We start from the raw sequence: 288,358 nt of genomic DNA, 5'->3' as shown, positions 1-288,358 counted from the left end.
TTCGAGAGAGAGAGAGAGAGAACATGAGCAGGGAAGGGGCAGAGAGAGAACATGAGTGGGGGAGGGACAGAGAGAGAAGGGGACAGAGGATGGGCAGCGGGCTCTGAGTGAGCCCAATGTGGGGCTCAAACTCATGAACTATGAAATCATGACCTGAGCCTAAACCAAAAGTCAGATGCTTAACTGACTGAGCCACCCAGGAACCCCTCTAGACATTTTTTTACTCTTCTTTTGTTTTCATTTTAAAACTCTAGATATGATATCTTCACTCTAAATGTGAAATACACTATAATTTCACTATTCCTATAAGATTGGTTAATTAGCAAAGCTATCCTTTAAATACAAATGCCTTATTTTATACAAGGATTTAGTTAAAAACTAGAAAAATGAAAACTTGCATGTCTAACATATCCATCAACAACAAGCAGGCTAAAACAAATTTCTGAAGAGAAACTTGACAGTAGCTTTTCCATTGTCCTATATTATGTCTTTTAATTTAATTTCTTCAAATATAACTTTCCTTAATACAAAATCCTTGGTGAAAAAATTTCTAGTGTTATACTTCAATAAACAGGATATCAACGTTACATTCTGGATGGCTTTTATTTCCCACATTTTTCAGAACATGACAATAATAGAATTTTGTGTGTTTATGTGTTTTAGTTATTTTTTTTTTCTTTTTTAGGGCTTTCCAAAAAAAAGTGTGAATGTCTCCTTACTTTGTAAATGATATTTTACAGTTGGGGATTTTATAAAAAACCTGAAGGTTGTATGGTATTAGATTCTTTATCCACATTGGGCTCTGGTGATATATTTTCCTGACTTTTAATGTCCTGTATTTATAAGCTTTACCTCCATGTTGAAGTACCTCGAATCCTCTTTAGTGCCTAAGGATTCCTGGCAGCTTATATTTGTATGTGTAAAAGATAGGCCAAACCTCCATGGGAGAACATTCAAAACAGAAACAAATGTACCCCTGCTTAGTTTATGCATTAAACATTTTTCTCCAAATATCTCAGGAATGGGAGAGTTTTTAAAAATTAATTTCCTTAGTATTTTAACATAATGTTCTTTTGTTAACTATTAATTTTTCATATTATGGCAATTTAACATCCTTGGAGATATGGTGTCTTTATAAATTCCCTTCTATCCTTCCCCCATAGAACCAGTTCTCCTATGAAATCCTATGAAATATTTTTTCTGAATACAAGTTAATTTACACTCCATGATTTTAGTTTAAACTAAAACTCCAAAGTTTTGAGCTAATAAAAGTATCAACACATCATGTCTACCTTTATTTGTTAAATTTGAATTACCACAGATATAAGCATTCAGTTGCTTTTCAGAACAAACAAAAAACCAAAGTTGCTTTAAGATAGGCCCATATGAGGTCTAAGGTTGTTAAAACCTGGAAAAGTGACATTCATTACAAGGGAACCTCAATACAAACATCTGGAGTTACTCAACAGATTTCTTAAGGAATGTTGATTTTGCACCTGGACACGAGTATTTTCACTTCTGTGAATCATTATGGTTAATGTCGGCTCCAGGTCCTTTACTCAGAGATCATTGCACATTAATGGCACCATTCAAATGCCATCCCTAGTTGGAATGATGTACCTCCATGCTCTACCGTTTATAATTTTCTAGGTTCCTCCATCAATCTCCAAACCCGCTCAGATACTATTGAATCCTGTTTTCTTATGACAGGTTTCTCACTTTAGGACTCAAGAATGTAATGGCCCAGAATTTCTCCCCTGCCATCTTTAAAAATCAATAACCTTAAAACAATCTTATTGCTCTCTTCTGACTTAGGACCAAATCTGTATTCCAGCTGGAGTCAAACAGCCACGTAACACGTACATGCACATACACACACATATGCACACACATGAAAACTTTTAACCACAATTTCTCCTTGGGTGGGAATGTGGGATTTCAATCATGTAACTCCTAGATGGGGAAATCTGAAGCCCTGGCTGCTCATTTTTTATGAGCATTGAAAAACCATTAAAAGTATGTTTCTTTGGACAGCTATAGGACATTGCAGATTTTCCGGCCCACTTTCCTGTATGCAGTTCCATCTTAAATTGCATTATTCACAACATTTCAAAGTCGATGTCCTAGAGGAAAATGAAAAAGGTTACAGAGAAAGAAATGAATATTTAAGAAGCCCCTAGAGAATCACAGACAAGACAGTTCAAATTTATTTAGACCCCATGTATGCAAGATTCCCTACATAAGTAAATTAGGGGATTGGAGCAAGACAGCCAAAATATCACATCTCCATCCAGTTTTATCAATTTCTACTTCTTATTCTTCCTTTTGTTTCTTCATAGTACTTGTTACCACCAGAAATAATATGGATTTATTCATTGATTCATTTATTGTCTCTCTTTATGAACCAAAATTTAAACCTTGCTAGAGTAGGGACTTAACCTGTTTGTTCACTACCCAATTTGGCCCTAGCCTAGCACCTTGTACATTATATATGCTCATGAAATATTAGCCCAATAAATGTGTGAACATAAAAGAGAAAAGATTTATATTCGAAAGAAGCTGTCTGATTTTCTCTCCTAGCATTGAAGGGCGTTATCAACAACATAGTCTTTCTTTATAGAATGTAAATGGCAAATGAAGACTAAACTATTGCAGGAGGCATGGCTCTGTGTTCACTAAAAACAAATTCCTATATGCTGCCTGGGAAGCAAAATAAAGTAGGGGAAGAATGATTTAGTTATTAAGCCAGACACATTTTGGACCATGCTAAATAATGCAACCATCACTGATACTGAAGTCAGCTCTGAAAATCAGAAGCAAAAATATGGAGTTCTACATAATAAGCTGATGATTTAAGATTGCATTGTGATAGAAAAGCATCAGATTCAGAATTCTATCTCAATTAATGGCTAAGTGCTCAGTAAATGTTAGCAATTAGTATTCATATTACAAATTTTGGTATTAGTTACACTACATATATGTGTGTATTTATGGATTATTATCTATAAAGATAATGGGAGTCAGTTGGATTTGGTTTCAAATCCTAGCTCTGCTGTATGCCAAATGGTGACCATGGTACTTAATCTCTCTAAATCTCGTGTTCTCATCTCTTTCCCTGAATCGTTGTAAATGCTAAGAGATGTAATGTATCAAGGCACTTTACCCATGTCTGATATGATAAATAGTGATGATGATGATTATAATGGCAATGATGATTTATACAAATTAAAGTCATTTAAATGGAATGGACTAAAGTGTTGGCATACTAAGGAAAGTTTTCTTTCTAGGGAGAAACATAATTTGTGAGAAAGACCTTAAGAAAACCTACAGTTCTTTCCAACACCTTGACGTAATTCTGTAAGAGTGGATGATATGACTCTAGATATCATTTAGAATTATTGCAGCTGAAACAACAAAAAATGAAATAGAGAATATATATGCATTGTTTTATGAATAAAACACACAAATATCTAAAAGACCTTTAAAGATAAAAAATATTTTAACAATAACTCAAAGTTGGTATTTTAAAAAAATCCCTACATAAAAATTCTTTGTTTGCCTCCAGGCCTCAAAAAATAGATTTGACTATTCCTCCATTTGGAGTTTGTTTTAAAGCTCAAATAGAGGGGCGCCTGGGTGGCGCAGTCGGTTAAGCGTCCGACTTCAGCCAGGTCACGATCTCGCGGTCCATGAGTTCGAGCCCCGCGTCGGGCTCTGGGCTGACAGCTCAGAGCCTGGAGCCTGTTTCCGATTCTGTGTCTCCCTCTCTCTCTGCCCCTCCCCCGTTCATGCTCTGTCTCTCTCTGTCCCAAAAATAAATAAATGTTGAAAAAAAAAAATAAAGCTCAAATAGAGACTGATGACCTTACTAATGTCCCTGTTCTCTCCTTGCTCTCAGAGCACTGATTTTTTTTCTTCCCCAGTTGGTGAAGTTTGGTTGTATATTCTCATACCCCATAAACACACATATGTTTACACATTGATTCTATTTTCAGTCAGGCAGCATATTGCTTTAAATAGTCACTAGTATATATCACAATTTCATCAAATACCCTTCCTAACAACGATGCAATACACATCCTGGAGAACATGCTAGTAGCTCTGTCTATGAGGCAGCTTAACCCACAGCGAGATGCATAGTTATCAAAACTTAAAATGTAAAGCGCAAAACAGAATCTCTAAAGCCACCAAAGTGGCAAAGACATTATTTGTCTATATACATTCCCTGGGATTCAGGAAGAGTTCTCCATGCTTATCTGGATAGATGACCATAAGTTAAGGAATAAGGTTTTAAAATGAGTACATTTTTCCTTGGCATTCTTCACTTCAAGTTTTGAATCTATGTTAATCCTTGTCTCCAATACCCAAAGACCATACCAGGCCTCCCATTTTCCAAAGACCAGTCCCAATGCAAGTCTTTCAGCAGCACTGCCTTCAGCAAAGAGTGTCCAGGTGCCAGGAGTCTATATGCACCACCTGTGCCCTGTGTCCCTTGCCCATATAACATGATTATTGTCTGACTGTGGATTACGTTAAATCAGCACTGTTGCTCGTGTCAAAGGTTGACCATCTAAGGCCTGTGGGCCAAAGGCAGAGTGTCATCTCTCTATGCAAGTAAGGTGTCACTGGAACACAGCCACATGCGGTATTCACTTAGGCATTATCTATGGTCCTGCAGTGGCAGAGTATAGGCCATAGAGACCACGTGTTTCACAAAGCATAAAACATTTACTCATTAGCCCTTTACAGAAATTTGCTGACCCTAGATCACCACTGTACTTGAATCACTCCAACCACATCCTCTATATATAGTTTCTGTGTCTGACTCCCAGTTTGCCCCAGGATCTGGTTTTGAGCATCTCAGCTTTGGAACTCTTCTCCCATCTTCTTGTCTGACTTCCCTTTTGCTCCAGGGACATGTTCTCTGAGATAATTCCTCTACAACCCATGTGGCTCCTGTCTTCAACTGCAATGCACACCTCTTAGATTACAAGCACTTTCACTCACTTGAATATCAGTTAAGCCTGATCCAGTCCGACTCCTTTTTTTTTTTTTTTTTTTTTCAACATTTATTTATTTTTGCGACAGAGAGAGACAGAGCATGAACGGGGGAGGGGCAGAGAGAGAGGGAGACACAGAATCGGAAACAGGCTCCAGGCTCTGAGCCATCAGCCCAGAGCCTGATGCGGGGCTCGAACTCACGGACCACGAGATCGTGACCTGGCTGAAGTCGGACGCTTAACCGACTGCGCCACCCAGGCGCCCCGATCCAGTCCGACTTCTACTCAGCTTCTGCCCACACAGCTAGAATTCCTTTTGGACTCACCCCTTCCCTCAGATAAGGCCTCTGGCAGCTAATGAATTAGCTTTCTAAATTAACACATACAGATGTAGAAAAATATTGTCCTGTCTAATCTTCCCTCCCCATATGACATTTTTCTACTTTGAAACAGTAGACAGGCTTCCAACAGTTGAGTTACGTTTCCAAAGAAGAAATGGCAAATTAAATTTCTTTAACTTGCAAGGACCCTTTAAAGACAGTAAATTTAAGGATTCAAGAAGCTTTGTCTAGAAAGTAAAGGAACACCCCCCCCCTCCCCCCGCCAGGTTCACCTGTGGCTCCCTCATTCATCATGGTGTTCAAGCTCCTGCCATATTTCCTCAAATTGTTGACTAGAGAGAAACATACTGAGGCCTAATAAGATAGGGTTTGTTTGGGTTTGAGTTCTGTTTCCAACTCAAAAAAATATTTGGGGGTAAATTCATTTGAGTTTAATATATATATTATTGCCTGTAGGAAAAGATACTATGCTTGAATTAAATGGGCTCTAGGGGTTCTAAACTATCTTGCATTGCTTGGTTGAGGTTTCAACCTCGGGCCCATTTTTTTTTTCATTATAGAAGGATAAGTTTTAGAAGTGAAAAACCTCAGGAGTCTTACTTAGGCTAATAAATGATTATCATGACTTACAAATACAACCCTGATTAATGAATTTTCTAATAGCCATTCTCTGATCCCTCTCTTTAGACATGACATTTACTCCCAGATAACAACTTACTTAAAAATTTCACCAAAACTTAGAGGAACAAAAGACGGCATGAAAGTGCTTTCATTTTCGTATTTATCTTTTATCTTTTTTTTTTTTTTGAGAGTTATCACCAGTTTGTACAATGGCTACTCTGTTTGCCTACCAACTCCCTACTCTAACAGTATCTCATTCATTATTTATAAAGCACATTAGGATACTTTGAGTGTGGAAGATGCTACAGAAAACCAATTTCTCTCTTCTTATTGTGTTAATCCTGGATTAAAATTAATGAATTTTATAGCAGAAAGAAAATGAAATGATACATAAAGTTAATATGACAAATACAATGGAATTCAGAAAATTAATTTTTAATACATTTTACTTTGTAACTTCTTGGTTGAGTATGATGTGATGTCCACTTTTATTCTGATGTCTCTATGAACCCTATGGTAAAAATTATTATAGTATATGATCTGTGTTCACTAACCCACCATAGTGAAGCTGTCTTAAGATGAAATATGGTTTTAACCATAACAGTGAATCAACCTGCTTAAAGCCATCATGTGTACCCTTTATGCTGATAATATCTGCATTCTGCACTTTCCCATCTAACAACTTCATGTTCAAGCTATTAGGATTAGAGATTATTTTACAGCATCAGACACATGTTATAGGAAACATAATCTAAGTTCACAAAGTCTTGCTTAAATGAGCATTTGGAACAAATATAGGCAAAAGCTAAAAGAATTCATTCAGCATATGATTTCCATAGTACATTTTGTGCAAAATATTCATGACTTGTGTGGCTTGAGGTCGCCACTTTAGACATCAGTTTCATCATCTGTGATGTGAGGGGTGGATGCAAAGAGGGCTGAGATGAAAATATACAACACAGCATTGTTGTGATAATTGGTCAAGGGTGTCTCTCTCCAGATAGATGCAAACCCTAAGAGCACAGCTCCATCAGAAGGCACTGTTTACGCTGGACAGACACAACCCCACAACTGAGTAAAAGACTTGACCAACAGAGTGGTAATTTGGCTTTATTCTTCACATAATATCTCTAGAAAAGTGTTAGAAAAATAGACAGCCCCTCATTTCTTCATCTGTCCCACTATTCACTCTTTCTGTGACTATCATACAGAAGCATAGGGTTCAGTACAAGAGAACTTATGATTGGCCCAGATATAGGAAACTGGTTACATTTATGTGTACCACAGAATATGCTTTGAGAACCTGAAGTATGCATCTACACATGGTGTAAAATAACTACAATGGTGATGGTCACTAGGCCATGTCATATAGAAGAAATGCATGAAAGGACAGTAAATTCTTAGCATGACAAGAAAATGGCAGAGAATCAAGGAATAAAAAACAAAACAAGAAGGTGCATCTTTTTTTCTAGATGCAGATAACAACAAGGCAGGTTTTAATATAACCTAGGGAAAAAAGTTAATAGAACTCTCAAAGCATAAATTAAGTTAGTTCTAGGAATAACAAGTTGCAAATTATTAGAAGTGTTCAAAGTAATGATGGTTGGTCACTGGTTTGGAATACTTTAGAAGGAATCTATTTAATCAAAGGAAGATCAATTTTTGTGCAAATGAATTATGATTAACACAAAGCTTTAAGAGATAACAATTCTATTCCACTGTTTTAACACATGCCATATTCCAAGTTCTTTACCATCTGCTATGAATATGCCCATAGATGAGAACTAGTCTTTATTTTCAAGGTACAATAGAACATGAAAATAAATATATACAAAATTAAATATGCTATCAATATAAACAATACTATTAGTTCTTATGCTATTCGAAGAAAGCAAGAAGGCTTCTTCAAATAGTTAACATTGTTGAATCATGGGGAAGGCTGGACTGGAATTTCCTAAAATGGTGAATACGAAAAAAAGAAGAGATTGGCTGGACTAGGCAGGTTGGTTTCCTAGACAGGAGCCTACAATTTAATATCTACTTTGACAATTCAACTGTTATGAAGTGAACAGTGAGCAAAACTATTCACTATGTTACTCAATGACATTTATTTAAAGAACACCCTACACAACAGTAGAGAATATACATACTTTTCCGCTGCATACACTGGACAAGATTGATCATATCTTGAACCATAAAAGAAATCTTAATACATTTTAAAATATTCAAGCCATTAAAAGTATGCTTTGTGATTACAATTGGAATATTTAGAAATCAAAAATAGAAAGATTTCTGATAAATTCCTAAATATTTGTAAATTAAAGAGCATACTGTAAATACTCATGGGTCAAAGACGTGAAAGAGACATTAAAGATTATTTTGTCTGAGTGAAAATGAAAACACAATGTTTCAAAATTTGTGGGATGCCACTGAAGTGTTTCTTCGAGGAAAGTTTGTATCACTGAATTCTTATAATACAAAAGAACAGTATCAAATCAATAATCTTGGCTTTTACCTTAAACTGGAGGAAGAAGAGCACATTAACTTCAAAGTAAGTAGGAGAAAGAAAGATAATAGTGAAATCAATGAAATAAATGTTTAAAAAAGAAAAGGAAAAAATAAGGAAAATCGATGGAACCAAAAGCTGACTTTTTGAGATTAATAAAACTGATAAACTCTAGCCAGACTGATCAAAAAAAAAAAAAGGAAAAAAAAAGTTACAATATAAGGAATGTGAGAGGTGATGTTACTATAGACTCTACAGATATTAAGAGGATAATAAGAAAATATTTTGAACAAATTTATGCCAGTAACTTTGACACCTTATAGGAAATGGTCCAATATCTTGAAAGACACAAGTTATCAAAGACATCTTTTCCATACAAACTATAAAAAATACATATTGGTAGATTTCTTGATGAGAATGGAATTAGAAAAAGTCATTTTAGAATTCAAATGATGCCTTTCTACAAGACTGGAGCAGCTACCAGGAGGATAAAGACATTATGTCAGCCTCAGAGGTTAACTTAGCCCCAGGAAGATAACTGGTTGGACACTCAAAATATTTTTTTAATTTTTATTTTTTTACATTTTATTTATTTTTGAGAGAGAGAGAGAGAGACAGACAGAGCACCAGTGGGGGAGGGGCAGAGAGAGAGGGAGACACAGAATCCTCAGCAGCTCCAGGCTCTGAGCTGTCAGCACAGGGCTCCATGCGGGGCTCAAATCCAAGAACCCGGAGATCGTGACCTGAGCCGAAGTCGGACGCTTAACTGACTTAGCCACCCAGGCGCCCCATGCACTCAAAACATTTGCTTCTGTGATTCTCTTTTTGTAAACTTCCATGGTTTATAAATATCTCTTCTGGAAATTATATTCATTATTTAGATACATATGCATTATTGGGTTGGAAGGTTACTCAGTCTCAGCACTACTGACATTTTAAGCTGAATATTTACTTGTTATGGGAGCTGCGAAGTGCATTGTAGGATGTTTACCGCATCTCTGTCTTCTAGTAGAGTTAACTGTCTCCCAAGTTGTGAGAAAAAAAAAATGGCTCTAGATGTTGCCAAATAACCTTTTGGGAGCAAAGTTACTTTTTTTCGAAGGGGTGGGGGCGGGGGGAATCACTAAGTTGGAGTCAAGTATTGGTGACATAGGAACTAGTCTCTACCTTTAAGGTAACCCTGTAGGCTTTATCATCATGCATTGTGTTGATTTCCAAGTTCAAGCTTGTGAGAACAATGTGTTTTTTCTATTTTTTCTAGTCTTTATTCTCCATGTTTCGATAATAAATAAGAATTTGCCTGTATGAGGGGCACTAGTAAATAGTTATAAAAGGCATTTCAATCAGAAAGATCAAGGTGAGCAAAAGAATATGGAATCAGCGAACAGTTGCGGAAAATCCAGAGCCAAGACAGATTAGAGTATATCTGACAGTCTTAAAATCTTGTTTTAGGGGCACCTGGGCAGCTCAGGTGGTTGAGCATCCAACTTCAGTTTAGGTCACAATCTCAGTTTGTGAGTTCAGGCCCCATGTCAGGCTCTCTGCGGCCAGCACAGAGCCTGCTTTGGATCCACTGTCCCCTCTATCCCTGCTCCATCCCCACTAGTGTCCTGCTCTCTCTCTCTTTCAAAAATAAATAAACATTAAAAAAAAACCTCCTTGATTTAAATATTAACCCTTTTCATTCTGTACTGATAAATAGCATAATTAATATTGAAGTTTAGAATATGTGAAGAAGTATGTCAAGTGTTACATTTATTATGTCATTCAATGCTTACAGACCCTAGGAGATAAGCACTATTATTATTCCCAGTGTGTACATGGCAGGACTTCAGTAACTTAACCAAACACATATAATAAGTAACAGAACTAGCTTGCAAACTCAAGTTGTTGGTTTCAGTATTCTGAATTCTAGACAATGTGTTCTACTACAGGGATAAACGAAGATAAATGAGACAATCTTTCAAGAAACTCATGATGTAGGAAATCCTCAATAATCCAGTTTTATCTTTACGTATTATTTTATCCTTTTAGAATATCTAGTCATTAAATTTCAATTTAAATAAATATTAATTACAAATTACTCTGTAGTTTATTCATTGCCTAAGCCTTGACCACAATATATCCACTGAATATTCATGTCCGTGGAAATTTTAATTTTGGATACGATGCTCCTGTAGTCAACTGCATCCCATCACATCTACAAGAGGTGAAAGTAAACAAACAATGGGAGGAATATGTAGTAATGTGACTACGCCCAGATTTCAAAGGCCAGATAGAATCAGCTACCTCTAATGCAGAGTCATTGGCCAAGAAGATTACCGACTTAGAAATCATTTGCCCTCCTCCCTCTCTGTTTGTAACTATTTTTTCCCCTTCCCTACCCCATGGTCTTCTGTTAAGATTCTCAAGATCCACATATGAGTGAAAACATACGATATCTGTCTTTCTCTGACTGACTTATTTCACTTAGTATAATACCCTCCAGTTCTATACATGTTGCTGCAAATGGCATGATTTCATTCTTTCTCATTGCCAAGTAGTGCTCCATTGTATATATAAACCACATCTTCTTTATCATAAAAGACTCTTAAATACAGAGAACAAAGTGAGGGTTGATGAGGGGTGGGGAGAGGGGAAAGTGGGTGATGGGCACGGAGAAGGGCACTTGATGGGATGAGCACTGGGTGTTGTATGTAAGCCAATATGACAATAAATTATATTTTAAAAATAATTTTAAAAAAGAAAATCATTTTACAAAGCTTTACAGGAATGTTGACTTAGACTGGAAATCAATGGCAGTACAGAAAGAATGTGTAACTCTCTATGCAGATGATTTTCTGTTGTTGTTAAAGCTAATAATGCATATTTATGTTTTCTTTTGCGTTATTTTGTGAAACAGGTAGACTGAAATTAAAAACCTTTTTTTTTTCTAATTCACACTGATGTGAATGTGTTTTCATCACCCTAAAGTATCTGCTGTTTACGATGGAATCATAAGAGAGAAACAAGGAAAGGCATCCAGCTGACACAAGTATAGCTCAGGTCCTCTGTTCAAAGAGAAAAAGACTATCTGTTAGTACACTCAAAAGATTTTTTGATTGGCAGACCTCCTCTCAAATGTTTGGATTTGCATCCTAAGTTATGTGCAGGGTTCACCAGGTTAGCGCCAGCCTCTGTCACTTCATCCTGTACAAAGTATGTCACCTGCTGACAGTACTGGTAAATAGGAAGCAATGATTCAAAGAAAAAGGTCACATTAAAAAAAAAAGACAGTATTCTCTGAGGAGAAATTTTCTATTTTGCAAGGCTGCAGGTCCACAACAATTCTGTCAGATTTTTTCCAGGAAAGAGCATGGAGGAATGTGACTGACATAAAAATATAAAAAAAAAATAATAAAAATTAAAAAAAAATAAAGAGAGAGAGAGAGAGTGTGTGTATAATTTTATAACCTTCCTCTAAAAATGTTTGAAGTGGCTGCCAAAGGAGTTATGTCAGATTTGATGGCTATGGACAAGTACAGACAACACTCTTGTCTGCAGAATCCTTTTGAGAAGACAAAACCTCTTTACTTCACTGATGGCTACATAATAATTTTCATTTATTTAGTATTTTAAAGTTTTCCTCTACCTCAGAAAAATATTAACAATAGCCAAAAAAAAGAGGACAAGTTAAGACCCTTTCCCAAGATTCTCTGCTTAGTATGCAAAACCCATCTGTGATATTTATTTAAAATATAGGTTCTTGAGTTTCATCTCAAAGGATTCATCTCAGAGGAGTAAGTAGGTCTAGGATGAGGTCCAGAAATCTTCATTTCATAAACCACCCGGCTGATGAGTTGGTCCCATATCACAGTTTGAGAAACATTTGTGAAGAGAGCCCAGCAATGTGGTATAAGATGTATAAACTTTAAATCCTTCAGGAAGTAATTACTCACTAAGGTCAAAATAAAAGAAAAACATTTAATATTTCTAAAGACAAATTCCAAGTAAAAGAGAACTCATTCTGAGGGCCCTTGGGGTTACAAAACCCTGCTTGTGGCTAACGTCAGACCTAAAATCTCCTCTGTCACAGCATTCATGAGAAATTCAGCCACCAGATGGGGGACTCAACCAACAGATCAAAGGCAAGTGTCATCATGAAATCACAACACATCCAGTGGTAATTTGTTATCTGTTTCTCAACATCACAGAAGGAGCAGTCAAGGCAGTACGATCTCAAGCTTAATTTTAACATCTCATTCTGAAATTCTCTCATCCCCTACATTCCTTCAATAATAACAAAGCCTGCAGAAATTATTTAAGTGAAGGTATACAGTACAAATTTACCTTCCACTCTTCTTTTCAATGCAAACCACTTTTAATCTGTCAACTTAGCTCTTGTCTTGCTGATTTGGATAGTTGTCTAAAATGATCTGGGGAAAAATAAGTCCTATTGCGTGGTCTGTGTAAGTGGAGTTGGTGCATGTGGTTTTTAATGGATTGTGTTTGTGACAAGAGCTTTCTCGTACCACTTGATTTCAAGAGATTTCCTTACCTCACAGAGATTTCCTTACCTGTTCCCGTGGAATCAGCCAGTTAAAAGAACACAAGAGGATTGTGTCCTCCTGTAACAAGTCCTATACGAAACCTCCCAGAACACTTTACAGAGGGCTAAAATAAATTATTCCTGAAAGAAATGATAGGGCTCGAGGGGCAGCAGGGTACAGTGGTTAAGGGCACAACTTCTATAGCAGCTGCTTGAGTGGAATTCTTGTCACTAGCATGTGACAAGAATGGTCAAAGTACTTAACCTTCATGTGGAGAATAACCATGGTCCCTATTTATTGGATAGTTTGGAGCATCACATGACTTAATACACAATAAAGGGCTTAAAACAACGGCTGACACATGACAAACGCTCTTTTATTTATTTAACAGAACTTCTCTGGTGTTATACCTGCAAAGGATGAGGAAAAATATGAAGAGGTGGCTGAGGGGGAAATTATCATACATTAGATACAATTAAGCATGTTGAACGTCTTTATCTACCAAACACAACAATTACATCATAGCAAATTCCAAAGGAATAAAAAAAGAGAAAAGAAATGTATTTAGAGTATCTAACCCCAAATTAACTACTGTTTTGGCTAAGACAAAAATGCATGAATAATATCAAGCTAAATTCAAAATTTAAATATGTAATCAGACATTCAAAAAAATGAGAGAAAGGAACCCAGCGGGGTTTAAGTAAAGATAAAAGGAGTAATTTTAAGTGTCCTGCTAATGAAGCCTATGAAGCCCAGGAACTGAGTCTATCACGCACTTGGTGCCCTGCCCACTGTTCTCCGGAAAACCTGCCAGTTGCCAGTGAGTAAGCCTTTCATCCTATCAAGTGGCAAAGAACAGAACCAGTGTCAACGAGCACGTGGCACCTTTTCCTGAGGCAACACAGGGACAAACTCCACATCAATTTAATACAGTCTAGGGGAGTAGTGAGAAAGAGAATACTTATCAAGGAGTAATCAGCCTCCATGAGGTCAAGAGACAGGTGAGAGTGAACAGAAAAGGAGGTAAATGTCATTCCCCACCCTCGACAGAATGCATGTGAATGGCTTTGCTGATGGTTATTGCTAACTAGGGATCTGGGAGAGGTTGAGTAAGACATGATTCTCTCCCTGTACTTGATATAATAGCACAGATGGTTCATTTGGAGAGATGGGGAAAAAAACCAAAGCACACAATTTTATCAAGTTCAGTTGACTTCACTCCTGACTCTGCAAAATTTGGTTTGAAACCTTGTGAGACTCAAGTTTCTTGTGAGATTTTTGTGCTTTCAGATTCCATTCAAGTGGAAAATGAACAGGCTCCCTCTCAGCAGCATACTGCTTCTGCTCAGGGTAAACCAGAGCCATCTGGGGCTGAGGGTCCACGAACCCGTCAATCCTAGCGTTCTCTCTCCGGTTTCATGTACTATAAGTTCCAAGGAAAATCTGTCTTCCCAATCTTGAAGCTCTTGCTCCCTCTATCTTGCTAGAAATGCCTTCATATCACTTGTTCTACAATGACACCCATCATTAGTCCCTTTTGTTCTCGGATAAGCATTTGCTGTGGAGTGACAGAGAAAGGAGAAGGGCAGTCCGTTGTAAGAGAAACAGAAAGTGTACAGATAGCCAAATGAGCAAGAATTCTGGATTAAAGGATTTGGGACAAGTGATATTGGGTGTGATAAAAACACTATCCCGAATCAATATTCAGTGTGAAGTACATGAAATAAATGCTTCTCTTTAAACCATAATTGTAATACTCATCTTCTTCTATTTCCTTTCCCCATCAATACCTATTTCCTCAAATATCGCTGTTGTACGATAACAACTAAGTTTTCTCACCTCCTCTTCCTTCACCTTCAGGGTTGCAATAGATACTTTAGTAGCCACAAGACCTGTCTACTTACTTAGCCTAATAGCACAGATGGTCCATTTGTAATGATGCACATTAAATACACACACAGCAACAATGGTGGTGGCTCCTTTATGAAGAAGGATATTGCAAATCCTACTAAGCATAAATAGCTTTAAGCTAGTGACAGATAATTGTGTCTCCAAGCCCATCACTGTGCATTGACTCAGATGAGAATGAAGGGAGGGGATAAGGAAACAGGAGTGTTAAGGAATGTGAAGGACGACTACCTGGCCGAACAAATGAGCTTCCCATGTAAAGTCTATGGGCATTCCTAACCTTTTCATGTTCAGAGATTTCTAAAAGCCCATTCTGGGTTCCATTTCTAGTTGGGGCCAAGAGTTAAAATAAGGCTTGAAGGGGCACCTGGATGGCTCAGTCAGTTGAGCATCTGGTTTGGGCTCAGGTCACGATCTCACAGTTCCTGACTTCCAGCCTCACTTAGGGCTTGCCTCTGTCAGCGCAGAGGCCACTTGAGATCCTCCGTACCCTTCTCTCTGCCCCTCTCCCACTTGCGGTCTTTCTCCCCCAAATAAATAAACCTTTAAGAAAAAGGGGTGGGGGCTTGAATAAAATAACACTTTATTTTACTAGATGAGCCAGCTTTGAGGAAGAGCAGCATGTGATCATTAAGTCTGTTTTAACCGAATTGCTTATTCTGTGTGTCTTTTCGGTTGTAATGGAATTGTGTTCATAAAGTGGTATTTTTGAAAGAGTCCCTTCTTCTAAGATTAAGCAATTTGACGAAGCAATTCAACTAGACCACTGTTTGGTACCCCCAATGACCAAGACCTTAGGAAAGATAATAAGGCTTGCTGACATTTAGAGTTATATATTACTTTCAAGGAGTTTTTTGTGAGATTCATTTTGGGGAGTATTGACTCAGGGAGAATATATGCATCATATTTCACTCTTCTAACTCTTGGATCTATTTCTTGAAAAAAAAATTGTCATGAAAAACTGTGTCCAGCAACTGGGGATGAGGGAAGGGTTCTTTTCAAGTTAATGCACATGTAGAGAGCCGGGTCATTACAAATGGTTGTATACACAATTCAAACAACTCAACTGAGGCAAATAAAGAGTTTTTAATGTGCATTTTGACAAGACTGCATCTTGAAATACATAGATATAAAACAATAAAATATCACTTCTATTTTTCATTAACGAGGTTATGGGAGGAGAGCAGGACATGAAGAGAATTGGGGAAGTCATTAACTGTAGCTATAAAGAATGGTGGGTGGGGTAGTTCAGGATCTGTGAAAGGGTTTGTTTTGTTTGTTAGTTCTTAAGAAAAAATTAATTGTACTTTTCAAACCACTGCATTATAAAGTTTGCCACAGCAGGCTCTCTTAGAGGTCAATATACATACAGAATTGTTTAAGTATTTTTTTTTCATATTGGACAAATAACGTACAATGGAATTTCTGAAGAAAAGTTGAACTTTTTGCGGTACATTTGATGTACAATAGACAATATAAAAATATTTGATTTGAGTTACTTGGCACATCCTTGTGCCTAAAATGGGTTGTCACAAAAATTAAACTCTAATATTTTTTACAGACACAGCAAGAAGAAAGTTATTCTAGACTAGAGCCAGCACACAACACATTAAATAGGTGTGGCTTTTGTGATAAAGGTAAAAACTGCACACTGCAAAGGTCATTTTTTTTTCCCTTTTCTCCAAAGGTCAGATGGTGTTGTATTTATATCGCTCCTTTAAAACTGTGATTAAACATTTTTATTTGTACTGTCTCTAGCTGTTAATCAACATCTGGGCAAAATGTCAGAATCACTTTTCATCTTTCTTAAGTGCTTTTCTTACTACTCAGCGGCTGGGGTAAGAGTCACGGGGGAGGGGGGGAATGGCTGTAGTCTCTGCCTCTCAGTGTGGGCTTCTGGGGGCGGGATTCGGGGGGGGAGGACTAGGGGAGGTGTGCTCAAGGCAGAAGGTCTTTGTTCTAAACCCTCATCGATGCACTTGACCTCAATGTGATCAACCTCCCATCACATTCTGAAAGATTGATCTAAAAGTAGTCACGCTTAATGATTAAGATAAAACAAGAATACATGTAATACTTTAAAAAAAGGAGTGATTTTAATGGCTCAGATTTTAAGTATGTGTTTGTTGACTTTTTTTTTTTTCTTTTCAATGTCAGAAAACAAGAGCAGGATATAAGGAAGCAGTTTAGACTGTAATCACCAGCACAGAACAAAACAGCAGTCAAGAGCCCTGTTTCTTCCTTGGCCTCTGACTCACCAATGACCAGTGCACAAACTGCTATGGTTCTTTTTGCTTAAAGTTTCTTCATGAAAATAAATATATATTCTATATATAGCCCTAGCATAAAAAGATAAAATCTCTTAAATGAGTTGTGAGTGTTCTTTAATTAATACTCAAAGGACAGTTTAATATATTTAGAAACAAACCTTTATGAAGCTGCAAGGTAATATGATAATCGGTTTTAATTGGCCAGGCTGAATTAGAAAATTCTAATTTAATTTTAGCAGTTTCCTCAGTGCCCTTTGCTAACACTAACCGATAAATCTATGAGATATCCTCTTACACTTGGGCTGATCCTGGAGGGGACTGAAATGAGCATATTACTCCCTTAGCACACAATGTTCAACCATGTGAGTAATTTCCTGCTTCTAGTCCTCCAGAGTACCCTCCATCATACCAAAAGAAATAATTTCTCTAAACTGTGCCTCAGTGACCTAGGAAAGTGAAATCTTTATGTAGACAGCATAGAGCTTCTGTCAACTTATGGTAAACAGTGGTAGATCTAAATTTCCAAAGTCAAAACTCCATGTTGAAGTAGTTGTCAAGTCAAAACAGACACTGAAGAAGCATTTACATTTCTGAAAATGCCTTAAAGCTTCCATGCTGTTTTCCATCTGGAGCAGGACTCAGTGATAGTTCAAGTCTTTTGAACACGAACAACTTTTAGCTATCATTTGTCCTTTAAGCCACAAAGGAATACCTGAGTAGGATCATGTTCTCAACCCTCTCTGAGAGGAACCAGAAAGTTCAGTGCAGTGCCTGATGGTTAAAATTGTCAAGTGTCTCTTGGACACACAACCAAATGGCTTACCCAATGATGGTTTGATGTCCATGTCTGAGAATCTAAGGACATATGTCTTTTTTTTTTTTTTTCAACGTTTATTTATTTTGGGGACAGAGAGAGACAGAGCATGAACGGGGGAGGGGCAGAGAGAGAGGGAGACACAGAATCGGAAACAGGCTCCAGGCTCTGAGCCATCAGCCCAGAGCCCGACGCGGGGCTCGAACTCACGGACCGCGAGATCGTGACCTGGCTGAAGTCGGACGCTTAACTGACTGCGCCACCCAGGCGCCCCTCTAAGGACATATTTCTATGTCCTTAACTATTTCATAACTATTTTATGAAAATAACAAGTGAGAACCTTTTCTTGCCATTTACCTTTTTGGCAAGAAAGGTATATTGAATTTGAATCATGCTATATTTTCTTCCATAGAACTCAAATTTTGGTCAAAATAGGAAAAATTATACTTCCCCAGATGGTCCCAAAACACAATCCAACCTCCCAAATTATTTGTAAGTCCAGAGAATGTTTCCCAGTCTTTCCTACTACCCAAGCAAGAAACACAGATAGCCTCAGGAAGTATGTTATCCACATAAGTGCCTTAAATTTGTTTAGATGTCAGTTAATTCTTCTTCATTATGGGTGGATCTGTGCCATTGTAAATAACTAGTGTAACTGAAATTCCATTATGGCACTATTGTACTTAAAAACGACCAACTCTCCTGAAACCAATGTTGCACTGTATGTTAACTAATTAGAATTTAAATAAAAAATTGAAAAGGAAAAACAAAATTAAAAAAAAAAAAAACTACCAACTCGATTTGTTGTTAAATCTCCAAACAGTTCTATTAGCCAGTACCAGGCACACTCATGCCAAATTATTCACACAACGGTCTTATTTGAGCCTGCGCACTCACTACATCATGTGACTGGAAACACAGACTCACCGTACCTATTGGGTCATAAACCAGAAGATTTAAAAGTATTTCTTTTTCTTTTTAACTTTTTTCTTTTAATTTTTATTTATTTATTTAAAAAAATTTAACGTTTGTTTTTTTTTTTAATTTTTTCAACGTTTTTTATTTATTTTTGGGACAGAGAGAGACACAGCATGAATGGGGGAGGGGCAGAGAGAGAGGGAGACACAGAATCCGAAACAGGCTCCAGGCTCCGAGCCATCAGCCCAGAGCCCGACGCGGGGCTCGAACTCACGGACCGCGAGATCGTGACCTGGCTGAAGTCGGACGCTTAACCGACTGCGCCACCCAGGCGCCCCTTAACGTTTGTTTTTGAGAGAGAGAGAGAGAGAGAGCAAGCATGAGTGGAAGAGGGGCTCCCACTCATGGAAGACACATGAATCCACTCAAGGAGGACACAGAATCCGAAACAGGCTCCAGGCTCCAAGCTGTCAGCACAGAGCCCAATGGCGGGCTGGAACGCACAAACCGTGAAATCATGACCTGAGCTGAAGTCGGACTTTCCACAGACTGAGCCACCCAGTCACCCCTAAAATTACTTCTGATTAACACATCTTTAGCAGAGAGAGGAATTTTGGTTATTCACCAGCCACTCTCAGGAACCCATTCACTCTCGTTCTGGAACAGTTCTTCAGTCTTTCTAATTTTTATCCAGAGATTCATCCCTCCCTCTCAGCTCATGACATCCAGAAAGGAGACCTGTGAATCATTTGCTCTAGGATGGAGAATGTGAGTCAGGCCCAACTTAATCAGGTCACTGTATTCCATTAGTGATGGTAAATGGTTCTAAGGACAGCATATAACCATATAATTAAAGTTAATTAAAGTGAATCTTATGGGGATGGGGGGGGGGGGGACGGTCCTGGGTGGCTCAGTCTGTTAAGCGTCAGACTCCTGGTTTCAGCTCAGGTCATGATATCTTGGTTCGTGAGTTTGAGCTTCACACCTGGCTCAATATTGACAGTGTGGAGCCTGCTTAGGGTTCTCTCTCTCTCTCTCTCTCTCTCTCTCTCTCTCTCTCTTTCTCTGCCACCCCTCTCTTTCACAAATAAATAAACTTTAAAAAATTACATTTAAAAAGTGAATCTTAAGACTTTTGGTAAATATATCTAAAACCAAGATCTATCTTTTATACTGAATTTTCTACTGGCTAAATTAAATAGAAAGGGATATGAAAATCGTCAAGAACATTTTATATGACAAATGGAGGAAAAGGCTGTGAATGTGCTTGCATGAAGGAATGTGCTAAGATATATAGAGAAAATAACCAGAACCTTGAAACCTAGTAATATTACTTGAACCTGGATTAAGCTTCCTATGAAACAGGATTATTGCTACACTTAAGAGTTATGAAAACCAATAAGTACATTTCCTTTTCCATAGCCATTTTGAGTTTTGTGTCACTTCTTTGTCACTTTGTAATTGATATTTAGTTTTATTCATCTTCGCAGCAATTATATGGTGTAGATATTGCTGTTCACATTTACAGAAGCGAAGAAATTTAACCTTAGTGAAATTAAGCAAATTGCCAAAGGTCACCAGTTGGTAAATAACAGAGTTGTGTTTTAAAGCTATATCCACTTCACTATAAATTTTAACCTCTTAAACCTTACAAGATAAAAGCTTCCCTGAAAAGGGGGGTGGAGAGAATAATGTGATTTCAAAATCAGAACTCCTTGTAACTTCTCTGTCACCTGTTTTTACTGGCTTCAGGCACATGGACAAATAATCCCAAAAGACTGAAATAAATATGATTGAATAACGAAGTCATGGAACTTGTGAATAATTTGTACAAACATATGTTATAAGATTCGGTTGTGCTTTCTGTAATTTATACTCGTTATAATTGTATAACCTTCCTCCCAATAGTAGAATGAATCGTAAACTGACATTTTCCTCTCCCCTCCCCCTGGCGCATTCTGGACTGGATATGACTCATTCTGTTGATCTTAGCTTCACCATAAATCTTCCGAAGGAAAACTTGTTTTGATTAATATTTAAAGTACCATGGGGATTGTTTCCTGTTTTTCTTAAGCTTTCTACCCCCTTGCCATTATCTCACAGATGATTTGTTAGGCATGCAGGTTTGTATTGTTTCTGATACTACAAGAAAAACAAATAAGGCAATGTTTTCCAAACTGCTACACCCAGGAAGCTGGGGAGAGGAGTGGATGTTCCATGTTAAGTTTCTGACTACAGTTTCATATTTTTTTCTCAAAACAGTGCTATCTTTCTTTTTAAAACATTTGAAATTCCTATCTAAAAATTTCCTTTAGAACTATGTCACTTTATGTATGCTATGATTTGGGTTTTTCTCTGTCCCTTAGATATTAGCATAATAAGAAGGCCAGAAAACTAAACAGCACAATTTAATTTATATCTTTTTAGGTGGTCTTGACTAAACAGCTTAACTTATCTGATTCTTAGTTTTATTCTCGTAAATTGGAGATAATAACAGAGTGCAGTATATAAATTCTATAATATAGATATGATGAGGATGTCAAAGGAGAACATTTAATCTCCATCCCAGAAGGAGGAATAGAAAGATTTCTGAATTGATGTAATAGCTAATATGAATTTTAGAACTCAGATATAAATTTATCTTAGAGGTAGGGGGAAAGAGTAGAACAGCTCCAAGTTGAGTGTTCCAAGTGCAAAGAACCAATATATTTAAAAATCTTATACAAGATAGAATGTAGAGAAAAATGCATGCCTAAGCCCATCATGCATTAGCAGACTACAAGCAGTTCATTCTAGAAAAAGCAGGAAATGGATGGTAAATCAGCATGGGCAGAAGAATAAAGATTTCTTAGAAATCAGATTAAAGATTTTTATCCCCAAGGGAAGAAAGAGGCATGGAAATATTATAAAGAGTTGAGAAAACTTACTGAATTTGCATTTCTAAAATATTCCCCAGGTGCCAGTGCACAAATTGATTGGATGGTCCTAGACTCTCCACTACATGGTGACTTGATGAGATGAAGAAGGTGATTTAGAAGAAAGACTAGACGCTCCTAACTTGGTCCACAGGGTAAATAATGCTGCTATTCATTGAGAAAGTGTCATTTAGGAGAAGCAGTCATATTGGCTGGCATGAAGGGACACTTTTAAGTCTTCTTTTATTTCTTTGGTAGCTAATAATTTTGTACTAAGTAAATAATTCTTTATTTTGAAGTTTTCTTATTGAAATAACATATGCTTTCTGTCTCCTGAATTGCCCTTTGGTGACATTATATGTTTAAATACGTAATTATTAAGAATATAAACTAAGAACAGCATACAACAAGCATACAATAAGTAGCTATAATAAAAATAACAAAATAGTAAAGATTTGTATTTTAATTCTAAATAACTCATTGACCAAAGAGGAAATCAAAAGGGAAATGAAAAAGAAATGGAACTAAATTAAATGATAATTTTTTATGTGAAATATTGATGATTCTAGAAGGTATAGTCAATATGAATGATCTAAACTGGTAACTTAAATTAGGAAAAACAGTAAAATATAAATGAGAAGATGGGATAAATAAAAGGATGCAGCAGAGATGAACAAAATAAAAGACAATAAATGATAAAGTAGCGCACAGCCAGAGGTCGGTTCACTGGACGAGCTGAAAAAAATGATAAATGTCTAGTTAGGTGAGTAAGAAGAAAAGAAAGGAGGTACACATGCAAAAGTAGTAACATAAATAAAGTTATAATTATAGGTCATTAGTGTTTGAAAATGAAACATAAACACCTTTGTAAAAACCTGAAAACTTACATGAAATGGACACATTTCTCGCAATGTAAAACTTAATGGGCAGTGCAGTACGGAAGCTTAAAAAGTTTGGATTTTGGAATCAGCTGCTTGGGTTCAACTTCTACCTTCCCAGATTGCCACCAGAGTCCCCACAGGGAAGTGATGAGCTCTCTAAGCCTACTTTCTTTAGGTATAAAGTGGAGGCAGTAATATTTCCTAAGGACCAATAGTTCCAAAATAGATTAAGAAGAATTAAAATATGTGATTGGCCTCATAACCAGCAAAGTAAATCAGTAACTTAAAAACTTTCCAAAACGAAAACTACCCATCCTAATATCTTTCTGATGAGGTCTACCAAATACAGAAGGAAGATGTAATTCAAATTCTACATTTTTGTTTGCTTGTTTGTTTTTTAGCTAACAGAGAAATAAAAACACTCTCCAATTTAAATTATGAGATTAGCATAGACATTATAGCAAAATAAGACAGAGTTAGAACGAGAAGGAAAAATTATGTTCATGGAAAAAGTTGCAAAACCCCCAAATAAAATATTAGCAATCTGGCTAAGCCATATGTAAAAAGATAATTTGGTTTCACATAATTTAAGGCATTTGGAATAATAATATTAGTTTAACACTATGAATCAATTAACCTGGTCCACATTGTCAACTGATTACACAAAAATAAAAACATAAATTATGACAAATTGACAAAGATAAGGCATTTGATAAAGTTCTACAAATGTTCTAGAGTCAAATATTTTCGGCTCAAATTATGACTCTGTATTTACTTTGTGAATAACCTTGCAAAGTCATTTATCTTTGTTTCTCAATTTTCTTCTCTGTAAAGCTGAGCTTGTTGTAGAACCTTCTTTGAAGGGATTTTGTGAGGATAAATTTAGATAACTCAGGTAAATCCTTTAGAAAATCACCTGGCAGATGATAAACCAGCACTATGATTATTTCATCATGGCTAGTGTCTGTATCATTACTACTCCAATAATGCCTATCATTAAACTCTAATCTCCCAACATTAAAAAAGTTACCTCTTGGCCCACAATTTCTCTCCATCTGCTACCCTATCCCCAGTTTCTGTCATAGCAACACTAAGCATTTTGTTTCTTTTTTTAAAAAAAATTTTTAACATTTATTTATTTTTGAGAGACAGAGAGAGACAGAGTGCGAGTGGGGAGGGGCAGAGAGAGAGGGAGACAGAATCTGAAGCAGGCTCTAGGCTGAGCTGTCAGCACAGAACCCCACATGGGGCTGGAACCCACAGACCACAAGATCATGATCCGACTGAGCCACCCAGGCTCCCCACGCATTTGCTATAAACTGTCTCCCCTCTACATTTACCGTATTTCAATTTCAATCATATTTTGTCAAAGTTCGCCATGACCTCTATTTTACTAAATCTGATGACACTTTGTCTTTCTCTCGTGGAAATGCTCAGCAGAATCTGATACAGTTGGATTCTTCTTTCTTTTTTGGATGAACTTAATCTGATCTCCCTTTTCATTCTTCAGCTCTATATTCAGTGGAACTTTTTGACACTTCTAATCAGAGATGCCTCAGTCATTCTACCACATTATACTAACATTGCCCCATAACACATATGCCATCAGAAATTATCATAATTTGCTTTTTTCTTTTTAATTTTCACTTTACTGGATGGTAAACATCACAAGAATAAAACCTGGTATATCTTAGTCTTTGTACTAATTCCAATGCCTTGAACAGTGCCTAGTGTAACATAGGCACATATTGGTTAAATGAACTGACAGAGTACATGGTATAACATATAAACAGATGTCTGACAAAAGGAATGACGATTTTTTATCTTTCCAGCTTATGTACGTCTGAAGGAAAGTTACTGGTGGCTTGTTTAGTCAATGATCCTCTGAGTGGTATGACTAGATGCCCAAATATAACTCCAAAATAGCCATGGACCAATATTCTCCCTACTCTGAACTGCCATCCTTTTATGTTCCTTTCTTTTCCCCATCAGTCAGAAACTGCCATCCTATTGGATCACCAGTTTTGTTTTTTTCTGTTTTCATAAGGAATTCTCTCTGCAGAGCACTTGGCTCTTCCTTTATTCTAGCCTTTCCTTCCCAGAGATGCTGTGCCTAGAAACATCACTCCTTCACCCAAGCAGATCTGCTGCTAGCTTATTCGACTCTGCCGGGTGTCTCCCCCAACTGATATTTTTTTCAAAAGACCCATTGTGGGGCATCTGGGTGGCTCAGTCGGTTGAGCGGCCGACTTCGGCTCAGGTCATGATCTCACGGTCCGTGGGTTCGAGCCCCGCGTCGGGCTCTGTGCTGACAGCTCAGAGCCTGGAGCCTGCTTTGGATTCTGTGTCTCCCTCTCTCTCTGACCCTCCCCCGTTCATGCTCTGTCTCTCTCTGTCTCAAAAATAAACGTTAAAAAAAAAAAATTAAAGAAAAAACAACAAAGACCCATTGTTTCTCCACCCAGATTCATTTCTGCTAACGATGTCCATTCCCTCTCATAAGTTTATGCTTACTAAAACTGCAACAACAGACATGATCAGAATTCTCTTCTATGAAATTCCAAAGAGCCATGTAAAATTAAAAGTATGGCCAGGCACATGTTCCAACGAATCTTCTGTGATAGGTAAAATAATTCTCAAACCATTCTGTAACAGTTAGGTTTGTCTACCAGAAAACACTAAGGGACGGTGAGGGCTTAGTTCCTTCACATTCTAACCAAACCCTCTCAGCTCTGACCCCCAAGGTAGTGCTATAGTAGTTCTCTAGCGATATCTTAAAAATAAGTGAGTACACTAACACACGCAATTGAGAAAGGCATAAAGTTGTTTTAAAACATTAAATCGAGCATTTGTTTTATGTAACCAATCAACTAAGAAAGAACTGACCATCAGATGGCCTGAACTTCACACTTAAACAAAACACTATAATTTTCAAATCACTGCACAGATTATTTTATTTAATTTATAGTATTATGAGAAAGTTAGAACTCCCAAAAGCTATTATCACTAGAAACGACCTAAGTTGCCATCTACTTCAATTTCTTTATTTCTATAATAATGATGGCGATAATAACACCACATTACTGATTTCATTATCTTATTCCTTTGTAAGAAACTGAATATATTTTTAAAATTAATTTCAAAGTTGACTTTGACTAGTCAGCGTTCTTCTGTCTCAGTAACAGTGCGACTTGTGTCAATTATTTCAGATACATGATGTTCCATCCTATATGGCAGCAGATTTTTAAATCATGTTCTCAGAATATTGTTTAAATTAAATATAGGAAGAAAATGTAAATTAGAAGATTTAAGAGACGAAGAGGATGTAACATACTGGCAGTTGTCGTACATGTATTATCTTTTATCTGAAAACCTGGCAAATGCGTAGAACTTGTACCATATTCTGCAAACTCTGAAACAAAGTTTGACATGTGCCACAATGTTAAATCTACCAATGTCAGTTACTAGTACCTTCTGTGAAAGTGTATTAAATTCTTTTATGTCAGTCTTCTTTCTTTCCAGATGCAACTTTGGAAGTTTCATAAGATATTCATGACCCAGAGAACTCTATTAATTTGTTTCCTCGTAAGTTTTTTTTTTTTTTTTTTTTAACCTGGCTTTATGGAATCTGTTCAGAAGAATATAAATACCTGGAAACTTACAAGAACTTTTGTCGTTTTTCTGCATACCAATTGCCTACCTGTAAAAGAGAAAACTTCAGCTTCAGTTAGCAGCTGGTACCAAGGCAATCATGGAGTCCACCACATCCTTGCTGTGACTCTCTAGATGCCAAACAGACCCTTTTCTGGAGAAACCTTAAAGGGATAACAAGGTTAGAATCTGGGAGTTTGATTGCTCCCATAATTGTTTTCAGCAGGTGAAGCTTTGGTTAAAGTACGTTTCATATTTTAAGCAACTTCCAAGAAATTATGATTTTGTTGACTCATAGATATTACAGTTTTAAGAGTCCAGACTAAAAGCTTCTGCGCACTCTTATTGTTTTCACCCAGGTAATAAGTTATTCCACATTATGGATGACGCAGTTGGGTTTCTGGGAGCTCAAGTGCTTTGAAAAATATTTCCCAGTTAATTCAACTAGAAATACTTAGTACACTGTCATACTTGCCTGGTTAGTTCTTATTTGTTGGTCCCTCTCAAAATATTCTAAGCACAAAAAAGGTATATATAAAGGGATCACGTTCATGTTTATCACTTTTGAATCACTGGCTCCTAGCACCCTGCTTGGCACATACAAGTTCAATGTTATTGGAAAAAACTAATAAACAGAGAATGATAGTTCCAGTCCTGAACCACAGTATACTACTCATGTGTGGGTATAAACAAGTGTTTGTTGCAGTTAGAGGTTGTGAATGACACATTTTATTTGCATTTAGTAAAATCATAAAGCCAAATAATTTTTGAAATAGGAGAGGACTGTATCATACCCTACCACAAAAAAAAAAAAAAAAAAAAACAGAAAAGAAAAAAAAAACCCACTATTTTTCAGTCCTTCAAACTATAGAAAAGAGTATGAATATTGAAACAAAAAATAAGAAACAATACTTATGTCATATTGTTCAATGGAGCTCAAATGAGGCTTTATTTCTTAGAGTGATTGATACCCTCGACGAACAGAATCTAACAAAACATTTGTAAGCTCTTCAGGAAATGTTATATGTTCCTCTCTCTCACCAGAGGAATTTCTTTCTGAGCCAGAGTACTCAATAAATTTCACATTGAAAATTAACTTCAAAAGTATGGTGCTTTCCTACCATCATCATTATTAAAGGCCTCCAGGTGCTCAGTCCTCAGCCTCTTTCAGGCAGGAAACTGTTCAGGATTTTTTTTTTTTTTTTTTTTTTTTTTTTTTTTTTTTTTTTTTTGACAGCATTCGAAACAGAGAGCAAATAAACCCATCTACAACCTCAAAGACCTATCTGTCAGTTGCAGATTGACAGGTCTTTGTTTTGTTTTCTTTTGTTTTGCTTTACTTTGCTTTATCCTGAGGGCACTAATGGCTGCTAATAATTGTGACATAAAGATAATCAAAGAAGAGACACAAACAGCATTATATATTAGAGAATACCATCAGATTGCCGTGAGCATCATTTTTTTTTCTCATCTCCCACTAACATGCATGTGTTTACATAAGGTTTCTTTCAAATACAACTGTCAGAAACCATCATACCAAATTGATACTGTTTAGTATTCAGGTGGTCACTTATTGTGCCAGAAAAGAATGGAAACAACATATTAACAGAGTGACTTTCCTGTAGAAAACACCTATTCTTTTTTAACATGCACTTATTTACCAGAGCTCTATCATTATATGAAATATCTCTTAGGTTTTGAATAATCATTTATCAGATCAACTCTGTAGTGATTTTATTCATCAGCCAACTGGAAATTTATTTGCATTCACAAACTCGGTGTTCTGTCATGTATAGTCACTCTAAAAAAACAAACAAATAAAAAAACAGGAAAAGAAAAAGAAAGATGTTGCTGTTTGAAATGTTTTATTCTGATGCACAGATGATCAAGTTATTCTAAGGTTTCTTTCCTAATCCATAAAATGGATTGTGTATTATTCTATTCTTATAATTTTAAAAGTCCTGGCTTCTAGAGAAAAAAAATAAAGATTTAAGTGGCTTTTTGTTTTGAAGATAATATATAAAGTGTGCATAAATATATATTTGATGAAATTTGCTCAGCAATTTAGCTATCTTGAAAAATCTGAGGGAAAATACTAATAGAGGCCTGGTATTTGATTTTACATTAGTCAGCAGTTTTCCCCTTTTAATTTAAATAAACACATGAGCATCATGGGTCATTTCATTTCCATGTTTCTATTCTGCTGCTATAGATTTTAACACAATAGCTGGTCTAAGGGGGTATTGCTATGTTCAGAGGCAAAACAAACTTTAAAGAGATTTCTCTTTTTCATTAATGGCTATTTTAACGACCTCAGTGGAGTAAGATCATTTTTTCATTGCCTCACTTGGAGATTTCTTATTTGAAGCAAACTTAGAGAAACCAACTAAATGAGAAGTTAATCTTCAGATTTCTTGCATTGTCCTATGAAACATCTTTCCTGGCCAGGCCATGCATCTCAAACAGCCCATCATTCCCAATGCCCATCTCTGTGCAATGCAGTTGTATGCCTGTCCCTGAAGGAAGCTACTGTGAATCGGAATGAGAATCTGTATGTGTGGCTATTCCTGACTATTGTAGGGATCGAATTCTCATGTCAAAATGGCTATAGAGGCACTGGTTTATGATGAATCCTGCCAAGTACCAAAATTTGCCTATGAGAGCTGCTCTGTACCACACTGTGACTAGTAAATAAACCATATCTTCTCTCTCAGGGCTTTTAATTATGAGACACACAGAAATACAAAGACAGCTAAGTGCCTTAGAGGCCAAAAACCATTTGGACTGTTGTCACTTTGGATGCTTTCTGACTGCAGCTAATAAAATACTCTATCCCAAACTGATTGAATAATGAGAGAACCACATTTTCTCAAATAAAAATTCCAGAAGCAGGTGTGGTCTAGAGGAAATATTTGAAGGCTCCAGCTTCACTTCCCAGGGAAACACACACTGTTCATGGCTTTGCTCTCAGATGGAAGCAAAATGCCTACAGTGGTTTAATAAGCAACCTCCAGAGCCAGCAATACCCGAAAACAAAGTAGAGATACCATTTCTTCTCTGGCTGTACTGTCTTTAGTGCAAGGAAACCTTTCCAGATTCCCTCCAGGATATTTACTCTCCCATATCCTTCAAAACCAAATCACTAGCAAAGGGAATAGGATTATCATGATTTACCCAGTTTAGAAGATTCATTTGAGGAACATAGCATTTTGGAGATTCCACTTCAATGAAGAAGGAAATACTAAGAGCAAAGAGAGTAAGAAAATATAATTAGACACGGTGCCAGGGTAGCTAAGTCAGTTAAGTATCCGACTCTTGATTTCGGCTCGGGTCATGATCTTACGGTTCGTGGGTTCGAACCCCACATTGGGCTCTGCACTGACAGTGTGGAGCCTGCTTGGGATTTTCTCTCTCCCTCTCTCTGTCCCTCCCCTTCAAAATAAATAAATAAACTTTAATAGAAGAAAGAAAGAAAGAAAGAAAGAAAGAAAGAAAGAAAGAAAGAAAGAAAGAAAAGAAAGAGAGAGAGAGAAAGAAAGAAAGAAAGAATGAATGAATGAATGAATGAATTAGAATAGAATAACAAAGCTGAGTCAGGATAACAGTAAGCAGAATTGTTTTTTCTTGAAACCTATCAGATCCTCCTAAAACTTGGCTGCAAGTATGCAAATGATTCTATTTTCTGAGCCTACTATCCTGTGTATCTTTGCAACAAAATTTCATAAGTTGAATCAAATTTAACAAGTTCCTATCAACTTCCAAAGACTCCAGCACAGCAACCTGGTCACTAGTTACACCCCAGACGCCAGACCTTTTCTTACTTCTTAACCTGTGTTGTAAAGCACTTTTTTCATACCTCAGTCCTTTAAACCTTACTCGTTATCATTTAGAGTAAAAATATCATTTAGTGCCATAACTTCTTCCCGGATTCAAACTGTCCTTGGCCTAATCAGAACTTAAGTAGGAAAGGGGTTTGCTTTAGGCCTCTCTACCTTACTGTTAAAGATGCTCCCTGTTTCCAAACTCTGTCCCTTTTTCATTTTCTTACTCCTTACTTGCTATCTCGGTTTTCTATGGCTTTCCTTGACTCAGTCATCGCTGGAAGGAAATCAATCATGACTCCACTTAGGATTCTACTGTTGTTAGCTATTCACCATTAGTTTTCCTGCAACTGCCATCATTGCCATGGCCACCACAAGAAATCCTAGAAAGGGAGAGCCTTCTCCTGTGACTACAATTCTTTTGACCAACTCAACAAACTATAGCTCTTTCAGCAGGGTAGCTTTTAAAAAAGTATATTAGTTTCAGGGCGCCTGGGTGGCTCAGTCGGGTAAGTGTCCAACTCTCGATTGAGGCTTAGATCTCAGGGTTCATGAGTTTGAGCCCCTGCATTGGGCTCCATGCTCAAAGTGCACAGCTTGCTTGAGATTCTCTCTGCCCCTCTCCTGCTTGTGTTCTCTCTCTCTCTCTCTCTCTTTCTCAAAATAAACAAACTTAAAACAATTAAAAAAATAAAAATAAAAAATTGCTGTGCAATAAATTGCTACAACTTAACACACTAAAACAATACAAATTTATTATCTCAGAGTTTCTGTGGGTGAGAAGTATAACACAGTTGGCTGGGTCCTTTGCCCCAGATCTCACGAGATGGTAGTTAAAGTGTTGTCTTGGGCTGAGTTCTCTTCTGTGTACTCACTCTTCCATGCTCACAAGATTATTCGTGGAATTAATTTCCTTGAATCTGTAGAATTCATGGGGTTTCCTTTTTCAATGACAGCAAGGAAATTTCTCTGACTTTAGGAAAGCCCAGTTCCTTATACGTGTTCACATAATTAGGTAAGTCTCATCCAGGATAATCTCCTTTTTGATTAATTAAAACACAACTGATTTGGGACCTAATCATGGGGGTGATAATCCATCATATTCATGGTCCCATCCAGACTCAATGGGAAAGGATTATAAAAGGTGTATACACCAGAGGGTGCGAAAATTGAAGAGCAAATTAAAATTCCGTCTATCACAAAAGACATCCTTCATTTTTACTTTATAGTCCTTATGTTAGGCAATTGGGATAAAGAGATGAATGAAGGTTTATCTCTACTCTTAGAGAGATTAATTTGGAAGGCATATGTAAAGAGAGTAAATAAAGGCAATGGGATAAGTACTGTGATAAAAAATAGTCACGGAATGCAACAAGTCAGTAGAGGAGAAATGCCAATCCAGTTTGCGGGAGAAGAAAGATACGGGTCACAACGTTAAGAGGTGAAAATCTCAGAGATGAGTAAAAGTTGTTCAGGTTAAAAGTTAGAGAAAGGAGAAAACCAGCAGATGTCAGAGAAAAGAGAAGAGAGAGAGAAAATCTTCACAGACCTTGAAGTATATATTGTTCATTGATTAAATTAAGAGGCCATTAGACTGAGGTGCTTTTAGCAACCTACTAAGCAAACCAAAGCCCAAGCTTATAAGTGTATCAACTTTAAGAAATCAAAACCTAAGGACAACAGCCACAGACAATTAGCCTTTCCCAAATAATGCAACTTCTCAAGCTATAGGCAGTCAAATGACTTTCTTGCTTTGCTGCTACCTCTTCTCTGTAAGTCTTTTCTTAACTTCTTCAGGGTGGAGCATTGGCCACACCCACTTGATTCTGGCCAATCTGGATCAATCTTTGCTCAAATAAAACTTTAAACATTTTAAACATGCCTTACTTTATCTTTTAACAGTATCAACATGTAGCAAGTCATGAAATACTAGCCATTTTTCATTTTTCTAGAGGTTGAAGTTGGAGACAAGAAGTGGAAACTGTTAAAATGGACATTGGTATTATACTGAGAAGAGTGAATGCCATTGTATAATGTGACAACTTACTCTATTGTGAATAGGAAACTAAGAGAGTAGTTTCTCTTATACCGCAATATACTCTATTACTGCAATACCGTTATTGCAGACTCAGGTCAGAGATAACAGGGAATGAGGTATTACAACAGCACCACAGCCAGGAGAAAGAGGAGGAATTGTCATTGAGGAGGCAAAGGTGGGCAAGACTTGACAATTGCCAGTATTGAGAGAAAGGCCCAAACAATTCCTCATTTCTCATCTTGGCAATTAGTCCTATAGTGGTGTACTATAAGTAAGAGAAAGCAAAGGAGAAGAATTTATGGACCTGGGATTGGAGAAGAAATGACTAATGCAGTGTGAGTAAATTCCTTTTGAGGTTCTTGTCGGATGTGCAATTGCAATGTCCAAAACACCATTTTAAATATAAACTAAAGCATATATTTATAAGTTGGAAGCGTAGAGAGAATTCTGAGATCTAGACGTTAGAGGCAACAGCACAGAAGTTTTAGATAATCATATTAAAATGCCCTAGAAGAATATATGGAGTAAAAAAACAATGAGCCAATAATTAAATAATGGTCAGAAGGAGAGGAAGGATCTTCGAAGCTATTAGAGAAATGATAGCCTAATAACTAGAGAAGTTGGACAAAAAAGAATCGTAAAAGTCCAACAAGAAATGCCAACGATGCCACATAAGACTGTATAAAATAAGATAAAGATGAGAAGGCACTTGCCACTAGATATGGGATTTAGAAGGTCATTGAGTACCATCATTAAAGAAGTTTAAGGAAGTGTTGGAAAGAAAAAGCCACGTGAAAGTGTCCGTGGGATAACAGGAGGTGATGAAATGGAAATAACACTGAAGACTATTCTGAAGAAGTCTACACATGAAGAAAAGAAGTTTAAGAGAAAATCTAGATGAGGCATAAATTTTAAAAAATGTAAAGCTTAGAATATTTGTAGGTTGCATGTAATAAATCAATACAAAACTATTAAAGTAAAGGAGTCAGAAAAAATAATTCTTAGAAAGAAATCATGGAAGAGAAAATGGAAATCAAAAGCACTGATAAAGGGGATTCGTCTTGAGAAGCAGAGGTAGTAATATCCTACTGAGGTTGAATAGAAGCAGATATGGCAGAAATATAACTATGTTAGACAATAAGGTTTTGTTAATGGAGTTCAGACCAGATTACTACAATTTGTCTTTTTGCTTATTTGTTCGTCTTACTAAAATAAAAGTGAAATTAGGGTAAAGGGTTTGTTTAGAAGACTTGCATTAGGTAAGTTTTTCAGAGTTTATATGTACATATGTGTGTGTGTGTGTGTGTGTATACACATATATATATTTAATATATATTATATAATTTAATTTATATAATTTAAACATAGTTAATATATATAATATAATATATATATATATTAAAATTATTCCTTTCAGTACAATTGTGTGCTTTTGTCCAGCTACATTTAGCCATGTTGGCACAGGAATTAAATGGGCAGAGACATGGAATCAACCTGGAGCATTAGGTCCCATTATCTTGTTGCCATCTTTACCCTTAGTGCTTATATAATAAGATTCTAGTTGCCACCAACAGAGCTGCTGGTATTCAAATGCATTCATCTTTAAAGACTGAATATAACAGCATTCAATTGATAACCACCTCCTTTCTCCAACATGTGCTATTGATTCTTTCTCCTAAATACGTCTCCAGTTCCAAAGCTGTCACTTCAGTTCAAGGAAGTACCATCTCTCCCGTAATCTGAACTAGTGTCACTTTTCATGTTCCACCCCCTTCTTTCTCTCACTTTCATTATGAAATCTTTAAACATCAAGAACACTGTTGAAAACAATGGTAGGTATTTATTTGGTCATACATACCACAGAGATTTTAAAGAAAAATGAGATTAAATATAACTAAAATTCTTTTATACTTCTTTCTGATTGTACCCCTATCTTCTCTTTCCAAGACTAAGCACTGTCCTGAATTGGTGTCTATCACTTCCATGTATGTTTTTAAAATAAATTTACCACACGTTCATCATAAATTAAAATATATGAATATTGTTTTTCATACTTTAAAATCATTTAAATGATATCATACTTTATGCACCATACTAGGTCTCATTTTTTAAATATGACTTAATTGACAATAAATTCAAACACATAATTACTCAAGCATATTTAGCAAAATATGCAAAATAGAGGCAAATGTTGCAAATGAATAATGAACTATGCTATGTTTATGAATTGGAAAATTCAGTATTGTTAAGACTCGATTTCTCTTTGAGCTATAGATTCAACACGATCCTTTTCTTTTTTTTTTTTAATTTTTTTTTTCAACGTTTATTTATTTTTGGGACAGAGAGAGACAGAGCACGAACGGGGGAGGGGCAGAGAGAGAGGGAGACACAGAATCGGAAACAGGCTCCAGGCTCTGAGCCATCAGCCCAGAGCCTGACGCGGGGCTCGAACTCACGGACCGCGAGATCGTGACCTGGCTGAAGTCCGGCGCTTAACCGACTGCGCCACCCAGGCGCCCCATCAACACGATCCTTTTCAAAATTGCAGTGTGATTTTTTTTCAAATAAATTTGACAAGCTGACTCTAAAACATATATTAAAATACAAATGATCAGTGTGCCTGGGTGGCTTAGTCGGTTAAGCATCTGACTTAGGCTCAGGTCATGATCTCACGAATTGGAATTTTCTGAGTCCAACACATCCCCACCATACAATTCAGAAATTCTATTCATTGGCATTCCGACTAATACCAATTATTTTATTACTGCTGTAGCCAAGCACTTAAAATGACCCAAGGACCCATGAATAGGTGAAAAGATAACCAAAATATAGTGTATCCATATGGAATACTATTTAGCAACAAAAAGGAAAGAAATACTACATCACTTAACATGTGAATGAATTTAAAAATAATTTTGTTAAATAAAAGGGTCCAGGGATGCCTGGGTGCCTCAGCTGGTTGACTGTCTGACTCTTGATTTCAGCTCAGGTCATGATCCCAGGGTTATGATATAGAGCCCCACATTGGGCTCTGCACTGAGCTTGGAGCCTGCTCAAGATTCTTTCTCTCTCCCTCTGCCCCTTCCCCCAACTCATGCTCTCTAAAATAAACTAAAATAAAAATAAAAATAAAATAAGATAAATAAAAGGGGCACCTGAGTGACTCAAGAGATTGTTTTCAGTTCAGGTCATGATGTCATGGTTGGTGGGATTAAGCCTAGCATTGGGCTCTGTGCTGACAGCACGGATCCTGCTTGAGATTCTCTCTCTCCCTCTCTCTGCCTCTCCCCTGTTCATGCTCTCTCTCCCTCTCCCAAAAATAAATAAATAAACTTTAAAAAATTATGAATAAATAAATAAATAAATAAATAAGGCCAGGCATGAGTACATACTATATTGCTCTGGTAGCATAAATTTCAAGACAATGAAAACTAACACGTAATGATAGAGAGTAGAGTGTTGTTTGGGAAGGGGTTGAAAGGAATTATAGTCTGCAAAGGTGAACATTGTGTATAAGTCAAACAAAGTAATATTGTCACTAAAAAAAAAGAAAGAAAAAAGTAAATTAGAGATACAAGTATACAATTTGGTAAGTTAGCCAACAACAAAAAATCTTGAACAATAATAAAGCTTTCAGAATAGATTTAGGAAGGAGTGCCTGGGTGGCTCAGTTGGTTAAGCAGCCAATTCTTGATTTCAGCTCAGGTCATGATCTCACAGTTCGTGGGTACGAGTCCAGGTCAGGCTCTGTGCTGACAGTGTGGAACTTGCTTTGGACTTTCTCTCTTTTCTTCTCTCTCTGCCCCTCCCTCACTTGTGCTTTATTTTTCTCTCAAAATAAATAAATGAACATTTAAAAAAAGTGGATTCAGGAAGAGGAAATAGGGACCAGTGTGAGTGAACAAATCTTCATCTTCACATTGCATCTTCATTGCACACATAAAAATTAACAGAATAGTAAACAAGCATGTATATTTTTTTAGGTTGTGGAACAGAAATACCCAAGAGTTAAAAGAAAGAAATAGATATAAAAACTTGGCTCTGAAGAACACACTTGGAGTGAATGTTTAATGGATCAATATACCATACTTATAAATGATCACTTGTTTGTTTTTAATAAATTCTTCATTCACATTTAACTTTCTCCCTCATGCAAATCTGTTAAATGATTTTTATTTATTTTTAATTTCTTTAATGTTTATTATTTTGAGAGAGAGAGAGAACTAGTGGGGGAGAGGCAGAGAGAGAAGGAGACACAGAATCCGAACAAGCTCCAGGCTCTGAGTTGTCAGCACAGAGCCCTACATGGGGCTGGAACTCACAGACCACGAGATCATGACCTGAGCCGAAATCTGATGCTTAATCAACTGAGCCACCCAGACATCCCTATATTATTTTTAAAAGACATTCTTCTCAACTGATAGTTTTTCTAGACCTAGTACATGCCTTTTTTTTGCTTACTTTCTCAGGTATAAGCTCTAGACATTCACCCACACACTTTGTGCCTTATTTTCTTTAAGAAATATTATTCCTGCCTGTCCAGAGAATGGAACAACAACCCCCAAAGTAACCTTCATCTTTTTTCTCAAGAAGGCTTATCATAAGGTATTTTATGCAAATAAAATTCTTATAACTTTTTCTCTGTAACCTTGTGTTTGTTCATAAGAACTATATCCCTTTCCTTTCCCAGGTTACAAAATTAGAGCCCCGTTCAATATAGGAAACCATGGAAATTCCCAGGTGACAAAGACAAAAAAGCAGAGGAGGTGCTGTAGGTCAGAGGAAAAGCAATGGTTTCATCTGTATGTGCAAAACTGTAGCTTGGTCATAGAAATTTGGTCTAACCAACCATAGAATGTTGGAATTGGAAAGAAACATATTGGGCCCAATTGACTAAACTATTTCACTATGGTCCTCAGTGTTCCTCATTTGCTAAACATCAGCAGGTATGAGAAATTTGCTTTTAGACCTCAACGTGTATTCTTGTCTGAATTTCACAATAAGACCCAACTTTCAAATGTGCAGAAAAAGGTGGGTTTGATTCTTTTATTGAGTTTCATAAATATTTTTTGTTTACCATTTTTGTCATTTGCAGACTCCTGAGAGTATTCCAAGATCCCTGATAATATTGCCAAGCATGCCAAAATGCTAATATTCATTCTGTCTGGAATTAAAACTGGGGGGGTGAAGGGGTGGGATCTAAGGATGTTAAGCTGTAATAATTTTTTTAGCTCAAAAAGCATTGATTTTAACACAAAAATTTAAGCAACCTATCCATTTCAAAGAATCTATTTCTGTGCTCATTTCTATATTCTAATAGAAACAAAATAGATAAATTGATCAGAATGTAAATCCACCTTTGAAAGAATAACTTCCATGTATGGGTGTTAATATATATGTATGTATAAATTCCAAATGAACGCTTAACTATGTCTATGAATGAACAGATAAAAAGACATTCAATGTTCAAACTTATTGATATCCTTTAAAATGATGATGATAAAACCTCAGAGGAAGATAGATTCCTATGTCTTCATTCTGAGTCTATGGTGGTACCTGGGAAGAGTATTTATTTACTAGTATTTAGATTTACTTCTGAGAAAAATGAAAGGTTTTGGTAATGTTCATCTCTGTAATTAAAAAATTGTATTTAATTAGTCTTTTTTAAAATCTTTGATTCCCAAGTTCTAGCCAAGTACCTGACACAAAGGTCTAATGATACAATAAATGTCTGCTGAATTACTGAGTGAATAAAAGGACACAAACACTTTTGATTTCTTGTATTTGCAAGTTTTTCATGCCTAAATTATTCTCTAACATAATTTAAACACTATCAGTAGTCATTTAGCTTTCATAGAAGTAGAATACGAAATAAAAAGAACTTTTAAAAAATTCCTACTTGCCTGAAAAAGTCAGTGAAGCACAAGTTTTCATTGTCAAAATCCAAGGATGCAAAATCAACCATTAATCAGAAACTGCCTCTTCCTGTGGAATGAATACAGTAATAATATTAATAACAAAAATACCGTGAAGTAGTTATCCTCTATATATTGTCTACATTAACAAATATCCAGATAATTTGAGTTCAAGTAGATGAGTACTTTTACTTGGCATTTGCAGTGACCTCCTTTTTATAGTCACTGAAACGATTTAATCTAGTGGGGGTGAGGAAAGGAGAAATTGTTACATTTTCAGTTTAAAAATTGGTAATCCCTTCTATGGAAGAATCAGCATATTTTTTCATCAGAACCTTTTAAAGAATTAAATCAAAAGGGGGAAAGTATTCATTATCTCTTTTTCAAAATTCAAAATGAGATTATTTATAAATTTGCTTGCAGAAACTTTGACCACATTTTTAAAAAAACTTTCTGAAAGGTGAATCAGTTGACTGATAAGAACCTGAGCTTTTCCATAAAGAATATATTTTAAATTAGGGCTTAGATTTATCTACCATATAGCTTTTATTTAAAAATATAAAATAATACATTTCTTAAATCTTGCAGAATTAATATTGCTGTAAGAGTATTTTTCTCTCTGGGTATACTTAACTATGTCAATCTTGTTTTCATTGTCAATGGTAGAATGGAGAAATACAACATATTACAATACAACTAATCTCCAAAATAATCACTACTGGGAAGAAACCTGGCATAATACTAATAAAATAAGATGTCTACATACTAGGTAAATGACACTGGCTGTGGTTAAATGTCAGCTTTATTTTTGTAGGTACAGAGTCTAAAACTAGGGATTAGAGATGTTCATATTCACCTATTGAATATAAAAATATCATTGATAAAACCAAATCAGGCACATTGCATGAAAACCTTTTGAACTTTAATCACACATGGATAATGGAAAATTTGTCACAGACTTCACGAAGTGAGATTGTGATTTAATTTGGAAACATGTAATGAGAGAGGCTTGCATAAGACAGTCATTAATTCAGGTCCTGAAGATGCATAACCGAAGACACCCTTCTGCAAATTTTCCCAGGTGTATGTTGTATGCTAATTCATTCTGTCCCTGGCTGTCTTGCCTAAAGACATGTATGGTTTTTCAGTTCCTCCTTCAACTCTGTGAGCTGTGTGATTTTTTTTCCCATAAATTTACTCTTTTCGCTTAAGTTATCTTAAAATGTGTTAAAGCTAGCCAGAGTTTATTTCTGATTGCTATCAAACAACTTAAACGACTCTCAAAATCAGTAACAAGAGTAGGTTATGGACAACCTAACCTTGGAAATATGGAGTATTGGGAATTGGTTATTAGGTTGAAATGAGCCAAAAGGCTGAAATGCTAGCTCATATTCTACTGCTTCCTTTGTTGACCTGAAGCCACCTGCCTACTACCTATTTACCTCCTAGTATCAATTTTTGTATTAGAATCATTCACTACTATTTATTAGAGATAAATTACCTTATATTCAATTGTAAATGATTAGAAGGAAATGCGTAATTCATAAGACTGGGTGGGGGGAGTTGACCAAACAGATCAGAGGAGCAACAGGAACTAGCATGCTGTCTTCACCAAGTAAACATTCTTTTTTTTTTTTTTTTTTTGATACACACCTCTTGGTTTGATATTGAGAATTTTTGGAGACTGAATGTTTGATGACAAGATGCAGGAAGGAAAGTTTCATCGACCTTCATAAGGTCCCTGGCTGGGACTGAGAATTAAGTGACAAAGACAGGGTAACAGGGAAAAAGCATACATATTTTATTAACTTTTTACATGTACATGGAAGCCTTCACAAGACAATGAAGACCTGAAGAAGTGACCAAAGAAAGAAGCTTTCAAACCTTTAAGACCAAGAAACGATAAATTCGTAAAGAATTGTCAAGACAAATGGGTTTGGTCTAGAGGTAGTAAATGGTGAAGAAGTAGGAAGATAAGGGTTAGTTTAATAAGGTTTGTTTGTACAGATGTCTTGGCCTCAAATTCCCTATCTCTGATAAGAATGTCTTCCCTCCTACTGGTATACAGACATCACCTTTCACAGGGGAGTCTTATGACCCGATTCAGGTAAGAAGGGTGGGGGTGGTGAAATGTGGATATCAGAGTGACCTTCTTGCTTCTGCTGTTGTGTGTGTGTGTGTGTGTGTGTGTGTGTGTGTGTGGTGTGTTTTTTAATTCCTTTGGCTTAAGCTATATGATACATCATATTATGAGGTAGCATATCCTGATGCCCATCAAGGACACCAGCAAATGCCCATCATAAACTAGGCATATCAGATCAACACCCAATAGTACACCATTTTAGTCGTAAAGGCAGAGATGTGAATGAGAAAGTTGTCCAATCTACATATGTGCTACTGTTTTCATATTGTCACCTGTTCCACAGTCCACAAGTATGGTCCCGTGAAGAATTTCCTATGACTGCATGATTGAGACTGAAAAACCTCTAGCCTCATTTACAAAAGGCCCAATAAACTTCACAAACTCTAGTTGGAAGCAGACGTCTTAGATTTTTCAATTTCACTAAGGAATGGCCTCTAAGGACTATATAAAGTGATTTTCAGTGGACATAAATAGGTCAGTTCATTTGTCTCCTACTTTACTGAAAAGTGAGATTACCATGCTCAATAAATTGTTAAGAACCTTGGAATAAACAAGATTGGAGGATTAGTGACAAGATTTGGGAATGGGAAATTGAACCACATAAAGTAAGTCTGGAATTTGAACATGTCTGTGTTTGATGTGATCACTCATCAAATCCTTTCCACCCTTATTCCCCATTCTCATTAAAGAAACTCCTCATAATCAGGTGACCAGACAAACACTCTCTAAATCTTGTCATCCTCTTCACTCAATCAGATGACCAGTTCATTGTTAAATGGGCACACCACAAAGCAACCATGCAAAAAAGGCAATGCACAGACTAAAAACCATGTATTTCCTTCAACACCGACCTGGTTACTTTAATTGCCAAGTTTTTTTGTTTTCTTGGAATAGAAACAAACTTTAAATTCCTTATATGTCAAAAAACTTGCAGAACATCTGGTGTCGGCTTGATTAATTGAAGGAGGACAGAATTATGTCCTCACTGGAACAATGCCTTAGAGTCATTTAGATTATTCTGAATTTGGATTGTGTACTGAGTTGAATATTGTACCCTAAATTATTTAAGGTCACATGTAATTAGTAATTAGTTAAGACAAGATCATACTGGATTAGGATAGGCCCTAAATCCAATATGACTGGTATCTTAATAAGAAAATGTGGACACAGAAACTGTAATATTTTGATTTGTAAAATAAGAAATTGTGAAGCTGAATAAAGGAAACTTCACTTAAAATAGAGTTAGGAGGCCAAAAGGGGGAGCTCTCACATGCTACCATTTCATCACCTACGGGAAGAAGCCTACTTTGCTACTCCAGCAGGAGGAAGATTTCTGTCCATGCCCACACAGCCTTGCCAATGAGAAACTGTCACAATGCAGCCAATCAGAAAAAGTCACCACCCAGAACTCTCACTTCCTTCCAATAGATTTTCATTCAAAGCAGCCTCTCCCAGCTTTCTCCTTTTTTCTCTATCAAGTAATGCTCCTCTCCTTTATTCATTGGATTTGCCTATGGCTTTCCCATGGCTTGCATGTATGTCCCAAATTGTAATACCCATGCCATTTCCAAATAAACCCAATTTGCTGGTAAAATAACTGGCTGTTTTATTTTCAAAGTCATCAAAATATATATTTGGTCATCCTCTACTGTTCCTGACATGTAGCTCCTAAAACATTATGATTTCCTATATAAGAACAATAGAGGCATCTTTTGTTATAATACTTAGTTTTGTTCACAGTTCCTAAAATAGCTCCAGAGCAATTAAAGGTTAAATGGATGTCTTGTTATTCTTATAGTAAGCCCCTTTCAACTTCACCTGAGTTTATGTTACTGAAGTTACTTTTATGAAGCCCCTAAGGTTGCACTGGTTTCCAGGGAAACCAATTAGGTATTTAGAGGGTTGAAACTTTGAGCTCCATCCCTGGAGTTGGAGAGAGTGACTGTAGATTGACTTAATCTCTAATGACCAATGATTTAATCAATCATGCCTAAGTAATGAATTGGCCATAAAAATCCCAAAAGGACATGTTTTAGAGACCTTCTGGGCCAGTGAACAAATGGAGGTTTTGGAAGAGTGGTGAGCCCAGAGAGGGTGTGGAAGCGCTAAGCCCTTTCCCATTGACCTTGCACTGCCCATGTCTTCCATCTGGTTGTTCCTGAGTTACTTCCTTTTATCATAAATCAGTAACTGAGTAAGTTAATGGCTTTCCTGAATTCTGTGAGCCACTCTAGCATATTAATTGAACCCAAGAAGGGAGTCGTAGGAACCTATGATCTGTAGCCAGACAGAAGTACAGATAACAACCTGGATTTACAGTTGGCATTTGAAGTGGGGGAGAGGAAAGGCAATCTGTGGGACTGAGCCCTTAAGCTGTGGGATCTGATGTAATCTCTAATTAGTGTAGAATTCAGTTACATTGTAGGACACCCAGCTGGTGTCCAAAGAATCTGAGAATTGCTTGGTTTGGGACACACACACACACACACACACACACACACACACACTTGGTGGCCCAGTGTGAGGAATAAATTTAAGAATTCTCTGAGCTTACACCAATGGGTTAACAAGACTTGGATTGGAAAGCCTCTACAGGGCGAAAGCACCCAGAGCTAATTAGAGAGAAAAATGTCTTGTTAACTCTTAGGTAGCATGCTCTATCTATTTTAGCCCCTAAAAAAGTTAAGAAAAACAGACATGGTTCCTGATACCTGCAGTAAATGGCCGTCTGCTTGGCTCCGGGATTTTGATTTGTCTTGACTCTAATGCCTTGACTCTAACACCGCATGCCTTCGAAACCCCCTTTTGCTCACACACATGACAATGATCACTGTTTTATTGTCTCTTTCTGCACATTTATCATATATATAAGCCTTCTGATCCTAATAAGTATGGAGAAAGGACCCTTACTCAGGGCTCTTGTCTCCTCCAGGACATTAGCCTCTCTCATATTCAATTCTGCATCTGCTATCTTGCTGAACGAGAGAGAATTACAGCCCAGTAGTGCTGTGAGTGTAATGTTAAGAGTAGAGACCCAGAGAAGTATTTTTCCTTTGTGGGAACACAGACCCAAAGAGAGAACACCACAGGAAGATGGAGACAGAGACTGAGTGATGTGTCTATAGCCAAGGAGCCCCAAAGATGGCTGGCAACCACCAGAAGTTAACAGAAAGGTATGAAAAAAATTCTTCCCTAGAAACTTCAGAGCACATGACCCTCCGACATCTTGATCTCAGGATTCTAGCCTCCAGAACTGTGAGAGAATAGATTTCTGCTATTTGAAGATACTCAGTGTGTGGTACTTTGTTATGGCAGCTTAGCAAACTAATACAGGTTTCTTTACATGTCAGATCTCTGCTAGCATCCCCTTCTGTGGATCAACCGAATCAAAACAAAATTTCTTCTGAGCAAAACATTCACTTCAAAATGAAAGAAGCACAAAAATTGTTTGGTGCGCAGAGGATTTATTGTAGTGTCTGGGTTGTCTCTTACTGGAAAAAGGTTGAATGCATCTTCAGTCATAGTGGGTTAGTGTGATAAGATTAAAGAAAGGCGCACAAGGTCATGTCCCTTGTGAAAATTGTAGACATAAGCGAAAGAGAAAGATTTTCAATGCTTATTTTATAATTCTGTGTACAAAATGAGAAGAGGAGGTGTATTTGTTTTCCAGAGATAATTTGATAATTTAAGATTTTAAATTATATTTCCTTTTCAGACAAGAGCTACATCTCCATACTGTCAACTGTACCCATTGGAATTGCAAAGTTTTGAGGTAGGATGGAGACTTAATAAGACAAATAAGTGATAAAAGAGATAACAACGAAACATGTTAAACCATAAGAAAGTAAGTTATAGAAAACAAAAACTAACCTCAGGGAGGTTGCAGGAATAAATAGTAGTCAAAGCAGAATAGAGGCTATATTTTATACAACACAATATAGGCATTTAATAAATGTGAATATGTTTTCATTATTACTTTTCTCTTGCTATCATTAACGTTATTAATTTATGAATCACTGCAAACTTAGAAAATAGATGATAATTGTAATGCTTAATTAAACTAGGCAAAGTGTTACCAGAGTAAATGAATAAGTAAAACTTCCAAGTTCATTTTATGAAAACCTCAGCAGTTTTATGTTATTAAAATCCATACTAGTAGGTTCTTTTTTTACAGATAAATTTTCTGATATTTTTCTACATCAAAAATTATATTAGTCCCATAATTTATATACTTATAACATAGGCAACCAAAAATATGTATTTTAGCACATTGTTATATATGTATCTTAGGTTCTACAGAAATTGAAGTAAATCAAAAAGTGTTTGATTAAAATATTTGAGGTGAAAAGAGAGAGAATTAGAATTTAAACAGTATTCAAGGTTTTCTACATTTTGTTATGAAACTGTTTTTTAGAAAACACATTTCAAGGAAAACTGGATTATATATAGGTTTATTTATAATTTAAGATCTCATCCCCCCAAAGATACAATTAGATTGTAGCAAATTACTTATTATAAAAATACTTTATATCTAATGAGCACTTCCTATGTGCAGGGCACCATTCTGAACTCTGTTCATATATGTGAGCTCACATTCACAGTTCAATGAAAGAATTATTGATATTATCCTCATTTTGCCAGAGGAACTATGGCATAGGGAAGTTAAAATAATCTCTCCAAGGTCATAGAAAATTGAAATAACATTCTTTAATATTAACTGGTTAAAATTGTGTAGAAAATAAGATTTCCCTCAAAACTCATAACCTAACATGGCATTTCTCCAAGTATGTTTTCCTTTCCCATTACAATATAATAAGCAATGTAGGAAAAAGAACTCCATGCCCACAAAACACCAAGAGATGTTGGTTTATACAAAGATAGCTGTGTGTGTGTGTCATATATCTATGTGTGTGTGTGTGTGTGTGTGTGCGTGCGTGTGCATTCATGTGTGTGTGTATGTATATGCATGAAGATTTTAGTCTTTAATAGACTAATGTATATTGCAATTCATGAAAAAAAAGGGTGTGGACAATTATTTAGCCAAAATATTTACTGAATTACCACTATATTCTAGGTACTGGGCTAGGAACTAAGGAAGCAAAAATGACATGTATATATATGTCTCCTTGAGAAGTCATGAATAATAAGGGCCAAGAAGAAATACAAGGTGTAGTTTAAAGATATAAAAAGTAATCTCAGGGAAGTTTTGGTAGGAAATGACATTTAAGGTTTTTGAAATAAAATCAGTAGAAAAATGAGTTACTTAGCTGAAGAGAAGTGAAGATTTTCCAGACAGAAATACATCATGTGCAAAGACGCTGAGGTTAATAGAATGGTAGATTCAGTAATTATGAGAAGTCCAGCACAGCTAGATTAGGAAGAATGAAAAGATACCACCAGAAGGTGAGCCCAATGAACTTGACTTAGGTTCAGAGACTTAGTGAGATTTGATAAGGATTTTTTATTTTACCTCAAGTGTAATTAACCAATAAAAAAAAGTTTTTTATCAAATGTATGTTACTATTAATTATCTATTATGTAAAGATAAAGGGTAATTGCCACTTACCTCAAGACCTGACCTAATAACAGAGATCATATTCACTCTGCCTCCAAAGTATATTTTCGATCTATTTGCTTCCTTTCATGTCTATTGATACTCCCCTGGTCTAAATCACCATCCTTTCTCAACTTTATTATACCAGTTACTCTGCTGCCACTTCCCAACGCCCTCAATTTCTTGACTTACCCCCAAAGATCATTTTAACACACAAACATCAGATTATATCCCTCCCTTGCTCTAATACCTCCAGTACTGTCCATTGTTAGTAAAGAACCAATGTCTCACCATGGCGGTCAAACCCCTTCATGCTTTCATTTCTATCTATGCTCTGATCTTGCCTACTCCTACTTTAAGGCCTTTGTACTTACTAATCCCTCTGTTTTGTCTTTAGACACTCCTTAGTACAGGCATTATAGGGACATCCAGACAAAGGGAGAAGCAGATCAGAATTCATTTTCCACCAAATAATATGAAATTCATAAAGTTGTTTCTTTGTCCAATTATATCATCTCTTAGATTTCTAGAGCTCTGCAAGAAGAACCCAGATAACTCAAAAATCTAAGTATTTCAGGCAATTTGAATAGAAAACGTAAAGACTGATAGCTGATTTTTCTCAGAGGATAAAACAAAGTTTGGAGTTAGAGAATACACAAAAGTTACAATTATCTCAAATTTCTATTTCCCTTTTTACATGTGGGTACATGTGTGGGGAAAAGTCTGGCCATTTCTTTTTAAGTGAGAAGTCACAACCTTAATTCCCTAGTGCATGAGATATTAATATTGAAACATACTTTCCACTGCCCTTGTTAATCATGATGCCTTACTCCTAGGATTAAAAAAAAATGCTTCTGTAAAACAATAGATGGATTGTTAATGTCCTTGAATGTGTCTTTCTACGGTGGGTGCTGGGATCTGGGTGTGGTTCCTGAGTTGATTACTCAGTTTAAGTAAGTAGCATATTTTTTAAATAGCAAGCTAACACCATCTGCACAGACTATGTATTTTGACTGCTCATAAGCTACAGGAAATCAACTCTGCCCTAATTTCCTACATGATTCAATAGGGTGGAAGCCAAGGGAATACAAGCTAACGTGACCTTTAAATACATTCCTATGATATTAAGCTTCAGATGAAAAGTTCTGGGAGGTGGACTGCCCTTTAATATTAGGAATATGCATCTTTGCTGGTATTAGTAAATAAAACAGCAATTTTCAAGTTATTAGTCTAGCAACAGAAATTGCCTCAAATTCACAGAATTTATGCAAATATTGTAAAGCTTAGAATTGTAAAGACTATTTAAATGTAATTACAACCTAGTCATCTAGATGGGTGCCCAAATTTAATATAATATGCTTATAGTGTGGCTTTTTGCAATATTATTTCTAATTATTCTTTATCTTTACATGGTTGCCGGAATCTTCTTAATGGTTTCCTTAGAAGCTCTCTCACATTACTAGATCTCACCATTATATTCTAAATTTATGAATTTGATACATACATATATTAGTTGCAAGGACTACATGATAAAAATGTAAGAACGTCTAAACTAGAGAGTGAATTTTCTAAGAAAGTGTTGGTAATATTGATGGATCATTGTCTGTGGCAGTAAAGTTGTTGCTTCTTCTTGGGAAAATAATAAACAAAAAAAAATTGCTCAAACCACTAAAATGAAGCCTGCAGACCTTCCAGGGACAATTGGAACTTCAAAGTAGAAAACACTGGAATGTCATTTACATCTTCAGATAAACATATTTGAAACAACAGAATGCAAAAGAGGGTGTAAGTCTGAGAGGAACAACTAGGCCATTATTCTGTCTAGATACAAAGAGGTAATAACACATTTATCACAATCCTAAAATGAACACATGGCAATAATCACAATTTCCCTCCATTGAAAAATGTTATTTGTTTTAATGTGTCTTTAAAAAATTATTTAATCAAGCAAAAAATGTTAAACAATTTTTTCAAAATGTTATCATTGTGACAATAAGCCAATTGCCCTTTCTGGTCATGGCAAAGAAATTAAAACCTAAGAAATTCGAATTTGGAATATAAATACTAGTGAATGTAAGAGAAACTTGATTTTTCTCTTCATTCATTCATTCAAAAATATTGGAAAGGTATATACCAAGATTGTGGAAGTTGGGGGTTCAGAGATAAAATACTGTCTCCGGAACTTAACAAAAAGATTTGGTCCAACTTCTACTGGAAGAGTGGTCACTCAGCAGTCATGTTTATGTTTTGCTTCTGCTCCCTTACTTTGGCTGATGAAAAAGGTGGAGAGTTCTCAGTCCAAGCTGGAATTTTCACATTCTCTCCCCAGCAAATGTGGAAAGGGAGTTCAGAGACATTCTTCATGTAGCTAGAACTATAGAGTCTGTAGTAGACTCTTGAGCTCCAGGTCAGCCATATTGTATTTTGTCATGAGGATAGAATCATAGACAGCTGGTTTACAAGGAGAGAAAATAATGACGTAGAATGGAGACAAAGAAACAACGACAATGGAGAGAAAAACCTCTGTTGACCTTGGTCAAATTTTCAGATTCTTTTTTGATGACTTTCTGTACTTCAGCCCCTGGGTTCCATTAAACATTTCTAAATCTTTACATTAGAATCCTCTGTTTTCCTTAATCCAGTTTATTGCTTTCTGTTAATGTATTTCTGTAGTTAGCAAATACAAGAGCATTTTACTCTAGTGTAAAACCAGAAAACTAAGCCCATAATTACAATACAGGTGCTAAATGGTAAAGAAAGCACATAGGATTAGACACCAAACTAAGCTACAAAGGATTATGGGTGTTGGGAGCAAGGTACAAAAAAGGTAAAGACAGAAAATGTTCCTGGAGCGAAGGTTGTCACAGATTTGATGCTTAGTCTCTATGCTAACAAACATAGCAGAAAAACAAAGCAGGGACAGAAAATATATGCAAAGTTTGACAGTGGGTATATAGTTGATAGATACTAGATTTGGGGTTCTCTCTGTGTCTTTACAATACATGTCTGGGGAAAGGCTTCCAGGTAACAATTACCCTGAATCAGAGGGGCCAGTTTTGTTCTAGGGTGAAATGAGAGAGAGCACAGAGAAAACCACATGTGTGTGTGCACATGCATGCATGCACACACATTCCTGTTTGCCAAGGCATCAAGCTGATATCCAGAACAGTGGCTATTAATTCAGTATCTCTATTTCTTTGAGATGCTACAGATATACAAAACAGTTAGGTAAGCACAGGTGTTATCAATGGAAAATAAAATGCCTACAAACTTCATTAACATAAACTTTGTCATTGATGTTAAAGAAGTAAAGTCTCTTTTTTAAAAGATAGTAAGGAATATTGTTTCTGTAACAGTTCCATACTTTAGGACTTACCTACTTCAGTTGGCAGTGGATTTTCTTTGCCTCAGGCTTTCTAGTTTAGTTGGTTATCGTGACCAAAAGTCTTACTGCAATTTCCCTTTAGAAACTATAAGAAGGATTCTAGATAAGTTCCATCAGGTCCACTTCAAATACCTGGATATCATATCAACAAAATCTACTACTTCCCATTTCATTCATTAAAATACCACAAAAACATCTAAAGCGAAGTGATTTATAATTTTTTCAAATTTCACCACTTTCCTTCCTTTCTAAAATGAATATGCTGTGTGGAAGCCAGAAGATTCATTTTAAAAAAAAATACAGATAGTAAAACAAACAACTCAATAAACACACACACACACACACACACACACACACACACACCAGCAAAAACAAGGAGAAGGGAAAATCTACTATAATGAAGAAGTCCACATCTTCCTCCTTGATCAATGGAGCTACCAAGTTCTTTGATCCAAAGGGTTCCAAAACACTGACATACCTAACACTCCACAAAAGTAACCTGACATGGAGAAATATACACAGATTATTTGCAATATTACTAGTTCATGTATCATAAAAAATTTAAATCTAAAAACTCTTAGAAATTATTTTTAGTCTCCCAATATTACCAAAAATGGAAGCCTAGAAAACTTAAAAGATTCTTGGAATAATCTATGTTTTGTGGTCTGCCAGAAGTCACAACTCATGCTCTAACTACATCATCTCTGGACCTATAATAACCTTCTTAACATCTGTATTCTTCAATGTTCTCCCTCTCTATAAAAAGTATGGCTATAGAATAATCAGCATAGGTTAAAATTAATGGTTTTTCTGCCTCTAGAACTTTTTACAATATGTGTCCCTTATCCTTTATTGTATGCTACTCAGAATTGCACTTATCTTACATTTGTTTCAGGAGTCTGTACTATTGACAATCACCTCCAAAACTGAAACCACTTTTTTAAGGCTGGAATTAAATTGCTCTCTAAATAACCACTCATCTGCTCCTGTCTTTAACAGTACCTCTAGTTATGGACCACCCCTCCACAACTTATTGCATCTCCAAATATAACAACATTCTTCTGAGCCAGTTAACTGAACATTTACTCCAAATCAACTAAAGTCCTATTGAAATCTATCTTTTCTGTTCCTCTCAATTTATATTTGATTTATTTATTCTGGGAAGACAACTCAAAAAACTCCTTTCTGGGCACCATTGTTTTATGAGTTCCTTTCTCTGTTCAGCATTTTTTAACAATGCCGTTCATCTCACTGAATCACAGACAGCTCTTGACTTAGAATTTTTTTTTTCCAGCAATGGCAGTGGATTACACTACTCTAGCCATAGATGATTGGAATTACTGGTAAAACTACATGATTTGTGAAACAGAGTTTTTCTCCATGCCACGCAGAAGGGTCAGTACAATAATAGTCATCATGACTTTACTGTTATTAACACCATTAACCAAATTCTAGCCAATAAACAATATGTTGACCCATTGGCGGTCTTGTGTTTTTGTGTGTTTTTTTTTTAAATTTGTTTTTAACATTTATTTATTTTTGAGACAGAAAGAGACCATGAACAGGGGAGCGTCAGAGAAAGAGAGAAACACAGAATCTGAAACAGGCTCCAGGCTCTGAGGTGTCAGCACAGAGCCCGATGCAGGGCTCGAACCCAGGACCGCGAGATCATGACCTGAGCCAAAGCCGGACGCTTAACCGACTGAGCCACCCAGGCGCCCCGGCTGTCTTGTGTTTATGTTTGTTGTTTTGCTGTTGTTTGGTTGTGTTTGTTTATTTATTTATTGCGCACATGCATGCGTGTGTGTGTGTGTGTGTGTGCATGCACATGCATATTTGGCCTACAATTAGATATAAAGGATGAAAGGCTCTACCAAAGCAGACTTCCTACTCCTGTCTTAGAATAACGCATGGCTCTGGATATGATCTAGGCATCTACAACGCACAGGTCCACTTGGTTTTTCAGTTCTCTCCTTTAATCACTTACTGTTTTTTAAGTTACTTCCTGCCGTCACAAAAAGTGCAATCGTAGTGATTGCAAAATGTCCTTCTCCTTTCCTCTACATGAATCATCTTTAAACATTTTTATTAATAAATGATCTCCTATGCTCTTCAAAATTTTTTTAAATTTGATATATTTCAGTCTCACTGAATTGCAAACAGTTCCATTTTCCTTCGGCATTTAGATTTTATTAGCTTTCAAAAAAATATTAAATTAACATGCTGAATCATAAAAGAGTCAATAAGATGTTTTTTACAAGCTTTGCATACAGATTTAAGGAAAAGATTGTTGAAGAGCTGACAGATTGAAGACAGTAATAGTTAATGGACATATAGAGCAGGATAAATCACATTCTCTATGGAAATTTGTAGCAAATAATCTTTGAAGACCATTTCTTTTCATCACGGTAAAACCATGAGCAAAGAATCTAAAAACAAAAGAAACTTCTGTGTTGCACTCATAGGAAGGGTCCAAACAAGATTTTTTAAAGTAAATCTGTAGTCAAAGTATGATGCGTAAAAACATACTTTATTAATCTGTGGTTTGAAAGAACCTCATGCATGCACTTCACTTGCCCTTGAATTTCAGCACCTCATTTTTAACTGTACTTAGTTTACATTTTACGTACAGAGATTAATCTTCTCTTTTGCTAAGTGCATTGGAAATCACGAGCACTATGTAAATGATGTGAGGAAATGTATCCCCCAAGTATGAAATAAAGCTCTAACTAGATAATGCTAATAAATATTAATATGTGAAGATAGCAAAGGAATATTAAATGATCAAGCTGCCCCAAATAAGAATAATAATATACCTAAAGTTCTCAGGGAAGCCATTCAGTATTTTAGGGCTCTACAAATATTAACAAAAGCAGAGCCTGAAGAGAATTGTAGATCCTAAAAGCTTTATGACTTGAGTCACCATAAGAAAAATGGACAGTGGAGGTAATTAACCAGGTGAGTTGACTCAGTTGGCTACAGCTGATAATTAAGCCTATTTTATCAGGGTTTTTCTATAGAAATTACCATATACCAGTCTTTTTCTTTCTTTCTTTTTTTTAAAGTATTTTGTAGGGTTTGGGAGTTTCTGGAAATTTTGCTTCTATCCTAACCATATTACCCATTTTTGGTTGGATAATGAATACTGAAGTCAAGGGAATAGACCGTGTTAAGCAGAATGTAGAAGGCTTTGTCACACAAAGCAGGAGTGAAGTGTACCAGGAAACATTCCATGCTCACCTTGTATGTTTGCAGGTTCACAGAGCAAAAGATGAAATGAGTGGCAAGTTCCTGAATTTTCTAGTGCAAGACAGCATCCTACATTTAGTTTTTATTGTTTCCAGTATTTGAAGAATATCCTGGGCAAGCCATAACAAATAGCTTCAATTCCAGAGGGCATTCTCTCCACTGCCCAGAATCAGGGTTGTTTCCAATACACTCTGATATTGCTGTAAAGTGACCTGACTGATGCCCGGGTCAGTAGGATTTTCTCAGAAATAATTTGTACCAAGCCGTAGTAAAGGTTTTGTTTCCATATTAAAGAAGCGGAAGAGAGATGAGGGTTCCTCGTAACACCACCCCTCCCAAACCCCATCTCACTTCCATCAAAGAAAAGATACAAAATTACGTTACTGTTATATATTAGCGGTATAAATAACAAGCTCTGAGCACCATTGTAAGATTATTTCTCATCCTTGAAAGATTTGAAAGGGATGCCTGTCTACCTGCCACATTAGCAATTACTCTGTGGTCTACTCACTAAATAAGGAAACTGAGTTGGAGATACTAAAAGGCAGTATTCTTAATCACAGAACTGCTGCAGTTTAAATTGCACTTCTTGCTTATGGGGATTATGTAAAACCAATAATAAGAAAATGACCTGGAAACAATTGAGTAGCCGTAGCATGATTGTTAACCTGCTTGCAAAAATCAGAGAAACACAAAAACGGGAAAAGGGAGTTATTAGAAGAAGCAGTACAAAGCAAACAGCACAAAGCAAAGAGTCTACAGATGTGATTTCAAGTAATTCAGGGAGTTTCTAGACAGTGCATAGCTTTCAGCCCCAATAAAAAGCCAATTATTAATCCTGCAATTACCCAGCCTTATCGCCACTGCCCACACATGCTGACTATGGCTAGAGTTCTAGATGAGATTCTTTTCATTAGCGTGGCCAAAGGGAAATTTAATTAGAGATACATCTCTTGAATGGACAACGGAAAATATAAGGATTAACAAATTAATCCTAGCACTTAATTACATTAAAATGTTTATCATTCAGTATAGGAAATATTGACACTCTAGCTAACCTCCTTTTTATCTGTTCTCTCTTATGTAACAGTGAAAACACTATTTTCGAAGAAGGCAAAAAAAAAAAAAAAAAAAAAAAAAGGTGGGATTTCCTTCCTGCCAGCTCGTGTACTGCACAGGAAGAAATAATCAACTTAGTTTATTCTGGACCCTATCAGTTCCTGACCACATTCCATAAAGGCAGGCATCTGGAAGAAAACAAAGTGGTACACAGGTAACAGAAACCAAACTCTGTAATGATGGAGAGATAGGGAACGTGTGACTAAATGAGTTCAGGTCAAGTCTAAAACAGAGTGATGGAAAGAAACCCCGGAGGGGTATTTAAAGAGACAGTCATAATTGCACAGCAAAGCTGTATCATCCCAGCCAACAACTAAAACCCCGTTCCATAAATTGTCATCTCTGTCTGCCCGCCTCATTCTCAGTTGCCTTTTTCTTGCCTTCTCCCTGCATGTGTGTGCCCAGAGAAGATAACGTGTGTGCTTTCTTGGGGGGGATTTCTCAGCTGTCTAAAAATAAGGCCCAGCGACAGGATTTTAGAACACCCACTCAAACCTTTAGGCGTGTATGCTGTAACTTTACTATTATTGTTTTGACATTTAAGAACCAGATGAATATTTTTCACTTTGGAAGGCAGACATCTGTTTTTCAGAATTCTCTCCAGAAGCTGGAGCTGTCTAGCAGGAGCATATTAAATTAAAGGAGCTCTGCCATCTTGCCCCCTACTTGTGTCCCTCAATCAAAAATATTTTAAGAAACAGAACAGAGAAACTTATGAATAAGCTTACAAGCATGAAGACTCTCCTGACGTTGATTAAATAAGTCCATACAATGTTCACTCCAAAGCAATCTATGCTAATGCAATTTACTAGGAAGAAGGAAGTGGGGCTCGGAGCTGTGATATGTGGAGACGTGCCTGAGGGGCCAGGTAGCCCAGAACTTCAGAAAAATTGCATAATTCCCATGAAAATTAATTCTGTCTGTTTTTATTAAGAAAAATCTAGCCTAAAATGCATATAATCATTTGTGTCTGGTTCTGGCATGTTGAACGCCATGGCTAAAGGAGGGAAAGACGTTTCAAGAACCGTGCATGGGAGGAATTCTTTTTTGTCTGTTGTTTCGTTTGGGCTTTATTTAAGGAGGGGGGTCTGTTTTGATTTTTCTCCGAAAAGTACACATTGCCAACTCCATCAAAGTGTAGTTTTCAAAATATGAAATTGCAAAGCCCTCAGAACATATCTAGTTCATCTGGAATTTGTAAATATATTAACTTGCTATTCTCCGGGGGAAAAGGGATATGTTTTAGATGAATTTTGGATGTAAATTCTAAACAGGTGGACAGAGCAGCAGGAAAATGATATCGGGCTTTCCGCAGGGGGCCCACACCACATAGTTGTAGAAAATGAATCACAGGGATTGGTGGTAAAAGAAATCAGATTTGCCAAGCCGAATATTTATACATGAAAGGAGCGTGAATGTTTGGTAAGTTATAGATCGGGGATCCAAAGCCATGTGTCCTCAACCACAGTCATGCAGACTCACTTCAAGCCGCTAACTGGCCTTCACAAAAACAATACACATATTCTAATTTAATCTTTCACATTTTCTGCGATAGCCTGAGTGTTCATATGGTGAAAAACGTATCTTCCTATATACAGACGGCACGTGGGCCTGGGAGTAATGTTGTTTTTTAATTACAAACATTTGTGAGCTTCCCGCTGATGACACCGTTTGTGACACCGACAGGAACAGAGTTCAAATGGAGAGGTGATGAACTTTACGTCCCTCCTAGTTAAATAATACAGAAGAGGGCCAGGGAGCCCCTGTGTCATTTTCTAGCAAGGTACAAAGTGTCCCGAGAATAAATAACGGATGTTGTGTTTGGTGCCATACTCCCAGTGGGGACATAGATATTTTTGTGGAATTTCCATTTATTGCTGGCATTCCAAGAAGCGGCAGTTTGTTTGTTTCTTTTTTTCCTAGTTGGCAATTTGCAGGAAGCTTAAGAGTTTTAATTTAAAAATGCATTTTAGCACTTTCAAAACATTGGAAGTTCAGTGTTCACGTGGCCTTGGTTTACAAGGCTTCTTTAAGCGTGGTGGGTTCGTCTGTGTCTCCCCAACATAAATGCAGAAGGATCCCGATCAACACTTGCACGGCCTTCTCACAGCCCCCTAATTGTCCCAGGTGGTTTGCTCTGCATGACAAGCAGTATAATGATAATAACGTAATTAAGATTTACTGAGCATTTACTACTTACAAGACACTGGATTAAATGTTTTGCATTCATTATCTCACTTAATCCCCACTCTAACTCTGGGAGCTAGGTAGCATTATTATCCCCTTTGCAAAATGGATGTTGAAGCTGTCGTTTGAAGAGGTTAATTAATTTGTCTGAGATTATTCATTCCAATCATTAGTGTGGCCAGACTCGAAGGCAGACTTCTCTGACAGTAAAGCTGGATAAGGCCTCTCAATGCAAAGTTTACTGACCATTCTCCAAGTTGATCATTGTACTAACTGCATTTTTTTAGAGAATTAATCTTCAAAAATTACCTCAAAAACTGTAGTAAGCCCAAGTTGCTTGACTTTATTGAACTTGTTTTTATGAACCCTGAAAAAGGCAGCTGCTGACTTTTCTCTCCAGCAGTTCTCCTTTCTCAGGTAAGTGATGCAGATGATCACTTGGTACTCTCATTCCTCAGCCCCTAGGTGGTTAACGTCTGATTTCTTCTTACTGGAGCCTCCCCTCTGGGCAGCCCAATGAGACAAGACCCACAAAGGTCATGCACATGGTCTACTCCTGCTGGTCCTCATCTAACTGACACTCATTCATTCTTGCTTCACCCCAGTCCAGGCATCTAAGCCCTTCCCCATTGAACAGTGCTTGGATCAGCTCAGCCACCAAGGCAGTGAGTCAGGCCACAATTATCCTGCATGTTTGTAGGTGGGAGTTAGACCATCATTTGTCCTGCCTTCTAATGGTGGAGGGTCACAGGTAAGCTCTTTGTGGATCTCCATAGAAGATCTCCACCCTGGGTTTGACGAAAGAGGGAAAGAAATTCTCTCGCTACTTGGGTGAAGGAGGGAATGAAACTCAAAACACAGTCTTCACAAATATTATGTCCTCATAAGAAGTATCCCTCATTCACCCTCATGAAATCTCAAAGTGGCCGAGAAAACTCAAAATTCTAGGCCAGATTCTATAGAATTAACATGTAAACAGGCATTTGGTGATAAGGCAAACATTTTAGCATGTTTTATGTAACCGCTACAAATTTTAATTTTTTACATCCTGCTATATCCACATCATTATATTTATATAGCTATTTTTTTTACCTTATACCAGTTTCCTCAGCTTATTAATTATCTTTCAAGGATTATTCTTTGAATTTACTAAACATTACATTTGCTTATGCATTGTAATGAATGTCTCTATTGTTCATAAAGTTGTTTACAATCTGTAAGATAATATAAAACAATATTGACTTATAAATATTTAGCCAAATCTCTGATTAGAAACTAAGGACAGGCTCTTGGAAATGTAATGATTGAGTCTATGTGCATGAATTTTAGGATTATGATTATATAGTATCAAATTACCTTGTAGTAAGTAGTATGGTAGTACCTTTTTTTTTCTGTACCAATAGGAACATTGGGTATCATAATTTTTAAATATATTTGATATTTTACTAGATTAATTTAAAAATAGGAACTACCATGCCTATATTTAAGACTTTCGCCTTCCTTTATTATAATTTAAGATTTACAGTGTTCATATTTAACGTGCTATTTCAAAAGAAAAAAAATGTTCAGTGGCATTAAAACTATCACTTATTTTTTTGAACATCATTCTAATAGTGGATTATTTAAAGGAATAAGTAAATTGATAGTAAATACTTATTGTTAAGATAAAATAATCTATAATTCCTTCTTATCAAAGCAAGTATAAAAAGTGAAATTCTTTGTGCAAAACATAAAATATCTCTTATTCTTTTTAAGAAACTTCCTTTCTTTAGACTGCCATTGTCCATTTTATTTCTTTTCTCTATTTTTTTTCTTGAAGTACGCAGGACTTATTCTGCCAGAGTTATTAATGTGTCAGCATTTCCATCCTTTTTGAGAGGTTTATAAATCAGCCATAAAAAATGCGATGCTGCCGTAGACTTGGCATATATCCTTCGCCCAGAAGCATTAGTTTTTTTTCACACTTTTTAAATGAAATAGTTTGGCTGCTATGAACCTACAAAAAGGCAAAATCTAAATGTTTTCTGACTCTATGTATGTTATGCCCTTTTCCTAACAAGATCCGTTCAACAGAAAGGAAAGGAAAATTTAGAGACAGTTCAAGATAACAGCTTCAGGGAAGTCATTACAAGTTTGCCCTGTCAAAGATTTCTGTATTAATAGCTTCATGTATACATCAATGCATACATAGTAATAACTTTAGAACTTCTTCGACTCCCACTTAGGCAGCAATGGAAAAACATATTCAAGAGAGAACAGGCAGCATACAAACTGAGGTATTTATTTAAACATTTTAACTATAGAAATTTCTTTTCTGCTATCGCCCACATTTTTGTAACCAAAGCTCACTGAATATAGCTAATAGAAGGTAACATGTCAGCAGTGGCAACATGTTACGGAAAAGGAACAGTATAAAAAGCTCACTTATAGATCTGTTCAACATCTACGGAGAAGTCTCTACACAGTGCTCTGGTTTCTTGGGGTTGGGGGTGGGGGAGGAAGGGGGGGACAATAGGAAAAGAAAGGCTTCATTATTGTTGCTGCTTTTGAAACTTCAGAAAAAAAGTCTGAGGTATGTTTTATTTGATTATTTTAATATACAAAGACATTCAAATATTAAGAAAATTGCCTTCCATACAATATTTTTGTAATTATCTCTTATAAAGTTTCATTGAAGTATTAACCACATACTCATGGGAAAGCAACCACGAATAATTAAAATATATACTTGTTGTTTCTTTTCTTCTTCCTACTTGTAAGATAAACGCTGCCGAAACAGTAATAACTAAGAGAAATTGTATATAGTTTTCCCACATAGTTGATAATCAAAAGTTAGTAAGAATAAAGTAATTCTCAGTATTTGTTTGAAGCGTATCTTCTATATCTTACATTTCAAAGGGGACACTGAGGTGAGTGTAATAGATAATCATTCCTAAGGGAATTTACTTTTTCAATGAAATAGCATCTTGAAAATCACCAAAAACCTTTTTGACACAGTTCATTGACCTTGCAAACATTAAATTTCGCTTCCAAAGACTGCCAGGTTATTTTACCAAAAGTATACTCCAAGAAATATCCCATTTTATAGTCCTACTCTAGAAAATGTCCTCCCTATTAAAAATATAGAAAGTAAAAAGCAAATCTTGGATGGGGAATAATATCATCTAAATGTAGAAGAAAAGAAATTTCCTAGTAAAATAAAATATTGCCCAGTGTTCCTTGTATCTCAGGGAACAAATAAGACATTTCACATCCATATCCAGATGGATTTTGACTTCCTTTCATTTCATAATGACTCAACCATTTTCAAATTACAGATTCTAATCTCTGACTAAATTATTCATCACAAATGTCACATAGCTTTTCCTATAATGTATAATACATTGCACATAAATAATTTTTGAGAGCCATAGGAAAATAATTCTGATTTAGGATTTAATTCATTGTTGTTTTAAGCTATAAAATTTCTGACAATTAGAAGAACTTCAATGGCATACTCATCAGATTTATTTCTTTGTAACAGAAATATTCCAATCTACAATACAAAAAAACATTTAACTCATGTTTCATTCAATTTTAGATCTGTTATCAAGACTCTTCAGTCTACAGAGCTTTGTAACAGGCCAAGAACTGTTTCTCACCAGGGGAGTAGTTATCTGCAGAGGAGAGCAAAGCTTTGCTTCAAAATCCTAAGGTCCTGTGCTGTAATTCACCTAAAAGGACCTCCCAAAGGCCCCAAGCAGCATTCCTGCCTGCCACTGACAAGTTAAGCCCTTTTGGATTTGCTGGATCATGTGGCCCTAGTGGAGTAGCCAGCAAGGTAGCCTGGACCTTCTGCAGAGCTTTCTCTCATTCTGAGCCTCACTCAAAACCAGCAGCTCTATTTTTTTTTTTTAATGTTTATTTATTTCTGAGACACAGAGAGACAGAACATGAGTGGGGGAGGGGCAGAGAGAGAGAGGGAGACACAGAATCCAAGTGGGCTCCAGTCTCCTTCCGAGCTGTCAGCACAGAGCCCTACAAGGGGCTCAACTCACAAACCTTGAGATCATGACCTGAGGGGGAGTTGGTCGCTCAACTGAGCCACCCAGGCACCCGGTAAAACCAGAAGCTCTTTAGGTCTACCAATGAAAGGGCTGGAGTAACATACCCAAATGAGTAACATACCCATATTGATTATTTCCCAATTCTAAATGTCTCACTAAGCATTGCAACTTTTGCATGTGCACTCACTTGCTTACAATCCTACTTTTAGGAAATAGGATCATCCCTTTCTTAAGAAGAGGAAAACCGATTGAAGGGTTTAAGTAACTTGCCCTGAGTCACATAGATAGAAAAGAGCAGAACTAAAGGAGGAACAGAAGATACATTTTTGTCAATTTGAAAGACTGTGTTCTTTAAATTACATCCTCCTCTCTTCTCTTGTACCCCCCCAGCTTTACAGAAAAACTAGGCACTGTTGTTGTAGCAAATACAACAATGCTAAGTGCATCCATTCTCTCATTTCATGTATTTTATTAATAATTTACTATGTGTTAGGCCTACGATTCGGATTAAGAACATAAATATTAAAATATATCATCCTTTATATCCTCAAGTAGCTGAATCTAGTGCAGAGACAAATATTCAGACTAAAATTATGTATTAATTATATTTATCGACATAAAAAGAAATGTGGTATCGGTTCCATGGTGGGAGAAGAGAGGAAGGAGAGCTCTGTGTGTGTGTGTGTGTGTGTGTGTGTGTGTGTGTGTGTTTGTGGGGGTGGGTGAGTGTGGGTGTTAACTGGAGTAAAAAGAGGTTTGTATGAAAAGACAAAAAATATGTGTAAATGTTGCTAGCATTATAAGAATTATAAGTACCTCCATATTGTTGGAGTGTAGGTACATAGAGGAAAGTGATAAGCTAGATAGATAAGCAGTGGCCACATCATTCAGAGCCCTATATACACACTATGGATGAGAAGGCTTGAAATATTTTCAGCATAGCATGGGGAGACAATGATAGAATTTGGATACTAAAAATAATATTATTTTGGCAATGTGGAGGCTGGCTTTGAAGGCGTGTGATCTACTATAGCTGGGCTCTGCCCCGTAGGGCAGTTGAAAAGACATGATGCAAAATTCTTTGTTACTCTTCTAATCAAGAATTTGAGTCTCTTGGGGTGCCTGGGTGGCTCAGGACTCTTGATTTCAGCTCAGGTCATGATCTCACTGTTCTTGAGATCCAGCCCCACGTGAGGCTCTGAGCTGACAAAAAAGGAGCCTCCTTGGGATTCTTTCTCTCCCTGTCTCTCTCCACCCCTCCCCCATTCATGTGCTTGCTCTCTCCCTCTCTCTTTGTCTCTCTCAAAATAAATTGAAAGAAAAAAAATTGAGAACAAACTGGTGGTTGAGAGAAGGGAGGTTGGGGAGAGGGATGGATGAAACAGATAAAAGAAATTAAAAGTACACTTAATCTTGATGAGCACTGACAAATGTATAGAATTGTTGAATCATTATCCTGTATACCTGAAACAAATAGAACATTATATATTAATGACAGATGGATGGATAGATAGATATATAGATGATAGATAGATAGATAGATAGATGATAAAAGAAGTTGAGTTTATTCATTATCCCTTCAATCTGAGAGGAGAAGGAGAGATAAAAGTTGGTAGGCTAAAGAAATCATCCAGTCAAGATTATTGTGAGCCTTACCTGGGACAGAAGTCCTAGAAATGAAAAGGAGGTGTTACACATGAGAAATGTTTAAGACATAAAACTCTAAAGAAGCATACAATTTGGTGGTGACAGACTTGTATATAAGAATTTCTAATGCAGCAGAGTGTAATAGAGTTATAACACTGTAACAGATACTGTGCCTGGGAGCATATAACAGACACTGTTGGTACATTACTCATATCTTCTGGGTGCTCACCTTTCCAGACTTGCAAATGGTGTCCACTCTGCCTGAGGACTTTGGCATAGCCCTTTGGTAATATCCAAGGGTTAATGCTGCTAGGAGCAGCCCTCAGCCAAGATATATTAAAATTTCAAGCATCCTCATGCCCTGGGTGTGATAATCCTGAGGGATTTTCTATTCCATCTCCCTAAATTCCTGGAGGAACTGAGCCTCAGTAGCACCCCCCAGTTTTGACCAACTCATTTAAATACGTATACCTCAACTGAGGGTTGATGGGGGGTGGGAGGGACGGGAGGGTGGGTGATGGGTATTGAGGAGGGCACCTTTTGGGATGAGCACTGGGTGTTGTATGGAAACCAATCTGACAATAAATTTCATATATTGAAAAAATAAATAAATAAATAAAAATAAAAATAAAAATAAATAAAAAAAATAAAATACCTATATCTCCCTTCCTCAGCCCTAATGAGTGAATTCTGGGGTCTCCTCATAATAAACTACTCTCATACAGGTCCTTGCCTTTAAACCATCTTCTGAAAATTTGAATACATGTGTAACAGGTAAAGAGATTGAATTAGTAATCATGAGACTTCCCACAAAGAAAAGTTCAAGTATAGATGACTTCATTGGCAAATTCTGCCAAATATTTAAATAATAATTAATGCCAACTTTTATAAAATCTTTCAAAAAAATAATAGAGGAAGGAACCCTTCTCGATTCATTCAATGAGGTCAATTTTACCATGATACTTAAATCACCAGGAAAGGAAACTATAATATCCCCTATGGCTATTACACAAAAGTCCTCAACAAAATATTAAAAAGCAAACCCAGCAACATATAATAAGGAATATAGATTATAAAAAAGTGGGATGTATCGCAGGAATGCAAGATTGGCTTAACATCAGAAAATCAATCAACATAATACATGATGTTAATAGAAAGAACAAAAACCATGTGATCACTTCAATAGATGCAGGGAAAACATTTAACAAAATCGAACATTTTTCAGGATAAACGTCCTTAACAAACTTGCAATAGAAAGGCCCTGTGTCACCCTTTTAAAGGACATCTACCCAAAAACCCACACTAACATTATGTTAGACAGTGATGATTGGATTCTTTCCCCTTGATATCAAGAATAAGACGATACACAGTGTCCTCTGTTTACATTGTACTGGAGGTCCTAGCTGGACAAAAATCTGGGGAATGACTTCTAATGGATATGGGTTTTCTATTTGGGGTGATGAAGTGTTCTGAAATTCGATAGTGAAGATGATGGCACAACACTGTGGGTATACTAAATACCACAAAATTATGCATTTCAACAGCATAATTTTTTTTTCCCAACGTTTTTTATTTATTTTTGGGACAGAGAGAGACAGAGCATGAACGGGGGAGGGGCAGAGAGAGAGGGAGACACAGAATCGGAAACAGGCTCCAGGCTCCGAGCCATCAGCCCAGAGCCTGACGCGGGGCTCGAACTCCCAGACCGCGAGATCGTGACCTGGCTGAAGTCGGACGCTTAACCGACTGCGCCACCCAGGCGCCCCTCAACAGCATAATTTTTATTATATGTAGATTATATCTCTACAAAACTATTATTAGAAACAAAGAAATGCATTTGACAAAATTCAACATCTCATTTTTTTTTATTTTGAAAAGCTCTCAGCAAATTAAAAATTTCCTCTATCTGAAACACATTCTTGAATACACTTCAGCTAACACCATAATTACATATCTAATATTGCAATATTGAAAGTTTTCCTCTAAGATCAGGATGCCCACTGCCACACTTCTATTCAACAATGCACAAGAAATTTTTATTCACAGACAACATGATACTGTTTTTCATATAAAATTGTAAGGAATCTACAATAAAGCTGCCAGAAACAAAGAGTAGATTTAGCAAGGCAATATTCCAAGAATAATTGTATTTCCATATACTTCCAGCATAAATTTAGAAAATGTAATTTAAGAAATACCATTTACAATAACATCAAAATCATAAAATATTTAGGGATATATGTAACAAGACACAGAGAAGATATCTGCACTTAAAATTACAAAATGCTGTTTAGAGAAATTAAAGACCTAAATAAATGGAAAGATATGCCATAGTCATGAATTGGAAATGATTAAGATGTCAATTTTTCCCAATTTAGTCCATACTTTTAATGCAACCCTGATCAATATCCATTTCCTTGTAGGAATTGAGAAGTTGATTCTAAAATTCATATGGACATGCAAATGACCGAGAATAGCCATAATATATTTAAAAAGAAAAACATCTTTGGGGTGCAACACTGCCTGATTCCAAGACTCCCTGTAATGCTACAATAATACACCAGCTTGATATGAGCTTAAGGATAGGCAAATAGGTCAGAGAAACAGTATTCTGAGTCTGGAAATAGAACAAACACAACTGATTTTTGGCAAAGATGCCAAAACAAATTATTAGAGAAAAAAATATTTTCAACAAATGTTGCTGGATCAAGTAGATAAATAGTAGGAAAAAAATGAACCAAACTATATCCTCGTTAACAAAAATTAATTTGAGATCAGGATCATAAAATTCAAGGTAAATGCTAAAACCATAAAACTTCTTTTAGAAGAAAATAGAGAATATTTTTGCAACTGGTTGGTCAGCAAAAATTTCTTAACTGGAACACCAAAAGTACTAATCATGAAAGAAAGCAATGATAAAATATTTTCATGAAAAATTTTAAAACATCAGTTAGCCCAAACACTAGTAACAAAATATGAAAAGGCAAGCTACATACCAGAAGAAACTATTCACACTACCTATACCTGCAAAGGGTTTTATAAAGAATGCTGAAGAATGCTTACAAGTCAATACTAAAACACAAGCAAAAACAAAGATAAGCCAATCGAATACACAGACAAAAGATTTGAGCAGATATTTAACAAAAGAATATAAACAAATGGTTAATAGCCACATGGAAACGTTAGCACCATTAGGGAAAGGCAAACCAAAATCACAAAGTATTACTTTATGCCTGCTAGGATAGCTAAAATTTAGACTCTCACCAACAAATGTTGACGAAAATATGGTGCAATTTGTACTTTTCCATGTTGCTGGTGGGAATGTAAAATGATTCAACTACTTTAGGAAATCTCTTATGAATTTATGCCTCCCCTCTAGTTAGGCCATTCTGCTCCTGAAATGTAAGTCCATAAACAAAGACATGAACTAGAACGTTTAGAGCAGCTTTATTCATAATAAACCAAACCCACAAACAACTCCAAATTCCAAGAGAGTGGATAAAGAAATTGTGATATGCTCTTGCAATAGAATACTAGTCATCAAAAAAATTACATGAACAACGTATCCATGATCACAGGTTACATCTGGCAGGAAGCAGCCACTGAAGAGGTAGGACTGACTGCAGGACAGTATTGGAAAGTAACACCTGAGGAGAGAAGAGAAAACTTGATTGGTCAGGACGTCTCATGCCTTTTCATTCCTGAAAGTCTGTGTCAGCTCAATGGAGAGCTCATGAGCAAGGACTTCCCATCAGAGGGGAAGGCTTTACTGCATAAGGCTTTACTATCATTGGCAGAGGCCATCTGAATAACAGCATGACCTCAACCTATTTCTGCCTTGATTTGCCCTCAAGGAAAGTGTAAACTGGACCGAAAGCTGAGGTGGATCCTGGAGGAGCTTCAGGTAGAGGCTATCAGCTAACCAGAATTCTTGCAGCTGGGCAGTGAGTTCTTTCTCAGTGGGGGAATCAGAACAGAATACTGGATTATTCTGAACCTCAACACACATGGATTATTCTGAACCTCATTTTTGAGTAAATGAAATTAGACACAAAACCGGATATACTCTACGATTCCATTCATATGACATTCAAAATCAGGCATAACTATGTATATAGAAATCAGAATAGTGTCCCAGTCATCTTATGCCTATGTTTTGGTTTAGATTTCCAGTTTCTTTGATCTCATGTTCTTGTCATTTCTTATTTAACTTTCTCAATTTAGTAAATTCCTGAATACGTTTGCAAAGATGATAATTTTTGAGAAATTGCATATCTGATAGTGTATTTTTGTATCTTCACATTGGATTCATAATTGTCCCAGTACTGAATTCTATGATAAAACCAAGATTTCCTCAGAATTTTAAAATCATTACTCTTTTTTGTTTTCTGACTGTCAATGTTGCTGTTGAGAATCTCCTGACTTTGTATGAAAACTCTATATAAGAACTGTCTTATTCTTCTTCTCTCTGCAAACTTTGAGCTCTTCACTTAATATTTTTGATTATGAAAATTTAATGATGATTATGTATTTCCACATTATTTTAACATAGCTATTGTAATACTGATTTGATAATTTTCTTCCATCTCTTTTTCTATTTTCTCTTTCTAAAATTCATTAGTCAGATGTTTTATCTCCTGTGTCAAATCTCTAACCATTAAAAAAACATGGTTTTCTCCCATTGTCTCATTATCTTTTTTTGTTATTCTCTATAAGATTTCCTTAACTTTGTATCTCATTATTCCACCTTAAAATAAATCATGCATATTATATTTCAGTAATACGATAGAAGTAGTCTGATAGAAACACCTATGTGTTAGATCAACAACCCCACTAATGTATATCTATCTACTCCTATATGCTTCTCTTCCCTCTGGATACAATGAAAGAATTGTCTGTCCTCCCAGCTAAGGCCATACCACTGCTTCATTTGTTTACTTATGTTTTCATTCATGTATTTTTACATATGTTCATTTAACAAATATTTATTATACGCTTGTTTCCTAGCTCTCTTGTAGGTGGGACAACAACAAAGAGTCTTACTTGCGGGGCCAAGAAGACAATAAAAACAACTACAACAAATTACCCTTGATGGTAAATTGGAACGTGGTAACTCCAGTCCTTTACAGGTTTAAGTTTATGATTTATTTTGAGAGAGAGAGAGCGAGCAGGCACAAATGGGGGAGGGAATCCCAAGCAGGCTCAGCATGTCAGTGCAGATGTGGAGCTTGAACTCATGAACTGTGAGATCATGACCTGAGCATAAGTTGGACACTTGACCAACTGAGCCACCTAGGTGCCCAGTCCTTTGCATGTTTTGAAGGATTTCGCTCCTATAACCAATCCCCTCATCTCTTGCATCATCAGCTTCAATTTCCACTGATTCATTTCTATCAGCAAATAAACATGCTACAATACATCTCAACAGGAAATAAATTCATATACTTTTGTTGTTCCCGTCTATTGGCATGATTTTCTGCTACTAGAATCTGTTGTCTGTACTCTGTACCATCCTTTCCCATGACCTTGCTTCTTTCTCACTCCATCACATTATGAAACTGCTATTATCCAGTTGCCAACACAAATGGCCAATTCTAATTTTTAAAAAATTTTTAACGTTTATTTATTATTGAGAGACAGAGAGACAGAGCATGAGAAGGGGAGGGGCAGAGAGAGGAGGAGACACAGAATCCGAAGCAGGCTCCAGGCTCCGAGCCATCAGCAGAGCCCGACACGGGGCTCGAACTCACAAACTGTGAGATCATGACATGAGCTGAAGTTGGATGCTCAATCGACTGAACCACCCAAGTGCCCCACAAATGGACAATTCTTAATCCTAACATCACCTCATCTTCACAGTGGAAAGAGCTGATCACCCTTTCCTTTTTTGATATACTTTCTGCACTGGGTTTTCAGAATAGTGTCCTTGTTTCCTCAAATCTTGTCAGCCGTTCTTTAGTCTCACTTTCTGGCTAAACCTCTAAATACTGGTCTGGCCACTGACATGCAGTCTTGGCTTACTTCTCCTAGCCCGCTTCTCTTCGGGAGCTTCAGTTTCATGTCTAAATGCCATTTGTATGTTGCGGAGCCCAAATCCACGTAGCCAAGTGCCTAGTTTTGATACTTCACTAGAATAACAATTATTAAGAGCGTAGCAGTAATTGAGTACTTTTATGAGCCGTAAACTGTTCTAAAAAACAATTAGAACATGAACTGATACATTTTATTTCCCAACAACTAATTTTACAGATGATGAAGTTGAACACAGAGTGCTTAATTCAGTTCTTAATATTATATAGCTAATAAGTTATTTAACCAAATTTACCCCTAAACTGTCTGGTTCCACCTGCCTAGGCTCTTACTGACTACACTGTGTTTCTTTTGGCTAATTAACAGCTGGCATTTCAGACTAAATACAGGAAGACATTTAATTTAAATCAGATTTGTTTCTAGTAGAAACCAATGCAATATGAATGTGTGTGTATATGTAAATATACTACCTGTACTTAAAGATTATACAAATATATGCTCAGGACAAAAGTTAGGTAGAAGTTGATTTCCAAGACAGTAAACAAATGTATACTTCCCTGAAATAATATTGTGCCTGTTTTCTGCTTTCATTCAGCTGAAAAGGTGGTCACTATCAGTATTAATGTTGAGGAATCGGTAGTCTGCGGTAAAGATGGAAGAAATATTTACAAATGTGAAAGTAAAAGCCTATTACATATGTAAATAAATTGATAATCAAGCCTACATTATTACCATCAACTTATTGCAGAATGAAATTGAGGATTACAGACATAGGCTAAAATATTTCTACAGGATAAATGAACATGTTTCTTGCTTCACGTGACACTTACCATTGATTTCATATAATGTGGAACGATATCATAACCGAAAGAGTAATAGACTATATCAATAACTGAAAGCAGCACAAATTGAGTACAAACAACATGAAAAGAGAGAGTCACCAGTTCACTTAGTCAATAAAGATCACAGCTTTCCAGATCATGCTTGAATTGCTGCTATTAGTCACACGACCCACTTACAGCAGACAATATTGTGCAGGTGATGATTGATAATCATCTTGGATATAATGGCAGGTCTTCCATGAACCAGGAAGACTTGGGCCACATATTAAGATCTCACAGATTGTCGGAATCCACAATTCAATACCTGCTCACATAAGTTACTTTTTTTTATTGTTATTATTGAATATATTGGGAGAAAACAACAGAAGAGCAATTCTTTGGATTTCTTAGATCATTTTTGAAATTCAGGTGAATTTATGACACATTGACCATGAACATAAAAGTTATTAGAACAATTGTTCTATAATAAAAATTGAGTGCACATAACGTTGTTATAGCGCAAACATCTGCCACTCACGCAGACATCGTTCTGTAAACCCATCTAACTAACTCTATTTTCCTTTCTGATTGTATCAGGGTAGCTTGCGGCATGACAGTGATATGAGTGACAGGCGTCCACCCTGGCGCAGTGTGATGCATACTTATGTTTTGTTTGTGAGAATCAGCCCTCCTTGAAAAATGTAAATTTTTAAATTGGTTTTTATTGAAAAGAGGTATATAAGGAAGCAATGTTGTTGTCTCCACTCCTTAAAAAAGTCAAAGTTATTATAGGCTCCAGCTTTCATAAAAATTTTACTAAGTTTTTAAGTTGATTTTTGGTTTTGTAATGAAAAAGAGCATGAATTATTAAAAAGCTCCAGACATGTTTTCTTTCTTTCTATATATATATATATATATATATATATATATATATATACACACATATATACACATATATATATACACATATATATACACATATATATGTATGTGTGTGTATATATGTGTATATATATGTGTATATATGTATATATATATATATATATATATATATATATTAGAATCATACAGTACAATGGAAAAGACAATGTTCAAGAAAAAGCATAGCACTCACTACCTTTAAGAGAGGTTAACATCCTCACATCTACTTCCACAGAAACAGCCAAAATCATTTTCAAATTTTAAAGTTGTGTTCGTGGCGGATTTGTTATATGTCATATACAGCTGTGGTAAATATCAGTTATAGAATTCTTTTTTTTATTTTTTTTTTTTTAAATTTTTTTTTTTCAACGTTTATTTATTTTTGGGACAGAGAGAGACAGAGCATGAACGGGGGAGGAGCAGAGAGAGAGGGAGACACAGAATCGGAAACAGGCTCCAGGCTCCGAGCCATCAGCCCAGAGCCCGACGCGGGGCTCGAACTCACGGACCGCGAGATCGTGACCTGGCTGAAGTCGGACGCTCAACCGACTGCGCCACCCAGGCGCCCCTATAGAATTCTTATTGAGAATGTTAGCACGTTAGATTTAAAAGGGACTTTTGAGGGGCGTCTGTGTGGCTCAGTCGGTTAAGCATCCGACTTCGGATCAGGTCATGACCTCGCAGTTTGTGGATTTGAGCCCTGCATCAGGCTCTGTGCTGACAACTCAGAGCCTGGAGCCTGCTTTGGATTTGGTGCCTCTCTCTCTCTCTCTCTCTCTCTCTCTCTCTCTCTCTCTGCCACTCCCCGACTCGCACTCTGTGTGTGTGTGTCTCTCTCTCAAAAATAAATAAACATTAACAAAAACTTAAAAAGGATTTTTGAGGAAACCTAGTTTGATACCAGAAGCAACATGGAAATTTTGTAATGGTACTCCTGTTAGAGGGTCTTCCAGCATTTGCTCAAACATTTACTTTTATGGGAAATTTATAACTTCACAGGGAAAATTCTATATTAAAATTCTATATTAGAATCTCCTGTCGTAGAAAGACTTTCTCTTATTAAGCCAACATCTATCTTGCCTTGACTTCACGGACAGGACCTCCAAGGGTACAGGCACAACAAAATAACTCACAGAAGAGACCCTTATAATTCATATAAGTATGTGAAATGTCATCTTGACATTGAAGTGTAACCAATTACTTCCATTGTTCATATAAATACCATAATGAAAACTGTTAACAAATATGAACCTTAATAGCACTTTGGTAAAATAATTGCAATGTCTTTAGATACTGAAATTACTTTTATCAGAACAAACCAATTCCCAGTTTTGACAAGACTGTGAAAAAGAATCATACACAAGTGGAGAAAGATGTATGAGAATTTGGATTCCTAAACTTTTACTTGGTTCCATTTAACCATATCTTCATTCTCTCACAATACAGCAGGTGTAATAGATTATATATCAAATATTGTAAACAGCTTTCCATCACCACAACTGTCATATAGGCGAAATGTGGTCCCTTGCCAAAAAATTCATGGTCTCCTTTCAATTGTATCAACCTGTAAATTGCCTTTATATACTATGTGCTTATTTGCCAAGCAGTAAATTGATTTGTGAGGGGGAGAGGGAATTTTAAAAGGAGAAAACAATGCATACAGACTCCAATAGTCATGCATCATTACATCGTGGGTCTGTGTAAAAGAACAGACAAAGGTGTCTTTTACTTTTTTTTTTTTAAACTCCAGTTACCTCAAGGACAACTTGGCCCTCATGACTATATTTCTATCTTTGAATACTGATGTTCTCTGAGTGTAGTCATTAATAATAAAGATAACTAATGGATCACTTAAAGGACAGGAATTTAGAATTTAGCACAACCATGTCATTTTAATGTAAATTAAACACAGAAGCCAAACCTCCGTTCTTCTGACTCAGGATTCTGATTATTTGAATAATGTAGACAAAGTAACTAAAAATTCTACCAACTGATGTATTTTGCAGCTTTTCATAGACAAATATGTGTTATCTTAAGAAAAAAAGAGCAAATTCTGATGCATTTCTCATAAAAAATGTTGTCTCCACTTTGAGTTAAGGGGAAGGAGATAGTAAGTAGAGGACAGGTTAAAGCCTACCTATTTCTCTCTTAAGCTTCAGTAATTAGTAAGTAGGTATATTACACTGCACAGCAAAGGAAACAATCAACAAAACTAAAAGGCAGACTACAGAATGGGAAAAGATACTTGCAAAGGACATATCAGATAAAGGGTTAGTATCCAAAATTTTAAAGAACTTATCAAACTCAACACCCAAAAAACAAATAATGCAGATGAGAAATGGGCAGAAGACATGAAAAGACACTTTTCCAGAGAAGACATCCAGATGGCTAACAAACAAAAAGATGCTCAACCTCACTCATCATCAGGGAAATACAAATCAAAACCACAATGAGATACCATCTCATAACTGTCAGAATGGCTAAAATTAACAATTCAGGAAACAATAGGTGTGGGCAAGGATATGGAGAAAGGGGAACCCTCTTGCGCTGTTGGTGGGAAGGCAAACTGGTGCGACCACTCTGGAGAACAGTGTGGAGGTTCCTCAAAAAGTTAAAAATAGAACTGCCCTGTCACCCAGCAATAGCACTACTAGGCATTTATCCAAAGGGTACAAAAATACAGATTCAAAGGGGTACATGCAACCCAATATGTATAGCAGCATTATCAACAATAGCCAAACTATGGCTGATGAAGGATAAAGATGTTATATATATATATATATATAAAGAAGATGGAATGTTAGCCATCAAAAAGAATGAAATATTGCCATTTACAGCAACATGGGTGGAGTTAGAGTGTATTATGCTAAGCAAAATAAATCAGTCCGAGAAAGACAAATGCCATATTATTTCACTCCTATGTGGAATTTCAGAAACAGAACAGATGCACATATGGAGGGGGAGGAGAGAGAGCATGAAACAAACCATAAGAGACTCAAAGATAGAGAACAAACTATGGGTTAATGGAAGGTGGGTGGGAGTTGGGCTAGATGGGTGATAGGCATCATTGTTATGATGAGCTCTGGGTGTTATATGTAAGTGATGAATCACTGAATTCTATTCCTGCAATATTGCACTGTATGTTAACTAACGAGAATTTAGATAAAAAAATTTTGAGAAAAAAAGTAGGTATGTTACATATTTTTTTTTTTAATTGTCACGTTAGCTAACATACAGGGTAGTCTTGGCTTCAGGAGTAGATACCTATGATTGTCACTTACATACAACATCCAGTGTTCATCCCAATAAGTGCTCTCCTCAATGCCCATCACCCACCTCCTCTACCCTCTCAACCCCCCCACCAGCATCAACCCTCAGTTTGTTCTCTATTTAAGAGTTTCTTATGGTTTGTCTCCCTCTATGTTTATAACTGATTTGTCCTTACCTTCTTCTATTAACTTTCTCAAATTCCACATATGAGTGAATCATATGATCTGTCTTTCTCTGATGGACTTATTTCGCTTACATGTTCCATACATGTTGTTGCAATTAGCAAGATTTCATTCTTTTCATCACCGAGTAGTATTCCATTATATATATTATATATATTAATATATATATTTATAATATATTAATATATATTATTAATAATAATATATTAATATATATTATATATAATATATATATATATATGGCACATGTTCTTTACCCATTTATCAGTTAATGGGCATTTGGGCATTTCCATAATTTGGCTATTGTTGATAGTGCTGCTATGAACGTTGGGGTACATGTGCCCCCACAAATCAGCACTCCAGGATCCTTTGGGTAAATACCTACTAGTGCTATTGCTGGGTAATAGGGTAATTCTATTTTTAATTTTTTTGAGGGATCTCCACACTGTTTTCCAGAGTAGCTGCACCAGTTTGCATTCTCACTAACAGTGCAAGACGGTTCCCCTTTCTCCATATCCTTGCCAACATCTGTTGTTTCCTGAGTTGTTACTTTTAGTCACTCTGACTAGTGTGAGATGGTGTCTCATTGTGGTTTTGATTTGTATTTCCTTGATGACAAGGGATGTTGAACATCTTTTCATATGTCTGTGTGCCATCTTCATGCCTTCTTTGGAAAAATGTCTCTTCATGTCTTCTGCCCATTTCTTCACTGGATTGTTTGTTTTTTGGATGTTGAGTTTGGTATATTCTTCATAGATTTTTGATATTAAGCCTTCATCCGATATGTCATTTTCCAATATCTTCTCCCATTCTGTAGTCTGCCTTTAGTTTTGTTGATTGTTTCCTTTGCTGTGCAGCTTTTTATCTTGATGAGTTCCCAATAGTTCATTTTGGCTTTTATTTCTCTTGCCTTTGGAGACATGTTAAACAAGAAGTTGTTGAGAGTGAAGTCAAAGAGTTTTCTGCCTGTTTTCTCCTGTAGGATTTTGAAGGTTTCCTGTCTCACATTTAGGCTTTTCATCCATTTTGAGTTTATTTTTGTGTATGGTGTATGAAAATGGTCCAGTTTCATTCCTCTGAATGTTGCTGTCCAGTTCTCCCAGAACCATTTGCTAAAGAGACTGTCTTTTTTTCCATTGGATACTCTTTCCTACTTTGTCCAAGATTAGTTGGCCATATATTTGTAGGTCGACTTCTGCGTTCTCTATTCTATTCCATTGGCTTATGTGTCTGTTTTTGTGCCAATACCATACTGTCTTGATGATTATGGCTTGTAAGCAAATTACATACTTCTAAGAGAACTTGTATTTTTTGGCTTGTATTGGGTAATAGAAAGAAGCTAATTCTCTCAAACCTTGCCATTTTCATTCACAATCTTAAAACATTTGTAATCGTTTAAGTACAATTGTGTAATTATAATTGTTTAATAGAGATAAGAAAATGAAGGTTTTCCTTTCTTTTTTTTTTTAAATCATAATTTATTTTGAGAGAGAGAGGGGGCATGTGCATGTGTGCATGTGCACACATACGAATGGGAGAGAGGCAAAAAGCGAGAAAGACCCAAGCAGGCTCCACACTATCAGTGCAGAGCTGAACATGGGCCCTCTACCATGAACCCGGAGATCATGACCTGAGCTGAAATCAAGAGTCTGATGCTTACCAGCTGAACCACCCAGGTGCCCCAAGTTTTCCTTTCTTGTAAGAGGATGATGCAGTATAAAACATGGAGACAATTTATTTTGATAAAGTTGTAGAAAAGAAAATAATAGGACAATGATAGGTAAAAAATAAAGTGTACAGGGTGCCAAGGACATGAGACTGCACACAAAAGCTGGTTTTCTCAAGTCCTGAATAGAAAATGAATACATTTGCCTTTGACATAGTAGGCAAGAAGGATGTGGTGTTTTGTTTTGTTTTGTTTTGTTTTGTTTTAATTCTCATCACATTGGTGTTCTTATAAAACTCCAAGAATATATGCTATATAATATTTATCTCTGTTTTGTTTTTGCTTGGCTATGTACCCCAAATACTAAATATTGGCACATATAAATCACACGCCCTAGACCAGATAAGAAATACATTACACTCCCTTTTATCAGAATGAAAATATGAGAAAAGGGTGCCATTAATTTTATTTTTATAAAAAATAGTTTCTTTTCTAAGAACTGCATCCTCATAAATGAGAAAGCTATCAGCTCCATACTTAATTGTTACTTTGAATCATTCCAGCAAGTTCTTTATCTCTACATTACATCTGTGCGCTTTCAAATGATTCAAAAAGTCCAACAGATTGTAAGGTGACTAACAGTCCTGGTCGGCAGGAGCCAATGGATTTCACTGGACACAGAACTTGAAGTGTTGACATTGGGACTATCTTGGGCAAACTAGGACTGTTGATTACCCCAGTGGATCAACAATTACCAAGGAATCTCTAAATACAACCCATATATGTCAGTGGAAGACAAGGAAGACATGATTCCATTACCTAAACGCCTAAGAATTGATCATTTTCTGTCTTATCTCATAGATGAAATAGAATAACGATTAACAATTTTTAAAAATTTGGGAACTAATCTGGGCGCCTGGGTGGCGCAGTTGGTTAAGCGTCCGACTTCAGCCAGCTCATGATCTCGCGGTCCGTGAGTTCGAGCCCCGCGAGTTCGAGCCCCGCGTCAGGCTCTGGGCTGATGGCTCGGAGCCTGGAGCCTGTTTCGGATTCTGTGTCTCCCTCTCTCTCTGCTCCTCCCCCGTTCATGCTCTGTCTCTCTCTGTCCCAAAAATAAATAAACGTTGAAAAAAAAAAACATTTAAAAAAAAATTTGGGAACTAACCTAGGGAAAGTGTTTGTTTTGTTTTGTTTTTAGGAGATGGTGTCCCTGGTAGTACTCCAGTTAAAAAAATAATAATTATCCTTTCATAATGATGGCTTTTTTTTGAAGGAAAATCACTACTGCTTTTTTCTATGCAGAGAATTAATTAAGGGAAACCTAGAGCCAACCTATCCATTATGATGCAGTTTGTTAGCTCTGAAAACTAAACCTTAAAAAAATAAAGCATAAAAATAGAGGAAAAAATTAAAAGCACAAAAATTGAATTCACTTAAAGAAGGCAGCTAAAGAAACATTGTGCATTATGCTGTGACGGAGGATATTTGCTGACTGAAAGATGAAAGTGTTTTAACAGTAAATAGAAAGGAGGGAAGGTGAAAAATATACAAGGAAAAGTGAGATGAAATATAGTAACTCCCATAACATTTGAGAGCTAAGGTAAGCAAGTGAGTAGGAAGAAAGGCTGTCCTAATTATTTCAGGAAAGGAGGGAAAGATATAGAAAAATAGAAATAATTTGGCATTCAGTCACTGTTAATAGAGATCTACAGTTGTGTAGTCCCCAAACTATATAGAGTACAGAAGAGATTTTTTTCAATGGTAGTGGACCAAGAAAGTAGATGTGTTTATTAAGAACTTGTACGTTTTAGGGAACAGACACATGCACTCCTCATAGGGAATCTTATCAAGACTTTTGGCTTTAAATATCAACTGCATGCTGACAATGACCAAATTTATATCCACAGAAAAGACCTCTCCCCTGACCACCATATCTCGCTTAAAACAAATATTGACCTTAACCTTAACCTCATGACCCAGTATACATCTTCATGAGCCTGGCTTCCTCCTACCTGTTCCTTCTCCTTTAAACCTTTGCACGTGGAGGACAAGAGCAGAAAGGAGAAATCCAAAAAATCCCAAATGTAACATACTCAGAAAGTACAGCCTGCTTTCCATCCTCCTCCTCACCAGCTCTCCAATGCTCTTTATGTCTTTTAATGGTACCACTTTCTACACGTTCCATGACAACCCAACATGGGAGTCTTTCTTTCTCTTTTTTTACTTTAGATAGAACTTCCAATTTATCATCAAGTTGGTTGTATCTCCAGAATATATGAAGAAAATGACCTCTCCCCATAGCCACTTCTATTCCCCTCTCTCTGGCTTTGTTCACATGGTCTACTTCAACAGCCTCTGCATCAGTCAGGACCTCAGCAAAAAAGAGATGGCATCCTCAAGCTTATTGGGGATACTATTTACAAAGGGGTGGAAAGGGTTTAGGAAAAGTTACAAGGAATGGGAGAATGGCCAGTGATAGTGACAGTGGGATACTTTGCCATTTGAGGCCTGAAAGAGTAAGAAGAGAGAGAAAGCTAAGTGTTCAGGGCCAGCTGATGGGACTTTTGACTTTTTTTAGTAGTATAAAGTCACCTCACATATACCCATTAGGAAAAAATAAATCCCCTACACCTCAGTCTCCCGCTCTACTCTGATTTCCTGCTCATACTCCCCATTGGCTAAACTCAACTGGAAGTCAGAGGTCAGAATGCCTCTTGATGCAGTCTATGCCAATCAGTCTCCCATCAGGTGGAAAAAGATGAACACAGGGCAGAGAAGAATAGCACACCTTCTGCCATGGTTTCCTAAGTCCATCTTGCCTCACAGAAGTCAACTCATCATTCTTCACTTATTTAGGAAAGCCTTCCTCAGTGCCCTGTTGCCATTAGCCAACCTTTGATCCACTATTCTTACTCTTTGTCTTAGTAGCTAGTTCATTCTCTACCTTCATGGTCATATGTATCTATCTAAATTCATTGTATACATGGAGATTGATGGATAGATGGACAAACAGACAGGCATATGGACAGACAGATGAATGAATCAATAATGGATATGTTAATGCTCTGTCTCCTTCCACAAGAATGACTCTAAACTCCATCAGGACAAAGACTCTGCATGGTCTGTTCACTGCTGTATCTCTAGTATCTGAAACAATGGCTAACTCCATAAATACTTGTTGGACAAATTGAAGGAATATTTGAATTATTTTGGATAATGAAATTCATTATAATGAGGCTTAGACTATTTGGGAGGAAAATAAAAAATCACACTTGTGATACGTTTTAGAAGAAAGGCAATTCAGACTAACAGAAGGCTGTGACCTATTGTTCAGAATGCACAAAAAGGCTGAAGATAAAAACAATTATCAAATTTTTATGATGTGATCATTTTTTTAATTTTCTCAAAATTAAGCATCCCCTGGTCTGCCATCATGTCAGCTCATCATTTTATAAAAAAAGTCTTAACGGTTTAAAAGCCTCAGTTGATGGATTTCCAGGTATAGAATTACAAATTTTCTTTTATGATTACTGACTATCAATCTTAAATATATAAATCTTTCATATTATGGGTTATTTTTTCAGCCATTTATATGCATTATTTAATTTTGTTCTTACATTGGTAAATAGAATCACCTCCATTTTGCAAATGATTAACCATGAAACTCAGTGAAATAATTGGCCCCAAAACACAGGCCTGCATGTAATAAAGCTAAGATCATCCCAACAAATCTTTTTTAAGTTATTTTAAAATATACCTTACATGATAAAAAAATGTAAAAAAAGTATAATTTACAGAAAAGATTTAAAATCAAGTAAATGAAACAAAAAAAAGAATAGTCAAGAAATCATTTGTGTATGTGGACCCATCACTCAGGCTGAAAACTCTCCTGTTATTTAAAATTCATAACAATTATCCATCCCTAAAGAATATACTATTTAATTTTGAATGTTTTGAACTCTATATAATGGTATCATGCCTTATGCATTCTTCTATGACTTGTTCCTCTACCTCAATGTCTCATTTTGGAGATTCATTAATGTTGATGCCTATAATTGTTAAACCATTAATTGACATTGCTCTATAATATTGTTTCAGAACATTTCATGATATATTTATCCATTCTACCATTGATAAGCATTTGGATTTTTTCTACTCTGGGGCTATTAAAAACAATTCTGCTAAAAACATTTTATACATGTCTCCCTGTGAATATGTGGAAAAATTTCTTAGCTTGTATACCTAGGAGTAAAGTGTCTAAGTCTTAGACTATGTGCCTGTTGAACTGCTCTAGGTAATGTAAATGGTTTTTTTCATAATTGTGTTAATTAATGTTCCCATTAGTGGTAGGCGTAATAATGCCCCTCACACCTCAAACATGTCCATGTCCTAATCACTAGAACTTGTAAATGTGTTACCTTATATGGCAAAAAGAATTTGCAAATGTAAGAATAAGAACTTTAAGATTGGGAGATTACCCTGGGTTATCCTTCTGTGGACTCAATAAACAAGGGCCCATAAAAAGTAGAAGAGGGAGGCAGAAGAGGCTGAGTGACTCAACATGGGAAGGATTTCACCTACTTTTGCCAGATTTGAAGAACACACATAGCCTTGAGCCAAGGAATTTAACCAGCTCCTAGAAGCTGGAAAGGGCAAGGAAGCAGATTCTTCCCCAGAGTGTCCAAAAGGGAGACTGGTAGACTGCTAACCCACACAATTGTAAAATAATAAATTTACATCCTTTTAAGTTTGTAAGACTTTTTCACAGCAACAAAATAAAATGAATACAATGAGCAAGCATCTCTGCTGTACTTTATCTTTACCAGTACTCTGGTTTGTCTTGGCCAGTTTACTGGGAATGGCATTCCATTGAAGATTTATTCTGCATTTATATAGATGTAGATGTAGATATAGATAGATAGGTGTAGAGGCTAGTTGAATTCCTTGGCTTGTGGCCCCATCCTCCATCCTTAAAACCAATAATATACACTCTCTTTATCACTTACTACCATCTAACATGTTTTCTATTTTAATTATTTCGTTATTTTATTCTTTCTCTCCCCACTTGAAAATAAGCACCATGACAATAAGGATTTTCAACTATTTTCTTCACTGTTGAGTGCTTGATATATAGTGGATGTTCAATAACTATTTATTGAACAAATTAATGAATAAATTAGCCTTGTTTTGAGATGTACTTACTGAGTGTTGATTGCAGATTGCACATTTTCCACGAGACACATGGTAAAAGTGAGTTCCCTTAGAAAAGATTTACATTTTTTTCTGTCAGGTGACTCAAGGCACTACCATTTTGAGATCACTTTAGCGTAATTGCCCAGTCTCTTCAGATATGTTCTGGGTATTTCAGATATTATAAATATAGGCTACAAATCTATGAGGTCCCCCTTACTGTTACAACTTTTCAGATACTTCTCCTGCTCAATACTAAGATTCAAGTAGTAATTCATCTTTTGGGTGAGATGATACTAAGGAAATGGGTATTTCTTATCCACTGGTACACTGAGGATGACAGTGTAGCTCTTAGGATAATTAATTTATAGTAAGGTTTTCCTAATAGATACACTGTTGTGATTAGTTCCTGAGCTTTGTGTCCTGTCTCTTGTGTCCCTCAAATCCATGACAATCAAAGTTTGAGGTCATCAGGTTAGCAAATCTCCTCAAGGCTAACGCTAGCTTCAGTGCTCAACATGTCCAGCTGGGTTCAACCTTCCCTTAATCCTAAATCTATGTACTTTTAATTTTCTTTTTAGTACCTATCAAATGCTTTTGAGGGTATATTCTACCCTTTTTGTGTGGTATATGTTGACAGAAATGGAAATCCTCAGCCCCCAACTGATTGCATCAGAACCACTATCTACCTGAGAGAGGGCAATGTTGCATGACTGGACTCCAAATGGAAGGAATTACCCAGCTACCAATTAAAATTAGTTACAAAATACTTCAAATTGGCTAAACTTATTAAATCTTCTAGTAAGTAAATCCGATATATTCCTATAAAATCAAATAGAACCATTTTTACTGCTGTACTTACTTTCATACTTTTCCATGTCAGTGGAATGTGAAAAGAAAATCATGTTCTGCTTGTCATTATATCTCAGTGTGTGAGATAGCTCGTGTGTGACTAGCACATACTAGGTGTTCTCATAGTATTTGAACAGATTCTGTGCATGAAAGAATAATCTAAATGAACCAACTTTGTTATCTGTGTATAAGTTTATTTTTTCCCCTACATGTTGATGGAGTCTGCAGCTCAGGTTCTAAGAGTATCTAACTCTATATTAACACTGACTTTAGAGGAGTTCATTTTGTTAATAAGGATGATTTAGCAGCAAAACCAATTTATATCCAACTATGGACACTTTGCTATCTGGCATTTTACTAGTACAAAGCTTTGAAATTTATAATTTTAACTCTTTCAGTAATAATAATTTAGCCATGACAATGTTACAAAGAGTTTTCACAAGCAGTCTCACACTCTAGATTCTCTGCATTTTTGTGAATTATGAAAGGGAAGAAACTTCTCAAAATTTGGGCAAGAAAACCTAATACTTTATGCCTAGTTAGTGGCATTGCCAGGATCACAAATTAGTTCATCTCTGTCCCGTCGCAGGTTCTTTCTTCCCTCGTTTCAATATTGGTTTGTTACAAATATTAAACTGAGTACCCTAGATCCCTGGTGATACATAGATACCATTAATGAATTAATTAGGTTCTAGTTTAGGATTAATTAACAAATATCAAGGAACAAAGGAAATGTCTTATATTTTAAAAACATTAAAAACATCTCCTCCTTTTTCTAAAAACTAGTACAGTCATTTATCAAACCTAAAGATTCTTCTCCCCCCACCACCAAAAAATGGCAATTTACATGTTGAAATAAATTGTAGTGTGTTATTTCAGAAAAGACTTTTAAGGATAAATTAAATAGCCATTTAGCAGAATTTCTGATTACAGGTACATGAACTCTGATAATATGTTGGCTATCAAATAATTTGCTCCAATCTAAATTCTTGGAGTGGCACTATTACTGAACTTATTCAAAATCCTCTCTATAACAAAAGAAATTTAGTTGTGTACACTGAGATAACAAATTAATCATCTATTTTTGTTCAAAAGTTATGTTCTAAAACAAATAAAATGAGTAAAAAGGATGTGAAGGTCTTATACCTCACTAATTTAAATAAATACTTAAACATTAAGAGCCATTTAAAAATTATTACTTCATTTTTTAAGTGTCAGTAATACTTTGAACAAGATTTCAAAAAAAGCAGACATATTAAATATTTCTAAGGGCAAAATAATTTAGAAAATCAAATTGGAAAACAAATTTGGTGATATTTATCAAAAGTTTTACAAAGTGTTCACAGGCTTTGGACTTAGGTATTCATTTATACAAATATATCCTGAAGAAAATACCTATAGGAAATAGTTACATTGCAACACTTTTACCTAGGAATAAGAGAATATTTAAATAAAGTATGACACATTCATTCAGTGGAATATTTTATAACAGATATAAGCTAGAATAGACTATGTGGCAGCATGGAATACAGTTAAACAAATATTGAGATATAAAAACACTATAGGTGTTCATCATAAGTATTACAATATACACACAGAGTTTTTATTTTCAATGATTTATATGTAAATTATTGGAAAATGTAGCGTTTAATGATAACTTTGAAGTAAATTGATAGATTGGTCAGCCAAACCTGAAAGTTCAAATTTGTAACATTTTGAAAGAAAAACACATAATACCTGAAGCTTGATTGAGTTCCACACAAGAGGCAAAAGACTAAACATAGATTATTGGTCAATCATTCATATAGATAAATGGATGGATGGATGGATGGATGGATGGATGGATGGATGTAGACAGATAGATAGATATAAGGATAGATAGATAGAGCCCTTCTTTAGGCTAAATCCTATAAAAACACAAAAATAGGTATCTAACAAGTTCCCAAAAAGCTTACATTCTTGTAGGGAAGAAAGAATTAATTAGATAATAATACAAAAACAATAAGACCTATACTAAGTGAAATTATGGGAATTTTTTTTTGCTAATTTATTTACTTATTCATTAATTTATTCATTAATATAGCTCTAGTACCAAGGCCAATATTTAGATTCAGAGATCTTTTGTGGGAAAATTAGTTTACTTGGGAGTATTGTTGGGAAAACTACTTAGATTTTCTAAAATTTGGTCTTTTCACCTGGTAAGTGGGTTCAACAATACTACTGTCAAATTTTAAGGTGAGAATTAAATAGGAAATATGCAAAAGGTACCTGGCACCAAAGTGCAGAGAGCTGTCCCCCAAATATTAATTTACTCCATCTTTTCCCCTTTCTTACCAGGCTATCTTGAAAAGGGACTGAAATTTCTGTAATGAAAAACACATCTTTATTTATGGATTTTTTTTTACATTAAGAACACTTAAATTTTAAGTATTCTAACAGTATTTTCTTCAGAATATGTTTTTTTTTCTTACTCACTGAAGGATTTAATAGGTCTCTTCAGTCTTCTTAAATATCAAAACTTAACAGTTTTAAGATTTCAGTACAAATGAATCAGAAATTAGCATATTAAACTTTCTTTAAAATGTACCAAACATTTAGAGTTAATGAGAAATATTAAAGACAAAGGAGATTTTCAAAATACATGCTAAAGCCTCGATTTTATACCAAAGAAGAAGATGAAGAGAGTTAGCAAATAGTCACCCTTTTGAACATTATGCCAGTGAAATCAATATACTCATCCTTCAAAGGGAAGTCTAATGTAGGACCTGTACTGATTTCTAGTCCTGAGTATTATTAAGGAGCACTGCATTAACTTCCAGTTCCAATAACGGATACGCTTTAGTTGTCTCTTCCTTGCACTGAAAGGAACAAATCCTTACTTTTCTCATTGGATGACTTCCAAAGTAGTCAGAGAGAGAGAGAGAGAGAGGGAGAAAGAGAAAAAGATGACATTAGCCATATCACACACTCTAGGGGATTTTAATATTACTAAGGTATTATGTTTCTTCTGAATGAAAGCACCCAAAGAGCGTGACATGTTATTTCTTCAAAGAAGGTTTTCCTTTTACCTTCAATTGACATGACTGAGAAATTATCTTATAATTCCTCATAAGTGGATATGTATCCTGACCTGAACGCACATATAAGTCAGTTTTTCACAAAATGTGTATATCTTATCTGTCATTTGTTTGGGATATTCTATTTTTCACTGTAAAAGCCCCTTGATGAGCACTGAATTGGTTGTCAGGTTAAATGTATAAGTAATCGACAATACAGTTCTAAGTTTTTCAACTTATATTTGCATTTTGATAACTAAAGAAAAAACTACTAGGATGAGAAAAGGGCTCTTCCTGGTTCTCAAAGAAGCTAGAAGTCATTTGCTCTCATATCCTTATAACGTCTCAATTATTCCTGCAAATAGAAGAGGTAACTTCATGCATAATTCAAAAGCATGAATAATAACAAATTGTATTATATTTGGCTTTGTGCTCCATAATTTGGGGTCAGAGGCATTACCTTCCTGACATGTAAGCTGCAACCAGAATGATGAGTCGGACTTGGACGGGTTAAAGTGGAGACACTTGGTACATCCTGGAAATGAAGTAGTTGAATAAATCTTGTATAATGTCCAACAACAAAGCTTTCTATTATATTGATAGCTAAATCAAATACATTTTATTCCTGCTTGCATAAAAAAATTAAAATTATAACCTAGCTGACTTTTTCAGTGAGATATAAATACTCTTGAATTAAGATTCAGAAAATTTCGATTTCAGTCTGGCTCTCTCATTAACTCATAAGCTTTATGTTCTCAGGCAACTAGCATTATTTTTCTGGGTATTAATTTTCCAAGTATTTCATGTGAAAAATGATGGAATTGCATTAATTCATTCTAGGGGTGTTTTCTAGATTTTAAAATCCATATATCTGTAATTACTTCTAACACTGAAGCTGACTGTCTCAGGGAAAGAAAATGGGCCAGAGCACCAATTCTTAAACCTGTTTCACTCGACACACATTAAATCAGATGTTTCTGTGGTTGCCGTCCCCCACCCTCAACCTCTCTCCTTCCAGTCGTCCTTACATCTACTCCCCCAAAACCACCTGTTAAGGACATCGATGACTTTCATATTGACAATCCAATGATCTTTTGTCCTTATCTTACTATGCCTTTCAGCTACATTTGACACAATGAATTACCTGCTTTCTACGACGGCTTCCTGGGAGGTTATTCGGTCTTAAACCTCTTCCTACCTCAATGCGCTAATGCTCACATACTTTTGCTTGATTCTCTTTTTCTGGACCTTTAATGGCTGCAGTGCTTGGCAAGCATCCATTCTCAGACCTTAACACTTCATCTACACTCACCTGCTGCGTGATCTTGTCCAGGTGTATGGCTTTAACTATGTGGTAGCAACTTAAATAGTATTGTTAGTCCAGAACTATCCCTTTAACTACAATGTCAAAATTCAACTGCCTACCTATTGTATTTATTTGAGTATTGAATAAGCATTTTAGACTTAGCCTAATACGAAACCAGTATCTCAATTCCTACCATCCATCTGCTTCCATATTTTCTTTCCTTCTAATCTTCCCACTTAAGTAAAAGACAATCATTCTTCCGGTGGTGCAAAACAAAATTTTAAGACCATCTCTAACTCATCTTTTAAACAGAAACTTTATTTTATAATTAGAAACCTTATTTCTTTAATATTATAGATGCCCAGAAGTTTATTAATCCTATTTATTGATTCATTACACACTCATCCATCCAGAGTCTTTTTGAAATGTGTTTATATTTTATTCATTTTTTTTTGTTTTTGATAACGTAATAAGCTTCTAAATTTATCATTCAATATAAAAACTGGCACCCTGTGAATATTTTATATGTGTTCCCCAACCCCCATCCCATCCCCCTACCAGTCGTAAGCCAAAGTAGCAACCATCAAGATCTGTTGTTCATCACTTCTTTTCCATAATTTTGTATATTTTAAAACTCATCAATATGTATTCCTATATATTTTAATTACTTTTTAACTCCATAAAAAGGTTTTTATGGAATATGAAAATTTATTTATTGCTTCATATTTATGTTGCTGAAATTTAACCAGATTGTTGCATGAGGCTGAGGTTAATTCATTCTGACTGAATAAAAATCCATTATGTGAATATCCCACGGTTGATATATGAGCTGTCATATCAATAAACCCAAAGGTTACAGGGCGCCTGGGTGGCTAAGTCGGTTAAGCATCCAACTTTGGCTGAGGTCATGATCTCACAATTTGTGAGTTCAAGCCCTGCATCAGGCTCTGCATTGACAGTGTGGAGCCTGCTTTGGATTCACGCTCAATCTCTCTGGCACTCTGCCACTCGCACTTTCTCTCTCTCTCAAAATAAATAAATGAACTTCAAAAAACAAAACAAACAGACAAAAAACAAACAAAGGTTGCTTCTAGTTTGGGGCCACTGTGAGCAATGCATCTATGAACAATCTCACATATGTAGAATGTTTCTCTCAGGCTGTGGGAGATGCTGGTACTGCCTTACCCAGATTTTCCCAGATTCCGTTTACCAGTTGCTGTGGTGCTGCCGCTAAAATCTTAGACCTGCAACCTTCCCTGGAGAATTGCTCTTGGGAAATAGGTGCAGCATCACCTGAGTTGCCTGGATTGCGTTTCTTCCTCATCCCCTTATCATCCTGGGGTGGCTGGGAGTCAATGAAAGTGTACAACTGCCTGCCACCCTGCCTCAAGGCAGGGAAGATGTGGAGAGATCACCCCTATTACGGCATTGCTTGGCTCCCCGCTCTCCTTATGCTGCATACCCGCTCCCTTACAAGCTTCTCCTGTGTGCACAACCTTAACAGAGCATTGCCCAAGAACCCCTGTCTCCTTTTCGAGGGAATTTGGCCCAAAACAAACCTAGGGTTGTAGGGTATAAAAAAGCATAATTTTGCAAGACAGCTTTTGTTTTTCAAAGGGGGTGTGTTAATTTACATTCCCACTAGAATACGCAAGTTCTCCAGTGGATCCACATCTTCATGGCCTAGTATTGTCAGATTTTTAGAAAATTTTTCCATAGAATAAATATAAACTAGCATTTCATTATGATCTTGATATATTTTTCATACTCATATTTTTTTTTAATAATACACTGACTCATTTCTTTTCCACCATTTGTTAATTAGTTCTTGAACTTCAAATCCTAAGAAGTTCTTTGTGCATCACTGGTATTAATAATTCTTTTTTATTTGTAGGCATTCTGGTTTTAACTTGTCAGTTTTAGTTTCTTTAGTATTTTTAACCAAAAAAAAAGGGAAAAACTCATTTTAACATAGTAAAATATAATATATATTTTTTTCACAGCCACATGTAATTGTCTTGATTTTAAAAGTCTGCCTACCTCAAGGTCTAAATTTTGATATGTAGTGTGTTCTTTATTACTCAGTTCTGGGCAGTTTTAAATTCTTATTAGGATTTCTTCTTCAATTATGATTTATTTAAATATCAGTGTATAATTACTTAATTTCTAATTATTCAGGAAATTTGCATATCTCTTTTGCTATGTACTTCTAGTTTAATCATTTTGTGACCAGAAAAGAAGACCTTCATATACCTATCCCATACCTATCTTACCGCAGAGTTTTCCGAGGCCTGCTTTTTGGCCTATTTACATAATCAGTATTTATAAATGTTCCATGGAAGTCTGAGAAAACTTTCCTAGTTGTTATATGCAGAATTTTTGTTATATCTTTTGGATAAACTTTGTTGTCCTGACTTTTTGTCTGTTCCTTTGAAGTTAAAAAAAAAATGTATTGCAATTCCCTGTTTTATGCTAATTTTTCTAAATCTCCTGGCACTTTTGTTTCATGTTTTACAAGCCCTTTTGATTGATTGTATGCATGCTTAGAATTTTTATATTTTTTGGTGAACTGGACATTCTGTTCTCATATAGGGACACTCCCCGATGCTTATGATGTTCTATCCTTAATAATAGTCCCTCAGCCCGTTTGCCAGATACCAGACAGAGTGATCCTTTTAAAACAAATCAGAGCATGTTGCTCATCTGGCGAAAATTGTGATGCTTGTCCTTTGACTCAAAATCAAATTCAGGACAGGGGTGCCTGGGTGGCTCAGTCGATTAAGCTTCTGAGTCTTGATTTTGACTCAGGTCATGATCTCGAGATTGGTGAGATTGAGCCCTGGGTCGGGCTCTGCGCTGTCATCTCAGATTTTTCTCTACCTCTCTTCTTCTACACGCCACTCGCACTTTCTCTCAAAATAAATAAATGAACTTAGAAAAAAAAAGAGAGAGAGAGAGAATAGAAATCAAGGTTTTACAGTAGAATCTCCCTGCTTATCCTGACAAGGTTGCCCCATTTAGCTCATCGCTTACCCCGGCCCCCTTGCTCATTCCATCCAGCTTATAGTAGCTTCTTCACTTTTCTCTGACTCCACCAAACATGTGCTTAGCTCAGGACCTTTGATTGCCTATTGCCTATGCTTGGATGACTCCTCCATGCACAACTGTACATTTATTTCTGTCACTTGAGTCCCCTGGCTGGAGTACCTTATATAAATATACCACTCACTAACAAACATGCCATCTCTTTCTGGCCTTTACTCTATTTACTGTGTTTTTACAGATCTTCAATCATGTTTTGTGTTTCTATTAATACCATAAAAGTAAGGCATGTTATTTTCAACTCTGATACATGTACTGGTCTCAATGGGTCATTTCTTTCACCTATAAATATTCTCCTTGCCTTCTGTCCTATATTTTTGCGGAGAGACCTCACTCTCTTTACCATCGTTACAACCAGTGTATTCCAAGAGTTACAGAAATAAGAGTGTATGATTGAATGTTAGGTTTTCCCAATGGGAGAAAAGTGAATGAACACAGAGTATAACAGATAGAGATCATCTTCAAGATATCAGAGAACAGAATGAACACAAATTCAGGAAATTCAAGGGATCAGAAACCTTATGTTGAGTAAGTAAATATTTTGGAGAACACAGACTGTGGCTGTCATAGGAGTCTCTCAGTCTCCCTTGAAGGGAGAACCAGTAATGAGAAATATAGTCAGTTGACAGTCTCTACCTACCATATCTTTGGGATCTACTGCAATGTTCAAAGTGAGGCACATTCGTGTTGGGTCACTCCCATAAATTGACCATGGTGGGGGTACCAGAGCTAAGGCATTCCTGCCCAGTGCAGCTAAACTCTAATGAGAAATCATTACTCTGAGACACCCCAGTAGTCTGGTCAAGATTTTCTCAAAGCTTTTTGTAATTTGAGGCTCTTCCTATCCATTCTTTCTCATTGACCTCACTCCTTCACAGATATCACACCCACATTATAGGCTGTCTTTGGCTACTTCCGTTTTTCCTCCCCTATATCCTTTATAGCCATTCCCACCCCACCCCCAAATTTCTCTTACATTTAATTCCACCTTGGTGTCTGCTTCCTGGAGAACCCAACCTAACAATGAAGAGTAGTCCTTGTTTGCGGCTGTTAGAATATAAAGCAACAGAACTTTAATTGGGATAAGTTTAAAATCTGCTGGTTATCCACTTCTTCAACAAATTTTTGAGAATCGCTATGCATGCATATAGTTGTCTTAAGAACTACCATGATGTTATAATTTTAAGACTGAATTAAAGCATTTCTATTTCCTGTTCATATATACACAGTTTGCTTTGGAATTCAGGTAAACATCTCCTATTTTTCCATTGTTTGGGCCATGATTGTAAATTATCAGAATGTTACTTTATCTCTTGTGAAATAGAAAAACTCATTTTAAATTACTAGGCTTCATTGGTTAGTCAGGTGTGCCAGATAATAATAGGCCATTAAAAATAAAGAGAATCAAGTACCAAACTGCACAACTGAAGAGTAAAATAGTAGCAATGTCAAAGTAGACGATTATATTTCTGGAATGCTTAGATTCTCCAAATAATTATAATCTGAACAAAAACACAAATCACATACCAAACTATTATCAAGGGTTTAGAACAGTTTTATTAATAAAATAAAGCTTGCCTTCCTTTTATGCAATAGATGTGTCCTGGAAAGTTTTACGCAAATTGAATTTGTCTAATCAAATCATGTACTAAAAGCTTTTTATTAAGGGGAAATTATGAATCCCTTACCAAAGAATTGTCCAGAGTTTTATACCCGCTTTGCTTAAATCAAGGTGAATTCTCAGGATGGAATATTTCAATATACTACACATGACAAATAATTGGAAAGGAAATATCTAATAATTAAATTTAAAAGCTATATCTTAGAGTCTGAACTCCTACAAATTGAAGGGGAAAATGTCCCTCGTCCAACTCGATTTCAGTAAATTTGTAAAATAATCAGTTCTTCTAAATGAATAGTTCACTCATTAAGTTATCTTGGCTCTTTTTTCAAGTGACCTTTCCTTTCAAGTACCCAGGAATCCAAATAAGAGCAAATTTTCTTTTTATAATATATATTAACAGTCCCCTTTCCCAAGAATATTTTTATTCCAAATATATACTCATACATGCAAAAATCAAGACACTCTGTCACCTTAGGTACCATTAATATGATGCTTTCACTTATAAAAATCCTAAATTAGAGCTCATCTAAAAGACATCCCTGAAAGAGTAAAAGATGATGAAGGGAGGGAATAGCTAGTCGCTATAGAGGAAACATGATCTGCTGTAGGTAATAGCTGCAAGTTCTAAATGTCAGAATCTGTTATTGGGTAAAATCACCGCCAACATTTCCACTGCCAAAAGAAATTAACAAGTTAAACTATCAAATTCTGTTGAATAACTTGTTTTCTATGGAATGCATTCTTATTTTCATAACAGAAGTTGAACATATTACTATGACAAATAGATATATTTAGTCCATAAACATGCTGATATGGTGATTTCATGAATAATTTCACATCTGGATAAAGATAGAAGAAAAATTTATACCCACTCAGAATCTTGGAACACCAAACGGCAGCCAACAATGTCCAGATAGTGGTTTTGAAATTTAAGTTTTATAGAGGATTTTCTAAATGGCTCTTTTTGATTTTGCAAGCAGACTGCTTCAAAGGGGCTGCTATTTCTCCAGAGTTCACTTAAGTATCTGTGAGCATGATCTTAATGGGTCATCTCTTAATGTCTACTGATTAATGAGTTAGCTTCCCCAGGACACTGGAGTTAAGGGGTTATACTAGCATTCCATTCAAAACCAGGGCTAATATAGAATGCAGAGCGAACTACTTTGAATTTCAAGTCACTGTTATAGCCTTTTTAGCATGAAATGTCATGTGCCACAGACTTTGAAGATATAGTGGTTGAATCCACATGCTTTCAGTTTTCAAACAAAATAAAAATGTAGAATTGCACAATATCACATTGCTTTTACTTAGGGCTGAAGTTCAGAAGGCATAAAAAAGAAATAATAATTAACACAGACTATTTAACTAAACTCAGCAGTATTCCAGCTGCACAGCAGCAATCGGATGGCAGAGACCTGAGTTTAACTTCATATGTATTCCAGAAGTTGTTCTTCATAATCCAGTCTTGACTACAGAAATTATATTAAGCATTGTTTTGATTCTTCTTTGAATATTTAATGCCTCAAGTTTATTATGTATTTATTCTTGCACATTCTATTAGAGGAAAGCATCATTCCAAATCACCATTAGGAGTTTCAACCATAATACCACAGAATACTTGATATATCCCCATTCTGAGTGACTGAAGGCAAACCCCTCATTGCTTCCTTTCAGGATAGAATATAGAAGTTGGTTTTGTATTTAGTTTGTTTAACAATAGAATGAATATTCCTTAAAAGGTGGCTGGGAAGGGGCTGGGATGAGGGTGGTTGTAAACATAATCTTAGAACAAGCCTGTCTACTTGGAAATAGCAATTCAGAAGATATATTTGGCTACTCTATTGTTGCTTGGTGACTTAGGATAGAAAATGAATGTCTGTAGGGCTTACTTGCAAATAAAACTTTTTGTGATCCCTGGAGCACTCTCAGAGGTGGCCAACAACCAGTTCTATGCAGGAATTTAAAGAAGCTCCCTCTTATCTCATTCCAGATCTCCTTCGTCCCCTTTCCTCCATTTTAGGTAACTCAAGAAACCCAAAATTCTTTACTTATTATTTTTCCCATTATTCTTCTCTGTTTCCTCTTGATGCCCATTAAGTAATTCCTCCTTCCAATGCATTTTCTTTGCTTTATGTGTGCCCAAATTCTAGCATTCTAAGGTACCTATAATAAATAAGATGCTCTCCAAATTTTAAAGATTTTTTAATATTGGGAAAGAAAAAAAATATGCTCAGTTTATGTAATCACCTTCCCTTTTATTGCAAGCATCAGTACATGTACTTGTGTAACATATATTTTAGGAAGAGCACAGAAACCAATGACTGTGGGACTATGTAATAAGTAAGTACTATGTAATAAGTACTTTGATGGTAGAGACTTGCAATGTTGGTATCTCCAGGAGAGCACAGAGGAGAGAGCAAGTAATTTCTCCTAGGGAAATTTACAAGTGATATCATCCTGAAAGCACGTAATACTCCTATGTACTTTTCTGTATAAGATTTTGTAACTCTTAAATATATGAATTAGAAAGTAAAGAACTCAAAGAGTTCAAAATCATTTGAAAAGTGACTATAATTTCAGAGAGGTATCTGGTTTAATTGTGGAGGACTTTGAGCAGGATATTCTTGCTCTTGGTTATACTGGACATGAAGATTTAATGTAATGGAATGTGTATTAGGGTTTTGAATGTGCTAATTTTATAATTCAGTGGTCCTGTAGACAGCCTGTGCCCAGGGAATTAAGTTGAGATGATTTATGTTAAAGAAAACTTGTAGAGTTAAGAGCTTCAGGCCAAAATGGCTGTGAAATATAATGCAATATTTCTTTTTTTTTTTTTTTTTTGAAGAGGAGAAACTTCACTAAATAACATGTGATTCTATCTTTCTCTATTTTTTCATCACAAAGTGATATCTACAAGGATCTGTTGGAAAAATTTATAATTTCCTGGAGTTGGTTTCATTTTCTTATTTCATCTTGAAACATATATTCTGGTTTGAATTGACTTATTCTTTTGTATAATTTACATTCTGTATCAGTTGCCTATTACTTAAAAATTACCTCATTTAAAGGTTGACAAACATAATTGATTGTATTATATTTTTGATGATTCAGCAATTTGAACAAGGCTTAACTGAATGATTTTTCTGCTCCACGTCGGTTTTTTGAATAACTTTTTTTTTAAGTTTATTTATTTTGAAGGGCACCTCGGTGGCTCAGTTGGTTAAGCATTTGACTCTTGATTTCAGCTCAGGTCATGATTCCAAGATTGATGAGTTTGAGCTCTGCATCTGGCTTTGGGCTGACAGCACAGAGCCTGCTTAGGATTCTGTCTCCCTTTCTCCCTGCCCCTCTGCTGCTTGCTCTCTATCTCTCTCTCAAAAAAAAAGAAAAGAAAAAGGCAGGGAAGCATGTGATGCCTGGGTGGCTCCGTCAGTAAAGTTTCCAACTTAGGCTCAGGTCATGATCTCAGGGTCCCTTTTTCGGACTCTGTGCTGACAGCTCAGAGCTTAGAACTTGCTTTGAATTCTGTGTCTTTTTTTCTCATTGCCTCTCCTCTGCTCACACTATGTCTCTCTCTCTCCCTCAAAAATAAATAAACATTAAAAAAATTACAGTTTATAAACATAGAGATAGAAATATAGGGATAGATAAATGATAGATAGATAGATAGATAGATAGATAGAGATAAAATTATTAGTTCTCATGACTCTATAGACTTACTGGCCCCAGTTATGTGTTTCTCATTCAATATCTGTCATGCTATGACACTCAGACAGGACCTAGGAACAGACTTACCTAAAGACTTCTTTATTCACTTTTTGGTGCCTGGGCTGGGAGTCTTTGAAAAACTGGGTTATGATAATCCATATTTTCCAATACAGCCTCTTAAAATGGCTTACCTGAGTGTTCTCATGGTAGAGTAATTGGACATCTTATGTAATGATTGACATTCCACAGAGAGAGCATTACAAGAGACAGAGAGTAGAAGATGCCAGTCCTCTAAGACTCAGAACTGAAACTGGCACAATGTCACGTCCACCATAATCTATCGCTCAGAAGCTGCCCAGATTCAGTGGAAAGGAAATACACTGCACACCCATGAGGGAAGTGTCCAATAATTTGTCATAATCCCAGCTCTAATTACAAATCATTTACATTTCTTTAAATACCAAAACGCACTCATGCCCTCCAAAGACTTCCTAAAGTGTTATCAAATTAGGGTATCATGCTCAGGTTCAAGGATCCTGTCATCTAAATGAGCCTCAGTTGTGGATGAGGCTCCCTGAGTGTGCTTTCCCTAGCACATGGCCTCATAGACTTCCATTCATTCTGAAGCCTTATGAAATAATGAGATAAGTTATCTAACACTCTCACACACACGTCCACCAAACATTGATGAGATAGCACATCCTATGCTATCGTAGGTTGCTTAAAATAGACACCCCCTTTCTTGGGGGCAGAGGGAGAACAGGAACCCCCACCAGTCATATGGTTCATAGAAATTCTGAAATACATTTGGGCACATGTTGACAATTCATCTGTTAGGGACCTCCTACTAGAACTTAGAAGTGATTCTTTGGTTCTGCTCTCTGGGTTATTTGTCAAGCCCTCGATTCACCCTTCCTTTTCTATAAGAAATGGCCAGTATTTGACACTTATGTAGCCTTTTCATCCTGCTTTGTTTTTGTAGAAGTTTGGAGTCCTAAAGCCACTTTTCTTATTGTACTATCAGTTTCTCTTTTAGTCTAAGCTGGTCGTATAATGCTCTTAAAAATTTTGTGTGTTTTCTACATGCTTTATTGGAACTCAATCAAAAAAAAAAATACACCCACATATTGCCTTGAGACCAGTCCCTCTCCATCACTGGCTACCTGGGAAACCATCGTGAAATAACATCTTTAAATTTACTAGAAATCCTTTTGTCTAAAAGAGAGGGTCTAAAAATCATAAACTTAAATATTGTGAAGACTTATAAATATTGTGAAGACTTCTTTGTCCAAGACCACATTATACTTTGAGAATATTTTACTAAAAGAAAGAGAGGATGAGAAACAATTTTATTTTTAATTTTTTAAATGTTTATTTATCTTAGAGAGAGAGAGAGAGAGAGAGAGAGAGAGACAGAGTGCATGCAGGGGAGACAGGCTCCAGGCTCTGAGCTGTCAGCACAGAGCCCTACGCAGGGCTCGAACTCACCAGCAGCCGTGAGATCATGACCTGGGCCAAAGTCGGAGGCTTAACCAACTGAGCCATCCAGGTGCCCAGAAACAGTTTTAATTTCACGTCTAGCATGTCCTGTCTCCTTTATGTTTCCTCTAAATTCTGCTGGAAGACTGAAATATTTTATCTATAGTTTATTTCTCTTTTCATATTTTATCTTAAGGATCTGTAAAGAGTCAATTGGCACTTTCTATATTCTGCCTGGAAATCTCTCCAGTGAGATCGATGACTTCATTTGGTGACCTTCCTATTTTCCATCATACGGTAGATAACAGAGCTGCTAAACTTTTGCCACTATATAAAAGGTGTGATTTTTGCTTTAACCTCTAAATGTTTTACTTATGGTTCTTCAATCCCTCACTAATAGTCTTTTCAAGGCTCTTCCAACTTTCAGAAAATGTCCTCAGATTTTTTCCAGCTTCCACCTCTTACCTGTGCTCAGTTTCCTACTTCCTACTGTCAAATTGTATTCTAGTTAGCTATTCCTGCAAAACAAATAACACCAAATTAGCAGATTAAAACAATAATCACTTATTATGTCTCATGGTTTTGTGGGGCAGGAATTAGATCAGGACCCAGAAAATTCTTCTTACATTGCCTGAGTTTATGTGGTGGTATTCAGCTGGCAGAGGGTGGTATAGATTGTCAAATATGGATAAACACATGTCCGAAGCCTTCACAGGGATGTTTAGAAGGTTGACCTCTGCTGGGACTATCCACTGAAGTGCCTACAAGTGGTCTATCTAGTTTAGTACAGAAGGACATTTTGCATAGTGTCTTAGGGCTTCAGGTTATAGAAGATTTGTATGGAAATTGAAGGCTTCCAATAGCATAGTCTTAAAAATCCCCAAATGTTGCTTTTATTTCTTTCGATCGGTCCAAGAAGTCACTAAAAACTAGATTTAAGGTGATGAAAACCACACTCCATCTTTTAATGAGAGGAGTAGTAAATGGCTTGGCAGCCATTTATAATGTACCACACATTTCTACAACACAGAACCACTTTCATAAAAAGCATATTTTGATATGGGCTTTTGGGTGTCTTTTATGTGAAGGCTGCTTTGAAACCAGCAGTTAATTCTCCAAGAAATAATTTTGTTGTGTTTAAGATTCATATCATTGCTTTCCATGAGGAAGTTTTTTGAGTTGTAAAGTAACTAGTCTACAAATGCATGTTTAAAATAATAACTATCTAAATGTTTCAAGTGTGTACAGTTATGGTTCTGTTCTGAAGTACAGATAATTCTTTTAGAAGATAAAATGTTAGGTAGGAGTGAGTGTAATGGCTCTGTTTAAAATTAAATCTGGGAAAGTTTTCCCCACTACAAAAGTAATTCACATAAGCACTGTCACGGTAAGATTAGCTTGTCACTGCTCAGATTAGCTTGCTGGAGAATGACATGTGGAACATAGCTGAATTGCCCAAGTCATTCCAGCTAGAGCCAGCCTAGATTAGCCCACAGTCGTCAGCACACCCTTGGACATGGTAATGAGTCTGAAATCCAAAGAACCCCAAGCTGAGTCAAATCTAAATTGCTGGCACACAGCCTATTCAGCTAAATAGTAAGATTCTTATCTGTCACTTACTTTTGGAATGTTTGCCCATGGAGTGTTATTGTAGTAAGAAGTAACTGACATGGAAATTGATACAAAGAGCAGGGTGACACTACAGCAAAAATCTAAAATATGTGACACGGGTTTAGGGACAGAGTGGCAGGTGGGGGCTGTAAGTACAACAAAGAGACTTAAAAAGGAGGTTGGAAAAATGGAAAGGGAGCTGCCAAGGAAAGCTAAAATACGGTGACGTATTATGTAGTTGCAAAACTTGGTAACCTCTTACCTGCATTAACTTACAAGATTAGAAGTGTAGCTAATAAATATTTAACCTCAAACACAGAGATTTCCAGTCAAAAAGTTGAAAACAATAGCTGCTGTATATATGAAAATGTCCAACCATCAAGAGACGAGCTCAGAGTGGTGCTGGAGGTGTACAAGTAGAGGGAAGCTAGAAGGGCCAGATAATTGAGTCTAGAAAGAGATACAAGTCTACAACAGAATAGGGAGTGTGGCTTTGAATCCTAAGGTGTACTGGATCAAATATTTAAAACGCATTCAACATTTTTGAGAGAGATGTATTGGCAAAAGAATAACCCAGCTGATCAAAACTGGACTGAGATTTTGCAAAATGTAGATAGATCTTTAAAGCCCTAAATTTATATAATTAGAAAACAAGTTTTGAATAATCTTCATAGAGCAAACTTTCCAATGATGTCCTTAGAAGTACCAAAGGACCTTGCGGGAAATGAAAGATACTCCAAGGAGCAGAACTAAAAGCTGTAGAGAATAACAGATTGAAAAACTTTTCTTAGATATGAGAATTGGACCAAAGAAAATTCTCCAGCCCCAGAATAGAGGACCTGGCTATCATCACAGACTGCAATTTCTGGATTTTGAGATGAGTGACTTCTTTTTTTTTTCCTCAAATTTTTAATTTACATTCTGGTTAGTTAACATATAGTGTAATGTTGGTGTCAGGAGTAGAACTTAATGATTCATCAGTTACATACAACACCAAGTGCTCAACACAGCAATGTCCCACCTCCCTTCTATCAACCCTCAGTTTGTTCTCTGTCATTAAAAGTCCAGATGAGTGACTTCTAAAGAGCCTCAGATTCTTGGTCTTTTCAAATAGTAGTAATATTGTTATCACCCTGCTTCTGTTTGATCACTGTATGTTGGATGTTAGTGAAAAAGAAAACTTGTCTTCTTTGTTTCATAGGACTCCAAATTTAAAGTAATTACATTCAGGGGTACCTGGGTGGCTCAGTCGGTTAAGTGTCCAACTTCAGTTCAGGTCTTGGTCTCATGGTTCCTGAGTTCGAGCCCCACATCAGTCTCTGTGCTGACAGCTGGGAGCCTGGACCCTGCTTCAGATTCTGTGTCTCCTTCTCTCTCTGCCCCTCCCCTGAATGTGCTATATTCTCAAAAATAAATAAATGTTTAAAAAAAATAACTGCATTCAAATTGATATAGACCACAGGATCCTGGAGTTGAAGCTTATGTGGGATTGGTGAGGGGCAAGTATATTTTGCATCAGGGACAAATATGAATATTGTGGCATTAAGAGCAGACTGGGACCTTAAATAATGGCTCAAATTCTTCATCTCTCTGGATTCACACTCTTTGGCACATACGTTTGTGGTCATCTTTCTCTCTGACTCTTGGCTCATCCATGTGACCTATTTTGACCAACAGAATTGTGAGCCCAAAACTCAAGAGACCTAGTGGGCTTCTGTTTTCTCTCTCTCTCTTGAACTTCTGTCATCACCCTGATGACCTGCCCAGTAAGATCAAAGATACATGGAGGATAGTTAAGTCCCCCTAGTCTTACAAACTGAGACCAGCCTATACCAGTTAATATCAAGCTCATCTCCAAACACTTAATGTGACCAGCTAGGATCTGAAAATTGCATAGATGAGCCAAATAGTAATGATGTCCTGCATTTGTACATTTAGTCAATGCTTATTGTTTTAAGACATGGGGATCTAGAGTTGCTATTGTTTTAGGCAGTAGATATTTGATACATTATCTTTAAAACATTTTATAAAATATTTCAGGCAAACATAAAAGTATTGGGTATCTTAAAATTAAGAGCTGTATATCTCTCCAAATAAGAAATAAACATTCCAAATACCTTTGAAGCCTCTGTGTGTAACTTACCATCAAATTCCTTCTTTGCTGTACTCCAGAGACAACAACAACCTCATTTTTTATTATCCTTATGCATTTTCATAATTCTACTATAAAAGTATTTTTCTGTAAACAAAATGTAGCAGTGTTTTCCATTTTAAAAATTTTTATGTGATGATAACATTCTTTATCATCTACAATGTGTTTTTATACTCAGCATTATTTATTTTTAGTTTTTACCATTTTAAAACACATTGCTCCATTTCAATCATTTTCACTATTGCCTCACATTACTTTATGCGGCTATGCTACGATTTATTAAAACATTTTCCTCTCTATGGATATTATGTTATCATTTTAGGCCATTGGACACCATTTTGTATACTGGCCAGATATAGGAATTTCGTTTTAAATTTTATATCCTACAGTTCTGAGTTACTAAAGCAATGAAAAGTCCTTACACCAGCATATATTTTATTCACGCTTCAGAATTTGTCTCATGTATTCAGCTAACAAACACCAAATGTAATACTATTTATGTTGACATATTCCATACTTCACCACTCTGCAAAACTAGCAAAGTTCATATAAACATAGATTGGTTTCAAACACCAGGAGCATTAAGAAATGTTTTTAAATAATATATAACTATTTTGTATAGACTTATTCAATGAGCTATCAATCCTGAAAAGCATTTTGCATTATTTGCTCACAATTTAGAAGAATCAAAACAAACTCCTTAGCATTTCACTTTTTCATCTTGGCCTGGGATTATGGCTCTAGGTATGTATTAGAATATGGGGAAGTATTTATGTGAGATTAGTTAACATCCGGTACTAAGAAGGCATTATTGAGATTTTTAAGTGTATGTAACAAAGGCCTCTTAAATGGATAGTAGTAAAGGACTATAAATAAAACTACATTAAACATTTATTTTATTATTCAAAATATCTCTTAGTGATTCTAAGAGATTCTTCTCCTAAGTAGAAACAAATATGTTATTTTTACAAAGCAATTCATGTGTACTGAGGAAGGCTGTTATTCCAATAAACTCAGGAACATTAAAGGCAATATATTCAAATGAAATTTTTTGACCTGTGCTCCTGATAATGCCTGTGCTGCAAATTGTTGACTTATCTTAATACCAAAATACTTACGTTGAAAATATTTGCACTCCATTTCATTCACAATTAAGAGGAGTTTGATTTTTCAAACATGCGAAAATCTAAAATGTCTAGACAGCCCTATATTAATGAATCGTATAGATTACCTCTTTTGTCTCAAGATAACACTATTGGAAAGGATTCAGACTCATAATTATTTTTTTAACAGACCAAAGACTGATCTAATTTAACCATCCTTATTTTTAATTGTAGCAACAGTTATTTCCATCACTGCAATATCATTTTTAAGACTTGAGGATTCAGGAGTGCCTGGATGACCAGACAGTTAAGTGTCCAACTTTGGCTGAGGTCACAATCTCACAGTTCAAGAGTTCGAGCCCCACATCAGGCTCTGTGCTGCCAGCTCAGAGCCTGGAGCGTGCTTCAGATTCTGCGTCTCCCTCTTTTTCTGCCCCTCCCCCACTTGCATTCTGTCTCTCAAAAATAGACATTAAAAAAAAATTAAGACTTGAGGATTCATAAGAACCGAGGAAAAAGTTTGCATTAATTATCAAGAATTTCCTTAGAAAACGTTTAAAAAACAACAACGATGTATTCCCTTTTTGATAAAAACGGTTTATACATATTTAGATTTTACACTACTTGAATAACGCTTAATTGTGTCAACTTGCTACGCTCTGCTTTGACTCAGTTTCAGAGCTATGTCCATCTGTTTCATTTTTGATTTTTGTTCTTTTTATAATATCACAATTTTATATAGTTTTTTGGGTTTTTTTGTTTTTTGTTTTTTAAGGAAAAGCAGACTGCCATGTTCACTGCCCCATTTGGATGTGGCTGGAGTCTTGGAAGCTTGACTACCCAACAGTCTCCTACAAACGGACCTTCAGAACTTGTTTGGACGTTCTGGCAGGAAGCACAGTACTTGTATACCCTTGACTGAAGAATGGCCCTCCTTTGTGGGGACAGGTCGCCCTTTTCTGCTGGGCCCACAGCTCTAGGAGGGAGGTACATGGAGCAATGAGGGAGACAGGTGACACCACCTAGCCAGCCAGATCAACCCAATCAATCCTGGTGAGCAGTGGGGTGACAGATGTCGCAGCCAGATCACCCACATATCAAAATTATCTCAATTTTAGAGCAATCCCATTTTTCTCATAATAACAGCTATTAAATAATATTTTATACAGATTTTTTTCCTGGTACTATTTGAACCTCTAGTTCCATAAACTTTATATCTAAAAAATCTATATAAACAACACTATAAATAGGCATTACCTGCAAATTTCAATATAATAATATGTCTGAATCATATTGCAAATAATTGGCCATAGGTCCCAAGTAGAAGTTTACATATTCTTAGTCTCTATGTATTCTCCATTTAAAAACTAAACTTAAAGCAACTACTTATTGTGTAATATGCTTTCATAATTAATGCATTAATATTTATTAGCAAAACAGAATCTAAGGATTTAATGCGGTGAAAAATTTGTCTCTGTATGTAATACAAATTTATTTTTCTAAAATTATGGATGTTCCTATTCTGAGTATTTGAGACTCAGTTATGTGACAAACCACTGCAAACTTACTGGCTTAATACAACCTTAATTTATTATTTCTCATAACCAAACGGGTTGCCTGAACAATTTTTCTGTTGGTCTCACCTGGACTCACTCCTGCATTTACATTCAGCTGTGAGTCAATCAGTGGCTGGTTGAGTCTTTCTCTCCAGGTGGTCCTTCAAGGAGACTCCATTGATTTCTTCAGACTATGGTCATCTTAGAGCCTCACATAAGCTAGGCTGGCTACAGAATTTCTTGGGTCCAGAGAAAGTGAAAATATGGGGCCCCTTTTTAAGAAATTATTAAGAGTTTAAAGATGAGAGCAGCAGAGTATTAAACTAAGTGTGGGCCCTTTTAATCAGGGCCCCCATGAGACTGCACAGGCTGCATCCCCAAGAAGCCAGCCATGGAAAAAGGCAACAGAGGGAGCTACAAAATGACTTGGAGTGCTGGATCTTAGGTCACATGGTTCACATCCACCAGACTCTACAGGTCAAGGCGAGTCCTAAGATGAGTGCATACTCAGAGGGGTGGACTGGAATGGGGAGAATTCGTGATTATATTTTACAATCTACCACAAGAGATATTTTAATTCTGCACCTTCTTATATCACCGAGTTGTTCTCAGCATTTCAACAAAGATAATCAATCTTTAAAAACTCTAATTAAATTACTTAATAAAATCAGATGCAGTCTGCTATTTCCACCCTTGTTCACTTAATTTTCAGAATTTGATTAACTAGGAGGGAAGGTTGAAAATAAATAAGGAAATGAAATTATTTAAAATATCTATAGATTGAAAAGAAAAAAATATATTTGGAAGGAAAAGAAGGGATTTTAAGGAATCATCAAGGATTACTATTAGACTTTGTAGAGACGTCTGCCAGATAAACTATGTACAAATGCATCTAAGTGGGTGTGTATGGAGCCATCACATTTCAACAAAACAGACCCATGTAATCCCCAGGTCTAGTGTAACCCCCTGTAAAGCACTGGAGTACCATATAGCTTAAATGAGAATTATCTTCCAATTGTACAAAATAGATCAGGCTGTGAACACACAGTAGTGTGACCTGTAGTGAAAAGGGACTAGTTTGCTTTAAAGATGACAAAGAGAGGGGCTCCTGGGTGGCTCAGTCAGTTAAGCGTCTGACTGTTGGTTTCGGCTCAGTTCATGATCTCACCATTTATGAGTTTGAGCCTCACATCAAGGTCTGTGCTGACTGTGCGGAGTCTGCTTGGGATTCTCTCTCTCCCTCTCTTTCTGTCCCTCCCCTGCTCTCTCTGTCTCTTTCTCTCAAAAATAAATAAATAAACCTAAAAAATAAAAAATAATAAAATAAAGATGAAAAAGAAAGGCTTCATAAACCAAAATCTTTAAATCTAAGAAAGAAGGGGAAAAATCTGGGTTGCTGTCATTTTCACTGTGGGCTACCCATGTCCTTAGAGCAGGCACTAAGGTCCCTGTGTTACAATTAGCAATAAAACGCTGCTTAATAATCTTGAGAGAGTCGAGTCATTTTCCCACCAACGCTTGGATGTTTTTGGTATTATTTTAATAGTGTCTTCTGATTTTATTAACCTCTCTTGAAATGCAACCTTCCCTTTGAAGGAAATAGGTCCTAATTCTCCCCATCAATTCTGATCTTTCAGTGACACTCTATTATAGCATCTCTATGTTCTCATTCTAAATTTGCATTGTCTTCTTTTACTGATGTCTGAAAAACATTGGGAGAATGGTTATTTTTAGCCCTTCTAATACCATCTTCATCGTATTTGTACAAGATCAAACCATTTGTTTAATAGAAAAGAGATGGATATAATATATTTCATTGTAAAGTGATCATTGTAGAGACCTTGTTGGTCCTATTGCTAAGAGGGAGTAAAAAAGTGTAGTAAATGAAAACTGCAGAAGGCTTCCTGGTGTCTTCCAATAAGGTTTTTGTTGTTACTGCAGTTTTTCCACTTGAGAAAGACACATGAAAGAGGAAAGGAGAGCAGTGATGTGTGTTTCCAACTTCAGGGTAATTGAGGGATTGGATTATTCTGCTGAGAGTGCATCAAAGAGAAGAAAACCCATTACAGGATGGGGGCAAAGAACCCAGGGAGAGGCCAGATTGCCAGAAGTATGGTTCTCACAGCACTGAAAGCAGGCGTGAGACAGGGCACCCTGCAGTTTCAGACAGAAGGATCTTTCCCGGCCCCTGCGCTGATCATGAGTGAGGCTGAGGACATGTAAGTCTGGGCTTCGTGGGAATTTTCAGCTTTCCATATGCTACCTACTACTGCCAGGCTGCATTACGTTAATTAAACCTCTTCCTCCAAAGTGGTTATTACAAAAGAGGTCTGCCAATGTCCTGCATAGCGTGCAAGCCCAGGGAGAGAGGACAAGGGCTCTGCTATGAGGGGCAGTCCAACCACCAGGACCTGGGCATTTTGAGGAAAGTATACTCAAAACAAGATTAACTGGTTTCTGTACTTTTAAATGAGACAGTGAGCTCAGTCCCCAAATAGCACTGTGAGTAGTAGATACCTTAGAGCCAAATTTCCTAATTAGAATAGTCTCAAATGACCCTGAGTCTCCTGCCAAGGACACCAGTGGAAAAGAGTAGATGAGTGCTTTCCTCTGCGGGGCTACTCTGACTTTATACTTAGTCTTCCTCCCCTGTGGTGTTGTCTGAAATGGCAAATTTCACACTAGCACTGAGAGAAGAGAATAGGATACTGAAAAGTTTGTATGAGATCTCATTTCTGTAAAATAATGACAAAAATAACTCCTTTACATGATTGCACGTAGATGATTACTATGATTATGATAGATGATAGATAGATAGATAGATAGATAGATAGATAGATAGATAGATGGATGTTCGGTAGACCTCTTTTGTTATTTTATAAGCCTGCAGGAACATAAACTTATGAACGTGAGTTGTGGTAGTGGGTCAGAGGTGATATAGAAAAGGGGAGAAGAGAAAAGAGACCAAATAGAAAACAAAACAAAACAAAACACTCCTTTTCCAAAGTTCCAAGCATGTATATAATTCACTATAATTGTTGTATTTGCATAAGATTATGTGAGCATGTATCTGCAAGGACAAAATTTAAAGAACCTCATGTAGTCTGAAACACTGATTCTTAGGAGAATAAAAAGTTATTTCTGCACTCTTTCATGTTAATTTCCGAACAAGAAAATATCCGAACAGCCATTAATAGTCCTGATACATTTATTGGGGCCAAATAAATGTCAAGCATTATTGCAGTTGTGGGGCCTGGCAGCCTCCTTCCTCATTATTCCTCTCAACCACGTCATAAGAGCAACAGCACAGTATGAGGCGTCATGGGCTAAAAACAAGAGGTTTTTCAGGGTGGAATCAACTCTACCAAGTAATGGCCAACAGCAGTGGGAGAGGGGAACACTTTCCTGGTAGAGACGAAGGAAGGGGATGTTCATAGATCCACAGTTCCAATGTGAAAAGTGCAACTTTCTAACCACGTCTGGGACACACACATACACATCCTTACTCCTCTAAATAACATTGTCTCAAAAACCTTAATGAGTTTTTAAATATGAAAAAGTTCAAGTATTATTTAATTGTCGGAACTTTTCACTTTCTTAACACACTTATTTTTGGGCAATGCAAAGTAGGATCTCCTTTTGACAGCAATGAATTAATTGCATAGAACATCATTCTTCTCAAATATGTACCCACCTTATTTTTATTCTCTCTCTAGTCTCCACTATGCTGTTAAGGATGTAATCTGATTCGCAGCTCTTCTGTAAAAAATTAGTTTGATGTCAGGAGCCCGATACTATTGTCCTTTCCCTGGCAAACCAACCAATGAGATCAACCAGAGTTTCCCTTCCGACCTAAGGAGAGAGCAATTGGGTCCCAGTGCAGGAGAAAATGTGGGCAAACAAAGCAGCTGTTTGGTCATCATCGATTGCTCAAACACAGTTAGGAGCATTTGAGTCCCCCGAACTCCCGCTGGGATGGTGACCTTAAATTCAGGTTGCAGAACATCGGGAAGAGAGGTCTGCTCTGGAAATATCCCGTCCTTTTTACTTTAGTATTTCTGCCACCACTTTTTTTTTTTTTTTTTTAATTTCTCTGAGGATTAAATTGAGATACGTGGCTGGGTATACGAACGTGGCGGTAGGGATGACTAGAGTTGATGGAAAAAAGGTAAGGGAGAGGGATGGTGAGCATTTACATGGGGAGATAGAAAAAACTTTCCCATGAATATTTTTTCTTAGAATCCATAATTACTACAATCAATACAATAGAGAAAATACAACAACAGAACCTAGTAAATTATGTTTTTAATCTCCAAAGCATTTTTAATATTTTCCAAGTCAACAAACTAAGCCTAAATGACTTGGAAATTTCTCTATCATACGCTAGTACAAAACACAAAAATATTTACCAGAACACAAAATGTTCAAATAATATTTGAATTATTTGAATTATTTGAATAATATTTGAATATTATTTGAATTATTGCTTGAATCATTTTACTTTAGTCATGTAAAAGCACAATCAGGAGCTACTAGATTATAAAGTATTCCAAGACCGAAAGCTTGCTTTCTCTTTACTATATATTATTTTATTATTGTTGTTGATGATGATACCTTATTCAGGATGCATTACAGCAATTGTTACTTATTAACAGGATTTTCTGCTGATACGTTCCTCTTGGGTTGACCAAAGAACAAGCTTGAATGTTTATTTTTAAGGAGCTTCTATTGAAATGTAAGTCGTAATGGAATTTTATTTTTTATTGTAGTAATAACACTTAACATGAGATTTATCCTTTTAACAGATTTTTCAGTGTATGATACAGTATTGTTATCTATAGACACAATGTTGAATAGCAAAACTTTAGAACTTATTCATCTTGCATAACTGAAATTTTATAACCGTAGATTATAAAAGTGATTCCACAGTTTGCCCTTACCCCAGCACCTGGCAATCACTTTCAATTCTTTGCTTCTAGGAGTTTGCAGATAAAGCATATAAGTGGAATCATTCTGTATTTGTCCTTTTGTGACTGGCTTGTTTCACTCAGCATCATGTCCTCAAGATTCATCCATGTGGTTGCATATTGCAGAATTTCCTTTTTTTCTTAAAGGCTAAATTCTAGACAGGGGTTTGAATAATATTGGTTAAACACTGAAGGTAACAACTATTGATTAAAAATGGTCAAGAACATTACACAAAGATTCATATAAGGACAAATAAAACACTCTAAGGGCAAAGACTGAAGATGTCTGAAGGACAGGTTTTTCAAGCAATTTGGGTTTTTGCTAGATTCTATGGTTTGTCAGACTGATGTCTATGAATTTGAAGTCTGTTATTGAGATTTTTTCTTGAGGCTTGATGAACACACAGTGTCGCTGGGAAATAACTTACTGGAGAAAGGGCACATCACGTGCAAGTATTGGGAAAGATGTGGTTCTGAAATGGAACGTAATTATTCATTAATAGTCACCGAAAATGAATCTGAGGCGTCCAGTTCATCTCCTTGCCATTTCAAGATTTTTCTCTCCATTAAGACACTCATAGTAATATAAACAAGTAATATTGCATTTTATTTGTTCACATTTTAATACGACATTTATATTCCATTTTCTATTTCACTAGTAGTCACATATATTCCCATTGTTTTCACATTTCCCTTTTTGTCAATAGTGGTTTTTAATAAGATTTTTCTTAAAAAGTCAATTCTAAAATGTTTTGATGTTCTATATAATCAATTTTCCATAGTTCTGTAATGATTGCTTCACAACAACCTATGGCTGGTTTTATTGCCTCTGTTTTCATTTGTAAAACTATTACAGGAATTGAAAACATAAATGCATGTGTAGAGTTTTTCATATCACTGCAAACATTTAAATTTAGAATTTTTGCAGAGCTGTTTATAACAACATGATAATATAATCAAAGAGTTAAAGGATGGTGATTTTCTGATGGAGTATTGTTTTTATAAAGCAAACTTTAAATGGCTACTTACTGAATGACCTGAGTGATCATATTTCTGGTTAATAATCAGGTTTCTGATTTTCCTGGCATCATCATTTCCTGATGGAACTAGTCAACAAACCTAAGTATCTTTTTTTTTTTTTTTTAATTTTTTTTTTTCAACGTTTATTTATTTTTGGGACAGAGAGAGACAGAGCATGAACGGGCGAGGGGCACAGAGAGAGGGAGACACAGAATCGGAAACAGGCTCCAGGCTCTGAGCCATCAGCCCAGAGCCCGACGCGGGGCTCGAACTCACGGACCGCAAGATCGTGACCTGGCTGAAGTCGGACGCTTAACCGACTGCGCCACCCAGGCGCCCCTTTTTTTTTTTTTTTTTTTTTTAAAGTTTTTTAATGTTTATTTATTTTTGAGAGAGACACACACAACAAACCTAAGTATCTAATGGTGTTCTTAAATTATCTAAAAGATTAAGAATATATCAATCAATAAAATGTTCTATATTTTATCTAATGTATTTTGGTATTTTTATCCATTTATTTTTAAAGACAACAAAGTCAAAACAACTAGTGAATACAATAAATTAAATTATTGAAATCTTCAAGTAATTGCCTCACTGACTTTTATCATTGGAAATACACACACACACACACACAAACACACAACTGAAAATTAGAGACAAGAAAAGTCTGGAACATATGATGCTGCAGAAAAAAAAATATGTTACAGACAGAATTGTTCTTAGAAACTTCTATTATCCAGAACTAGCAAGACTACAGGCCATTGGTTCTCTATCTGATCAATTCAATACTTCCCTTATATGACAAATATTTTTATAATGTCACTTTAATTCTTCCAATAAAAAAATCACAGTTAATATCATCTATCAGCACACAATTCAAAAACATCAATCATTAAGTATATCAGTGAAGAAAAGTAAATTAATTTATAACAAAATATACATTCAATATGTAAATTTTAGACATGACTTTGCAAGCAACCACAATAGAATAGGTAAATGCTCCTTCCTATAGGTATCATCACTTCAAATGCTACAGATGAAAATGCAAATCAATTCATTTTGTTGTTTTGTTGCCTCAAAAACCAGAGAAACACAATGCCATCAGTGATGTGATTTTGAGAAACAGAGAACCACTCTTGGCATAATCCTTAGCAAAACAAAGTACAATCTTTCCTCAGTTTAAACACTTGCAATACTGGAAAAATCTGTGACAAAAACTATTCATAAAAACACTTGATTTTACCAGGCTTGGTTATTTATAAACAGGTCTTTCACATACATGGATACTCAGAGGGCATTAAAGAAAGTCAGACAGGGACATTCAACCAGTCATTTTACAGGACTTTTCCATACATATCCAGAGCATCTGGCATCCCTGACAATTACCTACCAAATGATAGCAGTGTCTTTCCACTTACCATAACATCAAAATGTCCTAACACACTTCTCAAAGGACCTCTAAGGAATTGTACATCCAGTTAAGAACCACTGCTCTGAGTCAGTCACATTTCTTGTGTTTGATTTTGGCTACTATGGCCAAAGCATCATTCTAAACGATTACAACAACAAAGTTAAATCATTGTAAAAGAGCATCTCTGAACTGTTACACTCTTTCTTTTTTTTCCCAAGTTCATCTTCTTTTTTTTTTTATTTAATTTTTTTTTTAATTTACATCCAAGTTAATTCACATATAGTGCAACGATGGTTTCAGGAGTAGATTCTTTTATTCCCCTTACCCACTTAGCCCATCCCCCCTCCCACAACCCCTCCAGCAACCCTCTGTTCTCTATATTTAAGTGTCTGTTATGTTTTGTCCCCCTCCCAGTTTTTATATTATTTTTGCTTCCCTTCCCTTATGTTCATCTGTTTTATATCTTAAATTCCTCACATGAGTGAAATCATATGATACCTAATTTTCTCTGACTAATTTTGCTTAGCGTCATACCTTCTAATTATATCCACATAGTTGCAAATGGCAAGATTTCATTCTTTTTGATTGCTGAGTATTACTCCATTATGTATACATACCACATCTTCTTTATCCATTCATCCGTCGATGGACATTTGGGCTCTTTCCATACTTTGGCTACTGTCAGTAGCATTGCTACAAACATTGGGGTGCATGTACCCCTTCGAAACAGCACGCCTGTATCCCTTGGGTAAATACCTAGTAGTGTTATACTCTTTCTGATGCACATGCATAAAGGAGTGAAATGGATAGTTATGAACTGGTTGTCTACAAGTTTTAGAGCTTTATTCTTGTTGTTCTTTCTTTTTTTTTTATGTCAGATTATTCAACTACTCTCTTTTCTTTCAGCTGCCTCTTCAAATTATGACTGTTGTTTTAAGATAATATCAGAAGCTCCTAACACATAGGTCCTATGGAAATTACTCTGCGTTTGCTTGTCCCAGAGATGGCTGATTTTAGACTTACGGAGTCTTCCAGAATATGCATTGGCACATTGTGTTTCTGCTCATAAATCTTGGCTCTCTACTTTCCCAGCTTTAATTAAATTGTCCCGGGAACATTTTTATTTCCCTGATGCACTCTAGCACAGTGAATTTATAGGTATTTAGGAAGTCCAGAAATATCATGGCTCAGAAATTATAGTAGTCCAGGTTATAAGTTCTATGAGGGCAGATAATGTGTTTGTTCTAGTTAGCACTTTGTCTCTTAGCACAGTGTTTAAAACCTAGCAGGGGTTCAATAATGATTGTTAAATAAATGAATTTAAAAATGAATTGTAGGGGCTCGTGAGTGCCTCAGTTGGTAGAACGTGCAGCTTTTGACCTCAGGGTCATGAGTTCAAGCACCATGGTGAGCACAGAGATTACTTAAATAAACTTTTAAATAAATGAATTGTAGGTAAGATTTAAGAAACTAACTTGGTTTGAATTTACTCATCCTGATACTATTATTATGGCCACTCTTTCTTCGGAATCAAATTCTTTCACCGTTTACCATTATTATTGTTCAAACTGGTCAATATTCTATGGCCCTGTGTCATACATGATGGAACTTCTCATAACCCACAGCTCCTTAAATTAAATGGACCATCAAATTTGTATGGAAATTGCCTTATAAAATTCTCCAAAATTATTTTTATTATACTTAATTACCTGCTGCATATTTATCATGGAGATCAAACTATGTAATAATCATGTTGTATTTTAAGCATATCTTTTTTAGTATAATAATAGTAAATAATAATAATAGTAAATAGTAAATAATAAGTAAATAATAATAATAAGGTTGTGCATTTGGAGAAGTTATTCTCCAACCACTGAAAGAAAAAATAAAAAAGGAACATTTATACACATAAAGATAAAAATTGTAAGCCAAGTATTCAAAAATTATTTCCTTCATTTATATAATTTTTATATGAAAACCAGAACAGAAAACACTTAAGAGTCTATAAAACATTCATTGCATCTTTAAATTAGCATGCTTTTGTAAGGTTTACCTTTCATTGCAGTGATATGTCAGTGTGGGATGATGTGGTATACGGCAGCAACAGAAATTATACTCCATGGCATGTAATTTGTTAGAAAGCAGAAAGGTTTAGAATGACAAAAAAACTGGTTCTGAAACATGTACATACAACAGTAAAATTAAATGAATTAATCTTTTATTTATTAGAAAGAGCAATTCCTTAAAGATATGAAATATGCTTAGAAATGCAATATTTGAAATACTGTCCTGAAGTGTATGCACAAACAGGAACACATCTTCAGTGAAACTCGCTTTCCCCCCAGTTCTGTTACTACATTTTATCTTTTAAAAGGGAAATCCCAATTTTGCAAGAAAAAAAAATAACTCAAATTAACTGCAAAGACCAGTTGAAAGTCCCACCTAGGAACAGACCCTAAATTAATTCTCTGAAAATCGTTAATGGAAGTGAAAATGAATTACAATTTCCAACATAAAAAATGCATAAAAATATTCCCATCAGAGGAAATAAAGTAAAACCAAAAATTGGTTCTGGTGTGGGGAGTCTCAGAATGGCATAAGGAGCAGGAGACCAGAATGCCTAAAATGTTAGGGAGAAATAAGTATTTAAAAATGAAAAAAATGTAGATGACATGTATGACTCTTAGGTCTTTGCAAGAATATTTTTCAAAGGTAACATGAGGATGAAAATAATAGAGATGTCATTTTAGCATTGTAGACCATGGCTAAAACATAGCTCTGACCTTCATCAAACTCAAAATTACAACATAAAACATGTATTTGGATCTGTGTCCCGGTAGAAAGACTTTGAGAGACGCTAACCTTTGGTTGATACTGTCTAAAATTCTCCCATACCTGCTTTGTCACATTGCGAGTCATTTTCTCTTTCTTCATGTTCTCTGAAAACATTTACATCCATTCTCCTTCCAAAATATATTCTCTCCTTACCTCTTAAAGTGTACTCTAAGCCGAAAGACCCTGTTCTATTATTAAAATAGAATAAATAGATACTGCTATGTCCACAGAAATGCTTCCAGTCTGTCATCACATCCTTCAAGGATTGCAGACATATTTTCTATTAGTTGACAGTGTATTTTCTTATAGCACTTCTGGGTTAAGTTCCCACCTATGTGATCCGTTATTTCATGTATATATGGAAAACAAACTGAATCACTATGTCCTGAACAGAAAAAACAACAACAACAACAACAACAACAACACTGTGTCTACAGATGCTGCCATGTCCTAATATTCGATAAAATTCCTTCTTTACTATTAAGTAATTTGGGGAAGATTTAAAATGTTGGCAACCAATCTGCAAACTGTATGTAACTAGGAAGGTGACAAATATGCCCTTTCTCTAATTCTCCCCCTCTAAAAAACCCAGCTATCTGGTCTTTCAACATGTCTGATAAAATAGTGGAATAAATACAAAAGGAACTTTCTGGGTACAACATTTTTCTGCTAAATTAGGAGAAGGTTTTATTTAACATTTTTATTTTCAACTTTAGAATCAAGTCACTTTTTGAAAAGATGGTTTGATGTAGAAAAACAATTAAGGACAAGGCAGAACCACACTTGTTCAATGACCTTGAGATGGCTCCTCCTCTGGGTCCCAGCTGACATTTCCTTCATAATTGATGAAACTGATCATAAAGCTGGAGAGAGAATTAAATGAATTAACATTTGTAAAGAGCTTTGTATATTCAGTGTCTGTCATATAGTAAGGGCTATATAAACACTTACCATCATGAAGATTCCAATAATGATTCTTCAACCCAGAGGTACATGATGCAATTTCAAAACTATTCTAACATGACAAATGTGAATAGACATATATTTACATATCACTAGTGAAGCCTTTGTAAAAGATTTCTTGCCAGGATTGCATGACATGAGGCACATATGTGTACTTTTCCCCAATATAACAGACTATAATTTTCTTCTTTTGCTCTCTAGACTGAGCAATCTAAGGACATATCTCTTCAACTTTATCAAATAGGGGTTACCATTGGGAGAGCCTTGATAGAGTATCTGTAAACATGGCCCCATCTAGCTGAGGGCAGAGTTCCAATGTTCAGAACTGATTTCCCCAGGGAGATCTTATTGGATATGAAGTTTCACTGAAATTCACACCCAATAGCAAAGTGCAGGGAGGGTCACCATTAACCACAAGTGTTCAATTCTTCAGGAGAGCTGTTTAACAGACAGCTATATTTAACCTGGATGCTCTTCCTGTATCCACCATTGATGCATATTAGTTCAAAATGGAAGCCAGGGAACTCTTGCATGTACTCTAATAACTGAAGGAATCTCATAATTCTTTGTGTTGTTTACTTACATAGACACAGCTGTGAAAAGATTGCTCATGGGAGTCAAGACAATTCCTGATCAATAGGATACATTTTAAAGTGTGCTTATTCCAATGTGGAGGAAAATAGAATAAATGTCATGTTGCTGCTCAGAAATCCAATTGTGAACAGAGTTAGAAATGAATTAGAAAGATCATTCTCCTCAATTATTTGGCAGAGTTTTTAAAAACTATTTCTTCACAAACAACAATTGTACTTATCTCAATAGAAAAAAAATATTTTGGAAAATTTTCTTTATAATTGGTTTATATTTTTTTTCTTTTTCCTTTGTTGGGAGAGGGAAGACTACATTTGTTTATCGAGTGCATCTGATGCTATGACCCATATATTACATACTTAGTTTTACTTAAGTCTTGTAACAAGTAAGTATTATATAGTCTGACTTTACAGCTGAGGAAAGTGAAGGTTGGTAAGTAAGGTCCCACAAAAGTAGCGCTATGGCAAAACAGGAATTTAAACCTGATTCGGTTCCACTTTAATTTTTATGCTACTTACATTACACTGTGCAGATACTGTATCAGACATGACTATTTTGGCTAATTATGGTCTTTTTCAACTGTTTGTTTTGACGGTGTGGTAAATAAGGCTAGGCGTTTTTTTCAACTTCCCTCTAAACAGCTCAGCAGCTATACTTTTGATTTTTTCTGCTTCTTCCATTTTGTTGAAGTATAACTTCTCTGCTTCATCTTCTGGATTTCTGGATATTATTGCTCAAACAAAGATACAGATTGAATCATTGGTACAAAAGATTTGTGTGACCACATCTGTGGCTACCAAGTGTCCATTATAGCATCAAGATAAATTCCATGGTGCTTTCAGGAAATCTACTATTATAACATTTCTTCCATCCCTGTTCCAAGAAAGCTAAATTTGTATAGCCTTTGACAAATGTCAGCAAAATAACTAGGAAGCTATTAAGAACCACTTCAAGAATAATCAGTTCCTGTACCCAAACAGCTGCCTTTTATCAAAGGAGGGGCATCTCCACAAAAGTTGAGACTAAATATGCTTTCAAAATTTGCCAGTGCTTGCACCAAGATCTCATTTTCACAGGTAGATCCCGAGATACACCCAAAGTAGAAGAAAAATAAACGATTCAGTGCTCTTGTGATTAAATAGAGTTTTTGAGTAAATATTTGAATGCTGACATGATATTATTGGTTTGCAGACGCTATCGGGTTTAAAAACCGTTAATGGAAAATGAGACGATATAAGACATTTTCCAAAATCCAACAAAACTAAACAATATTCGTGAAGTCTAGAGCTAAAGGCCAGCACAACATCTGCAGAACCATGAATCTCACTCATAAAGCAAGACTTGTCAGTTTTCACATTTCTGGATGAATGAAAAGTATAATTACTTTGGAAATAGGAGGGAGACTATCTCAGAGTATTGAAATTAATCTTGTCTTTAATTAATTAATTAAAATTAATCCTGTCTCTGAGTCTGTGAGGGCAGGGACCCTATCTCATTAATCATTCTACCCCTAGTACCTACTGTTATGTATGAACGATGTGGGTGCTTAAAATATATTGGGAAAAGGAATTAGTGAAATAATAAATGGAGAACTTAGCTGTGGCCCCAGGCAGAAAACACCACATGCTTCCAACATAGGATAAGGAACGGTTGGGAACTGAGAAGGAAGTTCAGTAGACTACAAAATCAGTAGCTTTTTCCTCCCAATTTGCCTACTAAGATCTCTTATGACATACAAGCCCAAGTGGAAGTGTTAGTGAAAGCTTAGTGCTCATACCCTATGTCCCAACCCCAGAAAAGTTGTTTCTCTGCCAGATTTGGGTTCATGCCTCTGTCTCCTCCTATTGGCGACTCTGTCATCCTTCCTAATGTTACACTGAGTGCAGAACATATCCTGCAATGTCCCCTGCCCTAACAATCCTGTATTAACTTTTAAGAAGAAAAAACTTCACATTATAAAGGTCACACCAAGCAAAGAACATCAGTCATCTTAAGATCTCTCTCCTAAATATGCACTTAAATTCCTTAATCAATAAAGTCCAGTCACCAGTTGTTATTAGTAGTCTTATTCTGGGGAGGGAGGGGGGGAAGGGCTGTAAAATTGATGGGTTAAGTAATTCATCAACTCCTCCACATGAGTGTCCTGGGACTTTACCTCAATTATTCATTGTGTCCATTCACAATACGTTCTCAGGTAAGTGGAATTTGCTCACAATAACATAGTAAAATCCCAAATAGCTTTTTTTTCATATAAATTATGCAGCTACAACTGAAAGAAATTGCAGGACATCCAGTATACAACTTAGTGACATGTGATTCCATTCTAACATTTTGTAGAGTAATATTTTTCATTCAGTCCAAAGTAATTTTACAATCCAATCCCTGCAGTGAAGGATCTTTTGTTCTGAAGATTCAAAAAATATATATTTTGATGATTCAAAAGTGGGTAAAGAAGAGTTTATTGATCTTAATATCTTACTAATTAAAATGGATAAGATTAGCATACAGTGTTACTATGAAGCAGAAAGCACAGAAATTATTAAATATGTTAAGGGTAAAGAAGAAAAAGCTTTATCTATCTATTAGAAATAGTTGTCAGCAGATTGGTAGATTTTGGAGAATGATGATTAGAGTTTCATGATTATCAGGTGATCGGACAGGTGGAAACACAGGGGAAAGGAGCCTAATTCCATCCTGGCACAAATCCTGAGTGTATACTTATACAGCAGCAAATAAAAGTGTTTGCTGCAATATAAACTACCTTTACAGTGCTAGCCATATGCCATGCACTATCCTAAGAACCGTACACATGTTATAAAATGTTCTTATTTTTATTGAGATATACTTGACAGTTACCATCGTATAGTTTCAGGTGTAGAGCATAATGATTAAATATTTGTATGTGTTGCAAAATGCGCATCGTAATAACACCCATCACCATAAACGGTCTTAATTTTTTGTATGCAATGAGACTTTTAAGATCCACTCTCTTAGCCACTTTCAAATATACGACACAGTATTATTAACTATAAAATTTCATCTGTACAGCAGCAACATGAGGTTAAGGTGTTAAGGCACTTTATTATTCCAATGACAGAGCTGGGTTGGACCTGGGCAGCCTTCCCCCATAAACCTTGCTCTTAATCACTGCACCATACTTCTCTCACTTCTTATAACCTCCTAATTGGGAGAGTGGCCTGCAAGCGATAGTCATTAACAAAAACCTCGATATCAGAAGGAACTGCTCTGGGCAGAAAAGAAGATGAATTCCTATTTCTATATTTCCAATTACAGATCTGTAATCTCATGGAGTTGGTTTTGAGAGTTGGAGAAAACTCCAGTTTGGGTTTGGAAATTAGCTTCACAGAGCTGAGATTAGAATGAATAAGTTTACCAGAGAAGGAAAAAATGTGAGAGAGACTAGGGTAGAGGACAGAGGCTTGAGGAAAGTCTTCACTTAGAAGAGAAAGAGAGCTCTGAGAAAGAGCAGGCTGTTGTGTCCAGGTAGCTGGTGGTGCCCTCCTGGCCAGGCTCTGCAGAGACCTGCCACTCAGAGTGGACCACATTCCCACCCATTTTATCCACACGGCTCAGCTTTTTGTCTGGCATGAAGGAGACTTTCAAAAATCTTTTCAAATTAAATTGGAAAGAACTAACATATTTTGCATGTGTGCAATATGAGCCACAGGGTTTAATAACTGCACTTCATTGAATACCCATGGTGTCTTTTCTTCCTTCTTAGAAATGAAGAGCTTCACACATTCAATAAATGGAGAAACTATGAGCCAACTTCAGATTTGCCTAATTTCAAATTGGTTTCTATTTCTAAACCGTGCATCAGAGATGTCTACCCTTTGTTCATTGAATTGCTTTCAGTGTAGTTTAGTTTTTATTTTTGTGGGGATGATGGTTGGTGTTTAAAGAAATAAGAAGGCATTCACATGAAATAATGAGCTGTCATTCTTACAGTCATGCTCATACTATCCTGAAACAAAGCAGAGAAAATTCAACATGAGGACTAGAGTTTGTATTTAAGCTAATTATTACTGTGTCTAAACAAAAAGAAACAAGAAGTTAGCAATATATGATATTGTTGAGACAGTTTTATAATACCATGATGGTTGTCCTAGGCAAACATCATCCATCTATCAAGAGATACAAAGAATCAAGACTTTCTCTCTCTCTCTCTCTCTCTCTCTCTCTCTCTGTTTCCCTCTCTCTCTCTCTCACACACACACACACACACACACACTACACACACAAACACAAACACATTTTTTTTGTCTTGATAATTGGACACAAGTTCATTCTATTTCTAAGATTTTGTTGTTGTGGTAGTGTTTTATTTGTTTGTACAGGAGGAATTTCTTCTTGTCATTAGGACTTCCAGATTTATTCTAGACAAAAAACTCCCGATTAGGACCTTGAGGAAATAGATTTACATCTTCCTTGAAGGGTTATCAGTGTGCCCAAGAAGCATGTTAATTTAGGTGCATAAAACACCACGACCAAATAGATGAGCTATCTGTTCTGCCCCCCTATTCTCTCCAGCTCCCGGGAGGAAAGGAGTGGGCCATGCATTTTCAGAGGAAGGGGTGGGGAAGTGGCATTTCCTCTTTTGTTAGATGAAAAAGGAAACCCATCCATTTAGGGTGTTTGAGTTTGATCTTGATCCTTCTGATCTAGAGTCATCATTTGTTTGTTAGATAGGAAAGAAATTTGTGCACTGACCCAAAGGAAAACATAACATCTGAATTATGACCTCACTCCCCCCACCAGCCGTCACATAAAAGAACCTTCTGAATTACTAACTATTCAAGTTGACAGGGAAAGTTTGAAAGGAAATGTGACATAATGTCATAATGTGAAAGATGGAAGGAAGAGACAAAAAAAGTCACTTTATTTTCTATTAAGAGTTCTCATTCATAGGAGAAATTGAGGAAAGAATAACAATGCAAAGGGCAATATCAAAAGTATGCTCAATTCCCACTTTTATTCTAAGCATTCACCCTTTTGCTCTGTACCTCATCTCTCAAATTTTTTGTGGATTTCAACAAATTTGATGTGTTTTAGAAAGTCAGTGTAGAAAGGGGAGAGAAACTAGAATGGATGCTTCTTTTTTCAAAGTTATTTGGATGTTAATGCTTCTTAATGAGAATAGTTGTATTCCTGGTTCAAATGTGAGATGGCTTTGATATCTCATCCTGATGTCTTCAACATTAGTGAGCCATTATAATTTACAGATAATGTTGACATTGTGTGATTTAACCACACTGAGGACATTATGTTGTTATTTGTTTTTAAATAAGAATGTTATTTTCTACAGTGTGACCCTCTGTCTCTATGAACTAGCCAATCCATTCATGCAACATAATAAACATCAGTAGAATATAAAAGGTATCAGTGATGATACGTAATATGGTTGCAAAAGATGATATTGCATGTGACTGAGTTCGCTGAACTTGCTGCTTCATTCAAGCTTGGCTGACATGGCAGACTAAATGCTACTAAATGCTACAAAAGATCTTTTCTACAAAGCATCCAGCCCTCCAGCCGCATCATTTCAATATTCATGTGTAATTTTACATTTTAATTTTAAGAAACCAATTTGCCTTTATTAGCATTTTAGGTCTGTAAACAAAAATGACACACCTATTGTTGCAAGAACAGAAGGAAAACTAATGTGCATGTTCCTTTTGCCTGGAGATGTTACTTTTTATCCTATTTAAACAAATGTAACATATTTTACAAACGCACACTTTTTTTATGCATCACTATAATTTACATCATATAGAACATGAAAACAGTATTCTATTAGATTATATAAAATCAGAGCTGAGCGATTAAGTCTAAAGCCCTAAGTAGGAGTTCAATAAACATCTATTAGATTAGCTAAAAGTTCTGAATTCTTATTTCTATTAATTAGCTATTTGAAGTTGGAAAGTTGTAGAAATATAATCAAATAGAGTCAAGCACAAAAAGGGAATAGGAATTATTGACTTCATAAAACCCTGAAGTCCTACAGTTTACCTTCAGGTATGGTTGTATTCAGGGACTAAAACTCATCAGGACTCTTTTGTTTTTGTTTTTGCCCCATCCTATCTGTCCGCCACCATGGCCATGCTTTCTTTGCTCCATGTTACCTTCATTGTCAGGTAGGTACTTTCTTTCTAGTGGCCCCGGAAGTTCCCAAATTCCATGCTGCTACTTAGTAACCAAGGCAGTGGATTCTCAAAAAACATTACTGGTGGTACTTCAATGGCCAGGCATGAATCCTGTGGCTTCTCCTAGATTTCAGAAGTGAAGTCATCCTACATAAAGACGTGGACTAAGAGTGAAGGAGTGATGTCCCAAAGTAAAATACAAGCATTATTTACATAACATGTGTCTACTACATAATCTCACCTGAGATAAATCCAACATTTTAGTACATTTCAATAATAGAATTTTACCAGCATTGCAATCCTGCCAGGGGTGTCTCAACTATTTCTAATGGTCATCGGTGGTTTTGATGTCAATATTTTAGTCTTTTAGTAATTAATTGTATCCAATTTAAAGGAGCAGTTTATGTGGAGAAAGCATTAGTTATTATCATAACTTTCCCTGAAATTTAGGGCCACAAGTCACTATTTTGAGAACAAGTTTAACAGCATGATTTTAAGAATATTTATTTTATTGAAATGATAATTCCATTTGAAAAATGACTTTAATTTTCTAAGCAGCCTGATCAGGTTGACCTAATAAATGAAATTGGTGCTAACAAAGTGATGACAAATGTGCTTGAGTTGTTTTTCCAGAACTAAGAGGAATTTTTTTATTATTGTGAATATAGTAACTTTTCCAGCCTCTTATGAGTGGTTTACGTGTAAGACACCTGGCTGGCCATGGTTCAGTATGCAGTCTGTGATCACTGTACAGAAAAAAAAAAAAAAAAAAAAAGTTAACTGGCCTATATAGGGCTCAAGCCCCTGACCTCAGCCTCATTATGTATAGAACCGAATCAACTGTGCTTACCAGCCATAGACATGCAAGAGTGTCATTGAATGTCCCAGATTTCCTGACATAGGCTTCTTCCTTACCACAGGACAACACAGTTTGGTGATGACTCATCTAAGAAGCAGCCATGCACATCTCAGCTTCCTGAGGAAGGAACCAGAACAACAGGCCAAACAATCTTTAGAAGCTGATAAGGTTTAAGTCAGCACCTTCTTCATCAACATCTCCCAGACCCCTCCACTGACTCCTTTTTCTTGGCACACTGATGTGTAACAGTTACATCATTTCTCGGGAAATGGAACCCAGAGCCCAGTGATCTCTGTGGAATTATCATTATTGCTGGCATGTTCGTGATTGGAAGTCTGAGTTGTTTCTTTTAAAATTTTTTTTCCATTGGAGGATGATAAATCCAACTAGATGCATCTCTGGCTTCAAGTATATCAAGCCTTAAATCTCAATTACTAGATTTCAAGTTTACTTAAGGTAATTTGGACATATTCTTAATTTTTCACAGTTTCATACTGTAAAATGAGGTTTCAAACGTGTAAGTACTTCATCATCACAGCTTTTGGTTTCTCCTTATATGAGAGATTGTTTCTAGCCCTTGACCTATATGATTAAAAAGACATAGTTTGTATTTCATACATATGTTACAATGCATTTTGTACAGTTTCAAAATACAGCAACTGACCACATGCACTTACAATACTTGTTTTTATGTAGTTAAAATACTTGAAAAGGCTTTTACCACAGCTTTTCCGACGCATGATGCCTATAATTATATTGACACCAGATCATGGCTTATTAAATGTCTTTCGTAATAAGCATCATAATCAGAATTCATAGACTGAGCCTATCTTTTCAAAAGGAATATTTATTTTACAGTTTTTGATGCTAAAATTCCCTTTTTTATCTATTATTCTGTGGCAGTTACAGGGTTCAGGTTTTCCGGAGATTGCTCGGAGATGGTGCCATTAAGTGCCTGATTCAAACTGCAGATATTTGGATAAATAAACCTTCAGATAATAGGGTTGATGTTATTAACTGTTATTTTAAGCTAAGCAGAAAGGAAGAAAGCAGTAGAGGAAGGAAAGAAGGGAGAAAGGAAGGAAGAAAGGGAGAGAGAGGGAAAAATAAAAAAAAATACTTGTAGATTTTTCATATACCTCTAATAGTATGATTATGTATGCTATTTAAATCTAGCCCTAAAAAAACAAAATTAGAAAATGAAAAGTTCAGAAACTGTAACTAATCTAAAACAACTTTGTTAAAGTCAATAGGATCTGAAAACATAGCTTTATGCTCAGTAGATATCACATGAATATTTGCTGAGAAACTTAGATAAAGTGGCTGAGGCATTTCTAAAATAGATTTCTTTCTTTTCTCTTTCGAGCCAAAATACACTAAAAGGAAAGCATGAGTCCATAAAAGAAAGAGAAGTAACCATTTTAATTTAAAACGATTTGTTGGCAAGTCACTTTCCTCATAGTGTTCGGAAGGACTCTTTTTATGTGAGTTCAGAAAGCTGTGAAAATATTGTATATTGTACAACTGGAAAGATTACAGACATCCTGAAAAATAACAAAGGTGAAATACAATGCTATTTCAATCACAAAAAGTTAAACATAAGGATTTACAATAATGTAACTTATATGATCAGTTATAAACATATAATTCTAGACACATATAAGAACAAGTATAAAATTCTGTAATTAAAACATCCATTAAAACACATATGGACTTAAGAGTCTCACTGAAATTCCACTATTAACTTTTAAAGGGTCTTAAAGCTGCCAGTTCAGCTGTTTAAATAATAGGAAGACTTGTAATAGGAACATATTAGGTCATTGTATTAGAAAAGCCTACATTTTATACCTCTTTAATGTTAGTCTTTCTGGGATATTCCCTACATATTTTATTAGCAGCAAAACCCTGCCTGGGTATTCTTTCAGCTACAGAGAGTCTTTCTAGAACCCATGCGAATGTATTTGGTTGGGTGAGCAACATAAATGAAAACATTTTAAATACCCTTAAGTCTGGTAACCAAGTAGTACGCCTCTGATGGCAATTTTATCTCTCAATCAGAATTTCATAAGTAGTCATTACTGTAGAGTGTCAGTGTTTAGGAACTCTCTTGGAAGGGAAAGGTTGGGTTGCAATGAATTTATAGAATAACAGATGAAACCTCTAAGTATTTGTGACTGTTGAAAAGTGGAATCCTAGGAGATTTATTTAAATTGTTTTAAAATCAGTTCCACTTGGAAGGTCACTTCTCAAAACTATCTCAGAAGTTACTGAAGTATAGATAATGAATTACCCATGGTAATCACGCCACATTATCTGTGGAGCCATAGGGGGAAAGCAGATACTGGATACAACAGAGAGCACAAGGTAAATATGGATCAAGAGCCTCGCAACTGTCTACGCTTCATTTTGTTTACATTTACCTAACAAGTGTTCCACGTGGCCTCCATTTGTCTGCTGAATATCCCTGTTAACTTCAGCATTCATACCTTCAGTCTTATTCCTCTTGCTCCCATATCCTGTCCAAAAGATTCCCTGGCCCTTCCTTTGTCTCCCTGACTGTCTGCCTCCTTTCCCTTTTGCTTTTCTCCCTTTTTCCTTCTGGCTTTGTGCTGAAAGTGCTGTTAAACATCTGTTTTGTTTCTAAGGGTGACACTCTTTCTTTACGAACTTTCCTCATGGTAATCCCTTGAAAATTTGAAACGTTGAGTCCAGCTTTTGATCAATCAGTTAGCAGCAGTTTTCTCAAACACCCATGTATGTAGTCAACACAACATCAATCTTACCCTTTAAATACAGAGCCTCACAGAAATGGAGTAGAAATATCATATATTAAATTCTTCTTGGGTTAAAGACTATGCTATACACTTCTACAAATTATTTTATTGAAAATTTGCAACAATCTACTTCATCCAACATTGACTGGGTCCACATTATGGGGAAGAAAGAATACCTAACCCGGAGGCAGAGGCATGGGTCCCGACCCTTCTCCATTGCTTACCAGCTGTTCAATCATGAGCACCTCATTCTACCTTGGTATTAAAATCAACTGGAGATAATAATGGCTAAAGTTCACAGATGGCAAGAGATGTGAAAATTGTCTTTACATTTCAAAGTACTTATTCAAGTATCAGATATTCTAATCTCTTGAGAAAGTGCCCAAAAGACTACCTTCAGTTTTTCACATAATTAACTTTTTAAAGAGTAAATTAGAGCCCCTTAAAACTTTTCCCTATAACAAGGTCACTGTCACTTTTTCATGTATTCTTATGTAGGAGAAAAAGTGGTTGAGGTAGGGGTAGAAGGATTGGAATTACACATTACTAGGGTAGTCAATATTCTTAAGCTCCTTCCCTGCAATTTTTAAAGCTACAGAGAATCAAGCTCTTATTCTGTGCTCGGTTAAATGCTTTATATATGTCTGAAAGAGAAAAAGACAAATCCCTCTTGAGAATATAACTTTTCTAAAAAACCATGATGGACATGGCTTCAATATTCTGGGGGTGGGGAGAGAGAAGAAAAAGAAAAATCAAAGCTGAATTGCCCTGTTGGTAAAAACTTTGGAAAATCAGGACCAGGGAAGGTGCTGAAAAGTGAGACTGAAAAAGAAGAGCCAGGAACCAAGTCAAGGCACATTAGTGACAAGTTGCTGGTTGGGGAAATGGCTGAGGAACATTTGAAAATGGTATCATTTTAGCATACTTTATTGAAACACCTGCAAACCTTTGAACTTTGGTAAAGCCTGCCCCTTACCACCCCCCTCCCCGCCCCACACATGCACATAAACACACTCTAATGGCGGTAGTACTCCTGGGAGGGATTAAGAATCAAGACAGCATCAGGTATATGTTAATGTGGCATGGAAAAGGAGACTAGACAGCATGGGAACCAGAAGAAACCAGACATGAAAGGTATACATGTGCACTTTACTAGGAGGCCTTAGAAACTGGATTTAAATCCAATATCTTGGAATAATTAAGTGGTGTGATACTGGGAAACTCCTTTTTTTCCTTTCTGAGACACTGATTCATTGGGAATAATTGAGGATGATAATATCCACCTTTAGGGATTGTTGTCTAGATTAAATATGAAAAAATATCTATGTGACCAATAATAGGCTCTATGGATATACTCCATGGACTCTAGTCTCTTTAAATCTTTCTGAACTCTGAGTTAGATAAATATTAAACTCCACCCCTCCCTCTTTGATTTTCTCAGGTATCAATGAGGATATTTCCAGAAAAAAAAGTTAAGTACCCTGCTGCAGAGAAGCAGGTGGTAACTTTGATTCCATAGTATATAGACTCCTTCCGTGTGTAAGCTCTTCATGCCTATGTATGGTGTGGATTTCACTGTAACACTGAACTGGGTGGGACTAATGTGCCGAGTCAGGTGACAACACAGGAATCAAATGCTAAATAACTCCATCTTCTTAGCAATACATAAGATTCTGCTTCTCATCTTATTTCAGGGTGGGAAGTCATCTGATACACTGGTTTACATTAAGGTGATACTGAATGATAGTTTAATGTGTAAACTTCTCTGAGGGATATGTGTATATTAACAATAATAGTAGAGAACATATACTGAGCACTGCCTGTGTTAACAGGCACTTTCTAAGAACTTTTTAAGTATTATATACGAGTTTAACTTCACACAACCACATGGCAAAGCTACTTTTAATATCCCCATTTTGAAAATAAAAATAACTAAACTTTAAATTTTTTTTAATGTTTTTATTTATTTTTGAGACAGAGAGAGACAGAGCATGAGCAGGGGAGGGGCAGACACGGAATCTGAAGCAGGCTCCAGGCTCTGAGCTGTCACCACAGAGCCCGATGCGGGACTCGAACTCACAGACTATGGGATCATGACCTGAGCTGAGGTCGGACGCCCAACCGACTGAGCCACCCAGGCGCCCCAAAATAACTAAACTTTAGCAGCTTAAAGAATTTACCTAAGTTATCATCATTAAATAATGGGACCAAGATCTAAACATAATTTTCTATATTCAATAAATATTAATTATTACTATTAACACATGTAGTTATTAATACTGATAGTTTATATATTAATATTTATTATGTTTATTATTGATATTCCTCTTGGATTTTATCATCTCATAGCATTACATCTCAAAGCAAATTAGATAACCCTCTCCTTTTCACATAAAAAAAGGGATTCTTACCTTACTGTTCTGGAAATATTTTCTAGCAATCTAATCTCACCCATCTACACATGACTTTGGACTGTTAATTAATATTTTTGAGCTCTAAACCTCTATATTATGTCACTTTCTTCTTGAATTCCCTCAAAGTTTTCTACTAGTTCATAGAACTTAGTCCATGTTTCTATGAGACCAGAGTGATTAGTCAGTCCATCCATCTTTATTTTGTACACAACATGTCAAAGTTTCTTCTGCTTCTGTGCAACGCTATCCCCATATCCTTCATCACCTTGTCAACCTCCATTCACTTCCAGGGCCAAATTCAGTATAACTTTTACAGTGAAGAGTCCTGAGACCCATGCCTCAGGCTAAGTTAACTCTACCCAATAGAACCTCTATTACATAGCCCACTTCCTTCTGTAACAATAGCATGGCACTTGTACTAATTTTCATAATTGCTTGCTCTGTATTTTCCCATAGATTGGGAATTGCATGAAAGTAAGAATAGGTCTGCTTCATTTTGTTTTCTTGTTTCACCCCTTTTATCCTATTTCCTATCATACCATAAACTATATTCAGGGCCTTCCAGACACTTGCTTATATTCATATAGGAACATCAAACTTAAAATGTCCAAGACTCAGCTTTTTCATCTCTCCCCAAAACCTTCTTGAGAATCTGGGCCATGACTGTCTATCTACTTATACTCAGTCATTCAGGGAATTATTCTACACTGCCCCCTTCTCTCCCTCTGCTTATCCACAGTCATCAGGTTATGCAGATTCTGCTTCTTAAACACTTTTCCTCCTCTCTATTTGCAAAACCCAACGCACTCAATCTGTCTTGAAGTATTTTCAGAACTTGTCTGGTCTTTTTGTCTCAAATCTGTCCCTCAAATAGATATTTTCCCCCCAAACACACAGCTGGTCAAATTAAGGTTCTGCCAAAAGCTTTTCAACGAACGATTTAACTGTCTTCAAAATATTGTCCTATATTTTTGTTGTCCTCCCCTATTCTCCACTTTCGTCCTCCCCTTCAACCATGCTACACAAATATTCGTACAAATACCTTCCCTTTCATGTGCCTTCCCCCCACCGGCCGCCCCGCACTTGGATTCCTTTCCTCCTTGGGGAACATAGCTAACTCTTATTTAAGAATCACCTGATAATTCCTCTAGGAATCTTTTCTTCCTCATTCTTACCCTCTCACTCTGTTCTCTAGGGTTTGATATTTCCATAGTGTCCTATAATCAAATATAAAAGTTTCATATTGTATATTCATTGCTTATTAAAGCTGAAATAAGGAATACCAAATTTGGTTAAAACAATTCCAAAATTCAAATTGGTTAAAAAGAATATATTTTTTATTGTTTCTGTTTTGTTTCACAGTAAATATTTCATTCCTATCCCAATTTCTACTTAAGAGAAAATCCAGACACCACAAGAACCCATAAGGTTTTTAGTTTTGTTTTAGTTTCATAATCCAACATTCATAATGAAACCTTTCTAATGCTATCATGAAGCCTATAGGAACTGTAAAAACTCCCATCTCCCTGGGGCTAGTATTCATTTGTTTGTTTTGGTTTTTGTTTTCTTTTTTTTTTTTTTTATAGCTTTAAATAGTTGGTTTTTGAGATAAAAACTTTAAAAGCTTCAAAAATGATTTGGGGTACTTCCTGTGTTTTAGCACTACAAAGACAATATTCCAACCAAAGTGTGTTTTTCTACATTAAGAGAATCTCAAAGGAATCTCCATAAATGTGAACTGTGGTTTATGAGACACTAATCTTGATCCTTCAGACTTTCTCAGAAATTGTGGTGATTTTGAGGAATTGGTTTCCTTTTCTCTCCTGTCCACTTGCTTGTGTTTTATTTTTTTTATATTTATTTTTGAGAGAGCACAATTGGAGGAGGAGAGGAGAGAGAAAGAGGATCCCGAGCAGGCTTCGCTCTGATAGAGAGCCCGACGGAGGGCTCCATGTCTCAAACTCACAATCTCAGAAACCATGAGATCACCACTTAGGCTGAAGATGTCATGCTCAACAGACTGAGCCACACAGGCCCCCCACTTGCTTTTGTTTTAAAGAGAGGGAAAGAAAGGAAAGGAGGAAGAGAGGGAGTTAGATGCTTCCTTCCATCTGCATGATTTCCTATTTATCCTCTACATTTTTGTTATTTATAAAGTGAAATGTTTGGAATATGAAAGGAAGATATGCGGGGTTTTGCTTTTTGTTTTGTTTTCAGCTCAACCTCTGAGTCATTTAAATGTTTTCGACAGGATTATAGGTAAAATTTCTATTAAACCTATCAGTTTACTTTTTATATATAAGAGGTGATTAGATAAGCTTGAGTGTATATTAAATGTGGTTAAATTAAGAAAATTCACAGATATTATTATAAAATAAATATTTAAATTGACTATGGAATATACATATATTGAAATACATATATATTTTGTGAAATATTTCTACATATGCACCATTCCCAGAAACTATTGACAAAATGGAAATCTATGAGGAGGATAGATAAATTCTGAAAAAAAAAGGCCTTGAAAAAAAAATTTTTTAATCTATCGCTATTAATTTGACTGAAGTATTCATCTGTCTTGTTCTCAGCTTTTTGCAGTAAGCAATAATATTATCTACTTTATATTTCTGTGTGAGACAAATAAAATGATATATATGACGTTCAGCACAAAGAAAACCCTCAATAAATGCTAAGTATTCTCCCTTCGACATTTTAAATCCTAAATGTTCTACATGTTTAATAGTTGTTTTATGTTTTTTGTCATGTAATATTTTAAATTATCAAAAAGGAAAATTTAACTCTTAAACTGAAGTCATGTGCTTATTTGGAAACAATGTTTCAGATGCCCAGAACACATCTTTTAATGCAATCCACCCACTTTTTAACATGGCAGATGCTAACAGAGTATAAAATTACTGTCTTGTTTGTTAATATTATAGATATGTTATCTGGGGCACAGTGTGACACATGTGACCCACAGGAAGAGAAGGAGGTGCTCTGGTTCCCTAACAGATAATATTTCTTGTGACCTTTGCAATGTTGATATGCAATTTTTCCTTGCAGGATTCAGTGATCCTACTGATTCTAATCTGTACAGGGAGATAATAACATACAATCTGGTCAACTTCCTTTCTTTCTTTTTTTCTCTTTTTACTTATAAGTAACCCAAAGCAAGAAGTTTGCCGAGTTGTTTCCATAATAAAAAGTTTTATTGAGGTAAATTTGAAATAAACAGTGAGCATACTTAAAGTTACAATTTAATCTCTCTCCCTCTCTCTCTCTCCATATATATATTCCTGAGAAACCACCAAGATACTGAACGTTCAGCATATCAGCACCCAGGTTTCTTCCTGCTCTTTTGTCACCACTCCCTCCTATCTCCTGCCCCTTCCAGTCCTCACGCAATCACTAACCTGCTTTTTGACACCACATGTTACTTTGCATCTCCTAAAGTCTTATATAAAAGTAATAATACAGTGATGCCTGATTGGCCCAATCGGTTTAGCATCTGACTCTCGATCTTGACTCAGCTCATGATCCCAGGGTTGTGGGATCGAGCCCTGTGTCAGGCTCCATGTGGAGCATGGAGTCTGCTAGAAATTCTCTGTCTCTCTTTCTCTTTCTCTCAAAAGAAAGTAGTCATACGATATGTACTCTTTTTTCACTCACTCGGTTGCATCAATTTGATTCACCTGTGTTACTGCACACGTCGATAGCTCGTTCTCTTTTATTGTTAACCAGTATTCCTTTGTATGAATATTACAAAATCTGTTATCTTTTCACTTGTTGTAGGACATCTGAACCTACACAAATAAAATAAAAATAAAAAAGCTGCTATAAACATTCTTGAACAAACCTTCCTATGGATATATGCTTGAATAAATACCTAGGGATGATGTCTTGGCTGATATTTTTCACATTTTTTCATTTGCTCATAAGGATTTGTAATTGCTTGCTGAAGCATCTTTCAATGGCTGCTTTAAAAATCCTGTCAGATAATATCAACATCTGATTTATCTCCGTGTTGGCATCTGTTGATTATGCTTTCTCATGGGGGGATTTTCCTCGTTCTTACTATGAAGAAGAGTTATAGTTTTACTATTGACTAGATACATTTGATATTACGCTATGAGACTGTGAATCTTATTTAACTTTCTTTAGTAGGCAGTCCCCAGGTGAGGTGTCACACTAGGCCAGTTGGGTGTGTATGACCATCTTCTCACATGCCTGGTTGGCATTCCTCCCGTGCCAGCGGGGCGCTGACTCCCACTGCTCATTGCAGACAGCTAGAGTGTAAGGTTAGCCTCCCCTTGACCCTGCCCTACGTTCCCATTAAATATAGGACATCCGTTCACACCACCTCATTACCTCTGGGCAGAGGGGTAGATCAGCTTTCCCCTGATCTCAGCTGTCACCAAGGAAGTGGGAAGTGAAGGACTCAAGCCCAAAACGTGCTTTCTTGGTACGATTTGGAGAAGCTCAACTCTTTACTGGCCCTCCCCACCATCACCCCCACCACCAGAAACCAGGAGAGGGGAAGCGGGGCGAGTGGAGTGTCAACCAGTCTTGCCCCCACTACCTCCTGGCGCCTCCTGAGGCGGGTGCTCAGCAACCAAGCTGGAGATGGGGGAGCTGTGTGTCAAATCAGGAGTGTGGCCCACCCTGCTTCAAACCACTTTCTCATGGTATCCCACCATTGCCTGCTGGACATGGAAGTTCAGCTCTCCCGTGGGCCTTAATGACACCAGGGGCGGGGAAAACATGAGCCACTTCTTAGCACCTACTTCCACCACTTTGTTTCATTTTATTGATGCCATGTAGGGTGGAGGCTCTTCTTCCCATTACTATGGAGGAGAAGGATGTAAATTCTAATGGTGACCAGTTATACAAACACCACCTCCTTCAGGCTCTTTGCTTGTGGGTGTGCCATGGAGGCTCAGCTGACCTCTAGACCCCCTAACAACATCCTCATAGGGAAACTGGAACACCACTGCATTCGCCAGGCAGATGATGAAAGCTGAGCTCCCTGCTTGGCCAGCCCATACTGCAATCAGTTCTCTAGCAAGATCAACACGTCTTCTCCTGAAACACAGTGTCTTGAAAAGCAACGTTTCATATATTTTATCCCATTTTCGGTTATTTCAGGCAAAAGGGTAAACCTGGCCACTGTTACTGAATCTCGGCCGGAAGCAGAAGTCTGAAATAATTCTTCTAAACGAATTGTCAAACTTTTTGAAAAGATGGACTTGAGCAGAGCTGTACTGGTCACAGTATCCAACATTGCAATCAAATGTAATAAGCTGAATACATCAGATCATAGGACCAGAAAATGAGTCACCGTGGTATTCTCTCCATAATGACTTCAGATTTTAAAAATGGAGTGTTCCTCGGTAAGATCCAATCAATAGCAAACTGATGTCTTATGTCTACAGTCTGCTAAGCACTCGTTCGTGTTTTATTTTAATGCAAACAAAAATAATAAAATGGGGATAAATACTTATTCAAATAATTAACTGTGATTATCACTTATGTACATTTGTGAATGGTATTTATAGTTTCCTTAGTAGTATTGCAACAATAAAAATTTCTTAATTTTGATAATGCACTATGTGAGATGTTAATTACAGGAAGCGAAGTGAAGGGAATACAGAAACTCGGCACTATTTTGCAATTCCTCCGTAAGTCTAATTCATCCCAAAGCAAACAGTTAAGCTAAAAAAGTTCCCTATGTTTCTATAACCATAGTCAATGACTTGAAATATCAGTCTTTTTCATCCTTAATTCCACTCCACTCCTCCAATCAATCCCAAAGCTTGCATTTTTTTTTTTTTTTATGTGGGCACTATCTTTTGTCTTCTGCAACACACTCATTGCTCAAGGTCTCGTTACTTCTAGCTTGGATCATCGCAATGGCCCTGACATTCATCATTCTATTTCTATGCCTGAGAAGAAACAAGGAATGTAAGTAGGTCCCTTAACTCTTCTGAACCACAAACGTCCTCAACTGTAAAATGGGAATAACTACAAAATGACGGTGAGAGACAAATTACATCTGTATCTATATCTATATCTATATGTATATCTAATCTATATACCTATATCTATATCATCGGTATTTATATCTATATCTCTCCTGAAATGGGCAAAGCACTTGCACTTTAAAATGCTAATGCATAATTAATTGCCAGATGCAGCCAATCATCAACAATTCCTTCCAGGAAAATCATTTTACTCACATGTTTTAGGTTCACAGGTTTTCTGTGATCTGCTTGCATAAAAGTAGCCGCCAGCAGTGACACTAAAACCCAAAGCACATTGACATGCCTCAAGCCAAGTCCATCTTGGGGATTGCAATAACCTCTTATTTCCACTTTGTTCCATTTCAGCTATGTAACATAGCCATACAGGGCTAAAGCTGTTAATTTTCATTTTGTCACCTTCAGTAACTCCTTAAAGCCATATAGCTCCAGAGCTGCCTACAAATTAACCCCAAGTAAAATAAGTCACCCTCAAATGATTGAATCGCCTTCCTGGATACATGTAATAACATCCATTGATTAACGCACCTGTAAGTACATGGGTAAAACTAAAGTAATAAATGCTTCAACAAGAAATAAATTTTTGCAAGTTCACTTGCAGGAAACAATAGGATATGCTCTTAAAATTATTCATGGCATTTAAAAGCCATCATCACCTTTATAGTTTGTCGCATTTGAATATTCTTCATGAGAATGAACATAAACATTAGTCTTTCAAAATTAATGATATTTTGTAGAAGCATTTTGCTTTACAAGTCACTGACTCAACCCAACCTTTCCAGATACCCAACTTCTTCTTTTTCTTGCCATTCTATAGAAGAAATAATCCAAAATTTCCTAATGATATATAGCAATGAGATATCTTAAACTTTTGATAATGTACTAGGCATATTTTTAAAGTTAGATTAGATATTTGCAAAGGATTTAAAACCAAAAGCAAGCTTTGTATTTTAGTAAAATTTTCCGGTTCTTAATAAAAGTAACACCCACACAGCACCATATGTCGGCTGGGTAAAGGGGGGAAGGGTAATGAATAATTCAAAATTGCCGCCAGAACCTTAACATTATAATGGTTTTCATACTGCTTGGTTATTTCTTGCCGGACTCACTTAACTGGCATAGTCCACGTTTCCACACAGCTTTATTCAGTGAAGAAAATCTATGCTGAGACCCTAAGCCTTAACAAATTGCCAAGGGATGAGCCTAGAGAGGACTGGGGATCTCTGTATATTTAAATATTCAGGAATCACTCCTGATAAATACGAAGGGTAAGGCAGAAACTCAAGTAAAGGAAAAGGTTCCTATTTGCATCCCAGGTAGTCTGCCATTTCACTATGATGTTAAATGAGAACCTTGGCTTTCAATATTGACAGATGAATGATCTGACTCTTGAGGAAAAGTTATTATCCGGCACGGGCTCTGTGTTATACAAGCCATTCTGTTTTAGTTCTGGGGCACTTGGCATAAGGACCCTCCACCATTATCTGCAGCTTGAGAACGCACAGCTGGAATGGCAGTGGATTTGTTATTTGTAAAACATCCATGAATTTCACCACAGGCCCCTACCAACGTGGAAGCATCTGTGAGTCAAACTGTTCCCCAGCTGTTCATCCACTACCTGCAGGTTCTTGTAGCATCAAGTCCCTATTAATACTGCTGGTTACACTGCACCCTGATGAGTTTGTACAAAATCGTTCCTCTTATACTACAGTTTAATGCATGAAATCCCTCAAGATAAATCCCTTAAGATTCTTTTTTTTAAAAAAATCATGTCTTTTTGGAATTGCTGCCAGAGTTTCTGGGGCAACTCTCCACATTTTCATCTGAACCCTTTTTCCTAAGTTTTTGTAAAAGGTCCTCCCTTCCAGGCAGATACATCCTTGGTGCTTTTCCACACAAAGAATAGAAAAAATTTCCATGGAAGCAAGATTCAGAAGCTAAATAGAAAAAGGAAAGAAAAAAAAAAAAGCCAGGCTGAAGCCGTTTTAGGTCTTATCTTCAAAAGCACAATTGCTTCAGGACCCCTTAACAAATAGCTTTTCTTATTAAGGCTCTGGAAATTTTAATTTCTTTAACAGTGACACACATATTTTAGGTTTTAATTAAAAGCTTTAGTGATAATAATTTGTATCATTGTACCATGGTACTTTTATTTAAAAACAAATTGCATTTATAAATCATTTGGGAAAGGGTATTTAACGGCTTTACTTCAGGAAATGGAAAAGGAGTAGACTTTCATATTAAAAGCAGAACAATAATATATAACATTTAAATTTGCAAAGACACCAACTAATAATTATAGTAAATGAATGGTTACAAGGTTTAGCAATTCAACAGAGTTTCACAAGTGTTCCTGAAAAAGCATACAATGACTTGTTTTAAAATCTAGATCTCTTTGATGATGGTTTTGTTTTTGTTTTAATTTTTAAACATTTATTTATTTTTGAGAGACGGAGAGACAGAGTGTGAGTGGGGGAGGGGCAGAGAGAGAGGGAGACACAGAATCTGAAGCGGGCTCCAGGCTCTGAGCTGTCAGCACAGAGCCTGACGCGAGGCTTGAACCCACAGACTGTAAGATCATGACCTGAGCTGCAGTTGGATGCTTAACAGACCGAGCCACTCAGGCGCCCCAATTATATTTTGTTTTGTAGCTCCAAAGTTTCAATAAGATCGGGTTAACTGCTGTAATCCATGAATCCCCCCAACAGAAGCTTGCCATTTTTTCCACATTAGCAAATCTAGATTTCTTGACATCAAATTGGGTATTCCCTCCAGTACTCGTGTTTGTTTTTCTGTAAATTCACGTTTCTCTGGATCCAAAATACATAGACCCAGTTTAATAAGAATATAGTCACACGAGTATAAAGTGTAAGAGTTTAAACCTGGACAAGGTAGTATCAGTAGCTTCACTTGCAAGTAGATTTTTAGATACCGGTTTGATTTTTGAATTTCAGATATTAACCTTCACTTTTAGATTTCTGATATAAGATTTGTTTGTATTCATAAATGGACATAAATATAATATGCTTTTAAACATAAAATTCCTAATATGTAGTCCACTTTCAAATAGGAAATAATATATTTCTGGAAGAAAGAAAATAAATTAAATATTGTCTGCCTGCTTACATTAAAAGAAATACATCACCAGTTCATAAGTAGAAGAATAATTGGTAGTTTACACTCCTTATGCATGTGGTAAAGGATAAGCTCATCAGCTTCTGATCTGTGGCTTGGCTGACCACTCAAGGCAATATTTCTCTAAAGAAATAACTACTCTCTTTTTCCATGCATCTTCCCTCTCCATATCATTGCTTTACATACCTCCTTCTCAAACCCAATTTCTATCCAAGCACTTACTAGGCAGTGTCCTTTAACCACTTACCTCATAGTCACAGAGAATTTCATCATAATTCATGACACTTTGGCAACACTGGTCAAGCTCAAGATTGACACGTGATCTAATGCTCGGTCTTCCCTCTGCCTAGAATGTTTTTTCATATATTTCATTTTTTTATGGCCATTGCCACTTCTTGTCATGTTAATGTATCAGTGATGCCTCCCTAAACTATCCAGTATATACTAATCATCCCCCATCATTTCTGTGTCAAGTATGATTCACATTTGTCCACAACCAACAGAAAACTCAAAGAGTAGCTTAATTGAATTAATACTTTATTTTTCTCATGCATAAGAAATAGGTAGGCAATTGGTAAAGTTAATTCAGGACACTGTCCTGTCTTTCTCACATGGTCACAGTGTGGCTTCTCTAGTGCCAGCCATCACTTTTGCATTCCAGCGAAGAAGTAAATGGCAGAGGAGGGCGCACACCTGAATAAGGAAAGCAAAAATGTCCCAGAAATTTCAGAAGTCTTTCTAAATCTTATTATTCAGAATGGTGTCATGACTACCATTAGCTGCAAAGGATGCCTAAAATTCTTGCCACCTTGAAGAGCAGTGATATTGTGTTAGCAATGAAGGAAGAGTGAATAAGCAACTAGCAGCACCTGTCAAACTTCCATGCACACCTTGTGTTTTATTTTCTTCGCTGCCTTTATTAATGGATTTATTGGTTTATTTATCTACTGTCTCTCTTACTAGAAAATGGGCTCCAGGGGAGCAGAAGTTCTGTCTTGTTCACTCCTGCATGGCCATAGAATAAGTTATAAATATTTTCTTAGTGAAAGGATGTTAGAGTAATCTGGTAATTTCTTAGTGAAAGAAGTTGGATTAAATAGTAACTTTGACTTATCCAGCGCAAATACTTCCTGTCTGAAATTGTCACAAAATGACTGTGCTATTTTCAGTTAACTGTATCAATGATTATTTAAATTTTTTAATCCCAAGAAGTACCATGTAGAATCAGACTGGAAGGATTTCCTGTCATCACTTTGTTTTGGTTTGAAAGAATTCTAACACTTGAAGTCCACCATCTTTTCTGTAGAGCTAATAATTCCAATCACAGCACCATTTTCTTCTTACTACTCCCAACCCTCACAAAAAACAAAAATGTAAGAAGCAATATAATTTTGAACACGTCCCATATGCCAAAAATTCCACTATGTATCACATACATAAGTATTTTTGAGATGAGGAAAGTCATTTGTTTACTTAGCTTCTGTAATACTATACATGAATGAAAGATGATTGTTATTGGCTTTCTAAAGCCTCATACTTTAACTTCTAAAATACGGCATTTCATAAATGGCTGTTATATGCAAATTAAGAAGACTAGGCTACTTCTTTACTGGGCTTTAAAATGAAATAAGCGTGTAAATACCTGCTAAATATAGTAAATATCTGCCTATAAATAGATTAGTTGGAAGGTGTTCAAATACTTTTGAAAAGACTATCATAAACAAGTATAGGTAAGGAATGTAGTGGCTTTTTAGGAACAGGCACCTACAAGCAGAATGGGCAAGTTTCCACATGATGATCTCCAATCATTTCTAGCACCTGTTATCAAATGCCATCCTTCCGGACGTATGCTGCCTGGAAAATAATTAGTTTTGTATTTCTTGGCCTTTGGTATTGTTGGAAGCAAAGTAAAATCATTCATTGTTCAACTCTTTATCAGTCCATTTGACACTAGCATAAGCAGTCACGGTCACGTACCCAATTCTCACCACCTAGAAAGGAAATTTCAAGTCAATAAACAGAGCAGTTCCCATTGGTTCATGGGGAATTCTCCAGTAGTTTCTTTACAGAAAAATCACACAAAATTGACACAATCCTTTTTATGTCTCATTAGTAAACAATAATTATTGAAGGATATTTTTGTTTTGAAAGAGAGAAAGAGAGAGCAGGGGAGGGGCAGAGAGAGAAAGAGAGAGAGAGAGGATCCAAAGCAGGCTCTGTGCTGAGCCTGACTGGGGGCTCGAACCCATGAACTGTGAGATCATGACCTAAGCCAAAGGCAGATGTTTAGTGACTGAGACACTCAGGTGCCCCATGAATGATGTTATTTTAAATCATCCAGGCAACTGTTTTTCCTGTGAGAGGACTAAGGAACTAAGATACTATCACTTAACTGAGCTACTCAGGTTTGGAGAATCGCATTAGAAGTGGTGTTAAAACTAAATCAGGTTTCCTGACTACTGAGCCCGTGTTTGGACCATTCTTTCACTAGAGTCCTGATGTATTGTTAACTGAAAAGGATCATTAATTCTTTCAGGGCATGAGGGTATCATTAAAACACTCAGGAAGAAGCTACTTGCCCACCATGATACTGACTCCCTGAAACAGTTACAAGAATGAAGAGTTACACCCACAAGGTATTGTATAGACCTTGGCTCATTCTAGAATCAGAAGTTATCTTTAATTTTCATCTTTTGAAATAAATATAACTTTAATTGCATGTCTGTATTTGCTTGTTGTTGGCTTAGGAGTTCAGGAAAATCATAAACCTGCGTGTTCCATTCCCTCTCCCACTAAACTGTATACATTTTCAAGGAAGGAATAACATGAAAGTGACAGCAATGACAAATAAAATTGCAATTCCAGAGTTTCAAGTTGTTTTCTTTTCTACTTTAGATTACATTATGTATCTGCTCCTGAAGACTAGGTTTCTTTCAATATCCCAAACTTCATAAATGATAAAATTGGAATGTCTGGTCCTATAGCTAATAAAAAAGTTGGCAGGTGAATACATTCTTATATCATTAACTGTTTTTGCAACAAAATGAATATCTGAACTCAAATTTAGTACAAGTATTTAAATGACTCAGTTGCAACCATCTATATTCTTGAAGCAAATTTTATTTAGTGAATTTCATTCATGGGTAACTGATATTCTGATGAAGTTAAATTTTTTGCATATGACAAGATCAAAACTAAAGTAAGATGTCTTGGCCTTTTATTTAAAGATGGAGAGAAAAACAATTCTTAATAGTAATATTATTTAGAGCCTATAATTGTTGCCTGCTCATTTCAAAATACAAAATTTATTCTAGAGTTTTAATCATAAATTCTATTTCTTTGAGTTTGAGGAATATGCCAGAGAAAATATAAGGAGAATGACGGTGAAAGGGGAAAGGAAAAGAATGAGAGAGAAAGAAGAGGAAGAAGAAGGAGGAAGGTGTGGACGAAGAGGAGGGAGGAGAGGGGGGAGGGAAAGGAAAAATGCAGGAAGAGGGGGAGGAATGAAAGAGGAAAAAAAGAAAAGAAAGAGAAGTAAAGGAGTACAATGAGGAGATCACCAGGGAAAACACAGTGCTCCTCCTGCTGTATTCTGTTTTGGCTAAAGGAAGAAGGCTAAGCAAAGTACAATTATGTAGTATTACGGAATTTATTTCCAAGGATCTTGGCATATAATACATACAACATCTAATTCCCAGTAGGTAAAGGCAGGATTCCTTCCTGCTTCCCTCCCTCTCTCATACCACTTTTTTTGTTTCTCTTGGTTTTCTCCTCTCTGTCCCTTCAACATTTCCATTTCGGATCAAATGCAATCTATTCATGTGAAGCACAACATCATGCTGACTTAAGTCTTTCTGCTTCTTTATCTTTCAGAAGAAAATCGCTCTATAGTTGAAATCCCAAATTGCAGTAAGAAATATGCAAGGTATCAGTGGTTCAGATTTTGATCACCAATACGAAGTAGAAAGCTTTCTTTTTTCTCTTTGAAGTGAAATGTTTATCTTGTAGATATTGATAGTTGAACTAATGGTAATGAGAACACTTTACATAAGAGCATTTATAATGAAATTTGGTTCTGGAATTTGTAGGAGACGTAGGAAACATTTTTTTCTTGTTAAAAGTAATATTATAACCAAAAAAGGTATTTTTATTAATGAATTTCAGGGTTGGAAGAATGTTAAAGAATATTGATATATCTAACTCTAGTAATAGAATTTTCTTTTGTCTTGAAATGCTCTCAGGGCTACAACAGTCTCATATGTCTATTTTCTCCTATGAAATATTTCTAGTACATCTACTAATTTTTAAACTATATTAAGAGATTTTAATATTGCAAGAGATTGATGACTTATCCTTGAGGTAACTTTATAACTGCTTCTTTTTTACTCAATACTTGAATCTATTATCATGTGTGTTAATTCAACCATTCAAAATGTTATCTGTTCATCTGAATACAACTGATAATTTGTGTATATCTGAAAGGTGTATTTCACATTTATTTTACGCAGCATGTTTTCCAAACATATTCCACCCTTTATGTACAGAGCACAATTGAAAGTCCTTCAGTGTTGTTTCCATCAAGAGACGATAAGTAGAAGGAATCATTGCCACTTATTCTGTTTGATTCTTCCCTTTCAATTTTGGGAATAAATTGAAGTTGCTTAAAAATGTGTCTTTTGATATATTGTAGCTAAAGTTCTTCAATTTATGCTTTTAGTTTGCCAACACTGAGGGGAGGTGTCCATAAATATTTAGCTACCTAAATAAATTCAGACTAAATATACCTGAAGAAAGATGATTTGATGATATACCTTCTTGAAAGACGTTCTCAACAATTTACACGCAAGAATGAATCTATCATTTAAACTAATTTTCAACATGTTTGGCAAAAAGAAGCATTTTCTTCTGCTCAAAAGTTTCTTCTCCAAAAGCAATTACATTGTTCATGGAAATCAAACTGCTGGGTTTTCCTTTACTCCTTTCAAGGTTTATTATCCTTATATGGAATCAGACTCCCATTTTGCAGGTATTGTTAGACAAAAATCATGAATATTAAGCCATTATTTTTCCATTAGCAAGTTTTCCCAAGGTGGGTTTTTATCATTTTAAGACATTTTGTTTTGTGTGTTACTCCCTTTTTGTCTAATCACCTCTAAAATTATGAACTCTACAAGAATAATACATGCTGAATAACAAAACAGCTTGAAATATTCATAACTAAGAAAGCAACTGTTAAATGTTCATAAACAAAGTTGTTTGGAGACTCCTTTATTAATTTTTAATTTATTTTCAGTCAATTCCTTATTACTTCCAAATTCCTGTAGGGGATTCTGTTAATTAGTCATGTGTAAAATATTCATTAAAACCAGCTTCCTATTTTCTTCTTTTATTGCAAATTTACATTTCTAATCTTATAACCAAAATAAATGCCATTGGGTAGAAGAACCACATTAATTTTGATCAGCCACTTAAAATAGAAGCTCATACAACGAAAGGTATGGTAATATAAACTAGAAGTAATACTTATTTTGTGCTTTTATACCTTTGCACATAAAGGATATTTCACAAACAACATACACTTTGTATTAACTTACTTAAAGATTCATGGTTAATCCCCAGCGACAAAGTTGATGTCAAATTGAAATCTCTAGGTTGCACAAGTTTTGCTAGATTAGTAAACTTCACGTTTAGCTTTTAAAATTAGTTTCTTTGTTATTTATTACTTTTAAAAATATCTTAAACGACTGTCTTCACTGCAGATTACTGTTGTTGGGCTCCATACTACAAATTACAAAGTAGGGTAGGCAATGGGACATTCAAGTGAGCTTAGCATTAATGTAGCTATTGACTCTTTTCTTCATAAAGACACATCAGTAAAACATTCATACAAATATCTTTAAAAGTAATATACGCTGGCTTGGTGAGAAATAAAGTTTCCAGTGCCAGGTATAATATTGCAAAAGTCAAATTCTCCATCGGTTGAAAACTTTTGTTCTGGGGTACATCTAATACTGCTCTCCTGAAACACTCCAGATAGCCTGTGCATACTGCTTTTCTTCTGAAAGTCTACACCCAAATTTTAATCCTTCAGTCATGCAATTAAAATATGTAAAATACAACTCCATATGGAAAGGCTGTTAAAATTAAAGGACTATTTAGGGGCACGTAGGTGGTTCAGTCGGTTAAGCATCCGACTTCAGCTCATGTCATGATTTCATGGCTTGTGGGTTTGGGCCCTGGGTCAGGCACTGTGCTGATAGCCTGGAGCCTGAAGTCTGCTTCAGATTCTGCGTCCCCCTCTCTCTGCCCCTCTCCCCTCTCAAAAATAAATAAACATTAAAAAAATTAAGTAACTATTTAATGGAAAAAAATCAAAAGCAGGTATTTTGAGAGAAGAGAAAGGAAATTATCTCCATTTAGTCAAATAAATGAAATGTTTTGTCCGTTTGCTTTGGAGAGGAACAGTAAATTTACTACCAAATTAAAGTCATGGCTGTGACAACACATTTACACCCTAGAAAGATTTAGCAATATTCATCAAAGATCTCTCAGAGATCTTCTGACACCAAGCCACATCAAGGCAATAAATGTAGGAGGCACAATTTGTTGGATGTTTTAAAGAGAAAATACTGATTCAGTAACAAAAACTACTCATTGGGATGCCCAAGGTGTATCGACCAATATTTTAAAAGATTGTTTCTTCATTAAACAGAAGGTCAAATATAAGACTGAATTTTTGAAAGACGTAATACCAATATTAAAACAGATCTCTAAGTAACAGGTAAAAATATATACTAAAAAAAAAAAAAAATACAAACAAAAAAAGTTAACCATAACATATGGTCAATTAGATTAGAGATCTCTCACCAGGCTAATTTGAACTGTCAGTCAATACACTTTAGGGCTGCTTATTCTCCTAAAAGTCAACCTAACCTGAATGTGATCTAGCCTGCATTGATTTCTTCATCTTGACCACAGAACATCAAGAAAGTTATTCCATGGTGACACACACACACACACAAACTAATCTGCCAGTCTCGTATTGTAATTTTTAAAAGTTAATTTAACATGCCTACTGGTAAAGACCATGCTTGCCCCTCTTATCACTACCTTATTTTCTAAACGCTCACAAACATTAACTCTCTAGCAATTTTTCTCAGAATCAACCAAATTAGAGTTTTCTAAATCTCCTTTTGGCCATGAGGTCATTTTTCCTCAGTATTTTGAAACTCTCATTCTCCAAGAGTTTTGAAAGAATTATCAGGCAGTCATGACTTTGCACCTCTGTTATTCCGTTATTTACATAAGGCCCTTAGAAAATCTCAGAGACTCCTCTATATCTCATATCTACAATGTCCCTTGATCATAAATGTTGTGTGCCTTCTGGGTTGAAAATCATTTTCACATTTAGATGGGAGAGTGGGAAGTAGCTAAAGAAGAGCGTGAAATTCAAGCCTCTCTTTTACAAATGAGGACCCTGAGATCAAGCACAGGTGTGTTCAATGAGCAGATTACCAGCTGGACCTCGGGCCATTGCGCATGCTCATTCTCCATGAAAGGAACTTGAAAGCAAAATTAAGAACAGAATAATGTGTGTGAGTGTACTATGAGGAAAAAAAAATACTCAGCTCTGATTTGGGTTTAAGTTCCAGCTTAACCCTTAGGCAAAGTTTTGAACATAGTTTCCTCATCTGAAAAAGGCAAAAAATTCCCTGCACTGTTTTACAGCACTGCTATGAGATGCCTAATTGGGAAACAAAGCAGGGAAACCATAATGGATCATATAAGCATAAGTTATTATAATTATATAGTAAATTACACCATCTGTCTTTGTTCTTGTTATAAACGTTAACAAAAATTGTAACATAGTCTGCCCTTGCTGCTTCTTGAAATGTTTTAAAGTTGTTAGATCGTTTTTTATCTTTCTAGACTTTATTCCAGAGAAAAGATCATGAGTTTTTTATAACCCGACAATAGCTTTTCCTGAACATACTTTTTGATGATAATCATCATGTAAAGATTTTAAATTTTGTGTGTGTGTGTGTGTGTGTGTGTGTTCTACACGAGTCATTTAGATTTGGGATGGTGGCTCTTCCAAAGAACTAGTAACAACACTTTCTCAGAACTGTAAGAATGATATATTTCTGAAAATATCCTCAGCTGTCTGAAGAGACTTTTAAATGCAAGCTGTGACTCCTTTTTAGAAACACGACAGCAAGAGAGTTTCCCATTTAAGACATTGCCATATGCAGCATTTTCTTGCTCACTCAGAGATTGTATTTAATGTCTACAAAAATATATTGTGTTGATTTCTTTTGAAAGTATTGAAACTTTGAGGAACAGCAGTGTCTTTTAATAAAGAACACCTAAATGTTATACTACTCTAAAAATGTTTCGTTTCATTCTTCAGCAGCTGATAGGAAACTCGGTATTATTAAAGCAAAACAAAGCAAACTCATAGTCTATAACCAAGGCACATGATAAAAACATAGTATTTTGTTTTTACTGCATATAGCATGAAAGCAAATCACTTATTATCAGAAATATATCTGATTCCTTAAACAGATAAATATGAAATAGTTCTCATAAAATTATCACACTCGATTTTTAAAATGTCCACTACATCAAATAGTTTTTTATGGGGATGCCTGGGTGGCTCAGTCTGTTAGATGTCCAACTTCGGCTCAGGTCAGGATCTCCTTGTCCAGGGGTTGGAGCCCTGCCTCAGGCTCTGTGCTGACAGACAGCTCAGAGCCTGGAGGCTGCTTCAGATTCTGTGTCTCCCTGTCTCTGCCCCTCCCCAACTTGTGCAGGCTGTCTCTCTGTCTCTCTCTCAAAAATAAATAAACATTAAAAAAAATTTAAAAAGTTTTTTTATGAAATGATTAGAGGCATGATCAAATTCATGTAAAAAATCTAGAAAGGGCAGTTTTTACAAAAAGATTGCTTTCCCTTTTAAAGAATTAATTAAGCAATTATTTTATACATAGCCCCAAAACTTACTCACAGTTAAACAAAGCAGTTAAATATAATGTAATGTTATGGGATTACACTTGCTGGTATTTTGTCATAACAAATAATCTTATTTTTACTTCGCTATGCAATAGGTAAGAGAAAATTATTTTCCACCATCATTTTGATCTCTAAAAACAACTTATGCTCAGAAAATCATGTGTAAAACATAGACCCCGATAATAAATTTGGACACATTTTTATTCGCATTCAAAAATCTCTTTAAGTTAAAATTCAGATTGAAAAGGAAAGGGTTTAGGAAAAACTCAAAGATTAAGAATTCATCATCACAGAATGACATTTCTTTTGACAACATAACTCGATTGCTACTCAAAAATAAATCATTTAGGATTCAAATGCTGTGAATATTTATTTAGTGTCATACCTGTCATTTGTTTGGCACTTTTCCCCATGGATAGAGGAGAGCAACTGTATATCTCTTATTACATAGTCAAAACCATTCCTGGTAGCAAAAATCCACAAATGCTGTGTACCTTAAAGTGGGCAGGAAAAAATTTCAGTTGTTCTAATAAATCACAAAAAGAACTAATATAATTCCCATAACAACACTCCACTTGCTCTCAAGCTAACATTTCATAAAACATCATTCACATGCAACAGTAGATGGGGCTCCCGGATGGCTCAGTCGATTAAGCATCTGACTTCAGCTCAGGTCATGATCTCAGGGTTCCTGGGTTTGAGACCCGCATCAGGCTCTGTGCTGACAGCTCAGAGCCTGGAGCCTGCTTCTGATTCTGTGCCTCCTTCTCTTTCTGCCCCTTCCCTGCTTGGTCTCTGTCTCTGTCTCTCTCTCTTTCTTTCAAAAATAATAAACATTAAAAAAAATTTTTTTTAATTCAAATGCAACAGTAGAGAAGTCCACCCAGCCTATCTGATAGGATGAAATTTGTATTAAATTTAATAAAAGAATAAAAGCAGAAAGAGTCAAGTTCTTAGCCTTTTCCAAAATTAAGTTTCTCTGGTGTCCAAACAGTACCTTCATTTTCATAGTGTCATGTCTGTGCCAAAATTTTCTTTAGGAACTACCTAATTTAAGGCCCAACATGGCATGATAGAACTGAGAATATGCAGGAACTAAGCACATCTAAGAACAACTTCTAGGAAATTCATTTAGACAAGACACTATTAGATTCTGGACAGGAATAAGTCATATTTTAATTACACTGCAGTATACCTATAAAATGATATTTCAATATTTTAAATTAATTTACTTTGAAACTACTCAGCTTCTAATTTATTGTGTTGTTGGAGACCAGTAAATTTAACATCAAACAAACAAACAAACAAACAAACAAACAAAAAACAATTTTGCTGCATGAAGAATTTTGGACAAAACATTGGCACTCTCCAAAATTTCTATCTTGTACCATTTTTGTGAGGATAGACTCAAGTTGTAAAGTACACTGCCAAATAAAGCTCTATATGAATATAATAGATTACTCTGCGGATGGTGATGATTAGTGTTTGTGGGTAATTTAACCCCATTTAACCCCAAATTTAACCCCGATTTAACAGATACACTTTCATCCCATCTTAATGCATTTTTGGTAGTTAAACCACCCTGCATAAGCCAGATAAAACGTCTAGATTTATCAGAGAACTGAACCTTAATGGAAATCTGTTGATAATAATAAAATAAGGAATTAACAAAGTTGATATGTCATAATAAAGTGAGCAAAGTAAAGAATTTTAAGATCTAGTCACTCAACAAACCATGGAGTCAGTTTCTCTTGGTCTGGAAAATAAATGGATTGGATTTTAGGTCCCCAAATATGTATCCAACAATAAGCTTCCACATTCGCTGTCACAATCAAAAATCCATAGTTTTATAAATCACTAATAACATAGCAATGCAGATGGTTGATTGTACTTTTTAAGTCAAACATTGTTTCATATCCATCATTGCAAATGATCCCTACCTTCCACCTCCTCAAAAAAAAGCTATGAGGGAGCCAAGACAGACTGTACAATCCCCATTTTACAGGTAAGAAAACAAAGGCCAAGTGAAGTTGCATAATGTGCCGTGGATAGAAACATAAGATGCCCAACTGGGGCTAGAATACAGATTTTTTTTCATTGCAAGAGAAGGAGTCTTTCAGGATTCTTAGAAAAGATTCTCTCAAAAATGAAAAAAAATCATTGATCATAGAGCATTTTGGTATCTATTAACAATAAACTTTCCCATGAGTTAAGGAATAGACTAAAATACACAAAGGTTGAAATATTCTAATCTCTAAAATTAATACATAAAAGCAGGAAAACTAACCTTGTTTGTTTATTCTTCATTAAATATTTTAGCAAATAGTGGGGAAATGATTGTTTCAATTTTTAGGTATTAGACACTTCTCTTTAGTACATTGTATTGCATTTTAAAAGTATATCAGAATTGAAAAATACATATAATTATTATAATATTCAAAAGTATTCATTTTTCTCTGAGTTCAAATATTTATAAATCATGTTCTAATTATAAAACCTCTAGAGTTGATTAGAATCAGCTTTAATTATATTCATATTTTATTTTAAAGCCAATCAGTTCACTTAATAGAAAGGAACTTATGCTGTCAATACTATTAATATCAATTGCCTTTAAATATCTCACATTAGTATTTATTTGATTCAAAAAAGTAATCATTTCTTGAGGTTGCTTTAAGATAAATGTATAATATTTTATAATCATGATAGTTCTATTTCTAAATTTCCATGTTTTATAATATGTCATTAGTTTTGATGCAGTTTACAAAACTTGAAATACAGTGATAGCAACTGTGTATCATTTATATGTCAAAGACATTTGAATGCTAACTCTTGAAAATTTTCTTTAGGCCCTATTACTGATTTCCTGTGAAAAATAATATATTACAATGTAATGCAGGTAGCTAATGGGTCCCACAAATTAAGACACAGTGAAAACTATTTGCTTCTTTCAATAAGCTCAATTAGAAAGTTTATGATAACTTGTAGATTTTTTTTTTCGATTGAGTGACAGGAAGTAACAGTATATAACTGCCAAAGGTTATTAGCATATAGACTGAGGAGAGACTATGACTGGCTAAGAATTCATTTTTTCCAGTGCAACTTTAAAACTTTCTCCTGGGTGGACTCCATTCTTTATTTTAGTACAGTGAAATTGTCTCTTAACTCAGAACATAGTGAGCAATGTATTGCATTTTAATGTGTCCTTTTCTTACACAATTTGTGAAAATAAAATATCATGGTCATAGCTTTTGCAAGTACTATAACTTTTTAAACTACAAAGCAAACTGAAAGGGAGGGAGAGTGGGCGACCTGCAAGGAGATAAGGAAGGGAAATGGAAAGGCAGGGGAGAGGTGAGGAAGGAAAACAATCCTGATACCCTAATAAACTAACTTGCCTTCCATTGCCTCGTGTTCCTGCACATTTAGCAGTTTGTCAGTTGGCAGAATGAAGAAGTAATTCACAGATTCTGCAGATTCCAGTCATACTTGCGGGAATGGATTCTGGACTTCCTCAGGACTCACTGAGAAGATGAAACTTGGCAGAACCCATGTGGAAATTCATTTCATCTGTTTTCATTTTATACTGTCTATCATGTATTTTTGATGACTAAATGGAAAAGAAAAAATGAAATTCTACCATATGAATTTCTATTAAATATCATTTTAGCTATCAGTTGTCACACCTGTTATTTGATGCATTTCCGCCAGTTGGTATAATTATATATATTTGCAACCTATATCATTCTATGAAGACTTATTTATTTTGCAATGAATCCAATTTATTAAAAATTTATTCAAACATCTTAATATATACCAAATATTAGTTCCCAATATATTTAAATATTTTTCACTCCAAATCTATAAGGGATTGATAACATGTGGTTGTTTTTAAGTGAAAATGAGTCACTGTTTTCCATGATAATGTCACGACAGCTCTGCAGGCTCTCTTTATGGGTCAGCACATGAGCTTAGATTTGCATACAATTTCAGGAAGTTTTGAAGCTCCCTGACTTCTCTTCTTAAACTCTCCCAGGTTCTGAAGCTCCATCAAACCTCTATAGTCTATCAGTTGCCTCCAAAATTCTGTCATTAGTCACATATCCGTTACATTTTTTAGTATTCTGCCATATATGTATATTTGTATATAATACCATTCAGGATTAATCTCTTAAATATAACATAAACATGTACAAAAGTAGACTTTAAAAGACTAAACAGGGGCACCTGGGTGACTCAGTCAGTTAAGCTGTTGACTCTTGATTTCAGCTCAGGTCATGATCTCGTGGTTCGTGGGTTTGAGCCCCATGTCAGGCTCTGCGCTGACAGCACAAGCCTGCTTGTGATTCTGTCTCACTCTCTCTTCTCTTTTACTTAAAAATAAAATAAAATAAAGACAAAACAAAGATGTAAAGAATAATATCTTACTGCTTCCTTACTGATGTGACTTCAGAGCATCTATATGGTTGGGTGTGATTTATAATTAACGATGATATATTCTGTAAAATCTTGTTTCAGAATGAATTCTTGATTACTTTTGTTTCTTGGTTAAATGTTTGTCAGATCTGATTAGTCCCTGTTTTTAATTCCTAAAATGCCTCATAGTACAAGTATCGACATCCCACTTTCAAAACCAGCAGTCTATATATTATAAAACACCCACACATACATACATACATACATATTGGGTTATTATTATGTAACTCATGAAGATGGCTCATCAACCATTCAAACTTCGGACTGGGTAGAATCTGGCCTAAATCGCAATTTCTCAGTGGGATATAAAGATAAAAATACTTTTACATGTATATTTAAATAGATATATATTTCAATGTCTTTAGTCCCAGTCAACCTTCACATAATTTCTAAAATGCTTCCATCTTGATTTATTTATATTTCCTAGGTTAAGTACTATAAATGTATACTTTGCTGAAAGTATTAAGATGATTTACTGTACTCATGTCTCTATACTCACTTGACATCTTATTTAGACCTTTTCCTTTGGCTGAGTCATTTGATAAAAAGAAAGATTAAAAGAGAATATATTTTGTTAACAAAGATATTCTTTTCTGAATTTCCCTGCCAAATATTTTTAATATGCTGAGCAAAGCTTTCTTTTGGAAAAAAAAAAAACATTTTATACCATCCATTTCTCAACATTCACTTACTAAAAAGGTACTTGAATACCTATTATTTATGAGCACCATGCCAAGTACTGTAAATTCCTTTTTCAAAAGTTGATATCTGCTTCCTTCTTTTATATACTCTCAGTCTTAAATTAATTGAATTAACAGGGTACCACCCACATTTCCTGACATTTTTTCCTTCTGCAAATGCACTTTTTCTAAGTTCATAGAAAATAAGTAGTGCTTATCAACCACAAAGAATTACTGAACTGTATATAAATGGGCACTAAGAATCAATCCCCACCCTTGCAATCTGGGTCTAAAATAAATCCTGGAAATAGTGCTCATTTTATCAAGGAATATGAAAGCTGACATTTCTATACTTAGCAAGCTTATTCCTTAGTGGTGATAGAAAAGAAAAAAGACTGATCTAATCATTCCAGTATTCCAAATTACATCATAGATAGTGACTCTTCAAATGAAAACATACTTCATAGGCCTACTCTATAAGCTTTATATTCTGTAGTGTAACAAAGTATTTTAGGAGTGAAGATGACAGATGTGAGGTACATTAGCAAAACGAATAGAAACTTCTTCCCACCAGACCAAGCACTTTTATCACAGCAATTTATCAGGAACTAGATAGCAATTTAAGAGGAAACATTTGAACTACAGTATATATCGCAAAGGAAGTCAGCAAGTTTGAAATTATGACTACAAAACTAGTAAGCATTTCATTACGGATTTTAATATTTTGAAATTAAACTATCACTTAAAAGATGAAGAAGTGAAAAAATACACAGTTATCAGAGTACATCGGGTAAAACTTAGGGAAGAAGGAAATTTAACTCTGATTTAGTCAGTAATCGCCTGCATTTTTCGTTCTGCATTTATACATCTACATTTTGGGGGAGTACTTGGCTGATTTTCTGGGAAGTACTGATTCTCTCCGACTGCCTGTGTCACTAGTGGGTTCTGCTCAAACGTTTTACAAATAAATACAAGTCTAAATTCAAGATCCAAATGCTTAAACAGCAGAGAATTTTCTACTAATTCAATTTTATTTCATTTCATTGTTCTTATCAGAAGCTGTTGATGTTCAGAAAGAGTTATTTTAAGGCTGCATGTGTTCAAGAGGAGCTCTAGAGATAAATATGCACAAAAAACTCTGATAAATGACAAAATTCCAGAATGGAAACATGCTTTGGTCAGGGGAGAACATTCACTCCCTCAGTCTTTCATTCACTTCATTAGACATGAAAAGCCTCCTCTGGGGGTGCAGTAATAAGAAAGACACAGCCCATGCTCTCAGGAGCCCATGCTGTGTTGACAAGACTGTTAATATTCAATTTGAATACAACGTAGACATGGTACGATAAAAATATGTTTAACATGCCATGACAGAAACATAAATTAAGCACCTGAGTCTGTGAGAAATCCTTTGAGAATCCTGCCAAGGGCGGGGAATGGGGAGACAAGAAGGTGGGCATAAAAGGCTCCCCCTACTGGTAGCCAGCCCTGCCTCTGCCCAAGGTGGAAGGGAGACTTCCATTCCTCTGAACAGCATCCCTTCAGGAATGGCAGTGTGAAGCGATTCTGTACAACATTAAGGGGGAATCCATACGCAGCAGGGTTCTGGAAAAGTTTAGGAGAAACACAAAAATGGGCACACAAAGACAGACATTTCCTCTTCTAGTCTGCGGCTCATGTTACTTTGAGAAGATCCAGTGCTATGAGTTGCCACGGTTTTGGTGCCATTTTAACAAGAAATAGGAAAAGGGGCACCAGGGTGGCTCAGTCAGTTGAGCCTCCAACTTTGGCTCAGGTCATGATCTCATGGCTTGTGAGATTGAACCCCGTGTTGGGCTCTGTGTGACAGCTCAGAGCCCGGAACCGGCTCCGGATTCTGTCTCTCTCTCTCTCTCTCTCTCTCTCTCTCTCTCTCTCTGCTCCTCCCCTGCTCATTCTCTCTCTCTCTCTCTCTGTCTCTCTCTCTCTCTCTCTCTCTCTCTCTCTCAAGAATAAATAAAACGTTTTTAAATTTTTGTAAAAAGAAGAAATAGGAAAAAAATTGGGAGTCAGTGGAACTGAACACAGTCCAAAGCTTACTCAGTTACATTTGCATTTGCAGACAGAATAACTTTGACAGCTTTACTAAGTGGCCAAGAGATTCCAAACATCAAACATAGGTACAGATAAATATACCCTAGCTACTCACCAAAGTCAGGAAATACAAATAGAACAGGCAGCTCAAAGTGAGAATCTATCCTTTACTGATCTATTTAGTCCTATAATTTCACCCTAAGTGATTCACTCCTTTATGTCTTGATACAAAAGCTTAAATATACTTGCACAGGCTCAGCTATTATTAGCTAATGTAAGAATACATGCTATGTGCATTATTGCACGATGTAACAATGTGCCAAATGTAGAGAAGGGTAGCTGATGTTTGGAAGAGGACTAGAAGCAAGGGTCTGGTCAATGGTACAAATCAAAAGAATGGCAAGACTGAAAGCAAAGTTAGAATAGAGACCCAATTTGCTTATTTCACAATTTTATCTAGTGTTGGTCCTAAATACAATCTTTGAGATAAATTTTATTTCATTCTGGAGGATAGATTTTTATATCTAAAATTACTTCTCCATTTTCTTATTAATCAAAACAATTATCAACAGAAGGCCAGCTGGAAGAATTTCACAATAATATTTGCCAGTCTATTATAAAATAATGATTGCAAATTGCTCCCATTTATTGAAAACTGCTACATGCAGTAAGTGTGCTTGATATGTATTATCTCATTTAATCATCATAGCAAAACTATGAGGCTAATACAGAACTCTGAAGCTGATCTTTGTACTTCCCAATAGAACCCAGACCCAGCTACCCAAGATCAATTATTTGTAAGTAGCAAAAGTGAGATTCAAACTCATGCTTTCTGAACACAAAGCCCATACTTTTAAACAGTAAGTGTGAATGTATGACACAGAGGAAGAAACATGTTGGCAATTAGCCTAGGAGTGTGGTCCCTCTTGCCTGTAGAGGTAAGTATTTCAGTATTTTATTTTTGAGTATTGAAGTAAACTGTGATGGTGTTTTCTAACGTTTCTTATCATAAACTCATATAAAATTTCAAGGTTTGTCAAGAAATGTTAAGACTGCTTTGTTTAACTGAATACAAAGTATTTGTAAGGGTTAATAATACATTTTTTAAAATACCTGAAAATACACCTGTAACAACTGACCACTAATCTCCTTCCGTTATACACATTCATAAAAATGAACATTTTTAAAGTTATTTCAGGATCGTAATTTTAACAACCTCTCTTGAAATGTTATGGGAACCACTGAGTTAATACTCATAAAGCACACTGTAATTCTTAAAGGTGCTTAACTTAAAGAATATATGGACTCTTAATAAAAAGGTCAGATGTGTAATTTATTGAACTAAAAGCAAGTTCTTCTTTATGTGTAATTAATCATGGAACTTGTATTGACATGGACTGAAAAACAGTGTGGCTCATTGCAATTCAACCTCACCAGGATAGTTAAATGAGGGAACAATTTGTTCAGGTAACATCAGCCCAAAGAATACAACAGAAACTAACATAAGCATAAATGTCATAATTGCCACCATTTAATATTCACTGGCTGCCTGCTAAGTGGATATAACCATGATAAATGCTTTAAGAGTTTTAAAGAGAGGGAGAACATCATGGGTCAACAGCATAGGAAAAATAAGTTACGTGATGCGATTTTAATAGTTCTAGAGTATAGACCCTCTTTTATTTGTAGCAAACATTATTCACATACTACTTCATTCTTTTTGTTTAATTTTTATTCATTATTTTAAATAAGAAATATTTGAAGCAGATGAAAGACCATGTGTAAGCATATACAAGCTGTAAAGCATAAGAATAAACTAGCTACCACCACATATATATTGTCTGTTCCTTCTGCATGTCTTATTTTTATCTCTCATTTGTAAGTAAACACTATCCTAAATTTTTTAGTATGATTCCCTCATTTCTTATGGTTTTAGCACTATCCTTGCACAGGAAGTTCATAGTTGGGGGGTATTTACAAAAAAATGGCATCATACTTTATGTCATTTGCCGTGACTTTTTTTTTCTCTCCTCATTACATTTCTAAACCTTATCAATGTATTTCACTTTTTGTTTCATTAATTTTTATTACTGAAAAATATTCCATTATGGGGATAAACTTCATCTTAGTTATCAGTTATCTTCCCTATATTCAGGTAGGTTGTTTCTAGTATTTTGTTTTTTGCTTGTTTTTAGTATTACAAACTATGTACATTTTTGTTTCTGTCTCCCAGGGTTTATTTACAAGAGTTTCTCTAATTATATATCTAGGAATACAATTGATAAAGGGTAGATTTTTTTCTTCCTAAGTGGATACACTAAAATATAAAATGTAACTTGATCTACACCCCACGAATACTTGATATTGCTAAGCTTACTTGCTGCTAATCTATATTGCATCCCAGTAGAGCTGAGACTATTTTATTTTTGGTTTTTGAAAACTCTCTTGAGATTTTGTGTCCAATTTAATTGAGTCTATAGTCCATTTTTTTAATGTTTATTTTAGAGAGAGAGGGAGAGAGAGAGAGCAAGAGTGGAATAGGAGCAAAGAGAGAGGAAGACTCAGAATGCGAAGCAGGCTCCCGGCTCTGAGCTGTCAGCACAAAGCCCTATGCAGGGCTTGAACTCACAAACCCCAAGATCATGACCTGAGCTGAAGTCCAACATTCACCCGACTGAGCCACCCAGGAGACACGTATAGATCATTTTTAAGGAGAAGTGACAGAATTACATCATTCTATTTAAATTTTCCATAAAGACTTACATTACATTAAAATTTTTACTTACTGGGGCGCCTGGGTGGCGCAGTCGGTTAAGCGTCCGACTTCAGCCAGGTCACGATCTCGCGGTCCGGGAGTTTGAGCCCCGCGTCAGGCTCTGGGCTGATGGCTCAGAGCCTGGAGCCTGTTTACGATTCTGTGTCTCCCTCTCTCTCTGCCCCTCCCCCATTCATGCTCTGTCTCTCTCTGTCGCAAAAATAAATAAATGTTGAAAAAAAAAATTTAAAAAAAAAAATTTTTACTTACATTAAAATTTCATAATTTATGATATATTTTAAAGTGGATTGGGTTTTTTTGTTGATAGTGTAAATGGTATTTTTAATTGGAGCAAACTGCAATCAATTTTTATATATTGATCCTATATTTAGCCACTTTGTCAATCTTTCTTACTATTTCTAATAATGTATATGTTATAAAATAATGTGTATAATAGCAGCTTTGCCTATTCTTTTCAGTCCTAATACATTATATTTCTTTTTCTTATTTTGTTGGCCAGGCTTTCAGTATAATGTTTGGAAGAAGTGATAATAAGTAATTTTTTGTCTTTTTTTCCCCCTAATTTTATACTTTTTGCCACAACAATGATATTTGCTATAATATAAATATTTTATTCTATTACACATTTTTAAAAAAAAACAGGAATGAGTATTGAGTTTTAGCAAATGGCTATTTTCTATATCTATTGACTACACTGTGTTATTTTCTCTCTCTAGCCAGCTAATATGGTAAATTCACTTAAAGATTTTCTGAAGTTTTATTCTTGGGCTAAACCCAAACTGGTCTTTTTTTTTTTTTGGTGTATTAGACTGTTACCATGTTTTCGTACTATCCTTGCTTAGTTTTGGTACTAATGTTATATAGGGCTTATAGAATAGGCTGCCTCTTTATTCTCTATTCTCTAAATCTTTGTATAAGATTGCTTAAAATGATATATTTCTTGAAAATTTGATACAACTCATCTGTAAAATGATTTGTATTTCATTTTTTCTGTGAGAGAATGCTGCCTTTATTTTCCTCTAGTAAACACATATCTTTCCTGGCAACAATAACAATAGCTAACACAAAGTACTTCTTGAAAGTGCTAATTCTCTTGCATATAATACATATAATACTTGTTACAATCTTAGAAGCAATATATTATCATTATTTAATTTTAAAGATGAAAAAATGAGGCATGGGAACAATTGCTTAGCTTGTAATAGCAAAGTCATAAGTTATATCTACATAACTTTGCTCCAGAGCCTATGTCCACTAGAATTGTCTGTTGACCAGAAGTCCTATGGTTTATATCTTTTGCCTTGAAACTTGGGGAGTTTCAATCTTTCCTTTTTATTCCAATTTTAAAAGCCCTGAGAAAGGTCTTTAATTGGATATTACCCTCCACTCAACCATGGTCAGGATAACAGGGTTTATAGCAACATGACTGCTCCCATTCTTACATGAGAATATAGTGATATTAAAAGAAGCTGCCAAGATAAAGAGAGTTGCATTTATAGAAAATGGTCAAGGTTCTGGGTAGACACAGGCACTGGACTAGGAAAAATATCTGAAAAACAGAAAAAAAAACGCTATACTCAGAAGAAAATTTCCCTTATACAAGTGGAGCTTTGTGTATATGTAAAGATTTTTTACCTGACTGAAAGAGAAGTCTGGCCTTTGTCCTTGGTTCCAAAGAGGCAGACCCCTAGATCTTGGAATTTCTTGTGTGACGAAATTTTGTTTTGTTTCATTTTGTTTCCTTGTGTTGTGTTGTGTTTTTTATGTGAAGGCTTTCGACCACATCAAACAGTCTATGATAACAATGTGATGTATGGTATGGACTTCGGGTTATGCGGAATCAGTGTGACAACCAAAGAGACTGGAGAGTAAATTCAGTCACGCAGGTAGCCAACCATCTCTACATGACAGAACATCAATAAATCTTCTGGACACGAAGGCTTGTGGGAACTTTCCTGTTTGGCGACACTCTGCATATCTTCATACCATTGCTAGGAAGGGTTGACACTATCCATGACTGCATTGGGAGAAGACAACTAGAAACTCCACAGAGGAATCTCTCCTAGACTCAACCTCACATCTCTCTTCCCATTGGCTGATTCTAATCTGTATCCTTCGCAAACTCTGTGAGTTTAACAGCTTTCAGTGAGTTCTGTGAATCTTTTTAGTGAATTATCAAATCTGAGGGTGATCTAAGGAACCCCTGAAATCTGCAGGTGATGTCAGAAATGAGCGTGGTCTTGGGGACTGTTTCATAACTTTCTTAATGACGAGTATTTATCTGCCTGATGCCCTGCTTTTTTAGGTGAGGTGCTCTTTCAGAAAGTGCCTTGGTCCCTAATACAAAGAAATCTATAGCAGGCAGCCCTGGTAGGGCAACTAACATGCTCAATTTTCTTTTTTTTTTTTTTTTTTTTTAACGTTTATTTATTTTTGAGACAGAGAGAGACAGAGCATGAATGGAGGAGGGTCAGAGAGAGAGAGACACAGAATCTGAAACAGGCTCCAGGCTCTGAGCTGTCAGCACAGAGCCCGACGCGGGGCTCGAACTCACGGACCGCGAGATCATGACCTGAGCCGAAATCAGTCACTTAACTGACCGAGCCACCCAGGCGCCCCTAACATGCTCAAATTTTCTATGGATCTGCTTCATGCTTTTATATATGTGAGTCTGTATACATATACTACATATAGATGCTTGTTTAATGATCTCTCCTCCTACACTGTGAACTCCAGAAAGCAATAATCTTGTCTCTCTTATTCATTCGCAGGGTCTATATTCATTTACTATTCAGATTTGATGGATTTAATGATTGGTTAATTGATTCAACCATTCAATTAATATTACTGAACGTTGGTTAAAGACCAGGTGCTGTCCTACATGCAGTGGGTCCAAGAGTCAAGAGTTCCAATTAGACCAAAGTTTCTATTCCCATGGCTCCTAAAATACATCAGGAAAATAATATATAAACAAAATAAATAATTAAATATAAAGTTTCTCAAATGGGTGCAAATGCTGTTGAGAAAAAATAAAGAAGAGAATGGGGAGAAACAAGTGGTAAATTTAGGACTGCGGTTCAGAGAAGGGTCTCACTTATAAGGTAACATTTCAGCAAATAACCTGAAGTGCAAAAGCAATATGTCAGTGCTCAGAGATAGACAAAGCCATGTGAAAACCAGGAGGAAAACATTTTCAGATGGGAGACTGTCAGAATAAACTCCCCAATGGGGCCAGTGCTACTACAGTTGAAATGAACAGTGAAGAGGGAGAAAGAAATGATAGAAGGTAACATTAGATAAAAAGGAGAGCAGATTATATAAGGCCTGTGGGTCAGTAGAAGGACTTTGGCTTTGATTCTGAATGAACACAGATTGCCATTAGATGGCTTTGAGTTGAGGAGTGTCATTATACAAGTAACATTTTTAAAAGATCACTCTGTATGCTGTATTGGGTACAGATTATGCGAGCACAAAAGGTGAGAATTGAAAGTCCAGTAAAGAAAGCCCATTTTTATGGAGAAATCCAGGAAAGAGATGATGGTGGCTTGGACCACAGTCAAGTTGGTGGTGGCAGTGAGAAGTAAAATAATTCTAAATGGATTCTGAATGTAAAGCTCACAGAATTTGCTGACGGGTTATATGTTGGGTGAGAGAGAGAGGAGTCAAGGGTGATCTTAAGGCTTGTGTCTCAAGTAACAGTTAGGATGGAATTGTCCTTAAATCAAATGTGGAAGCAGAAACAGTTTCGGATTGTTTTTGTTTGAGAGACAGAGGAGGAGAAGAGAGGAAGTTTTTTTTAGACATTCAAATGGCATATCTAAGAAAGTAGTTCTAGGTGCTGGTGATACAGTCTAAACATGGAAAGAATAAACAACAAAGACATAGATAAGCTTCATCCTCTTGTTTGCCATTATATCATTATTACCTTGCATAGGTGTTCAATAAATATTCAAGACATGAAGAAGCAAATGTTTTACTATGAATATCTAAAATTCTGCCATGATTTTGCCTCTATGGGGTTGTGCAGTAATAGTCTTGAGGATAGGGCCAGGAATTTCCTTAGAATGCAACTCCAGATATACTCATTTCTGACCTCTATCCACTAAGCAATTTGTTTCCTGTAACACGTTTGATTTTCAACAGTGATATTCTTGTGAGTCAGCTAGGATGTTAGAAAGAAAACAGACCTCCGAGTAAGTAAAAAGTTAAGTTGAACACAGCTTAGTTTTATCTGTTAGAATACCAGGTGATTTTGCATAAAAACAACTCTAATTTTTCCATAATTGGCATTCCTGTTTTTCTGACAAAAACTGACTAAGATATTTGGCTAGTTCTTAAGGCCACTTCTGACAAGAGGAAGTTTATTTTCCTGTTGCTCTGACAGGAAGAGGAGGATCTACTTCTCCAAAATGCAATACCCAATTAGGACACAGGCTAAAAATGAAGACTTAAGTCAGTATATAGCACTCTTGAAAACTACATATTGAGATATACAAAGTTATGTGAGCGTTTACAAGTGTGTGTCCACATACTGAGTTTGCAATGCTAAATGAATCTCTTAGGGGTTGCCTGCAAAACAACACTGATAATGACAGGTGAAACCATGGGCTATCAGATGTGATCCAGACTCCACCAATCACCAATAGATGAAATTGGACACATTCTATTTTTGCTAAGCCTCAGATCTTTATTTCTAAAATGGTAATGCATTTGGCTCATGGAGTTATCTCAAAATGTACATGAATTTATATCCACTAAGTGCTTTCGAATGTCTGGTGCATGAGAAACATTTACTACATAGTACTTATTATTGTTAATACTATTGTATTTGCAAATTTTGTATCCTTCTGTTCTTTACTTGTAATTATATCATATTAATCCTCTATGTCATTGAACAGTCTTTATAGATAACATTTAAAATACGGTTTGCAATACCCTTGTGTTCAGTTATTTCAGTATTCAAGGCTATTTTTAAAAATTAAACACCGGTCTGTTTTTTAGCATTATGTCATCATGCTAGCATTTTAAAAATCTGAAATCTGTATCATTACTTTATTCTGGTGAAAATCACTGACTTTATTATACTATTGATGTGAAAAGACAAATCAATTACTATTCTATAAGCCTAGCCAGTTCTGTGCCCATGAATCTAAATAGGCAAATGTATTATGTTTTGCAACTCTTTTCAAAAATAATTTTTACTCTACTTCAAAAACATTCCAAATAAATGGAATACAAACATAACAATATGGAAATTGTTATATAGTTAAAGCTGCTTCAAAACTTCCATTTATTCATGATAAAATGTATAAAAAGACAAATAAGGGAACTGTTCATGTAACAAAAACAAAATATACAGCTTGCCATCAGTAAAAAGTTTGCAGAGCCAGAAAAAAAAGACCCTTTAAAATCTTATTTTAAATGATTTTTTCAAAGTTATCAACTAAGGGATCTATTATGTAAAGATGAAAGATTTAGAATAAACTATTTGGAGTTATTTTATAGCCTGTCTCTGCATCATTCTCTTGACTTGTATAGAGTCAAAATGCACATTTACAGCAACAGGGAACAATCTACACAAAAATATACTCGTGAGTTAACATTGATGATATTACACTTTTTTTAGAATAGTGCTTTTAAAAAAGAGATCCAAGGGGCACCTGGGTGGCTCAGTCGGTTAAGCGTCCGACTTCAGCTCAGGTCATGATCTCACGGTCCGTGAGTTCGAGTCCTGCATCGGGCTCTGGGCTGATGGCTCAGAGCCTGGAGCCTGCTTCCGATTCTGTCTCCCTCTCTCTCTGCCCCTCCCCCGTTCATGCTCTGTCCCTCTCTGTCTAAAAAATAAATAAACGTTAAAAAAAAAAAGAGAGATCCAATATCATTTTCCTTTAAATATTTTAGAATTAAATTTTTTCTTTATATTCTTTTTTGGCTCACCAAAAATATTTTATTATGTTAATTAATATTTGAGTGGGAAATTTAAATTTACAATTCTACTCCCTGACTTACAATATAGCTATAATTTATTGTATTTGAAATGTATCACATATTTACTCTCATTTTTTTATGAATTCAAAACTGTGTTTTAATAAAAACTAGCACGTATATCAGCATCTTGAAATAACCAAAAAAAAACCCCCAAAATATGCATTTTACTCTATTACTATCACCAATTTTATATGAATGTATAATATAACATTGACTAGTTGTGGTGTGATTTCTTTAATTGTCTCCTTTCTGTCGAGTATTTAAATTGTTTGCAATATTTGAATGCTACAAAGTGGGTGTAAATTCCTCAGTGTGTAAACCTTGTCAAAATCTAAGGGTGTTTATTTTTATTTTAGAATCTATGTCAAGAGTGGGAACTACTTAGTCAAAAAATGAGAATGCTTTTAAAGCTGCTTATAAACACTGAGGGATTGCTGTCCAGATCAGCCTAAGTGTTTTGTTTTGTTTTGTTTTTGTTTGTTTGTTGAACTAATTGTAGTACTAGGCCACCTGTGTCAAGGCATCCTAAGCATTGTTGCTGTAGCAATATTCCCATAATAGATTTTAATAATGGGCAACAACGAGTATGCATACAATAGGACTCAAAGTTACTTATCTATAGCTGCACAAGACAGGGTTTGTCCTGGAGGGAACTTAGTGTCTAATGTGGCACATTCTATATAAGAAATAAAGAATCAAAGTAGAGTAAGAATCAAAGTAGAGAAATAAAGTCAAGACATAGAGAATGAAGAAATTAAATTCCATAAACAATCAGAAAGCACACAAGAAATGGTATCCCTCATCACAAATGTGCACTCATAATGTGGAAAGACTTTTAATTTTGTTTTAATGTTTATTTATTTTTGAGAGAGACAGAGACAGGATGCGAGTGGGTTAGGGGCAGAGAGAAAGGGAGACAGAGAATCCAAAGCAGGCTCCAGTCTCTGAGCTGTCAACACAGAGCCCGACGCAGGGCTTGAACTCACGAGCTGTGAGATCATGACCTAGGCTGAAGTCGGATGCTCAACCGACTGAGCCACGCAGGTGCCCCAGGACTTTTAGATTATTCTTACTATGTTTCCTATTAAACCACTATACTGAGTCTCTAGTTTGTTTATAACTGAAAACTATACCTCAGATTTTTCTTCATGTTGTCCCCTAAATTCAATGTTTGATCAACCTTATCAATATCAACACATTTCTAATGTGAATTTTTTTAAAGCTCATTATGGGGCGCCTGGGTGTCTGACTTTGGCTCGGGTCATGATCTTATGGTTTGAGTTCGAGCCCCACATAGGGCTCTGTGCTGACAGCTCAGAGCCTGGAGCCTGTTTCAGCTTCTGTGTCCTTCTTTCTCTCTCTGCCCCTCTCCCACTTGTGCTCTGTCTCTTTCTCTCAAAAGTAAATAAACATTAAAAAAATTATTTTAAAAAGCTCATTATGATAACGCAAAATAAATGTTAAGTATAACAAAAGATTTAATGTACTTGATAAAAACTGCAGAGACCTCTTATAAATATCTAAATGTTACCATTTTTTTTTACTTTTGTATGAAAATCTATCAATATCCGTAAGCTAATATTATCTAATAATTGCATTTGAGAGGAAAACCAGAACTGACAATTTTACTAATAAAGCTATTAGTTCTAAGTATTTCACTTAAGATGTCAACCACTTAGAAACCAAAAGACTTTATCAATAAGCCACATTTGCTTCACTCAAAGCCCAGGATTGTGTTACAAAACACCGTGTGATAGTTACAAATTAATAAAAATTCCCATTATCACTTACAGCATGCTGGGATGCTTTTTTTCATGTTACTCTGATAAATACCATCTTATTTTTTAATGACCGTCTTCATAATCTATAAAAGCCACCATGTCGACTCTCCAGAAATGTTTCAGTAACCCTTTGATTAAACAAAATCCTTAAGGATTTCTTTGAAATCTTGAAGGTTTGTCATTATTTTTAATAGACTAAGCGAAGCACTCAAAGGATAGTCACAAGCAGTTAAATCACTTGGATTTGCACTTGCCACAATGAGGTACTTTTGTGTAGCATTCATATTTTAATCAAGGAGGATCTCTTTAGTTTAATTTACAACTTGAAGACCTATTATAATAAACCCAACATACTCAAAGAATTAAGATAAAGAGACATCTAATGTTGAAGTTATTATCTCATAATATTGAAAAAATACGTATGTACCCTAACTTTGTTTTAATTTCTGGACTCAATAAATTAGTGGAAAAAAAATAACATGAAAGTAAAGATTCTAATATTAAGTATTTTTGTTGTATTTAGCTATGAAAAGAAGTTATACTTTCAAAAAGTTGCTTTATTTGTGTCTATAGAAATATATATGCACACACATATACATATACACATATACATATATATGTATATATTCGTGTGTGTGTGTGTGTGTGTGTGAGTGTGTGTGTGTGTGTGTGTGGTATGGTATTTAATTCCCTAAACTGTGGTTCAGGGCCCCCTGTCTTATCCTAATGTTAACTCCTACCTGAGCCTCTGACTTCCTTTGTTGGCAGTCTCTGATCATTACCAACTAGATGCCAAAAGCAAATTAGGGGGAGGCCCAGCATTACATAGGTACAAAGAATACACTTGCAGATGCCCTGGTAGCCACGCCTTTAATCTGATGTGCCAAAACTGTCCTCATGTTCAGCTCCCTCAAATCCAACATCGATAGTTCTAAAAGCATTATGCTTAAGAGTAAATCCCCAAAACAACAATTGCTCACTTAAGATAGGAGGTAATTGTTCTCACCTTAAAGACTAGGCATGGCCAATTTTGTCAGTTCTCGCAGGTGGCTTTGGCTTTACGGTCCTCAGGGATGACTGTTTTATCACTCCACCATCCCCAGGCTGCAACTTTTTCTCCTGGTGGATAACTGCTAGAGTTCTGATTTGAGCACAGTGCCTTAAGTAACAGGAAAGAAGAAGCAGGGAGAAAAAAAAAAAATAGGCTATTTAAACAAGGCTTTAAAAGCAAAATCCAGAGCTCTATTATACCCCAATAGCCAGAACTTAGTCTCAGCAGAACCAGTTGTAAGGTCGATCAGAAAATGCAATTTTTATGTTGGTAGGCTAAGTTCACAGTTTCAAGTATAGGCTACTATTATTAGGAAAGATGGAAAATATATTTGTTAGGGAAGCAACCAGCAGTCCCTGCCACACCCTCATGGCAGTCTACATTCTTTGTACCATACTGACAGTTATTTATTTGTATTAAAATGGTTGGTTTATCCCTGCTTAATGAATTACTGAGGTCAGTAACATGTCATGTCTAGTTTTGTGGTAAGAAGATCAGGACTTCTTGAAAGTTACCCTGAGGATTCATTTTGGGATACCTAGCAAGCGACTTTGAATTAAGGATTCTTCTTCTCCCATCAGAAGGCAGTTTTCTCTTCCACCCCAGCCACCTAGAGGAGTTAACAAGCTCCAAAAAGCCCTACAATCCCCGATGTTAGGCAGCTAGTACCTAAATTCAGATTACTTGGCTCCCAGGAGTCTTCCTCCCTGTGAAAAAGCTATTTTCTTCAGGTTATCTATAAGAAGGGATAACAGGGCTACGTGCGTGGCTCAGTCAGTTAAGCATCTGACTCTTGGTTTCAGCTCAGGTCATGATCTCCTGGTACATAGGTTTGAGCCCTGCATTAGGGTATTAGGGTTGGTGCTGAACTGTGAGGAGCCTACTTGGGATTCTCCCTCTCTCTCTCTCTCTCTGCCACTCCCTGCTCATGCTCTCTCTCTCACTAAATAAATAAATAAATAAATAAATAAATAAATAAACAAACAAACAAACAAACAAATAAACTCTAAAAAAAACATAAGGGAGAATGGAGGGCCAAATCCCCTTCACTGGAATCCAAACCCACACAGTGTGTCTTGAACAGTACCTATTTAGGTAAACTCACAAGCCCATGCTCAGCAATAACCAAGAAGGCACACATCCCCTCCAAGAGGGGATGGCTGGTCCCGGTCTCTCTGCTATGCATGAAGTACAGACCCAGTAGGGAGGGCCCTGCTTTCCCTTTTGGTAGTGAGGAGTAGGACAATAACCTTGTCAGTTGTAGAGGAAGGAATTTTCAGTTAATTTGGTTGACAAAGGTCAGAATTCTGATATCAACTGTTGACAAGAGTTGTTTGGGAAAGTACTTGGGCACCCTGTGGCCCCATGGGAAGCCAGATTAGATACGGCCCCTTCTGATGAAGAAAGTAGAGGAGCATCTTCAAGTCCCAGCTAGCTCATTGTCCAGGAAACCCAGAATCAGCCTACAGGATGAGTTAGGGATATTTCTGCTTGTCATGCTGTAATTTTGAATCTCCAGTGTCTCAGAGAATATGGCAGATAGTAGACACTCAGTAATGTTGGCTGGAGAATTAATGAATGAATAGAGGATATCTAATGTTACACCTGATAGCAACATTGGGAAATACATTAATATCTGAATTATTTGTTATTTTCTTTAAATGAGAGAAAAAGCCACCTTTATGTAGATATCCTAACCTGTCAGTGGGTGTTTTCTCATGAAAGATCTAAGCTTTCTATGACACTACGAAGGGAAGTACAGAGTGAGCTCTCCTGGAGTAATGCTAAGAGCCTTTGTCTTAGGTATTTCTCATCAGAATGGAAGCTTATTCCATGCTGTTCCTTTTTAACTTACCATATATTTCTTTCAATCTGATTCTAAACATCTAATTGGAATAGTGTTTTCTAATCTTAAAGGAAAAATTATTCACTGTAGAACAATTTCTCTGAGGACTGGAGAGATAAAGAAGCCATTGCAACTGGTTTGCAGGCACATAGAAAAGTGGGAAAGCCACACATGGACCCTGCTGAGCCTCCTGTTCTCACATGAATATCAGGCCAAGTAGATGAAGTGATGTCTTTGGCTTTAGAAGATGAAGAAGTTTGATATCCCCTGGCATACGAAGCCACTAGAAGGCAAGAAGGATGTAATAGTAGCTGTGATAAAAATGAACTGGAACACAGTTCTCCAGATACAACAGGGTGCCTCAGAAGTATATTCTACTCTATTGTTCCCAGTATCTTAGTTAATTATTAGACACATTGTGTAAACTATTGTTTTTACTGGATAATATATGGAGATGATTCAGTGCGAGAGTGATTTGATTTTCCAGTAACATTACTGGGATGAGAAAAGTTACATCTGGGCAAGTTATTTTACCGTAGTCATATTTCTTCAATTCTGTGTAGCACTCAACATGAACCAAGAAGCTAGGTTTTAAAGATTCTGATAAGAATAGATTAATTATTTTGACCCCTTTTCTCCCAGTAAACTTTTTGCACAGTGAAAATATGAGGTACACTTGAAATTCAAGAATAACTCTTTGTTAGGGTCAAACATTTTATGATGCAGAGGTATAAAATTAATCCATTTTGTTGACAGCCTTATAAATCCTTTAGGAAAAAATAAAACAAAAAGAAAAATACATTCTATTGACAAGGATAGTAAGGAAATGGAACAAAATTAGTGTATTTACAGGACAACCTCTAAGACCATAATCATATGGTTCCTCTCAAATGCTACAGTAATGGACCACAGAACACTATAAACAAGACATATCACTTAAAAATTGTGCACATCAACCTTAACAGTCTTAGCACTGAAGGAATAAACAATGCATAATATTAATTTCAGCCTTCAAAAACCAAAAGAAAACAGTCAACAGAGGACTCACAATTTTAAAAAGTGATATGCATTGTATTAAGTTTTCAAAAGTACTTTCTGACAAGTATAAATATTTTTTTTTATTCTCACAAATAAGAGAGCAATGAGGGACATATTTAGAAGACACACTGCTAATGACAGAATACTGAAATTATTAAAAATAAAGTGAAAAATAACTATTTAAAAAATCTGTCCAATACTACAAAATAATATAGAAATAAAATAAAAGCTACTTAAGAAAATGTTCTATATGTAGTTTTGTTGTTTTTTTTTTTCTGTAAAGAGAGGAAGTGCCCAGATGAAGGAAAATGTTAACTGCTTACATTAGAACCTTATTTGTATCTCCTGATCTAATTAGACAAAGTGAGGAAATAGTTTGAAATAAAATCTCAACCTCAAGATTAAAGGGTCAGCTATGTTGACAATAATTTAACCACAACCTCTATCTTTCAGAGCTAAGCAATTTCACACCTAAACAATGTTATTACTATTATAGTTTAGAATTCTTTTCATTTTAAACATATGTATTTACATTAGCAAAATTGCTTAATAAGTACCTGAATATCACCTAATGAAAGAAAAACCTCTTCATTTGTCCTATGTACTGGGCTCAGTAATTGTATTTGTCACAAAAATAAAATGATATGACTATTTTTCCACAAAATTATTCTTTGTACCTTACATAACTTTGTTTACATTTCACAGATAAGATTCACTTTCAAAAGACATTATTTTAAATATTTTCCCTTCCTAGAAGTTAATTCGGACAAAGAATTATTTTCAGAATTATCACCAAAACTGATCATCATTCTAGATTTTCATCATTTTCTTATAAGTCATTGAATAAAAGTGTGTAATTTCATATGACAAAGGAATCAATTTTTATTTATCATTTAAAATTTTTCATTCTAAGAAAAGTTGTAGTGGAATTTGGTATAATTACATTTGGAAAATTGCTATTTAAGAATTTTTTGGGGTGCCTGGCTGGCTCAGTTGGTAAAGCATGTGACTCTTGATCTCGGGCTTCAGCCCTATATTGGGTGTAGAGATTACTTTAAAAAATAAAAAAAAAATGGTAAAAGAAAGGAATTTTGGAAGAGAAAGTAGTGCAACTAGTTTTTGAATAATTTTTAAGACACATATGAGAACTAAACTCTATATCTTAGCCCTTGCTTTACAATGTTAATTTATAAGTTATGTGTCAATGATGCCTTTTTGTCACCATGACTTTTAGGGGAGTAATGGTTACCTTCAAATTTATCTTATTATTTCTGTTTAGGCAAAATCATATTAGCAGTTGGTTGAAGACAGTACTATTTATACTATTTATATTCATTTACGGTTATACATAGAAATATGAGGAAAACTTATGACCACCTGATATGCACCTTCATAAAAAAAGTTTTAAAAATGAGATAAATTACAAATGATTATAAGCTAATGAATTTTATTTAGAGTTCAAAATAACTTTATATTTTTAAGCTAATCCTTTCTCATAGAAGACTATTAATAACAGATTACAATAGGAAAAATTAAATCTTGTCTGAGATAAAGATTTGTGACAAAGTCAAAAGTAAAGAGTATGAATAAAAAGGTAATTCTCTAAGTAGTAAGAAGTTAACAATGATGCTCCCTAGAGATCTGAACAAGAGACTTGTATTTTCAATATGCATGTTAATAATAATGGATGATTGTGAATAACAAGCAGCTGAAATATGCTGACAGTATGTAATTACAATATTTAATTTTCCTTAAAAATTTTGAGCAATTATGGAGAATTGTAAAAAGGTATAATAAACTAATGATCAAAGAACACAAAGTAGATGAAATGTAATGTAAAGTACATTGTATTACATACTAAAGAAATAATTTAAATTATTTCTACATCCTGATGGATTCTCTAACTTCTTAGGATATTCTTCTGCACAACCCGGTGAAGCAGAGGAACCAACTATGATTAAATCAATATTACAACATGTTAATTAAAAGCATAGCTAAAAGTGTAACGATATTAAGTAGAAGATGATTTTAGCATGATTTCTATTTTAGAAGTGCCACACTTTTTAAAAAAATAGCTAAGTTTAATATTTTTATAACATGGAAAAAGTCCAAACAAAGGAAGATACATTAATAAAGTATTTAGAGGTCAGTTATAATGCAAACAATTAGTATACTACACTTTCTTTCTTTCTTTCTTTCTTTCTTTCTTTCTTTCTTTCTTTCTTTCTTTCTTTCTTTCTTTTTAAATCAATGCCTGGCTTAAAAATATCAGTTCCTAAGCATTGGTGCTAATTTATAAATCTTTAAGAATAGGAGTCATAGGAGAGAAAGAATCATAAAAAAAAACAGGGACATTTGCAAAAATGTTAAACAGAATAATGGAAAGATTTAGTGAGTTTTCTGAAGGTCACAAAACAATTGAATGACCAGGCTGGGAAGGAACTCAGATCTCCTTTCCAGTCAACATCGAAAATTACCAGATGCTTTTTGCACTCGCTTCCACTAAAAAAAAAAATTAGCCTAAAACTAGTCAAGTGCTACTATTCATAACCTTAGACAGTCAATTTTTAAATCATTTTTAAAATACTAGAGTTTTATAGTTATGGGTTATTAAAAATGCCTAAGTAGAAATGTTTATTATAATATTAAAATTAATTTTCATACAAAATATTGACAGACATTAAATAGATTCAATACAGATTAGAGAGACACAAGTTTCCAGATAGCTAAGTTTGAAAATCGCAGCACTTCTTTGTTTTTTAATATTATTTTTTTTAAGTTTACTTATTTATTTTGAGAGAGAGAGAGAGCACACATGAGCGAGAAGGGGCAGAGAGAAGGAAAGAGAGAGAATCATAAGCAGGCTCTGTGCTGTCAGCACAAAGCCCAACAGGGGGCTCAAACTCACAAACTGTGAGATCATGACCTGAGCCAAAGTCAAGTGTCAAAGGCTTTTCTGACTGAGCCACGCAGACACCCCCAAAATTGTAGCATTTCTATATTGATTATTTAAGACCATTAGTTTAACAGTAGACAAAAAGACATAGTTCCCTATTGTTTGAGAACCATTAATTACTCTACAAATAACTAAAGATTTTCCTGGACTTCTCTTCAAATTTAAATTCAAAATATTTACATCTGCTATATTGCAATAACATGAAATGTATCTGGAAGCCTAAAAGACATTTGAGGCAAACCATTTCTAGCTGATCTCCCAAAATAAAGATTTCCTTTTGTGATAAATTTTACTATTCATTAGTCTAGATATTTATTAATTTATTAACTCATTTAATCAGCACAAACTTTTATTGTATACCTATCCTTCTCAAGTTACTGTGTGAGGGATCATGGAGGGGAAAACAAAGAAGCAAAACTATGTTTCTTACCTTCAAGTTCTAAGATACCAGGTTAGGAATCCTCATCAGAGAAGTCCACCTTGTGGAAACCCAATCGGTACCCATTCCTAGGGGTTGTCTTACACTGAGTGGCTGATGTCCCACTTTGGTAAAGCTTTTCTTTGTTTGAGTGTTGCATGTTGCCATCATATTACTCTTCCCATCCTTACACATAATTCCTTTTTTCTTGTTTTTACTTTTTTTTTTATAGCCCTTTTGCCAAGCATATGTTGTTAATGCTGGGATTGACTAAAAATTAACCTGTGGTGGAAAAATCTGTTTAGTAAATTGTAATCCTATTGAGAATCCTATGGGAAGAGAGATAATATAAAAGAATGAGGAACCACCTAAATTAACAAACTGGTAATAAAGTTTCCTTAAGTCAAGAAAAATCAAATGATGTGTAATGACAATATTTAGAATATAGTCACAGAGCTGGTCAAACACTTAGAATCCAATCACACTATTAACATATATGGATAGGAATTAGAAAATCCCACAGAGGCCTCATGAGGGAGGTCCAGAAGCAGCATACGTTTTGCACATGATAAATACATCTTTGGAGAAGGTCTTTATTTCAACTGTGCATGAATTTCCTATATTTTGATGTGTTGAGTATTAAAGGTATGGAATGCCTGAGAGTTCTGACATGTATATTAATGACCATTAACAATTGTGATCTAATGTGGCATGCATTGTTATTTCCATGTTATAATGGGTGAGCTGTTTCCCAAAGAGGTTAAAAAAGTCTATTCATGATAAAAGTTTGAGCTACATCCAGATCTTCACGGTGAATACTTTTCAATGCAAACTTTAACTTGACTAAGAACTTTTCAAGGAAAGCCTGTTTGATTCTGCATCTTATAGATAGACCCAAGATAGAACTAACCATTAATTTGCTAAGACCCCACATTGCAGAATGAGGGTTCAAACTAATGTATTATGACCACAACTGGGTAGGCAGCTTAGAATGACTTAACTTCTATGTGTTATACTTAGGCTAAAGTCAAGCTCTAAGTGATTGCTATATTTTTAAAAGTTAGACATGTCTCAGTGGTACCCAAGTGAAGATGACCGATTAAATGTAAAACTTAAAACTATATCCCTTTGAGAATACTTCTTTAAAATACACTTTTCTCTCACAATTGAAATATTTTCTTGGATTGAAAATTCTCAATGCTTCTTTTTTAGTAATGTAAAGACAATGGGTGCAAAATTATTCAGTTACTATCTTATATCTATTCCTTAAGAAAATAGACTATTTCAAATAAATTTTTAAGTAATTTTGATTTTTACCGGAGCAATCTTAAACTGTAAGCATCATTAAAAGTTCATGTTCACCCTTATGTTCTCCTACATTTTCTTGATAAAGATATATAAATACAATTTTACTTTTTATAAAAATACACATGTGAAAAAAGAAAGCTTGGAAAATATTTTTTAAACTGAATTTTAACTTACTTTTGTTAATTTTGAAACAATGTATAGAGAAGAATAATATATCATTTTTATTTGCTCATCTTCTGTTATCTTAAGGGTAAAGAGTAAGCTAAGCGTGTGTGGCTGACATAGGAAGTAAACCATTTTAAGGCAATGATTTTAAAAGTAGGTACTGTCTTTCAGTTTATAAGTTGTCTCAGAAAACAATGTATTTCTATATTTATTATGCCTTCTGAATGATGAGTATGTTCAATGACTCCATATGATGAATCTATACCATGACTGTGGGAAAACTCTTCATAAACGGAATCAGGCCATTGGAACACCTCAAATTTTAAATTATGAGACTGAGCTCGCTATTTATTTCCCTACAAAGCCACTCCTCCTATTTTTCCAATTTTTGTGAATGGTTCCAACCTTCCTCTATTCATACAACTTGAAAACCTTTCTACTCTCTGTGTCTCAAATATATCTCTCAGCCTGAACTAGTCAATCAGACATCAATCTGTCCTTCTTTAATCCTTTCAGGACTATGTCCCCCCCTCCCCCACCCCGCCCGTCCCTTTTTTTTTTCTCATCCAAATACCTCTACCTTTGTTGAAACATTTGTAGTCTATTTCCTGAACTATTCTGGCTTCCCTGCCTTTGATGTCTCCTTAATATCCTTCATTTAGACTGCTGCCAGACTTTTTCGCTGAATCACTGTCTAGTTAAAAAAAAAGGGGGGGGGGGAGTAATCATTAAAAGAAAACCAATTAACAGTAGAACAAAATCCCAAACTTATGTTTCGTGGCATTTGGTGCATTTAAATCACCTTTACAAACTCCCTGAATAGCGATAATGGATAACTGGTGACCCCTCATTTTTCCAACAGCCTTCTGAGGTGCTAAGAGCACTAACTCAGGAGCAAAACAGCCTGGGTTTGAATCAAACCAGCCACTTAAGACTAGTTGTGTGACCGGGCAACTCACACACTACCTCTGTTCCTCATTTCCCTCATCTATTGCAGACCCACTCTCAGGAGCTCCTGGTGGGAGTTAAGTTAAGCTAGAAAGGGTCTAAGCAAATGCAGTAGAGAGCCAGGGAAATATATTTATACCTAAGTACTTAGGTCGTTGTGACTTGTGTCATTGTGACCGGTTTTAGTTGTTGCCCCACGGGGGGGGGGGGGGCAGGCAGGGCTTGCTCCTCTTGGTGATTGTACTCTGTATACAAAGTCAGTTCTCAGTAGATGTTTGTTAAATCAAACAGAATGTAAATGAAACAACAAGGGGGTGCCCAGCTGTGTAAAGGAAAAATAGCTTGTCTTGATGGCACAAATTTCAGTCACTTCTTTTCTTTAAATCAACGCTATTGAGGTATAATTTACACACAAGAAGATGCACCAACTTGATGAGTTCCAACAAATGCGTGGACTTTTGAATCTATTTTTTTTGTTTGTCTGCTTGTTCTTTGCTCAGTCATCCGAAGCCGAATCTTCACCTGTAGACAAGGTATCCTTCTGCCCTCCGAAACCCTGAGTCCCAACAAGGTGAGGACTCGGCACTGGCCAGGAGTGTCCCATTGTCGGGAGCCAGGGCTCAGCCTACCTGCGAAGGCTTCATGGAAATGTGCTCGTGAACAAAAGAACGCTGTGTCCGGGAACTTCGGAAGTACCCCTTCGACCTTTGCGGTCCTGGATGCTCTCCCGGGAGGGACACTCCGTGGGCGGCCCCCTTGTTTTGGCTACCGAGCTGGGGGTTTGAGGGAGGCCCTCTGGACGCTGAGCCCGGGGGCACAATGATCCCTCCAAGGGTCAGCAAGAGTGCTCGGCGGTCAAGAGGCCGGGGATGGAGGTCAGGGTGGCGTGGAGCAACCGGCCGGGGGCCGGACGTGACCGGCAGACTCAGGGCTTGACCCACAGGCTCACACAAAAGAGGCCGGAAAGTGTCCGGAGGAAGCGGCGCGTCACGGGGGACGGAGCCGGGACCCTGCCGCGGCCGCCCAGCTGCGTCCCGGGGACACGGCCCGCACACCCAGCCGCACTGCCGCCACCGCCTGCACCGCGGCCGCCGCCAATGAAACTCCTCCCGCTCCTAGGTGAGTGCCCAGCGAGGTCGCGGAGGGGCCGGGGCTTGCAGGGAAGGGGATTTTTCCGAGGTGGAACTCGCGTGCCAAGCGGATTTGGCCCGGGTTCCAAGAAGAATGGACGGCGGTACTTCTCAGGTTGTTTTTTCTCCTTGGCCTTTCAACTCTGGAATTGGATATGCAGGGCCCAGGGACCAAGTCACCTTTTTATTCCTGAATACAAAGTCCGCAAAATCCCCAATGTCTCCTTTGACCTTTTTTTTTTTTTTTTTTTTTTTTTCTGATCTCCCCTCAAGAAATTTGGGAAATCCAACCCGGTAACGCTTGTGGGAGGCTTCCTGGCATTTTAAGGGGACTGCCAGCCCGGACTTTGGGTTCATGTAAAATACCATTTGGATGATGCTGTGCAGAAGGGTTATAAATCACATCTTTGCAGCTGAATTAATTCTGGTTTAGACAGTATATCCAGCCCTATGTGAGGCCGAGATTTAGAATCAAATGTTAACACTCTCTTGTTACCAGATAAGGACAGTTTATCTCAGATGACTGTTCTAAGAACAATGATTTGCATGGCTCCTGACTGTCCATCCTCAAGCAGGTGTGACTTCAGAAGACCTGGGACAACAATAAAAAAGGATGGGCCCATGCTTTTCCTTATCGTTTCCTAACAGCCCACAAAATACCATTTCCAACTTTGTTTTCAATTACTCCGAAATAAAGCCTCGTTCTCTTTTCTGCTTCATTTTATTGGTTGTGTTTGTATGGTGTCCGTTCCCAGAAGATCAATCTTTGACCAATATGTTGAGTTTATCTTAAATTCTCCTACTGGGGGAACATGTAGCATAAATTTTACTATGGAAAAGGCAGAATTTAAAAGAAAATTAGACTACAGAAAAAAACAATAATTGCACTTGTCCTCCTGATGTTATGATATGTTGCTCTTCATCATAAAAATTACAGAGATTGAATTTGATAAGACCCAGACCATCAAGTCACCTTGATCTCTGCACAGAATCATTCGCAGAGGCGAGAAATCGCTTTACAATCATGCAATCCCCTTTAACAATATTTCGTCTCAGAACCAAGAGTCCGGTGATCTAGGAATACTCTTTTCTGTATAGAGCTGGGTTGTTTACTACATTATAGCTTTGTTGAGATTTACTCAATAAATACTGACATTGAAGAAAGTGCTCATCTTTTTGCTTACTTGCTCTTGTGCTGTTAGTTAGCTAAATACTCTCTTGGGAAATTCTCATAATCCATTTATCTAGATGGAAAGAAAGAAGGGTTTTTGTGTTTACTATAGTATGACTCAACAATGGGGGGGGGCAGGGGAGAGACTTTTCTTTCTCTTTCTTTTCTTTCTTCCTTTTTTTTGAAAAGGTATATTTCTCTATTTTCCGTAGTGGGTTTTTCCACTTTGCTGAATTGTTCCTACACTCAGAACTGCACCAAGACACCTTGTCTTCCAAATGCAAAATGTGAAATACGAAATGGAATTGAAGCCTGTTACTGCAACATGGGATTTTCAGGAAATGGTGTCACAATTTGTGAAGGTAAACAACCTTTATTAAGTCTTTTGGGTTTTTTGGTAAGATTAAATTCTGATATGATTGTTTTTCCCTTGTCCAGAAATTAAGTGTTTTACATTAATCTGTATGATTTCAAGCTATTGATAAAAAAAAAAAAAGCTTAATTAACTAAACAAGTTTGAAGGTCCCACTTGAAAATGTATATTTGATTATTGATTTTTGAGGAGTCCAGGTATATCTTATTTTTGGTGTAACTATTGAACATTGTCCTTGAACTTAAGCTGGAAAACTAAGTTGCAGAGAGCAGAGTTAATACCTTTGGAAAGGAAAGAACACAGAGTTCATGAAGTCCAGGCTATATGGATATGTGTTGCCTTCGGGTACCTTCTTTACTACCTGACTACTTAAATTTGAGGATAATATTAAGAGATTCAAGTGTTTTGCCTGTATATCCTGCATGATACCCTGGAGAGAGAGAGAGAGAGAGAGAGAGAATTTTGAAAATGTATTCTTTTCTGAAAAAGTAGATCTCACTTATAGAACTTGAGGCTACAATCCAGAGCAAGAATGGTAGAAAAGGTCCTAGCAGGGTGCAATTCAGCCCACTGATTTGATAAACAAGACCTTGTCCGAAAATCATATTTCAGTGACTTCTTGTCTGTGGTTTCAACCGCCACTCTTTCTCTTCCTTCAAGCCTCACTCTATCCTTCTTTTCTCTTTCATTTTTAGTAGAATCTAGTTTTAACTGGGTCAATGGAAAAACATTCTGTGTATTAGAGAGAGAAGCAGTTCCAAGTCATATAAATTAGTTTTAAAATATAATTAAATGACAACTTCAAATTAGAACTATGTGGTATTATACTCCTAAATGTATTTAAGATAACATGGACTTTTTCTAATTAAGCCAAGATATTGTACATTGTTAATATTGCATGTGTTTGCTTATAGCGTAAACAAGTTGTATCTCGTGATTCAATTTGATAGGCTCTTAAAAAAGATTAAATATGCAGTTCTTAGTAAGACCAGACCTCATCATAATTAGTTTAATGTTTAAAAAATGTAGAGCAAAGCTACAGTTGCTTAATGGTGCATTAGATCAGGCATTTCTGCTTGTACATACAGCCAGGATTTGTAATATACTATTCCACAAGCCCTACGAAATTCTTTCTATAAATAATCTTAGATTTTTACTGTGTATTTAATTGAATGGCATTATAGCAAGTTGATAGTCGAGTGACCTTCAAAATATTGCATCGAATATATTAGTGTGCTTTTCCACTAATCATTACAAATTGCACTATGATACTTCATAAGTGGTGTTGCCTTTTTGTTATTTAGATTCTTTTCAACTGTCATGATTACCATCATTAACATCAATAATTTTTCACAATTTGGACCTTCAGTAGCTAACCAGATCATAATCATCTTTTTAATGTTTTTTTTAACACATCTTCCATTATCCAATGCACTCTTCCTCCCTAACCACCCCCACCCCCCCCCCCCGCCCTGCTGCCTCAGTCAATAGCCAGCTGGAGGGCAGAAAAAACTTTTTGTTGGAAAAAAAAAAATACTGCAAGATCTTTTGGCCTGTAATTTCTTTTCACACAGAACAGAATTTGTAATGGCACTTTTTTTTCAAGTTCTTTTTAACAAATCCCTCATTTAAAGAATGTTATAAATTCACTTCTCTTAGGGATACAGGAGTACTGATGCATAGGGGCACTTGTACCCCAATGTTTATAGCAGCACTCTCAACAATAGCCAAATTATGGAAACAGCCGAAATGTCCATCAACTGATGAATGGATAAAAAAATTGTGGTTTATATACACAATGGAGTACTACATGGCAACGAGAAAGAATGAAATATGGCCCTTTGTAGCAACATGGATAGAACTGGAGAGTGTTATGCTAAGTGAAATAAGCCATACAGAGAAGACAGTTACCATATGGTTTCACTCTTCTGTGGATCCTGAGAAACTTAACAGAAACCCATGGGGGAGGGAAAGGAAAAAAAGAGGTTAGAGTGGAAGAGAGCCAAAGCATAAGAGACTCTTAAAAACTGAGAACAAACTGAGGGTTGATTGGGGGTGGGAGGGAGGGGAGAGTGGGTGATGGGTATTGAGGAGGGCACCTTTTGGGTTGAGCACTGGGTGTTGTATGGAAACCAATTTGACAATAAACTTCATATATTGGAAAAAATTAAAATAAAAAAATAAAATAAATAAATTCACTTGTCTTAATATTCACTATGTGAGGCTTATAATGTCCTCTTAAAACTGTTCAAACAGTGGGTTGCACCTTTTATTAATTCATTGGTAGATTCTTGAAATTTATTTCAGTAAGTATATTTAACATGCATTTTAGAGTTAAAACACTATGTTCTCAACAGCTGAATTGTCTAGATTATATATTGGGTTTGAACTGTTGGTTTTCTTCATCTGTGAAGAGATTTCCCACTTTTCCTATCTTTCTCTAAAATTGGTATTAGGTCAATAAGAAATGACCAGGCAACAGTTTTGTTATAAAGGATGGCTACTTCTTGAAGAGTGAAAGTAAATTTCTTTTTGGTATCATTACCATCATCTTCCTCATCTCCATCCAATTTGGCTCCCTCAGAGACCTGTCAAATAAATGTTATGGTAGTAACCAGACCTCACTTAAATGAACTCTGTTGCAAGAACTAGTTTTAAACAAGTCATTTAGAATTTGGATAACCTAGTCCCATAGAAACAAGTATTTTTTTTTTTTTTTTGATGTTTATTCATTTTTGAGAATCTGAGAGAGACAGAGCATGAGCGGGGAAGGGGCAGAGAGAGAGGGAGACACAGAATCCGAAGCAGGCTCCGGGCTCTAAGCTGTCAGCAGAGAGCCTGACACGGGGCTCGAACTCACAAATGTTGAGATCATGACCTGAGCCAAAGTCAGACGCTCAACCGACTGAGCCACCCAGGTGCCCTGAAACAAGTTTTAATACTAGTGACTTTATTTCATTTAATCATCTTTTTTTTTTTTTTTTTTTAAATTTTTTTTTTCAACGTTTATTTATTTTTGGGACAGAGAGAGACAGAGCATGAATGGGGGAGGGACAGAGAGAGAGGGAGACACAGAATCGGAAACAGGCTCCAGGCTCTGAGCCATCAGCCCAGAGCCCGACGCGGGGCTCGAACTCATGGACCACGAGATCGTGACCTGGCTGAAGTCGGACGCTCAACCGACTGCGCCACCCAGGCGCCCCATCATTTAATCATCTTTTTATTGAACAATTATTTATTGAATATTTTCATTGTCATCATTATCATTATCACCATCACATCAAGATAGCTAATATCAAAGATATTAATTAGCACAACACCTTCATCTGTTGTTATTCTCATTTTATCTATAAAAAAGTAGAATCTTAGAAAAGTTAAGTGAATATCACAAGTGATAACAACAAATAAGTAATAGAGCTGAGATTTCAGCCTAAGTCTGTTTCCAGAGCCTGTACTCTTACTCACTATGTTTGCCATAAGACCTCTACTTAACAAATACTGCTATGCCCTTGGATTAAAGTAATAGATAAGGAATTGGCCTTGATTTCCAGGATATCTAGGGACAGCTTCAGAACTATATTAATGACTTGATGCAGTGTTATAAAATATGCAAATACAGGTAAATTTGAGATATGTAATCAACTGCAGGGTAGCTTTCCAAGTGGGGGTGACATTTAAGCTGAGAATCAAAGAATAAATAGGATTCATTAAGATTGACAAAGTGACAAAGCCAGGCAAAATGAATCAGCAGTAACAAAGGCCTAGAAGTTGAACATGTGTAGTATGTTTTAGGGAGCCCCAAGTATTTCATTCTGGATGTATATACCACAGGGCATATTAACTGAGGGGGTCAGTGAGAATTAAGTGTGGGTGTCAAGATATGGACTTTTTTCTCTTAACAAAAAAAGAGCCATTGACAAGTATTAAGTAGCTAAGTTACATGATAAATAGTGTATATTAGAAAGATGAGGGGCGCCTGGGTGGCGCAGTCGGTTAAGCGTCCGACTTCGGCTCAGGTCACGATCTCGCGGTCCGTGAGTTCGAGCCCCGCGTCGGGCTCTGGGCTGATGGCTCGGAGCCTGGAGCCTGTTTCCGATTCTGTGTCTCCCTCTCTCTCTGCCCCTCCCCCGTTCATGCTCTGTCTCTCTCTGTCCCAAAAATAAATAAACGTTGAAAAAAAAAAAATTTAGAAAGATGACCCCATTCGGTAGAATAAGAATGAATTAGCAAAGGTCAACCCAACCTATACAAACAGTAGTACTGGGATGCCTGAGTGGCTCAGTTGGTTAAGCCTCCAACTCTTGATTTCAGCCCAGGTCAAGATCCCAGGGTCATGGGATTGAGCCCTGAGTTGGGCTCCCTGCTCCTGCTTGTTCTTTCTCTTTCTCAAAAAAAAAAAAAAAAAAAAAAAATATATATATATATATATATATATATAATAAAAATAATAATAAAAGAAAAGAAAAAAGAAAAAATCCAATAGTACTTTGTACAATTCTTATAGTTTATGTCACTTCTATCCAATATATCTTAATTTTCATAAGCTTTTGAAAAAAATGTATGGATGCTGTCTTTTATTTACAAACACCATTTTGAATGGTTATAACTAGTTTGTTAAGCTCAGTGCTATAGCTTTTTGCATATGAGAGAAGCAGGACTCTGAAGCTTAAGTGAGTTTCCCAGTGTCCCAAGGCTACAGTGACAAAGCTAGGACTCAAACCCTGGGGATCTCAACCTTCTCTAGATTACCAAAAATGTCACTAGTATTACTAATCAGCTGGTGTAATTAGATTAGTGTAGTACAGCTTTTTAAATCAAACAGGTAAAACAGTATCATTTGAATAGGAATTATTTATTTTCGACAACCTTACTGAGGTATTAACATGAATTTATTTACACACTTATCTTTATGCTGACAATGAGTGTATTTTAAGGCAGAAGCTGGAGAAGTGTAGAAATTTGGGGATATATTTAATGGCTTTTGAAATTGTTGATGATATTTTCCTAAAATTTAGGATTATTTTAGTCTTTTAAACAAATATTGTTGCTATATGTTTTGCTTCTCAGCACAGTGTTGGTTACTCTCTGGAACACAGTTATAAATCTAAAAAGTGAGACATCCCATCTCCCCTCAGTAATTTGGAAGGTTGGAAAAGTTGAAAGAATCACTGTATACGTACAAAACATGATATTGCTTGATTTGAAATAAACTGAGCTGGGAGAGGTAAGAAGCAAGAGCAAGGGGAAGGATGCAGTACAGTGCCTGTTTGGGTGTGGGCGTCAGGAAGAAGGTAGTAGACTTTCTTTTCCTACTCACATCTGAACTCAGTAAGTGGTGCTGTGTTTGGGGAAATTTCATGGAGTCAGAATGGGTAAGAAAAGAGTTGCCCCAGATGAGGATAAGAAAGGTCAGGAAAGATATAATTGACAGCGTGTATGCATGTATAAAAATCTTTCATAGCTTGGGACATGCTTGTTATGAATAACATTGCAAGCACTTTATAAGAAATAATGAAGTCTCAGTGCCTGCACTCAGGGAGACGTACTCTATGCTTAAAAAACAGTTTTCTTCATTATCTAATAGCCATATATATGCTTGCAAAATTCAGCTGGGAGAATATCATAATAAACTAAAGAGCATTGTGACAATAGTAAATGTAGAGAGAACAGTGTCGCAATAGTTATCTAAGAGTTTGGAAGAAGAAATGGTCTGCGCGTTCTGAATGTGGGAGAAATATCCATTAGAATAATCTGCTAGCATCATTCTGCCCAGGCTACAATATAAGTACCAAGGACATGTAATTTTCTTCCATAATAGCTTGTTTTTTAGTAATGAAAGGATGCTTATCAAAATGGGCAAACCGAATGTCATCAGAACAGATGCAAAGCATACAAAATGTGTGCATGTGTTTGTACATCGTGTATCACCAGTTGCCACAGATATACTATCTAAACTATCTCCTACAAAAAATAACTGCAGTTTTAAATATTTAACAAAAGACAGTTTGGTAATTTCCATAATAGACACGTGATCAGCAAAACTTAAATGATGCAAGTGCTCTTTTTCCTTTTCCTTTAAAAAATAATTCTATTTTTAGTGGGGCACCTGGGTGGCTCTGTCAATTAAGCATCTGACTCTTGATTTTGGCTCAGGTCATGGTCTCAGGTTTTGTGAGATCAATCCCCACATCTGACAGCATGGAGCTTGGGATTCTTCTCCCTCTCTGCCCCTCCCCCGCTCAGGAGGGGGTGCACGCACACTGCAGGCTCTCTCAAAATAAATTAAAGAATTAAAAATTAAAATAGAATATAAGCTTAAGGAAAGTGTTAAAATGGTTTATGCTTTTATTTTTTTCTTCCTATATGTTGAAGGAATTTGTCATCTTATGAAGTGGATATTTTTGAGGAAATTCCACCTAATTATTGTGGTAGAGTTTGTTCTCTCTAATGTGTAACCTCTTCTTGTCAACACACGAAAGAGGTCATACTTCTAGTACAAGGAAAAGGATTTCTGGAATTGGCAAAGGCACTTTATTTATTTGGAGGAAGTTCATGAAAATCACGCATCCTGGAATGTAAGCCTTGGGTTAATTTAGACTGTCATTTCTTAAATAGGTTACATTTCCATTCAGTACAAGACATCCCAAGGAAATATGTACTTCACTTTAAATACATCTGATACATGACTGTCTAGAAGCACATTAGAGTTCCTACTTTTTCAAGTTTGTATTCATAGTCATGTACCTAAGAAGATCATCTGGAGTATGTAAAAATGCATTTGTTTTACCAAAAAATAAAAACTTTGCTTCCTCAATACTTTTTATTAGTATATCACATATGAAGGAAAATGAATCTTGGAGTTATCTAACTTTCTTCCATCTAGAACCTCCAGTTGATTGTTCAAATATTATTTAAATATTATGTATAAATCAGGAGCCGCCTCCCTCTAGGGATTGCAATAAGAAGGAGAGAAAGAGGGAGAGGGAGGGAAATGAAGGCAGGGAAAATGAAAGTGCTGGTCCTGGCTGCTATTTGTGCCATTTGAGTTTTGTTGATAAGCTGCACAATTTTATAAATAAACACTTATCTCATCTGACTTGACAATGTCATTTTTGCAGGCTGTTTCAGAAATCATTTTTTTAAATCATCCCGTTTCATGTTTATTGCACAGGATAATTATCAGAATTAATGAGATAACAAACTAAGAAATATTTTGAGATCTTAAAAGAGGTTTTAATATGAACATATGATTTTGGGTTTTTTCAAGTAATTTATACTGAAATATCATGACAAGTTTTCTTCATGTAAAAATCTCTTTGATTTGTAATCATTTTAATCTTTTATTTATTTATTTATTTATTTATTTATTTATGAGAGAGAGAGAGAGCACATGGGCATGAGTTGGGGAGGGGCAGAGGGGAAGGGAGAGAGAATCCCAAGCAGGTTGCTCACTGACAGGGCACAGCTTGATTCAGGGCTAGGTCCCATGAACCATGAGATCATAACCTGAGCCAAAATCGAGAGGTGGACACTTAACTAACTGAGTCACCCAGACACCCTGTAATCATTTTAAATCAGTATTATCTAGGTGGATTTATTGCATATTTAGAATCAGAAAAGTAATATCAGCATAGAGAATTAGCAATAAACACATTGCTTCTGAGTTCTTTTAAACAATCACAAAGAGTTGTTCAAAATTCTGAGTTAAATCAATTCTAAATAAGACTTACCATCTGATTTGACATTATTAGTGTCCTGATTTTTTTTTTCTAAGACTGCCATTTTTGTTTTTTGTTCCAGGCTAAAACATCAGTTCACAAAGTATGTATATATCTATGTATAAGTGTGTGTGTGTCTGTGTGTGTGTGTGTGTGTGTGTGTGCGCCCTATGATATGTGCTGATGCTAAGGCATCAATAGAAATGGAAATGGATATTGTTTTTCTAGAATTAGTGTTCATTTTGCATGCAGAGTGAACATGGCAGCCATACCATCTTATACTCTCTGTTCAGCCATATCTTTAGGAACTGCTAGGAAATTAAAATTAAATGGAAATTGTGCTCTCAATGTGGAATTTTCATACATTTTAATCCTCTGTGCTTTTCAAGAAAACTACTGGTAGAAATAAGAACAAAAGGATCATAGGGGTAGCACTTTCAATTCCATGAAGTAACTCACGAGTTCCAGTTTTTCTGCTTTGTTTACTGTAGCTCTGATCTTTTGTCAGCATTTTAAGATCGCAAACTTTATGTTGCTAAATTGATACTTCCTGTGTCCTGGGGCGTGTCAGTTATCTACAGCCCCAGCTTTATAGGACATCAGCATACTTTACAGCCAACTCCTGCTTATTTCAGAAGCAAATTATCCAGTCTCCTGATTATCCATTTTTCCATTATTTCTTTTTCCTTATTTAGACTTTTTTCATGCTTAAAGAAGTAACTTTCATATTTACAGTTTACTTACAAAAAGAGTAATAATATAGATGTTGATTTTAGTGCTTTCTGTGAGCTAAATGCTGCTCTAAGCACTTTACATGAATTTATAAATTTAATCCTCATAACAACTCTTTGAAATGAGGTCTAGTATTACCCTCAATTTATAGATTAAATAATTTTCCAGTGAAAGCACATTCAAACTATTGCTTTATATAATTTCCAAGCTACTCTGTGAAGTAAGTCTGCAAATAAGAAAACTGAATCTCCCTGAGACATAAATGAATTATTTTGGTTGTTGCCCCCACCTTGAATCTGCTTTTTACCCACTACGTTATCAAAGAAATTGATTAAAAACAAAAAAGTATGAGGTGTATATACTTAAGATACCTTAGGAATAAGTGCAGGCAAGTTAAAACTATTTACAAGTTTCAATATCTTGATGAAACTCATAGATCAGATAAAGTTGTTTAACTCCTGTTCATCGACCTCCTTAAAACCCAGTGTATTGACAATACAACCAGTGAGATTGGGGTGAGGAGGATGGGCACGGGAATTCTATAAATTAGGAGTGAACTTCTCAAAGCAGAATCAGAGCAGGCTTCTGCAAAAATGGCAGCTCTTCCTTGTGGTGAATTCTATAAATTAGGAGTGAACTTCTCAAAGCAGAATCAGAGCAGGCTTCTGCAAAAATGGCAGCTCTTCCTTGTGGTGATATCCTATACCCTTCCCAGAAAGGAAGTGTCAGTCTCGGTGACTGGTTTAGTTAGATGTGATTTTCCAAAGGTTACCCTGATTGGGCTCCTTATTCCCCATTGGCATTTGAGCCCAAATAAAGCCAAGAAAAAAATCTCTTAAAGGGAACTCTGGCATCCGCCTGAAAGGAATTGTTGAGAGTAAAAATGGATGTCACCTTTCTGCCTATACCCCATCTGTGCCACCAGGAATAATTCTTAGAGATTGCTCTGCCCCTCCACCCACAGATATAGGGAATTCTGAACTGTCTTGTATGTACTAAGGAGGTTGTAATGGCTGGCAGGCAAAACCTGGGCCAAGCTACCTGAGATAATCAACATTGCTCTCTAAAAACATGAGGATCATTTAAGAATAATCAGTCATTGGAGAAGAGCCAATAATACAAAGCACAAAGTTGAATAAATAGAACAATCGGCCTGGAAAATGATACTGTTAGGAAGAGAAAAGAGGTTGAAGGGAAAAGTCTAGCTTATATCGTCAAAGAGATTCTGAAAAAATTTGCATTCAAACAAACAAAAACAAGTAGAATAGGCTTCTGTGTACAGAAAAATTATCATACCACAAAAAATTTTCTTCTTCTATATGTCTTTAAACCTTTGTGCTGCTCAATTCCTCCTACCTTTATCCCCTGTTTTTGCTCTCATTTTGTAGCAAGAGGCATCAAGACAATAGCTGTAATTGTCAGGAATGAAAGCCAATGTTTAAAAGTCACCAGAAGATTGAGAGCATAGTCTCCATTCCTGGGTTTCCACCCCTACCAAGATGATCACACAAGGAACAGGGAGGTTATAAATATCAAATTTATTAACAAATCAGTGGAAGATACATCAGGACTCAAGAAGTGAAGATATTCTGAGCCGATCAGCTCAACACAATCATCCTTTTTATAACACAATTTCACCCTTTTGTGATCTTTTCCTTCATCTGTGCCAAAACCTCTCCCAAATTCTTCCCATGCTTTATCGCAACGTGAAACTAGGTAGCCAATGTGTTTTCTGATCCTAATTGCCTAATGTGGTTTTCACATTATAATGTCATTAATATAGCGATGGAACCCCTATGCAGTCTCACTATATTGTCTGTTTTCCCAAGTGATTTCCTGAATTCACCTGCTCATACTTTTGGTGGTTCCTGCCAGACACACCTAATGTATTTTTCTCCTCCAATAAAATATATTTATCATTTAATCAATATTAGTCCCAAGTTGAATTGATAATATATAGTAGTAAAAAAGTGGTAAAAAATAACCCAGGAATTGCAGAACTAAAGTTAAGACAAAAATTATGAGAACAGAGAAACAGGACTAGACATGGAGAAACTAACATCCATGTAATAGAAGTCTTACTGAAGAAAGGATAAGACAAACTTTAGCAAAGGAAATAATAAAAGGTCTGACAATTTCCCAGAGCTTAAGACACACATGAGTCTTTAATTAAAAGAGCCCTCTAATCCAACCTATCTTCTACAAAATATGTTTATGCCTTCACTTCTCAGTTTATTGCCTATTGAAGCCTTCTCAGCTTCGATGTCTATTGATTGATATCCTGCTATAAAAGAGGAGTATCATTTACTTCACATTGTCACTTTTATTCATACATTCAAGTTGTTACCTTCATGTCCTTAAATAATAATGGAAATACTGGCTATCGGGCTACTCCATTCCTGGAGCCTAGGGTGAGGACCTCTTCAGATCATAGGGACAGAGAGAGAAAGGACTTTAGGGTGGCTGTGGCCATCAGGAGAGTGAATAGATGAGCCGAGCAGCCTAAAAATGTAGATGCCTACTACAGGAGAAGTTTTTGTCAAACTCTTGAGCCTCATTTCTTTGTTAGTCTACTTTCATTTAACCCCTACTTCATTTCATCACTTTTCTGAGACTAATTGTAGCCCTAACAAGGGAGGGAGAGTATATTTAAAAGTCCTGTGATTTTAATCGTTATCTTAAAACTAATTTTTAAGTGTATTTATTATTTTCAGAGAGAGAGAGAGAGAGAGAGAGAGAGAGAGAGAGAGAGAACAAGTGGGGGAGGGGCAGAGAGAGAGGGGCAGAGAGAGAGAATCCCAAGCAGCCTCCATGCTCAACACGCCGCTCAGGGCCTGATCCCACAACCTTGAGATCATGACCTGAGCTGAAATTAAGAGTCGGACGCTTAACTGACTGGGCCACCCAGGCATGTAATTTCTAAATCAAGTAATTCTAAATTAAGAAAAGTAATTGGGCATGAAAAGTAATTTCTAAATCAAGGTCTTATTTTTCAAGTTCCCATTGTTAGATCCATCCCTTATATCCTTGTATTGCAGTAGCTAAGACCCAGCCCTATAAATTGGAGCCTTCCTGTTATGCTATGGCCTAGTAACTAGATTCTCTGATATAAATTCTAATATTGCTGTGCAGGGTTTCCAAACTTGTTTTAAATATTCTAGTCCAGTTCATCTGGGATTCTCATGATAAGTCACAAAGTGCATCTGAGCCTGTTTCTCTGTGAAATGAGCAGATTTCACCAGGATCACTATCAATGTCTATTCCGGTTTTAAAATTATGTGGGTCTATTATTGTGAGACATGTATTTGAACTGTAGTTAATTCCCAGTTCAATCACTTTTGAGGTAAATAGCCTGGATTTGGGGCTTTATTTGAAACCTGAAAGTGAAACAGAGATTTTGGTCTCTTGCCTCTGAACTCAGTACACTTTTCGTTGTTTTTTTTGTTTGTTTGTTTTTTAACTCTGATCTCTGGAGCTGGCATGACCTAGGCAAGCAATGCTTTCATCTCCTCTTTCTGCTCCATTCCCTCTGACTCATGGCCATAACACATCCTGATACTCTTTCTTGCTGAGCCAGGATGTGACCTCAAATTTCCTCTCAAGACAGGTGCTACAAATGAATAGGGATTGGCACATAGGTGAAACTTATTTTCCATGTTTTCTCTGGTACCTTCCACTCTTGGAAGGAATTTCTGGACCAGTCTTCAGGAGCACTGCACTATTGCAGTGCTGAAAGGTAAGCTATTAAATATAATGCAACCAGAAAGTTAAGTACTGTAGCGGAGTGATTTGAACCATTAAAAACAATCAAGAAGGCTATAAAATCTTGATTTTTGTATTTGCTTTCCTATTGGAGAGGTTTAGCTACTTTTATATGTTATTGAGACTACCTCCCTTTGAATAAGATGGTGTGCATATCCATTTTGTGGGTAAGAGGGTTGTGATTCATGTGCTTTTATAACCACCATTTAACTGACATCTGGAACAAAATGCTACAAATGGAATTTGTCTTTGTGTTGCAATTCCAAAAGTACATTGATGATTGTGTGTTTATGAATATGTGATGAGCTAGGGACAGTGAGAATGGAATTGACCAGAGCAATCCTCTCAGCTGGAAACCTGGACCAAATTTCTCCTTTCTGAGGATTACCTGTGTTTATAGGCATCAAAGTACCTTTGTGTCATGCCCAATAAATGGGATGGGATAACCACCGTGTTTGTGCTCAGGGGAGAAATTGGGCACTTTCCATGTTGGAAATACTATAAGCTGAGACTCATTGTGTAAGACACAGTACATGTCATTCTCTTTGGAAGATTTTTTTATTTCTATCTATTAAGAATAATTGCTCATGTTTTCATGTTCTCTTCATAATTCCTTTTTATTTTGCATTAATACGTAATGTTGGAGTAAGTTTGGATGGGGTCTACCTGCTTTTTTTTTTTTTATTTATTTATTTTACCTGCTTTTTAATAGTACCTGAGGGAATGGCTGTTTGGGGACAGTGACTAGTTCTTATTCTTGATTGTACCCTTGAAAACTACCAAAATTGGATCCAATATATAAAATATCATGGACTATTTTTCAGGTGCTACTCTGACAGGTTGGTGCACTATTTTTATTGTTCCTTCCCTATGCTGAATGTATTAAGATATTGCAATGAATGATATCTCTACTTGTACGAATCTGTGCTTAGATTTCATTGAATTTTATGCATTGTAAAAGGCTGATATAGCAAGGTTACCTTAGGTATGATCCCATCACAAATATTTTGCTACACATAGTGTCCAATATATCCATATGGAAGATTTGTGTGATCAGTGAACAACATAAACTTCACATACTTCTTTCCATAACATCTTTGTTTTCCTACTTTATTTTGAGGATCATCCATACAATACTGAATGTTCATTAACTTATTTATTGCACTTTTGAGAATTTTCATGAGTTAGGAAGCAGCATGTGTTAGGCAGGGTCATTTGCAATTTTGGCACTAATCCTTCATGATCATCCCCTAGTTTTGAAGACAATCCCCTGGTATTCATGTTTAAATCCCAGGAGTTATTTATGTTGACTGTGGTATTTCCTTTTGTGTCTTATGTTATCAAAAATGCCTTTTTTTACAAAAATCCTAGGAAGTATGAAAATACTGGCACTTAAAAACTGATATTTTGGGGGCACCTGGGTGGCTCAGTTCGTTAAGCATCTGACTTTGGCTCAGGTCATGATCTCACAGTCCGTGTGTTCAAGCCTCACGTTAGGCTCTGTGCTGACAGCTTAGAGCCTGGAGCCTGCTTTGGATTCCGTGTCTCCCTCTCTCTCTGCCCCTCCTTTGCTCATGCTCTGATTCACTCTGTCTTTCAAAAATAAATAAATGTTAAAAAAAAATTTAAATAAACTTTAAAAAAACTGATATTTTTACTTTTAATCATAAGAGTACTTTGATAGTTCTTTCTTAAATTGCAAAAAAAGAATTTTAGTTTATGTGTTATTGAAAACACCTGCCTCATTTATTGCTCCTTCTAATGAACTGACCTTTTTAAACACAACTTTATATGAAACTGTGTTTATTATTTAGTTAACCATTTAAGATGAAGTTTTATCCGGTTTGCATTAATGTGTTTAAAGTGAGGCACTGTTTCATTTTTTTTTATCAAACTTTAAATTTGATTAAAATAGAATAAATGATCACATGAAAAGGGAAGAAATATTCTTAACTCTCTGTAACTTTAAATCATTTCCTTAGAATGTTGATATTTCCAAAATATAAAGATTATCAAGAAACTATTGTCTCCATCTACAAAAAAAAAATTTTTAAATGTATTTTAACCCTTCCCTAGACTGACTCACTTTCTTGCTCTAGAAAAGATTCTTATCCCATTTGACAGTGCTGGAATCAACTAAAAAGATTACATGTTTAGAAGGCTGTGGGAAAATGATTTTAACAACTCTAAATGTATTATCTCAGATAATTTTCTGTTTCCTGTCTGCTTGAGATACAATTTTATATCCTGTATCAACCATCAAACATCATCTTAGTCCCAACGATCTGAATTTACAATAGATTTGTATAATTTATTAGTCAGTTGCAAGAGAGAACACCACTGGATAGTGTATATAGCATTTATATACATATCTCAAACATTTGCAATGTTAAAAAACAGCAAACACAGCACATTTATCTGGCATGGAAATTGTAATTTTCTGAATATTAAAATATTAAGGCAAGGCTATTGAAGTATTTCAGTTCCTTTAACTATTTTGGTCCATTACCATTGAGTATAGAGAAAAGGTACTAACACTTAAATTACTATAGTCTCGTGTGTAGTGTGAGTAAGGTAAGAATGAGGATATTAGGAGAAAAAAGATTCAGTGTAAAGAAATTGGAATATACAGAAAGAACTTCAACCTGAATATAACAGATGATTGTATTTTATATTCAAGTCAAAGAGCTTTCATTGAAAATGTGATTATCTTGAGTGTCATTGGTCAGACAAGCTCAATTCCTACAAAGTCCCTTTATACGGATTTACTGAAAAGTGCCACTATTTTCTATAATAACATGATTTTCCCGACAATTTTATATTCTTAGATAATTAATTTCTATTACCAAGAAGTCTGGATAAGTATACAGATTCAGAGATTCTCTTTATAATTGCTTAAAAGTTCCCAGATAAATTGCTGGAAGATAGAATGTCAAAACTGTTCAAACCTAGTACTTACTTTAAGGAGGAAATTAACACTTTGGTCCTTTATTTGCCATGGAAAGAGATAATGACGTTCTCTAGGAAGATTAGAATCTAACCAAACAGTGTAGGCTATATATAGCATACAAAGCCTTGTGCCATTTGCGAAAATGCTATCAGGGAGAAAACCCAATGACTGAGTTTCTGTACTGTATTTTTTAGGTACACAGATTTAATTTAGAGATTATGGTTTGAAAATAAAATTTACTGTATGAGTGTTTTTGACTGATAAGAAATTGATTTTGTGAGCTTGCTACACATTAATTGAAATATCTGGCCATGTGTCTTGCCTAGATTTAAGAAACCATACACACTTGGAACCATATATATTCCTTCACGTTGAACTAGCAAGTTAATCACTTTGTTACCCATGTAAGGAAGAAACTACTTTTTGCTGGTGTGGTGTCTGAATAATCTCCCTGTATTGCATAACAAGTGGGTTTTACGTAATTGACAGTTTATTTAGTTGGTTTCAATATATTGAAGGTGGAGACCTTTAAGTTATTTAGGAGTGATATTACGTACAAATTAAATGCAATAATTTATATTTTCTAATATTTTAAAGGCTATATTTCTAAAATCAAAAATAAGAATGTGTGTGCACATAAGCCCATTAAAACATAAATGTTTTTTGTTATTGATATTATTCAATGCATTTTAGAATGCAGTTTTTAAGAAGTTAAAATAGAATGAAGGTGGTTACATTGTAAGTGTCTTTAATATGTTTTAAATATAAGCTTATTTAACAATTATTGACTCAGGTTGTGCTTACACAGGAAAAATAGATTGCAGACAAGAGTTAAATCATGCAATTTGGCAAATCTTCCCAAAGAATGCCCAAATATATAATTTCCATGAGATTTTTTAAACTTAACTATCCAGGTCACTTATCTACATAAGAATTATCCAGCAAAGGGGATATCTGTATTTTATTTCTCTTTTGTGAATAAAAGAACCAAAATTTGGGTCATGTTGATTCAGTAATGTCATGCTGTTGGCCCTGTGCTGAACAAGAACACATCCTAAGTCTGAAATAATTTGCTATTAAAAATATAATTAAGTTGTGTTTAACATTTAGAACTTGAGGAAAGAAATGTGCTGGCCTTTGCGCATTTTTGAGAATTAAAGTTTACATATACAGACAACTAAATCAATTTTGATGAGATTGAACAGAAGTTGATGTCATCCTAACAGTCGTTTGATAGTTTTGTATTTAAAGCAATTTTTTGAAAAAAAAAGAATTGTGTATCTTTTGTGTCGGAAAGGTTCTTATGCCACATTTCCTAGTGCCATATGGAGGATAAGTTCCAAAGATAATTTCTGGACCTTTATAAACACAGAAACCTATTGAGAATACTAAAAAAAAAAGCTATAACAAATCTCTGTTGTGTATGCAATGCAGGAAGTCAAGCAGATGCTTGATTATAGTGTTATGTTTGTTCAACTAATGTCATGTTCATTGCTGCAGTTTCATAATGGAACACCATGTGGAGAAGAATGGTTTTTTAAATGTGTTTTGCACTTTGAATTTCAGTTTATTAGTAGACAAATATGTCAGAAAATTTTCGGTAGAGGCATTAATTGTTGTTTTATAGTCAATGATCTCTTGATACTTATCCTCTGAAAAAAATCACATGGTTGCTTTAAGAATAAATAAGTATAGAGTTAATCTGACTTTAAGTAAGGCTTTAGATTACAACCCATAGTATAATTCCACTATTATGATAAGAAAACTTATGACTTGTTAATTACTGGTGATACAATTTTAATAAAAGATTACAGTGATTCATAAATTGTGATCCAAGAACTTACTACTACTCATGCCTTAATATTTGCAGATCTTTTCCTTTATTAAGGGAAAAGAAATTATCCTTATAACAACACTTATAATCAATGTAAGTATGATACACTTAGAGAGTAGAATTTAAAATAAAATTTTGACATATGGTAGTATTCAAAACTAGGATATCAAGTACAGATAATAAATATAGAAGAGAAAAGGAATGACTTTAATTTATTTTGAAGTTGGTTTCAGATGACGAAATGTTGTAACGGAGACCCACTTTGAAACTATGGGCCTCAACTTTTTAGATTCAGACACTATTGACAATTTCAACCAAAATAGCTCAAAAGTAGAATTACAGCTTGCTAGGAGATGAAGGGCCATGAAAGAAGCACAGCCTCTGAGAAAGACTTTCCTGGGCTTAAATCCTGGTTCTGTCATTTACTACTCACTATCAGATTTGGACCAGTTTCTACATCTTTGCCGTATAAATAGTTTTATCATTGCCAAAGTACTTTTTGAGGATTATAGAAGGTAATACAAATACAGCACTTAGTTATGATGCTGGCCATAAGTGATAACGGTTATTAACATAAATCTGTCAGTCACCTCTTGCCAAATTGTTTATGGTAGGTTCATTCTCTTTCTACTTTCCCAAACCATTTGGGAAACCAGGTTAAGATCATCTAGGTAGCTAGGTCTGAGGATGATGTTACACCTATAATACCAAAACACTCTTCTGCTTTTCTGAGACTCCATGAATATGAACAATACGTATGTGCACTTCAGCATATATCTGGAATACAGGCATATTACTCCCAACCTAGTAACAGTTTATTAATCTTTAACTTATATCTTAAGCTTGTTTTGTCTGAAGAAAAACTTTAAAACACACACAAACACACACACACATACCTAAAGAAAATTATTTTGAAATGTTTATCTTTGAAAGCATAGTATCTAATGAATGATATAAAATATAGTAGGAAATAGATTTAAAAAGCATAAATTCTCAGAAAACAGTTTATTTTGTTTACTATGACTATGTATCATTATTAACAAATATATTAATATCATTTTTTACAGCTTGAAAACAATAAGGTTTACCTAAAAATGTGAACATTTCTCTCTGTTATGAAATTCTATATATTTTTGGTTTAACAACTGTCTAACTAAAATTAGCTATTTCAAAGTATATGAAGATAAATAAAAACAGAAAAATAGATGATATATATATATATATATACATAGTTGCTTTTAATTATTATTATGAAACGTTTAAAAAGACTGGCTGGATGCTTTGTTATAAAACTTATTAGAATAGAGAAATATATAATATATATGTTTGTGTGTACATATATAACATTATATATAATAAGATCATAATATATATATAATAATATATATAATATATATAACATAATATATATAATAATAATATATATAATAAGATCACTATATATGCAATAAAATCATCAAATATAGCAACAAGATTTACTTTTCATTGAGTGGGATCACTCTAAGAAAAGTATAAGGGAAAGTAACTTTTAATATTTGGCACAACTTTGTTTCAAAGATGGGAATTTTGTGTCTTACCTTTCAATATAATCTCCACGTAGATTCTTCAACTCTGAGGGAAATCACGGATCCATAGTTATCTCACAGGACAGCACTTACTGGTATTCTCAGTGCCTGGGAGAAGTGATGTGTGTTCACTGACAGAAACTAGTTGAGAGGAATGATTGGAATCACTCTATCATGATTCTGCTGTTCTGTGGTTGTCCAAGCATTCATCAGTGTAATATATCTCATCCTGAATCAGGATAGATTTGAATGGAAATATGTCTAGACACCCTTATTCAATTCAACAATATTTCTGAGTTACAATTTAACTTATGTCAACCTGGGATGATCAAATATTTATTCACTGCATTTGAACCCTCTGTAATTTCTTGGAAATTTTTCCAGTAAAAATGTAAGGAGGTCAAATACAAATTCAATTGATTAAGAATGAAAAGGCATCCTTTTGAGACTAAATCTCAACTAAATATTTTTTTAAATGTCAAAACAGACTTTTAAGCACTTGACCAGTGGTGAAAACTCCCATTAGGCTCTCTTAAGTCTAAATTTACTCCTCTCACTTTTTTTAAACTGTTTAAAATTATTATCAAGAAACTCGTGACCAATATAAGTTTTAAAAAGTGTCCTGAAATAGAGTGTTTAAACCCTTGATATAATAACATTTCTTTGTTTTCCATTACCTTTCATTTTATAATTTAGAAAAAAAGTACCAGGTTATATCTTAAATTTCTGCACTTTTAAATTTGTTATTTTTAATTCTAATATATTTTGCAACTTTCATTCTAATTTGTCAGTTTTCCTGAATTACAGACATACACAAAAAATGCAGTTGCCATTAAAAAAATTATTTAAAGAATTTTTTAATTTATTTTTCAGAGAGAGAGAGAGAGAGAGAGCAAGCAGGTGAGGGACAGAGAGGGAGGGAGACACAAAATCAAAAGCAGGCTCCAGGCTCCGAGCTGTCAGCACAGGGCCTGACACAACCCACAAACGTGAATCATGACCTGAACCAAAGTCGGACACTTAACCTACTGAACCACCTAGATGCCCCTGAAAAAAAACTATTTTAAATGATAGGATAAATAGTACCTAACAATAAATCTAAATCTAAAATTCCATTTTATAATTAGCATAATTTTTAACAACAGAGCAGTCATATTGAGTCAAATTGGATGCTAATTTTTTATTTATTTATATTTACTTATAATTTATAATATATTTATAATTACTGTTCACAAATTCATGCGTTTGCTCACTCAAAATATACAGTTGAGCATTTGTGATTTATTAGACACTTTACAGGGTTAAACGTAAAGCAGTGAGCAAACATGTGGCCCTTTTGGATTCTAGAAGGATAAAGAAACATTAAAAACAAAATCGCACAAATGATTACTTAATCATTTGAGTGACCTGAGTGATCATGGAACCTTCATAAGGAGACAATGTCTAAGCTGAGAATTGAGCTGGGAATGAAGTTGATGAAAATGTGTTTACGGATGGGAATGGGGGATAAGAATGATTATTGCATGCACTCATGAAAGGTGTGATGAATGGTAAAGAGATGCAAGGGCCAAGAATAAAAATAAGTTACAAGTTAGTAAAATGCTGGAATTGTAGAAGATGTATCTAAAAAGTTGGTCAGTGTCCATATGGTGTAGGGTACTGATTTATCCATAGAAAATTTTGATTATATTTTTAGATTTTTGCATTTCTGAAGATCACATTAATTTCTACAAAGGAAATAAGTTGGAGGCCATCAAAGTGTGGATGCAAGCTTGTAATATAGGGCTGTTGCATTGGTTGGAGAGAGAATATTGGCTTAGTTAAGATTAATGAAAGAAAACAGGCAGGAGTAATATATAAAATGTAGAGATATATAGGTCTTAATGATGAACTGGATGTTCTAAGTGAGAGACGGATGTGAACGATATGTCTTAGATTTGTAGTATGAACAATTGGGTAGATGTTGATGAATTTGATGTTAAAAGGAAATATATATGGAGAAAAATGATTCGTTCTGTTTTGGACGTGGTATGACTGACATGCTCTTCATATATCTAAGTTGCAGACAATAGTATATATTGGTCTAAAACTTAGAAAATTCTTGAATAGACAGAAAATTTTTGGAATCCTTAATAGAATGTTGGTAATAATGGAAGCCATGGAAGCAGATATGATTACCTATAGATAAAGATACCATAGAATGAAAACAAAGAGGAACTAAGCACAATTTCTGAGACTCAAATCTTTAATCAGTAGGAAAATAAAAATTGGCATAGAGTATTTAGAAATATGGCCTTAAATGTGGAGAGAGTGTGTATGTTACCACTAAATCAAAGGGAATAAGTATTTCAGGAGAGAAGTAGAGTTCACAATTTCAGACACTACTGAGAAGTCCAATAAAAATGGAAAATCACAGGGGCGCCTGGGTGGCTCAGTCGGTTGAGTGTCCGACTTCAGCTCAGGTCACGATCTCACGGTTCGTGAGTTCGAGCCCCGCGTCAGGCTCTGGGCTGATGGCTCAGAGCCTGGAGCCTGCTTCCGATTCTGTGTCTCCCTCTCTCTCTGCCCCTTCCCCATTCATGCTCTGTCTCTCTCTGTCTCAAAAATAAATAAACATTTAAAAAAAATTAAAAATAAATAAAAATAAAAAATAAAAAAATAAATGGAAAATCACTGAGTAACCCTTTTAATACAGAGATCAGTGATGACATTAGCAGGAGCTACTTTGGTGCAATTTTGGTGACGGAATCCAATCTAGAATGGGCTGAGCAGTGCATGAGAAATAAAGTCAGTCTTTTAGGTAGTTTGACTATGAAAGCAAACAGAAAACCCAGTATGGAAATTGACCAAATGTAAAGGCTATTGGAAAGAATTGAGAAAAAGTAGAAGATGAAAAAAAGACTAGAGGAAACAGATTCAATGAAGACAAAAGTACTTGGGGTCTCAGACTCAGGAAAGCACACCCAATCTAAGTGAGGGTATAGAGCAGGAAAAGATTCTGCCTTACTCGAAAGCACAGGCACAAGTTTGGCGTCTAGAGAATCCTAACATGCTATTTCAAATTCTTGAGTGGTGGGGATCAAAGAGGGAATAAATGTGGCTTGTCTAGAAAAATGACAGGAGTCTTGCAATATTGAAAAGAAAAGGATAGCAACAAAAACATTATCCACATAAAATAAACAAACAGTATCTGCCAGCTCCTAGAGCAGCATGCCAGTAGATGGTTCCAATGAGGCCATGTTTCCTATCTTCTCCCATAGATAATTATCATCATTTCTGTCTTAATCAGTCCAAGCTGCTATAAAAAAAAATATCATAGAGTGAGTGGATTATAAACAACAAACATTTCTGTCACACAGTTCTGAAGAATGGGAAGTCCAAGATCAATGTGCCCACATACTAGATGTCTGGTGAGAACACTTCCTGATTTGCAGATGGCCATTTTTTTTTGCACCTTCACAGGGAAGAGAGGGAAAACTCTAGCCCCTTCATCTTCCTAAAAGGGCACCTATCCCATTTATTACGTTTCCTCCCTCATAACCTACTTATCTCTCAAAAGCCCCGCCTCCAAATAACAATCACAATGGGGATTAACATATACATTTTATGGGGACATAAATATTTAATTCATAGAGTATCCCTAATCAATATTAACTGAACATTGCCTTACAATTGTCTCAGAACAGTATATCGTGAAATAACTATCAAATGATTAGAATTGTCAGAGAATCAATTCCACTTAAATTGATAGTAAATTTGGGGGGATTCTGTATTTATGCTGTAAATTAGAATTTTATAGACTGCACATCCAATATATGTACATTTATTAATTATATTTATACTACTCTACATTTTGCAACACCCCAAAATTGAATTGTAGAAAGGAAAAGATGTAAATAAATGAAGAAATGTTAATAATATTTCCTGTGTATCCATGGATCTTTTTGTACACGCTTTGGGGTGCATTTCCCCCATGGTAGTTTGAAAACAGCTGGTACTAATGAGATCCTCTTTGACAAGTATACCATGGTAGCATGTCATATGTATACTATGGGGTTATCTCAAATCATGCATGGAAAAATTTGGTTATTGTGCTGTTATATTTAGATATTGAGAGTTGCAGTTACTTTTAACTAATGTTAAGAAAATTCATGTGAAATTGAAAATTTGCTATTAAAAATAGCACTGACAGCTCCTTCCAAAATATCATTTTTAAATGATACCATAGTGCCATAATTTATCTAATTTTGTTCCCTGACACATGTATTGAGATTAAAGTGTCTTCAAAGCATCTTATTGCTACAAAACACCTCCCTTATGGTCAAATTCATTTTTAGACACTTTACCCAATCTCTTTGCCAAGATACATTTTTTCTATTCTTGATAATCTTTTGAGGTGTTAACTCAGATTGTTTGCAGTCATTTTGAATAGGACACCAGCTGCTTTTAGTTATGATGAGTCAACAACTTGGAAAATATTTGAATTTGAGTAGAAACATAGTTTGCATTTGGATCTCAATTTTATTAGTTGCAAAATATTATTTTATTTCTCCTCTTTTGACAGTTTGAGAAGAAAAATAATGCATACTGCTTTTTAAAAAATTAACATTTTTTGTAGATTTCATTGCCAAAAAACAGTCAATTAGTTATTATTCTGCTGTATAAAAACTTAAATATGAATCATATTTTTCATATATTGCTTAAGTTTGGCCACTCATATCTTCCACAACCTAAGAGGGTTTCTTATGTGTAATTTTTATCCTTGTCTTTATTTAGATGGGAAATGAGAGATTCTATAATAGCTCTCAACAAACCTGAAATTACTACTTCAGGAAGCATATTATGTTAGTTGTGTGAGACAATTAAAGATTTAGATACTGTTTTTAAATTTATCACATAAGGAATAAATTCTGTACTTCTTTTATTTATAAGTATTTGTTTATAAATATTATTTTAGAATAACATTTTTTGTGGTGTGCCTGGGTAGCTCAATCAGTTGAGCATCTGACTCTTGATTTCACCTCAGGTCATGATCCCAGGGTCATGGATTCTTTCCTTCTCCCTTTGCCCCTCTCCCCTGTTTGTGCAGTCTCTTCCTCATTAAATTAAAATAAATAAATAATAAAATAAAATGAAATAAAATAAAAATAAAATTTTGTTTCGTGTGTGATATATACTCATTATAAAAATTTTAAGCCATTTGAAAATTATGAAGGAGAAAGCAAAACATCACTCAAATCTCCATACCCCCACCAAACCAGCTTTCATGTATTTAATAAACATTATTCTGTGGCCCTTTTACGTGTACCTGTAAAAGATACTATAGTTAAGGGAAATAGTTGATACATTAGATAGATAGATGATAGATAGATAGATAGATAGATGGATAGATAGATATAGATGTGATAATTATAACTGATTATTATGTTACTGAAAGGTACCCACTCTCATTTTACTAGAAGTAACAAAATGAAATAAAACTGAAAGAACTGCTCATTGCAGATTTCTAATTTTAGCTGCAAGATAATAAACTTTAAAAGAACTGTTAATGTAAGAAAAAAATGTGTAAATAGAATCCGAGTGCTGAGATAATTTTTTAACCATTTGTTTTAATTTCAGATAGTACTGATTTGTCCACTGCTATAAAAGATGAATCAGTTGGGGTTCCTGGGTGGCTCAGTCGATTGAGCATCCGACTCTTGCTTTTGGCTCAGGTCTTGATCTCATAGTTCATGGGTTCAAGCCCCTTGGACTCTGAGCTGATAGCTCAGAGCCTGCTTGGGATCCTCTCTCTCTCTCTGCCCCTCCCCCTTCATTCACTCTCTCAAATTAAATAAAGTGAAAAAACTAAAAGATGAATCAGTTATCATAATAACACTTTCTTCTCCCTTCTCCTTCTTTTTTACCTGCTTATTTTTTGCTTATACTATTTTTACTTTGCCAAAGCTTGTACTATTGATATTCTGTTCGACCACAATTCCCATAGAAGTTTAGTCTTGATTTTATGTTTAAAAGGTTTTAGTGCTTCCCTTGAGTAATTTTCACTATCGATTCTCCATTTCAGGTGATTTAAAAATATCTCTAATTAACTGAGTTTAATCATTGAAGATGTTTTTTCAAGAAGGGTTTCTGACCACTGCTGTTTTCAGTCCTCTACATTGGAGATGTCTAACAACCCCTTTTATACTTAAAAATTTTGTATGAACATACTATTTCTAAGTCAAACTGTCTTTTCATTAGAACTCCCTACACCACTCTCTGTCTTCTGGTGCTGACTGCGGACATATCAAAGATTCAGGCTAGTTTAACTTTGACCTCTCACAAATGACCTGCCTTTTCTTTTTTTAAATTTTTTTTTCAACGTTTATTTATTTATTTGGGACAGAGAGAGACAGAGCATGAACGGGGGACGGGCAGAGAGAGAGGGAGACACAGAATCGGAAACAGGCTCCAGGCTCTGAGCCATCAGCCCAGAGCCCGACGCGGGGCTCGAACTCACGGACCGCGAGATCGTGACCTGGCTGAAGTCGGACGCTTAACCAACTGTGCCACCCAGGCGCCCCTTTGACCTGCCTTTTCTGCCTAGATGGCTACATTCACAATTTATTCAGGTGGGCCCAGCAGACATTTTCCTTTTCTGTTTCTTTTCTTTTAGTAGTATCTTTAATTTTCAGTTTGTGTAATTAACTAAACAAGCCAAAGATAATCAGTATCTCTGCATCCCCCTCAAAATATGAGAATTTAAATATTTCAATACCAATCGTCCATCCCTAGTCTGAGTTGTTTTTATAGTCTAGTATTTTAGTTTGGTATTATTTTTGCTCCTTTCATTAGTCCTTATTATTTTGCAATAATAGAAGTAATCATAATAGAAATAATAAGAGCTATAACATGCTTACTTTGTGCCAGGAACTGTCTTAGGATCTTCAATTATATTAACTCATATAATCCTCATACCACCTGACTTTCAGATGCAGAAAATGATGTATTGCAAGGCATCTGCCAGCTAACAAATGGCTGAATGGGAAATGAAATAAATAAATAAATAAATGGAATTTATTGTCAAATTGGTTTCCATAAAACACCCAGTGCTCATCCCAGCAGGTGCCCTCCTCAATTCCCATCACCCACTTTCCCCTCCCTCCCACCCCCATCAACCCTCAGTTTATTCTCAGTTTTTAAGAGTCTCTTACGGTTTGGCTCCCTCCCTCTCTAACTTTTTTCTTCCCTTCCCCTCCCCCATGGTCTTCTGTTAAGTTTCTCAGGATCCACATAAGAGTGAAAATATATGGTACCTGTCTTTCTCTGTATGACTTATTTCACTTAGCCAGTCAGAGTGGCCAAAATGAACAAATCAGGAGACTATAGATGCTGGAGAGGATGTAGAGAAACAGGAACCCTCTTGCACTGTTGGTGGAAATGCAAATTGGTGCAACCACTCTGGAAAACAGTGTGGAGGTTCCTCAGAAAATTAAAGATAGGGGCGCCTGGGTGGCGCAGTCGGTTAAGCGTCCGACTTCAGCCAGGTCACGATCTCGCGGTCCGTGAGTTCGAGCCCCGCATCAGGCTCTGGGCTGATGGCTCGGAGCCTGGAGCCTGTTTCCGATTCTGTGTCTCCCTCTCTCTCTGCCCCTCCCCTGTTCATGCTCTGTCTCTCTCTGTCCCAAAAATAAATAAACGTTAAAAAAAAATTAAAAAAAAAAAAAAAGAAAATTAAAAATAGACCTACCCTATGACCCAGCAATAGCACTGCTAGGAATTTACCCAAGGCATACAGGAGTACTGATGCATAGGGGCACTTGTACCCCAATGTTTATAGCAGCACTCTCAACAATATCCAAATTATGGAAAGAGCCTAAATGTCCATCAACTGATGAATGGATAAAGAAATTGTGGTTTATATACACAATTATTCATGTATTTAAAAAGAATGAAAGATCATCAGTACTACTGCAAATACTGCTACTACTAACAACTAACATTTACTGAGCACCTACTAAATGCAATAATTCACTCGTAATATCCTTATGAATCCTATGAAGTAGGGGGTTTCATTGTAGCCATTTCATAGGCAAAAAAAAAAATGTTACAATTTAAATTTTATACCTGAATCAGGATAAATTGACACACAATAATTGGAGACATCATGAAGGGAATGGCAATAATATAATCGTGGCTTCATTATGACCAATTTGTCTATATTAGTCACTTCGTATTAATTAATCTGTTTTACTTTCAGCAGATGTTTTTTATTCTGTCCTCTTTGAAGTTCGCATGATAACGGGACTGCTTTTGGAGGGCACAGGAGTAAAAATGAGAAGGCCGCTATAGAGAGAGGCTGGTGCCTTCGGCAAGAATTGCGAGAATTGTCATAAAGAGTAACACAATTCTGGAAAATGACTATTCAAACTGAGACAAAGGAGGTGCTCAGGGCTCCAGTAATAGACGATACTGTTCAAGCTGGTGCTCACCTGCTGGAAATTAACCTACTATTCTCAGGCTTGAATAGTGATGGTACAAGAGGAAATGGGTTTAAACTCTAGCAATAGAAATTTAGGTTACGTTTAGGGAGAGGTGTTTAGGGTGAAAGGTGTTACGTACTGGAATGAGTACAAAGAGAAGTTGTTGTATCTACTTTTACAGTGTAGCTTTTTATTTCTCCAGGATGATTTAAACATGAGAGATGAACTCAGCGACCTCTCTGGTTCATTCCCAGCCTTGTAATTCTGTGAAGAAATAAAATATTTCTTCAGAGCTGCTCATAAATTTCATTAGGCTTCAGTTAGTATTCTCAATGGTAAACTAGTTACTAAAGATTTCTTCTGAATTTTCTGACCTTACTATATAAATAAAGCTTTAACTCCTCGGTGACTGTAAAATCTTCTGTTTTAAGAATATTAAGTAAAGTATTTTAATTGTAGAAGTTAGCACTGGTTTTCAATGAAACACTCAAACGGACTTGATTTATAGGTCTCTCCTGAAGACAATGTTATATTGTAAGAAGCAGTGTTTTGTTTTGTTTTAACTAAATTAGCTGGAAAAAGTATGAAGTACTGGAAAGAAGCAAAGGTGTCCTTACTCTTTAGAAGGACAAGCCAAATGAACAAGTCATACAGTAAATAAAAAAGATCGGAACTCGGGGTGAATATGAACACTGCAAAGACGTAGCACATGAGGGGAGGGAAGCCTTCCAGTCTTCCATGCATGCATGTGTGCCCCCTACCCCCCAACCCCATGCATGAGCAGATGAGTAAGGAGGAAGGCTGCCGGCAAATGACGAAATCTGAGTGTGTCCTAAAACATTAGTATTCTTTATTCAAGTGAGGTTAAGAAAAAAATGCTATGTTGGAAGCATATGTTTAATGGCTCTGAAAATGAGAGTGTGAGTAGTCTGAAAATCTTCAAGCACTTTATAGATCTGCAACACTGGGTACAAAGGGGGTGAGCGGTGAACAGGCAGATACAACCAAGGGCTGGCTTGTGAAGGAGTTTCAGTACCAAGCTGTGGCCAATGGACTTAAATAGCCAACTAGAAGATTTGAAGTTAATTTTGAAAACAAAGGCTTTTTAAATTGTGAAAGGAAATGACATGTAAGTTTGGGGTCTGTATCTGTCATGACTGTGAACAGTGTTTATTATATTTTGAGGGTCAGGTTAACCATTTACAAATTATCTTGAAACTTTGTTTTATTTTCTTAGAAAGGCCAGCCCCATTAGAGAGATAACTGTGCAGGGTCTAGAGGAGGTTGTGATGTTTTCTGGATTTAAGTTAGGCACATTTGGAGATGGGTTTTCATTAAATTTAACTCATAACTAACTCTAAATATTGCTGCTGCTAGTGGTAAATGGTAAGTATTAACAGTCCAAAAGTATTCAAATGTAAAACAATGATATTAGTTATCAATCTAATATATATGCTGTGCTATACTAAACTATACCTTACTAATACTATACTATTATATAGATGTTAATAGAGAAGAAAAATGGATAAGATCTTTGGCATTACATTAACTTGTATTTGAGTCTTCACTCCAAGCTTTCCAGCTTGGTAAACAATGAAAAATCAACCTCTTTGATTCTAATTTCTAACTGGTGAAATAGAACTAATAAAATCCAACCCACGGGAGTTTTTGTAAGGATCAATTGAAACAACACATGTAAAGCACTTGCAGATTTCAGCACCTGGAATGTACTTGATAAATGTTAGTCTGGTCTTGTGCATATTTGTAAAAATACTGTAAGGTTTCTCAGGGAATCCTTCTCAAAGGGAAGTATATTTCATATACACTTAAGAGTAAGGTTATGAGGGGGCGCCTGGGTGGCGCAGTCGGTTAGGCGGCCGACTTCAGCCAGGTCACGATCTCGCGGTCCGGGAGTTCGAGCCCCGCATCAGGCTCTGGGCTGATGGCTCAGAGCCTGGAGCCTGTTTCCGATTCTGTGTCTCCCTCTCTCTCTGCCCCTCCCCCATTCATGCTCTGTCTCTCTCTGTCCCAAAAATAAAATAAATAAGCGTTGAAAAAAAATTAAAAAAAAAAAAGAGTAAGGTTATGAGAAAAAAATGATAATAAAAACAGAAATGTCTGGCAACAATGGCCTAAGGAATTACATGAGAGAGGAATTGAAACATTGATTATTCAGGCAATTTTCTACCTGGAAATTGTAGCTTTTCATCCCCATGTTCTTGTAGGCAAAGATACTGCCTCTCACTTTTAGATTGTCAGCTATAAAGTAGGCAGTACATTTTTAATGCAAAAATAGTTGTATGGATGAAAGGATCAGTTATGCCAATAGATGGTCTAATAGACGCTTTGTAGAGGGCAAGAAAACCCACCAGAAGTCAGTCCCCCAAGCTCCAGAAATCTGGGGCCTGACAATAGGCACAGAGAGTAGAGTCAGGAATGAAGATCACAATGGGTACCCTTAAACTGGAAGAAAATGGGATACTGAAGATTTGACACATGACTTAGGGTCTGAGAGCCAGATAGAAGTCTTGTTATTTTGTGTTTGTTTTTTTGTTTTGTTTTGTTTTTTTAACGTTTATTTTTGAGAGAGAGGGAGAGAGACACAGCGTGCCTGGGGGTGGAGCAGAAAGAAAAGGGGACACAGAATCCGAAGCAGGCTCCAGGCTCCGAGCCATCAGCACAGAGTCCAACACCAGGCTTGAACTCAGGAACTGTGAGATCATGACCTGAGCTGAAGTCGGAGGCTTAGGCATCTGAGCCACCCAGGTGCCCCAAAGTCTTGTTATTTTAGATGCCAAAGAAGCTGAACCCCAAAGCTTTTCTACCTAGTCATGGTAAATGGAAGGACAGAGCCAAAGGGAGAAATGGCTATGGAAATTTACATGGTTGCAAAAATTGGTGGGGAGAATGCTGTTAATTTGAGTATTAACTTGGTAAAATGTTAATTATTTGTTGAATTCCTTTTTATTTAATGAGTTTCTTTTCTGGCCTAGTGGCTTATATTTCTTTGCTAGTATTTTCTACTACCAATAAGTAATAGGGGTGACTGGTATTTTGATTAATTCCAGGTGAAGTTCACACCTAGGTATACACTGTATTCATTAGCATAAATAGTCCATAGCTAGATCCCAGTAGTGCCAGAAAAATAGCACTTACTCTCCAAACTACTTACCAGTATACACACACACTAGGACTACTGTTATCACTACTGCTTCTATACACACATATATTTGCATACGGATCTGTTTCCGAGTTCTGTGTTTGATTTCATTGGTCCATTTGTCTATCGTTGCATCAGTACCACATGGTCTTAAATACTGTAGCTTTATATTAGGTCTCTACTGCTAGACTCATCTCACCTTATTTTCTTCAAGAGTATCTTAGAAGTATTTAGCTATTTGCAGTTTTAATCAACTTTATTGTGGTGTAGTTTGCATACAACAATATTCATCCACTTTAAATGTATCTGTTGAGTTTTGATAAATGTATAAAGCCATGTAACCCATGCTAAGTCAATATATAGAACATTTCCATCACTCCAGAAAGCTTTCATTTAATCCATCACAGTCAATCTTGTCCCTAGCCCCAAGCCAGGTCTGAGACAAACCCTGCTCAAATTTCTGTCATCCCAGACTAGATTTATCTCAAATGTGTGCAATCATTAAATATATCCTTTTTTTTTGCATATGGCTTCTTTTTCTCAGCATAATAATTTTGAGATTCATCCATGTTGTGGAATGTGTCAGTAATTTATTCCATTTTTTTTTCCTGAGAAACATTCACAATTTATTAATTATTCACTGTTGATGGACATTTGAGTTATTTATTGTTTGGGGCCATTATGAATAAAACTATGAATATTCATATATAAGCATTAGAGTGGAAAATTTCTCTTGAGTAAACACCTAGAAATAGAATTCCTAGTTCATTTGGTAAGTGTATGTTTAAGTCTATCAGAAACCGACAAAATGCGTTGCAAAATGGTTGAACGACTTTTATTTTCCCATAGATAATGTATGAGAGATACAGGTGCTCTACTTCCTCATGGTCATTTGGTATGGGCCATCATTTAAATTTAGCTTTTCCCGTAGATATTGAATGGTTTCTCATTGTGGCTTTAATCTGCATTTCCCAAGTTACTGATGATGTTGAACATCTTTCATGTGCTTCTTTGCATTCCCTATCTTTGGTGCAGTATGTGTTCAAATATTTTGCCCAAAATTATTGAGTTGCTTTTTTTTTTCTTAAATTATCTCATATTTTTTTAAGTTGATTTATTTATTATTGAGAGAATGACAGAGGTAGAGAGATCGGAAGAGACAGAATCCCAAGCAGTCTCCTCCTCATCAGTGTGGAGCCCAGTGCGAGGCTCAAACTCCCAAACTGTGAGATCATGACCTGAGGCAAAATCAAGACTCAGACTACTAACCTACTGAGCCACCCAAGGGCCCCAAGTTGCTTTTTCACTATTGAATTTTTAGGGTTTTTTTTCCAATATATTATGGATATGTCTTTCTTGAGATACGTGCTTTGCAAAAACTTTCTCCCAGTCTATGACTTTACATTTTTAAATTTTGATTAAGTTTAGGTTATCAGTTTGATCTTTTATGGATTCTGCTTTTTGTGCTATATCTAAAAAACATTTTTATAACATAAGTCACAGATTCATCCTGCATTTGGTTTTACATTGTGGTCTGTGATCCATTTGAATTAGTATTTACACATGGTATAAGGTATGGATTAAAGTGTTTTGTTTTTGTTTCTATAACATATGAATATACAAATATTTTATCACTATTTGCTAAAAGACTATTCTTTCCAAATAGATGATGGTATAATTTTCCAATAAAAACAGTTTTACTTCTTCCTTTCCGAACTTAATACATTAAAACAAAACTCAGATTACAACAAAAACAGACATGCAGGTTATTTTTTACACCAGAATTGGAGATTTTATCCAATTTATTTTTTTTTATATTCCATGCTCATATGTATTTTTTATGTGATTATTTTTTAACTTTTTTTTTTATTTTTAAGAGAGAGTGAGAGTGGGAGAGGGGCAGAAAGAAAGAGAGACAGAGAATCGGAAGCAGGCCCCACACTATGAGCACAGAGTCCAGTGTGGGGCTTGAACCCACAAACTATGAAATCGTGACCTGAACCAAAATCAAGAATCAGCCGCTTAACTGACTGAGCCACCCAGGCACCCCTCCATGTCTATATGTAATTTTTGAACATGTGGGAGAAACTGCTGAAACTTAATATTTAAACATTCTACCTAATTTCTTGTTTTCCATCTGCCTATGGGAGCAGAAACTTGCTGTGTGAGCAAGAGATACTGTGCTCTTATCCTTTCAGATGATTCTTTCTTCACATGCAGCACTAATCAGTACTTTGCCGAATCCTCAGGTGAACCTTTGCAGTCCTCTAGGAGTTTTTCTCTCTGCAGCCTTTCCTTCCTTCCTTCCTTCCTTCCTTCCTTCCTTCCTTCCTTCCTTCCTTCCTTTCTTCCTTCGTTCCTTCCTTCCTGCCTTCCTGCCATCCTGCCTTCCTGCCTTCCTGCCTTCCTCCCTCCCTCCCTCCCTTTCTTTCCTGTCCTGTGAACCCTAGATACCCTGGTCTTCTGGGACTATTAGCTCCATCTGTTCAACTCAAAGGGTTCATTAGGCTCCATCTGGGTCATGGGCAAGAAATTCTCTCAAGGCAGGAAGCTTACCTCATTTTTTTTTAATCATCTCCAGGGATTAGTGTCTTTTTATATCTGTTGTCCAAGGTCTTGAAAACCATTGTTTCACATATTTTTCTTGTTTTGTTATTGTCATTAAGGTTGATTATTTCTGACAAGAGAGTAAATCTGATCTCTTTTATTCATTTTCATCACTCTGTATTGTTATGTAAATTGAAAAAAATAGCATGAATAGCTCCATATAAATGCTTGATTTGGGGGGCTGGGATTTTATTTCAAAACGCAAGGATTATATATAAAAATAGTTTGAAATGGATATCTGTAAAATAGTGAGGTAACCAATCCATGAACATGGTATATTCCTGCTTTACAATAATTTGACATTTCTCAATAGTGGTTAATCATCTTTGTAGACAGCTTGCACAGTTTTTATTTGTGTGTTTGTTTTTTGTTTGTTTCGTTTAGTTGTTTTTTTTTTTTTAGCTTATTTGCAGATACCTGTGACTTTTTGGTGTTTTAACTGATTTTAACTTCACTGCTTATTTCTTATTGTTAAAAAGCTTATTGCTTTTATTGCTGTATAAAAGGAATGGAACTGATATTTTTCTTATTTTGACTTTATATCTAGTGAGCGTGTTACATTTATTTATATTTCTGATAATTTATTAAATCATCTACAGTATTACTCTTTTCCTTTTAATACTTATCCCTTTTATTTCTTTTTATTGCCTCACTGGACCTCCAGTACAGTGATGAATAAAAGTAATAAAAACAGACATTCTTATATCTAATCTCAAAGAAAAAACTTTCTTTTATCATTAAATATTGTATTTATTGTATTATCTCTTTTATTTCTAACGTATAAAATTTTTCATTAGGGATAGATGTTAATTGTGAAGTCCTTTTTTATTAAGATGTTCATGCCATTTTTTTCTTTATACTACTAGTGTGGTAAATTTAATTGGTTTTCAATTGTTCAACAATCTTTATATTGCTGGAGTAAATCATTAGCTATCATGCATTACCCATTTTTGTGTTTGACTAGATTAGATTTACTGCTATCTGTTTTGATATTTTGCATCAATGTTTATGAATGAAGTTGAACTGTAATTTTTCTTTTTCATAATATCCTTGTTCAGGCTTCTAGATTTTTAGATTTTTCTGGTTTATTATAATTAGTTATATAGAATTCCATTTTTTCTGTTCTTTGAAAGAATTTTTGAAATGACATTATTTCTTTATATCATCCAAATGGTATACCACATAGGGCCTGGTGTTTTGTTTTTGTGGAAATATTTAATTATAGACTCAATTTCTTTAAGTTAATTTTCTATTTCTTTTGCATGCTTGTTTTTATTTATAATAAGAGAGATTTTGCAGAAATCTCTGGAGAAAGAATGGTCTTTTCAGCAAGTGGTGATAAAACAATTAGATATCCATGTAGAAAAATGAAAAGCATGTCTGCTGTTTACAACATATATAACAGTTTCAGGTGAATTGTACATCTTTAGATGACATTAAAATCAGAACAGCTTGTAAAAGATTAGGAGGTTAGGAGGTAAGAAGATTGGGAGGTTAAGAAATGATTTCTTTTATAGGAAAGAATAATAGTAACCATAAAAGGAAATATAAATGTACTAGATTAATTTTTTTCATCAAATTATATCATTAATGAAAAGGCAAGCCAGGGGCACCTGGGTGGCTCATTCCATTAAGTGTCTGACTCTTGATTTCAGCTCAGGTCATGATCTCAAGGTTTGTGGGTTCCAGCCCTGTGTCCAGACTCTGCACTGACTCGGCAGAATCTCAAGCAGGCTCTGAGATTCTTTCTCTTCCTCTGTCTCTGCCCCTACCCCATTCTCTGTCTCTCTCTCTCACTCTCTCTCCTTCTCAAAATAAATAAATAAACTTAAAAATACAAAAGAAAAAGAAAAGGCAAGCTATATAGTGGGAGAAGATAAATGCAACACATGTAATCAATGGCTTTTATATAGAATAGATAAAAAACTTCTAAAAAACAATAATAAGGCAAAGAGCCCAATAGAAAATGGGTAACAGACTTGAATAAGCAAGCCATGAAAAGAGATATCTAAATGTCCTGAAAACATAAGAAAAATGCTCACATTTGTTAATAATTACAGAGATTAAAAGTAAACAACAATGAGTTAATACTACATACTTACCAGGATGGGTAAAATTTTTAAAGATTGTCAATATCAAATGAAATTTGGGAATAGTGGGACACTGCTAATATGAATATAGGTTGATATAACCACCTTGGAAAACAGTTTGGTATTATCTAATATATTTGAAAATATGCGTGCACTATAACCCATCAATTCTACCACACAGACATCAAAAAACATAAAAATATTTGTATCAATATTTCTAATATTCAAAAATGCAAACAGTTCAATTGACCATTATCAGTAGAATATTAAGCCAATTGGAGTCTAGTCATATAATGGAATAATTATTAAATAGAATCATAAAGGGGTGCCTGGGTGGCTCAGTCGGTTGAGCATCCAACTTTGGCTCAGGTCATGATCTCACAGTCCGTGAGTTCGAGCCCCGCATTGGGCTCTGTGCTGACAGCTCAGAGCCTGGAGTCTGCTTTGGATTCTGTGTCTCCCTCTCTCTCTGAACCTCCCCCATTCATGCTCTGTCTCTCTCTGTCTCAAAAATAAATAAACATTAAAAAAAATAGAATCATAAAAATAAATAGAGCAAAGGTATATATATAAAGCCATATGAGTGACTCTCACAAATATACTTTTGAGTAAAAATAAACAAATGGAATAAAAATCAGACATAATAGAATATACATTGTGTTATAAACCTCAGGACCTGACAGATGTATGTAGTGTTGAGGTAACCATACTTGTGCAATGAAATTACAAAGATAAGCAGCAATGTGAGATTTCATAAAAGTCAAGATAGTTGTTACCTCTAGGAGTGAATTAGCACAGTGATTAGCAGGAGGTACGGGGGTTCTCATGAGATGCTGCTAATGTTCTATTTTTTAACCTGAACTTTTATTACATAAATATTTCCTGTATGAAAAACCACTGACCTATGCATCTTTATTTTGTTCACCTTTCTACATGTGGGTATAATAAAGATTTTTTTGTGCCAAAAAAGTTTTAAAACCTTATATTTCTATAAACATATTCTTTTCACACTCAAACATCAGGTTGTTCTGACTCATTTTCTACATCTAGGCTTCTCTCACTAGCCATCTGGGTGACATAAGGCATATCAGATTTTTTATTTGTAAAACAAGAATGTGATATTAGTGTAGGATTATCTTCTTCCTGCTATGAAACTTGACAACTTTATTTGCTCATTATATTGGTGTTTTAACCATAGATTTTCACCACCATTGGTTTTGTGTTATAATTGTCATATCATTAATTTATCATTGGATATTCTTTCTAAGTAATAATTAACATTTCCTCCATCAGAGTTGCAACTCAGAAACCATTTCATATCTACTTTTCAGAGTTATATCCAGAAACAAACAATGGTCAAGACTGAGGATTGTTTAATAATCCCATAAATTCCCAATTTGAATTCTGTAGGAGGAAAAAAAAGTTAATTAATTTATTTTTTTCTGTGTGATTGTAATAGGATCTGAAAGACAAATGTTATCACCTGCCCACTGCAGTCTATTTGTTTCTTTTGTTAATGTTTCTTCACCATGTGAAATAGGTGGTAGGCAGAATAATGGCCCCCATGGGTATCTCAGAACTTCTAAGAATGTCATGTTACATGGAAAGAAGAAACTACGTTTGCAGATGAAATTAAGGTTGCTAATCATGTGACCTTAAAATAGAGCAATTATCTTAGATTGGGTGAGCCCATTGTATCTCTCAAGTATTCTAAAATGTGGAAGAAGGTGGCAGAATGTATCAGTTTCAGAGTGAAGAGATTTGAGAAAGACTCAACTAGCCATCCCTAGCTTTGACAATGGAAATGAGGCTCTTTCTAGAAGCCAGAAAGGCAAGAAAATGGTTTCTTCCCTGGAGCTTCTTGGAGAAAACTCAGTCCCACTGACACATTTTAGCCCCCTTGAACTCACTTCAAACTCCAACCTCTAAAATTGCAAGATAATAAATCTGTGTTGCTTATAGCCACCAAGTTTGTGGTAATTTGTTATAGCAGTAAAAGGAAATTAATACAGCAATACTGTTTCCTTGGGTATAATACAGTATAAAAGTGAAAGGCATCATGGATGTATTTCCATTCTTTTTATTATTTTTTACCTCCTAAAATTTTGGAGTCATATGTTTAAAAGAGACACTATAAAAATTTTTAAAGCCAAATGGCATGAATAAGTTGCCAGTAAATACCTGAAAAAGTAGAAAAAAATAAATCTAAAATTAATAGGCACTAAAATTGACCTGTATCCACAAGAAGATATGACAAAGGGTTGTGATTTTCCCTGTAATTTTATAGGTAATTATTAAATAATAATTTAAAATCAGACTAATTGCTGCCAAATTAGAAATCCAGTAGAATACTTTTCAGTAAAGATGAACTAGAATATAATAAAGATACTTGTGTTTGTGTATATATTTGAGAGAATATTAGGAGAGGTAGCATCACAGGGGGAGAAGGTCTGTGGTTGTGCACTTTAGTAAGGGGTTCTTGAAAGAAATGGGTGTGTATGTGTGTGTGTGTGTTTGTATGTGTGTGTGTGTGTGTGTGTGTGTGTGTGTGTGTTCAGTATACTGATCAAGCAAAGAAAAGAGAATATACTTTTCTTTAAATATTATCACAAAAGGCTCAATAATCCAATAATGAAATCGAAGTTAATGTTCATGAATACCCAAAGATTTCCTCAGTTGCTCCAAACAATTTGTTAAACTAGTCAAAACTCTTCTTAGAGTTTTGAAGAGGAAAACTATAGAATATGAATACAAATGAGAAAACAACATGAAACAAAAACCCTGTAGCAATAATGGATATTTTAGCACAGCTTACAAGTGGAGAAAGATAATAACCTGGTCAATTTATTGTAAAGATTTTAGGTGGCAAAACTCATTGAAAAAATGTGTTTTATGTGTTTAAATTAACATTATATAAATAGACTTCCTTCTTACTTTTGTTGTCACTGAACTATTGCCATGCATGCTACATCCCACATCACTTAGGAGAAATTGATATATGTTACATTTTATTCAAATATACATTATATTCAAGTACAATATATTGTACTTGCTCATAAAATATACCTTATTTGAAACTTTAAGTATAGTCATAGGAATGTCTTTTTTTATTTTTTATTAAAGTTTTTAAATGTTTATTTGTATTTCAGAAAGAGAGAGAGAGAGACAGTGCATGAGTGGGAGAGGGGCAGAGAGAGAGGGAGACACAGAATCTGAAGCAGGCTCCAGGCTCTGAGCTGTCAGCACAGAGCCAGACCAAGGGCTCAGCCCCACAAGCAGAGCCATGAGTCATGACCTGAGCCAAAGTGGGATGCTCAACCTCCTGGGCTACCCAGGTTCTCCAATACAAATACCTTTAAAACCATAAATGTTTATGTGAGTATTTTTAAATAATATTTTTTTTAATTTTTTAATGTCTATTTATTTTTGAGACAGAGGGAGAGACAGAGCACGCACAGGGGAGGGGCTGAGAGAGAGGGAGACACAGACATCTGAAGCAGGGTCAAAACTCTGAGCTGTCAGCACAGAGCCTGATGCAGGGCTCAAACCCACAAACTGTGAGATCATGACCTGAGCCGAAGTCAGATGCTTAACCCACTGAGCCACCCAGGGGCCCCTTTAAATAATATCTTTAATTATAATCAGAAGAGTCACTCAGAATCCTTTGTTTCCTTATAACTGAAGGTAATCTCTATATATACATAGCTTATGTATAATGCTTACGTGAATACGAAAACGAGTTACTAGATATTTGCTCTGTTACATGAAGCAAAACTAAACTCATTTTTTTTTTATTTTTTTTTTATTTTTTTTTTCCAACGTTTATTTATTTTTGGGACAGAGAGAGACAGAGCATGAACGGGGGAGGGGCAGAGAGAGAGGGAGACACAGAATCGGAAACAGGCTCCAGGCTCCGAGCCATCAGCCCAGAGCCTGACACGGGGCTCGAACTGACGGACCGCGAGATCGTGACCTGGCTGAAGTCGGACGCTTAACCGACTGCGCCACCCAGGGGCCCCAAAACTAAACTCATTTTAAAGATATAAAATGGATAACAAAAGTTCTTGGTTTAACTCTTAAAATCTGAACCAAAACCAGGAACTTGTTTTTAAAAATGCTTTGAAATTAACTCAAAGGGAAAAAAAAAAAAAAAGAAGAAGAAGAAGAAGAAGAAACTAAATCTGGATAAAGTGGAGAGAACTTGATATTTGAGAGAAAATGCAAATGCTAACAACCTAAGGGTGCCACCTGTCTGGCTTCCTTTAAAACCACAGAAATATGTGCTTTGCAACTGAATCCAGTCTGATGTTCATAGCTGAGAGGCCCCCACCCGGTGGGAGCAGGGTCCACTGGCAATCTTATTTCCCAAGCAGACTTCCCACACTTTTGGTGCCGCACAGGCAAGGCGGCGACAACAGATGGAGTATCCTTGTGGTATAAAAAACATTTGAGGGGAAACATGTGCAGATGTATTTTGGCCATGAAACTATGTGAAAGGTCTTACAATTCGAGAAATTAATTAGAAAACAGAACTGTTGTGCAGAATTTGAGAAAGTTTTGGCAGTAAGCAGTTATATTTGTAAAACCAAATAGCCACCACCTTTCTCTTCATCTTCTAAATAATAAATTTTATTTCCAGCATGTTCCTTTTCTAATTTAACAAACTCATATCAATGTACTAATGTGAAATTATACAGTCTTAAATTATAAAGCTTTGCTATAGGAATGAAGCTTTTTTTTTAATGTAAGTTCCTCATGTGTTAGACTTTATTCTTTTTAGCATATTTGTAATTTCCATTTGTTCTAAATTTGCTACACCAGAAAACTTGGAAGTCAATAAAATCTATAGTTAAATCTATTAATTCTACTTTTAAAATTAGGCAATAATTTATAAGTTTTTATTTCCTGTCTTAATGAAGATTTGACTATAAATATTAAATCTAAAATTCATACTGATAGAAAATTGAAACTTTTTCATCATGACCATACAGTATGATGATAAATATGGGCTTTACATAAAAAAAGATAAATATGGGCTTTACATAACCTAAGCAGTGGGTTAAAAGTAATTGTTTTCATTCCTTCGTATTTATTCAAAAGTTAGTATGTTTTGGGGCGCCTGGGTGGCTTAGTCGGTTGAGTGTCTGACTTCGTCTCAGGTCATGAACTCACAGTCCTTGAGTTCAAGCCCTGCATTGGGCTCTGTGTTGACAGCTCAAAGCCTGGGGCCTGCTTCGGATTCTGTGTCTCCCTCTCTCTCTGCCCCTCTCTTGCTCATGCTCTCTGTCTGAAAAATAAATAAAAAACATTAAAAAAATCAAAAGTTAGTATGTTTTATTATTCTTAATATTTGTATAACACCTCCAGTGTGCCAAGTACTACCTGAAGATATTTAATGTTTTTTTTTCTTTTTGTCTTTATTTTTTAAAGCAATTTTAGGTTCATAGCAAATTGAGAGGAAGGTATAGAATTGTCCATACACCCCCTAAGCCAACACTTTGCACAGCCTTCTCCATTATCAACAACATCCCCACTAGAGTGGTACATTTGTTACAACTGATGAACTTATCTGGACACATTATCACCTAAAGACCACAGTTTACAGTAGGGTTCACTGTTGGGGTATATTCTGCAGGTTTGGAAAAAATGTATAATGAAATGTATCCACCAGTATAGAATCATACAGACCATTTTTACTGCCCTGGAAATCCTCTTTATTCTGCCTGTTCTTCCCTCTCTCCTCTTTAATGGATTCTTAATCTTCACAATAACCCTCCAGTGGACATCCTTGATTCCATTTTGTTGGTGGGGAAATTAAACTTTGGACATGTCATATAAGATTCAAAGTTTGACCTATGTGACTCTTCAATATGTGTTTTTCCCAATTTCATGATGGCTCTTTTCAACCAGGATTCAAATTACTGGTTTTTTTTTTCTTTTTTTCTTTCTTTCTTTTTTTTGTTTTTTTTTTTTGTTTGTTTGTTTGTTTGTTTTTTTGGTGGGGGGCATTCTATGCTGTCATTACTGTCAAGATAAAATAAACTTTCCTTTCTCATTGGAAAATAGTTCTTTTGTCACCATGTTCATTGGAGATGATATAAGTCTTGCTTAATATTTTACAGCATCAGCTCAGCTGTCAGATTTAAAACCCAGCTCTGACAGTCTAATGCTCTGTCCTGCTGTGTGCTAACATCTCTGTGCCTTCAGTGTTTTCATCCATAAAATGGGGCAATATTACTTCAGAGTTTTGTTTTAGTATTTAAATGACACAGTAATGTGACTGCCTAGCACATAATAAATGTTCAGTAAACGTTAGCAATTACTTTCTTCTTCTTATAAGAGATAGATAGGGTCATCTGGGTGGCTCAGTCAGTTAAGCATCTGACTCTTGATTTTGGTTCAGATCATGATCTCATGGTGGTGAGATCGAGCCCCACATCAGGCTCTACTCTGACCATGGAGCCTGCTTAAGATTCTCCATCTTTTTCTCCGCCCCCCCCCCCCCCGCCCCTGCCTCTCTCCCAACTCACACATACTCTCACTCTAAAATTTAAAAAAAAAAAAAAAAAAAAAGATAGATGTAAATGGGTCCAGTAGTTTTAATACTTATAATCTCTTGTTCTTTCCAGCTATTGGTCTTTGGAGTAGGTTATTTATTTTTTTAATATATTTTTTAAATGTTTATTTTTGAGAGGCTGAGAGAGACCGTGAGAGCAACGTAAGGGAGAGAAGGAGACAGAGGATCTGAAGCAGGCTCCGCTCCACACCATCAGCACAGAACCTAATGCAGGGTTCAAACTCATGAGCCCTGAGATCATGACCTCAGCTGAAACCAACTGTCAGATGCTTAGCTGACTGAGCCACCCAGGTGCCTTAGTAGGTTATTTAAAAGAAGATTCTAGTTATACTTGATCTTGGAAAATCATTTTATTGTTTGCTACAAAATTGTTGGGACATGAGATAAGGAAATGTTCCATTTTTTTCCCCTTAAATTAACACTGATTGTCTAGGTATCTCTGGGAGTACTATAAAAGCTGAAATGTTGGCATGTTAGTCTATATTATTTATATTTTTATGTCGGCCTGCAAGGTTTGCCTGCTATAAACAAGCAAGTACAAGGAGTTAGTGCTCCAAAGGAGATATTCCTTTTCTCGCACAGTTAACATTGAATCCTCAGTTAATTTTTTACTTATGTTTTCTTTTTATAACAAAATATTATACAGATTATGGCTTTTTGAATCATAGTTAACTGTGATGGTTCTAAAGATTTTTTTTAAAATATTTATTTATTTTGGGGAGAGAGCAGGTGGGGGAGGGGCAGAGAGAGAGGAAGACACAGAATCCAAAGCAGGCCCCAGGCTCTGAGCTGCCAGCACAGAGCCCGATGCAGGGCTGGAACCCACAACTGCAAGATCATGACCTGAGCTGAAGTCGGACACTTAACCTACTGAGCCATCCAGGCACCCCTGGTTATAAAGATTTTTAAAAATACAACAATTATAGATTTCACATTAAAACAGGAATCTCCCCAAATATATACCTGGATTTTTTTCAGAACTCTGGACTAAGTAATCATAAGCAGCAATTATATTTTTATATTATGAGTAGGCGAATTCCTATTTTAAAGATTAAAATACTTAGGAATAAAATAGCTTCAAAGTTTTATTTATTTAAGTACAGTTATATTCACCATCTTATTTATTGCTGAGAACATTTCTGCAGAAATTTAGACAGTATATTATTAATATCAGCACTTTGTGGATGAAAAAAACACAGACAAAATAGAACTAAGTGACTTGCCTGAAATAACACAACTGTTTGTAAATAAATCCAGGACTGGGGCTTATCTTCTCGACTCAAAGCTTTTGTAAAATTTTTTAACACAGCAATAAGCAGAATTCTATTCTGATTATATGTCCTTCTGCTACCAGAATATCTAGTATGAGCCGTTTAGCCAGAACCAAGATGTTCTCATTTTCAATAAGTCTGCACAACAAAGTCATTAGGCATAACTAACTGCTATCACAGCCATCTGTAAATGGGCTTTGAAAGAAACAACTTTGATACTGTAACAGAAAACATCACAGAGGCAGAAAACAGTATTTTATTTGATGAGTTTAACTATATCTCAACTAATAAATTGGCTGTCATTCCTGCCCAGTATAGAGATAAGGGGGACGAGGACATGTAGATGCCCTTTTTGGCTTGCCAATTTGCAATTATCCCATGACAGAACACAGTTTTACTATGATTGATGAAACATTTTAGGGGGGAAAAAAGGGCTTAAATGGAAGAATTTTATTAGGTTTTAAAATGACACTGCTAACAATAGTGCTGGGGAAAAATAAACATGAAAACATTTTAAGTAGATAGCAGGAATGCAGCCTAATCCAAACTGCCTAGAATGTCCTTGCTGTTTTCACTTACTTTTGCATCATATACTGGGATGTAAACAACTTAATTCTAAGGTTATTGTTGCAACCTTTTCTGCTTTGTACTTTGATCAGAAATAGTGTCTGAAATAAAAATGAGAAACCTCTAAGACTTCAGTGGCTTGTCATAAAAGGATGCTATTAAACATAAAAAAAATGCAGTAACTGCATACTCTGAGCTAGAAAAGCACTAGAGTGATAAGGAAATGTACATTATACAGTAATATCAGGATCACTCTGATCTTGAACATTCATTTTCAAGTTGGACAAAGTTTTTGAATCAGTCTCCCTTGCTCTTAAGTATTCGTATCTCAAGTTATATAATCAGTTTTACCATCCCATATTGGGTCAGATCACTGGTCCAGAAAATAAGGCATCAGGTCTTTTCCCAGAGTCGGTACTATTAGCTAAATCATCTTACTGCTCAGTGTACCTAACCAATGGTATGAGGCTACAAAACTTATGGAGGAAAGCAATTTCTAACTGACCCTTAAGGCAATTATTTTAGGGCTAGAAGCGTGATATTTGATTACATCTAGTATCATTTTCAATTTAAATAGCTATAAATTACTCACACCTTTTTTTGAATAGCAACAAGTTTTAAGTCAAGGAACTCTTCTGAGAATTGAAGAAATGTCCATATGTTTATTATATGCCCCATAAAACAGCATTTCTTTAAATGCTTTAATTATTTCTTGGGGCCGTGATTTTATTATGTGTAAATTTATTTTTATTTTTTCTTATGAAGAGATCCCATAAAACAGTCAAGTGACCGATGATTTGAGACCAGCCAGACATAAATGATAAAATAATAGTTTTGTGATATGCTGTATGATTAAAGCAGATGTCATATTTAATTTAAATTTAAACCAATGTCATATTTAATCCTGATGATATGAAAACTATGAATACAAGATTTATTTTTCACAGTCCCAAAGTAGATCTCAAATATCCAAATCCAATTAGAGGGTTCTCTCTTGCTAAAGAAACTTCAGAAGGCAAAGAAAGATAATCTTGGCAGCACTCTGGAAGTGAGCCTACTCCTAAATAGGCAGGATCAGAGGAATTTGGGATCAGGTAGGAAGGACAGGTACACAAAGGAGCAGAGTGGGGTTAGGGCAAAGGAAATACGGAGGAAATATGAAGGAAATTGTCCACTGAGCAGCCTCTGTTGTGGTTTGAACACTAGTATGATTTATACCTCTTACAAGCACCATACCAAGTTTTAAACAGTTTGTCAATAGGGGCACCTGGGTGGCTCAATAGGTTGAGTGTCCAACTTCAGCTCAGGTCATGATCTCGTAGCTCACGAGTTCAAGCCCCACGTCGGGATCTGTGCTGACAGCTCAGAGGCTGGAGCCAGCTTCAGCTTCTGTGTCTCCCTCTGTCTCTGCCCCTCCCCTGCTTACTCTCTCTATCTCTCTCTCTCTCTCTCTCTCTCTGTCAAAAATAAATAGACATTAAAATTTTTAAACAGTTTGACAATAAAAGGTGTGTGACATGCTCAGGTATGGGTGCAAACAAGAAGATTCCATATTGTGATCTCCTCATTGGACAAGCATTTGTTGTGTATCTCTTATGTACCAAATATATACAAATGCCCAAATATACAAATACAAATATCAATAATTTATGGTCTTTTTCCTTGATAATCTCACAGTTTAAAATGAAGGACCTATTTGTAGAGAATTCATCAACTTATAATAGCAAAATATGGGAATCTTATTTTAATATTCATAAAATATGAGACAAGCTTTTCTGTATACCATAGTTTTGCATGTCAAGTTTTCTTAAGGGATGGTAAGCTTCTGTGGCAACTTTTCTCAAGTAGATTAGTACCATATTTTGCATTAACCAAAATTTGCTATTTGATTAGTTTTATGTGGCCATAGATTTTTAAATATGCCCTCACCACTATTGTACTTTATTTTGTACATATTGAGATATCTGTGAGATTTACAGGGATATGTCACCGAAAAGATGGAAAAATCATTGAAATTAAATTTCTGTATTCTTTTCTTTCAACAAATAAAAACTATGTATGTTAATTTACACACACCTGTACATATATGTATAGATATATTAGTTTTAAAGCAAAAATACTTAAATGACATTTTAGTATAATTTTTGAAGAATGTTTGATATGATTTATGGCAAATATCTACAGAAAAAGGTGTCATTCTGACATTGTCAAGATAAAGTTTATGCTTGGATGGACAAGACAGGGAGAGAAAGAATCAACAATATCTTCAACATGGTTCTGCACAAGGACTTGTGAAATAATGGTGTAGATAAAAAGAACTTGAGGGAGGCAAAATGGTTGTCATCTTTGAAGAGGAAGGTAATAAATTTAAAGTTTCCATAGTTAATTTAGGGAATTGTTGGGAGACTTTAGGAATATCTAGTAGCTATTGAATTAAAATGCAGAGAGATCAAGCGTGGAGGGAAAAAAAAAAAAAAAGTAGGAGTGTCCCCAGGGGTAAAAGATGAAAACACAGAGTGAATGTAATCTCTGAGAAGGACAAAGGGCTGCTAACTGAGGCATTTTAGGGATGCATTAAATGTTTATTGCAGATAGCCTGCAATTCTGCACATGCTTTGCTCTCAGGGCCCTGTACTATGATCAAGGGATTTAAAAAATGAGTGTTAGGCTTTGACCTACCAAAAATTAAAAAATAAATTAGGTTTGAGCATTAAACAAATACTAGTTTTTAATATCAACGAGTCCGACATCAAGATGCACCTATTGGCTGGTAGAGAAATAAGTTTTGAGTTTTTTGCCACTTCTTTCTCAGCTATTAATACAGTCATATATCTAGGAATGGGTAATAAAATGTACAAGAATAGGTGAAGTTGGGATCATCAATGTAGGCATCAGGAAAGAATATTACTCAGACACAGGACAAGCAAAATCTTAGTTTAACTAAAAAAAAGAAAAAGAAAAGAAAAAAAATACAGACAAAACTGATAGTTTTCTCATGTCAGTACCATTTGTCACGCCTAAATGTGGTAAATATTGAGGTCACAGTTACAATCACAAGTTATGGAAGGCAGCATGTCATCATTATACTATGTACAGGTGGATGACAAAAATAAATTTTGTCAGGACAGGAAATTCTTGCTGCTCTACACCTATTCCTGGTACTCATCATCAAATCCATATTTTTGTGCTTGACTAAAATTAGGTAACCACATTTCTTTTCTGCAGTGTGTTTTACTTGCCCACTGTACCCTATTCTCACCTTGATCAAAGTAATATCAACTCTATGAACCCTATTATGTCCCTAGTATTATTAGTTTTTCATTTCAGTAAATATAAGAACCCTAATTATCTCTTAATTTACACATTCATAACCATACAGTCATCATCCAATTGCATTTATATATTGTAAGGTTGATTGTCCACCATTATTATACCTCAGTCTAATCTTCCTCTGTATTGAGGCCTGTATACAAAATACATTACTATTTGATTAGAACACTATGTTGAAAGTTTACTTGACACAGAGTACATGGGTAGGTGATCTAATATCTGAATCCATGCATTTCTACAAATGCTCTGCACTCCCATGAGCGAAAGATTTCCTTAGCTGCTTAGAGAGAGAACAATAGGATCAGTTATTTTATCCCAGTAACTTACACATGCTACCCCACTGTCTCTCAGTTATGTTGGTGAGGATCTGATACTATTCTAATCATTTTTCCTTTGTTAACTGGTGACTTTTTTTGTAACTGAGAGCTTGTAAGATTTTTCACTCTATCATTGATTTGATTTTCCCCTTGAATATGTATTACTTTAATGATTAGAAACAAAAATCAATAAAACTAGTTTCTCAAAACGTATTTCATAACCATCACTTAAGTACCAGAAAGATTATACGAGTATTATTCATCTTTACTATTATAGTTAATAGATACAACAGAATGAAAAAAAATTAGAATCATTGATTCATAATCTGAAATAAATGTATGAGGATTTTTATCGCACCCTCTGCGGCCAATGAGCAAGAGAAGTGGTTTCCAGTGTCTAGAGAAATAAGATGGCTTGTTTTCTTTCTGTTTGCCTACTCTACTTAGACTTGGTTTTGCTTATTTGCTCTAAAATGTGTGTTTTAATAGCTCTGACAAAGGGCCAAAAAATGATGATAGCATGAAATGGGAACATTTTCGTAAGTGCTACATTCCCTTCAGAAAATAAGTAAATGCAAAAACAGCAACAAAAACCATTCTATACATTGGAAGGGGGCTGCATATCCTTGGCAAAATTCCCGATCCGTATTCGAAGGCATACTTTTCCTTTCAAAAACCTTGAAATGATACTTGTTGCTTCAAACCTTAATATTCCGAAGATAAGTACAAACCGAAGACAGTCCATAATTGAGGAGGCTGATGATGATTTTTCTCGGTTCGCTAGAACATTGGGATGAGAAGAGTATTAATTGCCAATGCCACTGGACACACACAAGCCCGGCAGCCTGCCATGGGGAGAAATAGAAAAGAGAAAAAAACAAAACAAAAAACAAAAAACAAAAACAAAAAAAACTCTCCTATTGCTTCACCTTTGACATAGAGGCCCTGTTTCACAAGGAATCACATAATAGTTATAGTCATTTTAGTGTTCAAATTTACGGAACAATACTGGAGATCATGACCAGAGGGAAAATGTAAGAGTGATGCACTCTTAAGGTTCTGTGGCTTTCACATTGTTAGAATCCATTTGAGTCCCGCCAATATCTCAAGGGCTTGGAAAAGAGAACAATATTTTTTCGTTTTTAATTATTTTTTTCCTGACTGAGATCAATGGATTAAAAAATGGAATAGAAACTAAAATCATGCTCAACTGCTAGAAAGCCAGTGTCTTATAAACCCAGTAAAACTTCATTATACAGAAAGTAATACAATTATGTGGTTTGTTGCCAAAAATGTGTCATTACCTGGATACTCCACAGCACTCTTGAGTTTGGAGAATTAGATGCCCATTAATTGTGCCTTGTTTGGAAGAACACTTTATGGGGCGCCTGGGTGGCTCAGTCCATTGAGCGTCCGACTTCGGCTCAGGTCACCACCTTGCGGTTGGTGAGTTTGAGCCCCACGTTGGGCTCTGTGCTGACAGCTCAGAGCCTGGAGCGTGCTTCAGATTCTGTGTCTTTCTCTTTCTCCACCCCACCCTTGCTTGTGCTCTGTCTCTCTCTGTCTTTCAAAAATGAATAAACATAAAAAATAAATCAATTTAAAAAATTAAAAAAAAAAAGAAGAACACTTTATGACAAAGTACCCGTCACTCTACACTGCAGAGATGTAAGGTAGAGCCAGGTAGTCTTCAGTATAAAAACTGTGTACAACAGGTTTTCTTTCTCAACTGCATGATTTAGCCCATCAGGGGTTTAGTTTCATCATACATAAAATAGAAATAATAGCGATCATTGTGTTATTGTAACAATTAAATAAAATGAGCCATCCAGCAGGATGCATGAGAAATGTTTCCTCTCTTCTTTCAGATTATTAAGATATAAATCATGCTGATCTAATTTTTAATGTAAGCCCATGGTAACAAAATGAGTAGCTAACCACCAACCACAGGAACAAGTTGCCCAAAAATATGCTAAAAGAGGATTTTTCTGGCATATGCATCTGTGTATTATTTTAAACTCCTGTGTGGTTTTCAGGTAAGCTGGATTGAACCATGTGGAACCCCAAAGTTTTTTCTGGCCAGCACTGGGAACAAATATAAATTAAAAGGCTTCTTTGGTCCTTGTCCTCTACTCTCACATCCTAACCTCTGGGCTGTATCACTCAGTTGGTAGGAAGATCAAACCCAAGTAAAAACATATAAGAAACAACAGCAACAACAAAAGGAAAAACAAGAGTGCAGGAAGGTGACAGCAACACTCATGAAAACCATGGAGATCGAAGCAGGTTGAGTCAGGAGAGCGGGCCTACCCAAAGAGAAGTACAAAGACAGCAGGCTTGTTTCTTGCACTAGAGCTGAGTAAATGCCAGGCTCTTGATTCTGATGCATCCCCTGGAAGAGGAGGAAGCCTTGTGTTTTACCTGGCGATTAAACAATCTATGGCTATATAGTTGACTGCCCAACTGTTAATACTCCTTTCTAAATGTCCTAAAGGCACCTCAGTCTTTCCTTGTCCAAAAGCAAACTCTCTCCTTAGCCCCTAAGGAAGCTCCTCCTCTGCCTCTCCCTGTCCTGGTAAGTGGATCAGTTTATCAGTGAAATTCCTCCAATTTGGAACCTGGGAGTCATCCCTACTTCCTCTATCTCCAATTAACTCATGTCCTATTAGTCTCCAATCCTCACCAATGTTTTAAAAATTATTTTGTTATGAAAAATCCAAACACACAAAAGTAAAAATAATAATAATAATATAAAGAACCACATGTAACCATTATCCAGCTGATACAATTTTTTTTTTTAGTTTTTAAGTTTATTCATTTATTGTGAGAGAGGGAAAGAAAGCATGAGCAGGAGAGGGGTGGAAGGAGAGAGAAAGAGAGAATCCCAAGCCAGTCCCATGCTGTCAGTGCAGAGCCTGATATGGGATTCAATCTCATGAACTGCGGGATTGTGACCTAAGCCAAAACCAAGAGTCATACGTTTAACCAACTGAGCCACTCGGGTGCCCCTAAGTTAGGTCTTCATGTCTTGTAGTGTTCTGTTGGGTCTACTTGGATCTTAGCTATTTTTCCTTATATTTCCAAAACTGTTTTGAAATTCAAATCTAATCCGATTTCTCTATACATAAACCTGATGATGGCTATTATCTTACCCACTGAATATAGTCCCAAATTTTTAGCAAGTGTTTTCTCAGTTCAGGCCACGCCTACCTGCACAGTTTCTTGCTCTTCATCTCTACCCTCATACCCAGTGTTCAACAATTTAGCTCTCCTATAAAGTATGCTGTTCCTGCAGGCCTCCAGACATTTGGGGAAGCTCTTTCCTTTGAAAGGATTATTGGGGGCTCCTTTCGTTTAAATTCTTTTTTTTTAAGTTTCGTTTTTTAGTTTTGAGAGAGAGAGAGAGAGAGAGAGAGAGAATGAGTGGGGGAGGGGCAGAGAGAGAAAGGGACAGAGGATCGAAACAGGCTCTGTGCTGACAGCAGCGAGTCCAATGTGGGGCTCGAACTCATGTACCGTGAGATCATGACCTGAGCTGAAGTCAGACCAACTGAGCCACCCAGGCACCCTAGTTTGTCTAAATTCTTATACTTCATTGCCGTTTCCAGCATCCCCTCCTCTTCTAAACCTTCCCTACAAATAACCTTCACCCACCTATCCTGAAAATTTGCCCAGGAAACCATTCCCCTGAGTTACCACTGCACTGCTAAATACCTCTCGTATTTGTTACACACACTACATTCTAATAATTTGGGCCTTTGTACATCTTCTCTCCAGTAGCCGTGGATCCTGTTATGTAACAGGCTATGAGCACTCCTTTGTGTGTGGAGTGCTCAACTCAGTGTGTTAGACATGAACCACTGAAAATTTTGGCCGAAAAAATGTTACTATTTCTCCTTAACAGTTTTTATAACTTTTAAAAATTTTATTTCCCACTTAATGGTGTTACAGTGAACTTTTCAAGTGATACTCTAATCTAAATATTTATTTTATTATGCCACACAAAGGATTCAGTATAGAGTTCCAGAGAGTGGGTAGCATAACTGGTAAGTTGATTTGAACAATGGAAATAAGAGCACAGAAGAAGCAGCCTTCTGTTTTCCTATATGATATCCACCCAAAGAAACTTTCTCCTTGAGAATTAATTATTATGAAGCTGGACACTGGAAAGCTTAAGGCTATTTAAATACTTCACATTTGTATATTACTTCACAAAGATAATTTCTTGCCTATCTCCACTATCTTGGGGGAAGTGAAGAGGTTACTTCCAGATAAGTGCTATTTTACGAAACAAGATTTGACTGGAACCATTAGGGAATTAGTCCTTATTGTATATCCAGTCCAGAAGATTGGGCGAGAGATAACAAAATACTTTTATTTCCCAATTCTTGATAAGAAAGCTAAAAGGTCAAGTGCTCAAAACCACACAGTAGAGAAAGACACAAAACTCATTGTTAATCTCTTTTTTTCTGCCTATTCATAATGTCACCCAAGACTTTTAAAAATGTGTTGAGGTCCAATAACATATTGCCATGTTTAATTTACTTTTAGAAACATAATCAGTTGATATAGTGTCTCATTTTCTTGGACTCTTACCAATACCTCAGACCTAGTGAGTCCTTTTTCTCTGTATTTTTGCATATCATTTTTCAGCTATAGGCCACAAGGGATAAAATCTTCATCGTTCTCTATATTACCAATAACTGATCTGAGAGCACAATTTCTTTTAAAGTTAATATAAACTTCTCCCAGTATGCAGTAAAAGGAGTCAAATTTTGAGATAAAAATTGAAACTTTTATTTTAATAAGAACTCAATTATATGCTCCTGTGTTAACTTGCTTTAGAATGTGAACTCTGACAGCAGGGCACATATCCTGACTTTTTGATTAATTTTTACTTATTTCCCAGTATAGACCATATTCACATTTGGGAACTAGGAAACTCCATAAATATTTGAGTAACTAAATGATTGAATCAAACCTAGTGTTATGAGATATTTTTCTTTTACTTGATTTAGATGATTGTGTTCAATCTGTGAGCTACTCTCAGTTAATTTTAATAAACTAGGCTTTTTGTATGTGTACATAAACAAATGCTTGCTCTGTGAGCGTATATGTACATATTGTCATTAGAGTTGTGTAAGATATCTCTGTTTACAGAATAAATTAATAATTAAATACATACATGTTAATAAAGTATTAACTCTTCAGCCCACTTCTATAAAGCCATTCAAAATTTCTCTGACTTTACTGTCAGATTCTCAGCAATTTTTCTCAACTCCTCCAGCCTCCATACGCTTTAAAATTTTTTTTTTTCAACGTTTATTTATTTTTGGGACAGAGAGAGACAGAGCATGAATGGGGGAGGGGCAGAGAGAGAGGGAGACACAGAATCGGAAACAGGCTCCAGGCTCTGAGCCATCAGCCCAGAGCCTGACGCGGGGCTCGAACTCACGGACCGCGAGATTGTGACCTGGCTGAAGTCGGACGCTTAACCGACTGCGCCACCCAGGCGCCCCTATACGCTTTAGCTAAGGGTTGACAAATGTCTAGCCAAATGCTACATATGAACTAAGTGTTTTAAAATGCTTTTTGAATTTTTAAAAATGTAATCCTTTAGGTAAAGTATGTACTTCCCAGTATCACAAGCCATACCGCCTTCTGTTATCTGACACTTGGTGGAGTCACCTACCTGCCCTATAGAGTATAGAGTTTTGAGAGCTCAGTCTTTGTTCTTATCTATTTCTGAGTTGTTGGCCTCTCAGGGGAGTTCAAAACTCTTCTCTTGCTGCTCTGTCCTATTTATACAAGAATAAATCAGGTATTATGCTGGGATTTAGAGCTTTCAGTGAACAAGGGATTAGAGAGAGGTGTCTATTAAGGTAAGGTAGAAAGAGGCCTGATGCAAATACACACACACACACACACACACACACACACACACACACAAATCTAGGTGCAAGGCCTGGCCTAGACCTGCTCTAGATATTAGAGACAGTGTTCTTGGTTCTCGAAGGCTGACTGGTTTTTCTCTTGAACTGATTTTTTTTAAGCAGTTGAAATGGTAGTATGCCCATTGTAGAAATTTAGGGGTGTGCTCAGAGCAAAAGACACTCCAAAGTGCTTCCTTTGTTTTAGGAACAGGCCTCCCTTGGGCCTAGGAAAGGAGTCTAACACAGAGTCCTACAAGTCTTACCATGAAATAGATCTGAATCGTAAGACATCCTACTAGGCATTAAGATCTTATATTTGTTGAGCTTTGGACCTCATCGTTAACAGTCAAGATCAGGTCTCAAATAATCAAAAGTCTGTTCACAGAGATCTTTTTTTTTTTTTTAAGGAAACTGTATATTTCCACATCATAAAATGAAATAACACCATCTTGTTGATATTTCAGCTAACTTAAATAACATGTAATTCCTAGGGGGGGAAATGTTAATATAATGGTACCGTGTAAAGCCATATACAAAACTAGATATTTTGCATCCGAATTATGTTTCAAATAAAAATGCCTCAAGGGATGAGTGGTTATCTTTGTGTAATGGAGTTACAAATTATTTTTCTTTTCTTTCTTTCTTCTCAGTGTTCTTCCAAAGAATTATAATGAGCAGCATTAAATTACTGAAATTTTAGAAACTGAATTATGGGAAAACTAATTTCGAGAACTTAGAGATTCTCTTTTTGTAAATTATTTATTTATTTTTGAGAGACAGAGTCTGTGTGAGATTGAGAGAGAGAGGCAGAGAGGGAAAGAGAGAGAGAATCTTAAGCAGGCTCCTCACTGTCAGGGCAGAGTCCAATGCAGGGCTTAAACTCACAACCCGTGAGATCATGACCTGAACTGAAATAAAAAGTCAGATGCTCAACTGACTGAGCCACCCAGGTGCCCCTACAAATATCTTTATTGTTATAGATGGGTAAGGATAAGTGATTTAAACTGGTTCCCACAGTTTGGAAGCTCCCTCTACACAGAGAAGGGATGACATTACATGCTAATGGCCAAGTAGCTGTTAAGAATCTTAAGCAGAGTGCAAACAAATTTCTAGCAATTAAAATGGTAGGAGTATTATTTTTCAAATAATAAAGACATTAGCAGCCTGTATATACTGCTTAAAACATGCTAGGCTCTACTCTAAGCATTGTCTGAACATCAATTTCTTTAATCCTCTTGACAATCTTCTGAGTTAGTCACAATGTATTTTCCATTTTACAGTAATCTTTCTATCACAGTGACTAGCACATAATAAACACTCAATAAATGGGAGCTTGTTACCACTATGAACTCTTTTTATAATGTATTTAAGAAAGATGAGATCATTTCAACATTCAGAATGGTCCAGGCTTGAATCAGACTTTGCCACTTATTGTTTGGGTGCCTTTGGGCAAGGTAATCCAACTTTTTTTATTTCAGTTTTGTTTGTAAAATAGGAATAATGTCTGCATCATAAGGTTTATGTGAGGATTAAAAATGTGTGTCAGATAATGTATATGATGTGTTTAGTATGGTGCCCTGGTTCGTTGGGAGCCTTCAGTGAATGGCAGTAATGTTAGTCATACAACCCTGTTTTATAAGGTCTTCCCCTGGAGGCCCCTGGGTGCCTCAGTCAGTTAAGCTTCCAACTTCATTTCAGCTCAGGTCATGATCTCAGGGTTGTGAGATCAAGTCCCACCTCGGGCTCTGCACTGAGTGTGGAGCCTGCTTAGATTCTCTCTTTCTCTGTCTGTCTGCCTCTCTCTCCTTCTGCCTCTCTCCTCCACTCACACTATACTCTGTCTCTATAAAATAAAAAATAAATCATGATAAAGGTGTTCTCCTGAAAACCACAAGGTAGGAAACTGCCCTGCAGTTAGGTGGGAGTTGAAAAGACATCAATGACATTATTTCCTTCTCTTTCTATAACATCTTTTAATAGTTCCATAATATGGGGGCACCTGGGTGCTTCAGCCGGTTAAGCGTCCGACTCTTGATCTTGGCTCAGATCAGTCTCAGGTTCATGGGTTTGAGTGATAGATGACTTTTACAGACATGACCCATGACTCTCTTATGCTCTGTTCAACCCTAGCTCCCTACCTGGATCAATACAGAAAGTTTGGAAGGCCTCTGGGGTGGTGGAGTCATTACATTACACAGGACACCCTGTGTCCCTGAACCATTGATTGTGGAAAAATTACCTGAACACTAACCATGGTGTCTATCTAGAGCAGTCAATAATCTTTTTATTGTACTGAGCCATTACATGTTTGGATACATTTATAGCAGTTAGTCTATTATAATTAATATAATAATTCAAAATGACAAAGCATATAAATGGGATTTGCAAATCTTACCTGACCTGTCCATAGTAGTCATTTTTGAAAAAAGAGAGGAATTCATCTTTAGTTGTCTGCCATATGTTAACTTCTATACTTATATTCTTAATGTTTGAAAATGAGGAAGTGGAAATAAAATGTAAGTTAAAGATGAAATGCAGGGGCGCTTGGGTGGTTCGTTCAGTTAAGCCTCCGATGCTTGATCTCAGCTCAGGTCATGATCTCACTGTTTGTGACTTTGAGCCCCACGTCCAGCTACACACTGGCAATGTGGAGCCTGTTTGGGATTCTCTCTTTCCCTCTCTCTCTGCCCCTCTGCTGCTTTCTCTCTCTCTCTCTCTTTCTCTCTCTCTCTCTCTCTCTCTCTCAAAATAAATAAATAAACTTTAAAAAATAGAATTTGAATAAAGTTTCCATTTTCCTTCTGAAATCACTACCTCGATATCTTTCCATCTTGCAAAACAGACCCATAATTCATTTGATGAATTCTTATTATACATTTTGGCATTTTTAAATAATTCTCATAGAGGCAGCAGGATGCAACAGTTAAGAGAACAGGCTTTGGAACCAAACTACCTGGCTCTGCAACTAAATAGCTGTGTGATGTTGGCAAGTTACTTTTCTCTCTAGTCCTTATTTTCTTCAGCAGTTAGCATAACAATGGCAGCTACTTCCTAGAGCTTATGTAAGGATTCAGTGAATTCATATTTATAAAACAGTTGGAAAATTCTCCAACTCTTAGTCATCACTAGATGTCTGCAATAGCTTGTGTGTGAATTAAATGTTAAACAATTCATTCTTTAAAGAGAAATTAAATTTGGTTTGATAGAAATGGGGGGTAAAAATCAAAGGCATTTTTCCAACTTAGTTTTTACAATTCCCTCATGATTTTCTCTGTGTTCCCCAATTAGGCTTCCCTGTACCTTCAGAAATGTTTCAATGACCTTCTGCTTGCCCAACATTTGCCCAACATTCTGCCTTCCTGTTAGTGACCTTCCTGCTCTCTACCCAATACTTATCTATCCTACATTCACTTCAAGCTCTTCCTCTGTTTTCACATAGCTTTCTCTTCTGTGTCTTCATGTCCACATTTCCCATATAATTTATTTTAAGGATACCAGTCACTGGATTAGGGTCCACCTAATTCAGTATAACCTCAACTTGATTACATCTGCAGATGCCCTGTTTATAAAGTCATAGTCAACAAGACACAGGGTTAAGACTTGAACATATCTTTTTGCGAGACATAATTCAACCTACAGCAAGATTTAGTGCCACCTGAAAATATTTTCTGTCTCCTCCAGCCCCTCATGATCACTATGGAAAAGCACGTACTTTTGGTTTTATTTACTTGACAGATTATATCAATTTGCTTTCTAATTTTTACAAAGGGCTTATGAACCTATATATTTTCTGGTAAATTGTATTACAATATTTTAGGCAAAACCTTGGACCATGATATAATTTTTTTGTATTTGTGTACTCTTCTATAGGACAATAAAATGCACATAGTAATGAATAAAAATATTAACGAATAAGTGAAGAAACCTAGTAATGCGAAATTCTTCTAGGGAATAAGTAATAAAGATAAATGGTACATGATTAGAACATGTCAATTTGTAATCTCAGATTTTTTAACTTACGATATGCTTTTGACTAATTATAAAGAGAATTATAAATTTACAAATGAGTATATATGTATTGCCATTATTATAATTAAATTTCATATAAAATCTGGAAAATGTCCCAGTATACATCCGATAACTATGTTCCGTGCTTCAGAAATAAGAGATGCTATTTTGCTTTGCAACAACAAAGAAGGCTTCCCACTGTAAATAAGAATAACACAGGGTGGAATGTTGATCGGACCATTAATTTTTCCTAGAAATTGACATCGCATTACCTTATACTGTTTAACAGTCACAATTCCCAAATCCTGGTAGGAAATATTAGAAATCAATTTCAATTATATAAAAATAATGTTTTAAATTGATATGTCCACAGATGATAATGAGTGTGGAAATTTGACCCAGTCCTGTGGTGAAAATGCCAACTGCACTAACACAGAGGGAAGTTACTACTGTATGTGTGCACCTGGTTTCAGATCCAGCAGTAACCAGGACAGGTTTATCACAAATGATGGAACCCTCTGCATAGGTAAGTTTGACTACCTAACTTAAAATTGGTACCTCTCACTTATTGCTTATTACCTCCAGAGATTAAATAATATTTGAACCAAATTCTGCCAGTCTTTGAGCGTACCCTAGATGTGCAGTACTTTTAGAAATTTCATTAATTCTTTCAGTCTTCTAACACTGTTTAATCAGTTACTATGGAATATTTATCTAAGGATGTAAGAAAAAAAATCAGGGGAGAAAATCAAGCAGTTCGTAAGAAAAAAAAATCATGAAAGTATGAAATCTAGTGTGGTGGCAAACCACAGGATAAATATTTACACTTGAGAATAATATGTTAATTCAAGAAAACTACGATTTGCATGGCAAGATATTGATGCTTTTATAAATATGCACTCTGAGATGGGCTCTACATTTTCTCAGAAAATGTTCAGAAAGGCATTAGTTCTAAAAGACTTGTTCTAGGGGCGCCTGGGTGGCTCAGTCAGTTAAGCGTCCGAGTCTTGATTTCAGCTCAGGTCTCATGGTTGTCAGATCGGGCTCTATGCTGACAGTATGGAGCCGGCTTGGGATTCTCTCCCTTTCTCTGCCCCTCCTCTGCTCTCGCTTTCTGTCTCTCTCAAAATAAATAAATAAACATTTTTTAAAAATAAATAAATAAAAGAATTGTTCTACTGTTTTTAGTATTGTCAGCTGAAAGGTAGTTACACTTAAGATCTGCATTAAGTTTTTCTGAACACTAGAGTCCTATTTAGAAAATCATTTCAGGTTTACTAAAATGTTTTCTGGAATGATGATAATAATTTCAATTAAATCCCTAAGTGAAATATTATTCTGAGTCTGAAGAGAGTATCTAGAAGTTTTTTTTAATGTCCTTCTGTTGTAATTTGGTCATGCATTTGATATATCAGATCCTATAGAATTTGGATTAAAGTCTGAGAAAAAAAAGATTGCTTCGGAAATTCAAAAAGTTGAACAATTTTCAGGGGCAAATTCTCTGGGGCCAAAGACTTTTAACTTTGAAAGTAAGTTGTAAATCATCTTAATCACGGTTTATACAACACTGTCCAATTTACCAACAACTAGTATAACTAATTATGGTTGATACTAATCTGCAAAATGAATACATGAACTGAGACCCTGAGAGTGAAATCACATGGCCAAGAGAAGATATTTTATTAGAACTCATGACTCTATATGCAACGTGGCCAAGGTAATGTGCTGCTTTCACTTTACACAGTTAGCTAAAAGAGAGATACCCAGGCTAATCCACATCACACTAAAGCTTTGCTTAGTTCCCTACTGAGATTCTCCGGAGAAGTCTAGCTATGTTCTTATTAACACATGAGAAGTTAGGAGACAGTGTTCAAAGAAACTTCATCAGTGAAATGTCTCCATCAAAGAAATTATCCTGTCTCATGTACCTGTGGTTCATAACATTTACTCCGCTATATAAACAGAAAAGAGTCTGTTCTCCTCATTTGATCTCTAAGGTAAATGAGGGCTACTTCTGATTCACATGTTTAGGTAAAAGGAGGATTAGAATCACAGTCTTGTATCCGGAAAGCTACAGAAGGCTAAAGCAGGTGGCCATCTACATCTTATGCATTGATCTGAATCTTGCAAGTGCAGAGGATCAAGTTTTGCAAGGGCATAAAAGACTTAAAATATGAGACAATTGAACGATAACTTCACTTTTAGTGTTTGCAGCAAAAAATTTTATTGGAATATAGCTTTACAGTATATTCAGGATATAGTCTATGAAGCTCCCCAGAAAACTTGTAATACCTCACCATTTGATATTCTCAAACCTCTGCTCTTGTTGCTTGTCTTCTTAGAATGTTATGCATATGTGTGTTTTAGCTTTAGTAGTTAAGTTCTAATTACGTAGCTCTGTAAGCTTTACTAGAAAAGTTCCAGTTAGTGAAGAAATATAACTCACAACATCTTAATCACTTAATTTTAACTATGTTCTCCATTCCCTCTTGTCTCTGGAAGACATCTGTCTTTTCATCTGATCATTTTTACTTTTAATATGCTTCAATTCACAAAACGCTGTATTTCTCTGTCTGTTTGTGTTTCTTACAAGTAGAGAATTCCTATATTAGAAAAAAATTGAATCACAGACACAGAGAAAACACATACACACAAAGATGATTGAATGCCAACGTTTCATGGAGGTATAACATATTTGTAATTTATGACTCTTTCTCCCAACACTCATTTATTATTGAGATACTATAGAATGCCCCTAAGTTTTGGCTAATTCCCTTTTTAGCTATTTTAAGCAATCAGTAAACACAAGAACTATATTAAAACCCAGTACCCAATATTGAGTCCTTCAGTTTCTACCTGTTTCATTTGATGGATTATTCACTGAAAAACTCGTTCTCTGGAACATTGTTATTTCTCACCAATTTTGTTGTCCTTAAGGATTAAGCTTTTTTGAGAAGTAGAACAGTTGTATCTTTTTTTTCTCTAGTCCTATAGTAATTTTCATTGTGCACTATGATAATCTTCAGGAGAATTTGAACAGAGAACTATAATTCTGTTTCCTTTTACATTAGTGTATCACCTTGTACTATGTTGCCTCTGATTTGAAAGTTTACCTGATCCTTAAATTTGACATGCCTGGTAATTATAGTCATTAGGAATCTCTAAAAATAAATAATGAAAAACTCCAATTCAGGGCAAGAAAAGACCCAAGCAAAATTCTTTGCCTTTAGTCTATATTCAAATACTATTGGCCACAGATAAGATCATTTTGTTGCAAAAGGATTTGAGGCAGATTTAGTGTCCTGTGTATTTGCCTTCCCCTGTAATTACAGTAAAACAGAATTTCAGATACCTAGCTTCCTCCCAAGAGACCTGGTTCCAGACTTGCATTTCACAAATGGGAAAAAAGAGGCATCCAATAGGAAAGTGGTTCTCCCAAGGCCAAATGAGTAGAACCTAAAAGCTTCACATTTACTAAGTGCTTACGACCAAGCTTGTAATTTTTATGTCGCATTGCCTTGGGTATGCTGATAATTTCAGATTTTTTTATGGCTTTGGATAATATTAACATCCAGTTTTGTCTTCACAAATTACTTTCAATAATTGAACATTTTATCTTTTCTTTGCAGTGTGTGAGTTAAACGTTAGACAAATCAGTTATTGATGAAAACTGTAAGAATCAAAACAATCATATGATCATGTTTTGAAAGAAGATTATGATAAAACACTGTTGGGTTGGCTCATTGTAGACAAGAAAAACAAGCATAACCTCACTAATGAAAAAGTACCAAGTGAATTTTTTGATGTGCAAACCAAGCAAACGATTGTTATGATGTGCTTACGTTTGGCAAAATCACCTTGTTAGTATTAAGCCCAGTGTTAGGTTGGTGGTAGAAAAAGTGGATCAGTTATTAAATATGGTATGCCAATTCTAGCCTGACTGCAATAATTCCAGAGTAGCAATTTAACTCTTATTAAGCTGAGGTGGGGGTTCTTTTCCTCTTTTACATCTCTGGGGAGTACCAAGACATGGCAGTCTAATGAGACACTCATTATCAATCTGCTTTCTCCAAACTTACATCTTCACAGGGCTCCTGCTATTAAGAAAACATGCAGCCTGAATAGAATCACTGGGCCTATTATATCTTGGGCACTAGTTCAAAACACTTTCATGTCCATTTCCTCATTTGTTTTAAAAAAGAACTCTTTTGAAGTAAAAGGTATTTTTTAGGGTATTACCCAAAGTCACAAAACTAATGAGTATTACAGCTAGAATTTGAGTTAAGATCCTCTGCAGGGCCTTTACCTGTAAGAAGGAACACATAGTGATTTGATTAGATCTCAGCTAATGAGGCCCTGCAAGAGAATGCTAGAGAAGTTAGTGTAGGTCTTACTGCAAAATATCACGTTCATTTTGGTAAACCAGTTGCATCTTATTTGGGCATGGCATACTCTCAATATCTGATGATTCTCTCTACATTACTAGGTAGCAAGGGGCGTAGAGGGATATCCTGACACTAGTAGAAGCTTTTTGACTAGTCTGGTACATAGCCAGTTGTCACACACTCCATTATTAGGTTAGATTCAATAAACTCTACTACCAAGGCACAGAGTGAGAAGGATATCAAATTCAGCCAACTGCACTTCCACATTTGAGTAAATAAGTTATAAAAACAAAATGTATAAGCAAGAAAAGTATAAATAATTTGGAAAACAGTCCTTTAATGGGATGATTAAGATTCTTAAAGGATTACTTTGGTAGGTTAATTAATATTCTTGTATAACATTTGGAGTCAGAATATGAAAATTTTCATAATGTTAATTTTGAATGCTGGTCTCCCAAGCTACTACCTCCTTATTATTTTTGATTACTATTTTGTCACTTGCTGAACTCAGAGCTTGAAATACCCTACATGATCCAAGGCTGACATTCTGGGATGATAACTAGCAAAGTGAGTGGTGGTAGAAAGGCTTGAACTAGAGTGGAGACCCCAAGAAGCACCACAGGCATGGAGGATGCACAGGGAAAAACTGAAACACCGTCAGTTACAAACACCAACGTTATATATACCTGTGTCCAAAATGCACAAGAGAGGGTGGAAATTGAGTTTGCAAAGATTTCCATGTTGCTTAGACATTGGGTTTGGGACAAAGTTGCCAAGAAGAGTTGCACCTTTAAATAATTTTAAAATTAAGAGAAATCAATACCTCATTTCCTGTTAGCCATATAAGTCATCTAAAAATATGAAACATGGGCATGGGGTGCCTGGGTGGCTCAGTCGGTTAAGTGTTTGACTTCAGCTCAGGTCATGATCTCATGGCTTGTGAGTCAGGGTCCCACTTCGGGCTCTGTGCTGACAGTTCAGAGCCTGGAGCTTGCTTCGGATTCGTCTCCTTCTCTCTCTCTGCCCCTCCCCTGCTCACACTATCTCTCTGTCTCTCTCTCTGTCTCTCTGTCTCTCTTGAAAGTAAGTAAACATTAAAAAAATTAAAAACATAAAATAAAATAAAAATATATAACATGGGCATTCAGAGAACCTAAGTTTCTTATTCATGAAATAAATGATTCTATCTATGATATCACATGGGTCTGTCACATCTTCATTGGGGTGTTATCCTATTTGGATACAGTACATGCTACTTCTTCAGCCATGATCCAGAAAGAACTACTCTTTAGTTTTCTTATACATGTTTTTTTCACTTCATTGATGTCATTAAAAATAATAACGCTAGTCTGCACTTCCACCTGGCTTCTTTTCTTTACCCTAACCTGGAATCCTTTAGTGGATGGTTCACTAAATCTTAAGAGTCAACCTGCTTTTGCTCATCTCCTACTTTATTTTCTGTCTTTGTGTGTGTGTGTGTGTGTGTGTGTGTGTGTGTGTGTGTGTGTGTAGAGCGGCAGTCTTTAAACACACATACGCAGAAATGAGAGGAAGAGCTTGAGGGTACCAGGACGATATTCCTGTTTCTTTAAAGGTAGTATACTTGGATTCCTGGGTCATACAGATTATGAATATACAGACTTGACAGAAGAATTAGGAGTTTCTCATCCTTTTTTTTTCAGGCCTGTGAATTGTCTTAATTCTAAGACCATTGCCTTTCTGGCTAATGGAAGTTTCTTCAAGAACTGCCGGGAGGCTTACTGTCAGTTCCAGTTTTGGGTGGTTCAATTTTTAATGGTATCCTGTCCCTTCATTACATTTTGGAAGTGAGAAGTTAGGATCAGCTACTTTTAAGATAACTAGCTAGATGGCTTTTTAAATTGGACTGTAATTACTACCCCCCCCCCCTTTTTTTATGACAAACAGTATTGTGGCACTCTATTAGTTTTTTTTAATCAAATTTTATACTCAAGATTACAGGCTTATTCATTAATCTAACATAGAGTATCTCTAAGATGTCAGAGCCAGGCTGAGAACTCAAAAATCTTTGCATTAGTTTAAGGTAATGATTTGGACTCTTCAGTTCCTTGGAAGCATTCCCTATTGGAACTCTGCCTACTGGCAGACTATTTATACTGCATTTATAACTTCAAGACATATTTCACTGCAGTATGTAAAATTTTAAATTAAGAATATAAATTATGTGAGTTTAAAACCTAACATTTTTATTGTGACTTTGATATATGGCTACTGAAAATCTAAGACTTAATTCTGCACAATTTGTTCCTTTATCTATGATGACTGTGTATTAAGAATCATAGTAAACTATAACTTGGACAAAATTAATAAATAAGTTGTGGTAAAATTTTAAAGGAGTCACATCACACATTCTGCTAATTTTTAGGATAACTTACTTGCAAACAAGAAGCTTTGGAAAGAAAGTGGGCTCTTCTTTTTTATCCTCCAGATTACCCTAAACTGAGTTTAGCATAATACTAGAAAACAAAGAATTTTTGATGTATTTTAAAAATTGGTTCTTTATTAAATTAGGACAGTGTTAAAATTGTCAATGATAGAAATTCATTTAATGGCTTTGGGGATGACTCATTCTTTTCAGAAAATAATTCAAGAGTTTGGTTGTTCCATGAAAGGCGGTTTTTAATACACTTTCAAAATGGATTGGCCAAATCAGGGTTTAAAAAAATGATATGCAGCTCTTTGCTCTGTCATTCTGCAAATGATGGGATTTTCATTGCTTTCCTGTAAAATTTGATATGAAATCATTAACCATACCTAATATTGTATCAGCAAGGTAGCAACTGTGTAAGTACTAAATAAAAATTTAATTTTTTAAATATTTCCAGATATAGATGAGTGCAGTGGACCAGCTGCCTGTGGTGATCATGCAGTATGTGAAAACGTGGATGGTGGGTATAATTGCTCCTGCAAGGAAGGTTATCAGACATCCACAGGAAAATCTCAGTTCACGCCTAATGATGGCACTTACTGCCAAGGTAAATTATACGATGAAATTTTATGTATTATCGAAGAACTGTATAAAATATAATACTGCACAGTAGTGAAGTATACAAAGAACTGCATCTTCTAAGAAATATTCCAGTATTCCTTTATTGTCTATAAAATGAAATAAGAAAAGCTATTGCTTTATTTAATGGAAGAGGTACACCATATGTTTCACGTAGTTAACATACTTTGTTCTGTAGGGTGACTACAATCTTCCATTTTGCCATAAAATATTGTGTATTTTATTGAGTAAAAATAAAGAATAGATAGAAATAAATAAGGAAAAATAAATGAATGCAATGAAAATAAACACTGTATTTTATTATGAGTAAGATTCTTTAAATAATGAAAAGTAAATAAATGTTAATGAAAAAACAAAAAATGAAAACAGAACTCAAGTGTTAAGAATGTGTTTTTAATATTTAAATAAGGGAGCAAAGTTATTACAATTAATATAGGCATCTTAGGAAAAAAGTATTTTTAAACATTTACTATATACTCTTTTTTTCTTCTGCAGAAAATGTGAGTGCAGACTGCCATCTAGATAATGCCTGTATTGCTGCAAATATTGATAAGATGTTAACAAAAGTAAGTAAACTAGTTGTATTAAGAATTTATTATATTTTGACATTTTGGTTCCAGTTAAAATCCTTCCTGCATCACATGTAAAAAAGATTAACAATCAGGGGCACCTGGGTGGCTCAGTCAGTTAAGCATCCAACTCTTGATTTCAGCTCAGGTCATGATCTCACAGTTCGTGAGATCAAATCCCGTATCAGGATCCATGCGGACAGTGTGGAGCCTGCTTGGGGCTCTCTCTGTCCCTCTCTCTCTTTCCCTTCCCTGCACTAGCACTCTCTATCAAATAAATAAACATTAAAAAAAAAGTAACAACCAGTTGATCTTCTTGTATTTACGTATAGAGATTTAAATAATTTGTTTGAGTCATAGAAAGGAGCAATTCAAAAATCCCCAAAGCATTGAAGACTTTTAGATATTTAACATATATTACTTTTTCACTATTAGTATACTGGAAAAAAAATTTTAACATACAAAAAAAGTTGATGAATAAAATAGTAAAAACACACTTTGACCCCAGGCCCATTCCCACATTCTAAGAAGACATAATGAATGCAACTAGGTTTTGTACTTCAAAGGAAATATTTCAAAGAGTAAATAAAGTAGGACATTCACAAAATTATTGTCATGTGATTGAAAGTGTGACTCTCAACATGATTAACAATCAACTAAAAGCAAATTTCCAATATATCACATTGTAAAGAATTTTCTCGGGTTGATTAAAATCTAATTCAAATTAAGTTATAATTTATCAGAACTTTTAAAAGCTAATGTTTAAAGGTTATTAATTCAAGCATGCAGTTTCTTTTCTACAGTAATTTCTGTGCTTTTTATTTGGTCATCCTTTGTAAATAGTTTCAAATTTTAGTGCTGCCTGTGATGGTTTAGGTGTAGTCTGATAACTTACTAATACATAGCACAAGAAAAATAAACTTAGAATAAATTTGCCATTCTTGAAAAGCTCTAGTACTACTCTAATTTGGTTTCTTTTCTCTGGACTCATTTTTGTACAGATTAGACACATAAAAGAACCTGTGGCTCTACTACAAGAAGTCTATAGAAATTCTGTGAAAGATCTTTCACCGATGGATATAATTACATATATAGAAATATTAGCTGAATCATCCCCATTACTGGGTGACATGAATAGCACTAATTCAACCAAGGACACTCCTTCTAATTCAACTCTTACTGTAAGTATATTGAGCTTTAACTCAATATAACTGAGCTTTAAACTTTCCCTTACATCTGTGATTCATGTAAGACTCCAACATTTTTTTAAAAGACACACTATTTTTTTTCTAACAGGAATTTGTAAAAACTGTGAATAATTTTGTTCAAAAGGACACATTTATCGTTTGGGACAAGTTACCTACGAATCGTAGAAGAACTCATCTTACAAAACTGATGCATGCTACTGAACAGGCTACCTTAAGGATAGCTCAGAACTTCCAAAAGACCACTCAGTTCGATACTAATTCAAGTGATATAGGTAAGAAGCCAAGGTCAATTTCAAAACAATGGTGTTTCCCAAACAAGCCATTCTAAAAAGGGAATGTATTTAAAATACTGCTAATTGGGGGGGCCTGGGTGGCTCAGTCAGTTAAGCGGCCGACTTTGGCTCAGGTCATGATCTCGCGGTCCGTGAGTTCGAGCCCCGCGTCGGGCTCTGGGCTGACAGCTCAGAGCCTGGAGCCTGTTTCAGATTCTATGTCTCCCTCTCTCTCTGACCCTCCCCCATTCATGCTCTGTCTCACTCTGTCTCAAAAGTAAATAAACCTTAAAAAAAATTATAAAAAAAAAAAATACTGCTAATTGAATTGGCAGCTGTTTGATCAATGCAGAAGCTAATGGCAATGCACATTGCAAGAGTAATATGAATGAAGTATGAATCAAAAGGATGGGTACCTAACCATTGCCTCCTTCGTACCTTCTGCACCTTATCCTATTCCTGAGCTATTTAGCATTTAAATGCTCAGAGTACAGTACTCCCTTGTCATTTTGAGTTAGTCATCTCAGGACTTCTTAGGGTCTACCTTGACCAAAGACAGTTCTAGACAGATTTTCTGATATGAAACAATCAACATAGCAAACTAGAACGTTTCCTCCTTCATGCAATCTCGTACTTAGAACATTCAGAATCTTGAATCAAATTGAAGATGCCTATAACGTTGTTCTGAGGAAACAAAGTATATTTTCTGATAATCATTGCATTCATCTATATTGTATTGTCTGGGAGACATCTTGCTGTGCAACAGCAGGTAAGCAAAAATCACTCTGTTATATCATGACTTACCACTTACTCAAAATTAAAGTAGCAAGCTTTATGACTAATATATAGGAGCCTTGCATTTCTGTGATGTTCTCGCATAAAAAAGGTGAACTACCCCAGGTAAAGAAATTATCACTCGAGAATTTAACTCAATCACTCTCCATATAGTAAATTATAGATACCGTCCTCTATACCATTGTGGTTGCTTATCTTTGATTTAGTAATTATAGTTTATAGCTCCCTGGTGTACATACATATTTTGTCTTTCATTTAATTCAATAAAGATTAAATTAAACCATGAGTGCTATGGTGAAATTAGAACGTTAAAACTTGAGTTAGATTTTTAGATATAAACTACAAGGTCCAGGCATGTTCAGAATGTGTTCATTCTACCTACCATAAAAAAAGTTGAAATACAATAATGATGGATAACAATGTTCCAAACTAAATGAATACACTGATTAAACTAATTTCAGAGAATTTATGATTTTCATGATTTTGTTTCAGCTCTCAAAGCTTTCTGTTTTGATTCAAATCACATGAAATATATTCATCCCCATATGAATGTGGATGGAGATTATATAAAGATATTTCCAAAGAGAAAAGCTGCATATGATTCATATGGTAAGACTTTGATAGTCTTGTATTCAATGTCAGTGATTTGCAATAAATACTTATCATGCCTTTGATTATATCATATATACCCATGTGATTTCTTATAGAAAATATTTGATGTTTCTATACAGAATTTCTGTATTTGTACTTGAGATTTTCATTCTGATATAAATACGTGGTGAGAATTTTAGCTGCCAGTATCTATATCCATCTTGTGTTATGCCCAATCTCTGAAACTGTCTGATATTGTTGAAATTCTAATGAAATATATAAAGGAACTGTCATTTCATTCCTTGCTTCTCATCAGTCATAGGTGCTATAATTTGCATAGAATTCTTTTAATATTTCTTCTTCAGCAATCCTTCATATTCCTCATTGGGAGACTGAATTTGTGAGTGTGTGAGGAAGACAAATAATGTTCAGAAAGACAGAAAGTTATTGTTTCGGCTTGGATTTCTTTCCCACTTGTCATTTCTTGGTCTTTGTACAGTAAACTTTTCAACTGGCAGGCTTTCTTAGGAAATGGAATCAGAAAATGCCAGTACCAGCAGGTGACTTGATGATTATCTAACTTAATTTCCTCATTTTATGGTTACTAGAGCAAAGGCACAATGAAGTTAATGGATTTGTCTCCATGCACATCAACAAACAATACAGAACCAGTACTAGTAGGGAGGAAGTTAACAAAGAAATCAACCCTGACCAGCTTATCTTTGTCACCTAACCAAAGGCAAGCAAGCAGCTATTTTAACCATTTATCTGCTCTCTTAATGCAACGCACTTAGGAAAAAAAAAAAATCTCTGCCAATAGAAGAATTGTTTTTGTTTTCATATAGGTCAAAATATAGTACCTAGAAAAGACATGAATTATAATAGCTTCTCAAAGAATATGTGGGTGGTCATAAGTATAAATGAAAAGCATATTTAATAACACACATATGGTTTTTTATAGACATCATTTCATAAATGGATGTGTCTTTATTTTTTTAACATTCTGCACATTCATTCTCAGAAGAATATCTTTTAAAAAAATTTGTATGACACTAATATGGGATTTTTTCCTAATCTGTTGATATTATCCTCTTTTTTTTTTCTTGTCATTTTTATACAATAGTAAGACACGGAAGGTCACAAAACAAAGAAAAAATAACTAGGCCATGCTACCATTGAACTCAAGGCTCTTACCCTATTACATCATATTCTAATTCACCAAGCACACATATAATTTTTAGGAGCAAATCCAAAGACTGTGTTAACTGTTGAAATTTCAAAAACAATTTGAGTAATGTTTAAAAGTTGAGAATAAAGCCATTGACAATATTTATTATAGTGACAGATGATGAAATTGTCACGGAATTAATATCTCGAAGAGATCCTATCTGAATGTATGATAGCTTTGTTATATTTGAAGATCACACATGCAAACTCTGACACTTGAAAGAGACCATAATATCAGCTCTCAACAAAGCACGAGGAGAAAATTTGATCTCCTTAAGGGCTGTATCTTAAAAATAAGGGCAAGTCTAACAAACTGATAAAACCTGCTTTATGATGTCTACATGTGATGATTCATTTACCGATAAAAACCCATTAGTAAAACACAGGCTTCAAGTTAAAATCTGCATAGTGTCATTCATAGGAAAATAAGGAAGGTTTATGGAGAAACAGGTAGATTTTTAATCTTTTTTATAGGCTGAATTTTAGTTCCTGTCATTAGTAAATAAACTCCTCATTTACTGAATGAAGGTACATACCTGATAAAGGACTTAAAAGCTAGATCAGGCCGAGATTTAGTGTGAAATCTCTAAGAATTAGAAGAGGTTCAGATGAGGAGAATGGACAGATACTGAAACAGTACTCAGAACAGAGGTAACAAGGGATTTGGAAGCATTCTATGCAGCAAGAATCACATTTTACCCAAAGTCAAAAATTAATGTTAAATATTTTCCTTGAGAAAGGAAAGGAGTGATTAACAGACTTTAAAAACCCATCTTACCTTTTCGGGGCTTCATTTGGTTTTGGACCACCTCCTACTGCAACTTCTGAGAAGTCACTGCAACATGAAAGGGTCATCCACCAGACAGGGTCAAGTTGACCTCAGAGGTTTTCAGATCCTGCTTCAGGCCCTGGTCAGTCTACAGCAAAGGCTGGACTAGTTGATATCACTCGGAGTCCTCATGATGTCACTAGCCCAACCATGTGAGACTACTTCATTTCTTTCTTTCATATAAGTTTTCTTAAGCTGACCGTTCAAGAAAATACTCTTACCTAATACACATAGATTTCAGCAACCTCTTAGCAATGTTTCTTCTCTTGTGATACCTTTTTAGATAAGATAGAAAACATGAATCATGATATATTTTGGCAATGTCTAGCTCACATACCCATAGCAATATCCAAAAATATTATTCATTAATGTGATATTGTGATGTGGAAGGACTCAGGTTTGTATCACGGTTCTTTGTTTTTTGTTTTTTGTGTTTTTTTTAATTAACCTTGTTTCAAAGTCTATTCCCAGGCTTCTTCAGCTTCATTAGCTGCAAAGAGTGAATTGTGTATAAACAAACACTGAAAATAGTTGTGGTATCCAAGGGGCTCAGGCTTAAATATATTAGAGATCTAGATTTTATCAGATCTGTGAACAAAATTTTAAAAAGCAGTCATAATATAAAATAGCTCCCAGGGCACCTGGGTGGCTCAGTCATTTAAGCGTCTGACTTGATTTTGGCTCAGGTCATAATCTCGAGGTCTGTGAGTCTGAGCCCCACATTAGGCTGTGTCAGCACAGAGCCTGCTTGGGATTCTGTCTCCCTCTCTCTCTGCCCCTTCCCAACTTGCTCTCTCCCAAAATAAATAAAAATAAACTTAAAGAAAAAAGATTGAAAAGGCAGCTCCTAATAACTTCTTCAAGTTTTATCTTCTTCAGAAGTTGACTCAGTTCAGTTTGCTTCATTCTTGGAAGCTTCATGAAAGTTCTCCACAAGATCTGGAAATTCTCCTCCTCATCCTCTCCAGTAGCAAATGGTACTTCTCCAGCCACAGACTGTGTGGGCAGAGCTTCAGCCAGTCTTCTTAAACTAGTCAGACTGTCTGCACCAAGTTGGTTTAACACACTGGGTTAGATTTCTGTCAGCTGCTTCATCTCATTGTGGCCTGTGATGGTGAAAGTGTTTGCTGCCAGGGATGCCTGAACTTTAGGCTTGTTAAAGTGGATCACTGTTCCTTGGTTTGTGAACATTTTCACTTCTTCAGTACCAGAGGCATTGTTTACCCCTAACTTCTTTAAGGAGAACTGAAGTGTTTTATCATCTGCTGTTGCCCTTCTGTGAACCACCTTCTTTAAGTAAGCAGTTCCTCTCCCAGTGCACAGATGGACAGTTTGGCAAGTGTCTCCTGGTTCATGATACTTTCTTTCATCTTATTGGAGTGGAAATGGCACAGCATGGGGGTCTAGGGTTGACACTCGGGGGTCTCGGGAAGACCGACTGAGATTAGGTGCACATACATGGAGATCCAAGATGGCAGCTAGAGGGCACAGTTCTTTGGGTTTTTGGGCGATGTAATCAACATTTGTATTTATGGTTTTGATTGATTGATGCCTGTCACATTATTTGCTGGTGTCACAAATTTGAGGGAACAGATACAGAGTTCTTTGTAAGTTGTCCAGTAATCTAAAGCCAAAACATAATGTTCCTAGTTAATAAATATAACAATAATCATATTACTATAGTGTGTTAAATTTTACAGAAGCCTCATGTGTCATTTGATTTGTCTCCACCTTAGCCTAGTAAGTAGCTAGGGTGAGTATTACTATCATCATTTTATAAGTGAGGAAGCTGAAGTTCAAAGCAGTTCATCCATAGCCACACAAGTAGGAGCCATGACTGAAACCAGAACTTTTGATTCCAAGAGTAAATTCAGAATGCAAAGTTCTAAATTTAGTATCCATAATTCTGTGCAACAAATAGAGGAGGTGTATGATCTAAGTGGCAAGAGGAATTTTGAAAAGATAATAGATCTAGATTTTGAGTTGTTCACACACTTAATATCAGTAATAATGAGCTGCTTCAAAAACCAAGACAATGTGAGATCCATTAATATAGGTGCACTGTCTAAGCTAAAGGGAAGATAGTCACATGATAATCTGTACTGATAAGGTTACATTTTTAGTACTGGGTTATATGCGGGTCTCCTATGCATTTGGAGAGTGTCAAAGGGCACAGATAAATGGCTGCCTGGCAAGGCAATAAATTTCCTGCCTTGAGACTGCATAACTGTATGTCATCAATATTAAGTAGGAAACATTTCAGAGGGCATGAGGTGGAACTCAGTGGCATGTGACAACTTGTTTAATTCTAAAGTTCCTGAATACTCTTAAATCAGTGATAACTTTTTTCCACTGTCTAATTCCTATATTTGCATAGCAAAGATAAAAAAAAATTTACCTTTTAAGTGAATGCATCTCACATCTTTGTTCTTAGGAGTTGGATATACATTTATCTAGGACTGTTTTTCTCCTAAATATAGCTTGTGCAAAGGGGATGTTATAGTCCATGATCAGTTTCAGAATCATAGAGGTCAGAGAATATGTCTTAATATGATTTGATTATATAGACATGGACTTACTATGACCAATGTATTGGTGTCTAGGTATTTGTACGACTGCCTTAGAGTAAACATTTGGACTGTTAAATTTTTACGTTTGAGAGCTTAAATATATATATGTATATATTTATAAGAATTTCACTAAATCCACTTATTTGATTGATAGGCAACGTTGCAGTTACATTTTTATATTATAAGAGTATTGGTCCCTTGTTTTCATCATCTGACAACTTCTTATTGGAACCTCAAAGTTATGATAATTCTGAAGAGGAAGAAAGAGTTGTTTCTTCAGTGATTTCAGTCTCTATTAGCTCGAACCCACCCACACTGTATGAACTTGAACAAATAACATTTACATTAAGTCACATAAAGGTAAGCTGTTTTTCTGGTGACTTCTGGTTATGATTGTGAAACATTCGAAGTGAGCGTTTTTGTTGTGTCACTTTAATTATATGTGAATTCTTCAATTTAAAAATTGAAATAAAAGAGTAAAGTAATTTCAACTCATTTTTCTATAAAATAGGTTTTTACTTTCAGTGCTCTCTAAACTTTCTAATAAATATCAAGGAATTTTACACATTTGATTCTCTGAAATTAAGCTATATTTTATTTTTATTTTTAATTACATCATTCACTTTGGAAGTGTCTGTACCTTTTATGAATGAGTTATAAAAAACGTATCAAAGAGATAAATGTCATTTGTGCAATGACAGAGATGTTTGATTAATAATTGCCATTTGAAATAATAATTGCTGCAGGGATTTAGATGCTGATTACAATAAAATCACAGAGACGTTTACAATATTTCATAAAGAAATTAGCTGAGACCACTTTGCTCTTTAATTGTTATTCTAAATCTTTTTGAAGCTCCAAAAATTAAAATTCTACTATAATAAACATTAGAAAGAACTAAATAGTTTTTTTTTTATATACCTAAAAATAAATGAGGAAACTAAAGATTATAGATTACTCACTGCTTTTTTACAGTTGATGGTTTCTTGGACTTTCAATAGAATTTCAGTCCTAGTACCTGAATAAGGTACCTTTAATGCTCCATTTGAAGAGTCTTGAAGCTAGACAGTTGTATTTGCATATAATAAAAGAACATATATGCTTACATACAATACAAATGTGTCACTATAAGTAAAGACATCTAATGTAGAAAGAAACTAAATGTATAGAAAATACAAGAAAATAGTAGCTCAAACCTAAACATTGGTAGGCATTATGTTCAGTGCAAAAGAAGATGTGAAATGTTTTAAGAATGGAAACGAAACTTAGATATTTTCAGATGCTAAATGACCTTTAGACACTAGAAACAAAACATTGTTCTTTCACATAGTCTGATGGTTTTTCTGCAGTTTTTACTAGTAGAATGTTTTGGCAGCTGAAGAGATGACAAGGACAACTCAGTCACCAATCTCTGATACAATGACAAAATAAAACACAACACACATTTAAATAAAAATTCTTCACCAAAACCAATGGGAAAATTGATTGTCCTTAATCTTCCTCTGTGTTCAAATTTTTTATCCATTCAAATTAATGACCACTATGAAATTTTATCACTTTCTTTGGACAACACATTCACTAATTCATGGTTTCCCTCTTTCTTAGAATAAAATTTGGATCCTATCTTTTCCCTAAAAAAAAAAAAAAAGAAGCTATCTCCTATATAACAGCTTCAGTTTCCTGATTCCCTGAGAATTTATTTGCAATTTCACCAATTAGTATACACTTCTCCATTACCTCAAAGGAATATTAAAAGTAGTTGTCATAATAGTATTATGTTATGCTTACTTAATATAAGTATATGGTAAAGAAAACTCTATTTACTAAACAACCATCCTGTAGCCTATGTGATCAGACCCTATCTCTGATCTTGTCTTCAGCTGATCCTTATCTCATTCACTATACCCTAACTACCCTGTCATCTAGATGGTTCTGGAAGATTCCTATTCAGTCTTAACTCAAAGCTTTTTCATTTTCCATTCCAGCTGGAACCCTGTGTTCCCAAGTCTTCGGGGTTTACTCTCTCTAACTTCATTGAGGTATTTGCTTTAACATCATCTCCTAAGACCTCCTCAGACCAACCCCAACTACTTTTTTTTTTCCTTTGTTTGGTTTATTTTTCTTGTTTAATCATTTCTCATCTCATGAGAATATAAAATCAACAACACAAATACTTTTACTGTTTTGTTCAATACTTTATTTCTAGTACTTGGGTCAGTGACTAATATCTAGTATATAACCAATAAACTTTTATTAAATGAAGATTGCATGATAATTATGTGTCATGCACTATTCTAAATGATCTCTTTGGATAATAAGTAATTCTCACAACAACTTTTGTGACACAGGAATTGATAAAATGTAGCACTGTTGCAGTAACTTCAGTCCTTCCACATAACAATGACATTCATTTATTAGCATTGATTTTATACTTTACTTTTAGGCAAGGTGTTAATTATATTGACATACAAAATGGTATATTAAATATGACAAATGTGATACTAGATGTATAATTTTTTCTCTTTTTTCCATCAGTAAAATGTCTCTTTTTCAGACCACAGATAAGTATAGGAGTCAGTGTGCATTTTGGAACTACTCACCTGACACCATGAATGGCAGCTGGTCTTCAGTGGGTTGTGAGCTGACATACTCAAATGAGACCCATACCTCATGCCGCTGTAACCACCTGACACATTTTGCAATTTTGATGTCTTCTGGTCCTTCCATTGTAAGATAATTTTCTGATCCATATTTATAAACCTGCCTATTTCCTTCTTTTTTCTTGGTTATTTCAGGAAAGAGAATTGATTTTTTGTGTTTCTTTGAGTGTAAATATCATATTTAGTTAATTGATAAAGCCCCAACATTATCTTTTTTTTAATCTTTGCTTTCTTACCTACCATAACCTAAAAAAGTCTAGGACTTATCCAGTCTATAATAGCTAGTAGACTGTATGTTAAATATCTCTCCATTGACTCTTATGTTGCTTTTGATGGGGTGTCAGGGAGAGGGGAAAATGGGTGATGGGCTTTGAGGAGGGCACTTGTTGGGATGAGCACTGGGTGTTGTGTGTAACCGATGAACCACGGAATCTACCCCCAAAAACCAAGAGCACACTTTACACACTGCGTGTTAGCCAATTTGACAATAAATTATATAAATAAATAAATAAATAAATAAATAAATAAATAAATAAATAAGAAAGACATGAAAAAACCATTTACATATTTAAATGTATCACGGTTTTTAAGGGCCTTTGCTTTTGTCTCAAAAGTTTATTTTTACCGAGTACAAATTAGGTAAAAATATTTGACATCTGGTCAATAAGTATTAGCATATTTATAACTAATGCAACGTTTTAATAATGTAGAAGCCTACAAGATTTTTAAACATGAAAATCTCTCTACAGTGAAAAGCTTCATGCTATGTATTTCATATCATTAATATCTTTCTTTTACATTATATAATTTCTTATTTTATATCTCTGTATCATAATTATCATTAAATATCAGGTTAGTTTCTACGTCTATCGAGAATCCATCAAATATATAAAGTGGCCAAATAGATCTACCTCACCATGTCAGTTATAAAGACTTTTTTTCCTGAATGTTAAGTGAGAAAAGAAGCCTCTACTCTGTATATAGAATATAAATATTCATCTGGCTAGAATAAAACCAACTTTTCTCATTTCAAAATCTTTCAGCTTTACTATTTTGATGTTCTATATATTCAGTATTTCTGATACCTTTGTTTAATGTGTTTTAGATGAATTGCTGCATAGAAATAAGACTTGTTATTACCATTGATAAATCTGTTTTAATTAACCATTTTCACATTACAATAATGAATTGCCTTTCTAATATCATGAAACTGATGACGATAACATTGTTAAACCATGTACTAATATACACTGTGCCCAGAAAAAAATCACTAATTACAGAACTTTTAAAGTGCTACATGATTTATATCATATTTCTCTGAATATTGAGAATTTTCAAAGGTACAAAATTTTTCTCATCTAAATGCACATTTGTATTTTTACATTTTATGAACATTTTGATTAATGTTACACCAAAAAGAAAGTTCATTATATGTTGTAGTTCCTTTGACAAGTTACTGAGTTATTCTCTTAACAGCTTTATTATTATTTTCCCTTAGGGTATTAAAGATTATAATATTCTTACAAGGATCACTCAACTAGGAATAATTATTTCACTGATTTGCCTTGCCATATGCATTTTTACCTTCTGGTTCTTCAGTGAAATTCAAAGCACCAGAACGACCATTCACAAAAATCTCTGCTGTAACCTATTCCTTGCTGAACTTGTTTTTCTGGTTGGGATCAATACAAATACTAATAAGGTATGTAGATCTCTCTCAGTCTATTTTTTTTTTCTAATTTTTTTCCCTAAATATACATGTCATAAAATCATGAATTGTAATTAAGAGCTTAATGAGCAAACATAGTATATATTTTGTTCCTAAGTGTTTTCTAAGTTTGCTAATGTTAACATAACTAAAACCTGCCTGTGAATTTCATTAGGCACAGTGTCCCTTGTTAGGATGAACCATTGGGACAAGTGAAAACTTTGCTACAAACTGAAGAAATAACCTTTTGGTTTGTTTTTTGGTTTGTTTGTTTTGCTGTGTTTTTACCTGGGCATTAAACAAAGGCAGAAGGGACAGAGCGAGAATTGGAAATTAAAAGTTTATCTTAACATAAAAGCAGCTGGGTTCATAGGTTGAGCTATGACAAATAGGCTCCACCTAGTCATTACACTTTCCTAACAACCTCTTTCCCACCATTATTGATCTAGGGCCTTACCAGTTTCTATATTGTATTAGTCTGAGTCCTCCTAGGAGCAGGCGTTAAAATGGGATTAAACGGGGTGCCTGGGTGGCTCAGTCGGTTAAGCGGCTGAGTTCGGCTCAGGTCACGATCTCAGGATCCGTGAGTTCCAGCCCCGCGTCGGGCTCTATGCTGACAGCTCAGAGCCTGGAGCCTGCTTCAGATTCTGTGTCTCCCTCTCTCTCTGCCCCTCCCCTGTTCATGCTCTGTCTCTCTCTGTCTCAAAAATAAATAAACGTTAAAAAAAAAAATTAAAAAAAAATGGGATTAAACATGCAGTAAATTAATTAGGCAGAATGGCTGAGAGATAATGGGAAGAGAGAGACTGGAGAGTCATCAGACCAAGACGCAAGTGAGTATCTGCATGAGAAGATGTGTAAAGGAAAGAAGGAAGGAAGGACAAGTAGGTGGAAGTGTTTGACACAGCAGTGCACTTTTCAGGAAAGTTCAGCATGGTTGTCAAGGAGTCCTTTGAGAAGACCTTGAGTCAAATCTGTGTCTCAAGAAGAGGAAGGTCTTAGTAGCAGCAGCCTATGGGAAACATGAACAGGGCAATGTCTTTCCTAGTGCAGCTTCTGGAGCTCTAGGTCAATTGCCCTCCCTGCAAGTGGAGATTGGAGAAGTGCATTCTCATGGCCACAAAACACTCAATTGTCTCCACATCGCCATCCTTGTAGAAATCTTTCAAGTATTGACACTAACCCCTAGATATCAAGGTTTTCTTCAGAAGTAGATACCACCAAACATCTATCTTAAATAGTATACACTAGACTATAAACTTCATAACTGTTTTTGTTGTTGTTGTTTTGCAGTGGTGCTCCCAACACCTGCCAATTTTATATACCACTCACTATCCTCCAATGCCTTATTTTTCCTTCAGTTTCATCCCCCCATTATCCTTTCCCTAAAACTATTCCTTAGAGTATTTTCAATTCTGTTTCACTTATCAAGTTTTTCTCCTTACTAAGCCATAGTTTAATCTCAATTCCTCACTAAAGTAGCTCCCAAATTTTGATTACCAGTGACCTCTCTGTTCCCAACTTTATATAGTACCCCCTAATATATTTTGTATATAATCTCATTATGCTTGGATTATACTCCTTTTTATTAAGTGCAATAGGTATGTAAGTGTGAATTATATTCCTTTTCCAGCAATAGATACTGTTAGTTCTATTAATACAGAAGTGTGTAACTACTTCTTTTTATATTATTTCTTCTAAGCCTAACTCCAATTCTATTTGTGAAGTAAATACTAATAAGTAATATTTAACTGAAATCCATCTTGAACTTACCTGATAATCTTACAGCTTACAGTGCTTCCATAATGAATTCTTTTTGTAAAATATATTATCCATTGTCCATTTTGTAAAGTCAATGTTTGTCATGATAATCAAGATATTTATTATATTTCATTTAGCATGGTATTAGCAATAATTTTCATTCTTTGAGCATGAATAAAATTGAGGAGGGTGAAGGCATCTCCAAAACAGAAATCAACTTAAATCATAACACAGAGATCACGTTTTACCTGTGACGAATCCCCAACGGATCCCATAATATAAATGTATAAAACTGTAACTCTCTCTGGACAAGACCAGTCACTTAGTTCTGTCACAGGATTGCTTCACAACTGGTGCTTCACATTGAAGAAGCTCACCTGGAAGTGGTACATCTTAAAAAACTGGCACTTGATGAGGATATTTTAATATGAGCAAGCATTGTATCAAGTGGCATAATTTACGGAGAAAATCAGGATGTTATGTTATGCTAATGTTAAAGCAAACCCTGCTTATGGTTCCTTTCTTTCTTTGGTTTCCAGCTCTTCTGTTCAATCATTGCTGGGCTGCTGCATTATTTCTTTTTAGCTGCCTTTGCATGGATGTGCATTGAAGGCATACACCTCTATCTCATTGTTGTGGGTGTCATCTACAACAAGGGATTTTTGCACAAGAATTTTTATATCTTTGGCTATCTCAGCCCAGCTGTGGTAGTTGGATTTTCAGCATCGCTAGGATATAGATATTATGGCACCACTAAAGTGTAAGTTAAGATGATCTCGTAAGTATTTGAAATGCAATTCTGAATATGCTTGTGTATCATTGAAAATGTTGCTTTGTGAAGTACATACAAACATATTTATAGATTTATTATTTACTTTTCAGATGTTGGCTTAGCACAGAAAACAACTTTATTTGGAGTTTTATAGGACCAGCATGTCTAATCATTCTTGTACGTATATTTAAAATTGGTTCAAATTCCAAACAGTGATGATCAAAATTGTCAGCAATCAGGCATTACTCTGAGAGAAAACAATAATTTTGAGCACTTTACAGTATATCATTTTTTAACATTTTACACATATTGCATCATTATTGAGAAAAAATACATGTATACACATTAAATTCAGAGGTACTAAAACTCATCTGCCTCTCCTGGAGGAGGATATATTTCTGCATAACATACAGGAAAAGCATTTTTCACTTATCAGTAATGTCTCAGCACACTTCAATACTGAGAGTTTGCCAACCAGCTGATAATCTGGCGTTTCAGATGTTTACGTTATTTAATCTTTTATCAATGATCAGTGATCTCTGAAGATTAGACTGTCATCTTTATAGTTTCATCATCTGTATGTACCCTGTCATCAAGAAAGTGATTTTAAACTAAATTGCGACATCAGAGACAAGAACCCACTATTTTTCATGAACAGACAAGTCATATATTGATAGTCCCATTTCAGTGAGGAAGAGGGCCTTTTAATTCTTATTGGAAGTGGTTTTTCAAACCTACAAATTTGGCGGGTGTTATGTTTTCCTTTCTGAATAAAGACATTTTTAGATATCTCAAGAGCATTTCTAAGTGCTGTTAAGTTTTCAGAGCCATTCTGAATATAATAGTTGGTCAATGAATCTGGGAGGGCTGACAAGGCTCTAGAATGGAGTGAATTGTCAATGGAGAAGCTGTAACAGTATTTTGGACAACTCTGTCACCTGTGTTTTGACCATAAGCTAGCCATCCTTTTTGAATTGTTTTTTTCTCTCACTCTTTCCCCTTGTGTTTTTATGGTTGTAAGGAAGCTGCTAAAGGGTGAAAGACTTGAAACGTAAAGCAGAGAGTTTCATCAGGGTTTATTTTTTAATGGTGTTGGGGAAACAGAGTGTATTCAGAGGCGGTATTTCCTAATCATCACAGAAAATTATTTCTAATTTTCACAGTGAATCTAGTAATATAACAAGAAATCATTAGCTAGATTTCAGCTAAAATAATTTCATAGTTTATTGTAATTCCAAAATTTTCAACCCACATGAGAAGATAGACTGCATGTTGTTCCTTTCCTGTATTTTTGTGCATTGCCCTGATAGGAGTATTTTGTATAAACACACTCCCTGTATATTCTGATTTTACTGATTCCCTCTCTACAGAATGGGCCATCTCTGGTACTGTTTTGTACAAGTGAAAGTTTTTTGGATCAGTAATTCTTATAATTAAGATAAGAAGTAGTGAGCTAGAAATTATAGTGACAACAAGAAAAATAGGAGTATTCTGCTCTTAAGGAAGAAATGGAAAGTGTTCCCTGAAATTGTTTTTTTTTTTTTTTTTTTTTACTTTTGCTTATGTAAGGGAAAAGATAACTTTGGATTATCTTATAGTAAAGTCCACAGACTTTAGATGGGCTTATCTAAAAATGAGTCCTACAAACTTTCCTAGATGCCTAAATGAATAACGTCACACTGTCCTAGGCTGGAATTAATGAACCAATTTATCTTCCATAGTTTCAGTATGATAATCATTCCATTTAACCAGACGGTCAGGCTACTTAAGAAATAGATGAGGCATCTCAGTTTTATTCTAAAACTGAATAATGTTTATCTTCTTCAGTATCTTTAAAAGCAGCAGAAATTCCTTAAATAATTATCAGATTGAAGTGAAGTCATTTATTGTTGTTATTCCCGGTTTTTCTGGCTAACACTGGCTTATTATTATCTTTGTTGTTGTTGTTGTTATTGTTTGTTATAATTTTATATTCAGCTATATGTTGTAATTGTTATTATTCTGCTCTATGACACACTGTTAAGTGAAACACATCCTGTCATCCCAGAATAGTATACATCTCTAGTTCAGAGATGAAGTAAAAGAAATATTGGGAACCAAACATCTGAAAACAGAGCCCCTAACAGTTTGGGCCTGACACCTCCCATGGGTCTGTTAAAGAGACAGTAGGACCAGCTGTAGCCTAGTAAGAGGACTGGAGATGGGGGCCTCAGGGGTAGTGTCTTAGAACTGGGAGTCCTTGGCCTTTGCAGGAGTGCAATGTTCTTTTTGAAAAGCTTTTCTTTTTGCTGCCAATAAAAAAATGTTAAGTGCTCCCCTATATTTTGAAGACAAGTTGTGGATGAGTACTCCAAAAGGTTTGCAGAATAGAATCAGAAATATAGTAAGAATAGGGGCGCCTGGGTGGCTCAGTCAGTTAAGCATCTGACTTTGGCTCAGGTCATGATCTCATTGTCTGTGAGTTCAAGCCCCGCGTCTGCCTCTGTGCTGACAGCTCAGAGCCTGGAGCCTGTTTTGGATTCTGTGTCTCCCTCTTTCTCTCTCCTCCCCTACTCATGCTCTGTCTCTCTCTTCTCAAAACTAATCGTTAAAAAAATAATTAAAAGAAAAAGAATTATAGTAAGAATAAAATTATCATTCTGATTCCAGATTGAATGCCAGCATGACTGGATTTTCATGTCTCCTTGATATATAAGAGCAGAGTATAATGATCCAGTATTGGCACGCCTGGGTGGCTCAGTCGGTTAAGCGTCCAACTTTGGCCCAGGTCGTTGAAACCACGCGCTTCGTGGGTTCAAGCCCCCCGTCAGGCTCTGTGCTGACAGCTCAGAGCCTGGAGCCTGCTTCAGATTCTGTGTCTCCCTCTCTCTCTGCCCCGCCCCTGCTTGCATTCTGTCTCTTTGTCTACCAAAAATAAGTAAATATTAAAAAAAAATGATCCAGTATCTATGAGAGCTTGACATATATCCCCTGACTTTGGGCCAAATCTGAACATAGAGACTAGACCTGCTTTTTTCAGAGTTTCCTGCAAGCTGCATGTTTACCAGAGTATCCTTTGACATCAGGGATGGAAGGGATCATTATATAGCATGCCTAGGAATAAAATGATGAAAGAACATACACAACTTCAGCTCTTGTATAAACACAGGAAACTTAGAGAAGTGGACAAAAGTTGTAGGGTTGCCTAGAAGGTTGCCAGGTCAAAGTGAAGTTATGCACAACTCAGAGAATGGGTTGAAGAAAGGTGAGGTTAAATGGTGGCATGACTGCCCTTCTCTGAAGAATAGAAAGGGCCAAAATGGAAAGGAAATACTATAAACACTAAGAAAATCACATATACCTCTAAGTAGTGGCCATCACATAAGCCAAGATTACCAGCAATAATAAAAACTAAACTAAACCAAAGTGATGTCATGAAGCAGAGGAATTGAGCTTTATCAGTGAAGGGACAGCATGAGAGAAGCAACTATGCTGCTCCACACTCATCTACATTGATGTACTGAATGGAAAGTCATTATCCTATGTTTGGGTATATTCTGGTAGGTAAGGATGCCAAGCCATACAGTTAAGTTCTCCATGTTAATTAGGTGGTATGGGCATGAGGGGAGAAGAGAAAATATAAGAATTATCCCCTGCTCACTACAGTATCAATGAGGATAAAGCAAGACAAAACAAATGACAAAGAACAATACATAATAAAATAGAAATGATGGATAAGATGTGGGCAAGATTAATATGGGCCAAGGTAATCATTCAACAAATCTCCATTGAGATGAATGAACTTGTTTGTAGAAGGGGAAAGAAGCAAATTCCGCTTTACATACAGCAGATTTTTAATGTGAATTTAAGTTTCTAACAAGAGGCCCCATAAATATGCCAGATTTCCTTTGAAGGTAAACAAAGAACACAGACAAATGGTCATCACTGTGTGTAAGACAATGCCAGAAATAACAAAATTATTATCATCTGGCTGTTACTAAGAATATTCGATTATTGTCATTTCATGGCTTCATCACTTCCTAGTCTGGATGCCATTAATTATTTATCAGATTTTCCTCCATAAACTTATCCATTTCTCCTCTACTTTCAGAATCAAACTATTGCTATCCCTTCCTAAGATTCTAGTATTAATAATGGGAATTTTTTAAATTTACAGTTTATTAAACAACTCTCATTCATAGCTAATACTCAATCTCCTTAAATCACTCACATTGTTATCATCTATCCCATGTTATAACTAACAAAAAATAGGATTTGATTCAAAATGTTAAGTGATTGGCTCAAGGCTCTAAGTCTACAAATAAATATTGATACAAAAACTTGAAACTAGAGCCTACCTTTCCATTTTATCTTGCCTCTCTTGCAGTTGCCTTATCAACTTACATTTCTGCTGCCATTATCAATTTCATTTTAACCTTCCCATAATAAACTGCCCCCAACTCAGCTCAAACAATAGCAACTATTAAAAAAATAACATTGATGTTAAACCTCATTTTATTCCTGATATTACCCTAATCATTCTCCATGTTTTAGCACATTTAATCTAATCCTTCAAACAACTCAAATATGACTGTATGTATGTATTTTATTTTGAAGTTGGAGAAAATGAGACATAAAGTGATTACACAACTTGCTTAACAGCTAGTAAGCACCTGAGCTGAAACTCACATTCATGAAGTTGAACCCATGGCCTGCTTTCTTGATTCCAGGGCTGATATTTCCCTTTGTCTATCGCCCAAATTCTAGAAGCTGGAATGTGAAGTTCTCAGTAATTTAGCTGAATCCCGCCTATTTCCAGCCTGTTTTCACACTGCATATTCCCACAAAACAACTTCCTCAAAAACGTCATCCTTGTTAGATATTCTTGGATATTTTCTTGTTCCTTTGCACTCCAATAATCCTACCACCTTGCAGTTCTGCCTGAAATCGTATCATTAATTAACACAGGACGTGATGGAAACCTTTCCAGATTTGCAGCCAATCTCTCTCTCCAACATACATACCATAGAATTTTTATTCAAACTCTCTATAGTACTTTTAATGCTCTGTTTTGTTGCACACAGTAATTTTCCTTATGCGTTATGCTACCCATCCCCTACATCCAAATTCCCAAACAGAGCTATGAGTTTCTTGATTTGCTGACCATATGTTGCTCAATAATCAGTGTCATTTTGTTGCACAACCTTAGGGGCCGCCTCCGGTCAGTAAATTACAATCACTCTTTACAGAGCAACACTCACATTGCATTTTCTATAAACCCTAGACTGTCAAACAGGCTCTTTTGGCCACCCAGAATATAGAAGTATTTAGTAAGTCCTTAATAATTATCTGTATATTTCAATTAATCCATTAATAAAGACCACAGTAATAAATGGGGCAGGAAGAAACACCATGAGATCCTTCTAAAGCTGCGTGACTGCTCTGTGTCCTGGATGCCCAACACCTAAAATGAAGGTATCAGTGCCCACCCTATACAATAAGGCTATGGTAAAGCAAAAAGAAATGTTTTAGGAAAGGCATCCATTCTTTAAACTTAAAATGCGAAAATGCACAATAATTTGGAGGATGATTTTTGGCTCTCTTATTTATACGTTTTGTATTAGAAAATAAAGACTAATTTTAAAGCCATGGTTTGCACAGTAAAAAAAAAAAAAATGTATGCAAGGAAAGGTATGTTTGGCCAATACTGTGTATTTGTGTGTATACGTATATAATACATATATGTGTGTGTGTGTGTGTGTGTGTGTGTGTGTGTGTGTATTTAAGCATAAATCCTAATTTTTAAAATATTGGTGAAGATGTGGCAGCATTTAATTATGGCAAGATAAGATTTAACATACGTGCCTGTTACTTTTTGGAATGTGTTAAAAGTCTCTAGAACACTCTGCCAGACAAAGTTTAACTGAAATTGAAACAAAGTGTAAAATATCTTAAAAGCAATAAAAATTTCATAGAATAAAAAGACAGGATGAAGACAAAATGTAAGCGAAACTTCAAATGTAAATAGATAAATTAGTGTTGATTCTGTTATGCTTTGCCTTTTAAACGAGTTATACGATTAATTTCGTGACTTACGCTAAACAAATCTGGGAGGACGTGCACTCCGGGGTAGACATCTCTGTAGAACAATGGCAGTACTTTTCATTCATACATGGAATTCTTGCATTTCTTCTGTAGGGACTAGGTCCTGCAAATGATGTTTGCTTGTTTTTATGAATGAAACCTGAAGTACGTCAGGTTTGGGATTATAATGTAAAATGCCTTTAAGACAATATGTAAATGAGTAAGAACTGAATTCGAATCAGCATTGGTGGCTTTTTCTACCCCCAGGTATGTTGCTTCAAAAGAATACTCAAGCTTTTAATCTCCTCTGATAAGTGTTAACGATTTAGGTATTTGAGGAGCAACATTTTCTGCATTGATCAAATGAAAGTATTTCCTCAGGTGTTGACTCATTAATATTAAGGATCTCTTAGAAATTGGAAGTATAAACCAGTGACCCCTCGGATTCTATCTAGGAATCGCTACATTTAAAATGTTAAGATTGTAACTATACATAAAAAGCCCTAGCCATGCTTTTGAAAGATGGAGCTGTACAAGAAAGAGGCTTCTAAATCTTTGTAAAGCAAGCTGCAAACTGAAGATAATTTCCATAATTCATTTCTTTCTTCAATATTTTTAATCTTTAATGCTGAATCCTTTCAACTAAAACTGCACAAGCGATTAGATTCAAATACACAAATATAAAAAAAGAGTTGGTGAAAATAATTTAACTTTTAAGTAGAAATTGAAGTTTCCCATAGACATGTTCAGTATTGAAGAATAGAATTTGCTTGATTGAGGCAAATACTAATTAAGCTATGTCCAAATAAGGCATTTTCTTTTAAAAATGGGAGCTTCCATTTGAATTTAAATCACAACCCTTATAATTGAGTGTTTCTGTATTACTACTCCTAGCCCCTTCCTATTAGGTTTGCCCAGATTTCCACTCAGTTCTTTGTAGTGGCCTCTTCTAATTGTTCTTTCTATGTCTGCAATCTCTTAATTCCCTTTCACCAGGAAATGCCTATTAAAACCTCCTCAAAAGTGAATTCGTCACATAACCCTTACACAAGAGACAATGTCCATGTATGTTTATTATTGTGTGAGCTATTCATATTACATTTTTTAATTTCACAGACTGCCCAATCTTCAAACAAATGCATATATTATAAAACAATATAAAGTAAAAAGTGGATATTTTATCCCACACTCAATATTTTTCATAACCACTTTTTCTTAATATTTGCTCTGCTTCCTTCCAGACCTTTGGTATGTGCATGTATATGTGCACACACATTTCACATACACATTTATACAAACTTAAGCAAAAAATTTGATTACAAATAAAAAAACCCTGAATCGTTTATAACCCACAATACGTCATATTCATCTTTCTTTGTTATGATATGCAATTCTACCATTTTATCATTACATATTGTGTATATTATGCTTTAAATAATTTTACCACTTATTGATGAATTTCTAATTTGTACCTAATATTTTCTTATTATAAATAATACTGCATGCACAGGGAATTCTTGTTCCAATATCGTTACATACGTCCATTACATAAAATTGCTAAGAAATGCTTCTTAGGAGTAGAAATGCAACAAAACACAATGTTTTAAATTTACGAATGGTCTCCAAAATATTTACTTCAGTAGATACTTATACCAACAATATTTGAGGATGTCCCTTTTCTGTCATTTTTGCCAACAGTAGATATTACTATTTACTATAGTGTCTGTACAGCTGCCCTGGAATATATAAACCCAAGGGAAGGATTATGATAGACCGGGGTTCTGCAACAATGGCACTGCTGACACTTTGGACCAGATCTTGTGGGAAGACCTATCCTCTGCATTATAGGAAGCGTAGCAGCATCTCTGGCTTCTACTCACCAGATGCCAATAGCACTGCTACCACAGCTGCCTGGACATGACAACCAAAAATGGCTCCAGTACAGCCAAACATCCCAGGGGAATGATATCCCTGATCCTCTCCATTAGGAACCACTAGTCTAGACTTGGACATTAAGCATCTTCTATAGGAGTGCGTTTGGCAGCTTTCTTTAAACAACAAAAATATTTAAAAAAAAGAATTAAAATCGTAACTTGGGCAATGTCCTCTAGATAACCCCGCTGAAGCTATACTGGAAACACTAGCCATTGTATATTTTACATGTTATGGATAACAACACAGACATTTCATTACATCTTTTAATTTAATACCATCGTGTTTGTTAGATGCATCTTTTAGTGACCTCTGTGGTTCAAGGCATTTTACAATTCTGACCTTTTCTTCATATTACATATTAATAAGCATTTCAGTGCCTGTAACATTTTGTTACTTTCTTTTGTATTATTCCAACCTTCTTGGAACAATAGTAGCTAGAGTTTAAAAAAGAAAAAGTGGAGTTTTAAAACAATACTTAACATAAATAATACATTTGTAGTTTTCAATGCATTCTCATACGTGGAAGTTATATTCTTACCATCTCAGATAATCTCCTTGGGATTTGTACTAACAAAGTTTCATAAAAATTGAATAACTTTATAGAAATTAGAGATCCAAAAAGAATACTGGAAAAAATATCCCTTGGGTCTCTCAAGCCCAATTAGAAAACACTGGCCAAGGTGAAGCTCATCACTGGTATTTTGTTTTATAAATATAGCTTTACAGTGAGGGATGTTACATCATGATATAGTGAAAGTGAGTTGGTAAAGCAAGGTATCATTAGAATTATTATTCACTTCACATTTGTATAGTCTTTTAATCTTTACAAAACCCTTTTAACACCTCAGTTAATCCTCACAAAAAGCTTTGGCAGTACAACAAAATGTAAATAGTAATAGCATTTAGTAAGAGATAACGTGTACTAGATTTTCACTAAATCTATTAACTATAACCTTGACTTATTTATAAATCCCTATGGGGGTTCTGCTATTTATAACTTTTTCAAGTATACCAATTCCTTGAGAACTGGTTATACTAAAGCAAATTATGTACATTCTTATGTGGGCAACAGATAAAACCTTCTACAACAGATAAAAGCTTCTACTCACTTAAACTTGGCCAAAAGTTTAGTACTTGTTCTGATCATTGTTGTACCTCTGATCTAACTCTGAGCATAATACAATCTCCTTGCCGACATTGTTGGTTGGTCTGCAACAAAAATGAGCCCTTCTTTCAATCAATCTTTATTAGCATTTGCAGAAATCTTATTCCACACATGAGAAAATATTTAATCTTTCCTGTAAGTATTTATTATAACCCTCCATCTCCTTCATTATTCTCTGCAAAATACAAATGACTCATTCTGAGACCATGGACTATCTGTGTGGCTGTGTCTTGATTTCTGTTTCTCATATGTAAATGCTGTCATGTCTAGTTTCAGATTTTTCCAAGAAAGGAACATTTAAAATTCCTTCTGATGAAGAAAGCATGCCTCCCAATGACATCTGATCAAAAAGAGACCCCAAGTTGTTCACTATTAGGGCGCAGCCTTTAGTCATTAGAGCTTAATTCACACTTATTTGGGTAACAGGCACCATTTTGTCTGTACTTTAAATGAGAACTAAGGTTTAGCAAGCTTAGGCAATTTACTCAAGATTACCCAGCTACTGAGCGGTACAGACAAGCTCATGTTTTCCAGATTCATGTTCTGCACCTTTTCACTACCGCATGTCCTTCCCTTCTGAAGGTTGCAGATTTTTGTTAGGTCCATGAAGATCTTGTTCTCTCTTCCAGATTCTGGCAAACTGTCTTAGGGTTGAGTTGTGAAAGATCTAGCAACTACAGAGTTTCAGAAAATTATTCACAAAATTTCAATTCTTTATTTTGCTTGTGAAGGTGTCAAAATAAATTATTTTCCATATTGTTGAAAATGAGGGAAATCTTGGCCCTTATAAATATCTCTTCCCTCATTTTGTTTTGCTTTATCTAAATCTTGCCAAGAATATCCAACAACTAACCAAAATACCTTACCTAACATCCTGACTATATCAGACTGCAGATCAGTATGTGGAATACAGATAGTATAGAGATTTACTGTTTCATTAATTCACATTCATCAGTAAGTAATTTCCAATGCCCTGTTTGACATCTAATTGCTCAAATTCCTTTTTCCATTTTCTGTCATTGAGAAGAAGCTAAAAGGTGAGTTTAATGCTCCACCCATTTTTAATTGTCCTTAATTTCATATTTCTAGTTAGAAGATTTATTTTTTTAGAAAAAAAAAGCCTTTGGGGTTCTTTGAAAAATTATTATGATTTTATTTAACTAATATTATTCTACCAATATAGGTAGTATTAAATCAAAATAAAAGTACAGATAGTACGAAAAGAAAAAACCTGGGAAAGAATAGGTACATCACTTTGAATATTTCAGAATAGGTCAAAACTTTATCAAGTATTAAATCCCCAGGTGAGGTTGTGCTAGAAAAACTAAGGAGATGTAAATGGAGACAGTTGCTCTCAAAAAGTGCATCAGGTTTGGGTGCCTGGGTGGCTCAATCAGTTAAGCAGTTAGGCATCCAACTTTGGCTCAGGTGGTGAACTCGCGGTTTGTGGGTCGAGCCCCATGTTGGGCTTTGTGCTGACAGCTCAGAGCCTGGAGCTTGCTTCAGATTCTGTGTCTCCCTCTCTCTCTTCCCCTCCCCTGCTCGCACTCTATCTCTCTCTCTCTCTCTCTCTCAAAAATAAATGAACATTAAAAATTTTTTTAAATAAAAAAAGTGTATCAGGTTGACATGTATAAACAATTCTAAGACAACACACATTAGTGTACTTGAGGTAATATTTTGGAAAGGCAAAGCTGAACATCTTTCCACCCCTTGTTTACCTCTTTCTTGGCTTTATTGCTCTTGGAGTCAAATCTAAAATCTTTAACAAAGCCTACAGTAAGGGTGACCATATTCACTTACTTATCACCAAAATCTGTACCTTTTTAGGTTCACTTTTAGTGAAAGTAGGTAACGAAAAATCATTCAGATTGGGTTCATTTTATTGATGGACCCATAAAACAGCTCCAATCAAAAATCTATTTTCAAAAGTAATTTTTTTGACACAACAGTGGTTTTGAATAGAGCACTGTGTGACTGACAATGATGGCCATTTTGAAACCTTCTTCCACTACACCCTGATGACAAAGGAGAAAGCTGTCCCTAACCACTCATGTCTGAGCCTATTTGAGCAGAAGGGGCTGTTTATGCTATATCTGGACAGAGTCTGGAGAGGGAGGTGGGATATTACTGGTTATCTTCCATGTTTGAGCACATGTGAAAGTCAGAATGGTCACTGCAGATGTGACTCTCACACAGTGCCCCAAGAGACATGACAGGGTAGAAGTGGAGATTACCAAACATACTGGGCTTATTTTAATAAGATGTAAACAAAAAAAGCTCGGACAAATGCTAATCTGAACAGAACACTGGGCAACAGGCGTTAAAAATACCGTGCCCAGCTAACAGGCATAAAGTGGACACTTTACTTTGGGGGCACTGCCCCTGTCAGCCACATGACCCTCCCATGGGATTTTGTGTTTTAATCACACTGCCTGCTTTACATTTTCTGAGCAGTGCTTCGTACCTTCCCATCTCAGCACCTCTGCACTAAAATGGCTCCCTGTCGCTTCCCTCCCGCCATCCCTTCATCTAGGTAATTCCTGTTTGTCTTTCAGATATCAACTCGAAAAACACTTTCTGAGGAAAGTACTTCCTGACTCATTGATCCGTAGTGTACTTTTTTGTGTTATATGACTTCACAGAAACTCACTTTTTAAAAAATTGTTTTCCTTAATTTATAATTACCTATGTATTAGTGTGAATAACTGATTAGTAATTGATTCATATGTTTCCTCCAGGAGACTATAAACTCTGAGAGTAAAGCAGCTTTATGGATTTTCTCTCACTGTATTATCCTTGAGGTTTACCAGGTAGTTATCACTCAGGCAATAATGCTGGGTAAATAAATAAATGATGCAGCAAGCACAGTATTTAGTCAAAAATCTTCATTCCTTTCCCCCAAAAGGAAATTTAAAGAAATCATCACCACCGCAGAAATGGGATTATTTTGAGAGGACTTCTCCAAAGAGATAATACCTGAAGCATTCCTTAGAGCACATCACTTTTCCTTCATTTCTTTTCTCCTTAGAAATGACTGTTATATGTATCTGTCTGCATTGATCTCTCTATTTAGGGTATGCTTTCACTCAGAATTCTAACATTGGCATTTTATGTTTAGCTGAATAAAGTGAGGTCCTGGCCAAATACTGTGACAGATTTTCAGAAGCCAACTGGTAAAAAGTATACAACGTGGGTTCTTTCTGTGCCCTGGATTTCTAACATTGACATGAAGATACTGATGCCAATTCTATATACAGAGTTACTATAAGAAAAGAAATGAAATTAAAAGAATAAAAGCATCCTTCAAAAGTTAAAAAAGGAAAATTTTTAATAATTTGGAGACATTCTTATGACTCTTCTATTTTTACCTTTAAAATTGGCAATAACATCAGATACATCTTTGAATTTAATTGGGTAAGATATTTTAAATATAAGTTACAGTCAAATGATCTATATATAAGTTTATGTGTGTGTGTGTGTGGTGTGTGTATATAAATATTAAGTTTGTGTGTGTGTGTATTGTGTGTGTATGTGTGTGTAAACACACACTTTTTTTTTTTTTTTACTAACCTCTATCTTCTTTTTCCACAGTAAGTATACATAAGGAAATTATTTCCTTGCTTATATCTTAACAAGGGAGATTTCATCACCAGGTTTTCATTGTCACATTAAATGGAACTGTTATAAATGTTCTTCACATATAGTTTTTCTCATTTGCTTTTGTTACTTTTCTAATATCTTGCTACGGCTCATAACCATCTACAGTTGAAACCAGCTACAAAAATAAGCCCATGGAATTCACTTACACCCACGGAATCACTTTATTCTTCATGTTTATACATTTCTAGTACATTATACATTTCTCTCCACCTTTTGATTCCATTTTGAAGACAGTAAATTACTCTTTCAAACACTGAAAACAAGTTCGGCTATTGAAATATTCCTAATGGAAACATGTTAAAAATACAGAGTGTGAATTTTTTAATGTCTAAGATGATTGTATATCAAGATGGGATTTTTAGGAGTGCCTTGGGTGGCTCAGTTGGTTAAGGGTCCAACTTCGACTCAGGTCATGATCTTGTGGTTTGTGAGTTTGAGCCCCACGTCGGGCTTTGCGCTGTCAGCTTGGAGCATGGAGACTGCTTCAGATCTGTCTCTGCTCCTCCCCCGATCATGCTTTCTCTATGAAAAATAAACACTAAAAAAAAAAGGATTTTTAGCCATAATAAAATGGAGCAATTATTCAGCAATTACTTGAGGGGATGTGGGAAGATATCTTCCGAATGAGGCCATATGCTTCCTACTTGTGATTAAGACTGTTGTTGTGGCTTACGTGCCCAAGACTGTGAATAATGAATATACATCATAAAATCCAAGGGTCTGCCCTTTCTGTTAGAGGCAAAATATTGCATATACTCCAAGGTATCCACACATAAAATAAAGGAGGTGCCACTTCATCATTTCTCTATGCAAAATTATTCCTTGAGGGTCATTACATTTTAATAATGTATAATATATCCCTCAGTTTCTATTGCTATATCTATTTATGGATAATAGATTTCTAATAAGATATTGTTTTGTCAAAATCTGCATGATGTGAAACAAAACAAATTTTTTAAATGTTTAATCAAATTAATGGTTGAATGCTTCTTCACATGGATCATAAAGGGTAAGTGAGATTTAGGTATTCCATCCTTCATCCTTTTATTCATTCAGCAAATGTTTATTGAGCATCTTTTATATACCAGACATAGTTCTAGGCCTAGGGAATATGTCAGTGAATAAAATAGAGAAAAGTCCTTACCCTTATGAATCCTGAATTCTAGACCAGGAGTCAGCAACGGCCACAGTCCACAGTCTGTTGTTATAAATTTATTTATTTATTTATTTATTTATTTATTTATTTATTTTTTACTGAGACACATTCACTTGTTTGTGTGTTGTCTAAGTCTGCTTTAATGGCATGGCAAAGTTCAGTGTTTGTAAGAGAAACCATATGGTCCTCAAAACTTAAGCTATTTACAACCTGTCCCTTTGCAGAAAAAAATTCCTGACCTCTATTCTACACTTGAGTGATTTAAGAAAAGATAGCTATCCTCTCCCATAAAATATCCCAGAATATAATATTGGGTTCATGAAGAATATGTTTCTTATATTTAAGTTATCTGGTAATTTTATCTATAGATTGCCTTTTGAATTACTCCTACCTTTTCTATAAACCTTTGAAGATACCCAGATTTTTGACCTGGAAACTTCAGTTCTACCCTGGAGGAGTTTCAACAAAAAATAAGAAATTGTTTATATGAACAATAAATGTTTGACTTATTGTTGAATTATACTACATATTGTTGAAGTATTTATTTTGCTAACATTATTTTAGGGGAAAGTCCTGAAAGTGGAAAAAGATCATCTGTTTTCTATTGAGGTCATATTGCCCAAAATAAAGACTGAAAGGTATAAGTCTGATATAAGGTGATTTTTATAGGTCCAGTGAGACTATATCACAAAACAATTCTTATCCAAGTGTGGAGTAAATATGTTATATTTATCATTGGGCACATCAAATGTTGAGATAATTTGGAAGAACACATTTCTATATAAACATAATTGCCGTTAGTGAGAATAATTGATGTTCCTTGAGAATTTATATATTGAGCACTATTCTAAGTACTTTATATTATTTAACTTACTATACATAACCATTTATGATAAATAGTAATATTATCCATATTTTACATAGGACAAAGTGAAATACAAAGAGTTAAATAAATTGACCAGTAAATAAGTATCAGCACTAAAACTCAAACCCATGAAATGTAGCTCTGAGTCCATTTATCCTATTTATTTTGAAGTTGCTTCTGTTACTTTTTTTAAGTGTTTATGTATTTATTTTGAGGCAGAGAGCATGCAAGGGAGTGTGGGGCAGAGAGAGGGAAAGAGAGAATCCCAAGCAGGTTCAACACTGTCAGCGCAGAGCCCAGCGTGGGACTTGATCCCACAAACCTTGAGATCATGATGTGAGCTGAAATCAAGGGTCCAACGCTTAACCAATTGAGCCACCCAGGTGCTCCACATCTGTTGTTCTTTTCATACTGTCAAATTATATGTAAGGTAATGATCTCCAAATTTTTCAACTCAAGAGCCCATCAGTAAAATATATGTATCTTAATAAATAGTTTACATCTTGAAAAATTGTATATACTTAGTAGTTGCCTAATATGATCTGTCACATTATATGATATATACAATATATATTATTACACATTCTGAAAATATAAATTCAAAATTTTGAAGATAACAATGCTTCAATTTAATAATTCTCACTAAAATATTATTAGATTTTTAAATGGAATATTGATTACACTTTTAATACAGCAATCCAAAAGTGTAGATCTAAGTTCAGTTTAACACTTGGTTTTAATGGTTATCAGAACTGATACTTCACCAAGAGACATTAAATCTGTACTTTTGTGTGAATGTATAGCCAATAGATCACACTGAGTGCTCTGTTCTAACATTCATTTCTTCACATCTTCAGTAATGCTTTCTAATTGCACTTTGAAATAATATTACTAAAAGGAATGTGTATTTAAATGTATAAATGAATGCATTTAAGTTTGTGCCATATTATTTTCCAGATATTATTTCAATTAACGTACCTCATCATGGAGAGCAAAGCTGTTTTCCAATGGTGCATGACTTTTTAAAACTCGAAGTAGAAAACATTAAGAAACTGCTAAACATGTATTATTGACTTTAGAGAAATTATGTGTTGAATTGATTATTACTTTAAATATGATTGAAAATTGTGGATCTAAATGCATATTTCAAATAGCCCTCTTAATAATTTGAATTTTTAAATGACATTTTATCAAATCTGAGTAGATCTTTATGTATTTTAATTTGGTTGACTTACATGGACTTAGAGCTTGGATAGCAACTTACCATATAAGTAGAAAAATAGTCAGTTTTGTCATTGTCCCGTGTGTATATTTTTTATCAGGATTAATTTTAACCCACAGTATACTTGGAGACACTTTAGGTCCTAATTTTTTACTTTGTTCGTGTTACTTTGTTAAAACTACATAATGTTTTAAAACATATTCATGTTACTTTGTTAAAACTACATAACTACATAACAACAGGGGCAAACCTCTCTACCTTTAGGAACAAACACTCATCTTGCTGAATGGTTTGAGAGCATGAGTGTCATATATATTTTAAATAGTAAATCCTGGGGAGCCTAAGTGGCTCAGTTGGTTAAGCATCTGACTTCGGCTCAAGTCATGATCTCACGGTTCGTGGGATTGGGCTCTGTGCTGACAGCTCAGAGCCTGGAGCCTGCTTCAGATTCTCTGTCTCTCTCTCTCTCTGCCCCTCCCCTACTCACTCTTTCAAAAATAATAAATAAACATTAAAAAATAATAATAATAAACCTTTATTTTCCTTGGAAAAGTATCAACGGCAATTCTAATGTGTTTCTCCTATGTCCCAGTAGATTATTTCAAGGCATTCTACTTGACCACCAACATGGACCACATTTGAAGACTATCACATTCCTAGATTCTTTGATCACAGAGAACAGTGAAGACAGGCGTCTCCACTAGGGGATCACTGGCATAACGCACTAAATCCTACTCACATTTACAAGACCTTCACCACTGATGTCTTGACTAAGTTCAATGAATACTAATGGCAGACAGCTGAGCATGTCACTACTCATTGCTGTTTCACTCTTCTACTTTTGACCATTTTTAAAATTAAGTAACTATTAGCAGCTAATATAATAAATGTCTAAACATTTGAGTTTGTGAAATTTTCAATGCCAATTTAATTTTTCTTTACTGGCCCTTCATCTGTGGTTTGGTAGTTTTTTTTGTAAAGAGCTTAAGGGCATTATCTTCCCTACCCTGTCTACTAGGTACGAATCTTTGCCCTGGTACTTCCTACTTGTGTCACCTTGGGCACAATATTTAACCTCTCTGTGCCTCTGTTGCCCTAATTCTGAAATAAATGTAATGATAGTGATAATATTAAGAATATGAAGAATTACCCCCATAAAAGTTGGCGTGAGGGTGAAATGAATTAAAAATAGCACTAACAATAATGTCTAGCACACAGAAAATGCTCATAAATATTGTTTTTGTTATGGACCCAAGTTTCAAGGTTACAGCAGTTTATAACTACCTGCAAAATGCTTTTTATCCCAGAACAACTGTTCACCCAATTGTAAATCCCAGCAGCCCATGCTTGGTGGGAGAGCATTGCTATCTTCTAAAGAATAAACCTCAGGGTATTTATACCATGAATACTGTTAATATCTCAGATGTTCTGTGAAGGATACTCTCCTCTTATAATACTTAGAACCTGTTTAAAAATGTTTAGTATGTTTTCAGATTGCTTCAACTGTTTCAAATACTGTACCATCATAATTTCTGTGAGTTTTCACCAAATTTGAATTTTTTTAATGTTTATTTATTTTTGAGAGAGAGAGAGAGAGAGAGAGAGAGAGAGAGAACAAGCAGGGGAGGGGCAGAGGGAGAGAGAGGAAGACATAGAATCTGAAGCAGGCTCCAGGCTCTGAGCTGTCAGCACAGAGCCTAACACAGGGCTCAAACTCATGAACCACAAGATCATGACCTAGGCCGAAGTCAGATGCATAACCAACTGAGCCACCCAGGTGCCCCAAGTTTTCACTAAATTCGTACTAATGCAATTTTACATCTAAGCTTTAGAAAATTTATTTCTAGCCATTATTTCCTTAACACAAGTTTGTTAACAGGTGCCAGCCTAATCCATCACTTCTCAGCATAACTGTCACCGTGTACATCAAGGGATTTCTAATGGGAAGTTCTGCCTGGCCAGGGTGTGTTCTTTACTGGGCTCAAACCTTTTGTATGTGCTTTCGTCCACTGTATACTATATATTTTATCAGTCTCCGCACATACACACATGTTCTGGTTCCACAACAGTTGCAGCATCTGAAAATTTACCCCCTCTTCCTTTGAGATCTCTTTTCAAGCTGTCATATGTGGAGAGGGTGATGTCCTTGGGGGTTTCTACTAAGAAGCTAGTGTCGTCAGGTTTCAAAAAAGATCAGATGTGAAAATAATTTTAAAGCTATGGAGTTGCGGTGACCATACAAAACACAGGGTGCCCAATTAATTGGAATTTCAGATAAACAACAAGTTATTTTTTAAGCATGCCCCAAATATTGTATGGGAGATACTTATACTAAAAAAGTGTTTGTCATCTAACTGCAATTCAAATTTAACAGGCATCTTGTCCTTTTATTTACTAATGAGACAACCCTATGAGAAGGGCTTATCAAAGTGTGTGTTATACAGAAGAAAATGTGACAGGGACTTGAAGGTATAAACTGTATTTCTGACTTACTGAAAAGAAAATTGTGTACTAGTTATAATTTGTGTTGATCTTCTAAGAAACGTAGAAACAGAATCCACAAATAAGTTTTTGTCTAATTGATTATTCATCACATATCTAGAACATCAATAATAAATACGAGTTATTGATAAGTTCGTATTTTTTTAAACTGGATTTTAAATTTTTATTTAAAATATAGGAAACACAGTATTTCTAGGGTATTTCATATATATATACATATGTAATTTATATTTTATATTTACATGTCTTTTACCTTGCATAGATTTCTGTTGCTGTCAAAACAAATTACCACAAATTTAGTGGCAAAACAACAAATCTACTGTTTCACAGTTCTGGAGGTCAGAAGTCTGGGTACGGCATGGCTCAGCTGTTTCTTCTGCTGAGAGTCCCACTCGGGCTAAAATTAAGGCCTCAGCCATTCTAGAGGCTCTGGGGGAAGAATTTGTTTCCACGCTTCTTCAGGTTGTTGGCCACATTCAGTTTCATGCAATTGATTTCTTTGCTGGCTGTGGGACAGAGGTCAGTCTCAATTTGTAGGGGCCTCCCACATTTCCTGACTGACGACCTCCTTCGTCTTCAGTTTTCTCTGACCTCCACTTCTGCCTCCTCTCTCCTGCCTCTCTTCCTCTCTTCCGTAGCACCTCGCTGCTAAATCCCTTCTGCCTTCCTCTTTCATTTCTAAGGGCTCACGTGCTTACATTGGAACCAACAGGATAATTCAGGATAACTTACAGCCCATAACTTTATTCTATGTGCACAATCCTTTCTGCTGTATTCACAGGTTCCAGACATTAGCTGTGCCCATTTTCTCAGAAGAGGGGTACATTTTTTGCTTATCACATATTCTAATTTTTTCTGATACTCTGTAATTAGCATAGTAAGTAAGGGGTGATTCCAATTAAGAAATAAAATCAGAATGAAGACAAAACTCCGACTACTTGATTCCAGTGTAGCTAGTAAATTTGTTTTTAGTTAAGAGATGATATCTTCTCATTTTAAAGCTTCAACTGCAAACTACTGAGCCATCTCAGCAGTGATCTAGGGACTGAAAATGAGTCATTGTTTTTCGTGAGTTTTGTTTTTGCTTTTAGTGCCCTCTCGGTAGGCTAGTAGAAACCCACCCTTTGTCCATGGCAGAAGCAGATTAACTAGGCCAGTTAATTTAAAGGTAATAAAACTATTTGAAAGGACATAGCAGTTGTAATCATGACACATTCTTAAATGAACCAGATTCCATTTGATGTATATGAAAAATTAAAGCATAGGTCTAAAAGTGCTGTAAGAGAAATTTTCTCATTCTTTTTGGTGAGATCTGACATCAGCATATAGATGGCTTCATCAATTATTGAGAAAAAGACTAAGAAAAGAAAAATGACTGATTGGGATGCTTCATTTTGAAGTCTGAATTTGAAGCCCTTGGGTTGAATGTACCTGTAGGTCTAAATCTTTCAGAATTAGCTCATGCTCTCTCCCCAGCTTATCTATGTAAATTTTTTGTTTAAAAAAAAAATAAGGTACTTAAACATTTTTAATGCACTCCATCAAACATCAGAGCATGTGTGCCGGGCTTTGAAGCCACTGTATATATCAACGAAGGTAAGAAATAGATCTCCGTATAGATAAATATTCCTTAAGATGAAGCTAGGGGAATGACTTTAAATTTAAAATACTGCTTTCTCTCAAGGGTTAAGTTTTCATGATTTTGAGTGATTTTTTTTTTTCGCAGCTATTTTCATTCTCTCTATATTCTCAAGTGCGGCAATGAATTTCAGAGTTCTTGTTTGCCACCTAACGTGCTTGTCTTGCTTATTATTCCCAGAAAAGTATTAAGGACTCCTAATTGACAAGCTAAAACTGTTTTTTTTTAATTGAAACAAAAAGGATAATGAATGACTCTGTTCAATTGTAGGTCATTAATTAGCCCCTGTGCTTTCGTGGAACTCATATTTAGTGATAAATAAAAAGGGAACCACAGCTGATAAAATCAGCACACATTGGTAAACATTAATGATCAAGAGTGTGAATCATTTGAAAGGCACCATTTTCTTAATTAAGGTTCACATTAATGATGTTCCTTGTATTTTAGAGAATCGCTCAAGTATTCAAGTCCGTTATCATGGAGCCAGAATTGCCCATAAACACAGTGCTAGTAGTACCTTTCCAATAATTTAACCTAAAATGCAGTTATTTATCTAGCCTCAAAGTCGTTACTTCTCGAATAATTGCAAACCATTCCTCATGATCAGAAATAACTTTTAATTCTATATAATCTTGGTTTGGGCTTTTGTTTTTATCTTCTCAGACTATTTGTACTTACTTCATAAAACATTCCCTCCTGAAAATATTTTTCCTTGCCATGTAGAATGCAGAGTTTCAACTTAATTTCCAACTCTAAGTAAATAAAGTCATGTGCCTTTGGGTGATACTGATTCTTTAGTTATGGTTTTTTCACTCTATTTAAACATGGATCTAAAGTAGCTTATATATTTATGGATTAAGAGAGAATGCAGGCAGTGTAAAAGCAGCAAATGTAAGTTTTTCGTTACCCCAAATTTGCTGAATATTATAATATGATGGTGGATTTGTCTCTGACTTTTGTTAAGGAAAAAAACTATTCTTATATTTGGTAAGGAAGACTTTTTCAGGACTACTGTGATAGGTGTCAAAACTATTGCAACAGGGGAGAGAGAGTCAGCTCAATTCTGAATACAATAAATATAGCTGGAGATTTATAGCCAAGGATCAGGTTGTGTGTTGGGGAAAGGAGATGCGTGGGAAATTACTAAGAGCAGATAGCAAGGGTAGGGAGAATTCTTGCTAAATTTACTTAACAGGACTCTTGCTAAAAGGCAGGCCAGTGTGATCAGATACCAAGGTTGGGGGTGGTGAGGAATTTAATTAGATATTGAGAGTGACCAGATATCAAGGGTGGTAGGATTCTCTCTAAGCTGACTTATCAGGATTCTTGATAAAACTGAACTCTGCAAAGGTGGACACTGAAGACAAATGCTGAGGCCTAGTTGAGAAGAGAGCTCAGAGGAGGCTCACTGAAGTTTGGTCAAGAATTTTGTCAGTGCTCTAATGACTAAGGCAAGGGAAGAACGTGTTTGCATACAGAATTTTCATTGTCCAGAACAGTAGAGAATACTGTCACGGTTTACACTGCCATTGAATTGAACTCAAGCCTGATTTTATCATTTGGGTTTCAGTTTCCAATAAACATACACTGGGAGGCAGTATGTAACAAGGTGGCATTTAAACAGGAGTGGTGAAGGAATTTGCCCTGGCAATTCCTGAAAGCCCGGCAAATACAACCACCCTAGGGCACGCTGGTGGGCTGGAGGAAGGACAGAGAATCGAATGTGAATGTAGTGACGAGATCAAAGGATAGAGATGTAGGACTTCAGAGAAGAGGTATAGTGAGACAAATCTAGAGGCCATTGTGAACTCCTTAGATCTAACTCTGAGTGAGATGAGAAGCCATCAGAAGATTCTAAATAGAGACATGGTCTGACTTACATTTTAAAGGGATCAGTCTGACTGCTGTAATGTGAGAATAGAAGGCGAAGACAGAAGCTGGGAGACCAATTAGGGGGCTTTTGCAATAGTCCAGATGAGGCACAGTGTGGCCTCTCCCAGGAGAGGCACTGCAAAGACAGGAAGTGGTAGTCATATTCTGAATATGTTGTAAAGGTAGAGGAGAAGGGTTTGCTGATGAAGAAGCCTGATCTTCTAGAAGGATGAGGTAACTTTTTTTTTTTTTTTTGAGGTGAGGAGATTGAAGCAAAACTAGGTTCTTTGGGGCAAGAAAGGCAGCTTGGTTTTTGACATGTTCAACTCCTGATGCCTACTAGACCTACTGAAGCAGTTGGGTAGGACATTAAGGATAATATTTTGAGGGGCACCTGGGTGGCTCAGTGAGTCAAGCATCCAACTCTTGATCTCGACTCAGGTCATGATCTCACTAACCATGAGACAGAGCCCCACGTCAGGCTCTGACAGCACAGAGCCTGCTTGGGATTCTCTCTCTCCCTCTCTCTCTCTCTGCCTCCTGCCCCACTCACACTCTGTCTCCTTCAAAATAAATAAATAAATAAATAAATAAATAAATAAATATATTTATATATATAAATATATATATAAATATAAATTTATATATATAATATATATATATTTATAAAATATATTATATATTTATAAAATAAAATATATATATAAATAAATATATATAAATAAATAAATAAAGGATAATATTTTGAGCCATTGGGTCTGATAACCCAGGAAATGAGTGTGCATAGATAGATCTGATGACTGAGACACTGAGTAATCTCTTATATTCTCTGCGTTGCCTCCTTTGGCTTCACTAGTCATTCAAGATTGGCTTAGAAATCATATGTTAGTGTGCCATTACCTGTGTTCTTTTACACTACTATGCAGTCACTGGGCACTTACTGAATAGTGTTGTACCTATCGATTGACTGGTCATCTCTTCCATTATACTGTAAGTTTCTTAAGGAAAAGGCTTAAAAGTGTTCTTTTGAGGGAAGTGGAAGAATAAATTAAAATCCTTCGCATTTAACATAAAATCTAAGTAATATTCAGCCTTGTCTACTTCACTCACCTCTTTTCATACTACCCTTCCCTTTATTTACTACACCCCAGTCCCCTTTGCTAATTCCTTCAGCGTATACCATATCCTCAACTGTCTCAAGCCTCATGGGTTCTTTGATCTGCTAATGCATTATAACTTATTAAGTCTTGGTTTAAATACTAAATCCTAAGAGAAGTACTTCCTGAACCTTTATCTTAATCCACCCTCGTTTTGTCTCTCCTAATAACCCAAATTTGTCACTTGATAGCATTTATCACAGTTTGTAGATTTATAAGTATTTATGTGATAATTTACTATAGAATTGTCTTAATACATTTATGAGAACAAAGGACAATGTCTGTTTTGTTCATTAATATACCCACCTCTCACCACTATCCCAGAGACTTGAGCCCTTTATAAAATGTTTAGAATACATGTAAAAAGCTTCATATATTTGAATTAGTACCAATGAATGTGGATAATATAATCAACATGTTTGTGATTTTATTCATTACGTAAAACTGTAACACCATTTGATAAATATATTTTTATCTGTGTTCTCTTATAATTGGGAAAGTATAAAATTATGGAATAGGAATTAGTCTCCTGCTTGTCCAGCAACACCTGGTTTTTATAAGTATGTAAACATTCTCCCTATTGGACACAAAAATGTACTTTCCAGAACTGGATCACCCATAGGGAATAAGTTTACATACTTATAAAATGATGTGGAACAACATTTCAAATATATACGTACTTTTGAGAAGACATAGCAGTATGAGCAACTATTTTTCAAGCCTGTTTTATTGTAAACAGTTTAAGAAACTTTAGTTAATATTATAAATTAGTCACATGGAAAATGCATGCAACTAGAAAACAATTTTTTTGTAAAAGCTATCTCACAACTCTTTGCTGAGATGACATATTCAATATAAATACTTCATAAAAATTCTTCGAAAATACTCAAACCAACAGTGGTTTGACATATATTATTTATACTAGCCGAATTATAATACTTTTTATTATTTAAAAATATATGCATATAATTATAGAATTAAATACAGTTGTTTCCAAATTTACTTAAAGAAGCTATAGCTATAAAACCCTAGAAAATATGATGCATCCCTCCTTCATAAGTATAGTCTCCTTACAAACTTAAATATTATTAAACTATCATTTCAGTTAGTTATTTGAGCTAAGATAGCGTGAAACTATCAATTCAATCAATTTTAATATGCTTTCTCTCCCCCTCTACAGTTGCTGAATTCTTTTCTTTGTATCAAAGAATTATTGTAATTAGAATTAATTAATCATATAATTAGAAGTAATAGACATTTGGAAGCAGAAAGAACAGAATAGACCCTCATTCCTCTAAGATTTTCTCTCAAGGACTTCTCCATGGAGAAGTGACTATATGAAATTATCTGACCCATTATTTCATACTGCTATTTATAATAGTAACTAGTAAATTTTGAGAAGTTATAAAAAACTTCTTAGAATATAGGGGAAAAAAGCCAATTTTTTCCATAGCTATAAACTCTTGAAATACTAGTATAAGAATTAGATTAAAATACTGCATTTTGCTATTTTTACAAAATGGCTTTTGAAAAAATGTTTGGATTAATAAAATATATTCAATAAATGATTAATCTACAAATTATTTTTATAATATTTAATATTTTTAATTGTTAGTATTCTCATATTAAAGTGGACATACACTAAAAGGTACCCTTAATTTAGTCTTCTGGGACCACAAATATGACCTAAAGGTTTCCAAAAATACGGGAAAGAGGAAACTTTTCATAAGCAGTCACTTTAAAAGGAGTAAAAATTGTGTGTATTCTACGTAGCCCATAAAAAGAAATATAAATAATAGAATGATAAATGTTTGTTAATAAAATACATATGCCTTCAGAAACATTTCTTTCATTAATTGATATTTTGAAAGATTCTGAGGTTAAATCTGAGGGAAAGAAATTTCAGCATAAATATTAGGCGACATTGCTAGATGAACCATACAAAAGAAAGTACATTCAAACATTTTCTAGGTGTTTGAAGGTGTTTTGTTGGGTTTTCTAATCCCTCTGATCTCTTTTTCCAGTTTAAATTTTTAAAAGCTGACAGAATTATCACTAACACTTCTCATCGAAGAAACAGCACACAATTGAATGAAGAAAAATTTGATTTCTCAAATGTTCACAAAGTTTTTCAAACCAAAATTTTACTTAATGTGCATATTAATCTTATTATTGGCAGCAGCTGATAATCATCAATCTGTAGATGTGATCATACATCTGAAGAAGTTTCTTGAACAGGTTGTTTTTAATACAGTCTGGCAAATTGTATTACCATTTGTACCAACAATTTTCAGTGATATAAAGATCAACCCCAGATCTGTTTCTACCAGAGGGTTTGTACTTTGTAATATACATAAAAGTTCTAAGATTTTCTAGTTTCCATCTTATTTGAAATCTTTACTATTTATTTATTCCCTTTATATGTATCTAATTTACTATGAAAACGGTCTTTTCTTTGAAATTCATTTATTTTCTCAGGTTAATCTCTTGGCTTTTGGATTTATCATATACAAAGTTTTTCGTCACACTGCAGGGTTGAAACCAGAAGTTAGTTGCTATGAGAACATAAGGTAAATGTCTCTTAAACTCTATTTCTTTAGTAGTTAAAAGATTGAGTACCTTAAGGCACAAATAACTCTTGGAAAGGCTTTTTTTTTTATTTTTTTATAACTTTCTTCTGCCATATTAAAAAAAACTTATTGTCAAATAGCATTTTAAATATGTTTAATAAGACTATAATCACCACAGATTAAATGGTAAGTAAAGCCATCTTTTCTAACATAATCCCCTTTGAAAGAAAAGATGATGGCTGTGTTTTAAGGCAAAAATTGGCCTTAGCGATTTTCTTTGGAAAACATTCCTCAGAGCTTAGTAACTGTGTTTCTTTCTTGTGACTCCTAGTTTGCATGCTGCCATGATTTTTCCTTCAACCCTCTCTTTAAAACTGATTTATTGAGACCTCGAAAATGGTTTGTTCAGGAAAAACTGAAGTGTACTATAGGGAACATTAGAAACGACTAACGTTTGTGTTGCTTGGAAACACTCCTGTAGTTTCAATACCTTACACAAGATTTATAGTTAGGATTTAGCAAACGTTTGATCGATTACTTTCTTTTACTCCTCACCATTCATAGCTTCATGTAGTGTGCTGGTTTTAATAAAGTTGAAAATGACTCATTTTCTGAGGTATACTGCTAAAACATCTTCTGCAGGAGAGAATGATTGGACAAAGAATGAATAAGAAAATAATCATTAGTTGCCTCATTTTCAAAGCAATGTCCTCAGTGAGCAGGATTGAATGTTGCTTTACCAGAAGTCATAGGCAGTAAGTTGAAAATATGTAAGAGTATATGCATGTATTTTTTTTTAATTTTTAAGAAAGCGGTATTCTGACATGAATTTATTTTGAGGCAACTGTATTGTAACAGCAGAAAAAAGAATCTAGTTTTATATTTTATGCTTTCTTCTTTACTAAACCTGAAAGGAAAGCAGAACCTTCCTTTGATGTCATGCACATGTACTCACCCAAGTCCACCCGGTATACTTTGCAAGGTTTCTTAGGGAAAATGCTCCCTAACAGATAGATGTCTTACCTTCAGGAATTATTACAACATTCGATTTGAAATCAAAGCACATACACTGCAGTATACTAGGTAAAAATATTTTAAGATTAAGGGAATTCCAGGACGCTTGGGTGGCTCTGTTGGTTAAGTGGCCAGCTTCAGCTCAGGTCATGATCTCACAGTTCTTGAGTTCGAGCCCTGCCTCGGGCTCTGTGCTGACAGCTCAGAGCCTGGAGCCTGCTACACATTTTGTGTCTTCTTCTCTCTCTGCCCCTCCCCTTCTCTTTCTCTCTCTCTCTCTAAAATAAGTAAACTTTAAAAATTTTTTTTTAAAGATTAAGGAAATTCCTTGAAAAATACCCTATTTTAATAGCGTTGCCTTCATTTTGGAAGTGCATCCCTGTCATGGTGCAGTAACATACCCTAAAGGCTGTCCCACGTAACTAGCATGATGTATCAGTTTCAAAATCCTTATTGGTCTTTGCAGAAGATTTCTTAATTGTACCAAAAAGCCATTTCCCACATAATTTGAGGAGTTTAGGGATGTGTTGAGTCTATGTCATTTTCTTAACTGAAACATTTCAAATGTGTTACAGGTCTTGTGCCAGAGGAGCCCTTGCTCTCCTGTTCCTTCTCGGCACCACCTGGATCTTTGGGGTTCTCCATGTCGTGCACGCATCAGTGGTAACAGCTTACCTCTTCACTGTCAGCAATGCTTTCCAGGGGATGTTCATCTTCTTATTCCTGTGTGTCTTATCTAGAAAAGTAAGCAGTTTCTTTTATTATAACTGCGGTCAACCCTATAGCATATTCATGTAGCATCGGCTACCAAATTGATAAAAATTCTCATTCTCATGGATTTGTGCTGTCTTTATTGCCTAATGCAGTACATTTTAGTATCAAAATAATTGGAACATCTATCTGTTCGTATGGAAATATGCTTTAAAAAAAACTTGCTCTTAGGAATGTAAACATAGCTTATATTAATTTAAGCATATTCTGACAGATAATGAGAAAATCATACTTTAGAAAACGAAATATAACAATTTAATGTGATTTGAAAATAATTTGATGTGACCATTGCAATTATGTTTAACATTTCTTTTTTTTCTTCTTTTTAGATCCAAGAAGAATATTATAGATTGTTCAAAAATGTCCCTTGTTGCTTTGGATGTTTAAGGTAAAAATAGAGAACTGTGGATAATTTTTGCTCTACATAAGAAAACCAAGCTGTGGATGGCCAATGTATAAAAATGACTTGAATCAATGATCTAATTATTAATTACTAGATAAGTATTTTAAATCCATTTTTCTGTTTACAGTGTAGAAACTGTAGATAAGATACCATAATTATGTACCATATAGCTATAGTTTGCTTTCCCACATGACATAGTTAGTTATGTCAAAATAGTATTGCAAATATTTGAAAAGTAATTGGTTTCTCAGGAGTGATATCACTGCGCCCAAGGAAAGACTTTCTTTCTAACACAAGAAATATATGAATGTCCTGAAGGAAACCACTGGATTGATATTTTTGTGACTCATGTTGCCTTTGAAACTAGTCCCCTATCACCTTAGTAATGAGCTCTGTTACAGAAAGTGGAATATGAGAGAATGAAGGGGCAGAATGTAAAGCAGTAAAAAGGAAATGGCTATTATAACAATGAGATGTATTTTGAGTAAACTTGTTTTTTTGTAAACTAAATGAGAAATTATAGCTGAAATAATTGAATAAACACTTCTTACCATTGCATGAATTTTTCTGAACTTAAATTTATACTAAAACAACTTAGACCTTTTCTATATTTATTTTCTTTCCTAATATTCGAAAAAACCCCACAAAACTTTACAAATGAAAAGGCAGGCAATTATGTTCTGGTTTTGGGGTTAACATCATAAGGAGGTATGTGCTGTTTCCATACTAATTTCATAGATTATAACTTCAAATCTTTAATCAGAAATACATAAATGTGTCAAACTATAATATTTTTCATGGCTGTAAATGTAAAAATAGTGTATATAAAAATTGAAGTATTCTCTTCTATAACCTTTCAGTGTAGTGAATAATATTGGATCTCATTAGGCTAGTATATTTGAGTTCTTTATTTCTTTTAATTTTGGAAATATTATAGTTCACATGACAATATTCCCTTTTAACTTACTATTTTTAAAAGGGCATTGTAAATATGAAAGTATTCAGAAAGTGAATTGCCATTTTTTTCTGTTCAGAAAAGTACACATTTAAAAATGTTATTTATAACAAAGGAATCACTGAGAACTGTAGAAATGTTCACAGTGGATATATTTTCTGACAGTTTTCTACTATCTATTAAAGCATATCTGCTTAAATGTATGGTTTCTATCTATCCTCAAATCTTCTCATTAAAATGTGGAAGCAGGGATTTTATTTCAAAAATATGTAATTGTCTGCACCTGCCTGTAGAAGTATGCCAACACACTAAATGTTGTGATTTTAATTTCTCCAGCTTTTAAAATGAAGTCTGTCAAAACTTGCTCTAACAAATAAAATGTTATCTAAATGAATACAGCTACTGTTTGCTGAGTCATTTTCTCAAGAAAGATGAGCTACCTGCCAATATGTCCCTACACATTTTTAGAGAATCCATGATAAATGTTCATTATATCTTCTGATCTCTTATATGCTAAGCCTGTGACCTATTATTACCATTGTTATTATAGAACAGGGTTATAAGCATGTTGTATTGAAAAACTAATCTGTTCAATCAATACATACGAATGATGTATGGCAGGCAGAATAATAGCTCTCCCAATACTCTCACACCCTAATCTTCAGAATCTGTGGCCACTATGTTAGGTTACATGGAGAGAAGAATTAAGATCGCTAATCAGCTGACCTTGACATGGGGACATCGTCCTGGATTATCTAGGTGGGCCCAATGTCACCACAAGCCTCCTTGTGAATGAGAAAGGGAGAAAGGAGAGCATGAGAGAGTGACACAGCCCGAGATGGTTTGACCAGCCGTTGCTGGCTTTGAAGACTTCTGAAGTCTACAAATGAAGGAAACTTCACAGCCTCTAGAAGCTGAAAAAGACAAGGAAACAGATTCTTCCCTAGAGCCTCTAAAAGGAAGTAGATGTGCTGATACCTTTATTTTAGCCCAGGCTGACCTATTTTGGACTTCTAACCTCCAGAACTGTAAGATAATAAATGTATATTGTTTTAAGCCACCAAGTTTGTTGAAAATTTGTCGCAAGTTTATTGATAATTTTTGATAATTTGTTATAGCTACCATAGGGAATATTATGGAAATATGTATAGCATCTTTAGAGATAACCAACTATTCATATCATTAGGACAAACCTTGATTCTAGTGTCTTGATTTTATCAACCCTCCCTTAGATATCATTGGATAAAGCTTGTGTTCTTTAGCATACTGTTCAAACCTCCTTAGGAGCCTCCTGGGTGGCTTCTGAAACAGCCCCCATATGTGGAGGACAGGGTGAGACCGAAGACAGAGGCAGGCCACTCCAGATTGATAGAAGGCAAGTTCAATAAGCAAGAAAACTTGTCTTATGGGATTTGTCTTAGGTTGCCACAAATAAGTAGATCTTTACACCCACCCATCAAATCTTAAAAGTTTATATAGAGTGGCGCCTGGGTGGCTCAGTCGGTTAAGCGGCCGACTTCGGCTCAGGTCATGATCTCGCGGTCTGTGAGTTCGAGCCCCGCGTCTGGCTCTGTGCTGACAGCTCAGAGCCTGGAGCCTGTTTCAGATTCTGTGTCTCTCTCTCTCTGACCCTCCCCTATTCATGCTCTGTCTCTGTCTCAAAAATAAATAAACATTAAAAAAAAAAAGTTAAAAAAAGTTTATATAGAGACCGTCACATATACCATCCAGATGGTCTCAATGCCACATTCCAATCTCAAGACTGCATTGTTGGGGCATCTTCTTGGAGCATTGAAGACAAGCAGGATGTACATTCTAAGGACAGTGAAGGGGTGAGGAGCCTCCAAGTGCCCATGTCCAGCTTGCAGGTCAACCACATGTCAAGTCTTCTTGATGTCCTCCTCCAACAATAAGATTTCAGACCTTTCAGTTTTTACTTTTTTCCCTCTGAAAATTTCTTTAGTCACACCAAACTGTTTCTTTGTCCCAAAACTTACCATGGGTTACCAAATTCCCAATTCCTAGAATTTCCTCCTTGTGAACATCATTACTCTGACAAACAGTATTTATCCCTAATGTATCTTTACATGTATCTTGAATGTATCTTCTCTATGAAGCCTTCCTGGATTCATGCGAGGAATTAATCACTTCCACTTTTGTGTCAGCACTTTCTCTAGTACTTATCCTATTTTAATATTCATTACATTGTATTACAATTGTTTAGGCCAAACTCAGGACATTCATTGTGCCTACTTTTGTTCTTCATTGAGGACAAGAACCTTTTCTCCTTTTTGCTTCATGAATCAGTGTTACTGCCCTCTGCTGCCTTGTGATCATATGACTAAGAGAGTCTGGACCCTCTGAATAGTCTGGCCTTTTGCTCTAGGTATTCCACACTGGAAGCCCATTCAGCGAACTGGCTTTCTCAGGTAAAGCCCTCGATGCTTGTCTCTGTTAGAGTGTTCAGGGGAAGATATGGCCCAGCAATCTCAAATTGGTGAGGTACAGCAGGCAGAAGGATTAGGCTACCAGTGTAGACGTGAGCTCAGAATATGGCTTTACCTCAGTTTTTCCAGGAAAGATCTTCTTTGGGGATTTGTAAGGAGCTTGCCAAACTGCTAATAAAGTAGTGATTTATTTTCCATTTGGCTGTTATTCCTCATGTAACACTCACTTCCTTGTTTGATGGTGAGTGAGGTAAATATTAGGATTTTAGATTCAATTTCCTCAACCTCTAAAACGCATCACAAGTTTTGTCATATTAATTTACAAACTCTTCTTTACTTGATAAATATACGGGGATGAGACAAGATTATAGGATTCAGTCAAAGAATTTGATACTTTAAGGTTGGCTTCAAACAATGAGAAGAATGGACACCAAAGAAGTATAAGATAAATTCCCCATGAAAATTTGCTATTAACTGGATATAATAATGTCCCAATTGTAAAAAAAAAAAAAAAAAAATATGTTGCTTGACTGATTACACTGTATATAAATATATTTACACACAATAGAAATATATTTATATAAATGTATCTATACACAATATAACAATTAGGAAAAGTGTTTTAAAAAAAATCTATCAGCAAGTACTCCACAATCTGCACGCTAGACATAACCAACAAAGAGTACTTAATAATTTGATAACATCATCTCTTTAGTCCCTTTCAATTCAATGCCACTTCCCTAAAGTTAGACAATAACTCTGCATTACCAACATCATTCTCTAATTTCTCCAACATGAAATCTTTGAAGAAAACACAAATTATGGTTCCAGAAAGAGTACCCTTGTTCAGGTTTTTACTTTACCTGGAATGTCTACTCCCATGAGAATTCCACACGTCATTCAAAATTTCCCTCCACGAAGCCTCTCTGATCAATTTGGTCCTTGTCGATTTCCCCAATCTACTACAGCTATACCACATAGAGAGTGTACAAGATAACCTAATACTTGATAGGAGTCATTGTGAAATTGTCATGCAGCGTTCAAACTTAAAACTTCTAGGTTTTAAAAGACAGCTAGGAGAGAAATCACTTAGAAAAGGCATTTAAAGGAGGAAAAAATTATTTCTCCCCAAAGCTTGCTACAGTTTTCAATTATTGCATTGCATGATCTCATTTAATTTTCACAGTAACATACGCAATTCTATCTTCATTTTTCAATGTGAACAGTACTTGATTTCACAGAGCTGGGAACTTGCAAAGTTAATGTTCAAACTGAAAGCCCAGCTCGTTCTGCTCCCTCGTGTGAACTCAGGAACTTGCTCATATTCTTGGATAGGAAGGTCCACCATTCCATGGCCATAAACTCATATAGTATGAGGACTGTATTCCTGTTTATAATTATGTTCTCTTGGGTGATGACATGCTTTTTTAACATGGCATTTTGATATGTCTTTTCTATATGCATGTGCAATTTGAAATGCACACAGCACACGTTTTAAGGTGAAATGTTTTTCTTCTTTTCTCTTTGTTTGATTGCCACTTCCTTGCACATTTATTTCTATCTCTCATCCCCACTCACACCCTCAGCTAGGCAATTCATTTTAATTACCTGTTACATATTCTTCCATATTGTTCTTCCTGTTTTTATCATCATATTCAAATCATTAATATGAGATTACATTATAAAAACATCTCTTCTACCTGTTTTTCTCACTTGGGAAGCTAACAGGTATAGCTCACTCACTCTTTTTGGGTGACTAAATAATATTCAGTATCGAGGATGGACCATAAATTGTACAGCTGGTGTGCAATTTGGATTAATACAGTAATACATTAGAAGACTTCGGTATCTTTCAGAAGTAATGTTCTCTATGCCGTATGCCTTGGTATGGTTGACGAAAATACCAAATGCCAACAGCCATCTTTTTTCCTCTGATAGATGTGGGCTTGTGTTGATAAGACAAAACACTGTAACCCTTTCTTTGATGTAGAGGTTCCTTGTTATTTCTTGTAAGTGTTCAGTGAAACCGTACCATGGATTTGAGATCCACAAATCTCCTTGAGCATTATAAGCGAAAAGGATTTGAATCATTTACCCTAGACTGAAGGCTTGAGCAAGCGTTAAGATCAGTAGGCAATCTGAAAGTACGGGACATTCTACTTGGTGTTTCATTCAGATGGTTGTGATTAATATAAAATGAGAGGGTTGGTTTGGCGGCAGTTGATCTGTTCCGGTACCAATGTGCCGTTATTCTGATTCCAACCCCCCATTTGGAGGCATCGTAAATACTAAAATCTATAATGTATATTACCATTTTACGCACTCAAACATAAGGGGAAAAATAATAGGTTTCTTTCAAAATTGTCCTAAAGAAACGTGGTTTCGTTTCCTGTTGGGCTGCAATTTGCCATATATCAGAATCCAAGGGCCAGGCTGTTCAACCTGAAAATGATTATTTTCTTTCTTTTCGTTAATGTATCGGAAGTGGATCTAAAAGAACCTCCAGGATGCAGGGGGGCTAATTATCCTGGCAGTCAGTTAAGCTTTGGAAGTTTTAGGTGATAAGAACAGAGCCCTAAAAAGGACTCCCTGCCTGCTGCTGCCTGCTGCGAAGAAAGAAACCTGTGCTGCCATCCCTGAAAATATTGTTCAAATTACCCTAAAATTCTTCTGGTTTTCTGTGCATCCTGGCTCCTGGAGAGCGGCCCTGTTCCAGCGAGGTCATTTACTCTGTCACTTCAGCCTGCTCGGCGATCATGACAACTACATCTTTCACTCAATCTTATGTAGGAGGCTTTTCTGCCAGACCTTATGCGACCTGAGTGGGGAAGGTAATTATACAAAACAACACTGTTTCTTGTTCCTCAAGTGCCACCCGTCTCCTCTGCAGAACCACCTCAGTGCTCCCCAATTTGATCTTCCCACTCAGACCAATTTCTCAGATTCCGCTAAAGGAATGCGTAAGTAAACAGCCACCTTCACGTCCCAGGACTTAACTTGCAGAGAGGCACAGCAGTGTCGCCGATACTGGCACCAGACTCCACGGGCTGGTTGCTAGGGCTAGAGTTCTATTTCTACCTCTGGTGACATAGGATCTTGGGCAAGTTACAGCCATGTGTTTTAGTTTTTCATCTCAGAAATGGAGATAAGGACAGTACCTGTCTTATAACACCGTTGTGAGAATTGTATCGCTTAATACATGGAAGATAATGACTACAGTGTTTGGCATATAGCAAGTGACATTGAAGGATTAGCTATTAGTATTATAACCTGGGTGAACAGCTCTTGATTGAGCACCTACTAGGTGCCAGCAGCGGTTCTAGGTGTGTGGTAGAATTCACTGGTAAAACCCAACTAATAAAAAATAGACATAAATCTCTTGTTCAGCATGAGGATTTCTACAGTACTGATTGATCAGCCAGTTACATCTGAAACAGCAAGGAAACAGTAAAAATAAAAATCGGTAATGATAAAGTTACTGTCTCTAGTTTCTACCACCTCCTTATTTGCCTTCTCAACTCCCACACTGCCCCATTCAATACCTCCAACCTCGAATTTCACTGCCATGCTCTGTGAGGCTGGTAGGATGGCGGAGAGAATTTCTGAGGCTTAATGTTATTGACCCATATCTTTGAAGTAGGGGTACAGCCCAGGCCTCACACTGCTCTCTACATGTAAAATCTCTGCCCCTCTGGAGCTAATGTCCTACAGTTGGATTAAAATAGCTTTCCTGGGGCGCCTGGGTGGCGCAGTCGGTTAAGCGTCCGACTTCAGCCAGGTCACGATCTCACGGTCTGTGAGTTCGAGCCCCGCGTCAGGCTCTGGGCTGATGGCTCGGAGCCTGGAGCCTGTTTCCGATTCTGTGTCTCCCTCTCTCTCTGCCCCTCCCCTGTTCATGCTCTGTCTCTCTCTGTCTCAAAAATAAATAAACGTTGAAAAAAAAAAATTAAAAAAAAAAAAAAATAAAATAAAATAAAATAGCTTTCCTGTGCAAAGGTACATCAATATATTTTTACTTAAATATAAATACTATTACCATTTACGTGAACTTGAAAAGTATAATCTCTTTAAACAGTGCACATAAGCAAAGCTAATTTGGTATTCTCAGTTTTCCATATATCCCTCCAGATGAGAGAGAAAAAATTTTGGCATTATTTGGATACTTCGTGTTCTTTGTTCAGGACACTTTTGTAGTCATTTCGTTTGCTCTTGCTGAACGTAAAACCATAGAAACCATG

At 35.7% G+C, this 288,358-nt stretch overlaps 1 protein-coding gene, 1 long non-coding RNA gene and 1 pseudogene across 4 annotated transcripts; 1 reads left to right on the top strand and 2 right to left on the bottom strand.

The window, feature by feature from the left end:
* Window positions 1–64,886: 64,886 nt before the first annotated feature.
* Window positions 64,887–90,489, bottom strand: LOC147578117 (uncharacterized). Its single transcript, XR_015254202.1, has 2 exons — window positions 90,351–90,489; window positions 64,887–65,105 (listed from the first exon to the last, which is right to left on the bottom strand). It is a non-coding gene; the product is annotated as an uncharacterized LOC147578117 (long non-coding RNA).
* Window positions 90,490–171,581: 81,092 nt separating this feature from the next.
* ADGRL4 (adhesion G protein-coupled receptor L4) lies at window positions 171,582–282,067 on the top strand. 3 transcript variants are annotated; one of them, XM_086717370.1, is made up of 17 exons: window positions 171,585–171,890; window positions 173,285–173,434; window positions 230,702–230,854; window positions 237,578–237,727; window positions 238,255–238,325; window positions 239,330–239,509; window positions 239,625–239,808; window positions 241,096–241,212; window positions 245,975–246,180; window positions 247,806–247,859; window positions 248,375–248,548; window positions 249,979–250,182; window positions 252,489–252,709; window positions 252,832–252,898; window positions 278,439–278,530; window positions 280,120–280,288; window positions 280,645–282,067. In XM_086717370.1, exons 1-17 carry the CDS (start codon window positions 171,641–171,643, stop codon window positions 280,705–280,707), a joined length of 2,505 nt encoding a protein of 834 aa, XP_086573496.1. In that variant the 5' UTR covers window positions 171,585–171,640; the 3' UTR covers window positions 280,708–282,067. The 3 variants fall into 3 exon arrangements, with proteins under 3 accessions (XP_086573498.1, XP_086573496.1, XP_086573497.1); XM_086717371.1 differs by lacking the exon at window positions 247,806–247,859 and having other exon boundaries at window positions 171,588–171,890; XM_086717372.1 differs by lacking the exons at window positions 278,439–278,530; window positions 280,120–280,288; window positions 280,645–282,067 and adding an exon at window positions 269,386–269,691 and having other exon boundaries at window positions 171,582–171,890.
* Window positions 244,111–244,620, bottom strand: LOC112871841 (transcription factor BTF3 pseudogene; annotated as a pseudogene).
* Window positions 282,068–288,358: the final 6,291 nt, after the last annotated feature.

This window comes from Puma concolor, chromosome C1 (assembly GCF_028749965.1).
Source record: "Puma concolor isolate L17-30 chromosome C1, mPumCon1.1.hap2, whole genome shotgun sequence".
Taxonomy (NCBI): Eukaryota; Metazoa; Chordata; class Mammalia; order Carnivora; family Felidae; genus Puma; species Puma concolor.
The sequence above is the reverse complement of the archived record's forward strand: the minus strand, read 5'-3'. Positions and strand labels throughout refer to the sequence as shown.

Excerpts from the sequence above, each read along its gene's own strand:
- ADGRL4 (XM_086717370.1), top strand. The coding sequence starts at position 171,641 with ATGGAGGTCAGGGTGGCGTGGAGCAACCGGCCGGGGGCCGGACGTGAC. Across the intron at positions 230,855-237,577 it reads TGATGGAACCCTCTGCATAG|ATATAGATGAGTGCAGTGGA; the intron begins GTAAGTTTGACT and ends AAATATTTCCAG. Across the intron at positions 252,899-278,438 it reads CAGCATGTCTAATCATTCTT|GTTAATCTCTTGGCTTTTGG; the intron begins GTACGTATATTT and ends TTATTTTCTCAG.